This window comes from Amyelois transitella, chromosome 23 (assembly GCF_032362555.1).
Source record: "Amyelois transitella isolate CPQ chromosome 23, ilAmyTran1.1, whole genome shotgun sequence".
Classification (NCBI taxonomy): Eukaryota; Metazoa; Arthropoda; class Insecta; order Lepidoptera; family Pyralidae; genus Amyelois; species Amyelois transitella.
Window position 1 is genome coordinate 592382 of NC_083526.1, and position 258596 is coordinate 850977.

A 258596-nucleotide genomic window follows, 5' to 3' on the forward strand; every position below is an offset into this window, starting at 1 on the left:
TATTTATGCTCCAATCCGTGAAATCTTTGAAATCGCGATTTAGATTCTTCGCTGCTATTGGTTGAGCGCGTCAATTTCTTCGCGATGATTGACAGTAGTTGTGAGATTGGATGTTGTGACGAGTGGCGTAGAGATGTCGCCACATAATAAAGCTTAGATTCCAAGGTAGCTGTAGAAAGAGCGATGATTCGGCTCGACCGCCACCAAAGGGAAGATCTTCCGCCAGGCTAGGTGTTATGCCTGGGGAACCGCGCGACAGACGATGTTGTGTCGGAGGTTGTATATATAGCTCCAATCCGTGAAATCTTTGCTTTCGCGATTTAGACTAGCGTCGTAGATTTTTGTTGACTAGAGATGCCGCCAAAGTTGCTATAATCAGATAAGGTAAGAACTATGTGCCGTGTGGTTCCCGGCACCAATAAAAAAAAGAATAGTATCACTCCATCTCGTTCCCATGGATGTCGTAAAAGGCGACTAAGGGATAGGCTTATAAACTTGGGATTCTACTTTTAGGCGATAGGCTAGCAACCCGTCACTATTTGAATCTCAATTCTATCATAATGCCAAACAGCTGAATGTGGCCTATCAGTCTTTTCAAGACTGTTGGCTCTGTCTACCCCGTAAGGGATAAAGACGTGATCATATGTATGTATGTATGTATGTATGGTTCCCGGCACCAATACAAAAAAGAATAGTATCACTCCATCTCGTTCCCATGGATGTCGTAAAAGGCGACTAAGGGATAGGCTTATAAACTTGGGATTCTTCTTTTAGGCGATGCGCTTGCAACCCGTCACTATTTGAATCTCAATTCTATCATTAAGCCAAATAGCGGAACGTGGCCTATCAGTCTTTTCAAGACTGTTGGCTCTGTCTACCCCGTAAGGGATAAAGACGTGATCATATATATGTATGGTAAGAACTTACGGGTTGTTCTCATCAGGGTTGTCGGTCTCCATCCATTCTTGGAACATCTCTATCGCATTCTCCTCGCACCCAGGGACCTTCATTCTGCAGGCCCAGCTGCTGGTCAGGGTCTGAAAGTAGACCAATGTTTTGTAGCATCAGGCCACTTTCAGCTGTATGACTTAATGATGGTATTGAGATTCAAATGTAGTGACAGGTTGCCAGCCCATCGCTTAATGCCTTTGTAAGTCAATGTTGAGTCAGTGAGCGAGTCAAATATATCTATATACATACAATCACGTCTCTTTCCCATGTGTGGTAGACAGAGCTCAGTCTTGAGAAGACTGAAAGGCCACGTTCAGCTTGATGACTAAATGAGGAATTGAGATTCAAAACAGTGACAGGTTGTTAGTCCATCCAAAAAGAATCTCAATCTTATTAGCCTCTTCATTAGGCGCCTTTTAAGACATCCACGGGCAAAATATGGAGTGGTCCTATTCTAAAGTCCCAAGAACCACACGGCACTATAATTATATATTTATTGTAAGTCAATGTCGAGTCAGTGAGCGAGTCAAATATATTCTTACATAGGTACATACATATAATCACGTCTCTTTCCCGTGTGTGGTAGACAGCGCCAACAGTCTTGAAAAAACTGAAAGGCTACGTTCAGCTATAAGTACGACTAAATGATGGAATTAAGATTCAAAACAGTGACAGGTTGCTAGTCCATCCAAAAAGAAACTCAAGTTTATTAGCCTCTTCATCGCCTTTTACGACATCCATTGGCGAAATATGGACTGGTCCTATTCTAAAGTCCCAAGAACCACACGGCACTATAATTATATATTTATTGTAAGTCAATGTCGAGTCAGTGAGCGAGTCAAATATATTCTTACATAGGTACATACATATAATCACGTCTCTTTCCCGTGTGTGGTAGACAGAGCTCAGTCTTGAAAAAACTGAAAAGCCATCATCAGCTATATGACTAAATGATGGAATTGAGATTCAAAACAGTGACAGGTTGCTAGTCCTACCAAAAAGAATCTCAATCTTATTAGCCTCTTCATTAGACGCCTTTTACGACATCCACGGGCAAGAATTGGACATAAGGCGCCTTTTACGACATCCATGAAATGGAGTGGTCCTATTCTAAAGCCCCAAGAACCACACGGCACTATAAATATACATCTTACCTGCATCTTAACGCTGATTAGGTTATCCTCGTTCAGTATACTCTTCGTCGCCAGCCCGCCGACCTTGGCGTAAGTGTCACTGATCAGCTTCCTCCCGAATTTCTGGAAGGCTCCGTAGTCCGGGGTCCTTCGCAGAACGTTCTCGATCTTACCGAGGGCACGGAGACCTGTGGTCAGCGGCAGATACTCTTTCTCCCGACGCAGGTACCTTGCTATCCTGAAATGGATGAATATCCACACTATTAATAAAGTGAATAGATTTATTTGTATATTTATTTATGTAGGTACATTAAGAAAAAAAAATAAAGGAACTTAAACTAAAGAGGAATTCAGTACAAGGGCACTGATTATTTAGATTTGTATGTTTGTAACGAATAAATTAAAAACTGTTGGATTGACATATGTATTCACAAACTTACGCATTTATAATTATAAGATAGCGCTGTGTGGTTCCCGGCACCAATACAAAAAAGAATAGGACCACTCCATCTCTTTCCCATTGATGTCGTAAAAGGCGACTAACAGATAGGCTTACAAACTTGGGATTCCTCTTTTAGGCGATGAGCTAGCAACCTTTCACTATTTGAATCTCAATTCTATCATTAGCTGAACGTGGCCATTCAGTCTTTTCAGGACTATTGGGCTCTGGAAAGAGGTAGTCTCTGCCTACCCCTCCGGGAAAGAGGCGTGATTTTATGTATGTATGTATTGGCTCTGTCTACCCCGCAAGGGATATAGACGTGACCATATGGTATGTACGATAGCAGGACGTAGTGTTGAGGGACTAAATCCAAGAGTAATAAGAAGTCTCACTCACTGCAGGGTAGTGTTATAATCCAGGTAATTGCTCCACGCCAGCTCGAAGGCATCAGACAGGAGTTGTACCCGACCCATCACGGGGATGGCCGCGTAGTTGCCGCTCGCCAAGGTCTTGCCCAGCAGCAGCCAATTGCGACGGTCGTAGTTCACGCGGTACAGACCTGTGTTGGGAATCCAGATCGAATTCATTTATCATTGTTCAGATATAATGATTCGTGCCGTGTGGTTAGAATAGAATAGAATAAAATAGATTTATTTTCAAAATTGGATACAAGGTATCACTTAGATATTGACGTCACATCACTTAAATCTAATTATAACTACTACCGCTTCCAAAGCGCATGTGTAGAAGAAGCGGCGGAACAAACTACACTGCAGCATTTTCATCGGACGTCAATGTAAAAATATAGATCTCTTAAATCTAAATCATGGACGAATACACATTGTCTACATTAAAAAACATGAATGAATGGTTCCCGGCACTATTATAATAAAACAATAGGACCACTTCATCTCGTTCCCATGGATGTAGTAAAAGGCGACTAAGGGATGGGCTTAAAAACTTGGGATTCTTCTTTTAGGCGATGGGCTAGCAACCTGTCACTATTTGAATCTCAATTCTATCATTAAGCCAATAAGCTGATCGTGGCCTATCAGTCTTTTCAAGACTGTTGGCTCTGTCTACCCCGTAAGGGATAAAGACGTGATCATATGTATGTACGTCTCTTTCAACTTGCTCCAGTCTGCAACGAATTCAGCTAAGACCACTTGCACGCATATCATCTAGACCTCAAGTCAGTTCTACGTCAGCCCATCTCTCCACCTGTGGCGACATCTCTACGCCACTCGTCACAACATCCAATCACACAACAACTGTCAATCATCGCGAAGAAATTGACGCGCTCAGCCAATAGCAGCGAAGAATCCAAATCGCGATTTCAAAGATTTCACGGATTGGAGCTATATATACAACCTCCGACACAACATCGTCTGTCGCGCGGTTCCCCAGGCGTCACACCAGCCTGGCGGAAGATCTTCCCTTTGGTGGCGGTCGAGCTGAATCATCGCTCCCGCTACAGGACGCGTATTTACCAGCGTGATTAGTAATAGTATCCTGATCAAAATAAGGACGTCCTGGCAAAGGGTCAGGTCAGGAGTACCCGAAACCGCCGAGCTTGCACGAAGAGAGTTATACATGTGGATTAAGCGAGGGTAGTATGCAGAGATCGTGGCAAGTGGAAAGAGGTAGTCTCCGCCTAACCCTCCGGGAAAGAGGCGTGGTTTTATGTATGTATGTATGTATTTTTACCTAACAAACAAAACCGTGGCAACCGTTGTTATGGCGTAGGTAAACGAAGAAGATTGTCTACATAACTCTAGGAACTGGAGAAATAAAAGATCGTAATCTGTCTTCTTCTTCCGCCCGGCTTTAGTCCCGGTTGCATCCGCATGCGCCGTGTGGTTCCCAGCACCAATAGACAAAAAGAAGACCACTCTTTCTTTTTTCTGTGAACGTCATAAAAGGCGATATGTATGTATGTATTAGTAATCGATATCACATACCAACCATATCTGGATTGAACAGAACCCATTGGTTAGGATTTGCCCCGTGTTCAAACTGGTGTCGCGCGGAGACTCCCTCGTCTGCAGCGAGCCACTCCAAAGACCTTTCCTGGCCGACCTCCCCCTCGCAGAGGACCCTGAGGGGTACCCACCAGGACGCCGATTGCGCCATATGCCCGCTGGATAGGTAGCGTTTCTGTAAAATCAATTAACGAGTCTCGAAATCATATTAATATCGTTTCTTTGATTCCGAAAATGGCTGAAAATGGGAAAAGGAGGATTTTATATATAAGATATAATAAGTAACAGTAAGGTAGTTAATATACAATTTTTAACACCTGAGAAAAAAAGAGATATGTTATTCTCTATAACCAATATATTATAATAAATCTAAGGACAAAAAAAAATATTTTTCTCTATAATTAATCCATCATTATATAAACTTACTTACATAAAACTATTGGACATATTTCACATACATACATATAGCCACGTCTATATCCCTGCGGGGTAGACAGAGCCAATAGTCTTGAAAAGACTGAAAGGTCACGTTTGGCTGTATGGCTTCATGATGGAAATGAAATGCATACAAGTGACAGGTTGCTAGCCCATCGCCTACAAGAGGAATTCCATGTATATAAGCCTATCCCTTAGTCGCCTCTTATGACATACATGGTATGAAAGGTATGGAGTGGTTTTACTCTCAGCGTCGGTATCGATGTAGTCTCTGCCTACACCTTAGGTAAAATTCTGTGATTTTATGTACTCGTATGTATGTATACGGAAAAAAATTACCTCACCTGTGTGATAGTCAAGGCGTTTTCCTCGTAATTTCTCTCGACGGTCAGTAAAGGATATCCGGTCTGCGTGGTCCACGTGTCCATGACCTCCTTGACCGTCACGTTGCGGGAGAGACCGCCGGCGGCCTGGATGGCCGTGGTCAGCTCTGACCACAAGTCGTCTTGTTCCGCGTTGGAGTATGAGTACTTCGTTAGGTAGCTGAGAATAACAAAAAAATAATACTTCACAAGTCTTCAAAGCAACATTTAGCTAATTATGTATATTTACTTATGTACATATATTTACATATAGAAAACTTATCATAGACGGTTTGACGATCAAAAACCTCAGAATAAAAATGTTAGGTAGATAGATATACTTGTGCCGTGTGGTTCCTGGCACTAATACAAAAAAGAATAGGACCACTCCATCTCTTTCCCATGGGTGTCGTAAAAGGCGACTTAGGGATAGGCTTACAAACTTGGGATTCTTTTTTAAGCGATAGGTCAGCAACCTGTCACTATTTGAATCTCAATTCTATCATTAAGCTAAATAGCGGAACGTGGCCATTCAGTCTTTTCAAGACTGTTGGCTCTGTTTACCCCGCAAGGGATACAGACATGAACATATGTATGTATAGGATAGATAGACTGTACATTGCACTGCACCATAAGAAAAAGAATAACAGAAAGATTTACACGTAGAAAACTTATCATAAACGGTCTGACGCTCAAAAACCTCAGAATTAGAATGTAAGGTAGATAGATATACTTGTGAAGGGCCTTCCTGAAGACGTTCTCCCCCAGGAACATGGTCATCATCCTGATGAGAGTGGAGCCCTTCTTGTACGAGATCTCGTCGAAGATCTCGCCGATGCGTTTCGGGTCGTCAATGGGCACTGACACCTAAGACGAATAATAAAAAATCATTAGTTCTACATTCATTCATGTTTTTTTAATGTAGACAATGTGCATTCGTCCACGATTTAGATTTAAGAGATCTATATTTGTATATTGACGTCCGATGAAAATGCTGCAGTGTAGTTTGTTCCACGGCTTCTTCTACACATATGCGCTCTGGAAGCGGTAGTCTAGTAGTTATAATTAGATTTAAGTTATGTGACGTCAATAAGTGATACCTTGTATCCAATTTTGAAAATAAATCTATTCTAATCTATTCTAGTTAACAGTTAGTACGAGCAAAGATCTACGCTGTGCCGTGTGGTTCCCAGCACTAATAGAAAAAAGAATATGACTACTCTATCTCTTCCTTATGGATGTCGTTAAAGGCGACTAAGGGATAGGCTTATAAACTTGGGATTCTTTTCTTTGGCGACAGGCTAGCAACCTGTTACAATTTAAATATAGGTAAGTATACATATTCTGCCATTAAGCCAAACAGCTGAACGTGGTAAACAATCAGTCTTTTCAAGACTGTTGGCTCTGTCTAACCCGCCAGGGATATAGATGTGAATATAAGTATGTACATATGTATGTAGCTACGCTATTTAATTTTTTTATATATTCTCGACAATTCATAATTTGTTACTGTTTTAAAAAAAATTCTGTTCCAGATAGAAATGATAGTTGAACTCGAATTTTTAACTGTATTATTCACAAAACAAAATTATCAACAGTAAATCATTTATATTAACATTAACCATGCTAATATTAGGTTGCTTTGCAAAAGAAACGAATAAGGACTAGTAAGATATTTTAAATGTCTCTCTACTTCTACTCTTTTTATTTCTACATACATAAAATCACGCCTCTGTCCGGGAGGGGTAGGCAGAGACTACATCTACCTACTTGCCACAATCTCTGCATACTTCCTTCTCTTCATCCAGATTCATCCCTCTCTTCATGCAAGCTCGGCGGTCAGGTTACCTCCTTGTATATCTGCTAAGTCAACCTGCTTTCATTTATTTTATTTCTACTCTTTTTATTTCACTCAGTGCCGTGTGGTTCCCGGCACCAATACAAAAAAGAATAGGACCACCCATCTCTTTCCCACGGATGTCGTAAAAGGCGACTAAGGGATAGGCTTACAAACTTGGGATTCTTTTTTAGGCGATGGGCTAGCAACCTGTCACTATTTGAATCTCAATTCTATCATTAAGCCAAATAGCCGAACGTGGCCATTCAGTCTTTTCAAGACTGTTGGTTCTGTCTACCCCGCAAGGGATATAGACGTGACCATATGTATGTATGTCATTTCACTCACAGGATGGCTAGACTCCAATGCGTCCAAATTGAGCACGGACATGATATTGTCCACCGCGTACTGCCTGTCCGCTCGCCACGAGGGTTCCACCGCTGACACCGCCACAGACGCCATGAAAGTGGCGAAACCTTCGTTCAACCAGAGGTCAGACCACCACTTCATGGTTACCAGATTGCCGAACCATTGGTGGGCCAGCTCGTGGGCTATGACCTGGAAACGTGCGATTTGTTTTAGTTACGAATCATCTATCTAAAATATATAGATACATAATTCATTTATTTGATTTGCTACACACAATTTGCAATTTCATATGAAATACAAATTAATTAGGGTGTGAGTTGCAGCAATACAAAAAAGTCACAACTCAACGAATTTATTGCTATAGAGCAATACGCTGAATACACATCAACACATCTGAATTTATCCAGTGAGTCCATTTATTTTTTGAAAGCAAGTTACTTATTCACGTCGCCAGTTTTAAGTCGCACGTGGTCCAGTTGCTTCTGACTCATTCATAAGAGAGTAAATAATCTCTGTATGTGCTGCAAATATATATACCTATTACATAGTATAGTGATTAGGTATGTAAAGGTTTATAATATATATAGTGTTTATTATACTTACATTATTTATTATCACCCACACAAAGGTTTTCTGCTTAACCCAATGGTAGGCTGTCAGATAATGCTATTAGCATTAAGTCCGCCTATTGTACTTTACAAATTGTAATTATTACAAAAAAGAATAAATAAATAAAATCTTATTGAAATTATGAACACCCGTATGTTCTACCTACTTTGCTCGTCAAGTTTAGTTAAGATAAGGTACTTAAGGAATTTCTAGAAACAAATGCACCCTTTTATACATTTAAAAGCCTAGTCTAAAAAAAGCTAAGTCATATAAACATATTCCAAATTTTACGTTAAAAATTACGAGTACCTCTTAATTGGCTGGCCTATTAGTTATGGATTATTATGGGTATCGTATTGTTCTTTTTTTATGGATTAGTAAATATTTGTATGGAAAGTTTAGACTTACATATAGACACGTGTATAACCCTCAATTTCAATTCATTTATTGCATATCATTTTGTACATTACAGTTCTAACTACTACAATAGTCACTGGTTTAATAATGTGTACAACATGAACCCCGTAGACAGAGTACCTCGCGGGGTAGACAGAATCAGCAGTCTTGAAAATACTCAAAGACCACGTTCAGCTGTACAGCTTTATGATGTAAAGAATTATGAACTTGTTTGTATGAATCATCATGTCCATCTTACCTCAGCAATCCTCTCCTTATTAGTGAAAGACGACTGCTTCTTATCGTACAACAACGCTGTTTCCCTATACGTGATTAGCCCCCAGTTCTCCATGGCCCCGGCGGAGAAATCCGGGATGGCGACCATGTCTTGTTTGGGCAGTGGGTAGGAGACGTTGAACCATTCCTCAAAGTACGTGAGGACTTTTGGTCCGATGCTGGCAGCGTATGTGGTCTGTAAAAACAAGATTAAAAGAATTACTGTTACCTTCTTCCTCCTCCTGGCTTTAGTTTCGGTTGCATCCTCACCTACACTCACTCTCACAAGAATTACTGGCATCAATCAGAAATAAAAGATGCTTTCATCATGCCTAGATGAATTGATCTAGGAATGAAAAAGGAGATAAACATTTGTCGATATGTCGTTGAAATCTAACTAAATTAATTAAATATATCGGTTTTTTTATCATACCATATCTCTGATTTAGTATCATTGGATAATTATATGTATTTTCTAAATAAAAGTACTACTTTTTCTGACAAATTAACAACTTACTTTGTGTTTCTAGATGACATAATTTTATACATGATAAATTGGTTATATTAAATTACATACCTACATGCTTCAAAAAAAATTAAGGTCACATTATACACCTTGCCGCTCATTAATAGTGGTCAAAAACGGTGAACTGTGGTTTAATTATCTTTCTAAAAAAGTATTAAGTTATTATATAAAAAAGTATTATTATTAAGTGACCGGATAAGGAACAGCGTGATAAGGGAATGTTGTGATGTGAATGAAGATGTAGTTACAGGAATAGAAAAGGGTATGTTGAGATGGTTCGGTCATGTGGAGAGGATGAATGAAAACAGGTTGACTAAGCAGATATACATGGAGAGTGTGGAGGGAAAGGTCGGAGTGGGAAGACCTAGACGAACATAATCTTGATCAAATTAAGGACGTCCTGGTAAAGGGTCAGGTCAAAAGTACCCGAAACCGCCGAGCTTGCATGAAGAGAGTTATGAATGTGGATGAAGCAAAGGAAGTATGCAGGGACCGTGGGAATGGAAAGAGGTAGTCTCTGCCTACCCCTCCGGGAAAGAGGCGTGATTTTATGTATGTATGCATGTAAAAAAGTATACGAGTATTACCTGGTCAATGGCGTCACTTCTAGCCATAATCCTGAACTTGATGTGGGATAGCCCCGAAGGACTCTCCACATACTGAAATTTGGAGACGACGAACGCAACCAGGTATGTCGACATGGGGACAGAGTTCTGGAACTCGTCCCATACGAAATTGGACATTGGTTTTCTGTAAAACAACGGAGTTTTTACTTAAAATAGGTCGGTTTTGACCGCATTATAGTCTTTAGGCAAATTACCTATCTATATACTGTTTTGCCCTTGGGAATTTTATTTAAGTAGACAGAGCTAATGATCACGAAAGTCGAAGAATACGTTTAAATGATTGGTTTTTTTAGGATTCAGAGATAGTGATAGGTCACTAGAGAATCCTAAGTTTATAGGCCTTTCCCTAGGTTGATTCATGGGGATCTATAAAACGAGATATATATATATATATAAATCCTATAAACAGCTATGTATGTAACATCTGTTAGGTATGCTGCCCAAAGGTTGGCTGAAAGAGATTGCTTAGCGATAAGTCTGCCTTTGCTCAACATCATAATGTACCTATGTCTCTACTACACATGTATTTTTTATGGGCAATAAAGATAATTTGTATTGTATTGTATGTTACCTCTTGTAATATATCGGAATTACCTGAACGAACTTGCCATTTTATCCTGCTTCCAATAAGGCTCCATCGGACTGAAAAGATAATAATTAACTTTATATTATTTCTAGCTCTATCGAGAATTATATTTTACGTCTAACTATAGTCAAATCCTAATCTGTGACGAGGAAGAAATAGAACCTTATTAAATTGAATACACTTACCAACGTTAATCTTATTATCTATACTAATATTATAAAGCTGAAGAGTTTGTTTGTTTATTTCTTTGAACGCGCTAATATCAGAAAATACTTTGAATAGACCATTTATCGAGGAAGGCTTTAGGCTATATAACATCACGCTGCAACGATAAGGAGCAAAGAAATAATGAAAAATGTGAAAACACGGGGAAAATTATTCATCCTTGAGGGCTTCAATGATGCCCATAATAACTATTCCACACGGACGAAGTTGCGGGCACAGCTAGTAATGAATATAACACTGCCTTTCTCAACTAACAATATCTTACTCCTCCGAAACGGCTTGATCGATTCTCATGAAATATTATCTGTTAGCATATTGAGTAGCGAGTGTCTGAGAATTAGTCAACATCTATTTTTCATACCTCTTAGTGATAAGGGTTGTCCACTCTTAACATTTTTTTTAACTAGAAATTAGGTACTTAAAATTATTTATATGGCAAAACAACGTTTGCCGAGACAGCTAGTAGTCTTATAAAAAGGCCAAGAAACTTACTTATTGTCGCCCATGGAGGAAATCTGCGGCATATTGGACACAGCCGTGTAGCCCTTCTCATGAGCCAGGGTGATCTTGAAGGTGGCTTTGTACATGGGTTCATCGAAGCAGGGGAAACCCTTGCGAGCTGATATCGCTTCGAATTGAGTGGTGACCAGGTATCTGTAATGGAGTAAAAGTTTTTAATGTTGCTCAAGACGCCAAGTTGTTTAAGATAAGTACTATAGTTCCCGATTCAGTCAGGTGTCATCATCACATCAGTCATGCTTAAGACAGAGCCAACAGTCTTGAAAAGACAGAATGGCCACGTTCAGCTATTTGGCTTAATGATAGAATTGAGATTCAAATAGTGACAATGGTTGCTAGCCCATCGCCTAAAAAAGAATCCCAAGTTTGTAAGCCTATCCCTTAGTCGCCTTTTACGACATCCATGGGAAAGAGACGGAGTGGTCCTATTCTTTTTTGTATTGGTGCCGGGAACCACACGGCACCAAAAAAAAAACTTACTCTTTCTGTTTAGTGGTCTTATGCACATAACTGCTGACGTAGACTCCGTCCAATCCCGGCTTCAAATTCCCGTAGAAGGGTATCACGAGGGAATAATTGCCGTCCTTTTCCAACTGCCCGCTAAGCTGAAGTGTGAGCAGGTTGTACGTATCGTTGTGTTTCACATCTTCAACGGTGAGAGACGACGGGCCAGTCAGTTTAATATCGTTGTTAACTATATTGAAGTCTTGTGAGTGTAAGACTATTTTCGACGTTGATTTCCTTACTGTCAGCTGAAAAAGATGATAACGGCTTATTAATTCCCGGCATTTTACAAAAGGACCATTCCATATCTTACCCATGGATGTTGTAAAAGGCGACTAAGGAATAGGCTTACAAACTTGATATTCTTTTTTTAGGTGATGGGTTAGCAACCTGTCACTATTTGAGTCTCAATTCTATCATTAAGCTAAATGGCTGAACGTGGCCATTCAGTCATTTCAATACTGTTGGCTTTGTCTACCCCGCAAGGGATATAGACGTGACCATATGTATGTATGTACCATGTACCCATGGATGTCGTAAAAGTCGATTAATAAAATCTTATTGTTGGCGATGCGCTAGCAGTGACGCTTATTTGAATCTCAATTCCATATCGTGAGCCGAACAGCTGTACATGGGCTGTCAGTCTTTTCAAGACTGCTGGCTCTGTCTACCCGGCAAGGGATATAGACGTGATTATATGTATATATAAGCTCGATTCTCGAAATTGTCGACGAATACGTCTACCTAGGACAAACGGTCGATTAAGGTATATAACCTGTCACTCTGAATCATAATAATGTGGCCTTGTGGTTATAGGTTTCTCCATCAACATAAAAGCATAAATAAGAAATATTTTCCTGTATTTATGTTAAGACTGAATGGCCACGTTCAGCTATTTGGCTTAATGATGGAATTGAGATTCAAATAGTGATAGGTTGCTAGCCCATCGCCCATAAAAAGAATCTCAAGTTCGTAAGCCTATCCCTTAGTCGGCTTTTAAGACATCCATGGGAAAGAGATGGAGTGGTCCTATTCTTTTTTGTATTGGTGCCGGGAACCACACGGCACATGTTAATATAAAAATACATGTAAGTGAAAACTTGCAATTCTTCTTTTAGACGATGGGCTATCAACCTGTCACTATTTGAATCTCAATTCTATCATTAAGCCGAACAACTGTACCACCTACGTGAGCTATTAGTCTTTCAAGAGTGCTGGCTCTGTCTACCCCGCAAGGTATATAGACGTGATTATATGGATGGATGTAAAAAAAATAACCTACATCACTAGTCTAGTGATGTCACAATATTCGACATGACCCTGATATCGATTTCACTATCCTACAATTTCGGCAAGATATTAAAAATCTGTTGTCGACAATACAAGTAAAATATTATAATAACCTGCCTAAAGTAACTGTTTGCCGACACAATGGGTTTTTTGTGTAAACGTATATTAAATACTAACTAGAAAGTAGGCCTGAAAAAGCGAGACCTGAACAAAAATTTACGAACAAAAACAGAGATTTCACTTTTAACAAAACTTTTCTGAAATAGCGATGAAACGGTTTGAATTTGAAAAATTCTAAGGTGGTGTCCGACCACAAAACTAACAAATCTATTGTCTATACAGCACCCAATTTTTTTTTATTTCGATTCGATAAAGACAATAAATAAAATAATAAATAAATACAGGACAAAAAATAATACATAAATACAAGACAAATTACACATATTGAGTTAGCCCGAAGTAAGTTCGAGACTTGTGTTACGAGACACTAACTCAACGATATTATATTATAATAAATACTTATATAGATAAACATCCAAGACCCAGGCCAATCAGGATCATTGCTCTGGATCTTGCTACATAAGTATTTATTTATTTATATCGAACTATACGATTTACAATATTAAGATCTACAAGTTCAATCATTCAATAATAAACTCGCATTAATTACAAAGTTTAGTCCGAAGGTTCGACTGGAAGAGAATGCCTTGTGGCATTAAGTCCACCCGTTGTACATTTTACGTGCATAAAGTTTAAATAAATAATACAAAATAGTACGTACTAGAATATTTATAACAAGAACTTAGAATCGTTCAATCCAGTATAAATTATGCTGATTTCTCTCGTCCTTCGCATACCACTTATAACTGCTTGCTTCCTACGGCTTCGCTTACGTGAAAATTTGCTAACTTTCATGTTTTAAATCCAGTTTTAATTTAATACACTTACCTACATGTCTCAAGATATAACATAAAGTAATTATTTTATTTCATTCATTCATTCATATTACAATTTTTTTTTTACAAATTACACAGATTGAGTTAGCTTCGATGTAAGTTCGAGACTTGTGTTACGAGACGTATTACTAAGTCTATTTCCCTTGTGGGGTAGACAGAGCCAGCAGTCTTGAATCGATAAGCGACGTGCAACTGACAGGCTTGAATGATAGAACTGATATTCTAAAAGTGACATGTTGCTAGCCATCCCAAGTTTATAAGACTATCCCTTAGTCGCCTTTTACGACATCCGTGGGAAAAAGATGGGAGTGGTCCTGTTCATAATTATATTGGTGCCGGGAACCACACTGCACTAATTTTTTAACAGAAAGTAAAAATACTACAAATAAAAAAAGTGTTTTATTGACTCATTTCAACAACGTAGGTATTATGTACATACATCGTTCATATAAAAGGTGTTATACATTTTCTAAGCGGGTCCAACGCTCAGCCATCTACCATCAAACTAAAAATAAACCTGTATCTTGATTGGTAGAAGGCATCACGGGAGATCCGGTAGGATGTAATACAGTTTATTTAATCATTAGAGTTGGAGTATAATGTACATGGATTTAATAATAACACATTTAATTTTCATAGACAAGTGATTATTTAGTAATCGGTCCAAAGCACTGTCTTGTACAAGGAAAACCTTCACCCGGACCGTGATAAGCAAGAAGCGAGACCGGAATAATAAACGGCTTCCAATACATACATACATACATACATAAAATCACGCCTCTTTCCCGGAGGGGCAGGCAGAGACTACCTCTTTCCACTTGCCACGATCTCTGCACACTTCATTCGCTTCATCCACATTCATAACTCTCTTCATGCAAGCTCGCCGGTTTCGGGTACTTTTGACCTGACCCTTTACCAGGACGTCCTTAATTAACGGCTTCCAATTTGTTATTTATTTGTCACTAAAGCGTACCGTGTGGTTCATGGCACTGATAAAAAAAAAACGAAAAAGACCTCTCGATCGCGTCCCCATGGATATAGTAGAAAGCGATAAAGGAATATTCTTATAAAATTGGGATTCTTCTTTTAAGCGATGGGCTAGTAACCTAAGATTTTTGTCCTATCCCTTGGTCGCTTTTTACGACATCCACGGGAAAAAGAGACAGTGGTCCTTGTGTCGTTAAGGTAAAAGTCACATCCTATTTTAAAATCCCACGGGACCGCACGGCTCCTTCAAATCTTATTATATAGGTACTTACCTACTAGCTGTGCCTGGGACTTCGTCCGCGTGGAAAATTTGTTTTGGGCATCATTGAAGCCCTCAAGGGTGAATAATTTTCCCCGTTTTTTTCACATTTTCCATTATTTTTTCGCTCCTATAGTTGCAGCGTGATGTTATATAGCCTAAAGCCTTCCTCGATAAATGGTCTATTCAACGCAAAAATAATTTTTCAATTCGAACTTCCTGAGATTAGCGCGTTCAAACAAACAAACTCTTCAGCTTAATAATATTAATATAGATTCGTATTGACATAATCATGAGGCGATATGTTTTTGATAACATCAAAACTAAAGACAACGATCAGGTTCAAAGTCATTGGTCTGACTGAATGGCTATTGTGAGTCGTCTCAGCGCATGCGCATATGCTAATATAACCATTGTTTGTCCTGTCTAACTGTACAACTTTCAAAAATATTTTATTGTTGTATAATGTAAGCATTCGGTCATGAAGAGAACCATATTTAAGCGTTGAATAAACGCCACAGCAAAAACTGTTCAAATTTAAATTCAATATTTCTTTATTCATCTCCAACATACAAACATACATACATATAATCACGTCTATATCCCTTGCGAGGTAAACAGAGCCAACAGTCTTGAAAAGACTGATAGGCCACGTTCAGCTATTTGGCTTTAAGATAGAATTGGGATTCAAATAGTGACAGGTTGGTAGCCCATCGCCTACAATAGATTACCAAGCCTTAGTCGCCTTTAACGATATCCATTGGAAAGATATGGAGTGGTCCTATTCTAAAATGACGCGAACCATGCAACATTAAGTAAGTATTTTGTAATTAATAGCTACTTATAAGAAAAACATCCCTTCTTAATTAATAGTTAGACACAGGAGTTCTAGACCAGGTCGAGGCTAGGTAAACTAGGTCACCTTTGATCTAAACTAGACATGAAATCTGAGTGGTCATTGAGACCTTAGAGTGCTACGTCAAACAACCTGTTTATTACGCGACTGCGCTGAACAGGGAGTGTTTTGTTTTGTGGCTTTCTCAGTGAACTGTCACGAGATACCGATTTCGAAATAATAGATATTGCTACGTTGAGAAGTTTTTGCGGTAAAGAGTAACATATATATATAGTGATTCAAAGAGAGACGGCGGTTGAATCGGTAAGGTGCCCGGTTAAAATGCGTGTGGGGCAAAAAGAGCACAGGTTCGAATCCCACCTCGGCCATGTCTGACTATTTTCGCAGTTATGTACATTAGTTTTAATACTAACTGATGCTCTGAACCTGTCACTGAATGTAGAATTTCAGTTTCGAAAAGACTCTTGCACTGCCTCTGTCTACCCCGCAAGGGATATAGACGTGACCATATGTATGTATGTATGTACCACTCCATATCTTTCCCATGGATATCGTTAAAGGCGACTAAGGCTTGATAATCTCTTTTAGGCGATGGGCTTACAACTTGTCACTGAATATATAATTTTAGTTTCGAAAAGACTCTTGCACTGTCTCTGTCTACCCCGTAAGGGATACAGACGTGACTTTATGTACATACATACATACATACATACATACATACATACATAAAATCACGCCTCTTTCCCGGAGGGGTAGGCAGAGACTACCTCTTTCCACTTGCCACGATCTCTGCATACTTCTACATACATATGTATGAAATATCTTACCATAATATCCACAACGCCGAAGAAGCTGAAGTTTGTCGACGGATCCACGTCATATGCCAACTTCAGATCGTAGTGGGTGGGCATGAGGTCCGTGGGAAGGAGGTAGTCATTTCCTGACGCCAGCTGGGCCGCAGCCAGCACTGTGAGGGTTGAACGCCAACCCATCTTCACTGTGGACAAAAATGGATAGATATGAGAGATAGATAAAACTCTTGTGCCGTGTGGTTCCCGGCACCAATACAAAAAAGAAATAGGACCACTCCATCTCTTTCCCATGGATGTCGTAAAAGGCGACTAAGGGATAGGCTTATAAAATTGCGATCCTTTTTTTTGGGCGATGGGCTAGCAACCTGTCACTATTTTAATCTCAATTCTATCATTAAGCCAAATAGCTGAACGTGGCCAGTTAGTCCTCAAGACTGTTGGCTCTGTCTACCCCGCATGGGATATGGACGTGACCATAAGAGAAAACATACAAAACAACACAAAGCAGATATAGATGGTACAAAGGCGGACTTATCGCTAATGCAATCTCTTCCAGTCAACCTTTGGGCGGAAGGAAACCAAACAGGAGATCGGCGTTGGCGCAGAGCGAGATAAATAAATGTTTGAACATAATGAAATACATACAGAATATATATATATCTATATATAATACATATAAATACATACAAATACACATAAATACATAATAATAACATATACTTAAAATACATGCCTTTATGAACTATATCTTATATTCTTTTTCTTATGGTGCAATAATGAGTCTATCTATCTACGAGTATATCGCTACCAATATTAAATGCTGAATCTTAATTTCGTAATCAAGTCCTACAGCTGAAGGTCTAACAAGCTTTTCGAGACTGTTGGCTCTGCCTACCCCGAAAGCGATAAATTCATGATTATATATATATAGATATGTAGGTATTCGCTCCCGCGGGAATTAAGAGCGTTAATGGTATCTATTTGACAATATCTCAGTTACAACATAATAATAACATATCCCCTGGCGGGGTAGACAGAGCCAACAGTCTCAAAAAATACTGAAAAGGAGAATTATACAACTGAACGTGATCTACGTTCAGTTGTATAATTCTCCTTTTGCACATTACCATAACATATTAGTCCAATGAAAATGCTGCAGTGTATTTTGTTCCGCCGCTTCTTCATGCGCTTTGGAAGCGGTAGCAGTTATAATTAGATTTAAGTGATGTGACGTCAAAAAGTGATACCTTGTATCCAATTTTGAAAATAAATCTATTCTATTCTATTCATATGTAATTTTAAGATAAATTTATTATAATATTATATACTAGAGGCCGCCCGCGACTTAGTCCGCATGGAAACCCTATCAATCCCGCGGGAACTCCGGGATAAAAAGTAGCCTATATGTTATTTCGGTGTCTTCAGCTACCTACATACCAAATTTCATCGTGATCGGGTCAGTATTTTTAGCGTGAAAGAGTAACAAACATCCATACTCGCAAACTTTCGCATTTGTAATATTAGTAGGATGTACATCAAAAAAAGAGATATTTATTAGGACATTGGACATCAAGGACTGCAAGTTCGATACGTACCTATACACAAACATTATCCACATGATTATTTAATATACAACACATTATATTTCACATAATATATAATTATAATACTCAAAAACGCGTATAATAAAACGAGTAGGCTTCTCAATTGTACAATTTCTGTCTGACTTTGACTGTTATGTGACTGACTGACAGGGTGAATGACATGTAGATATGAAACTATTTGACGAGAGAAAAGAGGTCTTAAGTGGCCTTAAGAGGTAGAATTATGTGTTCACAGAAACTGTACCTAAATACTAAGACCTATATTGTAGTGACCATATTCAAGGAATAAATGATTATGATTAAAATCTATACTAATATGATAAAGCTGAAGAGTTTGTTTGTTTGAACGCGCTAATCTCAGGAACTACTACTTTTTGTGTTGAATAGACCATTTATCGAGGAAGGCTTTAGGCTATATAACATCACGCTGCAACTATAAGGAGCGAAGAAATAATGGAAAATATGAAAAATAACGGGGTAAATTATTCATCCTTGAGAGCTTCAATTATGCCCAAAATAACTATTCCACGCAGACGAAGTCGCGGGCACAGCTAGTATACTATAAAACTATACTAAACATATACATACCTATATATTATTATTATATTCAATAAATATATCTTGGGAAAGAGGCGTGAGTTTATGTATGTATGTATGTATGTATAAATATATCTTGCATGAATAGAGTTATGAATGTGGATGAAACGAAAGAAGTATGTACAGAGATCGTAGAAAATTGAAAGATGTAGTATCTGCCTACCCCTCTGGGAAAAAGGCGGGATTTTTTGTATGTACCTATGTATGTAAGATTCAATATTTCCAATAACAATTCATCAGTTTAAGGTACTTTTGACCTGACCTTTAATCAGAACCTCCCCAATTTGATCAAAGTACAAATTGGCTAAGCTTTCTTCATCCAACTAAAATAATTACTGAAGTCCGATGTATTTATAAATAAAATTGCAAAAGAGGCTAAGGTCGGTCAATAAATAAGACGTAAGGCCGAGTAAGGTCACCGTAAAAGGCGATTTCTTCCTGTTATCGCCTGTTCAAGTTCGGATACATTTGGATAAGCTTAAGATTAATCCAAGTTACCAATCTGACCATGACTTCGATTCGTATACAAAAAAGGAGTGCAATATTTTCAGTGCCGTGTGGCACCAATATAAAATAAGAATAGGACCACTCCTTTCCCCATGGTTGTCGTAAGAGGCGACTTAGGGATAGGCTTATAAACTTGTGATTCTTATTTTAGGCGATTCGCTAGCAACCTGTCGCTATTTGGATAACCTCTGCGTGGTAGACAGATCTATATCCTATCACTCTTTTCAAGACTGTTGGCTATGTCTACCCCGTAAGGGATATAGACGTGATTATATAAATGAATGAATGAATGATTAAGAATTAAATTAATTTTAATGTGAAATAAGAAAATGGGTTCAGTAGATAACGCATTACGAATAAACAGCGTCGGTGGTTGAATCGGTAAGATGCCCTGTTAAAATGTGTTTGGCGCAAAAAGGCAATGGTTCGAATCCCACCTCGGCCATGTACCAATGACTATTTGCGAAGTTTGAATACTAATAGTATGAATACTAGTGTCGCGTGGTTCCCGGCACCAATAAAAAAAAAAGAATAGGACAACTCCATCTTGTTCCCATGGATGTCGTAAAAGGCGACTGAGGGATAGGCTTATATACTTGGGATTCTTCTTTTAGGCGATGAGCTAGCAACCTGTCACTATTTGAATCTCAATTCCATCATAAAGCCAAACAGCTGAACGTGGCCTATCAGTCTTTTCAAGACTGTTGGCTCTGTCTACCGTGCAAGGAATATAGACGTGATTATTATGTATGTTGAATACTAACCGATGCTCTTACGATGAGGGAAAACATCGTCAGGTTTTTTACACGAAGCGACTCCCGTCTGACCTCCGCAATCTTTGCAGGTAAACCTGACCCGTATTGGATCGATCATGGTTACACATCCAGTTGCCTAATTTTGCAGGTTTCCTCATGATGATTTCCCTCACCGTAAGAGCATCGGTTAGTATACAAACTAATGTACATAACTTCGCAAATAATCATTGGTACATAGCCTGAATGTGCAGGTTAAATACTGTACCTTTTTGCAGGTAAATAATAACGAACGTTTCAATATTTCCGAAGATAAGTTTAACTTTTGTTACCTATTGAAAAAGATATGATAACGTCTATCGTTTCTTTGAATTTATATTTTTTAACGCCGTTAATTTCTGCAAATAACATACATACGTATTAAAAAAACTGATAGGCCACATTCAGCTGTGATGGAATTTAAATTCAATTAGTGGCAGGTTGTCCATCGCCTACAAGAAGAATCCCAAGTTTGTTAGCCTTAGTCCTTATACCTTAGTCGCCTTTTGCGACGTCCACGGGTAAAAGATATAGTGGTCCTATTTTATTAATTCCCGGGCACCACACGGCATTGAAATCATAATCGTTTATTCCTTGAATATAACAATAATGTTACAATAGGTATAGGTCTTAAGTATTTAGGTAGATACAGTTTCTGTGAACATATATTCTAGCTTTTAAGAAAATATATGATAGAAAAGATAAGAATATAGAAAAGATAAGAATATAATAGGTACATATAATGTAATTTAACAATTCACTTATTCCTATTTATATTTTGTTAATGTACCAAATAAACGATTTTTCTTTCTTTCAAAATAAAGTTAAAATAAGTAACCGGTCATCAAAATTTAAATACAGTCGATAAATACCGTTACATTTGATAAATGCGTGAATCGAACCCGAGACTTTAGGACTACGCCCAGGGTCAGGGACCTCGGAACTTGATTCTGAGTCAATATTGCATATTAAAGAGGACCATAACTTAAAAAAGAAATTAGAATTCCAAGAATTTCCGGAGTCTTACAAACTTAGCCGTGTGGTTCCCGGCACCATTACAAAAAGGAATAGGACCACTCCATCACTTTCCCACGGATGTCGTAAAAGGCGACTAAGGGATAGGCTTATAAACTTGGGATTCTTCTTTTAGGCGATTGGCCAGCAACCTGTTACTATTTGAATCTCAATTCTATCATTAAGCCAAACAGAGCTGAACGTGGCCTATCAGTCTTTTCAAGACTGTTGGCTCTGTCCACCCCGCAAGGGATATAGACGTGATTATATGTATGAATTTATGTCAGAGTTAAATATCGTCGAAATTAGCCCGGTATTTTTTGAGTAAATACGTTACAAACAAAAAAAAATCTTTACTCGTTTTAGGTTGGTGATTGATATCATTAAGTTTAAATACGTAACTTTTTTTTCATCTAAGCATTGTTGCAATATGAGAAATTGCACATGATTTTGAGTTGCTTATTCAACTCTATTATAAATTAAATTTATTCTTGTGATTTCAGTTCAGTTTACGAATGAATGAATGAAGCTTAACTCACCAATCGCGGCTTAGTATCAGCGCAGTTTAAAAGCTGAATACAAGAAACTGTTCAAAGTCTTTACAATAAACCGCCGTGCCGTGTGGATCCCGGCACCAATATAAAAAATAATAATAACACTCTATCTCTTTCCCATGAATGTCGTAAAAGGCGACTAAGGGATAGGCTTATAAACATGGGATTCTTCTTGTAAGCGATGGGCTATCAACCTGTTACTATTTGAATTTGAAACTCAATTCCGTCATTAAGCCAAACAGCTGAACGTGGCCTTTCAAAATTTTCAAGACTGTCGGCTCTGCCTACCCCGCAAGAGATATAAGTGCTTACATTTATTCTTTGCCAATTAAGAAAGTAAGCAATAAAACAAATGATTACAAATAAATACATTGTTCAATATGGACAGGCAATAAATTATTTGTCAAACTTTCTAAACAATCACTTACCCGCAAAAGAAGCAATAAAACACGAAACTTTCATAAAAAAAAACATTAAAATCAATAAAAACATAATACCTAATTGATAAAAAAAAAAATACTGTCAACAATATAGAGAATTTAAAAAAAAAAACTTACTTTTTTTTAATGTGGACACTACACTACACTCTTTGAGTGTTGGTCATAGACTGACTTCATTTAATGGTGACTGACACTCGCACAAACAAGTCTTGCTTGACCAAACGTTAATACGATACGAGTACGACACGATTTTATCAACATTATTATTTATACGGTACGATTTTAATTCTTATTTACTATTTATATGGAGGGTGTGGAAGAAAAGGTCGGAGTGGGAAGACCTAGACGAACGTATCTTGATCAAATTAAGGACGTCCTGGTAAAGGGTCAGGTCAAAAGTACCCGAAACCGCCGAGCTTGCATGAAGAGAGTTATGAATGTGGATGAAGCGAAGGAAATATGCAGAGATCGTGGCAAGTGGAAAGAGTAAGTCTCTGCCTTCCCCTCCGGGAAAGAAGCGTGATTTTATGTATATGTATATACATATATAAATAGATAAACAAACATCCTCACTTAAACCTGCACATTCAGGCAACTGGATGTGTAACCAAAATTGATCGGTTCCCTTGCAAAGGTTGCGGAGGGCGGGAGTTGCTTCGTGTAAAAATCGTGTAAATCCATGGTCAAAGGCATATCCCGGGCTCCTCTCCAGAGTGGTGAGGATGCAACCGGGACTAAAGCCAGGAGGAAGAAGAAGGGATCTCTCAACAGATTTTTACCTATGTTTTTCCTAAAGATCTATTCTATCTGTGTACCGAATTTCAACAAAATCCGTTCAGTAATTTTGCATTTGAATGTACAGGTTTCCTCACTATATTTTCCCTGGCCTTCAGAACATCGGTTAGCACTCACACTAATGTGATCTCTGATAATAAATGGCATTATTATCCGAAGTATAACAGGTCCTTCAGAATGCAGTTAGTACAATAGACTTGACATGAGAGAAGTGTGCCCATGTACTTAATTCTACATACATACATATGGTCACGTCTATATCCCTTGCGGGGTAGACAGAGCCAACAGTCTTGAAAAGACTGAATGGCCACGTTCAGCTATTTGGCTTAATGATAGAATTGAGATTCAAATAGTGACAGGTTGCTAGCCCATCGCCTAAAAAAGAATCCCAAGTTTGTAAGCATATCCCTTAGTCGCCTTTTACGACATCCATGGGAAAGAGATGGAGTGGTCCTATTCTTTTTTGTATTGGTGCCGGGAACCACACGGCACTTAATTCTCTTTAGTTTAAGTTATATTTTTACTCTTTCCTTGATGTAAATAAATATATAAATAAATAAATAGGCCATTTATCGCAATAAAACTCGGTCAGTCGTAAGAACAAAGCCGACATAATAAACACGGTATAAAAATAGACTGCTGATTGTAAAATCAATATTTGTTACTCTGATTCTATGAGTGTTTACGAATAGATATTTATGTAGAAATAGCGACCCGTCGGGATATAAACCTTCCGCAGAGAACTCCCTTTCCAACATTCCTAACAGGAACAAAATCCATCCATAACTTTACGAGATTAGCGCTAACAAAGAGAGAAAATACGGGGACTTTGTATTTAGTAGTGATGATAGTGATGTCAGAGGACTCCCTCAATCCAGGGTTAGAGGCGCACCCCGACCTCCTCTCCAGGATATAACCAGGACTAACGCTAGGAGAAAGAAGATAATTCAAGATTTATCAAGATCAGATTATACTAGTAATATCGTTTTTGCCGTGTGGTTCTCGGCACCAACAGAAAAAATAAAAGAATAGGTCCACTCCATTTCTTCCAGTGGATGTCGTAAAAGGCGACTAAGGGACAAGAGCACATACATCAAGGTGCCACAAATGCATACCCAAAGAGGTTTGACGTCAGGCAGGCGGCTGGTCATGAAACTGAAGCCAAAACTTTCCAGTGTGATAAGTGATAACACAGACTCGTAATAGCATTTTTCATGTAGGAATTGCTGCACTATGGATTAGGGAACACTGAAGGAGGATTTTACGGGAGTGATGTTTCGGTGCATTTTACGGGAGTGATGTTTGAGATTCAAACGCCCATCGCCTAAAATAAGAATCCCAAGTTAACAAACCTATCACTTATTCGCCCTTTACGACATACATAGGAAAGAGATGCAGTAGTCATATTCTTTTCCTAATCGTGCCGGTAACCACACGGCATTATTCATTGTCCGCGGGAGAAAATCTTATCGTGTATTGTGAACGAATTAAAAACAGAACTTAATGGACCGTTGAAGGACCGCTTATGAAGTAACATCTAACATCTAATTTATTCAAATCATTCACAGAAACATTTGTACAGCGTTGATGAATCTATCTTGTTAAAGTTATTTCCAATTTCTCTTATTTTCCTCCTGCAGAGAATACATACATACATACAGTCACGCCTTTATTCCTAGCGGCATAGACAGAGCCAACAGTCTTGAAAACTAATAGGCCACAATCAGCTGTTTGGCTTAATGATAGAATTGAGATTCAAATAGTGACAGGTTGCTAGTCCATCGCCTAAAAGAATCCCAAGTTTATAAGCCTATCCCTTAATCGCCTTTTACGACATCCATGCGAAAGAGGAGTGGTCCGATTCTTTTTTGGAAACGCATATTTTATACCAAATCAATATATGTTCATCTATCATAAACTTATCATTATATTCGTATGAAATAGATTCCAAGAAAAAAAAATGTAGTTAATGGTCTCGCTAAGTGCATCAAACCGAGTCGAGATGCAGTCAATAGACCACGACCAGTTGTTCTAAGCCGAATTTTTATTTATATATTTTAACATGGCCTCTTTCTCAGAAGGGTAGGCAGAGACATTATTCTCTACAAACTTGTTGGTCACACTTGCCTCAATTTTGTATGCGATCCTCTTATTGTCAGGTTGGCTGGAAGAGATCCCACTGAGGGATAAGCTAACCTTTGTACTGTACTAAAAAGTCCGGCTGAATGTGACGTTTTAGTGTTTGCGACTGTTGGCTCTGTCTACCCCATATACGATAATTACGTACCTAATATAGGTATGTATGTATGTATTTTGTGATTCCCGGCACTAATACAAAAAAGAATAGGATCACTCCATCTCTTTCCCATGGATGTCGTAAAAGGCGATTAAGGGATAGACTTATATACTTGGGATTCTTCTTTTAGGCGATGGGCTAGCAACCTGTCACTATTTGAATCTCATATCCATCATTAAACCAAATAGCTGAAAATGGCCTGTCAGTCTTTTAAAGACTGTTGGCTCTGTCTACCCCAAATGGGATAAATACCTACGTGATAAATGTATGATATTTTAGGTATTATTCCTATAGCGATGACCATGCGTTATCTTAAAATATGCCTACAAATAAACAGAATAAGTTATTGCGTCATCACCGCCAGGTAAGAGAGGTGTGGCCACCAAATATATTTAATATATTGTTTCGGCTCAAGGTTGTGAACAAATTAACTTTCAACAACTTTTATCTCTTTCAATGATACCTAGAATTAACCAACTAATAATAAATACTTATATACAGGACAAATCACACAAACTGAGTTAGCCTCGAAGTAATGTGCGTCAGAATGGCTGGTTCTCTGTGGCTTTGGTCTAAGAGAGTTGATCCAAAAATTGCTACATAATTGCTTATATTTGCTACATTTAATAAATAATTGCTACATACGATATATATCTAGAAATAAAATATTTTTTTTGACCAGCCATCCTGACGTTTGGTTGGCTGGTCACATCCTAGTTTAACGCCAAGCATGCACAGTTTCCTGAAATGTATTGCGTCAATAATTGCTACATATTTACTTCATTTATATTATTTAGCTGTAATTTCAAATATGTGTTAAATAAACGATGTAGCAATTATTGAAATTATCCCAAGGAAAAGTGCCTGATAAAATAAAATAGGCAAATAGATGCAGTATTTTTTACTGAACAGCAGGCGGTTTGAATTATTAAATGGCATGTTAAGTTAGTGGATAGTAAGAACATTATCGTAAATAAAAACAAAATGTGGGTTGTACTTATGTTTCAGTTTAATTATATTACAATTAAAAAATATTAAATTTGGTATTGATTGATCTGATATTTACATTATTTTTTCGCATATATTATACAATGTGGTATTAGCTTCTTTTTACTCTTCGTAATTTTTTTCGATTCGTCATCATAACATATCCATTTTAAATTTCGTCTACAATGAGCTTTATAGTGACCAATTAGCGCTCCACATATTGGAGGCACGAACTCTATTATTGCTAGTAAATGGAACTCAGATCCTTCTAACAATAGAGATGTTGGTGGATCATCTATTGAAATAAATTGATCGGAATTGAATTCGAATGCTATAAGATCTCGTAAAGATACACTAAATGATTTGACACCTTTACATTGACTACGCCGGCATTCTGTAAGTTCTTGAGCATTAATTAAAGTATTTGCGGATACTTGTAAATCATTAATGGATGACGCTATATCAACGTGTAGAACAGGTATCTTACGCTGAACTTTATTTATTACACAATCTGATTCTGTACAATGTTCACGTTCATCTGCACTGTATATACAGTCTATCAAAATGCGCTCAAATATATTATTTACATTGCACTCACATCTGACTTCCACAGAGGATTCTTTTTCAACTTTTGAAAAATAGATTAGAGCCATTTCAGATCTTATTTTGTACACTTCATCTGTATTCCTTCCACTCATGAGTCTGACTAGTTTACAGAATAAATTTTCACTTTTATGTATTATTTGACTTATCCGATAGCCATCGATATATGCTATAGCTAACGCCTGACATACCGAGTCAATCGCGCATGTATTCCTCAATATAATATTTTTGTTATCAATTTTTAGCTTGCTTCCGTTAGACAAAAAAATAACCGGTTTCAAAGTTTTTCTTCTTTTAGTAACATTTCCTTTCCCTTTCCAGTTTTCGATGAAGGTAGGATCCTCGGAAAAAATAGAATCTTCTGTAAACTCTTCCTTCGGCTCCTTGCTAGACTTCTGCGTAGACGTTTTTGAATCTCTTTTTATTTCCTTTTCCTTAGTATGAAAATCAGCTCCAGTATTTTTTTTTAGAGTAATGTTCGGCAGTATCGATTTTCTCGGTGCAACCTTGATCTCTCCTTTTAAAAATTCTAAATGTTTCATAATGAATTCATCTGTTCTTAGTCTGTGTGATTTTGTGCTTAGGTGTAATAGCAGTCTTTTTATTGTTTTAAAGTATGATTCGACATTTGAAGAAGTAGGTGCCTCGATATCGGAATCATAAATATTCTTCATTACGTTTGACCACAAAGGAAAAAGATTCAGTAAACGTGATAGAGTTCCTATAAAAGCAGGATAGTGGTACAAATTGTCGTGATTGCCTATATCTTCAGTATCCAGTGTAATTAATATTTTTTCTGTTTCAACTTTGTTGGTCAACCATTTAAAAAATCTGTTCTCTTCACTTAATTTGGTATCAGTTTTATTTTCGAATACTGACTTTTCAGCTTTAGGCACATCATTTATTCTGTCACTCTCTTGAATCTCTATCTCTGTATCTAGAGTCTGAAACTGATTCAATGTCTTTAATCGATTCTTAGCCAACTCACATCTAGAAGGAGAATTGGATTTATTACTGCCGTCGTGTTCATTCAAACAAACTGTAATGATATCAGTCAATATTTCTTTGGATTTTTCAAAATTTACGCACTCCTTCAAAGCTAACAGGCATTTAATATAAAATAATTTGACCCTATTGTCGACGTGCTTAAAACACGTTAAATTAAAAATTATTTTCACAAAATGACTAGTGTCTATTCTAATGTAGCAATCGTCGCTTTTTTCGTCTTCTTCTAATTTTCTGTAGGATTCAATAGCATAATCTTTAGTAGAGTTATGTTTCGTAAAGGCCTTTACGCAAGCACCAATCAGCGCAGATGACTCATCGACAATGATTTCGTCTGGTTTTGGATTGCTCACGTGCCATGATTCCAGCCATTTGTATATTGTGTCCATAGAATGGCTTTCTGATACCATTTGGGTTACTGGGATACTACTGTGACCTTCATATGTTTTCATTACACATACATAAAACAATATGTGTTTGGTAATTGTAACATTATCTATAGGCCCAAATGTTTTGAAAATGCTTCCGGTGGCATCTATACTAACAATTAACTTGCCCGTTTTTTTAAATTCTTTGTAATATTGATCTTGGCACGGATCCCAATAATAAATATAAAATGGATACACAGAGATATGTTTGATAGCTTCTTTGTAAGGCGATATTTGGGTCATTAGCCATAAAGAAAGTATTTGGTTTTGATGAAAAAGTGAACTTTTTTTATGTTCGTGTTTTATTTGACGTAAGCACCCCGTTGTTGGTAAATGAGTAGGTTCAGGCTCATCTGAATTAACATCTAAATTATAATTATTTGCCATTGAGTTACGATATGAAATAGCGGAAACATATTTAAGTTCTTCGGCTATTTCAGCTCTTTTAACAGGAGAAAGTTTTATTTTTCTTATTGGAGTATGAACAAATGTTTCGTCGTAATTTGTTATAATGCATTTGCATTGAGCAATTTTATCCGAAGGCCAGCTAATAATAACTTTCACATCAGCTGCACATTGTTTACAAGATCCAGTGCACGTTATATTGGTGTTCATAGAAATTGAATACTGTTTAAATGTCCAACTGTGTGCGGTTGGATGAACATCCCAAATTTTTTCTCGCAATTGATGAGCCCACTGATGTTTAGGCAAAAGATTTTTCAATCTAAAGACAGACTCAGATCCTTTATTTAATTTTATGCGTTTAGTTATTGGTTGCAAACGCTCCCACTGATACGTATCAATTAAAAAATTATACGTTAATGTGTTTCCAAGCGATTTGTTGCTGCCGTCTTGGCATTTATTTTCTATTCTATTATCACATTTATCATTTAAAGTAATTGTGCTTGGCTCTTCACAGCAAATATCATCATTTGGTCTAAAAAAGTAATCAAAATTTTTCTTAACTGAAAGGTACAGTGCCTGTGTCGTAATCTTATTGGCTAATGCATTACTAATTTCACCAAACAGTGGATCTGTAGATGCTGGTAAATCTGACTTACTTGGAAAATACTTTTTGTATTGCAAGAAAACCCTTTTTTGTTCTTCGAGTGGCACGACAAACTTTCTTCCTCTCTTCATCGTCACAAACACCAAAAAACGAATTAAATATAGGTTCAAGAAGCAGTAAGTATCTACTTATTCCTTATTATTTATAGTATAGAATAACATTAAACAAGTCAACTCTGTAATTCCAATATTGATACTTTGATTTATTGAGGGTAGGTGCATATTTTTTATTGCATAAATCGTATTACTTACACGGTTACCAGAGCCTAAAAAATTAAGCCAACGAAATCTACATAACTGAGTATTTGCCTTTATTATTTTATCAGGCACTTTTTCCTTGTGATAATTGAAATGATTGCTACATCCTTCATTTAACACATGTTTGAAGTTACAGCTAAATAATATAAATGAAGTAAATATGTAGCAATTATTGACGCAATACATTTCAGGAAACTGTGCATGCTTGGCGTTAAACTAGGATGTGACCAGCCAACCAAACGTCAGGATGGCTGGTCAAAAAAAATATTTTATTTCTAGATATATATCGTATGTAGCAATTATTTATTAAATGTAGCAAATATAAGCAATTATGTAGCAATTTTTGGATCAACTCTCTTAGACCAAAGCCACAGACAACCAGCCATTCTGACGCACATTCGAAGTAAGGTCGAGGCTTGTGTTACGAGATACTAACTCAACGATACTAAATTTTATAAAAAACACTTATATAGATAAACATCCAAGACCCAGGCCAATCAGAAAAAGTTCTTTTCTCATCATGCTCTGGCCGGGATTCGAATCCGGGACCTCCGGTGTCACAGACAAGCGTACTACCGCTGCACAACAGTGGCAGACTCGTAAATCTAATAATAAAATTCCCGGGGGAATTGCGAATAACCTGTATGACGGCGTCTGTGGCGCATCGGCAGTACGCTTGTCTGTGACACCGGAGGTCGCGGGTTCGAATCCCGGCCAGGGCATGATGAGAAAAGAACTTTTTCTAATTGGCTTGGGTCTTGGGTGTTTATCTATATAAGTAATTATTATAAAATATAGTATCGTTGAGTTAGTATCTCGTATCACAAGTTTCTTACTTCGAGGCTAACTCAATCTGTGTAATTTGTCCCGTGTATACAAAAAAAAAAAAATTTTTTTTGTAGTTGGCGCGAATTCACCCACCCGCGCATCTTCGCGTGGGTTCAAACTGTTATGTAAAGTAATTGAAATGTAGTGTTATTTATTTAAACGCTTGTTTTTTGTGTAAACACATCCTGATCACACATATGATGAACACCCAAGATCTAAGTTGTACTCTAATGATAATAAACGAAATAAAACACCTCAATGATTTTCATAATATATTTTATTAAAAAAAAAAGAAACAGATTCTTTAAACATGATTGATGAAATACAAACACAGGGAAGGCACAATATATTCAAACTAAAAGATACAATTCACTGCGATTTTAAAACTAAACCTTACAGGACTTCATTACGATTTACAAAAAAAAATAAGACACTGCTCGTATCGAAACTAAAAATAATTATCAACATAAACATATTCATTTATTAAATATCAATATTTCAATATGCCAATCCGTATGTCTGTTACACTATTCCGAACGAACCAATGAACGAATTTTTCTATCACTTCACAACGTGACCTTTTACTCTTTTCGAGACTGGCTCTGTCTACCTCGTAAGGGATAAAGACGTGAACATGAATTAACTAATTTCCATTCCGATACGCGCAATCTTTTGTGTAAAACCGACCATTTAGATTAAACACAATTCAAATTGAGATTTGATACAATCAACTTATAACTAAATACTTCTATAAACTTAGAAATTATATTTTTTATTTTTAGATTACATTATTTGCACACTGTACCTTCCCCGTGCGCCATTTTTTTTTTGGAAACTATACAATACAATGTTATTGTGGTAAAAACAGCAGTGTGCGCTCCAAACAAGCTTTTATAAAAACACAGAACAAATATATACCAATACCAGCGGCCCGTCCCGACTTCGCGCGGGTAGCATTTATGATAAATATCATACCCATTTAGCTTTGAACCAACTTTAATAGATATTTTTTAAATTTCAACATTTAAAATTCTATGCAGAACATTTGTTATACAAATTTTGTACGTGTACGAAAAAAAACATGGGAATTTCTGTTTAGACGCTAAGCGAAAAAAATTCACCAAAATTTAAAAAAAAAGTATTATTTTTAGGTACCTGCACTTTGCACTGTTCGTAAAAAGCACAGAACATAATTACCAAATACAAAGAAAAAAAAAAGTACTGGTACGATTTAGGTAAATTTGTTCTGTTATATAAAACTTGTCGGATTGTAACTGCAACGGAAGCTTACAAACTAAACTTGGACATATTTTATACAATGGTTAATTTATACGATAGAAAAAAAAATATTTGGTGGGAAAGTTTCGAAGAGAGACAAAAATAAAATATATACATATAAAGGTGAATGTACTGTCACTATTTTAAACTCAATTCCATCATGAAGCCATACATACAGTTGAACGTGGCCTTTCAGACTTTACAAAACTTGGCTCTGTCTACCCCGCGAGGGATATTAGACGTGGTAATAATGTATGTATAAATATAAACTTGGGATTCCTCTGGTAGGCGATGGGCTAGCAACCTGTCACTATTTGAATCTCAATGCCATTATTAAGCCATACAGCTGAACGTGGCTATGTGGGCTCTGTCTACCCCGTAAGGGATAAAGACTACATGTATTTATGTGTGTAAATATATTAAGGTTTATGATTTAGGTAATAACTCAAAGCGAATCCCGTAAGGGAAGTTGACAAAATAAAAGATGAATATATTTTTATACTACGTAGATTGGCAGTAAAAAAGCAGCCTCAATAAACACACATCATTTTATGCTATAACTTTTGGAGGAACTTTGAATTTTAGACTGTTTCGATGATTCTGAGTCATACAAACGTATCATTTACGTAAATAAAAAAAAATCCTGTTTGCAATATTCTAAATGTTGACTGGCAAAGACTGCTTACCCAGCGAGTTCGCTTAGCTACACATTTTTAATACCTGACGGAAAAAGAAAGGTGTTATAAATTTGATTAATAAATTAATTAATCTCAAAATAAGAAAATTTTTAAGTAAGAATAATATATATATATATATTAGTAATAGAAAAAAAGATAGTTCGTAGACTTCTAACATCAACATTAGTAACTCTTTTGACGTAAGCACGTCTTTTCCCCGCTTTGATCAATGGTAAGTAATGATAGATTCCCATAACTCCGAATTCACCGACACATTCTAAAATTGATAGAATACTAAAAAAAATTAACAGTTAATTCTTTATTAAAGCTATTAGAAAAATTTCGTATAAAATATGCCCAACTACACAAAAGTCAAGTATTAAAAACATAATATACTATTTATAAATAATACAGGTATTATGTGTTTTTTATTACTGTGTGTTATTTATAAATAGTATAATGCAACTTTTGAATCAGTTAAAAACATACGTCTCGAATTAAAACATTTGCTATACCTTGCGGTATGCGCATCTACCTTAATATGAATGCGATTTATAAAGAGTGAATTGTGAATTCATTGGAATATTTTAATAGTCTTCACTCATGATTCACAGTATTTAATTTTATAATTTAACATCAAATATTGTTTCTTCATATTTTAAATACATCGATTGAGTCTTATGTATGTACAATGTATGTACATAATAGCAAAAAAAAAAATCTTCATAATTTTTCCGAGTAAAAAAATGTAAGTTACTAAATTAATACATTATCCAGATTTATATAACATACGTTACACAAAATACATATGAACGTAGCCTTTCTAGATTGTTGGCCTTGTCTACACCGTTAGGGATATAGACGTGACTATACGTATTTAATGTTAGAGGCCAGAAAGGCGTCTTTTGTATAAAAATATTAAAAGTTTTGTTTTTAATATGAAGCAACAATATTTTATTAGTCTTAAGAATACTTTGTACCATAATAATTAACTTAAAATAAATTTACGCCAATGAATTTTAATCCACTCTATACATTAATGGGTTTAACATTATCATAAACTTATATATCTACCAAAATTAATTAATTTTTATGTGAAAATTGATATATGGGATCTAAAATGGAATTAATTATAGCCAATTTTATAACATTTCACGAGCATACAAAAATACTTGCTATAATTTTGGCAGATATAAGTTTTACATATTGCAACACTATTCATCAAGGTATGATCACTTGAAGATGTAAACAATGTTTTTCAAGTGTTGAATTGAATACATAAAAATCTGAGCAAAATTAAACAAAAGATTGACCTAATTCATCGGTAGGTATATTTAATTCACAATATTTTATTGCATTTATAACTTGATAGAAAATACATTTCTATTTTTTTTAATTTTGCTTAGAAACTTATGTTTTTACCCACAAATACTATGTACAAAAATCATCCTTATACTAAAAAAATAATAATAACCTTCTATATATTTGTCACTCTGCCTTAAGACATATAACCTATGTTAACTATATTATACATAATATATATTTTTTTTTATATTAGTATGTGAATAGTCGCGACATAGCTTTGGCTCAGTGGTCGTTTTAATGTTTACACGTCCCGGGTTTGAACCCCGGTCAAGTCACAATGGAAACTAAATATCTTTTTTAATTTTCCCAAATCTTAAATGTTTCTCTAAGTACTTAAACAATCCTTAGAAAATGTTAATAAAATACAAGAACTTATTTAATTAAAAGAAGTAAATCCGTGTGGTTCCCGGCACCAAAAAAAAAAAGAATAGGGCAACTCTATCTCTCATAGGGATATAGACGTGATTATAAAGAAAAAGAAAATACTGCAGTGCAGTTTGTTTCCGCTTCTACTGCCTTGGAAGCGGCAGTAAACTTAGTTTTTAAGTAATTTGTTTACGTCAACCAATGTTGTGAAACTAAAAGTTTTGACAATTATTAAGCGATATGAAGTATCCTATAATAATAAATAAACATTTCGAATTTGAATTTATATGTATGTATGTTAATTCAAAGAAGACATTTTATGACAGCCACGGGAGAGAAGCTTCGGACAAAAGTTAGTTATACTACGGTTCTGGCAGAATCATCAGCGTCGCGTTGTCTACATCTGCGACATTACGGTGAGTCAGGACCTTTTCACTGTCCATCATTGTTTGTGGCACATACATACACATTGCACATTCACATTGTTTATTACTACAGTTAATTATGTATAAAGCTTTTATCTATCTATCTAACTACTAGCTATTATCGCGACTTTTCACACACTAATCATAATACAATTCATATATTCGATATAAATGCTTCATTTCGGATCGAAAAAGCATATTAAAAGCTGTTATTCAGCTTCTCGAGTACTATTTAAAATCTCTATATATGTTATTTTAACCCACTTTCCGGCAATTGTGTTCTTAAAAGACGAACACAACTATGAATAAAACATAGATTTACTTTCATATATATATTATTTCTAATTTGGTATAAGAAAGTGTCGTGTGGTTCCCGGCACTAATACAAAATAGAATACGACCACTCCATCTCTTTCCAATGGATTTCGTAAAAGGCGACTAAGGGATAGGCTTATAAAGTTCCTTGTTTTAAGCGATGGGCCAGCAACCCGTCTCTATTTAATCTCAATTCTATGATTAAGCCAAACAGCTGAAAGTGGCCTATCTGTATTTTCAAGACTGTTGGCTCTGTCTACCGCGCAAGGGATATAGACGTGATTATATGTATGTATGGTATAAGAATATGTATAAACAATGTGAACCCTGTTGGGCGTGGCAATTTTAAAATGATATGAAATTGCGAGCAGGTTTATATCAATTATTGTAATGAGTATATTGACAATAACATCTTCTGTCATATTATATTTAGAGTTGATGCGTCGTAATTAAATGAAACAATAAATTATTGTGTCACTAACTCGACGACATTTTAAAGAATCAATTAAGCCAAAAAAAATATCACCAACTTTCTTAAGACCCATTCGCGTCATCTAGTCAAAATGACGATTCGGTAAATTTAACCCTCTTCAAAAAAACTGTAAGTTTTTAAGAAATTTTAAGTAGGCAAATACACATACATATATATTTATATCATTACGTAATAGTTATATCATAACGTATTCACTTCAATTAACAATTTCTATATCGTTCTTATACAACAACAAATCTCTTACATGACAACGCATCGCTTGGCGTCCCTATCGCTAGATGGCGTCACTGTAGCCCAAAAAAACCTTATCACCAACTTTCTTAAGACTCATCGTGTCAAAATGCCGATTCGGTAAATTTAACCCTCTTCAAAAAAAAATGTAAGTTATTAAGAAATTTTAAGTAGGCAAATACACATACATATATATTTATATCATTACGTAATAGTTATATCATAACGTATTCACTTCAATTAACAATTTCAATATCGTTCTTATACAACAACAAATCTCTTACATGACAACGCATCGTTTAGCGTCCCTATCGCCAGATGGCGTCACTGTAGCCGGCTTCAGGGTCTCAGGGTCCACGGTGTCAGTGGAGACCGGCGCGGAGAGCGGCAGGTCTGTGTTGATGCCCACGATCTGTAAAAAAAAGAGATCGGAATAGGTAGATTGATTTTATGTAATTGCATCATGAATTACCATAGAAAGCATAACATGGATAAGCCTCTTTTCCGGGATTCCATTTCAGTACTTGCACTTAAAGTAAACTACATTGTCCGCGGGTAACATAGGACTACAACCAATACTACAAAAAGAAATTAAAACTAAACATGTAAATAAATGTCTGAAAAATAAATTATTTTTCTAGTATCAAGATCAAGTAAATTACAGAGTTGTCGAGATCGCTCAGCTGAATGAATTGTGTCGTTGACCTCTGAATCTTACGCGTCGCTTTTCCGCCGGCTGGGGTGATATGACGTATTTAGGATCGTGGATTTTGATACTTTTAGTTTTTTTCGTACTTGCTGAAATATGAACCGATACTTTTCTTTTAACGTTTTTAAATGTCCTTTAGATGAGTACACTTAACAGTTAAATTTATGCAGTTGAATTAAAAGTCACCCTGTATATGTACTGCCCACTGACCTCGGCGGCCCTCCTGGCCACGTGCGCGCGCGGCACGCTCCTGCGGAGCAGCCCCAGCAGGCGCGCGCGCTTGCCGCCGCTCTCGCCCGCCTCCGTAGCCACTTCTACGTCGTCGCCGGCCTCCGGCTTCCGCTTCCGGCCCACCACAGTGCCCGTGGGCCGCGACGGCTGCTCGCCGGGTACTGGGGAATGTTATACATACACCATATATATATCTACACTAATATTATAAAGAGGAAAACTTTGTTTGTTTGTTTGTTTGGTTGTAATGAATAGGCTCAAAAACTACTGGACCGATTTTAAAAATTCTTTCACCATTCGAAAGCTACATTATCCACGAGTAACATAGGCTATATTTTATTTTGGAAAAAAATAGGGTTCCGTAATATATTTGGATTTTTCGGACACAAACTGAAAAAATCAAACAAAAAGTTACTTATTTTGCGTACGCTGCCTAAACTACAAAAGATAGAACCATAAAATGTTTTAATTAATTGAGGCGTCTAGTATATATATACACACACAACATCAAGTTTATATCTCTTACAGGGTAGCAAAATAGAGATTATTATTTATTCAATAAATCTTTGCTCTCGAGACTAATGACTCTGTCTGCCCCGTAAAGAATTAAGACGTGATATAATGTGCATTTTTGTATATTATTTATTTAATTTCAATTCTCGAGACCACTGACGCTGTATACGCCGTAAAGGATAGACGTAATATATGTATGTGTATGTTTGTACTTTGGGGAAAGTTGTACCGTGTGGTTCCTGGTACATTTGGATCACTCCGTATCTTTCCTATGGATATCGTAAAAGGCTTATAAACTTGGAATTCGTCTTATACGCGGATGACTAGCAAAATGTCACTATTTAAATTTCAATTCCATCACTAAACCACGCCAAACAGATGAACGTGGCCTCTCAGTCTTTTCGAGTTTGTTGGCTCTGTCTACCCCCAAGAAATATAGACGTGATTATATGTATGTCTAGAAATACTCGTGAAAATAAGTTTCCATGAAAACTTCATTATACAGTTTAGCTACTAACACAAAATTATGAACAAAATGTACAACCAAAGGTATTAGATAATAACAGAATCTGTGTAATTTGTCCCGTATATATTTATTTTCTTTTTATTTTACTAATGAATGTAATAAACTGATGAGTTTTACAATAAAATGGATTCATTTTCAATATAACATACAAGGTATCACACACAAATTACACAGATTGAGTTCAGCCTCGAAGTAAGTTCGAGACTTGTGTCACGAGATACCAACTCAATGATACTATTCTTTTTTAAATAAATACTAATATACTAATATATATATATATAGATAAACTGACATCAAGACTCAGGCTAATTAGAGAAAGTTCGTTTCTTTATGCCCTTTCCGGGATTCGAACCCGGGACTAGAGATGGGCAAATGCCCGGGCATTTACGGCAAATTGCGAAAATTCCCAATAGATGCACATATATTTCTTCCCTTTGGGCATTTATTGGGAATTTTCCCAATCATATTCCTTCCTTTTGAGCATTTATCTGAGCATTTATTGGTAATTTTCCCAATTATATTCCTTCCCTTTGGGCATTTATCTGGACATTTATTGGGAATTTTCCCAATCATATTCCTTCCTTTTGAGCATTTATCTGAGCATTTATTGGGAATTTTCCCAATTATATTCCTTCCCTTTGGGCATTTATCTGGACATTTATTGGGAATTTTTCCCAATTATATTCCTTCACTTTGGGCATTTATCTGGGCATTTATTGGGAATTTTCCCAATTATATATTGCCTTAAATGCCCGGGCATTTGCCCATCTCTACCCGGGACCTCCTGTGTCACAGACAAGCGCGCCACACATACTATTACCTGTGAAAATAAATATAATATTACCTGTGATAGAAGTGTTGGAGCGAGTGCTCCTGTTGCCGGCGATGTTGCGCAGATTCATCTCCTTGAGCGGCTTGTACGACCGCCGGCCGCGGATGCTGCGGAGTCCTGAACAACATTTAATCCCAACTTATATTACCGTGTGGTTCCCGGCGCCAGTACAACTTTCAACTAAACTCTGTCTTTTTCTCATGGATGTCGTAAAAGATGATTAAGGCATAGGCTTATAAACTTGGGATTCCTTTACTTTTCATCCCGGTAAAAAAAATATTTGCGAAAAACCGGTATTTTTTTTGGAGGCGGCGCTAAATTCTCGCGGACGATAGTAATTGCATAAAATCCAATAGTTTTAGTAATATTTCATTATATCGCAATCCTAGTAAAATTGACCACTACCTATTATATGTAATTACCTATATTAATTAACTTAATACATATACATAATTATATTATTATTTCTTATACAGTTATCGCACTACATCTCAGTTTAATCCAAAGGTTCGATTTCGGTTCAGTCATTCTTTTCGTCGTCTTTAGAATAGAATAAGTAAAAGACGACTACGGCATAAACTTATAAACTAGGATTTTCTCTTGTAGGCGATGGACTAGCAACCTATCACTATTTGAATCTCAGTTCAATCATCAAACCAAAAAGCTGAACGTGGCCTATCAGTCTTTTCAAGACTGTTGTCTCCCCCGCAAGGAATATAGACGTGACAATAGGAACACATGTATTGATGTATTGTACATTTTACATGCATAAAGGTTTTATTAAAAAACCAATTAAAACAAGTTGATTTCTACAAAAGGTCAAGAGTACCCGAAACCGCCGAGCTTGCACGAAGAGAGTTAGGAATGTGGATGAAGCGAAGAAAGTATGCAGAGATCGTGGCAAGTGGAAAGAGGTAGTCTCTGCCTACCTCCGGGAAAGAGGCGTGACTTTATGTATGTATGTACTAGCTGTGCCCGCGACTTAGTCCTCGTGGAATAGTTATTTTGGGCATCATTGAAACCCTCAAGGATTAATAACTTTCCCCGTTTTTTCACATTTTCCATTATTTCTTCGCTCCTAATGGTTGCAGCGTGATGTTATATAGCCTAAAGCCTTCCTCGATAAAAAAATATTTTTTCAATACGAACCAGTAGTTTCTGAGATTAGCGCGTTCAAACAAACAAACAAACTCTTCAGCTTTATAATATTAGTATAGATGTATGTATGATTTCTACAATAACTTGCTCTCGTATCAACATCATTCCTACCACCATACCTGATAAGTAACTGTCATCCAGTGAAGGATCCTCGGTGATGAACGACGAGGTCTCCGTTATGTCCATTTCCATTGTCGTGTTGTTACCTTGAAAGACATTATGTTTTTTTTTTTAATTTTATATAGCGAAAAATTGCGATATTGTACCGACAAAAAGACGTTTTTGTAGAGAGAAAACGTATTGTACCAAATAAGTTGTGTGCACGGCACCATATTGAGCCATGGCAAACCGCAGCGGGTGGTATTAAAAGGCGTATGATTAGTAACTTTGGCGGAGTTTGCCGCAATTTTGGTTCAACTTATTCGTGGCTACTTTTATATTAAAAGTTAACTTCAAATTAAATTGTAATGTACTGACTATTATTGTGATGACGCAGAAGTGAGACATGGGTCATGATATTACTGACTATTATTGGGAAATAAAAATAAATATTTGTGCCGCGTGGTTCCCTGCACTAATAGAAAAAAGAATAGGAACACTCCGTCTCTTTCCCATGGTTGTCTTAAAAGGCGACTAAGGGATAGGTTTATAAACTTGGGATTCTCTTTTTGGGCGATGGGCTAGCAACCTGTCAATATTTGAATCACAATTCTATCATTAAGCTAAATAGTATGTATCCTATCAGTCTTTCCAAGACTGATGGCTCTGTCTACCCCACAAGGGACAATAATGTATATAAGTCCTACTATCTAATTATAATCAAGATAACTAAAAACTAAACTATTGCTATTTTTTTTATTGAATACTATTTTTTCGGATACAATCATCCGCCATTTTGTTTCCGATCACGTTACCTGTGTAGTTGGCCATGACAGAGCTGTTGGTCTGGTCGGCCAGCCGCACGCTGCGCCGGTACGGAGACACCTTCACGCGGGACTTGGAGAAGTTCGTGTCCGGCTTCCGGCCGCCCTCTGTGGGGGGGGAACGTCACACTATTCTTTTATCGTGATGGTATTCGTTGGGTTAATTAATAGATTCGACGGCCTCTGTGGCGTAGCGGTGATACGCTGTGACACTGGAGGTCCCGGGTTCGAATCCCGATATTCGTTGGGTAAAAAATAGATTCGACGGCCTCTGTGCCGTAGTGGTGATACGCTGTGACACCGGAGGTCCCGGGTTCGAATCCCGATATTCGTTGGGTAAAAAATAGATTCGACGGCCTCTGTGGCGTAGTGGTAATACGCTGTGACACTGGAGGTCCAGGGTTCGAATCCCGGTCAGGGCATGATGAGAAACGAACGTTCTCTGATTGATCTGAATCTTGGATGTTTATGTAAGTATTTATTATAAAATATAGTATCGTTGAGTTAGTATGTCGTAACACAAGTCTCGAACTTACTTCGAGGCTAACTCAATCTGTGTAATTTATCCCGTATATATTTATTTATTTATGATAGATTAATATACATGCAAGTTACGTGCAAGCACGTTTGCTTAGTATTAATCTATTAGCAATACTAACCGATGCTCTTACGGTGAGGGAAAACATCGTGAGGAAACCTGCACATTCAGGCAACTGGATGTGTAACCATGATCGATCCAATACGAGTTAGGTTCCCCTGCAAAGGTTGCGGAGGTCAGACGGGAGTCGCTTCGTGTAAAAACCTGACTCACCCAATCCAGGATCCATGGTCAAAGGCGTACCCCGGGCTCCTCTCTAGAGTGGTGAGGATGCGACCGGGACTAAAGCCAGGAGGGAGAGGTTTTTACACGAAGCGATCCTCATCTTACCGCCGCGACCTTGGCAGGGGAAATTAACCATTATTGGATCATGGTTTCATATCCAGATGCCTTTTAGTACTATTTTCTGTACCTTTCCTAGAATCAAAAGCTCCCCTAGGTAAAGTATATACACCAGTCCCCGTAGAATGACACGCGCGACGCCGTTTTTATCGCGCGAAAAGCTATCGCCGTTCCGCTTTTTATTATGACGTGAAACCATAGCATGACAGGGGGCTGAACATCTATTTTATCTGTATCAAATTTCGTCAAAATCGGTAAAGTGAATATACAAATCTTTTCTCTTTATACAGAATCATTCAATAATGTTTTTTTTTTTTTGATGTAGACAATGTACATTCGTCCACGATTTAGATTTAAGACATCTATATTTTTAAATTGACATCCGGTGAAAATGCTGCAGAGTAGTTTGTTCCGCCGCTTCTTCTACACATGCGCTTTGGAAACGGTAGTAGTTATAATTAGATTTAAGTGATGTGACGTCAATAAATTGATACCTTGTATGCGATTTTGAAAATAAATCTATTCTGCTCTAATCAGTATGTATTGTTTCATTGATGATTATTTTGATTATGATTTATACTAACCTTCAATTTCCACATCGACCACAACATCAACGACCAATTTGTCTTTCTCCACCTCACTCTCCTTTCCCTTCTCCCCGTCGTCTTTCTTGTCTTTGGCTTCCTGTTTTTTGTCTTTAACGTCATCTTTCGTGTCTTTTTTGGACTCCGGTTTAGGAGAATCGGCTGAACGTAGCTTCCGGTCCGTCGCCAAGGTGTCATCTTTCATCTTCAGCACTTTGGCTTCTTTCGACTGGAAAAAAAAAGTTTATAAAAACATACATACATACATATATAGTTACGGAGCGTCGGTGGTAGAATCGGTAAGGTGCCCGGTTAAAATGCGAGATACGCAGAAAGGCACTGGTTCGAATCCTACCTCGGCCACCAGTCACTATTTTCGAAGTTATGTACTTACATTAGTTTGAATACTAACTGATGCTCTTACGGTAATGGAAAACATCGTGAGGAAACCTACACATTCAGGCAACAGGATGTGTAACCATGATCGATCCAATATGGGTTAGGTTCCCCTGCAAAGGTTGCGGAGGTCAGACGGGAGTAGCTTCGTGTGAAAACCTGACTCACCCAATCCAGGATCCATGGTCAAAGGCTTACCCCGGGCTCCTCTCCAGAGTGGTGAGGATGCAACCGGGACTTAAGCCAGGAGGAACAAGTCGAGATATTACATTCGAAATTGTAAAGTTTGTTTATTTCACAAACATATTTAAATGGTGTATTCAAAATATAACGTGGCGTATTATGGCAATGATCGATCATTGCCAAAATGCGCATGCGCAAATTTAAAATTACAAAACAATAGATTTGGGTCAATGTCGTTACATTACGAATATTGTAATTATTACCGCAAATTGCAATTTATTTTGAAAGTGTGTCAAAATAGATTTACGCAGGTGTCATTGTTTGAAAATGAAAAAAAATGCGCATTAAATTAACATGCATGGTATGAGAATGAAAGTAAGTACCTACCTAAATGTTTCATTGATACAAACTAGGAAGTCTGATAAATTTATGTGTAGAAAAATTTGCATACTATTGTCTAACCGTGTGGATTTCGGCACTATAGAATAGAACCACTTCATATCTTTCCCTTTAATATCGTAAAAGGCGACTAAGGGAAGCTTATAAACTTGGGATTCGACATGTAAGCGACGGGCTAGAAACCTTTTACTGAATTTGAATCCACTGAATGATGGAATCATCATGATGTCATACTGCTGAACGTGGCCACTTTCAGTCTTTTCGAGACTGTTGGCACTGACTACACCGCAAGGGATATAGACGTAACTAATATGTACGTACTTATAAAAGCATTATTCCTGCACTATTTTAAAAAAGCATAATAAATGATGATTATCGTCAAAATAAAAATTAAATGAAGTAGAATTGAGGAAGTTTATTATTTTGGAAAGAAAACTTTTATGTAACATTTTAGCAATTATTTTTTTAGAGACAGTTTTTTACAGGATTATAAGTACAATTGGGGCAGGTGATAATAAAGAATAATAGGACAGGTTGTATATATACGAGCAGAGTTTGCCAACAGCTTTTATTTTAAAGAAATTTACGTTCTAAATACTGGCAAAATATGTAGCAGGTTGTTGTTATATAGCAAAATAGGGTATGCTTTAGCATTTCCAAGTAAAATTTGTTAAGTTTAGTAAAATTTCACACAGAGAAAAAATATGACACGTTGCATTTTGAGCAGGCAAAATTTCATTAAAAGAAAATATGGCGAATACAAGCAAAAACTATATACAAATACTAAAAAACAAAATATATAACTATATGCAAATACTATATACAAGCAAAACTCGGGGCAGGTTGTAAAGACTTACGTCTTCGGCAGCGTCGTGCTTGGCAGACGCGGGGCGCGGCGTCTCTGGAGTGCGTGTCAGCTTAGCCTTGCCAGACCAGATACAATTGTTAGTTTGTAATGAAATGACATTTATTAAGGTTACAACAAGTAATATTGTAAAGAGAGTAAAAACATCCGAAAGTTAAAAAAATATGTAATAAAATAAACAGTTGAGATCAAAGAAAAACATCTGCTCATTTCATGAATCTAATTTTTTATTCAATAATGTTTTTACTTTCCGGCAAATGACCTTTAATACACACGAAAATATCTATAGGCCCACAATTAGGAATGAAAAATGCGACACCAATTATTTACATTGTATCGCCTGTATAATTAAAGTGATAAGATTAGTAGGTAGTATAGTCTTTCCACCGCATGATGTGATAATTTATGCCACCATGCTTTCCCATCACCCTACAATGCGCAGAATACAGTGGCAGTTGGGCCAAGATGTAAATGTAAATCTTTCTAAATGTTTCATAAAAATATTTACTACTGGGCTAGGACATAAATCAATGCTTTTTTTATCTTTTCAGTGGAAATCTAGCTAGGGTGTCAGTTTTGGGCCAGGGTGTAAATTAAATCAATAATCTAAATATTTTCATATTGGCACATAGTGAAATTGCATTATCGCATAAATTTTATATTCCTACAGGTAAATGATGAAAACATACACACATACACTCGCATTGTTAATTTTACTTTCGCATCACAGTACGCTTGAAGAAATTACCTAATTATCAAGAAATATGTTATCAAAATAATATCACAATATTTTAGTTTATTTAGATATTTAGTAAAAATTTAACACTTTATTATTATTTACTCAATTATTAACGGCAGTCTTTTCTTATTTTCACATATCTCGGTAGACTTGACGAAGCAAAACTTTAAGGCCTGCAAATATCCTTAATCAAAATAATGTATATAAGATATAATTTCATCAAGCTACTATCACACTTTCACCCGCACAGGCCACACACCGCAGGTACATTAAATTGTACAAAGATCTTTTGGCACTCTCCTTATTCTCATAATAAAAATTAAGAAAAATATTAAGGTGGAACTTAGGCTATATTAATAACAACGACAAATAGTCTTTGGCCGATTAAGATTACATCTGCTAAAAATTCATTAAAAGCTAGCCCCACAGGGATGAAACGCACAACAAATTTTACAAACTTGACGTAAATTCGGCAATATAAAATAAAAGCCATGTAAAATGTACCACCACCTGTATTTCAAGTTGAGGTGAGTACCAAGGGATCTCTGTACGATTAGTACCTGCGACCTCCTCGTGAAACTTCGGCTCGGCACGCCATCTGGCGTCGGCGGCTCGAAACTATCCTCTGAGTCGTCATAAGTCAACTCCGGGAATAGCTCGTCGTCCTCGTGGGCGTCTAGCTCGTCTTCAGACTCCGCACTCACCTAATTAAAGAGACTCGGGTCTTTTAAGGCTCTAAATTTACTAGCTCTAATCACGGGACGAATCTAACGATCTAATCTTAGTTTAAAAGCTCGGGTATTTTTAGGCTTTTAAGTCTCGCGACATGATATTCAAGTTTTATAAAATATTGTCACATATCGTACAGTAATTTGTCGAATGAATGTATGTTGTCTATCAAAATAGAGATCTGGCGGAGTAGTGTCTTTCAAGGTGTGTCCTGTCGAAGTTGGTTCTGTCAGACTAATGGCACTCCAATATAAGGCTTTTTCCATTCAAAGTGTACCGAAATTGAGATAAGTCGGGATTCGGAAAGACAACCCTTCTATCACTTGCTACAACATTTTTAACTATAAAGGGTAACCGATAGCAATGTTCTTTTCTCACAATGTCTCACGAAAAAATACCCGTACTATTTGTTCGGGTGCTAAATACCTAAAAGACCGAGTATCTTCAACCATCAAATCAACTTACCCGTCCGTTAACTTCCGCGTCCGTACCGTTCCCGTTCAACGCGGCTGCGCCATTTTCCGTACCGTTGTGACCGTTCTGTTTCTGAAATGTTAGTGGAAGCGATGAGTTAGATTATGGTTGATACAATATGTAAGTAAAATCCTGTGTCTGATTTGAAAAGGACATAACAGTACTTTGCCGTATAGTTTTGTGACGGAAAAAGATTCAAAAAAAGGAATCAAATATACCAGCAAACTTAATAAGTTATTTTTTTTTTATTATATATTCAGCATAGTAAATAAAATACTCAGGTATGGTAATGAGTGTAGACTCTTAATCAATCCTATAAAAATTAATCCCATTTATTTTATTTATTTCCCGAATATTTTGTAAATTCAAAGAATTTTCACTTATTTCTAACCTGACCCACGATCAAGTTAAGATTTCGGGACAGGCTGGTAATAAGCGAGGAAGATAATTGGCATATTTTAGTGTTGTCATTTTGATCTTAAAGACATACATACATAAATCACGCCTCTCTCCCGGATGGGTAGGCAGAGACCACATCTGTCCACACTTCATCTTTAAACCGTCTTAAAATTAATTTTATATTTTTTTAAATGTTAATTTTAATAATCATCGTCTGACGAAACACTTCCGTATTGGAAGCTTTCAAAATAAACCGAACAGGGTTTTCATTACATATTTTAAGAAATAAATGATTATATAAAGAAATCACAGCCATTTTTAATGATAAATAATAACCACCCCTTTAAGCACAAGTTTCCATACACAAAGTCACATTCGATATTATTTTTAAATTATATATTGGTTTTAACCATACTAACACAATGATAAAATTCGCCAAAATAATTGATTTAAACTTTGAAAATAAATCTATTCTAAACTCGTAAATTTGTGCGTACAGAGTCTTAAAAGAGCTTGTACAATATCTTTTTATTTTAGAAACAGCCATACCGATTAATAAATTTATATTAATTGTTATTAGCAAAGCAAATAAATAAACAATCAATTTACATATTGCCATATATAAAAAGCCATTTTGACACACACAACTGGCACTATTTGAATCACACTAACTGTTTATTGTTATTTTTCATTTTGGGACAGGCACTAAATGCAGTACTTTCATAATTGCTAAAAATGCTTGATAGTTTATCAAACAGAGAAAGTGATTACTCTTAGCTTTACAAAAACCTCATTCAGTCAAATCAAAAAGAATTGGCTTAGTAATCCTTTTTCTAACTTATTATTTTTTATACATACATACATACATATGGTCACGTCTATATCCCTTGCAGGGTAGACAGAGCCAACAGTCTTGAAAAGACTGAATGGCCACGTTCAGCTATTTGGCTTAATGATATAATTGAGATTCAAGTAGTGACAGGTTGCTAGCCCATCGTCTTAAAAAAGAATTCCAAGTTTGTAAGCCTATCCCTTAGTCGCCTTTTACGACATCCATGGGAAAGAGATGGAGTGGTCCTATTCTTTTTTGTTTTGATGCCGGGAACCACAAGGCACATCACTTTTTATTATTACCATAAAGTAGGTATTACGTATTGGTAAATTACCTTGTTCTTATCCATTTTATCCTCTTTCGGCTTATCAGCTTCAGGCTTTTTCTCGGCAGGTTTCTCATTCTTCTTATCCTTCTCCACTTTATCATTCTTCTCCACTTTCTTCTCTTCCTTCTTCTCCGGCGCTTTCTCTGCTGTCTTCTCTGGCTGTTTTGCGTTCTTGTCTTGCTTCTCTGTCTGATTGTCAGATTTTTCAGCTACAGCCTTCTCCTTCTCTTTTTCCGCGTTGGCGGCCATTTTCTTTTTCATATCTTTCACGGGGCTGTCTGTCTGTGTGCAAAATGAAAAATTAATAACACTCGTTATTTTATGAATACATAAATACATACATAATATTTTTAAATTATAATTGCCAATAATGCTTGATAGTTCATCAAACTTAGCTTAGCTTACAAAAACCTCATTCAATCAAACCAAAAAAAAATAAGCTTAGTAATCCTTTTTCTAACTTATCACTTTTTATACATACATACACATGGTCACGTCTACATCCCTTGCCAGGTAGACAGAGCCAACAGTCTCGAAAAGACTGAAAGGCCACGCAACCTTTCACTATTTGAATCTCAATTCCGTCATAAAGCCATACAGCTGAACGTGGTACCTTTCAGTATTTTCAAGACGGTTGGCTCTGTCAACCGCGCAAGAGATATAGACATAACTGTATGTATGTATGTAGTAAGTATAAGTTCATACTATCACCCACCTTTTCTTTATCCTCGCTAGCCGGCGCCGGCGCTTTACGTGAAGTCTTCTGACTCATGATTTATCTAAAACAAAAATGAACATAAATTAAATCACCAATAAAAAATAGAATAGGATCACTCCATCTCGTTACCATGGATATCGTAAAAGGCGACTAAGGGATAGGCTTATAAAACTTGGGATTCCTCATGTAGGCGATGGGCTAGCAACCCGTTATTATTTGAATCTCAAATTCAAAGCCATAACACAGCCTTATTATTTGAACGAACTTCCTTCAGAACTTCAGGAGTTGTATACTAAGGATTTTAAAAAGTTTAAATTAAAGTTTAAAATATATCTAAATTGTAAATGTAACAGCGACTCACCGAACATAGATAAACCCTGCGAGGTTTGCATGGTTCGGTAGCTATGTTTTGTATGTGTTATAAGAATACTGAATAAATGATTAAAAAAAAAAAAAGCTGAACATGGCCCTTCAGTCTTTTCAAGACAGCTGGCTCTGTCTACCCCGCAAGGTAATTTGAACACAAAAATGCAGTTATTCTCAATAACATTACCAAAACCAAACGAATCTCTATCTAATGCATTTTATGATGAGACTAAAATCCGGTATTTTATAGGTCGGGAAACCTGTTTCTCTCATACTATAGATACGGTATTAGAAAACTATTTAGTTTAGTGTATGTGCGAAGAGAAAATACTTAGTTGGATTCTCTCCAATAGTAAAACCATAGACTTCATAGGCGATAGAAGTGGCATTGCAAAAATATTGTCGAATATTGATGCAATTTTTTTTTTGTTGAAAGTGGATAAAATATATGATTGGTCCAAAAACCTTATCCTTCTAATTAGCTAACCAACCATCAATTAAAAGGTAACGTATCTATACATAGATATGGTCACGTCTATATCCCTTGCGCGGAAGACAGAGCCATAGTCTTGAAAAGACTGAATGGCCACGTTCAACTATTTGGCTTAATGATAGAATTGAGATTTAAATAGTGACAGGTTGCTAACCCATCGCCAAGTTTGTAAGCCTATACCTTAGTCACCTTTTACGACATCCACGGGAATGAGATGGAACGTATCTATATCGTGCTAAACTTATCTACTTGAAATCTGAATCAACTTATCCGCTTAATATTCTTAAGAAAACTAACAACAAATAGATTAGGTAAATATTTCCATGAAATTGGACAGACAAAAACAGAACGCTACGTTCCACAAATATATTATGTGGTATTTATTATGTACACTGTAGCGCCCTTGACCTTAAGAGGCATATTTTTATGGTCAACTAGTGGGTGTTACACCGGACCGACGATTAGTTAGTAGGACGAATAGTTACGACTACAAGACCATATGACCACCTGACCAGACATTGTGACGCCACAAAGTCACAACCCTTTCAATTTATATTATGACGTGAAACGCGACAGCGATAGTATTTCGCGCGATAAGTATCTACTACAGAGAATAGGTATATTTGTAGATCTAAATAATAAAAATCTTTCTTAAATAATTAGGCGATGGGCCAGCAACCTGTCACTATTTAAGTCTCAATCTCATCATAAAACCATACAACTTTCAGTATTTCGAGACTATTGGCTCTGCCTACCCCGCAAGGGATATGTACATGTAATAATCCTAAAACACTCATCGGAAATTCAATAGTTAAAGTTTCTTATGCAAAATGAGAACAAGAAACCTTGTAATACAAGAAATAACAATTATTCGTACACTAAGTAAATGAATATTCCATATTACATTGGAAATGTAAATGATCCCGCATTCTAAATATGAAAGGATTCATAACTGACAGTACTTTGCGCACGTCTAACACTTGTTAAAGGTCTAATAGGCGCTGGTTCAATGAACTCTGATATACACACATCAACAGCTAATATTACATCGTGTGGTCCAAGGGTTGGGTAAATAGCGTGTTGATATTCTATTTTTAAAATTATAATAAGTATGTAAATAAGGAAATTTTTTTAAGTTTAAATAGAATCGACTTAAACCAATTTAAAAAAAATATTTCACTAATATATTGTGTATACTAATCCTACTTATATTATAAATGCTAAAGATTGTGAGTATGTCAGTATGGATGTTTGTTACTCTTCCACGCAAAAACTACTGAACCGATTACGATGAAATTTGGTATGTAGGTAGCTAAAGACCCAGAATAACAGTTAGGCTACCTTTTATCCCGGAGTTCCCGCGGGATTGATTCCACGCGGACGAAGATAAGGGGGGCCTTCTAGTATGGACATAATGCTACATTTATTTAAGGAAAACCGGGAGCGGAGCCCCTTGCAAACTCATTATAAAATTTAATTTAAAAAAAAAGCCGCAGATATATTTATTTTCACCTATAACACTGAAAGTTATCTATATTATCTTTGACCAATATTCTAGTTTATGACATAAAATTGATAAAAATAAATAAATATAATTCACATCTCGTCACTTGGACCACACCCGACACTCATGGAAAGCGCCATTAGAAGGGCCGCACTTCAAACAAAAATAAGAGTTTTAAAATAAACCTATCATAGTTAATCTTCGTCTCAGGGTCAATGTCTTTTTTGTACGCTCGATCACAAGATACGTCTGTCTTCCTTGTGATTTTATTAATAGCTTAGTTGATACCTCAGGTATATCTGTTGGAAGTATAAAGACAATTAACTTGGACAAGCGTCTAAATTAATGTAGTCTCTGCCTACCCCGCCGGGAAAAAGGCGTGATTTTGTGTGTGTATGTACCTATTATTGATCGAAGTTACTATCGATGGTGTTGTTGTCTTTGATGTCACAACAGCCAATCACGCGACGCTATCAGCCAAACATTGCGAAGAATCTAAATCGCGCAAGCAAAGATCTCACGGATTGGAGCATATTATACAACCTCCGACACAACATCGTCTGTCGCGCGGTTCCCCAGGCATCACACCAGCCGGGCGGAAGATCTTCGCATCACTCCCACTACAGTGGTAGTAAAACTATTGATAGTTCGGCAACGCTTATAAATATGACCTCACTAGCTGTGCCCGCGACTTCTTCCGCGCGAAAATGTTATTTTGGGCATCATTGAAGCGCTCAAGGATGAATAATTTTCCCCGTTTTTTTTCACATTTTTCATTATTTCTTTGCTCCTTATAGTTGCAGCGTGTTGTTTTAGCCTAAAGCCTTACTCGATAAATGGTCTATTTGACGCAAAAAGAATTTTCAATTCGAACCAGTAGTTCCTGAGATTAGCGCGTTCAAACAAACAAACTCTTCAGCTTTATAATACAAGTATAGATTAGGCACTTCTTCTCTGTCCTTCATATAGGTACCCACGTGTATAAATACTAAACCCTTAGGCCCCGCGATTCTTATCACGTTATCAGCGCTATAAAGATAATCTCACAGCGAGAGTACGAAATGATTTAGTACTACATATGTGCCAAGATGTTACGAAAGTTTACTTTTTACAACTGACGTGGCAAGTGACACTAGGTTATTGTAGTACGTTTGACGAATCATTTAAATCCTAATATTATAAATGCGAAAGTTTGTATGTCAGGATGTCAGTATGGATATTTGTCAGTCTTTCACGCAAAAACTACGGAACCGATTACGATGAAATTTGGTATGTAGGTATCTGAAGACCTAGAATAACATATAGGCTAGTGTAGGTATCTGAAGACCTAGAATAACTATTATGATTATGACGCAGAGAAGTTTAATTCATTAATAAACGATTAACTTTAACTCACGTTCAGATTAATTATCAATTTGACAGATAACATGGCCCTATAAAAAATTAATTGAAATAAATTAAAAAAAAAACATAATGCCTATGTATGTATATTGTAATAATAAGAGTTCGTCGACCCCAATAAGATGGTGGTTGGAGTTTAAATTGTGGTAACAAAGATAGCCTTTGTTAGTTGTATGAATCAACATTGTAATATTATGTTTGCATACCTTAGCCCTTCTTTTGTTTTCAATTTCGAAGGGACGCCGTGTGGTTCCCGGACCACTCCATACGTTACCACGGATGTCTTAAAAGGCGACTAAGGGATAGGCTTATAAACTTGGGATTCCTCTTGTAGGCGATGAGCTAACAACCTGTCACTATTTCAATCTCAATTCCATCATTCATTAAGCCATACAGCTGAACGTGGCCTTTCAGTCTTTTTAAGACTGTTGGCTCTATCTACCCTGCAAGGGATATAGACGCGACTATAAGTGTATGTCTGAAGTGGAAGAAGTACATAGAGATCGTGGTAAATGTGAAAGTCTCTGACTACCACTCCGGGAAAGGGGCGTGATGTAATTAATGTATGTGTATGTATGTAGAATTAACGCGTAATAGAATAAGGAAAACCTAGCTAATAGGTAAATTAATACTAATATTTATATCATTTAAACATAATGGTTACACAAAACGCAATGACATTGAGATAATACAATGATACAATCATTAGATGATGTGATGAATAAGTAACTGGATCAATCGCTAATTGCTAATTATAAAACGTGAGAAATGTATTTGTGAATAACCTAAATTAAATGAATAATAATTAAATGTTTATTCTTCTTCTTCCTCCTGGCTTTTGTCCCGGTTGCATCCTCACCACTCTGGAGAGGAGCCCGGGGTATGCCTTTTACCATGGATCCTGGATTGGGTGAGTCAGGTTTTTATACGATGTCTGACCTCCGCAACCTTTGCAGGAGAACCTAACCCGTATTGGATCGATCATGGTTACACATCCAGGTAGCCTGAATGTGCAGGTTTCCTCACGATGTTTTCCCTCACCGTAAGAGCATTGATAAGTACTCAAACAAATCTGTGTATTTCACATACTCATATAATAAAATTCTACTTATTATAGGCATTATTTTTGGAAAAATGTGAAGATTAAAAGAACGATTTTTGTTTTCAAAGCGCAAATAAATCTTAATCTCATAACAAACATTTCCTAAACGCTGATAAAAATAGGTAGGTCATTTTATGGCACAAAGTTCTTCGTATAGTGAATCATTTTGTGAATATTTCGACTTAAACAGGATAAAATACTTTTCTCATCGTTATGACAAAGAAAGTTCCAAAACGAGGCAGATTGCTTTAGCGATAAGTCCGCATTTATAGTGAGTGTGTCAAAAGTTTATAATCGCATATTCTTTAAGCATTGAAATAACCGTGTGGTTTCCAGCATTTAAGAATAGAACCACACCATATCTTTCCCACGAATGTCGTAAAAACATCACCTAAAAAAAGAATCTCAAGTTTATACGCTTATCCCTAAATCGCCTTTTACGTCATCATAGGTAACACATGGAGTGGTCCTATACTTTTTTATATTGATGCCGGGAACCACACGGTACACGGCAAACACAGGATATGTGCAGGTATTCAAGCACACACGTCTTGAATGACAATGAGACTTGCACGAGGGATTCAATAGGGCATGTGTTTGCTGCGCTAAAAGCATGTTTAGTTTGCTTTTGAGGGTATGAACTGAGTGCTAAGATGATTACATGCTTACATACATACATACATATAAACAGTCAATTTAACCATTTCCCATTAAAAAGGACTCGTAACAAAAGTCGCGAGCAATATTTTTTTAATAATAAGTTTCGCAAAATGTTCTAAGTTCATGGAAATCAATACATGACCTTAATCTTTCCGTTTCGTAACTCAAGTAGGTATAACATAATATGTATATCTATACCTACTAATATTATAAAGCTGATGAGTTTGTTTGAACGCGCTAATCTCAGGAACGACTGGTTCGAATTGAATATTCTTTTTGCGTTGAATAGACCATTTATCGAGGAAGGCTTTAAGCTATATAACATTACGCTGCAACTTTAAGGAGCGAAAAAATAGTGGAAAAAGTGAAAAAAAAAACGGGGAAAATTATTAATCCTTGAGGGCTTCAACGATGCCTAAAATAACTATTCCACGCGGACGAAGTCGCGGGCACAGCTAATCTATAATATTTGAATACTGCTTTAGCAGTTCTTTTTAATCTGATTTTGATTATCTAAGTGAATAATTAGTGCCTTGTGGTTTCCGGAGGATTGTATGTCGCAAAATACGAGTAAGGGAGGCTTGGCTTATAATCTTGGGATTCATTTTTAGGCGATGGGCTAGCAGCCTGTCACTATTTGAATTTAAATTCTATCATTTAGCCAAACAGCTGAGCGTGGCCTATAAGTCTTTTCAAGACTGTTGGCTCTGTCTGCCCCGCAAGGGATATGGACGTGACTTTATGTCTTCTATCCAGAACTAGCTATGTCCGCGACTTCGTCCGCGTGGAAAAGTTGTTTTGGCCATCATTAAAGTCCTCAAGGATGAATAATTACCCCTGTTTTTTTTTTCACATTTTCCATTATTTCTTCGCTCCTTATAGTTGCAGCGTGATTTAATACAGCCTAAAGCCTTCCTGGATAAATGGTCTATTAAACACAAAAAGAGTTTTTCAATTTGAACTGGTAGTTCCTGAGATTAGCGCGTTCAAACAAACAAACTCTTCAGCTTTTTAATATTAGTATAGATAAAATATAAAATCTTTTATCCAATGGACTGTTGATACAAAGCGTGTACTCAAGTTACCATTACGGTCGGTTGGGTTTGATGCATCAGTAATTTTATAGAGGGCCCAGCCCTTTGTTACAATGACTTTATCAAATATAGACCACACCTAATGATAAAATATGAAAAAAAATTAGGTGGACCTTTTGTTTGATGGCCTGTCTATGTGGGGTCTGAAAATAACATACATAAATATGGTCACATCTGTATCCCTTGTGGGGTAGACAGAGCAAACAGTCTTGGAAAGACTGATAGGCCACATTCAGCTATTTGGCTTAATGATAGAATTGAGATTCAAATAGTGACAGGTTGCTAGCCCATCGCCTAAAAAAAGAATCCTAAGTTTGTAAGCCTGAAAATAACTGCTGTGTACAAAAACACAATATTGGTCAAAATTCTTTACAATTTTTAGGGTTGCCTAGATTCAAGATTATTTATTTGTGAAACATGTTACATTACATACATATAAATAGATACATACATGTATTGCAGATGGAGAAGAATATTGTTGTGACTGAACATGTTTGGCCATACTGCATACAGTGGGTTCAACAGATGGTCCAAGATCCCAGAGCTGTAAGACACAACTTATTTTCTAAAGAATGGATCTTTCGATTCTCAGTAGTCTTTCATGTACTTTTAATACCTGCATGTTTGTGAGACTTGCCCGGTGACACCTGCGCAGGTACCAGGCGAGAAAGGTAACTAAAAATCACAGTTACTTAACTTAAATTTTTATGACTGATTTTTATATATATTTTATAGACTATTACTCTGAAGTCATATCAGAGAAGTCAGACGCTTTCCATGCGCCAAAACTTTTGTCAGACGCTTTAAAGCTCTATAAAAAAAAAATTTACTTAATTTATTTTTAAATGTCTGACTTTTATATATGTTATTCAGATAACTATTACAAAGTTGTATTAAATCAGTCAGACAGTTTGTAATGACCAAACACCCCTTAAACACAAGAATTACTCAGCCTCGAGTATGAGCGCGATAGCACAATGCGCATGCGCGTCAGAGTAAAATATCTAATATTTGAAAAGTACTTACTGTTTTTGTTTATAAATAGGGGAAAATGAATTTTTTTGTAGCAATAGCCTTTCAAAAAGAATGATTTTTATTTTATTTAAAAAAATATATCTATTATAATAATTTCAATAAAAAAATAATTAATTATGATTAATCAATTGAATATTTATTTTATTGTCTCTTTATCATCTTCATCATCAAAATAATCATTTGAATTTTCATCATTTATTAAATCTCTATACTGTCCACTCAAGTCATCGTCCTCATCATCAGTTAGATTGTCGTTGCTGGCAGAATTTTCCTTAAAAATAAAATCATAAACAATTAAAAAATAGTATAGTAATAGTAAACCTATAACATATAAATATAAGTGAAAGGCGACTAAGGGATAGGCTTACAAACTTGGGATTCTTTTTTAGGCGATGGGCGAGCAACCTATCACTATTTGAATCTCAATTCTATCATTAAGCCAAATAGCTGAACGTGGCCATTTAGTCTTTTCAAGACTGTTGGCTCTGTCTACCCCGCAAGGGATATAGACATGACCATATGTATGTAGTCTTCTTTAATTTCGACACCACCGCAACGGCTTCGATGGTCCAGTGGTTAGCGCGTGAGACTGTGAAGTTGGCGGTCCGAGTTCGAGTCCCAACAATAACAAGATAATAATTTTTATTAAAAATGTTTTTTTTTTGTGTTGTTTGAGTATTTATTAAAAAAACTGAAAATCAAAATACTACATATAATCATACGGTAAAAATATTTTGTCTGTACATTTAATATTTTGACTGAAACAAATAGAGAATTTTTTTTTAAATTTTTTGTCTGTCTGTCTGTATCAGACTGTATGATTAAGATTCAACTCGAACTTTACGCGGACGACGTCGCGGGCAACAGCTAGTATGCAATATATTATATTATTTTAAAAATGATTAATTATTATTTTAATTATAAATTTCATCGTATTTGAATAGATATGCAAAAATATGAAATTGAAAACAGTAAGTACTTTTCAAATATTAGATATTTTACTCTGACGCGCATGCGCATTGTGCTATCGCGCTCATACTGGAGGCTGAGTAATTCTTGTGTTTAAGGGGTGTTTGGTCATTACAAACTGTCTGACTGATTTAATACAACTTTGTAATAGTTATCTGAATAACATATATAAAAGTCAGACATTTAAAAATAAATTAAGTTAATTTTTTTTTGATAGAGCTTTAAAGCGTCTGACAAAAGTTTTGGCGCATGGAAAGCGTCTGACTTCTCTGATATGACTTCAGAGTAATAGTCTATAAAATATATATAAAAATCAGTCATAAAAATTTAAGTTAAGTAACTGTGATTTTTAGTTACCTTTCTCGCCTGGTACCTGCGCAGGTGTCACCGGGCAAGTCTCACAAACATGCAGGTATTAAAAGTACATGAAAGACTACTGAGTATCGAAAGATCCATTCTTTAGAAAATAAGTTGTGTCTTACGGCTCTGGGATCTTGCTCTAAGATAGCTGTGTCAACTCTGCCTTGATTGGTTAATGAGAGGTGGCCCAGTTATCTCCTGAGGAGTGTGTACCTCAAAAGGAAATCACGAGACCCTTATAGGCTCACTTAGATGTCCATCTGTCCAGGATCATAAAAATCAAAACGTAAAGGGTAGTAGTTCCAGTACTTGTTGTTGTTGAAGTAATTTGTCCCATATACCTACCTACATTTATTTGTAACACTAGCAGTGCCTCATTGAAGCCCTCAAGGAGGAATAATTTTCTACCTTTTCCATTATTTCTTTGCTCCAAATAGTTGCAGCGTGATGTTGTATAGCCTAAAGCCTTCCTCGATAAATAGTCTATTCAACACAAAAAATATTTTTCAGTTCAAACCAGTAGTTCTTGAGATTAAGTGTATTTAAACAAACAAACAACCTCTTCAGCTTTATAATATTAGTATAGATTTAATTGTAACATTATGTAATTATTATCTCAGTTGAGGTTTGGTATTCTTATCAAGCCACAAATTGTAAACATTCTTGATATCTATTGTTTACTGACCTATATTAAACAGGTAAGAAATAAAAGTGGGAGTGGTCTGTTAGCATTGAAGCAAGTTGGAATCCATGGTCACTGCCTACCCCTATGGGAAACAAGTGTGATGATATGTACGTAAGTAATAATATGAATGCAGAAGATACACACAAAAATTATGCCTCTTTCATTAAGGGGTAGGCAGAGACTCCATCTTTCCCCTCATCATCACTTCATTGACATTCATAACACTCTTCATGCAAGCCCAGTGGGTACTCTGGTACCTCTGGGTACTCTTGACCTGACCTTGACCTTACCAGATTATTAATGATGAGGATTAACTTTTACATTTTTCTACTGTCTCATTGAAAGATAGTGCAGTGGTAAACATATAAGTTCACTCCTTACAGGTCTCAAGTTTCATTCAATGTTTTTATTTTTATGAAAGCTTACTTTTTTCCTTCTTACTTTATGATCACCTAATTAATAAGTAGACCACTATAAAGACTGAAATGTGCCCAAAAAAATTAATAAGTACCTACTTCTGAATAGATTGTGGGAGTATCATAAAAACATTGGCTTAACAAAAAAATATCTAACTAGTTAAAAACCTGCGTAACATAAGCCTAAGGTCATTGAATCCTTTCAAGTTTAACGAGACTTCCTGAAAAGCAAAGAAACAAAAATCGGACTACACTGTTTCGATTTCTGTGGGCCAGAAAAGGATTCACTGCAATTCTATGAAGACAGCAAGTAATAATCTATTGCGTGCTCATGTTACCAACTAGCACCGCATTGCTATATTAAATTACACTTACAAACAAAAAAATAAAGTTAGGTTGTGCCGATTCTAACCTCTTAGTTAAAAATTGAAAATGAAATAATATAATATTTACGAGCGTCGCCTCCTACTTTAGATTGGGTTTTTAATAATGTAGTAATTGATTAGTTTTATTTTGAACAGAATGAATACAAAAAAAAGCGACATGAATGGCGGGCACTGCAATGGCGCGCGTTTTATACCCAAAATAAAATATAATAACAATATAAATACTTACATAGCAGATGTTATTTTCTCTCCCGAACACAGTTTATCAACACAAAACTTTAAATTACCACTTTTAACAGTTTACCGATCAAACAAAACGAATAATTAGCGACAAAGCGTCACTGTAGAACATCGTTTTTTTAACAATTAGCTGTGTTGCCATTGTCTTGGTTGGCGTTGCCGCTTGATACTTGATAGCAGTGAATCATATTGCGTTACGATTGCAAAATTAGAAACACAAAGAAAATAATCAGTGTTGAACTTCACAATTAAAACTCATATCTCATGTAAACAGATTTATCCACAAATAAAGAGTAACGAGAAAATTGCATATAATTAAATTCCAAGATGCGTTTTCTAATAGAAGACTATGGCAACACTGTAGTTTCTGATAGAAGCGTGTTGCCATAAAATTTGTAAACTGCCTGCTAAATTTAATGGTACTTTATGACCTCTTTATTTTGAGTTTTAATAATTATACTTACTGATCATAATATTAATAGATTTGTAGCGGGAGCGATGATTCGGCTCGACCGCCACCAAAGGGAAGATCTTCCGCCAGGCTAGGTGTTATGCCTGGGGAACCGCGGCTCCGACGATGTTGTGTCGGAGGTTGTATATATAGCTCCAATCCGTGAAATCTCTGAAATCGCGATTTAGATTCTTCGCTGCTATTGGTTGAGCGCGTCAATTTCTTCGAGATGATTGACAGTAGTTGTTTGATTGGATGTTGTGACGAATGGCGTAGAGATGTCGCCACAGTACTCCCCCCCAAGACCGGAGGTCTGAAGTCTTGATCTTGCTGTGCAATCTGTGCTTCGGTAGCTTGCAAGTGCCAGTTGTCTTCCAGTGAGTCGGAAGTTGCTTGAAGTCCTAGTGAGTCAGGAGTGAGCCGTAGCGTTTGCTCGTAGTCTGCGGTGAGTCGAGACAGTAGAGAGCGAAGTCGACTTGTCGGCGCCGGTAGATATCGTGCAGAGCTGCCACGCTGGAGAGAAGAGCGGCCGTCGAAGAGATCCAGGCGTGGGCTGCGGTAGATGCATCGGTCGCTGAAGTCGATGAGAGTGACGTGCGGGTGGAGACAGGACCAGGAAGCTCGGTGAGTCGGCTGCGATGGACCTGCTGCGATACCCAGTTGCTGGCTTGCTGTGAGACTGCTTGCAGAGTGAGGAGTGATGCTGAGGATTGGAGTTGATGATGATGGAGAAGGTTGCTTCCAATCACGTCGGGGTCACCAATGTAGCGGGAGCGATGATTCGGCTCGACCGCCACCAAAGGGAAGATCTTCCGCCAGGCTAGGTGTTATGCCTGGGGAACCGCGGCTCCGACGATGTTGTGTCGGAGGTTGTATATATAGCTCCAATCCGTGAAATCTCTGAAATCGCGATTTAGATTCTTCGCTGCTATTGGTTGAGCGCGTCAATTTCTTCGAGATGATTGACAGTAGTTGTTTGATTGGATGTTGTGACGAGTGGTGTAGAGATGTCGCCACAGATTATTAAAATAATAATTTTAATAATCTTTTGGATTCTAAATACCTATTATTGTTAATTTATACAAAATTAATACCATGAATACTAAGTCTTTATTTTAAATTATAATTCTAATTCGCCTAGAAATAATAATAGTTTTGATGGCCGTCCTAAAAAAAAGTAATTTGATATTTGTAAAAATAAATAAATAGAAAATAATGAACTCTCTTTAAATATATATTTTGTCAAAGTAATTCAGCTGAACGTGTTGATTGAGTCTATCATGACGGTGGGATGGTTGGTTGGTAAATATAAAACAACGTAATTTTGTATAAACGCTATTAAAACAATTATTATTAAAAGCCACATTCCAGAATCCTCATTGGTAATCTTTCATCCTCTGAGGAGGACCTCATACTCATAAGAAAAGCCTTAGTTTCCACAGGGTCAATTCTATCTCTGAAATTTCATTAGAATCGGTTCAACGGTTTAGACGTGAAAGCGTAACAGTCAGACAGGCATATAGAGTAACTTTCGCATTTATAATATGAAGTAAGGAAGTAGGAATTTGTTCGGGATATATCATACACACTAAACAAAGTTTTTATTAAAAAGAAATAGACATGAAATTGGGAAATTTTACTTCAAACTCGGTAACACAATATAATTACCCTCAAAGTTCAAAACAAAACAAATCTCTCACTGAACTGTCAATGTCAAATACCATGTGGTTGTGTCCATGTGAGAGATTTTTGGTTGTTTCATAGGGTTTATAGGAATTTATCTTAGAATGGATTATGTTGTAGGCAGCGTCGCTGCTCTTATATCGGGCAATGTAACACCAAATAGACCCAAACTAGTGCGTAGAGCTCTAACGCCTACAAAACATCAACCTTCTCCGAATGTGACACCGAAAAGTCAATTCGCCGAAGATAGATCTTTATTTCTTTCTCCAACGCAGCAGAAAAAGAAAGCTATCGTTAAGAAGTCGCCGAAGAGGATTTTTCAGAATCCTGACTTGGATGTGACATTGGAAAACGAAGGTAAAAATTCTCAGAGTAGTCCAAAAGCTAACAAGGTCAAGAAACATTTAAAAGAGGATTTGGAGGCTGATAATTCGAAAGGTAGCGTTACTTCTTCGCCTAAGAATAGAAATAAATCATTAGATACGTCTACTGATATTTCATCATCAAAAAAGAAACCAAACCAACCAAGTGACAATGTAGGAGATATGCAAAATAATGAGATGTCAAAAAAGAAGAAAAATAAAAAGCACATTGAAGAGGAAGCTGAAAGCCAAACTGAAAATAAAGAAGAAAATATTGTTAAGAGTCCGAAAAGAAGTAAAAAGCGAACATCTGCTCAGATTGAACAAAACGCAGAAATCACGGAATCAAGCGACGTGTCACCTAAAAAGAAGAGCAAGAAAGTGAAACACAGTGAAAGTAATGAAAATAATGAAGTTTCTGAAAATACTGACGTAGCTGAGAAAATTTTTAAAAAGAACAAAAAGAAACATAACAAAACGCAGAAAAAACCCGAAACAAATGACAGGTTAGATAGTAATTGTGAAGAAAAAGAGGAATCCCAGAAGAAACCCCTGGTGAATCCGAATGCAGTTACAGATAAAGATACAGATTCGGAACATGAATCGGATAATGAAATTGAATCGGAGAATGATGAGGCGAATAAAGATATACTTGACACTGGTCCGGCTCAAGACAGCTCTGATGAGGAAGAAGAAGCATCTACTTCTAAGAATGTAATGGTAAATATTGAGCATATTAAACTTTTATATATTTTTTTATCTTAATATGCAAATTCCATAATCATAAGCATTAGACTATGAATTATTTGTATGTGCTATACATTTGTATGTATATACAATAAAGTTTAAATAAATAAATAGACCTCAATTCAAATCAAAGGATTGCTTAAATATAACCTGATAAATAAAAAAATAAAATGGAGTACCAAAAAATATTACATACATAATTCAGTTTAGGCTCAAAGAATGTGGACCAATTTTATTTAAAAAGAAATTAAAATATTAAATACATACATATAGTCGACGGCCTCTGTGGCACAGCGGTAGTACGCTTGTCTGTGTCACCGCAGGTCCCGGGTTCGAATCCCAGTCAGGACATGATGAGAAAAGAACTTTCTCTGATTGGGCTGGGTCTTGGATGTTTATGACCAAAAATTCAGCTGTATGGGTTTATGTCCATCACCTACAAAAAGAATCCCAAATTTAAAGTCTTAACACTTAGTCGCCTTTTACGACAAACTTGAGAAATATATTATGGAGTGGTTCTATTCTAAAGTGGCGAAACCGCACGGCAATGCAAAAACAAAATTGTTTTTTTTTTCTGATTTATTAATTTAATTTTTTTTATATTATTAAATTATACTTCAGTTGGAGAAAGCTGAAAAGACCAAGGAGCCAGTGAGCGATGATGAAGTGCGACGGACACTGTTTGTGGGGAACGTGCCCTACACCAAGAAATGCAAGAAGGAGCTGAAGAAGATCTTCAGCAAATACGGGACAATTGAAACAGTCAGGTAAAGAATCATGCTGGCTGTCTTCAAAAAAATTGTTTTTATTTTATTTTTATTTACAAACAAAATGTTTGTATGCGAATATCTCGTGTTTGAATTTTAAATTTTGAAATGTCAAAAATTTTGAATTTGAATTTTCATGATGCTCTACTATATGTATATGTTACTGTTCTTATTTAATTTTTTTTGTCAACACACATACATACATATGGTCACGTCTATATCCCATGCGGGGTAGATAGAGCCACCAGTCTTGAAAAGACTGAATGGCCATGTTCAGCTATTTGGCTTAATGATAGAATTGAGATTCAAATAGTGACAGGTTGCTAGCCCATCGCCTAAAAAAGGAATCCCAAGTTTAGCCTAGCCTATCCCTTAGTCGCCTTTACGACATCCATGGGAAAGAGATGGAGTGGTTCTATTCTTTTTTGTATTGGTACCGGGAACCACACAGCACAATAATTTTCATAAAGCGCTAAGATATGTTACTGTTCTTTTTCTTTAAAATTTTTTTTGTCAACATGCTTTTTAATAAATAAATTCAATTTGCAGGATCCGCACAGTGCCAGTGAAGGACCCCCGGTACACGCCCAAGCTGGCTCTCATAAAGAATGAACTACATCCAGAACGTACCACGGTCAATGTGTACGTCAAGTTCAAAGAGGAATCCTCTGTTGAGCAGGTACGTGTGGCTAACATTGTATTTATATAGGCTTATAAACTTGGGATTCTTCTTTAAGGCGATGTAGAATAGAGTAGAAGTGATTTATTTTCAAAATTGGATACAAGGTATTACTTATTGATGTCACATAACTTAAATCTAATTATAACTACTACCGCTTCCAAAGCGCATGTGTAGAAGAAGCGGCGGAACAAACTGCGCTGCAGCATTTTCATCGGACGTCAATATACAAATATAGATCTCTTAAATCTAAATCATGGACAAATGCACATTGTCTACATTAAAAAACATGTATGAATATAGAACTAGTTATTTCAATACGAATATTTTGTCAAATAAATAAAGATAAAATAAAATATGTATACACTGCACAAATTATGTCAAGACCATGTCAAAAATGCACAAGCATTTAAGAGGCCATTATGTCAAGCTCGGGCCACACATGTTTATCTATATCTATACATATAATAAAATTGTAGAAAAGTGCTGTCTGTACATTGAAAATAAAAATAAAAAAAAAAATAGCAGGGGTTATTGTTATGTCGATGTCGAATCCAAAAATGTAATTAACTTTTTTTTGTCTGTTTATCTGTTCACACTAATCTCAGAAACGGCTGATCCGAGTTGGATGCGGTTTTCACGAATATATTGTGGTATGCTTCAGTTCAAAATTCAAATTCAAAATTCAAAATTTTTATTCATTATTATAGGATATTATTATATCGCTTAATAATTGTCGTATGGTTTAACAACTTGGTTGACGTCAAATAAATTACTTAAAAACTAAGTTTACTGCCGCTTCCAAGGCGTCAGTGCAGAAGAAGCGGTAACAAACTGCACTGCAGCATTTTCATCAACAACGTCAACTTCACAATATTAAATTATACTTAGAATAGAATGTGGACGGGAGAATACATTGTTCACGGGAGATTTATATATTTATGAGATTTAATATTGAAAAAAGAAAAATATATATATATATATTATGGATTGCCAATTTTAAAAAGATTTATGTACAGAGTGTACTGAAATTTTGATTTAAGTTCAAATTAAACTACAATTAATTACGAGGTTCCTGTGCCAAGCTCGAGCCAGATGTTTGCAATGCTTTAGTGTTTGTTTCATGTCAATCGGTTCATAAATAAAAAAGTTATGTCAAATTAAAGAATCACGTCGAACACTATTCTATGCTTATACATAGGCACCATTAATCTCCGCAACTATTTGACGGATTTGGTTGAAATTTTGTACCGACATATTTTAGAGCCTGGCGCAACATAAAGACTACTTTTTACCGCGGGAAAACATCAGTTTCCCATGGGAATCGGTAGTTTATTGTTTTTTAACGCCTGTTCCGGTCAACGAACGACGTCGATCATTGTTACTAGATAGGTAAATTACAATCATTAATAGAATATGTTATAGCTACTTATTAAATTGGAATTGACTGGATTACCATGGGAAAAAAATTAAAAGGGCTCATCTAAATTCTTTCTACTTAAGTTAGTTTAGGCTGATATCATAAACTATAAGAATAATTTACCGATTTTGTGTCACCGGAGGTCCCGGGTTCGAATCCCGGCCAGGGCATGATGAGAAACGAACTTTCTCCGATTGGCCTGGATCTTGGATGTTTATCTATATACGTATTTATTATAAAATACAGTATCGTTGAGTTAGTATCTCGTAACACAAGTTTCGAACTTACTTCGAGGCTAACTCAATCTGTGTAATTTGTCCCGTATATATTTATTTATTTATTTATCCTTTAACAGGCTCTGTCAGAGAACAATACGGTTCTCAACGATCATCATCTGCGGGTGACCCGCAGTCAGTCCACGGGGGCCGCCCATGATCCCAAATGTTCAGTTTTTGTTGGTAACCTGCCTTTTGGTCTGGAAGACGAGGCGTTCCGGGCGAAGTTTGAGAGCTGCGGGCAGATTGAGTCGGTCAGGATTATAAGGGACAAGAAGACTAATGCTGGGAAAGGTTAGGGAATTGTTTATTTCTATATAGTTAAGTTATAACCTAGCCAAATAGCTGAACGTGGCCATTCAGTCTTTTCAAGACTGTTGGCTCTGTCTACCCCGCAAGGGATATAGACGTGACAATATGTATGTATGTATAACCTAGCCTAACCTTTATAAAAACCTACTTTTTAAAGTGAACACATCACTTATCCTATAAGAGAGATCCCATCGCTGATTAAGTTGCTAAAATCCCATCCCTAGTGTTAAAAATAAAAAACTCATCACTAGTGTATATATGTGCTAATTTCGAAATTTTTTTGTAGATGGCGTTAAATTTAAATTGGTCGCGTTTTATAAATGGCGTGTCTTTAAATCTTAAATAAAATAAAAATCACAACTATTTATTTGTAACAAGTAGTCTTCATAGAATATTTATCAACCAAATTAAAAGACAATATATAAGTGTGGTTCCCGACACTTAAGAAAAGAACCACTCAAATATCTTCCCAAGGATGTTGTAAGAGGCGACTAAGGATAGGTTAATAAACTTGGGATTCTTTTAGGCGACAGGCTAGCAACCTGTCACTATTTGAATCTCAATTCCATCATTATGCCATACAGCTGAACGTGGTATTTCAGTCTTTTCAAGACTATGTGGCTCTGTCTACCCCGCAAGGGATTAAGATTAAGTATTTTACAGGTTTCGGCTACATTAATTTCGCGTCGAAAGACGGCGTGGAACTGGCTTTGAACTTGACAGAGGAAGACTTGACAATTAAGAACAGAATATTGAGAGTGAAACGGTGCATGCAGTCCCGCCCGGGAACGAACCCGGGACCTAAGGGGAACCAGTCACTCAATCATGGGGGAAACAGAGGTATGTTAAAATTAATTCTTCTTGTTGTTTCTGTGTGACGTGACGTCACACGCCATCGGCCAATCACAGCGCGTACGCTAAATCGCGCAAGCGAAGATTTTACGGAGTGTAGCGGGAGCGAAGATTTGGCTCGACCGCCACCAAAGGGAAGATCTTCCGCCAGGCTAGGTGTTATACCTGGGGAACCGCGCGACAGACGATGTTGTGTCGAAGGTTGTATATATAGCTCCAATCCGTGAAATCATTGAAATCGCGATTTAGATTCCTCGTTGCTATTGGTTGAGCGCGTCAATTTCTTCGCGATGATTGACAGTTGTTATGAGATTGGATGTTGTGACGAGTGGCGTAGAGATGTCGCCACAGGAGTATAAATATTAACTCCGACACAACATTGTCTGTCGTGCGGTTACCCAGGTATCACGACAGCCCACAGGAAGATCTTCCCTTTGTGGCGGTGGAGCCCGAATCCCTTATCTCTTAGTCGCCTTTTACGACATCCATTGTAATAAGAGTATGTGGTCTTGTTGTTGTCTTTGTATACATGGTAAATATCTTAAATTTATATATTTTTATTGTTTAAGGGTTCGTCAGAAGAAATGATGGACAAGGTGCAAAGCATGGGAATTCCCATGGGAAATTCCCGGGAAAATTCCAGGGGAACAAAGAAGAGGGGGCGTATAGGAGGATCATGAATAAAAGGAAGGGTCAGGTAAACATTTGTATAATCTAACAATTTTTTTTTTATCTATACGGGACAAATTACACAGATTGAGTTAGCCTCGAAGTAAGTTCGAGACTTGTGTTACGAGATACTAACTATATGTATCAACGATACTATAATATATTTTATAATAAATACTTACATGGATAAACATCCAAGACCCAGGCCAATCAGAAAAAGTTCTTTTTCATCATGCCCTGGCCGGGATTCGAACCCGGGACCTCCGGTGTCACAGGCAAGCGCTACTACCGCTGCGCCACCGAGGCCGTCATACTATATTTATGTGATTTTAACCATGATCTTGTGATAATAATAATGTGCCGTGTGGTTCCCGGCACCAATAAGAATAATACTGTACCAAATAATAAGAATAGGTCCACTCCATCACTCTCCACTGGATGTCGTAAAAGGCGACTGAGGGATAGGCTTACAAACTTGTGATTCTTCTTTTAGGCGATGGGCTAGCAACCTGTCACTATTTGAATCTCAATTCTATCATTTATCCAAACAGCTGAACGTGGCCATTCAGTCCTTTCAAGACTGTTGGCTCTGTCTACCCCGCAAGGGATATAGACGTGACCATATGTATGTATGTAATTAAAATATACCTAATGTACCTAAATTGGACCGTGTATAGTTTATTATATTAATTTTGTATTAAACAGGAGGGCGGCGAAGCTCCATTTGAGAAGAAAGCGAAGAATTCGAATCAGCCACAGAAGGAGAAGAAACAGAGGAAAGAATTCGTCGGCATGACAGCTGAAAAGAGAAAGGTATGTAAACCTGATTTTACGTTTATTGCACACATAAATATCACTTTAACTTTTAATGACATACATATCATGTGTCATTCATTCATTCATTCATTTGTTATAATCCACATTACACATTTGTAACTAGAATTAAGTTTTTGGGTACTGTAATACCATTGTTAAGGAAGAGCGTGGCTTTCTGATACAGGTGTTTCTCACTTAATAGAAGGTCACAAAAACTTGTTTATACTGTACCACTTTGTTAAACTAATAAAATATTTTATTTTATATAAAGGAATAAAGGAACATGGGAAGTTGTAAAGGAAGTATGCAATATCAAAAAAAGTCGTTCTCAAGCAGACTCACTACTATATCTGTTACCAACGCCAAAAGAATCTCTGAATGTTGTTAACAACTTTTTTACATCAATTGGTGGAGAGCTTGCATCAGATATACTGAATAAATTAAAAACAACAGAATCCCAGCTGAAATCAAAAACTGATACTTCTCATACTGTTCACTCCATGTACATGTATCCTACCGACTATATAGAAATTGATAAAATCATTCGTAACCTAAGATCTAATAGTGCCCCAGGTATTGATTCAATCCCTACTATTGTAATTAAAAACTCACACAGAATACTATCTACAATGATATCCCATCTGTGCAATCTGAGTCTTTCGTTGGGAATATTCCCTACATTGCTTAAGAAAGCTGTTGTTGTCCCCATCTACAAGGGGGGTGGTGAAGAATCGGTGTCAAACTACCGACCGATTTCCCTACTCAGTATAATTAGTAAAATCATTGAAAAGGTAGTTAATATTCGCTTATCAAAGTTCTTGGAAGGCCAGCTGCTAATATCAGGGAATCAGTATGGCTTCCGATCTGGTAGAAATACTGAAGATGCTGTTGAAGCACTATCCCAAATAGTTACCGAATCTCTCGATAAGGGGGAAAAATGTCTTGCTGTCTTTCTGGATCTAAAAAAGGCTTTTGACACCGTGTCAATTCAACTCCTATTAATCAAACTAGAGGAGCTTGGTGTTAGGGGCACTGCCCTTGACTGGTTTAAGGACTATCTAGCGAATCGAAGTCAGGTTGTTAAAGTTTTCACCACCTTTAGCACCAGTATGCCCATTAATTATGGTATACCGCAAGGTAGTACACTCGGACCGACACTGTTCTTGATTTACGTTAACAATCTATGTAAACTGAATCTTAAAAATGGCAGTATTCTTGCATTTGCTGACGACACGGCTGTAATCTTTAAAGGAGAAACATGGACTGAAGTACAAAAAAATGCCGAACAAGGGTTACATAAGGTTATAACATGGCTTGACCATAATTTGCTAACGATAAATGTCCCTAAAACTAAATTCATCTGTTTTAGAACTTGCGGTGCGACAAAGCCACCAATTAATTTTTTCATAAAAGCTCACACAGGAGGATGTACCCGGAACATTGACCAAATATCTAAGTGTGACTGTCTAAATTTAGCTGAAACAGATACACATAAATACCTTGGCATTACTATAGATAAAGACCTAAACTGGCGCCCTCACATAACTGCACTTAGTAAACGGGTCCGTAAATTAATGCACGTTTTTAAGAATCTTAGGGAGACAGCTGACATAAAACTTACAACAAAAATATATTTTGCACTCTGCCAGTCTCTCCTAATCTATTGTATACCTATCTGGGGTGGGGCGGCTACTACTCATCTCCTTGAACTGGAAAGAGCCCAAAGAGCTATCATAAAGGTTATGCTAAACAAGCCTAGAAAATATCCGACGACAAAATTATATAAAGAATCTGGCCTTTTAACAGTTAGACAACTATTTATATTTAACACTGTCCTTCGACATCATAAAAAAATTGACCCATCAGTCCTTCCTACAAATAAAAGAAGTATACGTACTTTCATACCCAAATTCAATATTAAACTAACATGTCGCCAAATATATTACACTGGACCATTCCTCTACAGGAGATTTAATGAACTAAATCAAATATATAAAATGAACAGGACATCACTAAAGAATACGCTAAAGAATACTCTAAAGACGCTAACTTACAATGAAACTGAAGCCATTCTTAAACGTTTTATTTGATCCATCCACATATTACATGTGTCACATTATCTTATTATATGAGTATATCTGTGAATGTCTGTATGTGTATGTATGCATGTGTATGTATGTATGTGTGTGTATGTTTGTGTGTAACAATAATTATTTGCATTTGTTATCTAAAACGCTCATTTCGCCTCACTTAGACCGCCGGTCTAACGTACAGCGCAAACATTGACGCATTAGTTCTACTTATTGTAAATCGAAGATAAGATGTGTCCTTTTTTTTATGTCTACCCTCTCTTTTATTCGCACTCACAATGTACTCGTACTTTTACTATTATTTGCCTATACTTGTATTAAACCTTGTGAACATAATATGACCATTTTTCTTGGGGTGGAGGGTTGATAACCTGAGATACAGGACTAGTCCTAGTTCAGGTGTCAATCCGCCATAATTTTATAGAAGGTAGGTACTGTTTTATTAGCCTAACACCTAAATAAGAATAAAAATTGTTAATGTACCAATTGTCTTAGAATTAAGTTCTTTATATTGTTCTATTTAACTTACCTGTAATTGATTATGGTGAGCAATAAACTTATATTATATATTATTATATATTTTCATATGTTGCATACATACATATGATCACGTCTTTATCCCTTACGGGGTAGACAGAGCCAACAGTCTTGAAAATACTGATAGGCCACGTTCAGCTGTTTGGCTTAATGACAGAATTGAGATTCAAATAGTGACGGGTTGCTAGCCCATCGCCTAAAAGAAGATGTATGATGATGTAGACGTCCGAGCCGTCAAGAGGCAAACATAACAAGTTAACCGCTGCGTAAAATTTAATTATAAAATGTATAATTTGCACACAATTTTGGGTTTTTAAGTGAAATACGTGAAGATTAATCTGTGATTAGTAACATTTTAAAGTGACTTTTACGGAAAAGTGCGCAAATTAAGTGAATATCAACAAAACATTTTAAATTTTTAAAATAACTGTTGGAATCCCTGACCTACGACAACCCGCAGAGTCGACGCTAGATGAATCATCGCCACAATCGCCCCCATACCACGAGACGCAGATAAACAGCGACATTAAATATCGCTACCTCTGTACTAAGGTAATAAAAAATGTCTGATACAAAGATTTGTAGTGGCTGTAAAGGCGGTATTAATGATGAGCGGTATTTACAATGCAGTAGTTGCAAAGAGTATTACGACATATTTTGTGCTAATGTTCCTGAAGAACGTTTTTATAATACGTTGACTAAAGAACTTAAAAATACTTGGAAGTGTGTTGTATGTAAAAGCAAGCAACCTAAAGTCGATAATACCAATACACCAGTTCGTGCTTCCTTTGATGGCGTGACAGTGCAGCGAGGGGCGGACAAAAGTAGTCCGGTCTACCTAGACTTATCAATATTTGAAAACTCCCATGTTAATGAAAACGCGATGCAGCCGACAACGTCTTATGCGTGTAATGCTGCATTGAGTGTCACCACTAGCAGCATACCTCAGTTATCGGATAGTGAAGACGATGATCAAGTTAATCATCTTAAACAAAAAATATTGCAGCTAACGAGTGAATTGAACTGTGCTTCAAATAAAATAATAGAACTAAGAGCAGAAAATGAAATTTTGAAAAAAACTATTTCAGAATTAAAGCCCAATAAAGTCAATAAAAAAGCTAAAGCAAAAAAATCATCACCAAAAACTAAGAAGATTTCAAGTCCTCAGCTAAATAATAAGAAAGCAGAAAAACTTACTGTGAAGCCCCAAAATATAGTCCAAAACAAAGCAATACAGAGTGAAATGAAAAACAAAATGAAATTATGTATGATAAGCAGTAACAATGATCTTAAAATACTTAAGATCGCAAAAAATAGTTTTGTTAACTTTGAAATATGTCATCACTTATACCCTAAGTGTGGAATAAATCAGCTCATAAAAAACATAGATGTGAAACTTAATAATTTTACAAAGGATGATTACTGCATTATTTTAATTGGCGAAGAGGACTTTAAAAAAACAAATAATTATTTTGATTTAGTTATAATGTTGAGAGAAACTTTATCAGCACTTACTCATACAAATATAATACTATGTCTACCAATATTTAGATGTGCTAACAACAAAGATATTTTTAATCAGAGACTAGAATGTTTCAACAATTTACTATATTTGGATAACCATACACATAACTATGCATATTTGCTAGACACTAATTTGAATTTATCATATGAATATGACATGTTCTCAAGACATTACGGGACAATTAATTACTACGGGATGATGAAGATATTTGATGACTTGAAAAATCTGATCCAGGACATCGAGTTTAATAATAGGGAATATCATAAAATATCAATCAATAATTTAAGCACGAATGATCAGTTTTTTCTGTGATTCGAAATTAGGTATAATACATCAAAACATTGCAGGTTTAGTGAATAAGGCTGACTTACTTGTTATTCATTTAGAAGAATTATTATGTGATCGAATTGAAATTGATGTTATTTGTATAACTGAACATTTTATTAAATCAGGAAATGAAAATAATTTGTATATACAAAATTTTTGTCTTGCAGCATGCTACTCCAGGACAAATGAAAGTCGTGGAGGTGCATGTATCTTAGTGAAAAAAATCTATCAGTATAAAGAAATATGTATATCAAAACATTCTGTTAATGGAGTGATAGAATGTTGTGCAATAGAGTTGATAGAATATAAATTAATAATATTGTGCGTCTATAGACCGGCAACTTCTAAGGACTACACTACTTTTTACGATAAATTGGATATTATTTTAAAAATATTATGTGCTTATTCTAACAAGCAAGTTGTAATATGTGGAGATTTTAATATTGATATTTTAAAACGATGTAGCTTAGCTTTAGATTTTGAATACTTCCTTATGGGTTATAATTTGATATTGCAAATAAAAAGACCGACTAGATTGAGCAGCAAAACATGTATCGACAATTACGCTCACAATATACAAGGAGAATGTAAAACTTATGTGCAAGAATTCGGTTTATCTGACCACACGGCTCAAATAATAGAAATACCAGTTAAGAAAATAAATGTTGCAAAGTATTGGCGGGTAAAAAAACGTGAATTAGGGTCAGACAATTTAAGTATTTTCAAAAAATATGTAAAAGATTTTGGTTTTTCGGGTATTTACGATACAGAGAATCCAAATGTAGCCGCTGATTATTTTTTAGAAAATTTCCAAATGTTATATTATCTTTGTTTTCCAGAAAAAACTATAATTGTACGAAACATAAAGAAAAACAAATGGGTATCTAAGGGAATAAAAAAATGCTGTAGAAACAAAAGAACGCTTCTTTGGAAATATAGAACAAATGCATCAAATGAAAATAAAACTAATTTTAAAAACTATAGCAAGAAATTAAGGAAAATCGTTAACTTAACTCAAAAAGCGCAAAACTCCTATTATATTAATCAAGCAGAAAATAAATCTAAAGCGACATGGCAAATCATAAATAAAAGAGAACGTACAAGGGAGTACATTACAAAGGTTGAAAAGGAAGGATGCATTATTACGGATCCTAAGAAAATTGCAGATGCTTTTAACTTACATTTCATTAGTAAGATTGAAAGTTTATCAAATAATTTAAATAATAATGTTGATATAAACACACAATCACAATCGATGTTCCTACAGCCCATTTCACCTAAAGACGTAATACGTATTATCAAAACCTTAAACAACAAAAATAGTACTGGACTTGATGGTATTTCTACTAGAGTGGTCAAGTTTGTAAATGAAGAGATAGCTCAGCATCTGAGTCAGATTATAAATATGTGCATAGATGCTGGTATCTTTCCTGAGTCACTGAAATCAGTAGTTATAAAACCATTACATAAAAAAGAAAGCAAATTTAATATGTCTAATTTCAGACCGGTAGCATTGGGATCTGTTTTCACAAAAATATTTGAAAAATATCTTTACGACGCTATTTATGAGTATCTGACAAAATTCAATTTATTATGTGACGAACAAATGGGATTTAGGAAAAATAGATCAATTAACATGGCAATTTATAAATTACTTGACATTGTAATGCATAATGTAGATAATAGGAACGCAGTATGTGCGCTTTATACAGACATGACTCAAGCATTTGATTTTGTTAACCATAGGCGAATGTTAAATAAGCTGCACGCATATGGAATAAGGGGAAATGTATTAAATCTTCTATCATCATATTTAGATAACCGTGGTCAGTACGTTGAGATAAACCGTCTATGCAATGAAACTAAGCAAGAACAGACCTACTTGTCGGAACATCGTATTAATAGATTCGGAGTCCCGCAGGGCAGTGTGTTGGGACCATTATTATTTTTAATTTACATCAATGATATGCCAAAACATGTTAGACAGCATATGGTATTATTCGCTGATGATAGTACAGCTATAATAAAGTGTAATGACCCAAATGAATATGAAACTGACATAAATAATGTATTACGTGACATAATAGAATGGCTTGAAGTCAATAATTTGAAAATTAATATGAAAAAATCTAAATTAATGCAATTTGCTCAAAAAAAAAGTGTACAAAATTTATCGATCAATTTTAATGGGGAACAGATTGAAGAAGTTATGACAACCAAATTTTTAGGGCTTACAATTGACAATAAAATAACTTGGAACGGTCATACTGTTGATGTTTGCAAAAAATTAAATAAATGTGCATATGCGCTTTTCCAATTAGCAAAAAAAATTAAATTAGAGGCGTGTGTTGTAGCATATCATGGTCTGGTTATGCCAATATTGCGATATGGAGTAATATTTTGGGGTAACTCAAGGGATAAGGAAACCATTTTTAGGGCACAAAAAAGATGTTTGAGATCTATGTGTTCCTTAAAAACTCAAGACAGCTGTGTGCCACATTTCAAGTCTCTCAAACTATTGACATTTCCATGTATCTATATTTTTGAATTGTGTGTATTTGTAAAATTAAATCCACACTTGTTCAAGAAAATAAGGGATACAAGAAGGAGGGCAGAGCATGTTAGACCACAATATGTACACAAGTTGGTAGTGGGCGGCCACAATACGGCGTTGTTAAGGAAAAGTATATTTGGTATGGCCCCTGTTATATATAATAAATTGCCAGAGAGTTTCAAGGATCTCAATTTTTTTAACTTTAAGAAGACATTAAAATTATTTTTATTAGATAAATGCTATTACACGATAAATGATTTTTTAAATGACAATTAATAATATACCTAATGTGCCAATTTATAATTTCCTTCTATTTGTTTTAATGCATGATCAAACATAAATGTTAACGATATTTTAACTATTGTACATCCTCTCCAGGATAAAACATAGTGATACTATAAACACATGTAACAGATCTGTACTACTTACCTATGTTTTACAATAAAGTTTTTGAATTTGAATTTGAATTTGAATTTGAAGAATCCCAAGTTTATAAGTCTATCGCCTTAGTCGCCTTTTACGACATCCATGGGAACAAGATGGAGTGGTCCTATTCTTTTTTTATTGGTGCCGGGAACCACACGGTACATATGTTGCAAATAAAAAAATGTCTCAAATAGCTTATCGGGCCGACGCTGGTTTTATCGCGCGATAAACTACCGCTGTCCCGTTTCCACGTCATTATAAAAAGCGCGAATTTTATCTAAATATACAGAAAAAAATAAACAGTCAGGCGTCGCTTAATTAGTATCGATATTTTGTGGTGAAAAAAAATTAACCTTAAAAATTGTTGGTAAACGATTTTTTATTAACATAATTACTTACACATATCACGGCTTTGTCCCTCACAGGATAGACAGAGTCATTGTTGGCTGCACGGCTTATTGATAGAATTAAGATTCAAATAGTGACAGGTTGCTGCTACCACCTACAGAAAGCAACTTTAGGGCAACCCTCAAAAACAACCCAATTTAGCGCAGCCTGCGAAAATAACGAATTTATCGCAACCCACAAAAAGCACCGAATTTACCGCCACCTACAAAAAGCAAGAAATTGCTCATTCGCGTAGTCACATATTGCGATGATATTGGCCACTTTCGTAAACATAAATGTTGTAAAATAAGTAATTGACTGTTATATTTTTCATTCTTCTAGAAACACACATTCAACAAGGGGCAGAAGAAGAAGAAGATTCTTAGTGAAATTCTAGCGAACAAATGAGAAGAGTAGTTTATGTTGACTTATGTAAGGTATTTTAATTATGTGAATAAATATTTAAGAGACTCAACTTATTCAGTCCTTATTTTAAGACCCACATTTTCCTAGAAAGAGATTTTCTGAGAAAACAAATCTTATATGTATTTAAAATTCTCGTGTCACAATGTTCGTTCCCATACTCCGAAACGATTTGACCGATTCTCATGAAAGTTTGTAAGCATATTGAGTAGGTCTGAGAATCGGCCAACATCTATTTTTCATGCCCCTTAGTGATAAGGGTTGTACACACAACATTTTTTTAAACTAGAAATTTCTTAAAAAATATTTAATGGCAAAACAACGTTTGCCCGGACAGCTAGTATACCTATATTTTTTCCAAATCTCGCTTCTACATTGAATAAGTATTGCTTTACTGTTCCGCAAAGATCGCTAAGGATGAATCATAAAAGAAAACAACAAATTATTTGGTACAGTATTATTGTATAATTGTCATTACAAAAATGTCAATGTTAGCAAAAATAATCACAGTCGTACACATCTAAATCTAAAAGACTTAGCTCTTGTGTCGTTGACCGAGCGACGCCGCGGCACACACTTAGTCTAAATTCTAACCAATCTATAACTTACTGTACAAGTTTACAACTAAATCTTCCACGGGTATATTTTGACGGTAGATTTGAACTAGCGCCCTGGCGGTGTGTTTTGGAACTAAATTTGACAGCTATCACTATAAAAAAAAATATGGCTGTATGTTAGGCACCGTGGTCTTTGATCGTTACTCGCCCTCGATATAAAAAAGTTTTTTTTTTTAAATAGACTGCAATAAACTGTTAAAGAGTTCCCGCCAGTAACACTAAATCTTTCCCGCCAACACTTATAAATACGTTACAATACAAAAAAATCCAATAACATTCAATTCATATAATTAACAAAGCACAGATACAAAAATAGACTATATTACAATTAAAATTTGTTCAAAGTCAATAAATAAAAATTTAATATACCCGTGAAAGTCATATATTTATTGCGGGGATTAATTCCAAAATTCGTACTTACACCTCTTCACAATTATTTAATTAACATACTAACATTTATGCGTACGAAGATTTGGATAAGTTTTACTTTCTTTATCAAACTAGTAACTATTTTTTGGTTTATTTTTTTATAGCCAGAAAAAATTGCATTTTTAATGTGTTTGTCAATGGGACCAGCCTAGTTTTCAAGGGATTTCAATGCAATTTTTTTTAAAGTTACATGAATTTAATTGGCAAATTAAAGTAAGTGAAAAAAAAAGGTTATTTCTATTGATTTGTAGCCTCTTATTAGTTTTGGTATTATACATATATTGTAGTTACTAGAATGCAAAGAGTCTCCGCTGTTACAATTTTTTTTTTATAAATTACACCTCTTGTGACCATAAAAACTAATAAGTACGTTACAATTACATACCAAAACTAAGTAATCGAATAGATGGAGCCACTGTCAATTGAGCGGTTGTGAGTTGAAATTCTATGGGGTACATAATAAAAAATATTTTACAAAAGTCAAAATTTGCTAATTAAAAAAATATTTCAGAGTAACGTTAAAACTTAGAGGGAATAATAGAATTGTATGTAATTTTTGCTTTAAAGCAAAATATTTTTTTTTTAATTTTTCCATATTTTTTAAATACTTAGTTACTGAAATAAGGTTTGTCGCACATAATAATAATGCATACGGGGCTTAATTTGAGTTCTTTCTACGTTAAGTATTTAAACAAAACCTTGAATGTCCGTCCTTGATATTTTAATTTCCTTTTTGCTCATCGTGTTCAGATTTATTTCCCTCTAAGTATGTTTAAGTAGAAACTTCGATGTATGACTGTTCAAATCATCATTGTATGGCACCACCCTATTCTATGGTAACTCAAATCAGGTCTCTCATATATTCTTCTAACTGAATGTAAAGGTTATTGTAACACTAACTAGTTAATAGCACCTACAAAATCATTATTTAGAAATTCAGCATTAGTAAATTAAAAAGTATTATATAGATACGGATTTTTGTAATTATACAGAGTCAACATTCTCGAAGTTAACATTTAAATTATTCCCAAATCCATTTTCTGGTGGGAAATTAAATTGAACTCTTATTTTTTATTATTATAACAAAACATAATAAATATATTAAAATACATATCCAAATTTGAATGAAAAAATAAAAATAAACGAGAGACATTAAACATTATATAAAATTATGAAAAGTATACAGTAATGATAAAATATAAGTTTACAATAAAAAAATAAATATATAAAAAATTAAAAAAAAAATACAATTAATTTTATATCAATCATCTCAGTACTAGGGCTATATTAGTGTTACCACATCCCTTACAAGAATTTAATATAATGTACCTCTACCCTAAACCTACGGGGTACCCTTCGCGACCACTGTTGCTAACATCCCCTCCTCTAAGTACGTGTGTACTACTTAATATAAATATAGCTATATTTACACTTCGGCTAGCAGTCGTTTGGAGGCTATAGTGATATTTATACTGATTTTTTTTTTATTTTTTTTTACTGAAAACTGTCAATTTGATATGTTTTTTGTAAGTGCAATATAGAAATAAACTTTTGCGTTGAAATTTTCGTGGGAAATCGTTGAATATTGGTTTTTTACAAATTTAAATTGTGAAGAAAAGATTATGACAGTTTTGTCAAAGTATAAAAATATTTTATTTTAATTTTTTTTTTGGCAGTACAAATATTTCTACAGATCCATATAGTTAAAGAACTAATATTAATCTATTTGTTCTTAGCGGTTTGAGCAATGTCATTGAATCCTCGATGTTCAATGTTAAAACTGAAAACGTGACTATTACAAAAAAAAAAATCGATGCCATGAAGACTAATTAAAAAAAAAAAAAACTTCAAAGACCAATGGTAATTTCGTCATCATTCAAACTCATTCCTCGACAAATCTCAATTTCGTTTCAACAGACAAAGATTCAATTTATATTCTGATCAATTCCTTTTGAACTTCAAAATGGTCAATGTGACGACTAAGAATAGAGCGATCCACGCTAGCGTCGATATAAAACCCATGTATACGTCAGGGTCTGTTAGAGGCCATCCCCTCGTGAGGATGGACCTCAGGGAGGTGGTGGCGAGGGTGAGGGGTAGGCAGAGGGACACGTATCTGAGGATCCAGGGCATACCCTCGATGGGCCAGATGACGCCGCTGAGCAGCAGCGTGGGGTAGAAGGAGCCCAGCGCCAGCTGGATAGCGTTCCGCTCGAGCTCGCACGCCGCCGATATCACGAAGCCGAAGCACATGCCGCATAGGCCTGCCCAATTATATTAGTGTTAGCAGATTTTGCAACTTTTTTTTAGAGACTTTTGAGTTGCTTTATAATGTTTATTAATAAAACAGGTTATTAAGTAAAGGTATTAAACATAATACTTTCGATTCACCATCAAAAACGTTTTTACTGAACACTAATTTTGGGGGTCCCCAAGGCAGTGCTTTCGGCCTTCTATAAAAAATTTCGGCGTGCCCCAAGGTAGTACTTTTGGTCCACCTTAACAAATTTTGGCGTCCCCCAAGGCACTATTTTTGACCCACCAGTAAATATAACATTAAAAAAATCTACTTACCTTGCAACAAAGTAAGCATGATGACAAACATGATGTTGCCATTATTCTTGACCCCGAAGACGGATATCATGAAGATCAGCACCAGAGCCGTTTGTCCACACATGACAACGAACTGCGTTACCACATGCGAGAACAAGATCTCCCCGGGAGAGACTCCAGCCACCCAGGATCGGTCCAGGAGACCTTCCATTCGTTCAACGATCAACGCTGATGATGTCAGAGCGACGGCTAAGAAGAACACGATTCTGGAAAAATACGATCGAATTGAAAACCGAATCTCCTTTTTTGAAGTTGGTCAGGTTAGGTTATACAAAAATGCTCATTTTATATATTGAAAAAGAACTGCATATTATGACAGTAATATTTGCGTTCTTTTTCTTAACTTGAACAACTTAAAGTTCAACTCACGTGAGAATAACTCCCGGCGCGACAAAGTCCGTAAAAGAGGGGTTCTTGTTCCCGTATATGGGGTCCTTGAAGTCGATCGGGATGTCGCCCAGCTTCGGGTTGTAGTTGCATGTGTCCAGCAGATCCTGAAACATTAAAAAGGTATAAATATATACGGGACAAATTACACAGATCGAGTTAGCCTCGAAGTAAGTTCGAAACTTGTGTTACGAGATACTGACTCAACGATTCTATATTTTTGAATAATTCATTAAAAATAATTTAATTAATTATAATTAAAATATGTAATTCATTCTATATTTCAGGTATTCATTGTTAATTGAAATAAAACGACTGGGGTGATACGAGTAGTTTATGTTTAAACTTCAGACATAATCATAACTATTAATGGGTAGGCTTATAACATGGGATTCTTATTTCTGGCGATGGGCTAGCAACCTACAGATGCTAGCCATACAGTTGAACGCGGCCCATCAGTGTTTCAAGACTGCAAGCCCTGTCTACCCCGCAAGGGATATAGACGGGATTATTATGTATGTTAAACTGGTAATATTGATAGGTCATAATTTCACAATGCGAAAGTTTGTATGTCAGGATGTCAGTGTGGATGTTTGTTACTCTTTCACGCAAAAACTACTGAACCGATTACGATGAAATTTTGTATGTAGGTAGCTGAAGACCCAAAATAATAATAAAATAACGAAATACAGCATGAGACAAGTAGAAGATGTTGTCTAGTTAAGTCAAGAGACGTGATAATAATGCGACGTATTAAGATAATGCCGAAATACGTAAAATGACGAGCTGTCAACTAAACCAGAATAACATAGGCTACTTTTTATCCCGGAGTTTCCGCGGGATTGAAAGGACTTCCATGCGGACGAAGTCGCGGGCGGCCTCTAGTATATCTAGGTAATAAATAATTCAGATTTACCTTAGCGAAGTCGCGGTATGAGAACTGTATGTCGCGGTTCAACATGAGCCCTATCTGCTGGTTGGACATGTCCAGCCAGACCTCCACTTCGGAAGACGCGATGGTGTCGTCATCAGCGGTGTCGGCTGTGGACAACAAATCATTTTATAACATAATCCTACTACTATTATAAAGGCGAAAGTTTGTATGGATGTATGGATGTTTGTTACTCTTTCACGCAAAAACTACTGACCCGATTACCATGAAATTTGGTATGTAGGTAGCTGAAGACCCAGAATAACACATAGGCTACTTTTTATCCCAGAGTTCCCGCGGGATTGATAGGGTTTCCATGCGGACGAAGTCGCGGGCGGCCTCTAGTCTATAATATAAAAATGAATCGCTAAATGTGTTGGTAAGTGCATAACTCAAGAACGCCTCGACCAATTTGGCCAATTCTTTTTTTTTATATTCGTCGAAGCTCAAGGATGGTTTTTACGGCGAAAAAATACCAAATAATTGCCTGAAAAACCTTATCAGTCCTATTCTTTGTCCCATACAAACGTTTTCTAACTAATACGTACAATCAATTTGAGCTTTATTGCTAATGTATAAAGTTCACTGTTGTCTAAGCAATGTAGGTCTAATAGATAGGAACAAAAAACTGTCATATTACAAATCTTTTTGACAGAACGAAGTCTGTCGGGTCCGCTAGTGTTCCTATTAAGATGGAACAAAGTGGCTGAAATTGGTGACTAAGAATTGACATGTAGCGGGAGCTATGCTCTACCGCCACCAAAGGGAAGATCTTCCGCCAGGTTAGGTGTGATGTCTGGGGAACCGCGCGACAGTTGACGATGTTGAGTCGGAGGTTGAATTTATGCTCCAATCCGTGAAATGTTTGTAATTACGATTTAGACCCTTCACTGCTATTGGCTGAGCTCGTCATTTTCTTCGCTTTGGTTGACAGTTAATGTGTCACATCAGTGATGTCGTCACAGACAATAGCGTACAAAAACAAATGACAAAGTTTAAATCCCACTAATATTATAAATGCGAAAGTTTCCGAGTATGTCAGTATGGATGTTTGTTACTTTTTCATGCAAAAGCTACTGAAATTTGGTACGTAGGTAGCTGAAGGTCCGGAATAATATATAGGCTTCTTTTTATCCCGTAGTTCCCGCGGGATTTATTGTTAATTTATGATAGGTTTTCCACGCGGACGAAGTCGCGGGCACAGCTAGTCTTAAATAAAAGCCGTGTGCCACTTTGCCTTGAGTGGTTTACGAGAGGTGACCCCAGTATCTTCTAGACCCACAGTATTAAAACTAGGTATTTTCTGAGTTTGTGGGACTCACCGATAAGTTTAAATATATGCCACATATTTATGACTAGACTTAAAATCTCTCATGGAAATTATTTTTTATTTTTTTTACCGAATCGTTATGATCAAAATCCGGGAAATTGTCTTGTAATGCTCATACATGATACAAACCAAACCAAAGGCTGCCCACGCTTTTCCATCCAAGATAATTTGACCAATGTTCTGATAATTGTGTTTTTATAAATATCCCCTATTTTGTTAATCATTAAACAACGATTGACTTACCCAAAGCCAATCGTGCTAAAAGCAAGTCCGTATAATTCTCGTTAAAGTACAGCGCCCCCCACGCCTCATACTCTTTCACCGCGCCTATATTATTCCTTCACAATGTGTTCTATATTAAATTCGTACCGTCTATCTTATTAGTCCTATTTGACAATTTTGTTTCAGTTTCAAGCAAGATTTTGTTTCAGCCCACCGGGATGAAACTAGGTATACTCCCCACGCCTCGCCTTCCATTCTACGTTCTAAGAATCGACGTCACGTTTTTTGTACAAATAACATCTTAATTACGTACACAAAGCCAACTGAACTGTCTTTCGTAATTGTTTTTGCCTAATTTAGGGCTGATATCAAAACAACAAAGTATTCCAAATTCTTTGTCTCCATTATATTGAGTCCCATTACAATTTCTTTATTAAAACAGTCATTTATACCAAAATTTAATACAAAATTTGAAAGGACTTACCCAAAGCCAATCGTGCTACAAGTGAGTCCGTATAATTCTCGTTAAAGTACAGCGCCCCCCACGCCTCTCCCTCTTTCACCGCGTTCAGGGCCGACGTCAAATCCGCATAGTATTCCTTCACAGTGTGTTCCCGGAGTTGGTCCAGGTACCTACAGGAGAGGTTCTTCATAGAGCAGGAAGAGTTGAAGGGGCAGTATCCGTCTATCACGTTCACGTCGTCATTAACTACGGCCTGAAAGATGGAAGGAAGAGTTTTTAGAAAGACATACAGTCGCAATGAAGTATTTATAAACATAACAGCGAAGAAAGATGTACAATGCGTGACTTGAAGGATTCGTATGATGCTTTTGATAATGATATACCAGTGGTAACATACTGGACCTTGGAAATATGACTAAGGGGAGGTTTATAAAAACATATATTTTTACTGGAGAGATAATATAGATGTAAATAATCATGAGAAAACAAATAAATTAAAGGCGCAGACAAATAGAGTGCACGCTCCTCTCAGGGAAGTATCTTGGGACCGCTATTTAATTTTATTCTTTATAAATGATTACCAAATTTTCACACCTTTCCGAAAATTGATCATGTTAAATTCTGGTTCTAATTTACTTCTCGTGTGTGTGATACAATTTTCGGACTCCTAAAATTCGGGGACAAAATCCCTTATTAAACTAAGCTCGATAGAAACAAATAAGTTACTACCAATTGAAGTCTTCTCTTCTCTTTCTTTTCTTCCAATATTTCTTTTGATTTGCCAGTCCTTAAATTTGGGAATAAAAACTCTAGCTCGTAACATATAAGCGACTTTATAATTTATCATGCTCGATATTGGTTCCAACTTACCAGTTTCAGCCCGCTCGGGTCGCGTCCTATAGCCAAGCAGAAGAGTATGACCTGCATCACAGGCAGAACGAAGATGAACAGCATCACGCCGATGTTCCTCCACATCCTGAGGAAGTTCTTCTGGATGAGGGCCTTTATTTTCCCGCGAGATGTAAGCTGAAATGTGGGAGAAAAAGATTAAATATCTTTACGTCTTGAACTTACTAATATCACTTAATTTGACTTAGTGTTATTTTATAATTATATATTGCATGCTATAATTAATGACAGATCAGGAGGAAATGTATTTTATTCTACACCTTTTGTAAACCCTTATCATAAGCAAATAAATATTCTATTCCATTTTCTATTCTATTACTCGCTTATAATATAATTATTGTTTGTTGTCGTTTGACAAAAGCCGTGCCCTTTCGGAGTAGAGAATGAAATAGAGTTTTAAATTATCAGAAATGCGCATTGTTTTCCCTAATATTTGGGAAACTAAAAAAGAAATTATGCCACGAAACAACATTCAACAACAAGTGTAACTAATGCATTAAAGAATAACTCACATTGAAACAGCTAGATCCGCAATCGTTGCATTCCGTCGTCATTGCTTCTGTCACCTTCCCGGGAAGCTGGAATTATTTGAATCATATGAAATTGAAAAATAAAAAGTTTATAGGTATATAAATTAAAACCGACTACGAAAAACACTGAAAAGCTAAAAATTAGTGTAAATTAAACTAACAATACGTCGTAACGAGGCAATTAGTTTGTTTTGGTACCTAACCCACCTAATTCTAATTACATCAGTTTCTGGAGCTGTTTACGCCGCACTCATCAAAAAATATATCAAATCGGATTATTAATACAGGATATATGCGGTAACACACATAAAAAATACAGTCAAATTGAGAACCTCCTCCTCCTTTTTAAGTCGGTTTACAAGGAAACTTTAAGTGCCTGCTTTAAATATAATCTCATTGATGCGACGTTACGCGTCATCATTCTCCTGACATGAGCCTCTACGGAGGACCTTAATACTTTTTTAAAAATCTTTTTTTAATGAAGGGACTTTTGTCTTTAAGAAACGTCAGTCCCATTGTAACAGATCTTTAATTACATTACATACAGGTTTGATACTTGTGTGGATTTTAAACTTGGGACAACGACGTCTATATCCGTTGCGGGGTAGACAGGGCCAACAGTCCTGAAGAGACTGACAGGCCACGTTCAGCTGTTTGGCGTTATGATAGACTTGAGATCCAAATAGTGACAGGTTGCTAGCCCATCGCCTAAAAAAGAATCCCGAGTTTGTAAGCCTAACCCTTAGTCGCCTTTAACGACATCCATGGGAAAGAGATGGAGTGGTCCTATTATTTTATTTGTACTGGTGCCAGGAACCACACGGCAATAATAATACCTTAATACTTAATACCCGTCACTATTTGAATCTCAATTCTATCATTAAGCCAAACAGCTGAACGTGGCCTATCAGTCTTTTCAAGACTGTTGGCTCTGTCTACCCCGTAAGGGATAAAGACGTGATCATATGTATGTATGTAATACTTAATACCTGGATTGGGTGAGTTAGATGTTTATAATTACTATATAGCAATACATACGTCGCCATTACTAGCCGCCTGGCCGTTCTCAACAATGAGAACCTCTTTGCTCTGATGGAAGTTAAGGCCGACCACTTGGGCGTCCTCCGCCGCGTACGGCGCCTCCTCGCGTTTCGACATCTTGTTGAGCCCTAGGGCTCCGCCGGACACGTTCAATTCGACAACGGGGTTCGTTTGACCTGAAATTGAAATTGTAAAATTATAATTGCAAATTGCCGTGTGGCTCCCGGCACCAATACGCTAAAAAGAATAGGACCACTCCATCTCTTTCCCAACCTGTCACTAGTAAAAGGCGACTAAGGGATAGGCTTACAAACTTGAGATTCTTTTATAGGCGATGGGCTAGCAACCTGTCACTATTTGAATCTCAATTCTATCGTTAAGCCAAATAGCTGTACGTGGCCATTCTGTCTTTTCAAGACTGTTGGCTCTGTCTACCCCGCAAGGGATATAGACGTGATTATAAAGCTATATGTATGTATGTATGTAATTAGAAATATACAAGGCATCGTATGTAGGAATGTCAGAAGTGGAAGGGTCTAGGGCCTAGACTAAACTAATGACTAGACTAAACTAATGACTAGACTAAACTAATGACTAGACTAGATTAATTTTACTTAATGAAAATCGAGCACTTAGTGGTAAAAGGTCAGATGAGATTAAGCGGACGAGTTTGTATATACCTACTTATAAAAGACGGATGAAAAGATTGTTGAAGGAAGATTTTGCATTTGGCTGGTTGAAAAATCGTAGTCATATGTTTCTATGTATACAAATTATATCTTTCACATAGATGCCGTAAAAGGCGACTAAGGGATGGGCTTATAAACTTGGAATTCCACTTGTAGGCGATGGGCTAGCAATCTGTCACTAATTGAATCTCAATTCCATCTTAAGGCCATACAGCTGAAAGTAACCATTTAGTATTTTCAAGATTATTTATTTATTGGCTCTGTCTACCGCGTAAGGGATATAGATATATGTATATATGTATGTGTATCCACTAATCTACTTAAAACTAAGTCAATTAATTCACTGAGTGAACAAAATGAGCGGTACGAGAACGCCTTCCGTTGCCAAATGCGTGAACAAACATACAGGTTAATACGATTTAAAAAAAATACTAATGTGTAGGGCTGCCAACTTTCCAAACACGACTGTTTTCTAGTATCGAAAACTATTCTATCATTTTTGCTGTCGAATGTTACCTTAGATAATTCATTTAATTAGATGTAGATGGATGGTTAATAAAAATATATTTTTTATTTGTATTGTAATGGAATCATTTGCCCGTTAGTCCCGCAGCTCTCCCTGTTCCCAAAGATGCCCCTAATTAGCGGCAGGAATAAATAAAATACGGAAGATTGCGAAATACGGTCTTTAATTCCACTGACAAACAAGAACCTCCAAAAAACACTATTCAAAAAATGATATAAAAAATAAAGAAATATTTCGAAACAACCTTCTTGGACATCCCCAACATGTATGTTTTGTTTGTAAACTCTTTAATAATGCACATAAAAAGAAATGCAACAAAACAACTTTGTCCGCGTGGAATAGTTATTTTTTTAATTCGAAAAAACAAACTCTTCAGGTTTATAAAATACAGTGTAGATAAAATATTATGTTGAGTTTGTATCTCGTAACACAAGTCTCGAACTTACTTCGAGGCTAACTCAATCTGTGTTATTTGTCCCGTATCCTACCTATATATACCTAATGATTGTTCTTCCTCATCTAATTCGGGTGTCAGCCCTGCGGTTCCGAGGCTGACAGAGTCCGAATTAGTAAACCGTTGACCGCTTGCATAACCCAACCTCGATGTTACGTGGATTACAAAATGGACATAACCAGTTTTGTGCCACGTTCCAAAACGTGGGGCCATAACTTTGATACCACATATTAAATCGATATATTTATCGAATCAATAATATAATCGACTAGCTGTGCCCGCGACTTCGTCCGCGTGGAATACTTATATTGGGCATCATTGAATTGCCTTCAAGGATGAATAGTTTCCCCCGTTTTTTTTTTTCACCTTTTCCATTATATCTTTGCTCCTTATAGTTGCAGCGTGATGTTATATAGCCTTAAGCCTTCCTCGACAAATGGTCTATTTACCACAAAAATAATTTTTCAAATAGAACCAGTAGTTCCTGAGATTAGCGCGTTCAAACAAACAAACTTTATTATAAAAGAAGACAATTTTTGATTGACAGACAAATAATCGCACAACCCAAGCGACAGGGTCTAGTATTTAATACATACATACATACAAATATACATATTATCACGTCTATATCCCTTGCGGGTTAGCAGAGCCACGTTAAGATGTTTGGCATAATGATGGAATTGAGATTCGAATAGTGACAGGCCGCTAGCGTGTCGCCTAAAAGAAGAATCCCAAGTTTATAAGCATATCCCTTAGTCGCCTTTTACGACATCCGCGAGAAAGAAAAGGAGTGGTCCTATTCTTTTTTTTTTGATGCCGGGAACCACACGGCAGACTGTTATGTCAGTAAAATTTAAAATTGCATGCGGCGAGGGTATTACTTGTTTCCGTCTAAAACGCAACTTAAGTCTGGCTAGACATGCTTAGAAGGATACATATAATCACGTCTATATCCATTGCGGGGTAGACAGAGCCAACGGTCTTGAAAAGACTGATAGGTCACGTTCAGCTATTTGGTTTTAAGATAGAATTGAGATTCAAATAGTGACAGGTTGCTAGCCTATCGCCTAAAAGAAGAATCCCAAGTTAATAAGCCTACCCCTTAGTCGCCTTTTACGACATCCATGGGAGAGATGGAGTGGTACTATGGTTTTCTATTGGTGCCGGTAACCACACGGCAACTTAGAAGGATGTTTGCATCAAACGTCTGTGCCCGTTCTTAACCAACAAGTAACAGTGGGTAATAGACGTTGCAAAACCGACCAGCGGTGCGCATGCGCACTGCACACGTCCTTGCTTTGTACCAACGACATTTCGCAAAAACGGCGATGCGCAGGCGCTGCTACTAACTCGATTATTGTCTTATGTTTGTTCGAATTATATATGTTTGTCAATGTTGACAGATTGTTTTTGTATGGCTACGTTAAAGAGAAATTTAATCGATAACTTCTTATTGTGAGATTACTTTTATCGATAACTTCGTATTTATGCCGTGTGGTTCCCGGCACCAATACAAAAAGGAATAACCACTCCATCTCATTCCTATGGATATCGTAAAAGGCGACTAAGGGATAGGCTTACAAACTTGGGATTACTTTTTAGGCGATCTGCTAGCAACCCGTCACTATTTGAATCTCAATTCTATCATTAAGCCAAACAGCTGAGCGTGAGTTATCAGTCTTTTCGAAACTGTTAGCTCTGTCTGCCCCGCAAGAGATATAGACGTGACCATATATGTGCCCCACGTTAGGCCTCATCTTGTGTGAAACCTCCACTCACCTTGCTTTCTAGACAGCTTGAGGAAGACATCCTCCAGTGAGATGCAGCTGTACATGGTAAGTAAGGCCTGGGGCGACTCCTCGGCCAGGAGGCGGCCGCTGCGCATCAGGCCGATCTGTTGAAAAAAAAAAAAAACAAATTGAAAATAAAGCATTGAATGTACCTATAGCACAATGACAATAGTACCTACATATAAATAATTATGTATGGCATAGCCGTGTGGTTCCCGGCACCAATGTAAAAAAAGAATCGGACCACTCCATCTTCAAAACATTTACTTAACCAAGGTAAGCTCTTTGCAATTAGCGATAACTTTTATATATTAATAAAAAAGTATTCTGTATTATTCATTAATCTATAGATACTTATATTATAAAACTTTTGTTTGTTTGTTTGAACGCGCTAATCTCAGGAACAACTGGTTCGAATTGAAAAATTATTTTTGCGTTGATACATACATACATACATATGGTCACGTCTATATCCCTTCCGGGGTAGACCGAGCCAATAGTCCCGAAAAGACTAAATGGCCACGTTCAGCTACTCGGCTTAATGATGGTATTGAGATCCAAATAGTGACAGGTTGCTAGCCCATCGCCTAAAAAAGGATCGCAATTTTATAGGCCTATCCCTTAGTCGCCTTTTACGACATCCATAAGAAAGAGATGGAGTGGTCCTATTCTTTTTTGTATTGGTGCCGGGAACCACACGGCACTTTTTGCGTTGAATAGACCATTTATCGAGGAAGGCTTTAGGCTATATAACATCACGCTGCAACTTTAAGGAGAAAAGAAATAATGGAATATGGGAAAAACGGGGAAAATTATTCATCCTTGAGAGCTTCAATGATGCCCAAAATAACTATTCCACGCGGACGAAGTCGCGGGCACAGCTAGTAAAATAATAACTGACCAAAATCTGCACCTATTTAAAAATATTGTTTTTTTAAATAACGGGGACGAATTACACAGATTGAGTTAGCCGTGTGGTTTACCGCACTTTTGAAAAGAACTACTCCAAATCTTACACACGGATATCGTAAAAGGTGAGTAAAGGAAAGGCTAATAAACTAAGGATTCTTCTTGAAGGCGATGGGCTAGCAACCTGTCACTAATTACTAAAAAATAATTGATGGAATTAGTGAACCACACGGCACTGCCGGGAACCACACGGCACGGCATGTATGTAGGAGTATTATTGTTATAATTGACAATTTATTTAATTATTCTTGGTTTCTGAACTCGGCACGTGATCCGCAAACGTGACTCAGAAGGCCGCGGACCGGATTTCTAAGGCTGTGTGCACACACACGTTACTTATTAACATACTTTCATTCTTTGTACCTCAATGCATCACTACATAGTATAAAACAAAGTCGCTATTTTAGTCTGTTTGTCTGTATGCTTAAATCATTAAAATTACGCAACGGATTTTGATGCGGTTTTTTGTAACAGGTAGAGTGATTCAAGAGAAAGGTTTTTATGTATAATAATTTATAATTTTGCACCCGTGCGAAGCCGGGGCGGGTCGCTAGTTAGTTATAATTACTTCATTTTACGATCGTTTGTTAGTGAGGCTAGTCTTTTGTATTTAATTTATCATGACTTTATTTTGCATGGGGTAGACAGAGTCAATAGTTATTGTAATTCAATCGAAATGCCACATTTAGCTGAATGGCTTATTGATATATTTATTTTAGCTTCAATATTAGATTTTTTAATATAAATAGGTAAAACACGTTAAGTATTTCGAAAAATTTTAGTTAAATCAAAATAAAAAAAATTGTTATATACTAGGTCACTACTATGATGTACAGAGTGTGGTTAAAGGGAAAGGTCGGAGTGGGAAGACCTAGACGAACGTATCTTGATCAAATTAAGGACGTCCTGGTAAAGGGTCAGGTCAAGAGTACCCGAAACCGCCGAGCTTGCATGAAGAGAGTTATGAATGTGGATGAAGCGAACGAAGCATGCAGAGATCGTGGCAAGTGGAAAGAGGTAGTCTCTGCCTACCCCTCCGGGAAAGAGGCGTGATTTTATTTATGTATGTATGTATGTCCTAGCGGTGACAGTGATAATAAGTTTTCAAAAACAACAGTATGTAACCAGCCTATATTTTCTCATGTTTGTCATTCATAAGGCACTTGTCGAATTAGAAAAAAAAATGATGTGAAAACAATAAACTCTGAGGAATTCCATGACCTTTAAGATTTGTCTTTGAAGATACTTATTGAATATTCCACTTCATTACAGTAACTTGAATATTAACCTTAGTAAAGAGAATGAGATATAAAATATTAGTTTAGGATATAAGTCACTAAGGCCAGGAGGTAAGAGAAGAAAAGTTTCAGATTCAAGAAATAGGCTGCTAAAAGCACAGTTTTTTTGTGACTGTTAGCTATGTTTAGCCCGTGATGGATAAAGACGTGCGACGTTTAGGTAAAAAGTTGCAGATAAGAATGATGACAGATAATTTGAAAATCCATAGAATAACTACAACCTTCAATAAGACTAGTTCTACAATGTTTAAGAGGGTTTAGCTATAGACTTATAAATATATAGGCTTATAAACTTGGGATTCCTCTTTTACGCGATGGGCTAGCAACCTGTCACTATTTGAATCTCAATTCTATCACCAAACAGCTGAGCCTGACCTATCAGTCTTTTCAAGACTGGTGGCTCTGTCTACACCGCTAGGGATATAGACGTGATCGTGATGTATGTATGTTTAAAATAAAAACTCACGCAATGCGCCTGCCTAGCCTCTTCAATGTAATGGGTGGTGATGATGACAGTCTTGTCTCCGGAGCTGGTGATGCGCACGAGGTGAGTCCAGATGGACTGGCGGAGAAGTGGGTCCACCCCCACCGTGGGTTCGTCCAGGATCAGAAGCTCTGGGTCGTGCATTAGGGCCACGGCGAAGGAGACGCGACGCTGTTGACCGCCACTGTTGAAAAAAAAATGTTATAGTTTTTTTTTGCCGTGCCGTGTGGCTCCCGGCACCAATACTAAAAAGAATAGGACCACTCCATCTTTTTCCCATGCATGTCGTAAAAGGCGACTAAGGGACAGGCTTACAAACTTGGGATTCTGTTTTAGGCGATGGGCTAGCAACCTGTCCCTATTTGAATCTCAATTCTATCATTAAGCCAAACAGCTGAACGTGGTCATTCAGTATTTTCAAGACTGTTGGCTCTGTCTACCCCGCGAAGGATATACTCGTGACCATATGTATGTATAGTTTTTTTATATAAGAAAGGCTAATAAACTTGGGATTGTTGACCGCCACTGTTGAAGAAAATAATGTTATAATTTTTTTTTTATTTAGTAGATAACAATAGCTAATGAACTTGGGATTCTTCTTGTAGGCAATTCCATCACTAAGCCATACAGCTGAACCTGGCCTTTCAGTCTTTTCAAAACTGTTGTCTCTGTCTAACCCGCACGGGAATCAGACGTATGTTATAAAGAGTGTGTTCTTTTGTAGGTGGCCTTTATTTCACGCGGACGAAGCTGCGGGAAAGAGGCTAGTATTCTATAATTTATAGTATTGCTCTACGGTTTAACAAATCTATTTGTTCAGCGCAAATTGTTTAAGTAAATGTTTTCTTGGCTGTAGGCCATATTTGCTTCCTTATTGCCAGTGAGAATTGTCTATGAATATCTATTTCCTGTAATGAATTAACTCTGCCTCATTTTCTAGCGCAAAGGAATTTAGCGCAAAAGAATATAAGTCTTGCGCAAATCCCATGGGAACTATATAGTTTTACACGGGATGAAGGGTACCCTATGTATGTCTTTCTTCTGACTCTTAATTATTACTTACTTACTAGACTCTTAATCATATTATATAGGCATGATTTTAAGCGACATCTTAAATACATACATAAAATCACGCCTCTTTCCCGGAGGGGTAGGCAGAGACTACATCTTTCCACTTGCCACGATCTCTGCATACTTCCTTCGTTTCATCCACATTCATAACTCTCTTGACCTGACCCTTTGCCAGGGCGTCCTTAATTACAAGATACTTTCGTCTAGGCCTTTCCACTCCGACCTTTCCCTCCACACTGTCCTTGTATATCTGCTTAGTCAACCTGCTTTCATTCATCCTCTCCACATGACCAAACCATCTTAACATACCTTTTCTAGTCCTGTAACTACATCTTTCACATCACAACATTCCCTTATGGAGGTTATGTGTTTAAGTTATACCCTTGGATTCAGTCGATGCTCCGCCTCTTAAAAAGTACCCGGTCAACCAGAGATGGCGCTGATATAGTTTCTTAAAACGCGGTTGTTAAAATGTTTATATATCTTGGGAACCGAGCTTTTCTCGAACCTAGGACCTTGATAAACGACTCCTTGAGCCGAAAAGCTAATCTGTAACTTTCATGAAAATCGTTGGAGCCGTTTCCGAAATCCTGATTATATATACTACTCTGTCAAGAAAGTAGCAGGAAAAGATCAATAATACACAAACTGTTTGTTATTCATCCAAATTTATTTTATCACCTTCAAAATATGCTCCTTTAGAAACGATACACTTACGCCAACGAATAATCCAATCATCAAAACATTTTTTAAACGCTGTTTCCGGAATTGAGGTTAGTTCTCGCCGCGAATTCTCTTTTATGTCTTCTACCGATTGAAAACGGGTGCCACGAAGTGGTAATTTGAGTTTAGGAAAAAGAAAAAAGTCGGCTGGAGCCATATCTGGTGAATATGGTGGTTGCTCGATGGTATTTGTTGAGTGTTTGGTTAAAAATTCGTTCACAATGATGGCCTTGTGCGAAGGTGCATTATCATGGTGCAAAATCCAAGAATTTTCTTTCCACAAATCTGGCCTTTTTCGTCGGATTTGCTCTCTTAAACGCCGCATAACACTCAAATAATATTCCTTATTTACCGTTTGACCTTCCGGCAAGAGTTCCGAGTGCACAACACCGCGATAGTCAAAGAAAACAGTCAACATGACTTTGACTTTTGAACGACTTTGGCGTGGTTTTTTCGGTTTCGGTTCAGTTGGAAGGCGCCACTCCGAAGCTTGTTGACTAGTTTGCATGTCAAACTCGTAAACCCACGTCTCGTCACCAGTAACAATGCGTTTCATGAATGTTGGGTCGGAATTGACTCGTTCTAGCATGTCCTCAGCGACTCTCATGCGATTGAGTTTTTGAAAAAAATTCAGGTCTTTTGGGACTAGCCGAGCGGCAAAATGTTTCATACCCAAATTATTAGTTAAAATGGTACGGATCGACTCGTGAGATACAGAAAGTTCGGTGGCTATCTCTCTCAAAGTTGAATGAGGATTTTCAGTCACTATTTCCTTCACTTTTGCGATGTTAACTTCAGTTGCAGACGTTGATGGCCTACCAGAGCGAGGCAAATCCTCCATCACATCTCGACCGCTTTTGAACGCTTTGTACCACTCATAAGCACGAGTTTTTGATAAAGTCGATTCACCGTAAGCCTTCTGTAACATTTTCAGTGACTCCGAACACGATATTCCATTGGCAATGCAAAATTTAAGACAAACTCTTTGTTCGATGTTTTTATCCATTATGAAATTAGCAATACACACTAGATATGATATAACTAAAAATAGCACTGTATTTAATGTAAACAACAGATGCAACTCAAACTCCGCGCCAAAATGGAAAACAGTTGTGCCAATCTAACAACAACAAAAAAACAAAAATTTAAATTTGGAACCATAAATAAATAATCCATTCCCGATACTTTTCTGACTGAATGTATACAAGAATTGCTCGTTAAAATATATTAGATAGATAGATATGCCATAAATTCCATTGCACAACACAATCATCCATCCATAATGATACAACAATACTATTGTTAACATCAATGACGCGAGTGATGACGATCTTACACACGTCAAAATCATCATTACCAACCAATTTTTTAATGCGATACATAGAGTTATAACATGAAGATAGACGCATGCAACCATTTTACCATTGATATTGTATAGAAGTAAATAACGTTTTTAAATTGTCAGTTTTAAAGGTTCTTTCTCTCGCAACAGTTGCCCATTCAAAACATATAAAAATTATTGCACATGATATGTAAGTACGCATGGCTTTTTTTAGTAATAGGATCAATGAACTACCTATGAGATGGCAAAAGTGCATAGATAATTGCAATAATGGTTCTTACTTTGATTAAATAAATATATTGTATTAAAAATATTCGACTTTTTGTTCCTCCTATACCAAAGGCCAACTTCATATGTAAGGATTAATATTAAATTTATCGGGATGCTAAAAATTTATTTGCACACACCTTCTATACTTAAATATTATTTCGAGACGTTATTAATCTATGTCGTTACCTATGTACGTTGTAAATCGCGTGTCATCTCAAAAATTTCTCTTGTATAAAACCTTTTACATTACAACAGAGATAAAAATGATCCTCAATATAATGGTCATAAATGCGAAATTCCATTGAAATTGTGGCATTTTGGCATCTTGTACAAGAGAAAGTGCAGTTGATGTAACATGGTACATAATACGTTTTAATTTAGATAGTAATTAATTTATTGTTCAGTACAGATCCGTTTAATCTTATTGTGAAACAAGACTTCATATAGTCTTAACTCTCTGAGAACAGACTTACTAATGGAATTTATAATGCAGAGCTGAACGAACCTCGTCGAACTTTCAAGGACCAAATTTCGAATGTCTTGAAAAAGGGAGATGTTTTTAGTGATTTTGGTAAGGTTTAAAATTATTTTGTTTAACAATACACCTCTTACTCGAAGGAGTAGACAGAGATCTGAGATTATTTCAAAATTGGATACAAGGTATCACTTATTGACGTCACATCACTTAAATCTAATTATAACTACTACCGCTTCCAAAGCGCATGTGTAGAAGAAACGGCGGTATTCATATTGAAATAATTAGTTAAAAGCTAAGTTATCTATACTAATATTATAAAGCTGAAGAGACCAAATTTCGAATGTCTTGAAAAAGGGAGATGTTAGTCGTACCCGTAATCGTCGAATGTGCATGGAAAGAGTAAGTAATTTTTAGACTCAAAAATAAACTCGATGACTTCCTATTTAACAAACGTCACATTTACGTATTTGTGAATTGACGTCACATAAACGATAAAAGCCTTTTGTACATTTGGATTTAGACCTAATTCTAAGATCCGGTTTTATTAGTAGGCGTAGGCGGTATATGTACAATACGTGTCGAGATATTTCATTATTTTGTTATGCAATTACAACTTTTGTGTCGGGAACCACACGGCACTTTATTTAGAATAGGGCCACTCCATATCTTTCACGTGGATGTCGTAAAAGGCGACTAAGGGAAAATCTAATAAACATGGGATGTGCTGCCGACCTGTCACTTTGCTATTTGACTCTCTAAACGAAGCAACTCCCGCTTGACCTCCGTGACCATAATAAAGTTACCAGGGGAACCTGACCGCTTCAGTAACTTTTGGACTTTTTTACTTTCATACCAAAATAGAAATATGATTTCTCTTTATTATACCTACTAGCTTTTGCGAGAGGCTTTGTTTCCGTGGTAAATTCAAGAAAAAAAAGTGAAAATCAGTCCAGCAGTTTTTGAGTTTTTTTCGTTACAAACATACAAATCTTTTCTCTTTATTAATATTATAAGTATTGTAATAATAAAAGGATCAAAAGCAAGCGCCAGTCAATGACTTGTTTAGCGTAATGGAAAACACGGTAAACAGCATTAGTCACAGTCTTTGTCGCCTAACGAGGCGCATGCGCACGCTTATTTTCTTCATTAGTGGACAATGAGTGGGAATGGCTATTGTTTAGGGTAAATGTGTAGGTATATAAATACATACATACATAGCGCCGTGTGGTTCCCGGCACCAATAGAGAAAAGAAAAGGATCACTCCATCTCTTTCCCATGGCTGTCGTGAAAGGCGACTAAGGGATGGGCTAGCAACCATTCCACTATTTGTATCTCAATTCTATCTTAAAGCCAAATAGCTGAACTTGGCCGATCAATCTTTTCAAGACTTTTGGCTCTGTTTACTCCACAAGAGATATAGACGTGACCATATGTATGTATGTATGTATTGTAACCATATTCAAGGAATAAATGATTATGAGTAAGAGTTAGAGAGGGTTTTCCGAAGAAGGTTTTTTATATCAATTAATGCCAACCGTGCGAAGTCGGGACGGGTCGCTATAGTGTATGAAGATTTGAATGGAGTTGTGGCGACATCTCTACGCCACTCGTCACAACATCCAATCAAACAACTACTGTCAATCATCACGAAGAAATTGACGCGCTCAACCAATAGCAGCGAAGAATCTAAATCGCGATTTCAAAGCTTTTCACGGATTGGAGCTATATATACAACCTCCGACACAACATCGTGGGAGCCGCGGTTCCCCAGGCGTCACACCAGCCTGGCGGAAGATCTTCCCTTTGGTGGTGGTCGAGCCGAATCATCGCTCCCGCTACAGAGTTATGTTACCCGGTAGGTATACCACGATACGAGGTCACAAGCGCAAACCAGTCTTCAACATGAGCATCCTATTCGCAATCGGCTAAATCTGTGTCACGTCTCAGACATTATGTCTTGATGTTATATAACTATCGCATGATATTCTTGGAGTTTTATACATACATACATAAATATAATCACGTCTTTATATATAACAATCATATTCTGAAAGTTTAATACATACATATAATCACGTATATATCCCTTGCGGGGTAGACAGAGCTAACAGTCTCGAAGACCGATAGGCCACGTTCAGCTATTTGGCTTTAAGATAGAATTGAGATTCATATAGTGACAGGTTGCTAGCCCATCGCCATAAGAATCCCAGGTTTATAAGCCTATCCCTTAGTCTATATCTTTATCCCAGGGATTTTATCTTTTGTTTATTTGTTTAAAAAACTTTTTCAAAAAATTTCAAGAATTCAAAGTTTTTTACATTATTATGGGACACTTCATATCACTTAATAATTGTCATATCTTTTGGTTTCACACAAATTATTTTAAACTAAGTTAACTGCCGCTTCCAAAGCTTCAGTGCAGAAGAAGCGGTAACAAACTGCACTGCAGCATTTTCTTCAACAACGTCAACATCACAACTATCCAAACTTAAAATAGAAATGTGAACGAGAGAATACATTGTTCCCGTTTCAGAAAATCTGCCGTGTGGTTACCGGCACTTAAGAATAGGACTACTTATAAAAGTTTACATTGTTGTAGTTGAGTAAAGTGGTCATAATTCCTAAACGCGTGTATTATTCAAATATTTCATGTTACAAGAGTGGAGTGGGAAGACCTAGACGAACGTATCTTGATCAAATTAAGGACGTCCTGGTAAAGGGTCTGGTCAAAAGTACCCGAAACCGCCGAGCTTGCATGAAGAGAGTTATGAATGTGGATGAAGCGAAGGAAGTATGCAGAGATCGTGGCAAGTGGAAAGAGGTAGTCTCTGCCTACCCCTCCGAGAAAGAGGCGTGATTTTATGTATGTATGTATTTCATGTTACAAAATTGAGTGAAATAACGTGGGTCACGGACGTACGTTAGTATAAGTTAAGCACCCGTGATCGTGGATCGAAATAAGATGGGCGGTGATTGTGGTGAGGTTAAAATATTTTGTTTATCAATACACCTCTTACAATACACCTTGTCCCGGCACCAATACAAAAAAGAATAGGACCACTCCATCTCTTTCCCATGGATGTCGTAAAAGGCGACTAAGGGATAGGCTTACAAACTTGGGGATTCTTTTTTAGGCGATTGGCTAGCAACCTGTCACTATTTGAATCTCAATTCTATCTTAAAGCCAAATAGCTGAACGTGGCCTGTCAGTCTTTGCAAGACTGTTGGCTCTGTCTACCCCGCAAGTGATATAGACGTGATTATATGTATGTATCTATGTATACACCTCTTACTCGAAGGAGTAGACAGAGATCTGAGATTATTTTCAAAATTGGATACAAGGTATCACTTATTGACGTCACATCACTTAAATCTAATTATATCTACTACATTCCAAAGCGCATGTGTAGAAAAGCGGCGGTATTCATATTGAAATCATTAGGTAAAAGATAAGTTATCTATACTAATATTATAAAGCTGAAGAGTTTGTTTGTTTGAACGCGCTTCTATTTGAAAAATTATTTTTGCGTTGAATACACCATTTATCGAGGAAGACTTTAGGCAATATAACATCACGCCGCATCTATAAGGTGCAAAGAAATAATGGAAAATGTGAAAAAAAACGGGGAAAATTAATCATCATAGAGGGCTTCAATTATGCCCAAAATAACTATTCCACACGGACGAAGTCGCGGGCACAGTTATTTGTACATATACCGCCTACTAATAAAACCAGATCTTGAAATTAGGTCTAAATCCGAATGTACAAAATGCTATTAGTAGTAGCTAGTAAATAATACACGTATTAAACGTGTGCCGTGTGGTTCCCGGCACCAATACAATAAAGAATAGGCCCACTCCATCTCTTTCCCATGGATGTCGTAAAAGGCGACTAAGGGATAGGCTTTCACAAACTTGAGATTCATTTTTTAGGCGATGGGCTAGCAACCTGTCACTATTTAGTTCTCAATTCTATCATTAAGCCAAATAGCTGAACGTGGCTGATCAGTCTTTTCAAGACTGTTGGCTCTGTCTACCCCACAAGGGATATAGACGTGACCATATGTATGTATTAAACGTCTCTTTGATATCTGTTCAAACGCTACCAACCTCAAATTCTTCACCATGCGGTTTTCGCTGGGCAAGTCCAGGAAGTCCAGGAGGAACCGGAGCCGCTCCGCGATCTCCCTGGTCTCCATGCCGAAGATCCAGCCGAAGTACATCATGGTCTCCTTGATGGTGAACTCTCCGTATAGCGCGATCTCCTGTGGCATGTAGCCCACGCGCTTGCCGGGAACTCCTGACCCTGGGTTATTTGAAGTGTGGTCAAAAATCTTATTACAGATAGGTCAGAGGAGACACCGACGAGTTTGCATGAAGAGGGTTAAAAATGTAGACTCTGCCTACCCCTCCGGAAAGAGGCGTTAGTTTCAAGTCTTTTTCCCATATTTGAATTTAAATTTTATCATTAAGCCAAACAGTTGAACGAGGCCTATTAGGTAAGTAAGTAAGTTAATGCTTTATTGTTCACTAAAAACTACATTATACAAATATAAAACAGTACAGTACAAAGGCGGGCTTATCCCTAAGTGGGATCTCTTCCAGCTAACCTAATTGGTCTTTTCGAGACTGTTGGCTCTGTCTACCCCGCTAGGGATATAGATATAATTAAATACATGTGTGTATGTATGTAATTGTACAATACAAAGGATTTGTTTAAAGAAGTTACCTTTGATTTAAAAAGGTAGACCAAATGATATAAAAAGAAGTTACCTATGATTTACAACGGTAGACCAAATGATTTAAAAAGAAGTTACCTTTGATTTAAAAAGGTAGATAAAATGATTTAAAAAGAAGTTACCTATGATTTAAAACGATAGACCAAATGATTTAAAAAGAAGTTACCTTTGATTTAAAAAGGTAGACAAAATGAATGAAAAAGAAGTTACCTTTGGTGCCTGGCTTTCCCCCCAGCACCCAGATCTCCCCGCTGTTCAGTTTCCGTCTGCCCACGATGCACGATAGGAGTGTGGTTTTGCCACAACCCGAAGCTCCCAGCAGACCATATCTAGAAAAAAAGAAGAGATACAAATTTTGTACATTAACCATGTTTAAAGCAATAAATTATTTCGAATAAGATAAACAACAGAAATAAGAGTAAATGATTTATTTTATCTCTCTCTCTCTCTGTCTCTGTGCGATGTTGTACCATGCATGTCGTAAAAGGCGACGAAAGGAAAGGATAACAAACTTGGGATTCGTCTTCTAGGCGATGGGCTAGCAACCTGTCACTATTTGAATCTTAATCCCATCATTTACCCATACAGCTGAACTTGGCCTTTCATTCTTTTTAAGATGTGTTGGCTCTGTCTACCCCGCAAGGAATATAGATATGTTTGTATTTATTTATAAATAGTACAGATATTAAACGCGCACGTAATGTACCTTTTTTTTATTTTGGTCGTTTCAAATCATATAACGATGATGTATTTATCTGTCTAAGCCATGTAGGTCAGGTCAAGATTTATGAATGGGGATGGAATGAAAGAAGTATGAAGGGATCGTATGTAGAATCATATAGTCTCTGCCTACCCCTCCGGTAGAACAGAGTGATTATATGTAAACATGTATGTATGTGATGTAGGTAGTTAAGCGTAGTCTCCGACTCGATATTGGTTCTGTCTACCCCGTAGGTTTAAAGACGTGAAAATTGTACGTTGAACATGTCCTAGATAATATCAGTAGTACAAAGCCTAAATGTAGTCCACCGAACTAGTATTTGACCAGTTCTGTATCGTGTCGAGAAACAGACTCACATACAAACTTACACAAACGTGCATCGCCTTGCCTCGGTCCGCTAAAGCTTGCAAAACAGCCTAGTTTCCACACAACGCTGAAGACATAGATTTTTCAACCATATTTGTATTGCAGTAAGATTGGTGATATAAACTTCTTTATTGTTTTAATCTTAATAATAATATAATAATTAGAGGAAAGATTGTTAATTGGCCATAATTAATGGTATTTAAAACTGTCTTACGAAATGGTGTGAAACTTTTAAGACTTATTTACAATTTTTTTTTATTCACGAACGTTTATAAGAAATGTCATAACTTCTCCCTCTCTCTTTCACTTGCTTTGTGCAAATAGAGAAGGGAGATATGTTTTGTCAATGTTCGTGACTAAGAAAAATTTTATTTCATCATTCATGTGCGGTGTGTGAGGTTCTTGGCACCAATAAAAAGAAATAATAGGACCACTGCATCTCGTTCCCATGGATATCGTAAAAGGCGACTAAGGGCCTACCCCTTATAAACTTGGGATTATTCTTTTAGGTTAACCTGTCACTTTTTGAATCTCAATTATATCATTAAGCTGAACGTGGACTGTCAGTCTTTTTACGTATGTTGGTTCTGACTACCACGGAAGGGATATAGACGTGATTATATGTATGTATGTTATTTCGTATGTTACTTAGGCCACAGGAGCCTTGAAACTATTGAAGATTTGGTTGAAATTTTAAAAATAGGTGCATAGTTGGTGAAAAATCTATATAGATGGGTCCCATATATTCGTTATTTCCATATTTTCGCCCAAAATCAATTCAACCAAAGTTACAATACAATGATAATTTCGGCGCCGCGGACGGTCTACCGTTGGTGTAGTGGTTAGAACGTTTGGTTTTCACGTCGAACTACCCAGGTTGGACAGTTTTATATTTTTGAATTTATAATTTGTCAGGATTGTTGATTTTTTGGTGGTGTTTGATGGCTTTTCCTTGTTTTTATGGTTTTTCTGACGTTTTTCAGGTTGGTCGGCCAGATACTATTATATGATATCAGCACATATAGTCAAGATGAAGTAAGAAATAAGAAAGCATAAATGCTGACGATGTAATTCGATAAACTGATGTGAGAGAAAATATCGTTGACAGCGCCTCATTTTAAAACATCTTAAGGATAAAACAGACAGATATTCTACAAAGAGAGGTTAAAAAGATCAAATCTATTCAATTGTCATTCAAATATAACACTACGCAAGAGTCATCCTTAACACAACACAATAAAGTTTGAAACACGACCGACGATTTCTCTATAAAGGCTTCTGATAGTATTGTTAGAGGTTAATAATCTTTTGTCATTGTTCGCCCTTGCCTTGGCACTATGCCAAATGCTTCCTAGTACCCTGGCACTAAGTTACCCTAATATGGAAGCGTTTATGTGATTATATTACGGATGTGTGTTATTAGATGGAATAATTATTGATAGTAATTGAGGTGTAGACTATGACGCAGAAGGACTAATTGATCATATGCTAATAGTTTACTAAGACCGCTTATTATGTTACCTAGACGACGTAGCTAAGTATGGGCTACTAGTTTGAACACACATACATTTATCAAGTCTTTCACCATTACAGGATAGACACGAATTTCAATACATGAAGGCTGCATTTATATTGATAGCTTAATTATAAAATAGAGATTTAGAGAGTGATTTATGTTTTGTTTTGATTCTGTCGCCTTAAAGACCAACTCCGATTGTATTATAGCCTTCTGTGTGTACTACATTGTTGAGCCTAGCAGGAATTTGAAGTGTTCCCAATAAGTTTGCAAAACAATATCTGCTTTTTTTGGTAGACAAGAGTTTCTCTTGTATTGTGTAGTTTTAAGGTTGTAACGTTTAAGGCTTGTAATGAGTTAAACCGACGCATAAGCGTAATAAAATAGATGAAGATAATGAAACAAGTGAATAAGAACATGAATCTCATCATATAGGGAATAGTAAACCAAATCTAAGACCGGGTTAGGATTTCGGTAAAGTATAGTAATAAAGCGGCTGACATATTGAGGTTGCTGAGAACGTGGTATGGTTGCTTTTTAGAATCATAGTGTTGAACGCGATGATGAAGAAATCGATTCAGATGAACATAATACCTATAGCAACAGTCATGTTGAGGTTGCCGAGGACGTGGTTGAGCCCTTGTTGGAGCCGTAGTGTGTGAACGCATTGATGAAAAAAATATAAAATTAAGAAAAAGAAGATGGCACCGAAGAAGATAAAGAAACCGATAGAGCTGCAGGAGGCCAAGAAAAAGATGTAGTAGATAAATAAGAAGATGACTTACATGGTGCCCTTAGCAACGGTCATGTTGAGGTTGCTGAGGACGTGGTTGGGCCGCTCGTTGGAAGCGTAGTGTTTGAACGCGATGATGAAGACAATTATATTGATAACGATCGTTAAAAAGACGAAGAAGCTGAAGAAGGCCAAAAAAAAGATGTAGTTGATAAATAAGAAGATGACTTACATGGTGCCCTTAGCGACTGTCATGTTGAGGTTACTGAGTACGTGGTTGGGCCGCTTGTTGGAGCCGTAGTGTTTGAACGCGTGCCGCACACAAACTGCCTGTTGACGCTTTTGCCACATCTGAAACAAAACATAATGTTAAATTTATTTAACATTAGCCAAATAGCTGAACGTGGCATATAATTTTTTTCAAGACTGTTGGGTCTGTCTGTCCCACAAGGGATATAGACGTGACCATATGTATGTATGTATGTTAAATTTATTAAACACTGCCTTGTTGCCTATGATTATCCTAAAGGATTTGTCTGTTTCTTTGCCAAATGTGAACTAATTGGTCCAGAAGTTTTTAAGATTATTTGGTACAATAAAAGAATACAATTCTTTCTTTTTATTATTAACAGTATACTGATCTAATAACGTTTCCTAAAAGAATTACCCACTTACAAATCATAACAGAAAGCATAACACACCCAAATAAAACATTACACATTTCGGACTGAATTGGTCACCAGTGTAGTTTGAGATTATCCTTTCGATGAGCTAGTATGCATACATACATACGCTAAACAGTTAAACATGGCCGGTCTTTTCGAGACTGTTGGCTCTGTCTACATCGCAAGGTATATAGACGTGATCATATGAATGATCAAGTCTTTACAACGTTAGGCGTTGGGCTAGCAACCTGTCACTATTTGAATCTCAATTCTATCATTAAACCAAACAGCTGAACGTGGCCTATCAGTAAAGACTCTGTCTACTCCTTCGGAGAAGAGTAGTTTTTGTTATTGCCAATCAACGTTACATTATGTACATGCGTGGTCTTGGTTCTCATCAAAACAGGAAACATACGAGCATACATTGTGCCTATTTCTGCAAACAATTCTGTTAGGTTGGCTAACATGAGAATTTGTTTACGCGTGGATCCTGAGCCCTTGTATGGGCTAACAGCGCATTGTCCTTTGTTATGGCCGTCCAAGGTTGCTAAGAAATGTTATTGAATACGAACAGACTTTATAAAACTTGAATCGTAATAGACACGAGTGTATGCATGTATGCGCGCCAAAACGCAAGGCAAAAAGGTGATGAGTTAACTATATTTTGTAATTTTAGCTTAAGGCAGTTTGGTCAACATAAAAGATAAATAAAGCGATTTTGAATTTACATATTGTGGGCTGTCGTTATTATTGTGTGTGTGGTTCCCGGTACCAATACAAAAAAGGACCACTCTATCTCTTTCCCATGGATATCGTAAAAGGCGACTAAGGGATAGGCTTATAAATTTGGGATTCATTTTTAGGCGATGGGCTAGCAACCTGTCACTATTTGAATCTCAAGTATATCATTAAGCCAAACAGCTCAACGTGGCCATTCAGTCTTTTCAAGACTGTTGGCTCTGTCTACCCCGCAAGGGATAAAGACGTGATCATATGTATGTATGTATGTATTGTCAGAGAAAATATACGATTTTTTCCTTCAAATCAGCTTTTCGAGACTTGTGTTATGATACGAGTTATGAATAAGCGACATGTTTTAAGTGGGCATAAGGATTTAAACCTTGAATTGTTCGCGAAGAAGTGGATAAGAAGAGGAAAATCTATACATATAATACATACATACATAAAATCACGCCTCTTTCCCGGAGGGGTAGGCAGAGACTACCTCTTTCCACTTGCCACGATCTCTGCATACTTCTTTCGCTTCGTCCACATTCATAACTCTCTTCATACAAGCTCGGCGGTTTCGGGTACTTTTGACCTGACCCTTTACCAGGACGTCCTTAATTTGATCAAGATACGTTCGTCTAGGTCTTCCCACTCCGACCTTTCCCTCCACACTCTCCTTGTATATCTGCTTAGTCAACCTGCTTTCATTCATCCTCTCCACATGACCGAACCATCTTAACATATCCTTTTCTATTCCTGTAACTACATCTTCTTTCACATCACAACATTCCCTTATCACGCTGTTCCTTATCCTTATATAATAAAACAGTAAAAATATTTTGTCTGTACATTTAGTATTTTTGACTGAAATGGATAAAGGGACACCTACAATGAATAATAGAAAGAATTTTTTTTCTATCATTGTAAGTCTGTCAGTATATATGATCACGCTTATCACCGAAAGTACTGAACCTATTTACTTAAAACTTGCGCCAATTGCTTTGTTTTAATTCAAAAGAACATTTAAAGTTTGTTTAATCAAAATCGGGTCACTAAAAAAGGATTTTGAATGAACTCTAGACATGAGTTTGCCTGCAAATAAGTTTACGCGGAAAAAATCGAAATTTACGCGGACGAAGTCGCGGGCAACAGCTAGTTATATATATAAAATTATCCTATCTCGGGTCTGCTGGAAGGGATTTTTTTTAAATAAGCAGAACCTTTGTAATTTTGTTTCTTGTGTTTATCAGTCTCGATGTTTTCTGTGTACATAAATTAGTAAATAAATAAATAAATTAACTCACTGTGTTTTCTTGTTTGTCAAATGGCGCAGAGAACTGAATCTGGCTGATCTTGGACTCCTTCTCATCGCCCATCGGCGACGGAGGCGAGGTCTCTCTGTGGACAAAACGAAGGTAAAATTAATATAAAATTACAACAAAAAATATTCACAGACTTACATACATACCTACATATGGTCACGACAGTTGGCTCTGTCTACCCCACAAGGGATATACCCTTGTGGGGTAGACAGAGCCAACTGTCTTGAAAATACTGATAGGCCACGCTCAGCTATTTGGCTCAATGATAGAATTGAATTGCAGTGCCGTGTGGTTCCCAGCACCAGTACAAAAAAGAATTGGACCACTCCATCTCTTTCCCATGGATGTCGTAAAAGGCGACTAAGGGATAGGCTTACAAACTTGGGATTCTTCTTTTAGGCGATGGGCTAGCAACCTGTCACTATTTGAATCTCAATTCTATCACAGACTTAAATTGTTTAATATTGGGAAATTGTCATGAAGAAACCTGCACATTTAAGCCTATCAGTCTTCATAGTTAGTTCTACATTCATTCATGTTTTTTAATATAGACAATGTGCATTCGTCCACGATTTAGATTTAAGAGATCTATATTTGTAAATTGACGTCCGATGAAAATGCTGCAGTGTAGTTTGTGTAGTTTGTTCCGCCGCTTCTTCTACACATGCGCTTTAAAAGCAGTAGTAGTTATAATTAGATTTAAGTGATGTGACGTCAATAAGTGACACCTTGTATCCAATTTTGAAAATCAATCTATTCTATTCAAGACTGTTGGCTCTGTCTACTCCGCAAGGGATATAGACGTATTTATATGTATTTAAGGCAACAGAATGTATAAACATGTTCGACTAAGGATAAGATTCCCCTGCAAAGGTTGTGGCGTTCAGATGGTAGTCGTTTCGTGTAAATGATTCAGTCAATCCTGGATCATAATAAAAAAAATGCACCTCGAGACGTGAAGATGTAACTAGGAATATTTGATGGAGGAATAAAACCTAAAAAACTTAAAATAATAAAACAATACAGCGATAACTTTTTATATACACCTACAGTAATACCGTGCCGTGTGGTTCCCGGCACCCATACAAAAAAGAAAAGGACCACTCCATCTCTTTCCCATGGATGTCGTAAAAGGCGACTAAGGGATAGGCTTGCAAACTTCTTTAGGCGATCTTTTTTTAGGCGATGGGCTAGCAACCTGTCACTATTTGAATCTCAATTCTATCATTAAGCCAAATAGCTGAACGTGGCCATTTAGTCTTTTTAAGACTGTTGGCTTTGTCTACCCCGCAAGGGATATAGACGGACCATATGTATGTATGTATGTATTTACAGTAATACAATTGACATACCTACCAATATCAACAGTGGTTATTGTATACAATTAATTTCCGAAAGTCTTAAGAGAAGTATAAAAATGTAAACATGAAATAACGGCACCGCAAAAAATTTGGCGTTTTCCAAAACTTTTCACTCCATTTTCGTGATATTAGAGAAAATACAATTAATTTTGAGATCAACATATTGGATTTATATTTGGCGTGGCGTGGCCATCTTAATTTGTAGCGTTCCGATGTCATCAACTAAATTTTACACGCAAAAAGTATAAAATCCCTTACCTTATTTATACTCTAAGAATGCTAATTTAGAATACTATCTATACTAATCTCAATTCTAACATTAAACCAAATAGCTGAGCGTGGCCTATCAGTATTTTCAAGACTGTTGGCTCTGTCTACCCCACAAGGGATATAGACGTGACCAAATGTTTATTTGTTTGAATGCGCTAATCTCAGGAACTACTGGTTGAATTGAAAAATTCTTTTTGTGTTGAATATACCATTTATCGAGGAAGGCTTTAGGCTATATAACATCACGCTTCAACTATTAGGAGCGAAGTCATAATGGAAAATATGAAAAAACGGGGAAAATTATTGACCCTTGAGGGCTTCAATGATGCCCAAAATAACTAATTTACGCGGACGGAGTCGCGGGCACAGCTAGTTAGTTAATAATGAAATCCTGTAATATGATTAGTAGTGTCCGACCGAAGCTTCGGCTTCGGCTTCGGCTTCGGCCACCTTCGGCCAAAAAATCCACCTTCGGCGAAACATTCGGCTTCGGCCCAAAATCCGGCCGAAGCCGAAGGTTTCGCCGAAGGTCCGAGCGACCGTCGAGATTGAACGAACTGTTACGAAAGTCATGAGGCGGCGGGGAGTCACTGTCAAAATATCACATTGCTGATTGCATGCATCAAAACAAGTCCATACGTGTATTTAAACGAGTGTTTTTGTAAGAAATCAAATCATTATTTTTACCAGTAGGTAAATCACAAACTTTTATCTATACATATAATAAAACAGTTAAAATATTTTGTCTGTACATTTAGTATTTTCGACTGAAATGGATAGAGGGACACTTAGAATGAATAATAGAAAGCAAAAATATATTTTTTTAATTTCTTGTCTGTCTGTCTGTATGTATGATCACGATTATCTCCGAAAGTACTAAACCGATTTACTTCAAACTTTCACCAATTGCTTTGTTTTAACTCAGAATAACATTTAAAGTTTGTTTCATCAAAATCGGTTCACAAAAAAAAAGTTATCGACATTTGAATGAACTCAAGGCATCAGTATGCCGGCAAATAAGTTACGAAATTAAAAATTCAAAGTCATTTATCATTATACGACGGCATTATACCTATAACATATAAATATAAGTGAAAGGCGACTAAGGGATGGGCTTACAAACTTGGGATTCTTTTTTAGGCGATGGGCGAGCAACCTATCACTTTTTGAATCTCAATTCTATCATTAAGTCAAATAGCTGAACGTGGCCATTCAGTCTTTTTAAGTCTGTTGGCTCTGTCTACCCCGCAAGGGATAAAGACGTGACCATATGTATGTAGTCTACTTTAATTTCGACACCAACGCAACGGCTTCGATGGTCCAGTGGTTAGCCCGTGAGACTGTGAAGTTGGCGGTCCAAGTTCGAATCCCAACAATTACAAGATATTTTTTATTATTAAAAATATATTTTTTTTGTATTGTTTGAGTATTTTATATAAAAAAACTGAAAATCAAAATACTACATATAATAAAACGGTAAAAATATTTTTTCTGTACATTTAATATTTTGACTGAAACGGATAGAGATTTTTTTTTTACATTTTTTGTCTGTCTGTATCTGACTGTATAATTAAAATTCAACTCGAAATTTACGCGGACGAAGTCGCGGGCAACAGCTAGTTTATCTCTAAACCAACCACCTCTTTGATATATCATCAACTTCTATATGAGACAGTCAATATATAAACCTTCAATATTGAGGTTTTGAAATGATTTTAATATTAATTGTAGCTTGTAGACAATATTGAACAAAATTAATTACTGAGTGCTGAGAGAATATAAACCTTCGGCTTCGGCTTCGGCCGAAGGTTGTGGCGATAGCCGATTAATCGGCTTCGGCTTCGGCTTCGGCCAAAAATAGACCTTCGGTCGGACACTAATGATTAGATAGCGTCTATTCTGTTGCCTTTTAATAAAATCAATAAATAAATCATTTTAATCAACTTCGTATAATAATTAAATTTTTCGATATGTTTCAAAACACGGGATCCAATTAAAACAGCATTTTTTATCTAAGTAATCATATCATGAATGTGGATAAAGCGAAAGAAGTATGCAGAGATCGTGGCAAGTGGAAAGATGTAGTTACTGCCTACCACTCCAGGAGAAAGGCGTGATTTTATGTATGTGTGTATGTATGTAATCATATCTAAGCGCCTATGTTGATTGTGCCTTGCATTCCTATTGCATATGTTTATAATATTGTAAAACCAGTTGTAAATTGCAATAAATAATCTGACTCTTAAAAACAGTAAGAAAAATATGTAATTGAACTTAATTACTTCCACTCTGCACGTTCCGGGAAATGGTCAGGTCAAGAATATCTTATATTCCAATGAGTTTTCATTTTTGCTTAAACTAACAGAATTATGCAAAAAAAAAATGTCAAATACAATATAGATGTTACAGCCTAAAAAAATATATGAAGAACCGTTGATAATGAATGAAATGAATGATTGATGAATGTATTTGTAAGGACTCAATTGTCTGAAATAAATGATTTTTATTTTTATTTTTATTTTAATGATAATGATATGGCTTAATTGATATTCAAATAGTGACACGCTGTTAGCCCATAGCCTAAAAGAAGAATGCCAAGTTTGTAAGCATTCGCGTCGCCTTTTACGACAGCAGAAGAAGAATCATTACCCGTTTATTAATTTGTCATTATTTTTGTGTAACTTTTCGGAATCCGCGACCTTATATCTAGCTAGCATCACAAAAGACGGAAGGATGTCCCAAAATAAGAAAAAGGTCGAAATATTTACATAAAAACACAATTGTCCGGGAGGAAATGTATTATTAAACGCATACAAAACCAAGGATTTTGAATTATTTGTATTTTGGTTTAAATCAGACCAAACAGAACATGGACTGATCTTTGTTTTATCATATCTTTCAAATGGATGTCGTAAAAGGCGACTAAGGGAATGACTAATAAACTTGGTATCTTCCTTGTAGGCGATGGACTAGCAACCTGTTACTATTTTAATCACAATTCTATCATTAAGCCAAACAGCTGAACGTTGCATATCAGTCTTTTCAAGACTGTTGACTCTGTCTACCCCGCAAGGGATATTAACGTAATTATATCTATGTATGTATGAATGCAATGTCTTATACATCAACAAATAATTATGAAATAGAAATACACATATCTCTTCTATTTTTCACTAACATCTATGTACGAGTATGTCTACTTTCCTCGTCTAAATATACCATATCGTCCACCAATCTCATTGTTGGTCCTCCGATGCTTACGACGAATACAAATTCCAAATTCAAACTCTTTGTCTATGCTCGCTTCATTTTAATTCAACAGGCAAAGGGGTTTTGCTATTCAGCCGGCGTACAGCGTCGTGGTTTTGACATATCGTCCACGGTCACTATGGCGAAATTTGTCACGATTACGATAAATTACGCTGCGGAACAATTAGAACTGTATCCGTCTCTGTCTGTCGCTTCTTGGCCTTGATGAGCGCAATGAAGATAGGCCGATTGACGTCAGTTACGTCTTTCGTTTCATCAGCGTCTTTAGACTAATTTAATCGTTGAAATATTTTAAAGGCGCGATTTATTATTGACACGGGCGCTTAAAACATTGAAATTAACTAAAAGAAAGCGGTTATTGCATTCTCAGCTCATCATTTATTTAAATCATACACACAAACATCACTGCTTTTTCACTTACGAGGTAGACAGAGCCAACAGTCATAAAAAGACTGATAGGCCACGTTCAGCTGTTAGGCTTAATGGTAGAATTGAGATTCGTATAGTGAAAAGTTGCTAGGCCGTCGCCTAAAAGAAGAATCCCAAGTTTATAAGCCTATCCCTAAGCCGCCTTTTATGACATCCATGGGAAAGAGATAGAGTGGTCCTATTCCTTTTTATATTAGTGCCGAGAACCACACGGCATAAAAAAACACGAAGGCTATTTTCACCTAAAAAAATTAATTTTAAATAATGACATGCCGCTAGCCCGACGAAAAAGAATGAATAATAGTTTTTACAAAAACGAAGCAACAATAACTTATGATATATACTGAAATTTACTAAACTACGAAGCAATTTTTTTTATAGAGTGACAGTTCATGGGTTATTACGTGTGAATGGAATAAAAGGTTAATGGTAAAATCCCACAAGGCTATACGCCTATTCTAAGCAAATTACGCGAAATCTCACGATATTGAACAAAGCTGAAGCATGGTGTATATATACTATGTTTCCTACATACAGGTATCCCTTACGAGGTCGACAGAGTCAGTTGTGTCGGACAGATGACGGCCCATGCTTTTATGATTTATATCTATACTTATATTATAAAGCTGAAGAGTTTGTTTGTTTGAAAGCACTAATCTCAAGAACTACTGGTTTAGATTGAAAAATTCTTTTTGTGTTTAATAGACCATTCATCGAAGAAGGCTTTAGGCTATTTATCATCACGCTGCAACTATAAGGAGCGAAGAAATAATGGAAAATGTGAAAAAAAAACGGGGAAAATTATTCCTCCTTGAGGGCTTCAATGATGCCCAAAATTACTATTCCACGCGGATGAAGTCGCGGGCACAGCAAGTGTAAAAATAAATGGAACATTACAGTAAGATCTACGTTTGCATACATATATTCTTAATAAGTTGACAACTAATAAAATTACGAAACAAGTTACTTAAACGAGTTATTGAAATATTTAACCAAAAAATTTGTTCACCTAACTGGTTTTTCTTGAAATTTATAAGTTTATATTTTATGGCGTCCACCTGTGCGTTTCTTTACATTAAATCTTATTGTTACTATAGGATCAAAGTTTATGTTGAAGTTTATTGTCACTAGTTAAGTGTAATATGATGTGATAATTTAATTATTTTGTTTTATTGCTTATGTACATTTGTCGATGATTACATAACTTCGTATAAACATACATACATACATACCAACACGTCTGTGTCCATTGGGTTAGGCAGAGACTATGGAATTCCACTTGTTACGATCCTTACAGCCCTCTCCCGCTTCCTCCACACTCTTTTCATGCATATTAGACGATTACGGGTACTTTATGCACGTAAAATGTATCATTATGCCTATTCCCTTAGTCGCCGCGTTAAGAGAGAAAGAGTAACGAACTCTCATGACCTGGCCGTAAGAAAAAAACCGTAAGATTTTAGTCAGCATGTAGGTATTTGGCAGTGTGCATTCCTGCTAATCAAATTAGGAATTGTGACATCAACGTTTATCTCGCGCGATGAAATATCGCGCTGTTTCTCTTTTTATTATGAAACGGGACGGCGGTAGTTTATCGCGCGATAAAAACGCTGACGCTCTTACGGTGAGAGAAAACATCGTGTGGAAACCTGCACATTCAGACAACTGGATGTGTAACCAAGGATCCAATACCTACTTAACTTTTAAAACTCACGTGGTAAGTAACACTAGATTATTATAGTACGTTTGAAGAATCATTTAAATTCAACTAATGGGATGCAAAAGTTTGTGAGTATGGCAGTGTGGATGTTTGTTACTCTTTCTCGCAAAAACTACTGAACCGATTACGATGAAATTTGGTATGTAGGTAGCTGAAGACCCAGAATAACACATAGGCTACTTTTTATCCCAGAGTTCCCGCGGGATTGATAGGGTTTCCATGCGGACGAAGTCGCGGGCGGCCTCTAGTACCTACATAATTATTTCATCGCTATCAGACAAAAAACAGCGAAAAACCTAAATCGCGAAAGCAAAGATTTCACCTTGCATATAGAACCTCCGAAATAACATCATTGGAACTGCGGTTCCCCAGGCATAATACCTTGCCTGGCGGAAGATCTTCCCTTTGGTGGCGGTCGAGCCGAAACAAGGCTCCCGCTACATATATATTTTGGAGTATTAATTACCACTCATTTTTCAACAATAATTACATGTAAATATCATCTTGTTCTGTAAAAGGGCCGAAGGTATATATTTAGCGAAGCCAAACAAGAAGTTGACCTTACCGTAAAGGGGTAAAGGTCTCGACGAATCTTTGACATTACCAAAATGGACTTGATGTGTTTAAAAACACTTGTTTTTTGACCTGCCTCGCCATAATTTGCAAGGAAGTATGTGAAAGTGAAGAATTTGCGATGAAAATTATGATTAGTTGTAAGACTTTTTATATACATATATATGGTGACAAAAAAGTGTCGGATTACAAGGTAGTCTTTTGTAAAAAAAATCCGGACAGGGGGGGTCTTAGACAGTGCCCTATAATCCGACAAATTCGATAGCCCTGCATAATGTTTGTCGGATAACCGGAGGTCCACTGTACGTGGACCCTCGATAATCCGGCCCCTGTGTAATCCGGCGCCCCCTGTAGTCCGACATGTCTTTGAATATGTATAACATATTTGACAATCTTCTCTAATGTAGATCATGCAGTTTTGAACACAAACCAAATAGAGATACGGCTTGAACAAATTACAACTTGTACGCATAAGCGTATTGTTTTACTTAGTATATGTAATTTGTCGGATTACATGGTAGTCTTTTGTAAAAAAAGTCCGGACTATAGGGGGGTCTTAGATAGTGCTCTATAATCCGACAAATTCGATAGTCCTGCATAATGCTTGTCAGATTACCGGAGGTCCACTGTACTTCACTTGTTCATTTGGCAGCTTTTCACGTAAGACCAGCATGAGACAATGAGTTAAACTTCAAAGTGAAAGTAAAGTTGGATAACGGAATTGACCTTTAACATCGCGTTAAACAGAACGGATCTAGCGTTTGGCAACTCATGCATTTTGTAAATAAATATATATTTATACTGTATTGTGCAAAATTCAATGTCTATAAATAGTCGTAATTCTCGTAATAGGCAACTAAGGGATAGGCTTATAAACAAATAAAAAAATAATTTTCAGGAGTGTACAGCATACACATATGATCACGCGTCTATTGCGGGGTAGAGACAAAAAAAAGATTGATTTTTAAATCGATCCGAATGGAAAGCGGATGTATCGATTCACAGAAAATCGATTTTAAAAAAGTCGTGTTTTGTCTAGTTTGCATTTAGTTTAAATATCATACCATTATAGTTTAAATATAAATCTATTTTATGAAAAACAAGGTAGTTAAAATTATTATAATCTCTTACCAGTAAAACCAGTTTTTTTAAGTTCTTAAATATCAAATGATGATTTTCAAGGGTGAAACATCGATTCCCTGGATCGATACAGTACCGCATATCGATTTCAAATATCGATATTTAAGGTTTGAAAAATCGATTATTCGATTTCAGATCGCCATCCCCAACTCGTACTGCAAGCCGAGCCAACCATTTAAATTAATACGTCTTTACGATTATCTCAATTGGAGTTAGTTGGTCGTGTAATGTCTTGATCTCTTTAAATTCTGTGAAACTTCAATAATGCGAAATACGAGGTCGCCATATGTAATGTTAGACGCATTCCACTTGATTGCGCTTGAGTTTATACATACATACATATAGATAATCACGTCTGCATCCCTTGTGGGTGACGCAGAGCCAACAGTCTTGAAAAGACTGACAGGCCACGTTCAGCTGTTTGGCTTAATGATTGAATTGAGATTTAAACAGTGACAGGTTGCTAGCCCATCGCCTAAAAGACGAATCCCAAGTTTATAAGGATATCCCTTAATGGCCTTTTACGGCATCCGCGGGAAAGGGATGGACTTATTTTACTCATTTAAAAACGTCGAGTAAAAACAAGCTATTCTCAAGTTGACAGTAAAACTACAATTATCTTGAACGCAATTACAAATGACTTTGAACCCCTGACACTACCTTACCTTGCAGGCAACACAGTCGCCATTTTGTTTATTAAAATTGTTTATTGTTCATTTTATGAGTGGGTAATTTCAGTAAAATACTTAATACTTCGTGGGGTCAAGATGTTTTCATTAAACCAATACAAATTCAGAGGATTTAGTTTGCTAAGGATGAACTTAAAAACCTCTGAACTAATTATGATGAATTTTAGCTCAAAGATAGGCAAGACTTATAGCCCCGGTCAAAGGTTTAATCCGTACCAATAAAAGAAAGATTTGTACGCGTATTTGTTTGTCTTCATCGACATACATCCAAATCCACACTATTAATAAAGATCAAATATTTGTATGTTTGTAGCGAATAAACTCAAAAACTGCTAGACTGCTTTTCATGAAATTTGGTACATTAATAGCATAGACTTTCGGGACTGACATAGGCTTTTTCTGGAATTTCCCTCTCGAGCGAATCCCTGCGCACAAGCTAGTTACGTATAAACTCAAAAACTACTGGACCGATTCTCATGACAATGGTGCAGATACACATATACCTTCAGGAGTAACATACTCTCCACAGATTAAAAATATATTATGTAAAGGTTATACACTGATTTTGATTTTTTTAACCGACTTCAAAAAGGAGGAGGTTCTCAATTTGAACGTATCTTTTTTACAGCACAGCATTCCCTTTTCGCGCCGTTCCTTATCCTGTCACTCAATTTTACATACATACATACATATAATCACGTCTTTTTCCCGGAGAGGTAAACTACATCATTCCACTCACATACTTCTTTCGCTTCATTCACATTCATCATGCAAGCTCTTCATTACAACATAACTTAGTAAAATATATTATCATCGTGCCCGACACACACTTGGCCGCTTTTTATTTTCTCCCAAAGCGGATTGGAATCCCCTACGATTAATATGAACAGCGCATCTCCAAAGCGCCCGTGTAATTTATAATTGTATTGTTTCTTATTTCACACGTGTATCTATCTGTGAATCAAGGATAATATTACGCAGATATTTATAGTAACGCCGTGTGGTTCCCGGCAAGAATTTAATAAAGAAAAGGACCACTCCATCTCTTTCCCATGGATGACGTAAAAAGCGATTAAGGGATAGGCTTATAAACTTGGGTTTCTTCTTTTAGGCGACGGGTTAGCAAAATTGACACTTTCTGGTTCTCAATTCTATCATTAAGCAAAATAGCAGAACGTGACCTATAATTTTTTTCAAGACTGTTGGCTCTGTCTACCCCGCAAGGGATATAGATGTGATTATATGTATGTATGCAGATATTTATAGTTATAAGTGTCTATACTAATAAATAATATTGTAGTGTCTATATGTCTTGCCTATGGATGACAAAAGGCGACTAAAGGAAAATCTAATCTTGAGATTCTTCTTGCAGGCGATGGCCTAGCTGTCACTGTTTAAATGTCTATTACAACTAACCGTACAGCTGAACGTGGCATCTGTCTACCCCGCAAGAGATATAGGCATTATAATTATTAAGTCCGCCTTTGTACCATCTCTATCTGCTTTGTGCTGTTTTTTATGTTTTACTCTTATGGTGCAATACATACATACATAAAATCACGCCTCTTTCCCGGAGGAGTAGGCAGAGACTACCTCTTTCCATTTGCCACGATCTCTGCATACTTCCTTCGCTTCATACACATTCATAACTCTCTTCATGCAAGCTCGGCGGTTTCGGGTACTTGTGACCTCTTTGCAATAGTTTTATCTATCTATTATATGTATATAATATATGTTAGTATAAATATTATGTATAAAATTAGTCACTAAACCTACAACATAATCGTTAGATCTAACTTTACGTGATAATGTGATTGCAAGATTGCAACTCTTCACTTCTGCATACAATGTGTGAATCATGCGCATGCGCACGTCTGCTGACGTTCGTATGTTCTTTGTTTAAAGATGATAATATTTTGCAAATATCTACCTAGTTGTAGATTTTTTATTAGCAGACGATAGATGCTAGGAATTAGGTCGCGTGAATTAAACAACTAATTTGTGTCCATTCTAATATTGTAAACATTCTTAACTCTTGCTCGGACCACGTACATGATCAAATGGAAAATGGCGGAGGTCGATCAGCTGATGTATGTGCCTGCTAAAAAGTTCTGTTTCTAATACGCTCCTTAGAGAAAGCAAAGGCAAATATTTATTTTCAACAACATTAAATAATAACAGATTTATAAGAAAACAAGATACGTTTATTGACTTTGGGAAGTTTTATTGGTACATACAAACCTACATATAATCACGTCTATATCCCTTGCGGGGTAGACAAAACCATCAAACAATCTTAAAAAGACTGATGGGCCACGTTCAGCTTTTTGGCTTAGTGATAGAATTGAGATACAAATAGTGACAAGTTGCTAGCCCATCGCCTATGAGGAGAGTCTCAAGTTTATAGGCACTTAGTCGCCTTTTACGATATCCACGGAAAAGAGATGGAGTGGTTCTATTCTTTTTTCTATTAGTGCCGGGAACCACATGGCATTTTTTTTGTTTTTGGCAAAACAAACTTATCTACCATGAAAAATAAATAAAAAAACGCTCTCTAAATGCCCAATAATAGGCTGTTGGCTCTGTCTACTTTATAACGGATAAAGACGTGATTATATATAGTTTTATTAATAACAAAAGTCAGTTTTCCGCCGAGTTGAAATAACGAATAGGTGCCTCGCGCAAAGTTAAGAAGGTAAAGACAAGCACTGATCGTCTGACCTCCGTGACCTCTCAACAGAGTCTTATCGCCAAAGTCCACAGTGTCACAGATAATACAAGATAATATAACTTCCTGTCATAACACAATCCGCGGTTTCTGAGAACTGTAGATACTTACTCGTAACGAACGCACCAATTGTCTTGAGAACAATTTTCTTTGAAAATAACACGTCTGTAATCGTAATGATGAGGACTATAACTTTTCCTATGATTTTCTTTAACGGAATCAGAAATATTATTATTTTTACATAATGATACGAGTAGAATTGAGATTCAAATAGTGAAGAATCCCACGTTTATAAGCCTATCCCTTAGTCGCCTTTTACGACATCCAAGGGAAAGAGTGGTTTAATTCTTTTTAGCGTATTGGTGCCGGAAAACACACGGCACACAATTTTATAAAAAAAAATTACATACATATAATACATACATAAAATCACGCCTCTTTCCCGGAGGGGTAGGCAGAGACTACATCTTTCCACTTGCCACGATCTCTGCATACTTCCTTCGTTTCATCCACATTCATAACTCTCTTCAAACAAGCTCGGCGGTTTCGGGTACTCTTGACCTGACCCTTAATTAACACAATTTTTTACTGACAAATATGTATTTAAAATTGGTGTGTAGCATCATTCATAACGTTTGCTGTAAACATACATACATACATATAATCACGTCTATATCCATTGCTACTATTTGGCTTTAAGATAGGATTCAAATAGTGACAGGTTGCTAGCCCATCGCCTAAAAGAATAATCCCAATTTTATAAGCCTATCCCTCAGTCGCCTTTTACAACATCCATGGGGAAGAGATGGAGTGGTCCTATTCTTTTTTGTATTGGTGCCGGGAACCACACGGCACAGTAAAGCTGTAAAGAACTATTTATTGTTCGGCTCTCACAACTCGTTTCATGCAAGTCCACATAGCACTGTTGGTCAACTATTCACTGATTCATACTCGTAAGTTGCGTAACTTGAATGCCACTACATTACTACATTCAGCTAAGTACTGCTTGTAAAGTTTTTGTAAATGAATTAGACTAGCAAAGACATTCTTACATGAATACACATAGCCACGCTATATCGTCATAGTGCCGTGTGGTACCCGGCACTAATAAAAAAAAATAGGATCACTCCATCTCTTTCCCATGGATGTCGTAAAAGGCGACTAAGGGATAGGGTCATAAACTTGAGATTCTTCTTTAGGCGATAGACTAGCAACATGTCACTATTTGAATCTCAGTTCTATCATTAAGTAAAACAGCTGAACGTGGCCATTCAGACATTTCAAGACTGTTGCCTCTGTCTACCCCGCAAGGGATATAGACGTGACCATATGTATGTATGTGTACGTCTATATACCTTGCGGGATAGACAGATCCAGCTCAAATACTTTTAGTCCACGTTCAGCTATTAATTTATTTATTTAAAACTTTATTGCACAAAAAAAATGTACAAAAGGCGGACTTAATGCCGTGTGGCATTCTCTACCAGTCAACCAGCTGACCGAACGGAAAACTTTAAGTTAGTGGTGCGGTAAAGTGCACAGGCATACTGCAAAATACATATGTACATTACAAAATATATAGTATCTTGTATAAACACATACAAGATACATAAAATACATACATATTGCTTTATAGCTTCATAATGGAATTGAAATTAAAATAGTGACAAGTTACTAGCTATAGAGGATGCCCAAGTTTATGAGTCTATCCCTTAGTCGCCTTTTACAACATCCATGGGAAGGAGACGGAGTGTTCCTACTCTTTTTTTAAAGGTGCCGGGAACCACACGGCACTTATGTTAATTATATTATCAATAATTATTATATACATTAGGTTAATGTCCATTAAGTATTTAATAATTCAAGTTTTAGTGTCCGTCATTAATGATACAGGTCACAACATGATAGATTAGCGTTTTGTAAGAATTTCCTTTTAAAATAACCTTCATACATACATACATATAATCTCGTCTATATCCCTTGCGGAGTAGACAGAGCCAACAGTCTTGAAAATACTCATAGGCCACGTTCAGCTGTTTGGCTTTATGATGGAATTGAGATTCAAATAGTGACAGATTGCTAGCCCATCGCCTAAAAGAAGAATCCCAAGTTTATAAGCCTATCCCTTAGTCACCTTTTACGACATCCATGGGAACGAGATGGAGTGGTCCAATCCTTTTTTTTATTGGTGCCGGGAACCACAGGGCATATAGAACATAACCTTCATTTAATGAATAATATATTTTATGAATAAGGGATATAAACGAGATTGTTATATATGTATGTATGTAATATTAAAGCGATATTTTCACACAGTATAACAACAATACAATACAAACATATTGGGCCACTAGTAAATCGGACGTTTCATGTTTATTAGACTGTAACAAAGAATTCGCGTTTGGCGAAAAATTCTTCCGCTAAAACGGAATAGGTCGACTGATTAGGAAATCATATAGACATCATGCATACATATAATCACGTCCATATCCCTTGCGGGGTAGACAGAGGAAAAAGTCTTGAAGGGAATGAAACGCCGCGTTCAGGTGCTTTGCTTAACGATAGAATGGGATTCAAATAGTGAGCGGTAATGCTAGTCTATCGCCTAAAAGGAATATCTCAAGTTTATAAGCCTATCCCTTAGTCGCTTTTTGCGACATCCATGGGAAAGAGGTGCAGAGATCGTGGCTGCATTCATTAAACCAAACAACTGAACGTCGCCAATCAATTTTTTCAAGACTGTTGGCTCTGTCTACCCCGCGAGTGATATAGACGTGATAAGTATATGTATGTACATTTATTTAATTTATTCACACAGTTATAAACACACCAAAATACCTCTCTTCTTCAAATCAGTGAGAACACTCCTAGAATGACGCAATCATTGCTCCATGATTATTATGTCATTATAAATGACGGATAATAATTTTCGCCATTATGCAATGATGTGGGTCATGATCGACACAGAGAGAATAAGAATAGTCCAAAAAAATTCTGAAAAAAAAAATGGTCCCGGATTCGAATCCTGATAGATGAAAAACTAACTTTTTTCTTACTTGGACGGTCTTCTTCCTCCTTGCTTTAGTCGCAGTTGCATCCTCACCTCTCTGGAGAGGAGCCCGGGGTGTGCCTTTGACCATGGATCCTGGATTGGGTGAGACAGGTTTTTACACGAAGCGACTCCCGTCTGACCTCCGCAACTGTTGCAGTTCCAAACACGTATTGGATCGATCATGGTTACACATACAGTTGCCTGAATGTGCAGGTTTCCTCGCGATGTTTTCTCTCACCGTAAGAGCGTCGGTTAGTATACAAACTAATGTACATAACTTCGAAAATAGTAATTGGTACATGGCCGAGGTGGGATTCGAACTTGTGCCTTTTTGCACCACACGCATTTTAACCGGGCACCTTACCCTACACATTGTCTACGTTAAAAAACATGAATTAATGTAGAACTAATTTTAACGAAGATATTAAAAGTAGTTCAAAATTTAATTTTAGGAACGGAAGACTTCAACGAGCTTACCTTTACGAAAGAATTATCAGTACGATAAATAAATAATAAATACATACATATGGTCACGTCTATATGCCTTGTGGGGTAGAGAGAGCCAACAGTCCCGAAAAGACTGATAGGCCACGCTCAGGTATTTGGCTTAATGATAGAGGTGAGAATCAAATAGTGACAGGTTGCTAGCCCATCGCCTAAAAAAAGGATCCCGAGTTTGTGAGCCTATCCCTTAGTCGCCTTTTACGACATCCATGGGAACGAGATGGAGTGGTCCTATTCTTTTTTGTACTGGTGCCGGGAACTACACGGCACTAAAGTAATAAAACGTGGCCTATCGGTCTTTTCGAGACATTTAGCTCTGTCTACCCCACAAGGGATATAGACGTGATTATATGTACGCATGTATATAAGTAAGTAAGTTAATGCTTTATTGTTCACTAAAGGAGTACATTACAAATAAAAACAGTACAGTACAAAGGCGGGCTTATCCCTCAGTGGGATCTCTTCTTATATCTTCTTATATATATATATATATATATATATATATATATATGTATGTGAAGCTACGTAAAGGCTAGTTACATAATAAATTCGGATGTGGTGACATTCTTGCCTAGATTCCAATATGGCGTGTTGAATGGCCGACTTGTACTTGTAAATTGGTCAAGTGCGAATCGTTTATGTAATGTTTAATTTGAGTTTGGGGGGCCGGTTGCGAAATAATTAACGGGTTCGCATTCTAAAACTGTGTATGTAACTATTGTTTTTTTTTTTTGTATTGTCACAGATAATGCCGTGTGGTTCCCGGCACCAATAGTGCCGTGTGGTTCCCGACACCAATACAAAAAAGAATAGGACCACTCCATCTCTTTCCTATGGATGTCGTAAAAGGCGACTAAGCCTATCTTACAAAGTTTGGATTCTTTTTTAGGCGATGGGCTAGCAACCTGTCACTATATGAATCTCAATTCTATCATTAAGCCAAATAGCTGAACGTGGCCATTCAGTCTTTTCAAGACTGTTGGCTCTGTCTACCCCGCAAGGGATATAGACGTGACCATATGTATGTATGTATGTACAGATAATATAATGGGAAAATTGCTTAAGTTTTTATAATTAATGTTTAATTGAACTTTGACACCATTGCGTAGAAGTTATATAAAAATATATAATTAATTCAATTATATGATCATGCACATTTATCTCTCGCGGGGTAGACAAAGCCAGCAGTCTTGAAATATTGATAGGACACGTTCAGGTGATAGGCCTAATGATAGAATTGAGATTCAAATAGTGACAGGTTGCTAGCTCATCGGCCAAAAAAAGCCGCGTGGTTCCCAGCACCAGTACAAAAAGAAATAGGACCACTCCATCTCTTTTCCATGGATGCCGTAAAAGGCGACTAAGGAATAGGCTTATGAACTTGGAATAAAATTATATAGGTAGGTACATACATAAAATTTTCCCGGAGGGGAAGGCTTTAGAGTAAATCTTTCCACTTGCCACAATCCCTGCATACTTCCTTCGCTTCATCCACATCAGGATTCGAACCTGGGACCTTCTATGTCACAGACAAGCGCACTACCACAAAGACCGTATCACATGACCGTATATATTGTTAACTTTTATTTCATTATGTACTCAAAAAAATGCCAATCAGAGGGATTAGTGCGAGTTTTACTCGACCAAACGGGGCGAGCAAGTAATCACGAATTTGTATGGAATTGAATTAGTGCCATCGCGTTACCACTAGGTGGCGCTGTTCGAATCAAATGTTCAAAATGGTATATATTTGATTCGCTATGTTAAAAATAAACTATAATTTGTTCTTTTTTAATCTATTTCTTATTAAGTAATTTATTCGACGTCAATCAAACCAAAAGATATTACAATTATTAAATGATATCTAAATTGTGCCATTGTAATGAATTAATAAAGATTTTGGATAAAAAATATAATAAAAGTAAATTGTTTACATGAAAAATAATCAAACAAGGTTTTTCTTTTGAATAATGATAATTCAATTCCATACAAATTCGCGTTAACTTTCTCGACGCGTTTGATCGAGTAAAACTCGCACCAAACCTCTGCAATGGAAATATTTAAACGTAGCACGCGACTCAAAGGTCACGTAGCCAGTAACGATACTGTTCGTGATCACGTGAGGTGCATTCCGATCGAAATCTAGATGTGGAAATAATGATTGTGTCTAATTTGTAAGTCTTCTTTTTCCCGATTTAAATTTTTTTATAATATGAAAGGACTAAATTGTGTGGCAGCATCGCCCGCGTTTTTTTAGCGGTATCTGCAAAATGCGATAAATTAAGCGCCAGCTAAAAAAAGGCGACGAAATAAGCGCCACTTATGAAAAGCAACTAATTAAACGCCACCTACAAAAGCGTCGAATTTAGCGCCACCTTTAAAATTAGTATTAACCGAAGTGAAAGGCCTATGTTCTTTATTGATTCATGATTCTTAATCTATACTAATATTATAAAGCTGAGTTTGTTTGTTTGAACACGCTAGTCTCAGGAACCACTTTTTCGAATTTAAAAATTATTTTTGGGTTGAGTAGACTATTTATCGAGGAAGGCTTTAGGCTATATAAGATCACGCTGCAACTATAAGGAGAAAAGAAATAATGGAAAATGTGAAAAAAAAACAGGGAAAATTGTTCATCTTTGAGGGCTTCAATGACGCCCAAAATAACTATTCCACGCGGACAAAGTCGCGGGCACAGCTAGTTATATATACGTGATATTTCAAGAAGATTAATTAAGTCAAATAAAAACCACAATGAGTCGACATTTTCTGTGGAATCTAGTAGGTAACTTAGCCTTTGACAATTTTCTAGATTACTTGGAATTAAAAATAATTACTCACAAAGTTGTGAGTCATCGTATTTTCCATTTTATTTCAAGTATTTTACTGTTGCAGTGTTACTTTGAGGTTAGAGTTGAGGTTTGAAGTCCAAGTTCAAAATGGTATATATTATTGATTCGCTAAGTTAAAAATAAACTTTAATTTATTCTTATTTAATTTTTAATTTATTTCTTATTAATCAATTTATTCGTAGTCCACCAATGTTATAAAACCAAAAGATATGACAATTGATTAATGATATCTGAAAAGTGTCATTATAAAACATATAAATGAATAACAATTCATTATAATTTTTCAATTCGAACAAGGAGTTCCTGAGATTAGCGCGTTCAAGCAAACAAACTCTTCAGCTTTATAATATTAGTATACCTAGATTTATTTGTTTGTTTGTTACCTCTTCACGAGATATCCACCGAATTATTCTTCTCGATATGTATAATGAAGAGTCTCGAAAATAACATAGGATACTTTTCATCCCGATAAAAACTGCAGTGCCCGTGGGATTTGCGCAAAACCTGTATTTTTCTGTATGGTATTTGGGAATAAGCTTACAAACTCGGGATTCTTTTTTTAGGCGATGGGCAATTTTTGTAAAATTTTGTGCCGCGTGGTTCCCGGCACCATTACAAAAAAGAATAGGACCACTCCATCTCTTTCCCATGGATGTCGTAAAAGGCGACTAAGGGATAGGCTTACAAACTTGGGATTCGTTTTTTAAGCGATGGGCAGGCAACCTGTACTACTTGAATCTCAATTCTATCATTAAGCCAAATAGCTGAGCGTGGCCTGTCAGTCTTCTCTAGACTGTTGGCTTCGTCTACCCCACAAGGGATATTGACGTGATAATATGTATGTAAGGCGGTAAAATCACGCGGGCGGAGTTGCTGGTAAAAGCTGGTAGATATAAAGTAGAAGTGGTTTGTGTGTTTGATTGTAACTTTTTTATTGTACATAACAAATTTTTAGTAGTACATAAAAAAGATATAAAAAATAACAATGCACAAGGGCGGACTTATCCCTGTGAGGGATTTCTACCAATGGTCGTGTGAATTATACTTTTACCATCCATTTTGCTTTCATTAGCAATTTCGAAATTCTCTACTCGACAACATAAACGAACATTCAATCTTTTATGCAACACAGTGTTCCGAGAAAACGCGACGCATACAAACACACAGTTCAAGGTTGAAGAAAATGTCTGCTGCATGACCTTTATTCCATACATGGGTACCTTTGTGGCAGGTATGTAGAACGTCGCAGGTACGAGTAAGAGTGATGAGCGATAGAATAACTACTGAAATCAGCCTTAGGTTACGCTAACACAGTTTCCTCACGATGTTTCTCTCTCACGTTGTTCTCTTCAGGCTAATGTTTAAGTTAACATGATCAATTATGGGTTAGGTTCCCCTGCATGGAGGGCAGCCTCCATGAACTGATCCAAGGGGTGAGGAAGTATTCGGGACTAAAAGGGTCATTCTGATCTACGTATCATCTTTATTATCATCCTCTGTAATTTCGGGATGTGCCGTGTGGTTCCCGGCACCAATAGAAAAAAGAACACTCCATCTCTTGCCCATGGATTTCGTAAAATGCGACTAAGGAACAACCTTATAAACTGCTGATGCGTCTTTCAGGCGATGGACTAGCAACCTGTCACTATTTGAATCTCAATTCTATCATTAAGTCAACTAGCTAACGTGGCCTGTCAGTCTTTTCAAGACTTTTCGCTCTGGAACGGATAAAGACGTGACAATTTTTAGCTACTCCAGCCCAGTAGTTGTATGTTATTCAGTCAATAACGCAAATGGTCTACCTATTTTGTTTCTTAAAATATGGTCAATCCTTCAATGAATTGACCATCAAGCAATGTGTGAAGGTCACAGCGGCCCCCGACTTTAGTAAGTTACATTTCAATACATACTTGGACTTTGGGCACATAACCTGTCCCTAATTGGCTAAGTTAACTTTTTAAACACATTTTTTTTGGTTATTAAAGAAAAACCTTGTTTGATTATTTTTAGTGTAAACAAATTTTTTTATTCAATAAGAGTTCTGAAAAGTTAATCGTGGATACATTCAAGTTTCGAAACACACCAAAATAATGGCATGTTTTATAAGCACCAGGGTGTGTGTGGTGACCTGACCTTGTAACAGACTCGAAGCAGCCATAAGGACCATAATATTTATAATCCATTATTTTAAGGTCAAAATCGTTTAAGGTGTAAACATATTAAAATCATGTACGCACATATTTACCAACTATTCTTGTATTTTATTATAATTTTGTGTATTTATCATATTATATTTAATAGTTGTATTTACCGTATATCTCTCTCTATACTTAGTTATAAGGCTAAGATTAATATTGTGATACCTAAAAAGTAAAAACCCTTACAATTTTTTTTTCCATAACATATAAATGAGAGTGTGGAGGGAAAGGTCGGAGTGGGAAGGCCTAGATGAACGTATCTTGATCAAATTAAGGACTTCCTAGCAAAGATTCAGGTTAGGAGTACCCGAAACCGCCGAGCTTTCATAAATAAAGTTGTGATTAAAGATGGAACAATAAAATAATGCAGGAATTACGGTTATGGCAGGTAACTTCTGCCTACCCCTTGAAAGAGGCGTAATTTATATGTGGTGACATTTCTACGCGACATGTTACAACATCCAACCACACAACAACAGCTGTCAATCATCGCGAAGAAATTGACGCCCTCAGCCAATAGCAGCGAAGAATCTAAATCGCGCAAACAAAGTTTTCACGGATTGGAGCATAACTATAACCTCCGACACAACATCGTCGGAGCCGCGGTTCCCCAGGCCACTCCTGCATGTCAATTCTGCTATTTTATTTTAATCCGAAACGGATCTGAAACGCATTGATTACAATTCTTGGTATTCTACTAACAATTTGTCAAAACGAAGCCGTAACGCATTGGTTTCGCAGCCGAAACGGTTTGGTTTTCGTATTCTGCTAAAGGACACGTAACCTTCCGTTTGCCGTTCGGCTATTATTTCGTATTCTGATAAGTTTTTGACAGTTGGTCCGGCCGAAACGCAACGGTTCTGCATTGGTTGAATTGTCCAAAGTTACGGTTTTGCATCGGCAGCAAATAACCAACCGCTTCCGTTTCATTTGCGTTTCAGCTATCAACGTAAAGTTACTGGAATACCGTTTGACAATATAAACGCAACTGTAACCAAGCTGAAACGCATCCGAACTGTTTCGGTTAACAAATAGCAGAATTGGCCTGCTGGCCTGGCGGAAGATCTTCCCTTGGTGGTGGTCGAGCCTGAACTATTGCTCCCTATTAAGCTATGAAGGACCTAGTGGTATCAATGTATATTTTTTAAGTCTTTTAATTTAAGAGATCTATATTTGTATATTGACGTCCGATGAAAAAGCTGCAGTGTAGTTTGTTCCGCCGCTTCTTCTACATATGCGCTTTGGAAGCGGTAGTAGTTATAATTAGATTTATGTGATGTGACGTTAATAAGTGATACATTGTATCTAATTTTGAAAATAAATCTATTCTATTCTATTCGGAGACATCCTCACCTCTCTGGAAAGGAGCCCGTCTTTTAATCATGATCCTGGATCGCGTGAGTCAGGTTTTCCACGAAGCGACTCCCGTCTTACCTCCACAACCTTTTCAGGGGAACATAACCTGTATCATGGTTACACATCCAGTTGCCTGAATGTGCAGGTTTCCTCACGATGTTTACTAAGAGCCCAGAAATATTAACGTACATATGATATGTATCATTATGTCAATTTATCATCAAGCCAAACAGCTGAAGGTGGCCTAATAGTCTTTTCAAGACTGTTCGTTAGCTCTGTCTACCCCGCAAGGGATATAGACGTGAGTGTATGTTTGTATGGTATGTATATTGGCTTATTTAAGAGGAGCTGTCACGTACGTCGGGTCAAGGAGACTCACACGCCACAATGGTCATTTGTTTATTGAGAATTGGATATACATACATACATACATAAACTCACGCCTCTTTCCCGGAGGGGTAGGCAGAGACTACCTCTTTCCACTTGCCACGATCCCTGCATACTTCCTTTGCTTCATCCACATTCATTCACTTCATCATTCCAGAATTGGATATGTTTGTCTGTATGTCAGAGTTATATCATTATACGGATTTCAATAAACTATAGTGCAGTCATAATATACATACATACATATGGTCACGTCTATGTCCCTTGCGGGGTAAACAGAACCAACAGTCTTGAAAAGACTGATAGGCCACGCTCAGGTATTGGGCTTAATGATAGAATTGAGATTCAAATAGTGACGGGTTGCTAGCCCATCGCCTTTAGGGGATTGCTTTACATTTTTGGGAACAAAAGACATCAACGGGTACGTAAAATATAGTAAAAAGTCATTTTAATTACTAGTACATATTTTTAATCGCAAAATGTTGAATTCCGTGTTCTTATTCACGCAAAAATTAATGGAAACCTTTCTTTTTTGATCACATTCCAAAAATATTTTTTTAGGTTTTGTGTAAGATTAATAAATAAAAAAAAAAACAAACTTCTAATTCTTTAAACTTGTTTATGACCCAGTTCAAATCCCGGCCAGGGCATGATGAGAAACGAACTTCCCCTGATTGACCTGGGTCTTGGATGTTTATCTATATAAGTTATAATTATAAAATAGATATAGTATCGTTCAGTTAGTATCTCCTAGCGCAAGTCTCGAACTTACTTCGAGACTAACTCAATCTGTGTAATAGGTACTCGTATGTCTAATTTATTTATTAAATTCTTATTTAAACTAATAAACACAGATATTTTCTTTGTTCTAACTGACAATTCTCACGTCTTAATCTTAACTAGCTGTGCCCGCGATCTTCGTCCGCGTGAAATAGTTATTTTGGTCATTATTGAAACCCTCAAGGATGAATAATTTTCACCGTTTTTTTTTCACATTTCCAATTATTTTTTCGCTCCTTATAGTTGCAACGTTATAGGATATAGCCTAAAACCTTCCTCGAAAAATGGTGTATTCAAAACAAAAATAATTTTTCAATTTGAACCAGTAGTTCCTGAGATCAGCGCATTCAAACAAACAAACTCTTCAACTTTATAATATTAGTATAGATGAAGTCTATATAACTAGTTATGCCCCGTGGCTTTACTCACAACACGTAGCATTATCATACTTCTCGACTTTAACTATTACGATATATATTTACATAACACTAGGAAGTTTATATCACTCTTGAAATTATTTGCGTCGCGAGCCTTGACACACTTTTAATAAGAACCTTAAGACCTTGGCATAAGGTTGTATTTGCATTGATGTGTTTGCGTAATTAGATTCTATACTTCGATATGTTGCTGATTTAATTGAACTAGTCCGAATATAGTTTAAGACATAAATATATTTAAATAATTTGTTGTAAATCGAGCAAGGACATGTTACTAAACTAGAGGCCGCCCGCGACTTCGTCCGCATAGAAACCCTATCAATCCCGCGGTAATTCTGGGATAAAAAGTAGCCTATGTGTTATTCTGGGTCTTCAGCTACCTACATACCAAATTTCATCGTAATCGGTTCAGTATTTTTTGCGTGAAAGAGTAACAAACATCCATACTGACATACTCACAAACATTCGCATTTATAATATTAGTAGTTCTATTGGTGCCGTGTGGTTCCCGGCACCAATAGAAAAAAGAATAGGACCACTCCATCTCTTTCCCATGGATGTCGTAAAAGGCGACTAAGGGATAGGCTTATATACTTGGGATTAACTTTTAGGCCATATATGCCAATCTAAGGTCTGCCGCGCCGATGGATGCATGGCTAGGGGCGAGCCTAGTCTCGAGCGTGCCACTTCCGCCATGGGGTTGGGCGACCCCCAGGTAATGGCTAGCCTTACCCTGGCATGCGGGGCTCTGCTGGGGCGGACAAAATTGTTCCCTTGCGTCTCGTGGGAATCGCATGGATGCAAATTTTTTTAAAGAGCACCTAAATGGCGGCGATGGTGTCCGCACCCCATCACGTCTCGTTCCCGGCGGGAGCGGTATGCGGTCTGCTGAAAGCCGCTTTGCGACGATGAATGTAAGAGGAGGAATGAAGGATAAAATTGAGGAAGTATGTCAGATGATGGGTGAAAGACGGTTGGATGTGTTGTGCGTGAATGAAACGAAGCGGAAAGGATGCGACGCGACGCAGCACGGCCCTTACACGGCGTATTGGTCTGGAATTTCCAGTACCAGCCGAGGCTGTCAAGGGGTCGGTCTAATCCTTTCTGCACGAATGGCTGAGTGTGTGAATGAGTATGAGTGTGTCAGCCCTCGTCTTCTATGGATTAGGCTGAAAGTTGGAATCACTCGGATCTTCGTTTTAGGTGTTTATGCACCGTGGGATGTGGGTTCGAGGGGTACAACATCAGCAAAAAGCGAAAACGAGGAGTTCTGGAATAGTGTAAGAGAAGTATTGAAAGTTACCAAGCCAAATGAGAAGATTATTATGTTAGGTGATTTTAATGGATGGGTGGGTGTAAAGCGTGATGGATATGAAAAGGTGCTTGGTGCGTTTGGTGACGAAAAGGTGAATGATAATGGAAGAAGTGTATTAGAAATTTGTCTAGAGTGGGATCTTTTTGTGTCGAACTCAATGTTTCAACATAAAGAGATCCACACCTATACAAGAGTGGAAGGTATTTTAAAAAGTATGATAGACTTTGTGATTGTAGATGAAAGATTGAAGAACAAAGTGCTGGATACCCGTGCATATCGCGGTGCTGGCATTGACTCGGACCATTTACTGGTGATATCCCGGATAAGGGGTATCTTCAATCGCTGGCGGCACAGGGTAAGGGAGCAAACCAGCGCTTTGGAAAGAGTGAAAGTAGAAAATTTGCAAGATATGGATGTAGGTAAGAAGTATATTAATAGATTGAAGGATGAAATCGAAGATTTAGATGAGAGGAGCAATATTGAAGATGGATGGAAGGAATTTAAAGAAAGAATTGTGAAAGTAGCTGTTGAAGTGTGTGGTGTAAGTAGAAGAAGGAAAGGGAAAAATCACAAAAATGCGTGGATGAGTAAAGATGTGCAAGAACTTGTGCGATTAAAGAAGAAAGCATGGCTGGATTTGTTAGCAGCAAAAGCTAACTTAAGAATGCAAGAGGTTATATATGAGGATGTGAATGAAGCACGTAAGGAATATAAAAAAAATGAAAGATTTGGTTAAGAAAGCTGTGATTAGAAAGAAAGAAGAGTATAAAGAGGATTTTGATAAAAGGCTATCAGAAGACTTTCAGTCAAATCTGAAAGTATTCTGGAAATCCGTAAGGTCAGCCCGAGGAAAAACTATAACCAGAGAGCTGACTAGGATCAGATGCCAGGATGGTAGCGTTGTGAAAGGAGAAGAATGTGTGCTAAAGATATGGAAGGACTATTTTGAGAGTTTATTTGAAAAAAAGGAAGAAAATAAGAAAGAGTTCTGCTATAGCGAAGAAAAAGAGAATGAGGTGGAAGGCGAAATTGAAATGTTTGAAATTGTGGAAGCACTTAAGAGTATGAAAGCGGGTAAGGCTGCCGGGTATGATAGAGTGTCGGTCGAGATGCTTAAAGCAGGAAAAGGCGTCGTAGCTAGACAGTTGTACTGCCTTTTCAATTTGTGTTGGAGAAGCGGCCGAGTACCAAAAGATTGGTGTAAGGCTGTTATTGTGCCACTTTACAAAGGAAAAGGGTCACAACTGGACTGCAAAAATTATCGTGGTATAAGCCTGCTTAGCGTCGTCGGCAAATTGTATGCTAAGGTATTGATTAATAGAGTCAGGAATGAAACTGATGACAAAATATGGGATGCTCAAGCGGGATTTCGAAAGGGAATGGGATGTACTGATCAGGTCTTTTCTTTGCGGTGCATAGCCGAAAAGTTTTTGGCCAAGAGTCAAAAAGTCTATTGCACTTTCGTGGATTTGGAAAAGGCCTATGACAGAGTTGAGAGGAATGAATTGTGGTCAGCACTTTCTATGCATGGGGTGAGCAGTCTCTTGATACGAGCACTGAAATCCTTATATGAGGATTCGAGTGCTTGTGTCAGGATAAACGGAGCGCACACTGAGTGGTTTAAGATTGAGAAAGGTGTTAGGCAGGGATGTGTTGCGTCACCGTGGCTGTTCAACCTATTTATGGATAGTTGTTTGACAGATTTGAAAGAGTCTGAAAGTGGATTAAGGATGAATGAATTACTCGTCAAATGTCTGCTCTATGCCGACGATCAGGTTATACTGGCGTCATCAGCGGAGGAGTTACAGGAGATGGTAAACTGTATGCATGAAGCTTTAAAAGAGAAAGGAATGAAAGTGAACGTAAGTAAAACTAAAACACTGGTTTTTGAAATGGAGAAAGAAATGACAGCATGTAATATTTTGATTGGAGGAGAAAAAGTTGAGCAAGTGAAAGAGTTTGTATATCTAGGATCAAAGTTTACATCAGATGGCAAGTGTGATAGTGATATTGAAAGGAGAGTGAACGCGGGGAACATGGTGAATGGAGCTTTGCATGCCTTTATGAGCAGTCAGAAACTATCCAAAAGGGCTCGACTGGCTGTGCACAGGGGCGTGTTGGTCCCGACATTAATGTATGGGAGTGAAAGTTGGGTATGGCAAAAGAAGCACGAAAGCAGAATAAATGCAGTGGAAATGAGAGCGTTAAGGAGTATGTTGGGTGTGAAATTGAGTGACCGGATAAGGAACAGCGTGATAAGGGAGTGTTGTGATGTGAAAGAAGATGTAGTTACAGGAATAGAAAAGGGTATGTTGAGATGGTTCGGTCATGTGGAGAGGATGAATGAAAACAGGTTGACTAAGCAGATATACAAGGAGAGTGTGGAGGGAAAGGTCGGGGTGGGAAGACCTAGACGAACATATTATCTTGATCAAATTAAGGATGTCCTGGTGAAGGGTCAGGTCAAAAGTGCCCGAAACCGCCGAGCTTGCATGAGGAGAGTTATGAATGTGGATGAAGCAAAGGAAGTATGCAGGGATCGTGGCAAGTGGAAAGAGGTAGTCTCTGCCTACCCCTCCGGGAAAGAGGCGTGAGTTTATGTATGTATGTATGTAGTTGATAGAGAAACATGAAAATCAATTGATTTAAAATCAAAACAACCATCAAGTATTTTATTATTAGTTTCTTTGGCTTAAGCCTGTAGTACCTACGCATAGACAGTAAATTAATATACAATATATATTTAATTAATGATTAAGTAACATAACGATCACGAAATCTCAAATACTACTGAGCCGATAAAGTTGAAATTTGTCAAGAAGGTAGACTGTAAGTAGGAGTCGTCAACTAAGAAAGGATTTTTGGGAATTCCCGGAGGAACGGGATATGACGAGAATTTTCTTTTTACGCGGAAGTATCCGCATGCGCCCTATAATAAATGTAAAAAAATTGAAGACTTTGAGTGCTCCAAGTTCATATTATTACCAATTATTCTTTTTTTAATGAAATAAAAAAAAATTAATAAAATCTGTTTACTAATTGTCCTTGAAACACTTATGAATCCAATACATAAGTAAGAATTTTTCTTTGGATAACATGTTTATTTCACGTCTATATCTTGCGGGGCAGACAGTGCTAACAGTTATCAAAAGACTGAAATGTCACGCTCAGCTGCTTGTTAGAATTGAGATTTAAATAGAGGTTGCCTATCCCTTAGTCGCCTTCAACGACATCCATGGAAAAGAGATGGAGTGGTGCTATTCTTTTTTCCATCGCTGCCTGGGGCACGGCACCATCTTTAGACCACACCAATAAATTTATTATGGTGAACAAAACCCCCCACTTATGTGAACCTGACATATACTCGTTCACTTACCGAAAACATACAAGTAAAATTTAAATACAAAAATAACATCCACAGCTGACTAACAAGAGTTAACTCTAAAAGTTCACGACCCGATGTTGTTTTTTTTAATAACTAAAATCCTTAAATACTTTAAAAAAAAAACAAAGAGAAAAAAATCCCAAATCTTCCACTACAAGGCATTAAAAATAGCCAAGTTTCATTTTGATCTTTTTTAGTCCGTGATACAAGTTACAAAAAACTTCATAAAAAACGTTCATGCCAGCTGACTTAAAAACATGAATGAATTTAGTGTTCCGGTACCTTTTATTTGGTCAATATAAATACCGTTCGATTTAACGTACTTATAGTACGGTTCGTACATAAAATCACGTCTCTTTCCCGGAGGGGTAGGTAGAGACAAAATCCTTCCACTTGCCACGATCTCTGCATACGCTTAATTTAGCTTGGCGGATTCGGGTACTCTTGACCTGACCCTTTGCCAGGACATCCATCCATCAGGTATGGTTTGTCTTTTTCCGTAAATGGGTGGACAGAGCCTTTGAGCGTTTAGAACGGTAGCCAACTATTTCAGAAGAAAAGTGCACAACTGTTTTAAAAATTTTTAATCTGTTTATTCATTGTTTGCAAAACTATTGAACGGATTTTCAAGAAACTTTGCAGTAACATAGCTGAAACATTGGAATACCATAATAAGTTTTATAGAGATTTAAAACGGACGAAGCAAGCGTGCCGTGCGGTTCCCGGCACGAATAGAAAAAGTAATAGGACCACTCCATATCTTTCCCATGAATGTCGTAAAAAACAACTAAGGGATAGGCTTTTAAACTTCTTCTGTTAGGCGATGAGCTGTCACTATTTGAATCCCAATTCTATCATCAAGCCAAACAGCCGAACGTGTCGTATCTGTCTTTTCAAGATTATTGGCTCTGTCTACCCCGCGAGGGATATAGACGAGACTATATGTATGTATGTATGTTTAAAGCGGACAAAGTCGCGGACGAAGTCGCGGACCACAGCTAGTTATATGACAGTCTTGTAAACAGAAGTATTACATATACATATAATCTGTCGTATGTCGCGTGTATTCGCTTACTTACTATAATATAGTATGATTGCGACTAAGATATATAATTTCATGACAGTGCAATTTTCTCCAGAGTTTCCTTATTCAATCGTTTCGTTTACAACATTAAAAGGTATGTTTGTTTGTATAGTAAAAAGTTTTTATACAAACATAAATACATTTTTGTTTTAGGTGATGGGCAACCTGTCATTATTTCAATCTCAATTCTATCATTAAGCCAAACAGCTGAACGTGGCCTATCGGTCTTTTCAAGACTGTTAGCTCTATCTACCCCGCAAGGGATATAGACGTGATTATGTGTTGTACTATGTTTATGATTTGGGATTTCCTCTCCGAATATATGTTTCCCGATTTTTGCATTGAATAGACCATTTATCGAGGAAGGCTTTAGGCTATACATATAACATCACTACAAGGAGCAAAGAAATAATGGAAAATGTGAAAAAACGGGAAAATTATATATCCTTGAGGGCTTCATTGATGCCAAAAATAACTATTCCACACGGACGAAATCGCGGGCACAGCTAGTTAGTAAATAAATAACTAGCCAGACCCAGGTCGATCAGAAAGAAGCATGTTAGAGAGAAAAATAATTAATGTCAAATACAAGATCAATATAGACATTCACAAGGCACGTTCAACGGATCTAATCAGAGCAAGAAGCATTATATAACCCTCTTACTATTGCATAAACCGGCTGAGAAGCAAAATCTATGAATGGGAACGTATGAGAACAATTACAAAGTGGTTGTTAATACAATAGTCCTATACGCTCCAATTTGTTAGAGGCTAACTTTGTTTTTATGATTTCTTTTAAATGTATAATTATTTATTAATATTACATTTCAAAGTTAAAGGGTCAGGTCAAAAGTACCCGAAACCGCCGAGCTTGCATGAAGAGAGTTATGAATGTGGATGAAGCGAAAACAGTATGCAGAGATCGTGGCAAGTGGAAGGAGGTAGTCTCTGCCTACCCCTCCGGGAAAGAGGCGTGATTTTATGTATGTATGTATGTATATTTCACATTTTACATAATTATTGTTTAGCCGAACTAAAACATAACTTAATTTCTATCTTATATTATTTAATAAAAAATAAAAAACTATTCTAAATTACAGACTAAAAAGATAATTTTAATTAAATAAAGAAAGAGAAAAAATAAATAAAGAAAATTTCTATCTGAATCAAAATTCCATCATAAAGCTATATAGCTGAACGTAACATTTCAGTCTGCTAGACTATTGAGATTGTCTACCCCGTAAGAGATAAACACCCTTGCGAGATAGACAAAGTCAACATTCTTGAAAAGACTGTAAGGCCACGTTCAGCTGTACTGCTTAATGATGGATTGAGATTCAAATAGTGACAGGTTGCTAAGTGCCAACTTTAACTAGGCGTATGTTATCTTCTCCTAGTTATTTTGGAACGTTTTCTAAAATTGCATCATTAAACTCACGAAAAACATGGAATATATATAATTGCATCATTAAACCCATGAAAACATCGAATATTATATCTTTAATTCTGAAGCCGCGCCGTGTGGTTCCCGGTACCAATACAAAAAAGAATAGGGCCACTCCATCTCTTTCCCATAGATGTCGTTAAAAGCGACTAAGGGAACGGCTTACAAATTTGGGATTCTTTTTTAGGCGATGGGCTAGCAACCTGTCACTATTTGAATCTCAATTCTATCATTAAGCCAAATACCTGAACGTTTCCATTCAGTCTTTTCAAGACTGTTGGCTTGGTTGGACTGTTGTCTACCCCGCAATGGATATAGACGTGAGCATATGTATGTATGTATGTATCTTTAATTCTGAAGAGACAGTGTTAAAAATTCTCATTACATACATATGTATGTTAATCCTTAGAAATCATGACGCGCTTGACTTTTTGACACCGTGTCTACATCCGTATGTTAGTACAAAGGTCTCACAGCGAGATTGTGTAAAGATTCATGCGAGTTTGCAGAGATCCTTTGAAAAATAAACGTAACAGTTAAAAATGTTGAAACATTTTGAATAAAAGGCGAAAAATTGTGGCTTTTTATTTCAAAAAGATGACTGACGAAGAATCCTTTTGGCAATTATTATATTTGTTGTTGCTGAAGTAAATCTTTAACTCTAAACCTACAAAATAACTTTAATCAATATAGTAAGTAATAAATGATAAGATAACATTCATTCAATTTATTGGCTGGTTTAAAAAAACGGTTTCATGAAGAATATTATTTGGGGCTCTTAAGGGACGCCTCATAAACCTTTATTTCCTTGGTAACTTGATATCAATACAATGTCACAATTTAATGCCAATTTACAATAACATATTAAAGCAATATATATAAACATTATAATATATAAATAAAATTTAAGACCATATCTGTAATATATTGATTTCATCACTATTGGTTTGATAAAAAATCTAGTAAACCTTTTACATAGGTAAAATAAATAACAAAATAAGTTAACGCATTTCTTGTAATACGATTTTCAATATAAATAGACGAAGCTGTTACAATTCGCACAACAGTGTAAAACAAATTATATGTAATATTATTTGCCTCGTCGAGAACATAAAACGTTCATAAATTTTAACTAGACATATTTACGCGTTAGAAAATGATTGCTCTCGGTAACAAATGAATAACCAATAGAAGAACTAAAGGTTTACCTAAGTTAAAGACTTAAGAATAAAAAGTAAGAAAAACCGTTTACATTCATTTATCACAAAACCAGAGATCTATAAGGAATTTTGTAAAAATTGTGTGATGCTGAGACGAGTTACTATTGGCGATAAATTGAAAAAAAAATGGAGATCATTTCAATCTTACCATAGTTTTGTGAGATCCACAGATTAAGATTCTAGTCTGAACACTTAAGTAATATAACGCTACAAAAATATTGAAATTATACAGTCAAAGGGCTAATTCTTGGCCATGATGCGAAGACTATCACGCAAAACACGCGAGGTCAACTAACTATCAATAATAAACTCTAATTCTATAACAATAAGGTTAATAACAATGCTGATAGGTTTGATGCAATAGCAATTTGAATTCTTGGAAGTAAATGAAGCATTATAAAGAAAAAAAAATTGATAAACACAATATTGTAACAAGATGACCTTAGAGGCATGATGTTTAATGAATATCTCATTTCCTTTATGATACATAATGATTGTAAGCTTTTAATGAGATTATCATGGGTTTATACTACATAACTTTGACTGGTGTTATTTTGATTATACCTAATTTGCTAATAAATCAATTAATAATAAAGTGTAGCTGTAATGGTGAATAGGGAATGTTTCATGAATTCGATACCCGTATTTCAAAATCAGTAATTTACTTTAATTACTTTAAGTATCATTAATTAATCACGTAGATTTAAAATTTGGTAATGATTATTGAATTTACAAATTTTTGCCTTTATATTTGCTGCAAATGCTTATAATTTTATATGAGACATTATGAAATAGGCGTAATCCGATAATCTTTTTAATTGAAAAAAGATTTATATTAAAAATATAATGAAAATCTTTTTTGTATGATCAAGTTAAAGTATGGTGCTCCACAGGGATTTCATATTGGATCAATATTATTAAATTCATGCGTATCATAGCACTTACAGGTCTCCTTAACCCCTGAACTCTAAGGGTTTCTAAACTTATGTAACTAATTCATCCCGAACAAAAAATTTCTATCCAACCGTTTCAAAATGAAAGACAAAGTCTGATTTAAGTTACGCTTAATCTTTCTTAAAAATACTTAGATTTGCTTGAAAACTGGGACATTATCTGAAATGTATACAAACTAAATAAGAATTACATTATTTTTCGCTCTTAAAATGTCCCTTTATAAATAAGTGCATGTTTCTTTTCAATTGTAATTCTTGTTGACTAGACTCAAGATGGAAAGAAGCTGTTTTCATACACACCCCTCTTTCTTGGGGTGGTTACAGATACATATTTCCACGATCTCTGCACACTAGTATCGCTTTATCCACATTCATAACTCTCGTCATGAAAGCTCGTCGGTTTAAGGCACTCTTGACCTGACTTTTCGCCATGACGACGTCACGGATATGATTAAAAGAGGTAGGATCATTTAGGGGTTCCACTTTCAGGACTTCCAACGATCACACACTTCTGACCAAATGACCATACCATTAAAGTTGAATTTTTTCATATTTGTATAAGCATTTTGAGAGGACCTTTAATTTTGGAGTCAGAACTAAGAGTTTAATCAGAAGCATGCCATTCTGAGGGTGAGAATTTAACTCCAAACTGGTAATTTCGCCTTCAATCAAGTTCTTGCGACATTCACAACTTGAACCAAAAATATACCTTTAACATATTTTTACCTGGTTCGCCTTGTATGATTTCTCGACCCTGAGGTTTCATAAGTGTCTTTGTATACGATTAAACTTTAAAAAGGCCATTTACGTCAATCTCGTTAAGTTAAACCACTCGAAGCATTAATTACATGACTATCGCCTTCACTGGAAACTTCCTCTATAGCAAGAGATATAACATTAAATACTAGTTATAGTTGCTAGCTCTAACAATACTTGTTACATGATCCTAAATCTTTGACTTGGAAATCACAATCGAGTGTTTTGCAAACTTTTTGTATATGTCAATTCGTTAACATAACAACTTTGCTAATACTATTGCAAAATTTACATCGTGTTCAACACTTATGCGGTTCAGCGGTTACCATACTTAATACCTAGGCGATAAAAACTAAAATTAAACTAATTATAAGCCATTTCGATATCGCACAGCTCAAACAATTTAATAATTGCGATTCTAATCACGTAAGAATTAAAACTCACGTAATAAACATCTCAACGGCCTCTAGTCAGCTTCCTGGTACATGTACTCACTTCCTCAGCACAAAACACAAAATACACTTTAAAAAAGATACAGCACAGACACACAGAGATGTTTACTTGGCGTTTTCGGAAACTTTTTTAATCTGTGGCGCGTATTTTGACAGCTGCCAGCGACCGCGGTTTTCGCGCGTCTGTTACCGCGCGCCGTTCGGAATCGACTGTCGCGTTCCTTTTGCGATCGCGTGCTGGTTTAACTTTTTTTTTTTTCTTTTTCTTTACAACCGGCCAGTGTCGCTCGCCGATCTAGCCAGTTCGGTGTGTCAAGAAAGAATGACGCAAGTGGTTTCGGCAACCAGGTCCGTTGGGTTTTTTTCACATTGCCACAGACTCACATACTTGTTTTTTTAATTATGATTGTTTGTTGGCTGTACTTGGAAGTTATTAATCCAGTGTCAAAGGTCGGAAGAAAATTGAGACTTGATGGATGCAAGAAACGCAATGAGGAAATGGAACTATTGATAAGAAGGATAATGATGAGGATGATGATGAGAAGGATAATCAGATTTAACTGAAACGGGCACTTTACCAGCCCGAGAGCTTTGAGAAGGGTCATATCGTAATATTCATTCATATAATCACGTCCATATCCCTTGTGGGGTACACAGAGCCAGCAGTCTTGAAAGATTGACTCGGCTGTTAGGCTTAATGATAGAATTCAGATTCAAATAGTGACAGGTTGCTAGCTTATGGCTCCCGAAACCAATATGAAAAAGAATAGGACCACTGCATCTCTTTCCCGCAGATCTCGTAAAGGCCACTAAGGGATAGGCTAATAAACTTGTTATTCTTTTAGGCTAGCAATTAGAATCTTAAATCCATCATGCTGTATGGACAACTGAACGTGAATTGTCAGTATTTTTGATACTGCTGGTTCTGCCTACCCGGCAAGGAAAATAGACGTGACTATATGTATCTATGTAATATACAAAAGAATTTCAACATAAATTATAATTGGAATTTTGATATAAAAAAGACACCAGTTTATAACAATGACTTTCATATAATTTCGAAAATGACAATTAACAAATTAAATTTTGCGAGAACGCTTACCTGATACGCGCTCATAAATATTAATTTTGCAAATTGAAATAAGTAAAATCATATGTACCTACGATGATACCTAGTGATTATTTTTTATATATATATTTATATTTAAACTCAAGGTTTTTTTACATGTTCTTCCGTCTGTGTGAAACATGCATTACTTAAATATAAGCCTTGTTTAAAATTTTCAAGTTAAAATTTTGATGAAGGTAATTTACGAAGGAAATAATTTTTTGCTTGTAAAACTTTGTAAAATATTTTCACATGTAAATTATTACCCATGTGAACTTAAATGGACATATATATAATCACTCTTTATCCCTAACAAGATAGACAGAGCTAACAAAAAAAAAAACTGTAACGTCACGTTCAGCTGTATGGCTTAATGGCTGTCTACCCCACAAGGGATATAGACGTGACCATATGTATGTATGAGGAAGAAGCAGCTCATTAGCCCCTTGGTTACATCCTCACCTCTACTCCAAGATTGGGCTAGACAGGTTTTTAAACGAAACGAGTTCCTCAGCTCTCAGAAGATTTCCCAAATAAGAACATGATCACGTCTATATCCCTTGCAGGCAAGACAGAGCCAGCAGTCTTAAAAAGACTGAAAGGTCACGTTCAGCTATTTGGCTTTATGACAGAATTGAGATTCAAATAGTGATGCCTAAAAGAAGAATCTCATCTTTATAAACCTATTACTTACTCGCCTTTTACGACATCAATGGGAAAGAGATGGAGTATTCCAATTCATTAGGCTTTATATACTTTGTATCTATGGATATAGCCCGTCTGGCGAGCCGGTGAACAAAACTGGAAGAGTTTCATCAGCTCAGGTGCATCTTCTATTATCGGCAGAGATCGGATATTCGGATGCATATTTACCTAAAGTTGGGGTGTTGGGTTAGTATGGAACGTACTTCTTTACCTCAAAAATTCCGGGATTCGGCATTGATACACTTAATGTTCTAATTATGTATTCGAACTGTATTCCTACTGACTAATAATCACGCGGTATAATTCTTGAATCCCGATAGGTAGGTAATTTTTTAATAAATATTATCATCCATCACTTATGCTTATAAAGGTGTTTATCATACCTAATATACGATAAGTTTCAATTTCTTGTTTAATAAAATTGCCGGGATTCAAAATAATTCGAATCCCGAAAGCAAGAAGCCGCTCCGTACTTTCTTAGCCAAAATATTACATACATACATAAAATCACGCCTCTTTCCCGGAGGGGTAGGCAGATAGGGGTATACATGGAGGGTGTGGAGGGAAAGGTCGGAGTGGGAAGACCTAGACGAACGTATCTTGATCAAATTAAGGACGTCCTGGTAAAGGGTCAGGTCAAAAGTACCCGAAACCGCCGAGCTTGCATGAAGAGAGTTATGAATGTGGATGAAGCGAAGGAAATATGCAGAGATCGTGGCAAGTGGAAAGAGGTAGTCTCTGCCTACCCATCCAAAATATTAGTTTAGGTAAATATGCATCCGATTATCCGATCTCTAATTATCAGTGGCCAATTTTTTTGGACAAAGTACCTGCCCCCTTTTGTTTTTTTTTTTTGAGGAGCGTTTCGTTCTGGTCTTTGAAAGGAACGCTAGCCTCAAGGGGGTTAATTGCTTAAGTAGTTTGTAATTAGTAGCTTTTTGACATAATGTATAAATTAAATTGAATTTATTGAAATGTAAAATACGTGTAAAAGTGCTTAGGAATGCATGTTTTCTAAAAAAATTTAGATTTTTTTTTTATTGTGCGCATAATATACAACAAACATACTTACAAACTAAAGCTTTTAATTCAAAATTCATAAAATCAATAAATATTATATACGAATTTAAAAATTTATACAAACTAAACAAGAAAACAAATACTGACATGCGAATCTATGCTAATATTATAAAGCTGAAGAGTTTGTTTGTTTGAACGCGCTAATCTCAGGAACTACTGGTCCGAATTGCAAAATTGCGTTGAATAGACCATTTATCGAGGAAGGCTTCAGGCTATATAACATCACGCTGCAACTATAAGGAGTAAAGAAATAGTGGAATATGTGAAAAAAAATCCATCCTTGAAGGCTGCAATGATGCCCAAAATAACTAAAATGACGAAGTTGCGGGCACAGCTAGTATTTAATAAAACATATAGCTTAACATAGTAAAGGCTACCATTCACCATTAACTCTAGCCATCTCGCTCGCTCATACCTCTCACTCTACGTCATTAGGTAACTGCACGTCAATTGCATCTCAGTATGAAACCACAGAATTATCTCAGTCACTATACGGCTTAGAACACACTATATTCATCCTAATATCAATATTTATATATTTGTGCCGTGTGGTTCCCGGCACCAATACAAAAAGAATAGGACCACTCCATCTCTTTCCCATTGATGTTGTAAAAGGCGACTAAGGGATAGGCTTACAAACTTGGGATTCTTAGTTAGGCTAGAAACCTGTCACTATTTGAATCTCAATTCTATCATTAAGCCAAATAGCTGAACGTGGCCATTCAGTCTTTTCAAGCCTGTTGGCTCTGTCTACCCCGCAAGAGATATAGACGATATAAGCCTATCCCTATATCGCCTTTTACGACATCCGAGAAGAACCTTGGATTCCGGCACTTTAGGTTTAAAGATCTTTATTGACTCATAAAAAATTAAATTCACTTACAATGAGCCTTAAAATCATAGTAAACAAGTAACCCATTTAAGCAATTTTAAATTTTTAAATAAGCACAGTTGTCACAACAATAATTTTAAACTTGTTCGTAGATATGTTTTTTTTTTTCATTCTGTGAACAAAGTCAAAGATTTGCATTCTTTCAATTCATTTGGCAGTATGTTGTAGGTACATTTGCGCCCCTTCATACAATATGTTTCTCTTTACCATAATTGGTTCGGGGTGTGACTAGTTTTATTATACTTTAGAATAGAAATTTTAAAGTCCCGAAAACCACAAGGAACAGTGCCCATATCACATTCTCACTCGAGTGTTTTTTTCTCTAAAATAAATAAATCCCCCGTGACAAAAAAAACGTTATTTTATTAGAATTACGGTTATTCACTTATCAGCAGCATTGGACAAGGGATATAGACGTGACCATATGTATGTATGTATGTAGTAGCATTGAGAGGGATTTACATACATAACATACATACGGTCCCGTCTATATCCCTTGCGGGATAGACAGAGCCAACAGTCTAGAAAACACTGAATGGCCACGTTCAGCTATTTGGCTTAACGATAGAATTGAGATTCAACTAGTGACAGGTTGCTAGCCCATAGCCTAAAAACGAATCCTAAGTTTCTAAGCCTATCCTCTAGTCGCCTTTTACGACATCCATGGGAAAGAGATGGAGTGGTTCTATTCTTTTTTGTATTGGTGCCGGAAATCACACGGAGAGGGATTTTACGGAATTAATAAATAAATCTGTGATGTGTATCGTTATTGGTAAATGACGCATGATGTCCGAGAAACGATTGATTGCGTCAGCGTCTTAACGTGACGCTCTTTTTTAACCACAAACTCGTAATTAGTATTAAATTATATTAGTATATAGGCTTATAAACTTGGGATTTTTCTTTTAGGCGATGGGCTAACAACCTGTCACTATTTGAATCTCAATTCTATCATCAAGCCAAAAAGCTGAACGTGGCCTGTCAATCTTTTCAAGACTGTTGGCCCTGTCTACCCCGCAAGGAATATAGTTATGACTATATGTATGTTATATTAGTATATACAAAAATGTGAGCGTTGGTGTTCGAATCGGCAAGGCGTCGTTTTAAGTAATTTATTTGACGTCAACCAATGTTGTGAAACCGAAGACATGACAATTATTAAGCGGTATAAAGTATCCTATAATAATGAATACAAATTTTGAATTAGAATGTTAAAGTTAAGTGACAAGTTACAAGCCCATTGTTTTATAGAAGAAGTTTATTAGCCTAGTTTACTCGCCCTCAGTCAATTGTTACGACATCCATGCGAAAGAGATGAAGTGGTCCTACTTTAAAGAGCCGGGAACCACACCGCACGGCATATATCATCAATATTGCACACAATGTATAAAATCTTAATGCAACTGCATTGACTGCAGTTCGTTGACCCCGCTGACTTTCGACTGCCTGCGAGACGTCACTACGTTTTCTTAACAGCCTTCACTGACTGACCTTAGGCTAGTAATTATTTTTAAACACTGTTTTTAATCTATACATATAATATATTGAAATTTTAACTGACCGATGTCTGTACTTGAAATATATAAAGACAAATAGAAGAGATGTACATACATACATACATATAATCACGTCTATATCCCTTGCGGGTTAGACAGAGCCAACAGTCTTAAAAAGACTGATAGGCCACGTTCAGCTATTTGGCTTAATGATAGAATTGAGATTCAAATAGTGACAGGTTGCTAGCCCATCGCCTAAGAAAAATAATCTCAAGTTTGCAAGCCTATCCCTCAGTCGCCTTTGACGACATCCATGGGAAAGAGATGGAGTGGCCCTAATCTATTTTGTATTGGTGCCGGGAACCACACGGCAGAAGAGATGTTATTTTTCGAATTACTGTCTGTGTGTTTATATTCGTATCACGCGACAACTTTTAGTCCGATTTGAATGCGGTTTCCTACGATATTTTTGTCATGTCAAACTAAGGCTACTATTTTTCTGAATAATCCCACGGGAACAATAAAAAAGCGAAACTGCAAGCAGCAAAAGCATGTAATGTTTGAATTGGCGCCAAGAAACTAGCAAAAACAAAAAAAAACAAAGCAACGTTCCATTTTCCAAAAAAATAACTTTTTAATCTTGTTTTTTTTTTTCGGGACATTCTGTCATATACCGATTACTGTGCGACAACACGTCTCTTTGACATCGCGCGTCAAAACCACCTGTTCCAAACCCATGAACCAGCAAGTGAGCTGACTGACAAACTACTTTAAGGGGAGGTTACTCAGTGGTTAGCATTGAAACGGAGTGTCGAAACTTCAATGAGATATTATAGGTTAACAGCAAGAAAGATCTATTAATAGACATCCTGTCAATTAAGGTTAAGACTATCAAAATGTAATTACGACAAAAACTGTATGGACAAATTAAAACATAATAATATATCCTATTTAAAATAACTTTTGTATAAAAAGAGAACCGCCTCCAATCGACATCCAAAATTTAAAAAAAAGTCGGTTAAATTTCTATAACTTTCTAAGTGTAACAAACACTTTTCTGAAAGCCAAATCAAAATTGATTCAGCAAAACGCGATATAATCTCTGACATACCTACATACATACATACAGATCAAACTGAGAACCACTTTTTAAGGCTTTTTTTAGGCGGTTAATCACGTCGCTTTCGCGGAGATGTAGGCAGAGACAGACAGACATATACATCTTTCCATTTGCCGCGATCATGAAAAAAAAGCTAAATGAAAAAAAAAAGATAACATACAAATTAAATTTATTAATCTTACAGTCCCTTCATAGTGTTATCTTGCGAGAGTGTGCTCAAAAGGCTGGCATCACTGTCATATTTAATGACATTTGAATTCATATCGATATTCAATGTTCATTCTCTACTAATAATACTAATTTGAGCAGCATCAATCCGCCATTTTATATTTAAGCTATTCTATTGTGATTCTTTAAGACATAAAGTTTAATTGTAATAAAGTTTTGGTTGTCTTTGTCGTATACTAAGTATATTTAAATGAAAGTTTAATTTTAACCATTTAGGTACTTACTTAGCTTATTAATTAAAAATTAATAATATTTACCTTGAAGTGACATCACCAACTTGTTTCGCTTAAAATTAAAAATTTATGTTAAGTCACGGTGACTTACCTGAAATGAAAGAAAAAAAATATGAATAATATTTGCACAATGTGTGGTAATTTTTCTTGAAAGTATTGAAAAAACTTCAATCCAAATACTAGGTATATTATGTCAGACATTCATTAGTTGTGTGACATTTGAATATCGTAGAAAGGGACTTGAGAATAAATTGCATAGAAAATTTCCAAAGGAAATGTCACATAATTTTAAATTTTTATTATTAATCCATACTTCAAGAAAGAGATATAGCGTTTCTATTCTTAAGTGCCGTTAACCGCACGGCACTGTAAAAATAGTAAATAATCTCATAAAGATAACATTTAACTTAGATTAAAACTAAACGTGTAATTAAAGTGCCGTGTGGTTACTGGCACCAATAGAAAAATAATAGGACCACTCTATCTCATTCCCATGGATGTCGTAAAAGGCGACTAAGGGATAGGCTTGTAAACTTGGGATTCTTCTTTCAGGCAATGGACTAGCAACCTGTCACTGTTTGAATCTCAATTCTATCATTAAGCCAAATAGCTGGACGTGGCCATTCAGTCTTTTCAAGACTGTCGGCTCTGTCAACCCCGCAAGGGATATAGACGTGATTATATGTATATGTAAAACTAAACGCATTGAAAACCTTTCCATCGTGAAAATGACGTAACGGAACGCAACGCCGCCATCTTTGTTTTGAGAAGCGCGAGAGTTCCGGCGGGAAATTGTATTGATCCATTGTTTACAAGAAAATTATAGTTTGGTTTTAATCTTGGGTGTTTTCCTTTTATCGTTCAACGACCTATTATATCTATAGTACTATTAATTTCTTTTAAATAGTAAATTTGAGTACGTTAACCTTGTGGCACCAATAAAAAATTAAGAACAGAACCCTCTTTCTCCTTCCCATGGCTGTCGACTAAGGGATAGAATTATTAACTTGGGATTCAGGCCATGATGAGAAAATAACTTTTTCTGATTGGCCTGGGTCTTGGATGTTTATCTGTTTAAGTATTGATTATAAAATATAATATCGTTGAGTTAGTATCTCGTAACACAAGTCTCCAACTTACTTCGAGGTTAACTCAATCTGTGAAATTTGCCCAAAAAAAGAAATATATGTACATTTGTAAAGAATATAGTTTTAACTACATTCATACATATCACGTCTCTGTCCCTTACAGGTTAGTCAGAGTCAACAATCAAAGTTTTCACTAAAATTATATAAATTAATTACGAGTAAAAAATCCATCGAGATTATTACCTCACTCATTATTAAGAGAGAGTTACCGAGCTTCGCTCAGAAAGCGGAAAAATAAAATCATTTCTATATAATATTTTACAAAGCGAAATCAATGGCGGTTTTCTAAATTTTTTGGTTTGTAAATTCCTTTGTGCACTATGGCTCGCGGCGTTATACATACATATGATCACGTCAATACTCCTTATGGGGTAGACAGAGCCAACAATCTTGGAAAGACTGAATGGCCACGTTCAGCTGTTTGGCTTAATGATAGAACTGAGATTCAAATAGTGATAGGTTGCTCGCCCATCGCCTAAAAATGAATCCCAAGTTTGCAAGCCTATCCCTTAGTCGCCTTTTACAACATCCATGGGAAAGAGATGGAGTGCTCCTATTCTTTATTGTATTGGTGCCGGGAACCACAAGGTACAAAAAATTGAAATTAAAAAAATTCTGTCACTGGGCACAATTTTTAACATTGTAAAATGTAAAAAATTGTGCGCAGTGACAGAATTTTTTTGCACAAGGATTTTCCTTGTAAACACACCACCACTTTCCAATACATTGGCGGCACGGTCATTGCCGAGACGTCATTTATATCTGTCATTATATAAATGAAAGTAAAGACAGTTGCAAACAGTCTTTAAGGTTGGTATAAAAGCAACATGAATTATATAGTGCCGTGTGGTTCCCGGCACCAATACAAAAAAAAAAGAATCACTCCATCTCTCAAGCTGACTAAGAAGATATACAAGGAGAGTGTGGAGGGAAAGGTCGGAGTGGGAAGACCTAGACGAACGTATTTTGATCAAATTAAGGACGTCCTGGTAAAGGGTCAGGTCATGAGTACCCGAAACCGAAGCAAAGGAAGTTTGCAGAGATCATGGCAAGTGGAAAGAGGTACTCTCTGCCTACCCCTCCGGGAAAGGGGCGTGATTTTATGTATGTGTCTATGTATTAGTTTGTATTGGCACATTTTCTACAATTCTATGTATGTCAAAAACCTAATCTGATTAGTGGATTATGGCGTGTTTTAAATTCGCAAACGCCCATCAAGGTTGCCATTTTGCCTTGACATAGGTATTATTACTTAGTTAGTTGCCAATACAACTTTCATCGTGTTTTAGATTGACCATATATATATTTAGAACTTGGGTTATAACAAGGAAAGCGTAGTTTTAGGCACGATATTTAAAAAACTAGCTATGCCTGTTACTTCGTCCGCGTAGAATAGTTTTTTTGGGCTTCATTGAAGCCCTCAATGATTAATAATATGTTATATAGGCTAAGGCCTTCCTCGATTAATGGTCTATTCAACGCAAAAATAATTTTTCAAATCGAACCAGTAGTTCCTGAGATTCTCGGGGATTAGATTTTTCTATACATATGTATGAAAAACACAAATCTCAAAACGTGATATCAATATTTTGACTCGATAGAAAACAAATCACAAACGTAAATCAAAAAGCGCCAGAAAGCGACGAATTCAACGTCATCTACAAAAAAAAAACGACGAATCAAACGCCACCTACAAAAAACGACGTGTTTATCGCCAGCTACAAAAGAATACCTTCAACAGGTCCGTATAGAGTGAAAAATATGAGCGGACATGTCTATTTTTAGAGTGAGTTACAGTCCGAATGTGCATTACAGCGAAGCTTACAATAGTGGACAAGGTCGTTCATTCACTTTGAACGTACATATAGTCTAACAGTTTCTTAAAACCCAGTTTTAACTTATATAAAACTAAAGAAAGTTAGATTGTTTGTTTGTTTGTTACCTCTTCACGCGTTATCTTCTGAACCAATCTCATTGAAAGTTTGCGTAAATATTTGCGTATATATATTTTAACGTGCTTATAACTATATTCCTTGCGGGGTAGACAAAGCCAACAGTCTTGAAAAGACTGATAGGCCACGTTCAGCTGTTTGGCTTAATGATAGAATTGACTTCAAATAGCGACAGATTGCTAGCCCATAACCTAAAATAAGAATCGCAAGTTTAAGGTAATAATTCATATTGTAAATAAATAAATTAATAACGTAGTACTTATTTATTGTGTCAACACTACAAGTAAGGACTTTCTTGCATAGAGGTATAATTATATTTTAATGACAGCTAAAATAACATTAAACATGATCAGAAAATAATAAAGACTAATTTGAAAATACCACCAACAATAAAATATAATTTTAATTAATACATATAACAAAGATTCATAACATTCACGTGAAATAATTATGTAGGTATTGAAGGTACACATAGATAGGTACCTAAATACATGCTCAATATTTTAAACATAGAGCCATCTAGCGGTTCGAACAGATACCATTTAATAACAAATACCTTTGCATGTGCTCATCGATAGTTTGTTTAAAAACTTGTTGACAGATGGCGTCAAAATGTTACATAACATAACTAACAGATGGCGTTGCATATCGTAAAATATCTATATACCGATGAGAGAAAGATGTGAGGAACTCATCTTCTATTCATCAATAAAGTTGAATATCGTCTGTAATTTATCTAACATTTAGGTTATTGGGCTTGCTCATCGACCTGCTAGCTTCATGCGAAAGTAACTCTTACGTCACTTACGGGTCAGCATCTCATAATGCTTGCATCATTCGGAGGAAGTTATGTATGTCAATTTTGTCTCTTTAAGAGTCAGCTATAAAAACAGGCTTGTCACATTTCCTTGATAAAATAGAATAATATATGCAAGATATAGTAACGGTCTCTTTTATATGTTCTACTTTTTGGATACGAAGTGGACAAAGTTGTAGGTCACTGCTTTCTATAGTGACTAATGAAAGACTTACATACATATAATCACGTCTATATCCCTTGCGGGGCAGACAGAGCCAACAGTCTTGAAAAGACTGATTGGCCACGTTTAGCTATTTGGCTTTAAGATAGAATTGAGATTCAAATAGTGACATGTTGCTAGCCCATCGCCTAAAAGAAGAATCCCAATTTTAGTGACTTTATTTGCCGCATAAATTTTTGTCCATCGCAGAATTTTGTACAATCGTTTCAATATGGGATTTAACCCTGCAAAGGACGACGTCAGACAGGATTCGCTTCGTTTATAAACCTGACTCACCCAATCCAGGATCCAAGGTCAAAGGCATACCCCGGGCTCCTCTCCAGAGTGGTGTGGATGCAACCGGGACTAAAGCCAGGAGGAAGAAAAACAAAACGGCCTCTGTGGCGGAGCGGTAGTCCGCTTGTCTGTGACACCGGAGGTCCCGGGTTCGAATCCCGGCCAGGGCGTGATGACAAAAGAACTTTTTCTGATTGGCTTGGGTCTTGGATGTTGTATAAGTATTTAATATAAAATATAGTATCGTTGGGTTAGTATATCGTAACACAAGTGTCTAACTTACTTCGAGGCTAACTCAATCTGTGTAATTTGTCCCGTATATATTTATTTATTTAAAATTGTGATCCCCGTGCTCCTCTCCAGTAGCAAGCCGGACTAACGCCAGGTAGATGAACCCTTCTTTTGCAGTTGGTTAAAAACTGATAATTTATCTATACACTCACAATTTATTACCCGAAACCGCCGAGCTTGCATGAAGAGATTTATGAATGTGGATGAAGCGAAGCAAGTATGCAGAGATCGTGGCAAGTGGAAAGAGGTAGTTTCTGCCTACGCCTGATTCTGATTTTATGTATGTATGTAAGTAAGTAAATAAGTAGTATGTATATAAGTATGTATGTATGTAGTATGTATATAAGTATGTTTGTATGTATGTATAATCTCACCCCGTAGTCCAGCTAAACATCTGCTTCACTCGCTCCGACCGAAGATCCGGAGTCGTCATGGTCTGAAACACACAGAACATCAGGTTACCCTCAGTTCATCATTGTCCTGTTGGCTCTGTCTACCCCGTAACGGATAAAGATTTGATTGTATTTATGTATGTATGTCAAAAAGTCTAAATCAATATTTTATTTAGAAAATAGGGTTTCGTAAGCACTTTTTCGCGTCATTATACATTTTAATAAATTTAAGCTATCCTATCTGATACCTAATATTATAAAGCTTTTTCAGCATTCTTGTAGGTATTGAATAAAAATAACCCTAAAGATTAATGAATTTGTATTTTCTCTTTATACAAACAAGACGAACGTAACTTGATCAATTTAAGGACGTCCTGGCAAAGGGTCAGGTTAAGAGTACCCGAAACCGTCGAGCTTGCATGAAGAGAGTTATCAATGTGGATGAATCGAAGGAAGTATGCAGAGGTCGTGGCAAGTGGCAAGATGTAGTCTCTGCCTACCCCTCCGGGAAAAGGCGTGATTTTATGTAGGTACCTAGGTATGTATGTATGTACAAATATAATGATAGCTTTTTGTCTCGCATTGCATCACGTTACGTTTGTTTATTTTACAAATATGTACTTTGGCTGTTATTTGAAATGACGTAAACAACCTTGGTTTCATCACTGCAGCGATCTGATGGTAAGTGGTTACCGCCAGACGCTTACCACAAAGTTAGGGGTACCATCTTTTTTGTATATACCTACGACTAACAACATAATAATATTTATATAATAACATGCTGTGAATGAGTTCTTTTTTCGGCAAATCAATAATGGGTCATCCTAATTTGATATTTTATGTACTACTCTGTCAAGAAAGTAGCAGGAAAAGATCAATAATACACAAACTGTTTGTTATTCATCCAAATTTATTTTATCACCTTCAAAATATGCTCCTTTAGAAACGATACACTTACGCCAACGAATAATCCAATCATCAAAACATTTTTTAAACGCTGTTTCCGGAATTGAGGTCAGTTCTCGCCGCGAATTCTCTTTTATGTCTTCTACCGATTGAAAACGGGTGCCACGAAGTGGTAATTTGAGTTTAGGAAAAAGAAAAAAGTCGGCTGGAGCCATATCTGGTGAATATGGTGGTTGCTCGATGGTATTTGTTGAGTGTTTGGTTAAAAATTCGTTCACAATGATGGCCTTGTGCGAAGGTGCATTATCATGGTGCAAAATCCAAGAATTTTCTTTCCACAAATCTGGCCTTTTTCGTCGGATTTGCTCTCTTAAACGCCGCATAACACTCAAATAATATTCCTTATTTACCGTTTGACCTTCCGGCAAGAATTCCGAGTGCACAACACCGCGATAGTCAAAGAAAACAGTCAACATGACTTTGACTTTTGAACGACTTTGGCGTGGTTTTTTCGGTTTCGGTTCAGTTGGAAGGCGCCACTCCGAAGCTTGTTGACTAGTTTGCATGTCAAACTCGTAAACCCACGTCTCGTCACCAGTAACAATGCGTTTCATGAATGTTGGGTCGGAATTGACTCGTTCTAGCATGTCCTCAGCGACTCTCATGCGATTGAGTTTTTGAAAAAAATTCAGGTCTTTTGGGACTAGCCGAGCGGCAACATGTTTCATACCCAAATTATTAGTTAAAATGGTACGGATCGACTCGTGAGATACAGAAAGTTCGGTGGCTATCTCTCTCAAAGTTGAATGAGGATTTTCAGTCACTATTTCCTTCACTTTTGCGATGTTAACTTCAGTTGCAGACGTTGATGGCCTACCAGAGCGAGGCAAATCTTCCATCACATCTCGACCGCTTTTGAACGCTTTGTACCACTCATAAGCACGAGTTTTTGATAAAGTCCCCAACAAACATTTAGGCGACGATTAGAGCTTATTTTGTTACTTAGTGGGCTACAAAGGCATTACAGTAGCAGCACTTATGACTATTGGCGATAAAGTGGCGTACCAAGTAACGTATATCACTTCTACTTATAATACAGAGTTACAAGCGCGACAATTAGGCGAGCTTAAAGGTTATGGATGTATTATGGCAAATCTTAACACTGTTGTACATGCACAGCATTTTGTGTTATAGCTTTAAGTGAATCTTAGAACTCTAAGATCTAAATAAGAATAAGAATTAGCTACTACCTCCAAAAGTGCTATGCAGGTGATAATAAACTCTTTACAAGAACCTAAAGTTGCACAATAGCGTTAATAAGCGCTACCAGCCTTACAATGGTGTTTATTTAATCTTATATAGAACCAAATTCTTGAAGTTATACAAAACTCTCTTGCATTACCTTAAGTCAAATAGGAGTATAATTTTTCGCTATAACAGATCCTCTAGCGTCTATTGTTACTTTTTTGTGACTAAAGGTAAAGTAATAGCGCTTAAGGTCACTACTGTATTTCTTATATTGACTACTTGTTTTTGACAATAGCGTCGCAACCAAAATAAACAAAAATTGTTGTAAATACGTGGAAAAGTTTTCAGTAAATAGACAACATACATCGGGCGCTCGAATTATTTGCCAATAAATATGTAACATATTCACAGTGTACTTCCCTTCGCAGCAAAAATATGCTTCCTTTCGCACCATACAATATCACTTTTTTTTGTTTAATATAAAAATCATTAGTCGTAAACTTATAGCCATTGAAAATAAAATTATTTATTATTAGATCACAAAATTAGTTTAATTATCTTGAATAGCGTTCAGACCGTTACAAAACACCTATTTACCTCCCTTTTAGCGCTTGAAAATATAATTAACGCCTTTGTATCTCTACTGTACCGCTTAAGGAGTCAGTTGACGCTTATTTACCCCTCTTGTATCGCTAAGAGATCCTGTTACCGCTATCATAACTTTCTTATAGCACTGATTGTACCTCTTAGCCAATTACCATAACTCTTGTATACCGTCATTATACAACCTTAAGTAATATAAAAATTGTGCCTAATTCGGGGGTAAAGTAGGGTTAGAGCGCGCTCTAACACTAATTTGTTACACCCATAAACCACTTTAGAATCTAGTTAGCGCTTTTATAGACTTATTATAAATCTTACTTTAGCGCCTAATTGTTACTTGGGTCGATTCACCGTAAGCCTTCTGTAACATTTTCAGTGACTCCGAACACGATATTCCATTGGCAATGCAAAATTTAAGACAAACTCTTTGTTCGATGTTTTTATCCATTATGAAATTAGCAATACACACTAGATATGATATAACTAAAAATAGCACTGTATTTAATGTAAACAACAGATGCAACTCAAACTCCGTGCCAAAATGGAAAACAGTTGTGCCAATCTAACAACAACAAAAAAAAAACAAAAATTTGAATTTGGAACCATAAATAAATAATCCATTCCCGATACTTTTCTGACTGAATGTATGTATTAGCTGTGCCCGCGACTTCGTCCGCGTGGATAGTTATTTTGGACATCATTGAAGCCCTCAAGGATGAATAATTTTCCCCGTTTTTTTTTCACATTCTCCATTATTTCTTCGCTCCTAATAGTTTCAACGTGATGTTATATAGCCTAAAGCGTTCCTCGATACATGGTCTATTCAACACAAAAACATTTTTTTTATTCGAACCTGTAGTTCTTGAGATTAGTGCGTTCAAACAAACGAACAAACAAACTCTTCAGCTTTATTAAGTATATTAGTATAGATCAGTGCGTTTTCACTCGAGTATGTTCGCCGACATTCAATCTCCCTTCACAACTTTCAACTCCCACAACTTTTGAACGGCTCAACCGATTTTGATGAAACATGTTTAAGAACACTCGCTCTTAAATCAAATTTAATCTAAAAAAAAATTTATTGACATCGCTTCATCCGTTTTTCAGCTATGATGCCACAGACAAACACGTCAAATTTTATAACATCCTGTTGCCGTTGGGGGTTAAAAAATTCAGTTCAAGTTATTTTTAAATCAAATAATCAATAAATCGTTAGCAACTCATTCTTACTATCACGTATGACTCAATTAACCGCCTCAGCTACTATTTATAAGACAATGGATAGGAAAATCACCACAATTAGTGACCCACGACTGGCCGACTACGCGACTTCGTAACAGTAGATTGAGGGCAGATTAAAATAATAACCTGTATAGAGACACCTCTCTAATCACACACATACAAAATATGGTCACGTCTATATCCCTTGCGGGGTAGACAGAGCCAACAGTGTTGAAAAGACTGAATGGCAACGTTCAGGTATTTGGCTTAACGATAAAATTGAGATTCAAATAGTGACAGGTTGCTAGCCCATCGCGTAAAAAAGAATCCCAAGTTTGTAAGTTTGTTTGTGTTTTAAATTTAAGAAGAAGAAATAGATAACTTATCAAATGCAAATTTTTGGTTTCACAACATTGGTTGACGTCAAATAAATTACTTCAAACTAAGTTTACTGCCGCTTCCAAGGCGTCAGTGCAGAAGAAGCGTTAACAAACTGCACTGCAGCATTTTCTTCAACAACGTCAACTTCACAACTATCCAAACTTATAATAGAAATGTTGACGAGAGAATACATTGTTAAGATTAATTTATTTATATGAGATTTTAATAATAAATAAAAAAAAGAATATAATTTTTTATTTATTGCCATTTTTATTTCACCCGAAGCTTCGCCCGCGTGAATTTAACGGCACCTACAAAAGAATATAGGTTATTTGCAAATTCCACGGGAACTGTAATTTTGACCGGGATGAAAATAGCTTATGTCTTCCTCTAGACCCTTAATTATATATACGCAAATGATTGGTTCCATTCCCGTGAAGAGATAAAAACAAACAAACATATTTTCGCACTAGCTGTGCCCGCGACTTCGTCCGCGTGGAATAGTTATTTTGGGCATCATTGAAACCCTCTAGAATGAGTTTTCCGTTTTTTTCACATTCTCCATTATTTCTTCGCTCCTATTAGTTTCAGCGTGATGTTATATAGCCTAAAGCCTTCCTCGATAAATGGTCTATTCAACGCAAAAAGAATTTTTCAATTCGAAAAAGTAGTTCCTGAGATTAGCGCGTTCAAATAAACAAACACACAAACAAACTCTTCAGCTTTAGAATATTAAGTATAGACTTATTACTTGAGTAATTTGGGTTACTTTGGTATTCTGTCTCCATACAGAATGTGGCCTTTCAGTCTTTTCACGACTGTTGGCTTCGTCTACCCCGCAAGGGATATAGACGTGACTATTGTATGCATTTCTCTTGGTGCAATAAAATGTCTAAGCTCATGAGAAAAGCATCATATCAAATACTATAGGGCTCCTGACCGCTCAAGGCCCTTCTAAGGTGCATTTAACGGGACCACATCGTGCGATGACCTCAAACCGGTTAGATGAATGTAGGTACCCGATGCTGTGGCAATAGAACTCTAGGGTTCCATGTGAGTATGGAACCCTTTCACGTGTCGTTTTGCGTTTCTTGCGCACAGATTTTTGGTACAAGAGGGTTTTCTAAGGAAGGTTTAGTTTTGTAGGTGCCGTGTGGTTCCCGGCACCATTCTAAAAAAGAATAGGGCCACTCCATCTCTTTCCCATGGATATCGTAAAAGGCGACTAAGGAATAGGCTTATAAACTTGGGATTCTTTTTAGGCGATGGGCTAGCAACCTATCACTATTTGAATCTTAATTCTATCATTAAGCCAAACAGCTGAACGTGGCCATTCAGTCTTTTCAAGACTGTTGGCTCTGTTTACCCCGCAAGGGATATAGACGTATGTATGTAGGTTTAGTTTACCTATGTATAAATGCTTCCCGCGCGAAGCCGGGGCGAGTCGCTAGTATTAAATAAACGCCGGACTTCACTTCCGCCTTCTTTGTTCGTTATTTCGAAAGTTTTAAGGATAACTTGTGTCATTTCTCGAGAAGTGGACTTTCCTTTGTCATTTATTTACGCGAGTCGCCAAAAATGGACGTCAATTTTTTCAGCATTCTTGTAGGTATTGAATAAAAATAACCCTAAAGATTAATGAATTTGTATTTTCTTTTTATACAAACAAGACGAATTTACGTATCTTGATCAAATTAAGGACGTCCTGGCAAAGGGTCAGGTCAAGAGTACCCGAAACCGCCGAGCTTGCATGAAGAGAGTTATGAATGTGGATTAAGCGAAGGAAGTAAGCAGATATCGTGGCAAGTGGAAAGATGTAGTTACTCTGCTTACCCCTCCGGGAAAAAGGCTTGATTTTATGTATGTATATATGTATGTAGAGTATAACAGGACCACTCCATCTCTTTCCCATGGACGTCGTAAAGGCCACTACGGGATAGGCTTACAAACTTGGGATTCTTTTTTAGGCGATGGGCTAGCAACCTGTCACTATTTGAATCTCAATTCTAACATTAAGCCAAATAGCTGAACGTGGCCATTCAGTCTTTTCAAGACTGTTCGCTCTGTGTACTCCATAAGGGATATAGACGTGACCATATGTATGTATGTATATATGTATGTATGTACAAACAAAAATGCCTGCCCGTACCTCCAATCGAACCACGCAAGATTTGAATACTGATCGCTATTTACAAGCGAATCAAGGTGAAACCACACGGTTTCCTAAGTGTTGCGGACATTGCCTGTTTGGGTCACGCAACACGTGAGGCTGGACACGTGACCATTTTTGCATCATCTCCCATCTAACATCATGATCCGTAATCTATACTAATATTATAAAGCTGAAGAGTTTGTTTGTTACTTTGAACGCGACAAATCTATACTAATCTATACTAATATTATAAAGCTGAAGAGTTTTTTTGTTTGAACGCGCTAATCTCAGAAACTACTGGTTCGAATTGAAAAATTCTTTTTGTGTTGAATAGGCCATTTATCGATGAAGGCTTTAGGCTATACAAAATCACGCTGCAACTATAAGGAGCGAAGAAATAATAGAAAATGTGAAAAAAAAGGGGAAAATTATTCATCCTTGAGGGCATCAATGATGCCCAATATAACTATTCCACGCGGACGAAGTCGCGGCCACAGCTAGTAACTATATGACAGACAAAATAATAAGGATAGTACCACGGGAACCGACAGTGAAAGGGGGTTACGTAATAACCTGTCTCTGGTACGGCCTACATCACATCTGGTCAGACCACTTTGACCTTTAAAGCCATGGTGACAAGAGCTACGCTTATGGTATGGTAATTTGACCATCATCATGTGAGGTTGCGTGTATTGAATCTGGGACGACGCCGGCGTAATTTTAAAGATATTACATATTTATATACAATAATCTATAGGTACTAATATTATAAAGCCGAAGAGTTTGTTTGTTTGTTTGAACGCGCTAATCTCAGGAACTGCTGGTTCGAATTGAAGATTTCTTTTTGTGTTGAATAGACCATTTATCGAGAAAGGCTTTAGACTATATAACAACACGCTGCAACTATAAGGAGCGAATAAATAATAGAAGATGTTAAAAAAAACGGGATAAATTATTCATCCTTGAGGGCTTCAATGATGCCCAAAATAACTATTCCACACGGACGAAGTCGCGGGCACGGCTAGTAATAACTAAATATCAAACGATATACATTTCAAATGATTTAATGACGTTGCTAAAGATGATGTTCTCCATGGAGAGTGACCAGGGTAGGCGTTGACGATTCTGGATTGGATTAGTCAGATTATTACACGGAGCGCCTTCCGTTTTACCTCCGAAATCTTAGCAGGGGAACCTAACTCATATTGGGTCATCCAGTTGCCTGAATGTTCAGGTCTCCTTATAATGTTTTTCCTCATCGTAAGAGCATCAGTTAGGACTCTAATTAATGTATGTACATTACTATTAGTGCCGTGTGGTTCCCGGCACCACTAAAAAAAAGAATAGGACCACTCCATCACTTTCCCATGGATGTCGTAAAAGGCGACTAAGGGATAGGCTTACAAACTTGGGATTCTCTTTTAGGCGATAGGCTAGCAACCTGTCACTAGTTGATTCTCAATTCTATCGTTAAGCCAAATAGCTGAACGTGACCATTCAGTCTTTTCAAGACTGTTGGCTCTGTCTACCCCGCAAGGGATATGGACATATACATTACTCAGAACAGAGTCAGACGTTAGTCGCAACGTGTGAAAACCTTAATCAGTCAATCTAGTATCCATCGTCAAAGGCATACCCCGGGCTCCTCTCCAGAGTGGTGTGGATGCAACCGGGACTAAAGCCAGGAGGAAGATGAAAAATGACTCTGAATAAAGTCATTGGTTTGGACCGAGAGGAAAGATATTTTGTTTACTGTTTGGTTTCCTTCCACCCAAAGGTTGACTGGAAGAGATTGCATTAGCGATAAGTCCGCCTTTGTACCGTCTCTGTCTGTTTTGTGCTGTTTTGTATGTTTAACTCTTATGGTGCAATAAAGAGTTTTATCTATCCATCTATCTAGGATATCCTGCATATTTTACTTTCAGCATCATAAATACATATAATCACGTCTATATCCCTTGCGGGGTTGACAGAGCCAACAGTCTTGAAAAGACTGATAAGCCACTTTGAGCTGTTTGGCTTAATGATAGAATTGAGATTAAAATAGTGACAGGTTACTAGCCCATCGCCTAAAAAAAGAATCTCAAGTTTGTAAGCCTATCCCTTAGTCGCCTTTTACGACATCTATAGGAAAGAGGTGGAGTGGGTCTATTTGTTTTTATTGGTGCCGGGAACCACACGGCATACTTTCAGCATATTCCAGTTTTATAGGCTTTTGCAGCGTAATTATAAATAATTACACGACTGATTGATTAATAATACTTAAATAGCAATAGAAATCAACAAAAACAGAATTCGTAACGTATGTAATTTGGTTTAGTAGCACAAACGTTGCAACAGATCCTAATAACCAATATGCAATCACTCCGGTCTGCCCATCCGCCATATTTGTTTTTTAATAGACATTTCTAATTCGTTTTTTTCCTTAGAGAATTGGTTTTATCGTTAAGCCAAACAGCTGAACTTGGCAAGGGATATAGACATGATTATATATATGTGTGGGATTTAAAGTAAAACAATGCGGAATTATATCGTTAATCTTCTTATTTTATTAGACTTTTTAAAACACATCTTTTAACGTCTTACATCGTGCCACAGACTCTCTATTCTATCTCTTAATGTTGCCAGCATAAAAATAAGTAAGTGGTCAGTTAACAAAATAGATTTAAATAAGAACACAAAACAAAAGTTCTTCCACATATGTATGTATGTATGTATGATTGGTTTTCTCATATCTTGCGTGTGCCAGCTACCTCTCATCCCTTGCATAATATAGAAGTCATCAAAAGAAAGGCTTGTAAACTTGGGACTCTTTTTTCCAGGACGTCCTGGCAAAGGGTCTGGTAAAGAGAACCAAAAACAGAGCTTACACGAAAACGTGACCGTTCCAAAGTAGATAGATAGGTAGGTAGATAAAACTCTTTAGCCGTGTGGTTTTTCCTCATCGTAAAAGCATCAGTTAGGACTCTAATATTAATGTATGTACATTACTATTAGTGCCGTGTGGTTCCCGGCAGTGCCGTGTGGTTCCCGGCACCAATACAAAAAAGAATAGGACCACTCCATCTCTGTCCCATGGATGTCGTAAAAGGCGACTAAGGGATAGGCTTTTAAACTTGGGGTTCTTCTTTTAGGCGATGGGCTAGCAACCTGTCACTATTTGGGTCTCAATTCTATCATCAAGCCAAAAAGCTGAACGTGGCCTATCAGTCTTTTTGGGACTATTGGCTCTGTCTACCCCGCAAGGGATATAGACGTGACTATGTGTATGTATGAATTTATAAAACTCTTTATTGCACCATAAAAGTAAAACGTACAAAACAGCACAAAACAGACAGAGATGGTACAAAGGCGTACTTATCGCTAATGCAACCTCTTCCAATCAACCTTTGGGTGAAAGGAAACCAAGTAGGCCCTCTTTATAGGAAGAATATAAGTCCAAATGTATTTTTGGGTGCATTACATACATACTTTATACGTCTATATCCCTTGCGGACTAGACAGAGCAGACAGTCTTGGATTATTGGGTGCATTCTTAGCAAATATTGCTTTTGAAATGTTACTGGTTTTCCTCTGATCGGAGAAAGTGGGAATAAAACTGCAGGAATGCAGACACTAGGGCCCGAAACTATGGTGGAGGGTGCAACTGGGAATGCGCAAAGATCAGAGAGAGAGAGAGATGTTTTTTTTCCATACTAAACAAAACTTTGTAAACCTCTGTACTTAGAAATGTGGAAGGGGAATACTACATACATACATACATATCGTCACGTCTATATCCCTTTCAGGGTAGACAGAGCCAACAGTCTTGAAAAGACTGAAGGGCCACGCTAGGCTGTTTGGCTTAATGATAGAATTGAGATTGATATAGTAACAGGTTGCTAGCCCGTCGCCTTAAAAAAGAATTTTTTTTTGCCTTTTACGATATTCGTTCTTTACTGACTTCTATTCTTTTTTCTATTGGTGCCGGGAACCACACGGCACGGGGAATACTATTATGTTGCATTGTACCCAAACTGCCAAAAACTTTACTCGTGTCGCAATATTGTAACGCTAGCTTGCTTGAACCAGCTGTAAACCCCGTTAGAATTGAGGGACGTGTTAATGCGGCCATAATTATGGTTATTATGGATATGTATGTATAGGTCACCGCTTCAATCCAGTGTCCGCTACATTTAGATCGGAACTAATGAGTTAGAATTGATGCAATGTGGGTATTAATTTTCTTCATTATAAATCTATCAATTGTAGGTAAGTATATGAATACTAGCGATTTTACCGGCTTTACACGGGTATTATTTATACATAATAAACGATCCTCTTGAATCTTGCGGGGTAGACAGAACCAACAGTTTTAAAAGACGGAAAGGCTGGCTCCTTAAAGACGGAAAGGCCACGTTCAGCTGCCTATGGCTTTATGATGGAATTAAGATTCAAATTGTGACAGGTTGCTGGTATATAAGCCATGCCTTAGTCGCCTTTTACGACATCCATGGAAAAGAGATGGAATTGTCTTTTTTCTATTGGTGCCGGGAACCAAAAGCGTATCCCTTAGTCACATTTACGACATCTATCGGGAAGATATGGAGTGGTCCTATTCTTTCTTCTAATGGTGCCGGTTCCATATTTAAATCATTAGGTACCTATGCAGTTTTTTAGATAGGGAAGGATCCCGTTAAATTATATTATTTTGGGTAACCTAAGTAGGTAAGATAGGCTATCACGTAGGTGTGAGTCTTTTTCTACATACATACCTACATATAATCATGTCTTTATCCCTTACGGCATAGACAGAGTCAACGGTCTTGAAGAGACTGTAAAGCCACGTTCAGCTGTATTAGCTTGATGATAGTGACAGGTTGCTAGACCATCGCTTAAGAGAATAATCTCAAGTTCATTGGCCTAGTCTTTTTATAATTTTTAATAATGACACCTGCATAAAAAAAATATATTAGGCAGGTAGATGTTCAATTCCAAACTATCTGCGCATAGCCAGCGAAGCGATAACGTTTAAAACTTTCTTTGAAATTAGTAAACGTCATTCTATTTTCATATGTTTGTTCAAAATGTTTTCTTTGTAAACTAATCCGAAAAATAGTGATATAAGGCTGTAGAAAAGCGTCATCTTCGACTCGGAAAGCAAACAGGTAGCCAGCCCCATTCATAGCTGGGTCACTTTCTCCTTACCTTGATTTCTTGCGCCCGACTCGCGTACGTTAGCATTACAACGCCAAATGATGGCATTTTCGACAACAAATACTTTTACTTTTCAAACACAATCAGTTTAAAATATATCATATTTATATTTCCATCAATCTTTCGCAATTAACATGATTATATAAAATTTCATTATGACTACTTAGTTACTTACATAATTAACCCGTTTGGTCACTTTATTTCGAGATGTCTGTGCTCGATTCATGATGTAAATTAAAAATATATAACAAACTTACCGATTTCAATTCGATTTTGGAATATCCACAACAATATTTAGCAATAAACCAAAAAGTCACTGGCACAAAACACGTCACGACTTTGAAATTCTAAATTCGAAAAGTCACAGCACTGTAATAAGGCGCGAAATTGCGCCAACACTTTCCCTTTTACTTTAATTATATTGTTCTCGTATAAACCCTTGGATTTATATAAAAAAAATATCGAAGAGCGAGTACGGTTAGCCACGTTCAACACGGTCGGTGGCTACGCCGGTTATAAAACTACACATGAACGATTTCTTGTTTACTCCACCCGAGAAACTCGAATCCACTTCGAATCTTACTATCCGATCGCAGGAAAATGTTGCAGGTAGAAATGCATTTCCGCATTGTGGTGTGGTTATTACAAAATGGCCGGTTAATAGGCATGTTAACCAACATTTTGTAGTGGACTGGAGATGTTGCAATAAGTTGTCTTGTCCGTTTTCGCAATGCGGGTACTTTGGAGCAACCTCTGGTAAACAGTTTGTTGACATGGCTACGTATATATTAGTTTTATCTAAATTAGTACTATAAATAATTACTTATTATTGGCCCTTCATTTGTAATAAGGAAACTAAGGTACTTACTTATCTACCTACATTTCTGCAATCACTAATTATTAATATTACTAACGTACTGAAACTGTATGGGTTCCACAGGAATAATATTGTATTAGGTACTATTGTATCATTTGTATTTGAAAAGTGAAAATGTAATGAAGTTTATTAATTTTAACTCCTTTACAGTATCTCGTTTAGAATGGGATCTCCATTTAAGTATAAATACTTGTGTTTGGAGAACCCGCTCTTCTTATGTGGTAAGCAATAAATATCTACAAATAATTATTGAATATGGCAAATCAAATTAAATTAAATAAAATTTTCCTAAACATATATTATTCTGTGAATACATATATACTTACCTACATATAATCACGTCTATAGACGGCGGGGAACACAGAGCCAACAGTCGAGACTGTTGGCTCTGTGTACCCCGCCAAAGACCAATAGGCCACGTTCAGCCGTTTGACTTTGCGATAGAATTGAGATTCAAATATTGACAGGTGGCTAAGGTATACTTGACTTAAGGTCCTATGTCCCCTAGCTGGGGCAGAGGGCATCCACAGTGCGTCGCCATCCCGCTCGGTCTTGAGCTTCGCGCTTCGCTAAGGTATACCTACTGTATTAATTGATCAGAATTCTGTCTAATTAACTTTATGTACCGTTGGGTACATATAGTTAATAATACATTGTTAATAAGACAGAATTCTAGAATTCTAATAGATTGTTGAATCTAGATAAGAAACGCCTTTTAAGTTTTCGTAAGCAAATCGCAATAACACCTCTTTGAGATAAAGAACCAATATTTTCGGCATTATTTTTTGGCAGACTTTCGTTTTCAATTCTCCCAATTTCGTTATCACCGGCGGACCCCGGGCTCTTTTGCAAAGTGGTGAGGACACAATGAATATATTTCATATCGTTACGAGTTCATGCCGTGTGGTTCTGGGCAGCTTGAAATAGAACCACTCCGTATCTTTCCTATGGATGTCGTTAAAGGCGATTAATGGAAAGATTTCTTCTTTTATGCGATGTGCTAGTAACCTGTCATAATTTGATTTTCAATTCCATCAATAATCCATACAGCTATACATGGTATTTCAGTCATTTCATGACTGTTGGCTCTGTCTACCCGAAGGGGATATAGACGTAACTATATAATGTATGTATTACGAATTACCGGTTGCGCCAATAAGCGATAACTTCTAATTAAGGCAATGGGTCAATTAATTGATCTGAATATAATCCTTTGCGGAATTTTTTTGCGGCTTTGTATGACCTTTTTGAATTTCCTATTTTAAGTAACTAAAAAGTTGCTTTTCGTTTCCGAGTCTGGCGGAGCGAAGTTATAATGATCAGGTACCTGTGTGCCACCAACACATTAAGGGCTAATTTCGGCCTTTAATCAGCTTTAACGACATAGGATATGATAAAAGTGCTTGCGTTCTCTGTAGCGAAAAGAGATAATAGAACTGTTTTGCATTACAACAAAACAGATATTATATACAATTAACACACAGCATAGATAATGAAGAAGCTGTCTATGGTTTTACCATACATACGGTATAAAGCCAACAAATTGTCATTGGTTTAGCTTTCATTTCCGGTCACCGCAAGACATATCCATCCTGTCAATGTCATCTCTTCATAGTAGTTCTTCAGCAGCAAGAGCCTTGCTCTATGCTGTGTGTTAATTGTATATAATATCTGTTTTGTTGTAATGCAAAACAGTTCTATTATATACGGTCTTAACACACAGCATAGATAATGAAGACTTGTTTGTTATCTGCTGGTGACAAGAAATGATTAAGAACCTTTATCAAAGGAACCAAAAACGCTATGTGAACTGTAAGTTGAAAAAATAAATAAAAAATATGTTATATCTTTTAAATGAACTCACTTCAATTAAAATTGTGATACCCAGGTAACAGAAATTGAAAAGTATCACTTGCAACATATTTACATGCCTATTACCAATAGACCTGATAAATGTTAAAACAACATTTAATCTCAATAAATCAAAAGAAAATCTTATTTAAATTAGATAATTTCAAGCTTGAAATAAAGTAACATTTAAGCATAACATGTTTTAACTCTTTACTACTCCATATATTTGCAAAACAATTATTATTAAGTTTAAGGATAATGTACTTAATAATTTTATTCACTAAATGAAGTTAATGATCAACATCATTAATTATGTTATTACATCTTTCTACATAACAACTCAAATATTCAAAAAGTTATTTGTTCTCAGTCATTTAAGTTAATCTGTGACTTATATACTGGATGGCAGTAATGTTGACAGCAGTAATGATTACTCCTATTAATGTGAAATGATGAATTTCCTCAATTAAAATTTTTCTGAACAGCTGAAAGGGCCACCGCCGACCTTATACTTCCAGGAAATGCATCAATAATAATTTCTTTGAAAATAGTACTTATACACACAGCTATCATAGCTGTAAAAGCAGGCATATTGCTCCCATAAAAGGTTTAAAAAAAATAATAATTATATATGTAATATTAAATTTCCACCCTCAAGTTCAGGATTTATTGAAAGTTCTAAGTTAAACTAGGCAAACTCTTTCCTCAGCATGGGGCAATAAACGCCATCTTGACTGCTCATAACTTCTAGAGTCAGTTAGAGAACAAAATTCAAAATTGAGGCCACATAATTATATCATCTTATATTATACCTTGTTCGGTTATAACAAGTAGTGTTAAATCATGAACTCTATTTCCCGCAGCTAATGTAATATATACAACTATAGCTGCTCTCCTGGAGAAATGGAATAATGACTCTATGAAAGGGGTTTTGATCAACTAATCAAACCATTTTAGGTCCCAATTGGGGGCTCTTATTATATTATATATTAGTCTGGGGTTAAGCTCTAAGTATAACTTTTAATACTTGTCAATAAAGAAATTGTTTGAATATTAATTATTAACAGCTCCACAAAAGGTCAAAATAGCTTATTTGTGTGAACCTATTGTGTTATAAGCCAGGTGTTTCCTTTAGAATAAACTGCCTAAAAATCAAGCCATATCATTAGTCTATTTATCATTTATTCTTTTTAGCTGGCCCCAAGAAAACCAAGCTCCTATAGGAGCTTTATATGTTGAAAGAGTAGATGGTCGCCAACTACTTGTACTTCTAAATAAATGCCATTCTTTAATAGACCAGTGTGAGATTTGACTCGACTAGCCTCAATCATCCATGCCTGGAGAGATAATTTGCTGACCATTAGAGAGTATGTCCCTGTGATCTGGCCTATTAGAACCTTCCGCAGGTTCGTGATTGCTACAGGCTCACACAGTGCCCTGGTTTGCAGGTCTGGTAGCCAAAAGCATTGCATCCAAAGGGGGACTGTTGGGATATAAGTTCCTTTTGCACAATTAAGGTGTGTCAATAAGGTCTAAATTGTAGTCCCACTGTCGACTGAATGGTCGCAAAAAGTTGCTGACCCTTCAGAGTCAAACATAGAGGTTGACCACTCCTGTTTCTTTGGATGCCAATAATTTTATATTTGGGTGCTCCCCACATTTTGAACAGAGCCTCCGAGGCCAGTGTAAGTACCACTCGGGCACTGATCGACCTCTTCTAGAACTGAGCGTCGACAATACCGGTTTATCCTTCCGGGAAGGGATCAACTGTATTGAACTGTGTATACCCAACAAGTCCTCTAGATGGCACTCTATTGACACATATACTGCATAAAGTTCTTCTAGGTTTGAGTGCCAAGTGTTCTGAACATTGTATTTCCCTGAGAGGAAATGACCATTCAGGAGAGCGCCTAGTTCGCATCCGCTGCGTCTAGGCCAGGAAGTGAGTGACTTCTCTTTTGCTCAATGGTGTAAGCTGTGGTTTATTGCTCCAAGCCACCAATTTAGATCCTGGATAACTTCCAGAATTCTCTTAATTTAGGCAGTTTGCACTACCGTCCCCTCTCTGTTGTATGACTACATACATACATATAATTAACGTCTATGTCTCTTGCAGAGTAGACAGAGCCAACAGTCTTGAAAAGACTGATAGCTGTTTGTTTGGTTTAATTATAGAAAAGAGATTTTCTTGTGGTAGGATACACATTCCTTGTTGGGTGTCCTCTGTGAGAACTAGATAATCAATTATCTGAACAGACATCCCAATTACTTGTAATTTGTCTGCCAACCAGAGAATTCTAGATTTTTTGCTAGAATCTCTGTCACCACACAAGACAGACAGTGCTGTTTTGATCTGATCAGACAGAAAATAGTTATTTTAGTAAACTATCAATCTCATACCTCAGGCTCTTAGAAATTCTGAAAGCCAGTTTGTGACTGTTGCAAAGATTTGAGGGGCTGGTGAAAGACCAAAAGTTAGGGCAGTTACTTGTAGTTATTGCCCCTGGTAGATGATCCACAGAAATCATCTGTGGTTTTCTGCTATTGATATGAAAAATATCTTGTTGCAAATCTACTTTTACAAGGCAATCCTGCTTTTGGAGGAAAACAGAAAAATCAATCTGAGATACAAATTTTGTAAAAACAAAATGGTTGACGCCCTGCAGATCGAAGATGGGTTGCATGATCCTATCTAGTTTCTGAACTAGGAACATTTTTTGAATAACCTGTGGTTAGATTTGGGGCATGTTCTAAAATCCCTTTTGGATGAAGACATGATAATAGACCTATGCTCAAAATGCTTTGTTGTGAAGGATTTGACAATATTCTTGGAAGGATATATATAAGGCAGTATTCACTTAAAGGGGGTACGGCCCTGGTATATTGTTTTGAGTCTGAACTTACTTGCTACCAATATGTCCAATGCTTGAAAACATGATCTTTCAAGCACTCACCTCAAAAGAATGCGTCATTGTCCTAGAGTTGACTTATTGGAAGTCAGTCCTCATCACAGATTTAAAAACATTTCTTGTTGTTTTATTTCATTATCACAGTTAATAAAGTTGAGTATGTATTTAAAAAATAATAATAATAAAAACAAATTATATTCTGAGGATTCTAGGAAGTTTTTCCCTGCATTGGCAACATATTTGTGACTAAAGCCCTAACTATTTTTGCATTTAAATCAGACTTAAAATATTTGAAGTTTGTTTGTTTGTTTGTAATATCTTTATTGCACAGAAATTGACACAATTACTTAATTACTTATTTTATTTTATTACACTTATATTAACCCAATCAATCTTTATCTTTCTCATTATATAAAGACTGACTTGATATTTTTTTATTTGACAATGCCACTTTCCTTTAATTAGTTAGGTGTATTCAGACATAGCTTTGTGCCACAAAAGAAATAATAATTTCAGAATTGGGCAAATTTTCTAATCTGGGAAAGAAATTTTTTAATCTGTAATGTATCTCTAAGATTCATGTTTGAGGATGAATCAGTTAAGACTTTAATTTGTTAAATTTATATTTAGAGATTAAATTGCATCTCACTTCAATGCACTCGGACCTTTTGTACCACAAATAAGTTGCATATTATCCCATTTTTATTAGTTTGTGATCCCTGACCAAAAATAAATTAACTTGGTCAAAAAAGGTTTCATTCAAATTACTATTTTATTGGTAGCGCTCCCCAATCAACTAAACTCTGCAGACCAGCCTGATATATACTACAGTGTAGTAACTACACTGTTCTAAATTTATATTTTGTTAGTCGGCAATGAAATTTTCTATTGCCAGCAAATAGTCTTTTTTGTTTATTGAAATGGTAGACTTCATTATTAACCTGTAGTGATACAAATTTCAAACTAGCTGTGCCGGTTTGTAATGTTTTTTTGTATTGTATACCCTTCCAAGACTTAGAACCAAATTTTGCAAAGTTGTCAATTCTTTCAAATGTTTCTTCTCAGTTGGTGGAATAATCACATTAATTTAAAGCTCGATACCTCCTTCGCCCAAAGCCAAATCAGTATTGTTAAATTAGGGTTTCTCAAAAAGCCCTGATGTTATGTTGACGGGGCAGCCCCATCATCACACTACAAAGATTAGCATTTGACATGGCAGGCATATATGGGACAGTGTTCACAATGTAATTAGAAAAGCAAGCGACCTGATTAATCCAGGAATCAATTCTTGCATCGTGAGATTTTTTATTGTACTTACGTCGATTGTTTGGTGGCAAACTGGCATGACTGTCTTCATCTTCCGAAGATGAAGAACGAATTAGTTATACTACTGCCCTCAGCCACCGGATTCACATTTTGCTCTCCATTTGGAGCGGCAGATGTGGACCCTCTGAACCCACTCACGTTTGAACTTTGCATATTACTTACGTAAAATTATTAAAATATTTTCTTGGTTTCTTATCGTGGTAGATAAAAAACCCACTTTGAAACACTTTTCATTCAGTAATACTAATTATTTTGAGTTTATGAAAAAATTTTCATAAGCGAAAAACCGTTGCGCGGCAAAACCAAAAACGCTATGAAGAGATGACATTGACAGGATGGATATGTCTTGCGGTGACCGGAAATGAAAGCTAAACCAATGACAATTTGTTGGCTTTATACCGTATGTATGGTAAAACCATAGACAGCTTCTTCATTATCTATGCTGTGTGTTAAGACCGTATATAATATTAAAGATGATGATGTGATATCTTTGTTAAAAGACAAAGTTAATTAAATTGGAAAACAGCAAAAAATTCAAAAACCTTCTTACCAATGCAAGCTGCATCATAACAATACATATACATACTATAATCACGATTTCATTCCTAACGTGGGGAGGACATACATCATCATAAAAGAAATCAAAATTAAATTATTTTTAAGTAGGCAGTATGTGATTGATGTCATAGTCAAATAATTAATTTCGACGGTTTTGTCTACTACTACTAAATGTCAACATCAAAACGTCAATTTAAACATTTCAGAAATGGAATTTTGATTGAGTGAGGTTATGTTAGATTCCGAAAATATTTGTTTGGGAAATTAATAAAGAATTCACAATGGCATTGTTGAAAACCTTACTTCCTCGACAACTTAGTAAGTTTTACATTACATTTTCTTATTGGTACCTAAATAATAATATCCAAACCTGGAACGGTACAGATAATTCTGAAAATCATCTGAAAGTAATGCCTGTCCAATTACCTATAACAATCTTTTAATTTTCAGTTGCAAGCACTCATCGGGCAATCATTGCGAACATTCGTCACAAAACTACAGAAACCAAAAACGAGGACGAACCTGTCGAAATAGAAAATCCATTCAAGAAAGAGGAACAGCAATGCATCCTCTGTAAACTGAAAATCACTCCGGACTACAAAAACTACCGGCTTCTATCCCAGTTCCAGAGTCCCTACACCGGGAGAATATACGGGAGACACATAACAGGACTTTGTAAAGCTAAACAAGAACTGGTCGAAGCAGAAATCACAAAGGCGCAAAACTGTGCTCTAATGCCATACTATTATAAAGATAAAGCGTTCTTGAAGGACCCTAAACTATTTGATCCGGAGAATCCTATTAGGTCGCACAGATTCTAATTTGTTACATAGTTTTTAGATGTTAGTTTAATTAATGAGTTTTAATAAATATGTATTGAGTAATTGTAATTTTATTTGTATTTTGCTGATAATATTAATCTTTGATATACATATAGATAGATAAACTCTATTGCACCATAAGAGTAAATCATACTAAACAGACAGAGATGGTACAAAGATGAATGAATGAAGAGATATATGAAGAGAGTTATGAATGTTGATGAAGCGAAGGAAGTATGCAGAGATTGTGGCAAGTGGAAAGAGGTAGTCTCTGCCTACCCCTCCGGGAAAGAGGCGTGATTTTATGTATGTATGGTACAAAGGCGGACTTATCACAAGTGCAATATACATACATATTATCAAGTCTATATTCTATGTAAGGCAGACAGGGTCAAAGGACACATTCAGATGGAATTGTGATTCAAATGGTGTTTCCTAGCCCAATGCCTACAAGAAGTATTCCAAGTGTATTAGCTCTCTTTATGTTTCTTATAAAAATTATATTATTATAATAACAAAAGAGCATTTATTAATCAACAATACAAACAAATTATAAATCATTGAATTTAGCTAAAACAACGCTCGCATCATCTGGCGTATTAAAACAGTCATTCTCTTCATCATACCCAACGAGACTTGAAGGAATCTTTAGTATTTGCAGCATTTCTGAAAAGTCCATATTCTGCTTATCGGGACATTTATTTCTCATCATTTCTATTAACTCTGTCAGGGCATCCTGACATCCTCTCTGCCATTTTTTTATAAGACCTCTCAATTCTTCCGTATCTTTATTCATAGCTTTAGCCAGAAGTAGTTTCTTTTTAACTTCTATGCGAGACCTCAAATCATCAATGTCTTTTTGGGTGATAGAACCTGTAGACTTCGCTTTCAACGGTTTTGTAACTTTGTCATAGGATTTTCGTATCAATATTGTTCTTTTATGGTCAAAATCAAAATCATCATCATCTGAACTCTGTGAAGATGGTGGGGGTTGGGATATTTTTATAGGTTGTTTATTCTCTTTTGGCTTTTTCTTAACTGTTTTCTTTAAGCTACTAGTTGATGTGGTTTTATCTTCTAACTTTTGTACTTTAACATGACTATTTTCCATAAAATCATCATCTTCCAAAGTCAATACTCTTGGTTGTATTGGTAAGTTTTCTGCTTTGACTCCTATAGTGCTATCTGCCCTCTCTGTATTATTGATTACATTCTCATTCAAATGTTTACTCAAATTGCACAGTGGGACTTCATCAGAATCTGAATCAAATAATGTCTGCCAGGTAGATTTTTGTTCATTTTTATCATTGGGATCTGAAACCACCTGGTCCTTAAAAATTTTATTTTGTAATACCACTATGCATTCCTTTGCAAGATTATCTGGACTGTTTTTCTTAACTTTCATTGAATTTTTTCTACTTTTTATGCTAGCAACATTATCTTGAATTATTTTCACATCAGATGCAGACCCCTGTGTATTATTTGGGGCAGGTGATGTGATTTTGATACTTTTAGACTTTAATACTGGTGTTACTTCTATTTCTTTATTGTTTGCTACACTGGAAGAAATTTGTAAAGATGTATTTTCAATTGGAATTCCTTTTATTAGTGTTGACGAATTCTTTTTACTTCTACTTTTATTTTTCAAAACTGGAGTGACAACTGGTACATCCTCATTAATGATCTCATTTGGTGGAGAATTAATAGATTCCTGTGGTTCAAAACATTGTTCAGTTTCTTGTGATGAAGTATCGGGATCAATTTTTAATATCTTCGACTTTTTTCTTCTAGGAATATCTACATGTCGGGAAGGAGTGGTGTTTATTTCAGGATTAATATTAGTTTTAGATTTTTCCAGATCTACATCATCTATTGTTCGTTTAGTCTGCACTGGTTGCTTGGTTTCTCCAGAGCCAGCTAAGGGAGACACAAAAGGTGATGGACCACCTTTTCTCCAGTTGCGAGACAGCCCAACTCTTCGACAGGGAGTAAGCAACGCCTTGCTGATCCCACCTGGTGTTTTGGGAGAATCAGTTTTGTTTGTTTTCATGGAAGATACATTCTTCATTTCCATAGGAATTACTCACGAACACAACAAAATAGAATTATGAGACGACGAAAAACAAACAAAAACATTTCATCAATTTCATTATTTTTGACATTGATATATTTTCTGTTTCCCGCCTAAATAAAAGCAGACCATAGATTATTAAGTCTTAAAAGACTTAAAACACATTTGATCCATTTAAAACTCCCTACTCATGCAAAGGCGTCCGTCGCTTGTCGGTCAAAGAGAATTAAACACTAGACTTAAAAAAAAACTGCACTTGTAACATCTGTCAATTTCATAAATCTGATCTGTCAAAACTATCATCTCTGATGGATGTTGAATTGGGGTGCGTGTTGTTTTATCTCGAATAAATCATTTTAATATATAACGAACGAAACTAACCCTCTTTGTGGCCTGGAAAAGTCCTAGGATTGCAGTCACAAGTCGTGGTCTAAGTAATAATTACATTTGTTTTCGTAAACAAAAACATTACATAATGCCGTTGCTTAGACTGACCACGGGTACTTTCGGGCAGCTGCGCACTTTCGCGACGTCATCAGCCCTTGGCAAGAGAGTGAAGACCTTCGCCATTTATCGCTGGAACCCTGATGAGCCGGAGAAAAAACCGTACACTCAAAATTACCAGGTAGATCTCGATGATTGCGCGCCTATGGTTTTGGATGCGCTATTGAAGATCAAGAATGAAATGGACCCGACTCTTACGTTCAGGAGGTCATGCCGCGAAGGAGTCTGCGGTTCGTGCGCGATGAACATTGACGGGATTAACACTTTGGCGTGTATCAGTCATATTGACCAGAATCTTTCAAAGCCCTCGAAAATATACCCCTTACCTCACATGTATGTTGTGAAAGATCTGGTTCCAGACTTAACTAACTTCTACCGTCAGTATCAGTCGATAGAGCCATGGTTACAGCGTGAAAAGGAGGCTGCAAAGGGTAAGGAAGTGCAATTACTTCAAGATGTCGAAGATCGGGCTAAACTCGATGGATTATACGAATGTGTGCTGTGTGCTTGCTGTTCAACCAGCTGTCCTTCATACTGGTGGAATGGTGACAAGTATCTGGGCCCCGCAGTCCTCATGCAAGCTTACAGATGGATTATTGACTCAAGAGATGACCAAACTGAGAAGCGCTTATCGAAGTTGAAGGATACGTATTCCGTATACCGTTGCCATACAATCATGAACTGCACCAGAACTTGTCCAAAGGGTTTGAACCCTGGACGAGCGATTGCACAGATTAAGACCCTTCTATCTGGTTTAGTCAAGAAACAGAAACCGATTATGGATCCATCAGGGCTTGAGAAGCAGGCGGCCCAAAACTAAACTCCCACTTTTTAAATTAGTATGATCATGATAATTTTAATTTGGTACTTAAAAAGTTTCAATGGGTTAGCATTTATAACCTTTTCATCGAAACTTATGTACAAATCCAACATTTTGTAGTTAATTCGTAATCATGATTTGATTAAGTTGGAATTAGTTTAGTAAGAATTCAATCGAGCATAAACAAGGAGTTGTCTTACCGAAATTAAAAAAAAGTATTATTTTCTTTGTGATTATCATGAGTTTCATCTGATATTTATTTCTCATTTCCTTGTTATGATGTACACATTTGTATTAAGATTTGTTTTGTAATTAAATGATATTTATTTACATAACATTGTATTTTTCCATTTGATCCGAATTTGGAACAGAAGAACAGAGTTTTACAGTTCCAATGAGAAACACCTACATAGTTTTCCAAAATTGATTTCTTAAATAAAAATGCAAGCACTTCATACAACAATTTAAGTTGCCCCTGTACCATGGCACGCCTGACTACTTTTTTATTGCGCGAAATACTATCCCTGTTTCGCTTTTTATTATGATTTGAAACGGAACAGTGATAGTTATTTGCGCGGTAAAAACGACGTCACGCGTGCTATGTTGCGGGGGCGGCACTATGACTTTGTAATGGCCGACGATTTACCAATTTTATTAGTTCTGTTTGCAATAATTGGACTTTAACTACTTAGTAATTAACTATTGTGCAATAATCGTATGTGAAAATGAGTGTCCATTAAGAAATGATTAAGAACTTCAATTTTCAAGCTTTGGTTTGTCCATCCCAGAGACATACCTACCGAAAAAAATGAGAATATTTTTTTATTTTCCGCTCAAGAATTAACCAAGGTAGGACGTGTCTTACCCATGTCTTACCTACATCTACGAAATTATTTTTAGTTTTATATTTTATACTTTTATAGCTATCTATCAAGACATCTTTAGGTCAAAGTTCTACATTATCTTGTCACCTCGGGGCGAAATATCCAAAATATTCCGTGCTGTAAATAAAACGTAGTAAATAAAAAGGTGCCAAATCTCACTGAATAATAAGCTGTACTGTACAGAACCAATGTAGACCTATGGAATAAGGTTCTGGGGCACGAAGCCAAGTCGATATTCATGGGAAAAAGATAAAAATATATTTTTTAACGCGTCGATTTTATACATAGTAAATAAAAACATCAAATTAAAATTTCATATATTTTAAACCATATACAGTTCAACAAATTCTGATGATACATTTTTTTAATTTATTTTCGCAAAGCTTTTATTGAAAGCTTTCTATACAATAACACTTGAGAAAAACTAAGGTCTTATTAATTTACTAACTGTTTAACTTATTGAATACATATTAAAATGGGAGCAAGTTTTAATTTGGTTTAAATTTTTTATACAGCACTAAAAAAATGGCATGTTCTATTGGCATTTAACTGTTTTCATGCAACAACCTGACAAAATGTACCTACAACATATTTAATTTAATGCAGTATATAAAACGTCTTTATTACGATTTCATGAAATAAATAAATATATACGGGACAAATTACAGAAATTGAGTTAACCTGAAAGTAAGTTCTGAAACTTGTGTTACGAGATACTTACTAACTCAATTTTATAATAAATACTCATATAAATAAACATCCAAGACCACAGGCCTATTAGAAAAAAAATCGTTTCTCATCATGCCCTGGCTCATAACACAGGGATTCGAACCCGGAACCTTCGGCGTCACAGACAAGCGCACTACCGCTGCGCCACAGCGGCCATTGACATTTGGTAAAATAAAGGTGCACACACACAGGGGCAAATATCGATTTTTAATCAGATTTATGAACCAACAGTTAATGATTGAGAATAAGAATTTTGGTAAATTAATTGCAGTTAACTTTTATTTTTACAAAAGCTTAGTTTTACAAAATTGGTGGAACTGGGTATTTTGATAGTCCATTGTATGTTAACATAATGTATCTATTCCTAAGTGCAATATCAAGATATACAATATTATAACAATAGATAAATCCATTCTATCTAAGAAATTATATAAAAACACTATTTTGTAATGAATATGCAGCTTTATACTATAAAAAGCATATAACTTGCTTTATTTCAAATACATAACTAACTTATAGCTATAGTTCGTTTGACCTACAAAATTCGGAATAAAATAAGTCTCTGCCTATCCTATAAGGCGTGATTTTATGTTTATGTATGAACAAAATAAGTGGCCATAGAAACGCCATATAAATTCTGACTCTGAATCTCAGAAGTAAGTAATCTCAGTATGGAAATGTGTGTGGTTCCCGGCACCATTAGAAAAAAGAATAGTACCACTCCATCTCTTTCCCCGTGGATGTCGTAAAAGGCGACTAAGGGATAGGCTTATAAACTTGACATTTTTTTTTTCGGCGACAGGCTAGCAACCTGTCACTGAAACTGAGCTGAAGAGTTTGTTTGTTTGTTTGAACGCGCTAATCTCAGGAACTACTGGTTCGAATTGAAAAATTCTTTTTGCATTGAATAGACCATTTACCGAGGAAGGCTTTAGGCTATATAACATCACGCTGCAACTATAAGGGAGCAAAGAAATAATGGAAAATGTGAAAAAAAAAGGTGAAAATTCATCTTTGAGGGCCTCAATGCTGCCCAAAATAACTATTCCACGCGGACGAAGTTGCAGGCACAGCTAGTTTAACTGATATTATTTCTTCTGGATAAGTAATGTAATTTCGGTTTGTAAAGGTCCGTTGTGTCATATCTTTGCACTTTTCTTGGAGTCTTCAGTTGCCCGTTGGGTGTCTGTGCGTTTTGTTCATAATTTTCTATGGACTTATCGCTCGACGGACTATTTGGCAGCGCTGAAAGAATACAAAAGGTTATTTGTTTATGTGACCTGTCTAAATTTACGTTGATATATACATACACAGTGCCGTGTGGTTCCCGGTACCAATACAAAAAAGAATAGGACCACTCCATCTCTTTTCCATGGACGTCGTAAAAGGCGACTAAGGGATAGGCATACAAACTTGGGATTCTTTTTAGGCGTTGGGTTAGCAACTTGTCACTATTTGTATCTCAATTCTATCATTAAGCCAAATAGCTGAACGTGGCCATTCAGTCGTTTCAAGACTGTTGGCTCTGTCTACCCCGCAAGGGATATAGACGTGACCATATGTATGTATGTATATACATAATGAATGGATGAAAACTTTATTTAAATATTCCACTTATACACACAAAAACTATTACAATATTAAGTTTTTTTTAAATTATGTATTTGTTTTTATGCACACAAAAAAGTGTAGAAAATGCGGACTTAATGCCGTTAGGCATTCTCTACCGGTCAAGCAGCTGACCAAACAGAAATAAGTTATGTAAACTAGCTTCTACCCAAAGCTTTTTAATTTTTTTGCGTATTTAACGCCACCTATGAAGGATGGAGTGGTCCTATTCTTTTTTGTATTGGTGCCGGGTACTACACGGCACTAATGAAAAAAAGAATAGGATATATATAAAGATGTATATAATTAATACTTACTGGTCTTCTTAGGCCTTGGCAGCCCGACTCTCTTCGCTCGACCCAAATACTTGGACCTCACAGCGGTCGACACATTATTATTGCTAATCTCTTCACTTTCTGTAATATTATAACATTTTTATGTGTCGCCAGTTACAAGTTGATTTAAGAAAAGGAACTAACATATATATACATATATTTTCTTCTGCACTGACGCCTTGCAAGCGGCAGTTAACTTACTTTTAAGTAATTTATTTGACGTCAACCAATGTTGTGAAACCAAACGTTTTGACAATTATTAAGCGATATGAAGTATCCTATAATAATGAATAAAAATTTTGAATTTGAATTTGAAAGGGCAATCAGTCAATTCAGGGACGTCCTGGCGAAAGGTCAAGTCAGGTGTACCCGAATAAATGTGGATAAAGCTGAAGCAGTATGCAGGGATGTGCCGTGTGGTTCCCGGCACCAATACAAAAAAAAATAGGACCACTCCATCTCTTACCCATGGATGTCGTAAAAGGCGACTAAGGGAAAGGCTTACAAACTTGGGATTCCTTTTTAGGCGATGGGTTTGCAACCTGTCACTATTTTAATCTCAATTCTATCATTAAGCCAAATAGCTGAATGTGGTCATTTGGTCTTTTCAAGACTGTTGGCTCTGTCTACCCCGCAAGGGATATAGACGTGACCATATGTATGTATGTATGTACAGTATGCAGGGATCGTGGCAAGTGGAAAGATGTAGTCTCTGCCTGCCCCCTTCCTGCATACTTCTTCCGCTTCATCCACATTCATAACTCTCTTCACGCAAGCATGTCGGTCCCCCTACCTTTTAAAATAGAATTATGTAATTTAAAAATGAATGTGCCGTGTGGTTCCCGACACCAATAGTAAAAAAGAATAGGAACCCTCCATTTCTTTACTTGTGGATGTCGTAGGCTACTAAGGGATAGGCTTATAAACTTGGTATTCTTTTAGGCGATATCCTAGTAACCTGTCGCTATTTGAATCTCAATTCTATCATAAAGCCAAACAGTTGAACGTGGCCTAAAGTCTTTTTAAGACTGTCGGCTCCATCTACCCCGCAAAGGATATAGATGAAAGTGTAGAAGCGATTATATTTATGTTAAAATAAAATTAAAATTCACCTTCAGTCGTAGATGTAATCTGATCGGAACCACTCAGTTTCCTAATTTTATTCGGTGTTAGGACCAGCCTATTATTATTCACCGAACTCTCCACTTCTTCCTCAATCTTTCTCTTCAATACATTGTCTTCATTCACTATACTAGACTCCATACAATAATCAATTTTAGGCATTTTATTTAACGATTCTTCTACAGCACTACCAAGTATAATCTCCATTATTTCTTGCCTCGATGTCTTGTTAACCATCTCTTCCAATTTAGCATCATAATCACTAGATAACTCGAACGAACATTCAGATTTAACCGGACTAAACATAGGTGTACGGCCTTCAAAATCATTTTCCACAGGTAAGGTTATTTCAGCAGATATATTCAAATCTTTAACAACGTTTTTGGACAATTTGAAATGTCCGTTCTTGTAATAATTCACAACTTCGAAATTGCCGTGTGTTTTAGCAACTTCTCTCAATAAATTCTCTTCGTAAGTATCACAGTTGACTAAATACAATTTGCTTTTATTAACTTTGTCAGTTATTTTTTTTAAGAATTTGCTAAATGTAGCTCTTTCAATTTCTGAATTGTATTTTTCGCTTTCACTGAAATATTGTAATAATTTTTCACCTCTGCATTCTTGCAGTGTGTCTCTTTTGATTTTTTCGTGTATATCCTTATATTTTTCTGTTTCTTCACTTTCAGATAGTTCCTCTGTTATAATGGTCACTTCGAAGTATTCTGGAGGCTTTTTGTGATCATTATCATTTTTCAAGTTCATCTTGTCTAAATTGCAGTCAGTTTTATCATCAGCTTCAGCTACATTTTTAATTTCTTCGGATGACGGTTCGTCGTTAAATTTTTCAGTAATATCGCTATCGTCAGGCTCAGGCACCCCTATAATTTCACGAATATCATTAATTCCATATTTCATCAATTTCAACTCATCCAAATGGAATTTTTCATCTATTTCAGATGATGCATATATAATTTCAGTTTCAGGTATTTCTTCGACTAGTTCCGGGTTTCGAACTTTCGCTTTTGTGTCAACGTCTTCTTCTTCTTGTTTAAAATCATCGCCTGTCAAATCTTTTTCCAATTGCAATGTAGTTTTTTCTTCAATATTATCAACTTGTTGAGCAGCAGTCAATATTTCTATGAGGGCGTCATTTCTCGTTTCTCTTTCTTGTTCGTGAACATCTCCATTCTGAATAGATGATTGTTCATTTTCAGATTCGCTATAATTCTCGCCAACAACCATCTTAACTGCATTTGTGATACATGCAAACTCTAGCTCTGGCCCGGGAATACTTGAATACACTTGGCTTAAACTTGGCCTTACATTAGCTTGAAACTCTAATAACAAAGCTGCTTCTTGGTTCATTCTCTTCTGCTCTTCATTTAAGAACTTACGCATTTTCATAAGTTTCTTAGCCTGTTGCAAGTTTTCAGCGAATTTCGGCTTTTTAAGTGTAACATCTGGTACGAAAGGTAGCCTCGGAGGTGCGCTTATGGGTACTTCTAGATGTGTATCAACTCTTACAACTTTTGCTTGCTTGACTTCTTTCTTATTTTCACTTTCAACTCCATTTAACACTAGTTCTTTGTCACTGGGGCTGGTGGATTCACTACTAGTCGATGTGTTGTCAGATTTCGAAGTACTTTTACTGTCTTTCTTACTCTCTGATGATTTAGAACTGGCCGGATGATTCGATCCTTTAGATGACGAGCTACCGTCATTAGAATCTCTATCAGTTGATCTACGACTGTTATTTCCTCTTCCTGATACACTGTAGTGATCATCTGTGTCTTTCTTTTCTTTCTTTTTGTCTTTATCCTCATGTTTGCTTTTGCTACTCTCTCTACTACTCTTTTTTTCCCTGTCGGATCTATGGGAACTTGATTTAGAATCTCTTGAAGATTTTTCTTTTAAATCCTTTGATTTATCTGAACTTCTTTCTGATTTTTCTTTGTGACTTGAAGAAGATGAAGATTTTTTGTCTTCGGAATGTTTACTTGACGAAGAATGCCTTTGACTCGAACTAGAGCTCGAAGTTTTATGAGATTTGGAATCTCTGTGGCTGGAAGAAGAACTCTTATGAGACCTTCTATGCTTAGAAGATTCTCTACTATCTCTATCCTTCTTGTCACTTTTGTCTTTATATCCTTCTTTGGAACTAGATTTTGATTTGTTTTCATCTTTAGATGATGTCTTCCTATCATGTCTGCTGCTGTCTCTAGAAGTAGAATGTTTAGAATCCGATCGTTTATCTTTACTACTTGAATGTCTATGGGAATCTCTAGAATGATGAGAGCTTTTATAGGAGCTCTTTTTATCGTCCTTTTTCTTCTCCTTTTTGGAATCCTCAGATGTTTCTGCCTCTGGACCTTTATTCTCATGATTATTGGTCTTACTGTTAGCGTCACTTTCATAGTCAATATGTAAAAGGTTGCTATTAGAACTATCATCGTATAAAGGCGTGTTGAAAGTGTTTATGTTCACTTGGTTATTGAACTGATATGACAAAGCTGTCTGTTCAGGATCAACTTTCTTTTCTTTATCCTCATCAACAACATTTTCAGGAGATTTTGTTTCGATTGCAAATCTAAACGAGCTAGGTTCTTTATTCTCTTCGGATTTCTCTTTCGTCTCATCTTCGAAAGCTTGTTGGGCGTCACATGAATTTTCGTTATTGAAATTCCTTATGGGTGTTATAGGAGACATGTTTCTCCTTAAAGATGAGTCTGAACTTGAATCATCATCGCTGTTTACATTTATAGGCTTGAAAAACTGATCTTTGTCAGGATTGGCTATTTCATCAGGTAAAGGTATATCAGAAGACACGATAGGTTTCGGTAATTCTATTCTTTCTAATTCTGGTGCTTTTGGAGGGCTATTGTCGGGTGTAGGTATGTTTTCAAGTCTTATTTCTTCTGTTGGCAATGGTATTGATATTTTATCAATACTATTCGAATCATTCACTGTAAATGCACTTGCGGCGGACATATTTGTATCTTGCTCAGTTTTCTCTTTGTCAACGACTTCTATTACGGAGGAACTATCATCTATTATTTGAATTTTTATTTTGTCATCTTCATCAACCTCCATTTTATCTTCTATCACGTCATCTGTTTCCATAACATCTATTTTATCATCGTTGCTTTTTACAGATCCAGGACTAACTGCTTCCAAGTCTGTAGGTAAGAGATCATTTTCAGTTTTTTCATTGGAGGTTTCGGCTGCAGGCTTCTTTCTTGAGATTCCGAAGAAGTCATAGACTAAATCTTCAACTTGTGGTATGAAAACTGACGCCACTTTTGGATTGACTACTTGGTCAACAATTCTTTCTACTCCTTGCTCAAGGTAGTTGCCACTGTAAAAATACAAAGGTTACAATTTTTTTTATACATGCATATTTATTCTGTTTTTGTACAAGTAGGTATCACATCGTCATTATTTATTATTACGCTACCTATTTAGATCTGAAAAGTCACTTTATAGATAAAATACCATTAGACGTTAATATCCAAGTAGCATGTAAGAATTTGCTTCTAAGCCAAAATCGTGTAATGTGGACCATCCTACGAGCCGCAATTCCTCCGCCTATTGTCGATTTCTTTTTAACTAACACAAATTTGGAACAGAGTCACTCGCTGTTGTAGACTCTGTGCACAATTGACTACACAAGCAGGTTCATCCCGGGCTCGGCACCAACATAGACCGACCTTAAAAACTTCAAGCTTGACAAACAATTCTATTGGTCAGATTATCCGGCTTGATATAGTAACTTACTCAAGTATGTGTTTCCTCAACTTCTCTCTCAGCTGATTCTTGTTCAGGTCTGGTTTCCAGACTTGGCGCGCGAGGAACGTCGCCACGGACGTCTCCACGCGCTGCCGCAAGTTCTGATACGCCGGCCGGGTGTCCACGTCCGATATGCATTCTTTGCGGAACTGTGAAAAATAAATATTTTGTCTTTTTTTGGGCTTTATTGACTTCAGGCTTTTGTTTATATTTTTTTAATATGGATGGGTAATGGATTTAAGTTGGTTAATATGTTAAATGAAGGTGTATAGTGCAGTCTATCACAGGGACTAGTAAAAACCAGTAGTTACCAGTGTAATGTAAACATAAAGATAGCAGGCATAACATAAAGATTAAGCAAACTTAAATATAAATATATACGGGACAAGTTACACAGATTGAGTTAGCCTCGAAGTAAGTTCGAGACTTGTGTTACGAGATACTAACTCAACGATACTATATTTTATAATGAATGAAAAAGAGCAAATAGGGAGAAAGAGAGCAGATATTAAGCACTTATTTTGTAATTGTATTAACAGATCAAATAAAAAACATTTAAAAAAATTCAAATCATAACATGTGTAGGTAGGTTAGGTAGGTACCAAGCCACTAATTGCCTAGGTAGAGGAATTGTCAATTTAAATATAAATTACGTACATAAATAACATTATGTCTTTATCCCTTATGGGGTAGACAGACTCCACAGTCTCGCAAAGACTGAAAGGCCACTTTCATCTGTTAGCTTTATAAGGATAAAATTGAGTTTTAAATAGTGACAAGATGCTAGGCTATAGCCTAAAAGTTTATTAGCCTATCCCTTACCTGCCGGTTATGACATCCATAGGGTAATAAGTTACTGTGTGAATATTTTTATGCACAATTAATTAAATAATTCAAATATTGTTATTTTATTTTTGATAACTGGCAGGTTTTGTGAAAAGGCTGTAAGCCAGGTATAAGAAAAGATTTAATAAGGCAAAAGGCAAACTAAATACAAGAAATCAAATGCAAGACATTATGAAATATACTAATATTGTAACTTAGGTTATTGTTCTCTTATTTTACTCTTCATCAAATGAATTTGCATGTTTTAAACTGTCTACCAAGAATAGTTACATTGACATCTTACACAGAGTAGCCATTATTTGATCAATAGTCACATTTCACATTAGGACTATTTTGGGAGCTATTTTAATAATCAATACTTATCTATTTATATCAATCTTTGTATGATATAGTAACCTATCGGAATTATATGCAATTATTAAGGATAAAGTGAAATTAATAAATAGGTACTTCTGAGTAAGAGATATTGCCATTGAATAGCAAATTTTCTAAGATATAATAGCAGTTTAGTCCCTTTGTACATTATTTTCACAAAATAAATGTTTTAATTTTGATTAAGTCTACTTACTTGGTCGAATATTCCTCTGGATTTTAATTCGTAAACCAATTGATCCACTACTCTGGGATCACCCGGAAGATATTGCATATGCGTCATTTTACAAATTAATAAATTAAATGGAAATGTTCAATTTATTCCCAATTAAATTTATTTAAGCATTACATACAAAAAAGTTAATTTATTTAATATCAATTTTACAAAAATTCACACAACCCGAACACAATTCTTTGACTGAAGAATAAGGATGTGCCACAGTAATGTTTTTAAATCTGTGGGATGTGCAAACTTTCACGAATATAATCGAGTAAAGCCTTTGAATTGAAACTTGAAAGACCTCCTGCGACTCTGTTTTTAGGTTTCCAAACCTATAAGGTAAAAACGGGATTCTATTACTTAGCCTCCGCTTTCTGTCGGTCCGTCTGTTTGTCACCACGACTGTATCTCATAATTTTGTGCTTGAATTATTACCATTCAATAAACAATTACGATTAAGTAATTATTATGGGTTAATACAACTTTTTAAGTGTATAAATGTTTCTCTTAAAGCCGCATCAAAATTGCATCGGCAAAAAGCGAGATAATCGCGGACTAACATAAAACTGAAACTGAGAACCACCTTTTTAAGACAATTCAAGATTAATAAAATCAAAAAACCATCAACAAACAACAAATCCACCAAAATAACCTCAGAAAGCCCATAAAAAAATTGTAAAAATGATATAATAATAGATAAAAGACATTTATGTCTTTATATATACAAATATTGCTCGTTTGATAGAATAGGATATGGCTTTTAGTTTGTAGTAGGTATCCACGTTAGTTGAAAATATAATAATTTCAGATTTTTTTATATGGAAAATTGCTACTGCGTATCCCGGTATTGTCAAATTCTAGGGCCAATGTCGGGTGTTATACCTATTTAATGTCCATAAATTTAACCAGCAGGCAAAATGTATTCGATCGATTAAGTTGATTTACATTTTTAAATGTTAGCTCATCTCTATCTGTGACACTCCACTTGCTCCTACTGTCCTATCAGTGTCAAAGTCAAGTCAAAAATTTCAAATGCTTGTTTTTATCATCAATTTAAATTAATTTCGCTTACCTACATAAAGAAAACAATTCACGTTGTTAAATATGAAGATGAGTGTAGCTAGTAAAGAAGAACACCAAAACTTACAAATGGAAATGGTCCAACGTGAAAATCAAGAGAAATCTGCGATTGGTAAGTCAGAAACTGAGAAGAACGTTAAAACATAATACGACCGAATTCAAATAGTTGTTCTTTTAAGTTGGTCTACTGTATAATTTCACGTTTTATTTTGGTCGTGTTGATATCAGCTGTAACAAAACTTCAAACGTCAATGTATTGTTTTGTAACCTTATATCTTAAATTAAATAATTAATTACCTACGGCGAAGTAATATAAAACTGTTAAAACATGAATAAATTAACATCATACACTATAAAAGAAATTCACAAAGCGTACCATGAAAAGATATTAACGCCGACTAATTTCGTAGATTTGTGTTTACAAAAAGCCAAACAAACTAGTGAATTGAACGCTTTTGTGAATTTAACTAGCGACGAAGCGGAGAACCACGGTATTGAAAGTGAAAAACGGTTTTATATCGACAAAAAAACGAAACCACTTGATGGTATATCAATAGGAATTAAGGATAATTTTTGTACTAGTAATATTCCTACCACTTGCGCCTCTGAGATGTTAAAAAACTTCGTGCCGACCTACGATGCGACTGTCTACGCTAGATTAAGGGCCGCAGGTGCCTGTCTTATTGGGAAATGTAATCTGGATGAGTTTGCAATGGGGGCCGGAACTGTGGATTCAATTTTTGGACCTACACGTAACCCTTGGGGTTATAATCGTGATAATTGGAAGATTGCTGGTGGTAGCTCAGGAGGGAGTGCAGTGGCGGTCAGTTCCGGGGCTTGTGTAGCTGCTATAGGCTCCGATACCGGTGGTTCAACAAGAAATCCCGCTGCTCTTTGCGGTGTTATCGGTCTTAAACCCACATACGGTCTTGTCTCCAGATATGGCTTAATACCATTAGTCAATTCTATGGACGTACCAGGAATATTATCAAGATCTGTTGAAGATACAGTTAAAGTACTCAATTGTGTGGCTGGGCCAGATATTTTTGATTCTACAACAATTAAAAAAGAATTTAAACTGGTCTCTCTGAAAGAGGATTTTGATTTATCAAAAGTTAGGATTGGTATACCGAGTGAATATCATTGTGAAGGTATGAGTCATGAAGTAGTTGATGCATGGAAGTTTGTAACGGATTTGCTAGAGAACAAAAAAGCAATGATGTCACAAGTTTCTTTGCCACACACATCAGTATCTATAGCCGTATATTCCATCTTAAATCAATGCGAAGTTGCTAGCAATATGGCTCGATATGACGGCTTAGAATACGGCTTACGAACAAAAGAAGATCATTCAACAGAAGAATTGTATGCTTCATCTCGGTCATTAGGCTTCAATAATGTAGTTCGATCAAGAATTTTCGCTGGAAATTACTTTTTATTGACGAGAAACTATGAGAAATACTTTGTCAAAGCTATGAAGTTACGTAGATTGATTTACAATGATTTTAAGGATGTTTTTAATGGGGAGAATGGAGTGGATTTGTTGTTAACACCTACAACTTTATCTGATGCACCGTCTTACGAGAGTTTTGTGTCAAAACATAATCGTGATCAGTGTGCTTTTCAAGATTACTGTACGCAGCCAGCTAATATGGCTGGTATACCAGCTGTCTCAATACCCATTCGGCTATCAAAGAATGGTCTACCTTTATCTTTGCAATTAATGGGTCCTTCACTATCAGAAGAGTTGTTGCTGAATGTTGCCAGGAAAATTGAGCAGTTAGTGAATTTCCCATATTTAGACTGTTTTAAGGTATAATGTTTTATGTAGGTATTTGAAATAAAAAAGTTGAATCATTCCTCATTGTGTTTTTTCTTGCTGTAAATAATTTTTACTGGCGTGTGCCGTGTGGATCCCGGCACCAATTAAAAAAAAAAAGAATAGGACCACTCAGTCTCATTCCCATGGATGTCGTAAAAGGCTAAAGGATGGGCTTATAAACTTCTTTTAGGCGATGGGCCTAGCAACGTGTCACTATTTGAATCACAATTCTATCAAAGCCGAACAGCTGAATATAGGCCACGTTCATCAGTCTTTTCAAGACTGTTAGCTCCGTCTACCTTGCGAGGGTTATAGACGTGATCATATGTATGTATGTTTGTATAATTAGAGGGTGAATGTGGATGAAATGAAAGATGTATGTAGTGGTGCAGTTATTGTGGTTGCGGCTAGTGGTACGACACTGTGAGTGTGGTGATAAAGCGACAGATAAACACATGCTGCAGTGTAGTTTGTTCCGCCGCTTCTTTTTCACATGCGCTTTGGCAGCGGTAGTAGTTTTAATTAGATTTAAGTGATGTGACGTCAATAAGTGATACCGTGTATCCAATTTTGAAAATTAATCTATTCTATTCATGAATTCTCTTATTAATATATGTATATGCTTAATAGCAGTATTTGTTTATTTCTTTTTACAGCAACAGTCGCAACGGAGTCGCTGAAAAAACTGAACGTATCCATTGACGCGTTACCACAGAAATGTCAAAACTTACTCACACTTGCGGCCGAAGCCCAAACAGCAATGGACGCCGATATTTTCGACCCTATCGCCGTCTCGCTCCAACAGTCCCGAGAAATGTCCGAGAAACTGACAGACGAGTACGAAATACTTAAACTGAGACAGAAAATACAGGAGTTGCAAATGAAAATAGACCGTAATGACAGGTTTTTGGACGGTTTGAGAAAAGAATTGGCTTGCTCCAGGGAGTCTTTGGCGGGGCGAAGCCCTAATCCGGAGTCTATTCAAGAACACGTAAGACAGTTGAGACTGAAGGTCGTGTCATATGAAGAAAGTTGTGCAAAAGCTAAGGTACAAGACTCATAGTTATTTAATTTCTTTTTTTTTTGTGGAATAATCATTAGATTTTTAATTCAAGCTCCCGAGCTGGTCTGCCGGAAATAAATATATACGGGACAATAAATTAGCCTCGAAGGATGTTCGAGACTTGTGTTACGAGATACTTACTCAACGATACCTACTATTATTTATATTAAATACTAGTAGGTATTTATTTAATACTAGAATTTATTATAGGTATATATACCTAAATATAGATTTATAGAAAAACATCCAAGACCCAGGCTAATCAGAGGAATATTCGTTTCGTCATCATGCCCGGCCTGGCCGGGATTCGAACCCGGGACACACAGACAAGCGCACTACTGCTGCGCCAATGAATATGCGAAATATTCAAATAAGTCTGGGCTTTTTAACTTGGGATTTTTCTTTTGATTCCTATAAATATGTTTGGCTTTTGTCTACCCCGTATGAGATACCTTTGTAATTTTCTCGCTGAAAATAAAGTCCAGGGTTCGATTCCCAGTCCGATTCAATAATGAAATTATCTTTACCGATTTAATTGGCCTAGAGTGGCCTTTGTTAAACTATAGGAGAAATATGGGTATTATCTCATAATGCAAGTTCAGCACTCAAATTGATCAGGATTAATCATTTATTCACTGAATAAGTATATAGATAAATTAGAATCACCGTCTCTATATCTATCTATATTTTAAATCAGCAATCTATTTCTCCAGACAAAATATTCAACGTTGGGAGTGCCAGATGCTATTCTTCCGAAATCACTTCTTTCACTGATCCGCCAACTTTCCGCGCTGCAAGAGGAAGCCAGGGCGCTGCAGGAGAGGGCTGAGGACGTGACCCTGGCAAGGCAGGCGCGAGATACCTTCAGCCGGCTGAGGAGATGAGATTATACGCTCGTTCATAACTTTGTGGTTTCATTTGTTGTTGATAAGCCATCCAGTTTAATGTGGCCTTCGGATCTTGTGAACAGGCTCTATCTACATCGTAAAGGATGAAGATGTGATAATGTGTGTGATAATTCCCTATCTGTGCCGTGAGGTTCCCAGCACTAAAGAAATAGACCATATCTACATATCTTCTAGTTTTTAACAGCGGCTTCGCTTGCATACATGCATATATTCACGTCTTTATTCCTTACGAGTAAGCTGTGCAATCAGTCTCGAAAAGACATAACATATTTAGTCTGTCTGTCGGAGTTTATAACTCCACAAGCGTTTTTTTTAGAAGTTTATGCTTTTTTTAGAAAGCAAACAAAATAGAATAATTGTGTCATTTTGCGACTTGAGTCATTTTGCGAATCTGCTATTAGTATACGATAGGACTTCCGTTTGCCCTCTGATTGGACTCCGGCCCTGATAAAAAAAGGTCGGAAAGCGGACCTCGGGCCCCGAAGCGCACGCAACGACGAGAGACAATAAAAAGACAATTTCTCATTAAAACTTTATTCAGAAACTTCTTAACACTTTCATTCGTCCAAACTATGAATGTCTAATTCATCATCGTCTTGTTCGTCCTGAACGGCGACGTCTCTGCATTCGCTCGATGAGATGCAGGGCCAAGCGCAATAGTCCACCGGTTTGGCTGCAATAAATATAAATAAAAGTTGTATTGAGAGCACAGGTAAGGAACGAAATTAAAAATTTACAGAATCATTTTTTAACTATTTGTTTGTGTATGAAGGAAATAAAATATATGTATATTATTCTCGGAAATCTTCTTTGCTAAACAATGTAAAAGTAGCGGCCAGTTTTTGAAGTGAACTATTATTGTCATTTTGAGATTTTTGACATTTTGCGAAAACTTTTGTGTAAAGAATTTGTGCAGACAACTTTTATCATACATAGTAGAATGGTCGTGTTAAATTAAACCAATGCGCATACGAATTGGATTATTAGCGGGCAATAGAATATCCTTTATATTAAGTACCAGATTTTTTAAGGTAAAGGAATGATGTTCGCACGCAATTTTCATCGCAGTTGTAAAGCTGTCAAATAAATCTCAGAATTGGAATGGAAATAATAATAAGGTCGTCGGTATTTACAAAGTCAATAGTCTTATAGTATGTCTGAATTCTATACCTAGTAATGACACAGTACCTGCTAGTTTTTCCGAATGAGGCACAATCAGGTCCATGGCATGTTGACCATACCCCAGCTGCCCCCTCAAGCCCCACAGGAACACGTTATTTGGCACTGTGTTCATGCCCGTTTCCTTCTTAGTCTGGAGGCATTTGTCTCTAGGCTCCGTGGTTTGACACTGGATCTCTGAGCGTAAGTGGCTGTATTTAGTCTGAGTGGAGTGGGTCTTGCAGTTCACTATGGTAGCCTGGAATGGTAAACACGAATTATTGTTCAATATTGGAAGAAAAAAAGTCGTCTTACAAATTCAGTACCTATCAACAGAAAAAAGTTCAAAAGCGATTTCATTCAAATCCAAAAAGACGCGTAAATTGATATTCTACATTTCAACTTGATATCATTCCTGGAAAAAAAATCACAGACGGAAGCCGTTATCCAATAAGTGTGATGTTTTTGCTATTTTAAAGGACCCTACAAATTATAAATATATACTTAAATGACGCTACCTTCCCGAAGGGGTAGGCAGAGACTAAATCTTTCCACTTGCCACGATCCCTGCATTCTTCTATCGCTTCATGAGGATGAAGCGATAGAAGTATCTCTTTTCATGCAAGCTTGTAGGTTCGGGTACTCTTGACCAGACCTTTTGCAAAACGTCTCCGATTTGATCAAGATGCGTTCGTTTATGCCTTCCCGCTCCACCGGTCCCATTCACACTACCTTTATATATTTACCCAATAAATTATTTAAAAACAGTTACCCATTTGCAGGCTCGTCTCTTCCACTCCCACAGGTCCCAGGTATAGTCTTTCTCTATATACTCGTCTATCGGGTGCGTTTCTGTTTGTATGTCTTTGTCCAAAACCATAACTGCAAAAGCATGGATTTAAGAACGGTAGGTACTTATAGGAAACTTTTGTTAACAAAGTTTTGTAAAAATGTTTTGTGTTTGACATGAGTCGCAAAATGACAAAATAGTAAATAAAAAACCTACATTACAAAATTTCATTTAGGAAAAAACAAATGTAAAGTGTGATAACAAATTGTGTCGTGTGGTTTCCGCTCCCATATCGTTCCCATGGATGTTGTAAAAGGAGACTAAGGGATAGGCTTATAAACTTCGGATTGCTCTTATAGGCGATGAGCTGGCAACGTGTCACTATTTGAATCTCAATTCTATCAGTGGACGTTGAACGTGGCATTTTAGTCTTTTCAAAACCATTGGCTATATCGACCCCGCAAGGGTAATAGACGTAAGTATAATGTATTTATGTATGTACCTATGTGATAACCAAAACTAAACAGAAATAGAATCAAATAAAAAGAATTATGCGATCGAAGATTCCACTGAGTAAGAAATATTCGAATTATTCATTCACTTACTTTTCGGCACAAACTTGACGACTAAAACGTCCACATCTCTGACTTGGCGCACCTCTTCCGTAATGTTCAACAGGTTGATCACGTGTGGGTTGTTACGGGCGTAGTCTAGCACTTCGTTTATGTATCTGAATGAAGAATAACATCATATTTACATATTCAAATAATCTAGTCCATATCCCTCGTAGGATATACGAAGGAACAAGTCTTAAAAAAACTGAAAGGTCACACAATACAGAACATTTTGAAAGTGAATATATCACTAATAAGACTCAAAGATTTTGAAGGGAGTCAAGAAAGGGTGTGCTGTTAGAGAGCAAACGCGAGACCAGTGCACTCCGAACATGATTTGTCTCGTAAATCCGGAGGGTTTGTTAGAACCATGGGTAGTAGTGGTGAACTTAAGTATACCAACATACCTGTCAGGGTTCTTGCTGAATCTGGTGGCCATTTTGACGGTACAAAAGCTGTATCTCTTCCCTCGAGCCTTAATGTAACCGACTTTCATGTTCCCAGGGTTAAGGGCGCCAACGCTGAGGCACACTGCGCAGAAACCTAGGTACTGAATGGAGATTCGGGTGTCAGTTAGATATTTACAAAAATAAAAGTTGAAAGATTGATACAATTTCATTTGGGCACTAAAATTTGTTCAGTAGCTTCCAATATTTTGATAAATCCTGTAAAAATGTATGCGATACCAATGTATTGGAATGATTTATTATGGCTACAAAGAAGATTTGTAGTAGTAATAATGGAAATAACGTAAGAAAAGTTAGCAAGTATTATTACTTGAGTAGACTTCTCTCGTCCAATCCCCAAAATATCCTGTTCGGAATAGGCTACGTAGTTGGTCAGAGAAGCCATCGACAGACGTTCATCTAAACTTATCTTGTTGCTCAATCTATCCTGTAATGTAGAAGATCATTGATATACTTACTAACAAGCTTTTGAATCAAATCTAACGAAGCTACGCAAAGAAAGATATCTTCGTTAATTAAATCAATCTCAAAATGTTACGTATCCCACACTTCATCAAAACCAGAGCTTTCTTATTAACAAAGCCTTAATCATTAGACCTAACAATGGTCCTAAATAAAACCCCATCTTGTCCACTTTAATCGAGGCTATACGGTGGTTTTCTTAATCAATAATATAAGTAACAATCTGTCACGGCAAACGTTGTTTTGCCATATAAATAATTTTGAAGTAATATATATATTATAAAAAAATGTTAAGGGTGGACAACCCTTGTCAGTAAAGGGTATAAAATATAGATGCTGGCTGATTCCCAGACCTCAATATGCTCACAAAATTTCATGAGAATCGGTCAAGCTGTTTCGGAGAAGTACCGGGATCGAACATTTTATATTATAAAACACGAGAATTTTATATAACACGACAATTTTATATATAAGATATGAAACACAAACTATTATGGTATAGTATGTGTTTTATTTGTATATGTATATTTAAAAGACTAGTTTCTGATGCATCATACAGGTACTTACACGCCGCTTAGGCTAGCAACACAACTACGCCCGAAAAACGCCCAGTGTGGGGGGTCCTATGTGCGATGAAAGTAATTTAATATATAATTCAAACCTGATCGGAGATGACGTTTTTCCCTTGCAGCATTTTGTCCACAATATTATGGGGTATCTTCATTTGGTCTTGTATCGTTGCTAAACTGGACGTGAGACGGTTCACTGTCGATATTAAATACATAATGTTCTGCATAGAACGCCAAACTTGCCATAATTTTGCGAATAGAGGCTGAAACAGTTATTTTTAATTTTATAGCCATCACTTTATAATAGACAGGAAACGAGAAGAGCGCTTAAAGATTTAATCAGTCTGCCAGGTATCTAGATTTCCTGTATCACTTTCCTGCAAAAATCGTTTTCTGTCAAGCAGTCGAAATATTAAATTAAACCGTTATGTATGAATAATTTCTTTTTAATTCTTAGACATTATGCGTGATCTGAGATTTAGCTTTTCAGTATCGTCGATTCCCGTGTAAAAACAAATGGTAACGGAAAATATAATAATATAGTGATAAAGGAAAAGGTCTATGTATGTCTGTATGTATTTATGGGCCTTTGATGTCTAAAAATAAATAAATAAAATAAAATGTCGACAATTTTTAAAATTTTGCCGTTCGAATTTCATTCAATACAAAGATGCCATCTCTTCACTTTATGCCAGGGTTTTTTTTATATCAGAAGTGACTCTTAAGTAATGAATCTGGGTGATTATTTTATATAAATGTCACAACACAACTTACAAAGACCGTAGCAACGGGCACAGCGCTCTTATATTTGACAGCTTTATGTATTTCATCTAGAACCAGTCTTACTCTCTCCACGTGCTGTTTAGCGCTGCTAACCAACGTCTGAACATCGGAGAGCAAGCGGCGGGTAAAAACTTCATATTGGCGATAGAAGGAGAGAAGTTCTATTATCTCTTTTACGTCTTCACTGTGAAAGAATGACAAAATATCGAGTAATCTAAATATGTCATTTTCGCATAATGTCAAAATTCTTAATTTTATGAAATTACTTATCGTTTTAGCGATGTATCTCTTTCTCATTTTCGTAGTTCGTCACTTTCGCTACTGGCCATTTAAGTACTACATATTCCAAATGTTGTGACCATTTGCGAAAATGAACATTAAAAAATATAAATAATTTATTAAATTTTGCGATTATGTTTAAATATGTCGAATTCCGAAAGTGTCTTAATACATCACGATTTAAAAAGAAATGAAGGCACTCACATAGTCAAATCTGGAGTGGATTTTAGGTCAATAACCACATTCCCAGTCTCGTCTTCGATGTGTACGGTATCTTCCAGCGCTGTGGTCAGACTGTTTACCCTTTGCATCACAGTTATGAGGGAGTTGGATAGAGAAGCGACACACGCTTTGCCAGCGTCCACTAAGTTGAATGGTACTGTAATTTGAACCAATACATGTAAGTAGGCACCTTACAAAATCCTTGATTACAAATCATATCTAACCCAGCGGTTCGGTCTGTGTTGATATGAAAATCAAACAGTCAATATACTCTTATACATATATATTCAGATCTTCCCTGAGGTGAACCAAAAAAGGAAAGACTTTTGTTAATGTTGATGAAAAGAATTTTAATTTAGAATGTGAATTGACGATAACTTACAATCAGGTATGCCATCGCCGCCCTTCTTGCAATCCCTATTATACAGCCTCACACCAGACACGATCTCCAGCAACTCTTTAATCTGAGCGTGCTTCTCCAGTTTCGGGAGCCCCACGAACACGTCCAGATCGTCCAGGGTGAACACGCTTTCTAAAGCCGCCATGCCTTCTTTGAGAGTCTGTAAGTTGATTTATTTTCTAGTTTTCCCGTGTGAGGACTAAGGATAATAATGAAATGTTAGTAGGGATCAGATTATACTGAATGACAAAAACACAAGAGTGCAACGCTTAAAAATCTACTTCTTAGTAGCAAAACGTCAAAATTCAAATCCGTGATATATTTTTTAATAATTATTGCGAATGTCTACGTAAATCTATTCAATAGTTAATTGTTTTTACGTGTATACGAGCATATGCCCGTGAACGCTTTAGCATTTTTATTAGTAATCACATAAACTAATCATTGTGCGTCTACGAACATGAATATTCCCCGGGTTTCCAAGTCCGCTGTTCAGTATAATATAGATAGATAACTTTCTAAACAGCTTCTTAAACTCGTTCTCGTCCTGAAAACTCGGTTCCTCATCCAAGATTTCCGTCATCAGTGGTCGGAGGCACTTCTCAATGGACTCCAAATGGTGGTCAATAAGGTTCTGAAGTTTGTCATAGTTTTTTTGCATTATGAACTGCATTTTGAGCGTGTTCATTGATGTTTCTCCGCCTGAAATTTTATGTTATTTTGCCATTAAGACGCCTTGAACAAAAAATTATATCACTACAAAGACCTTTATCTTTATGAAGGATTCAGATTGTCTCGAAAATATTTAGTCAATTTAAAGTAGGTATGTAATTGAGATTCAGATACCTAGTGACAATTTATTAGCCATCACTTACAAGTTCCAAGTTTACAAGCCTTTCCCTTAATTGACTTTCACAATAGTGCGGCAAGAGAAGCAGCTGGCGCACATTAAATTTTTTAAATGTGCTGTTTACCCCAAGTCGCCTTTCACGTCACGAAATCCACGGCAAATAGAGTGATTCGATTGCAAAATGCCAGGAATCACACGGACACTATAATTCCAGTTTTTACTTACGAATCAGCATAGAAACGCATTCCTCCACGAAATACTGCAAATTATTCCTGTTTATTGTCTTCGAAAACAGTTTCCCATATTTTGGGTTCAATAATAATAATTCTATAAGATATATCACAAATTCCGGATCCACAGTCACATTTTGAGCTTGGCAATTCCTTGTTATTTCGTTCGCTATGTTTTTTATTACGTTTTCTGTGCATGCCATTGTAAAATGCAGATAAAAATTGTTATGTACTTACAAAATTGTGTGCAAAAACTTGATTGATTAGCCAATGTTACCATGGTAACTGTAATAGATTTATAGACAAAATTAGGTCAGATAGTTTCTACCAAATAGTTTCACTAGCTTCGCCCGCGCGAATTTAGCGCCACCTATTGAACTAGTTTTTACCGGGATGAAAATTCCGCGTCGCGGGGTAATATACATATATTCCATCTCACAAATAAAGGAAGTAATAAAATACAATTGCTTTCTTTATTAAAATGAATTAGTAAGCCAACAAATAACATGAATTCATATTGAATCTGGACGTCCTATCTGGGCATTCTTGCATCAGTTTACAAATCAAAAGGTTTCGGCACACTGACTATTGATTGAACAACACCAGACTTATATTGCATTCAAGTGAGAAGGGCTAAATATTTTGTTTGTGTCTACGTATAAACTCTGGATTCTTCTTTTAGACGATGGGCTAGCAATCTGTCACTTTGAATGTCAATTCTACTATCATGAAGCCAAACAGCTGAACGTGGCTTATCAGTCTTTTCAAGATTGTTGGCTCTGTCTACCCCGCGAGGGTTAAAGACGTGACTATATGACGACGTATGTTTCTACGTTCACTGTGTTCTAAACTAACTATAAAAAAAAATAGGCGTTGGTTTGTATAATATTTTATTTTATCATGTCAGACACATTGCAAGGACTCTAGCTCGCTAAATATACATGTCATATTCACTTACGACCAATTTAACTCAATACACTTCAATATCTTAACAAATATCTCACTATCATCTTTATAACCAAGCCCAATATTTTATTAAAAAAATATATTTTGCGAATAAAGGTTTGATCTTGTCGTTTTGCGAATCTAAAAATAGCATGGGTCAACTAAATCCCATTTTATGACCTGTCAACATGATTTTTTTTTCATCAACATAGAATTAGCACGTTGTGTTGAGAAAAGATAACGTCAAAGACGATTCCATATTGAATTATTTTGACGACCAAATGCTCAAAGATGGCTCACCTGTTCATACAATCCTGCCTAAAGTACTGACTAGCAATAGGAACTTAACTTGCTTCTTTTTGATTGAAACAAATTTATTTTCAGAATAAGATTCAAAATATCCCTAATCAGTGGTAAGGCCACTGATTAGGGATATTTTGAATCTTAACCAAATAATAACCCCCCAAGATATTAAAGTGTATTGAGTTTTAACATCAGCTTCATACAATCATACATTTTGTACACAATAACCTGTACTATTCTTAACAATTACCCTATACTTAATAAATAATTTCCAATTATGTTTTTCTGGAAAAACATAAACAGAACAATTCAATTTCCAATTCGGCCAATCCAGTAAATTTCAGACATTTTGCGAAAGTGTGGCCAATTCATATTCTCTTTTGTCATTATGCGTAATAGGCTAGTTGACTTTTTTTTTAAATGGGTCTCAAATAGTTAATATTTGTTCTAATAAACCAAAGAAATTATTACTATATATTTCTTTGCCACCTATGAAACCTCAAAATTGTAATTTAAAATTTGCTTTTCTTAAACGAACGAAAACGGTGTCCGCCATATTAGTCTATGTCCTGACGTCATACTAATTGAGTCTACTAGAATCAAAAACCGCAATGTCCATAAAAACCAAAAATGTTTGCAACAATATCAGCATTGTCCGCTCGCGTATGTATCCGAACTAGCATTGTCCATTACAGCCAATCACGATCGACCGCGGTCCGTAAAACAGTATGGCGGATTTTGGTGTCTATCGTAAGCAGTGCGCTCGGCTAATTTAATTTTTTAAGTTCAAAGACTGATTTGAGAGTTATAAAATATCGTTGAATATAAACTATGGAATGTTATCCACAAGTGGTTGACAATAAAAATGCAAGGAAACGAAGAGTTGATAGTGCAAATTGGAAGAAAAACAAGGAAAAAATTTACCGGTAAGTATAGTTGAACTACGTAGCTTTGATACTTGAATTTACATGTATTTAAAAAAAATATGTCGATGATGAAGTACGTATATAAATGTGTTTGCCAACCCATCTTCAAAGCGTGTACCCCCAAATGCAGTACTTTTAACTTACTTACGTACTTTACGTTACTTACACACTTTGACTCTTATCAACATTTCTACACACTTTTTATTTTAAATTGGGTACCTTCTTGGCTATTTTTTTATTAGTCCGTCTTTAGATCATCAAAAAATATGAGACAAGTATTTTTTCTTTTGTCATTTAGACAATAATATATAAAGATATAGCCTGATAAAGTTTCATAAAACGACCGAAAAAAAAATATGCTCAAAGTTTAATAGGTCAATTTTTGCTTTTTTTTTCCTAGCCTGTTGATGTTGGTTCCCACTGTTGGGCAACGGCCTCCCCTATTCTTTCACTCGTCTCTATCTATCTCTCTCAATTTTTGTTTAAATGACAAAAAAATACGTATGCCAAATTTTTTGGATATTATTCGTCGGTTATAATAGTTTGGTGATATTTTATGATATCAAACCTGTTAAATGTGTTTTAATAAAAAGAGACTAAATATCTACAGTCCTCAAACTTTGTTGTTCCAGGTACACTGCAAAGGACTTACCTGTTAAACCGTCATGTTTACATAAAGACAAAAAGCTGCAATGCTCTGATATTAGTATGAATGATCTGCAGTCTTTTCATGGATCGTTTTATGCTGTAACGGATAAAGTTAAACAAGATTTGTTCATACTCAAACATGTAGTAGCTGTACAAACAAAACGCCGTCGTCCTAGGTCTAATTCTATGCATTATAAACCTAGAGAAATGCAAAGGATGTACAGGATTTATTGTAGATCTCAAAAAAAGATGGTGTTCGTTTGCCAAAAAGCTTTTTTGCAAACATTGCATATAAAAAGATATCGGATAGAAAATGTGATAAAGAATTATTACTTAAAAGGAGAAGTCCCGAAAGAAAAACGTGGTGGTGACCATAAGTCACATAAGTACATCGAAAAAAAACGAAGTGTTATTTCATTTATAAAATCATTTAAATGTTCTGAGGCGCATTATTGTAGAGGCAATACTAAGCGTATGTATTTGCCGTCAGAATTATCGATAAATAAAATGGCTAAAATGTACAATGCTCAATCAGCTGATAATCTGAAAGTTAAAGCCTTATATTTCCGTAACATATTTAATACTTGTTTTAATTTGGGATTTGGCACACCACGTGTTGATGCATGTTCTACATGCTTGCAACTGTCCGAGAAAATTAAAGTGGCGAATGAGACTGATAAAAATCAGTTAATGGTGCAAAAAACTGTGCACAAGAGACGTGCCAAAGCATTTTTTAATATGTTAAAGGCAGAAGATCCTTCAATTAAAATAATATCTTTCGATTGCCAGAAAAATATGGTTTTACCAAAAATTCCCGACCAAAGTACATACTATTCGAGACAGCTATATTTTTTTAATTTCACAATTGTAGAAGGCAATTCGAAATCACCATTAACAAGTAAAAATGTTTTTAGTTACTGCTGGACCGAAGATGAATTTGCAAAAGATGCAAATTTAATTTCATCTGCTGTTTATCATCAATTATCTAACACTGTTTTTACACCAGAATGTAAAACCCTTCGGATTATGGCCGACGGTTGCGGCGGACAAAATAAGAACTCAATTTTAATAGCAATGCTTTCAAAATGGTTAATTCATAATGCACCAATGCATATAAAGATTGTAGAAATTGTGTTCCCTGTAGTGGGACACTCGTTTCTTCCTGCTGACCGAGTCTTTGCTCGTATTGAAAAACAACTGCGAAAAATGGAAAATATATTAAATCCGAATGAATATATAGACGTCATAAGTCAACATGCAACGGTTATCAATGTAGGAAGAACATGTCAAATCTTTGACTGGAAAAGCACGGTAAAAGATATATTTAAAAATATTGGAACCTGGCATGTGCCTTTTTCTAAATGTAAAAGATTTTATTTAAAGAGGGCCAGCAGATCTAGTGATATGGTTGGTCTTCGAGGAGAACTACACTACAGACAAGACTTAGGCCAATATAAAAGTGTTTGCAAAAAAAATAAAACATCTGCAATGATTGCACCACGTATGATTACAAAGGGAGTTGATGTAAAACCCTTAAAACTTAGGGATGTCAGCAAATTACTTAAGACTCATTATGGTGACGATTGGCGAAGCTTCCCTAATTTGGTATATTTTGCTAATGTGGTACCACAAGAAATTTTGGTAAATGAAGGTGACGATGATAACCCTGAAGAGTCAATGTGCGAACTTCAAGAAGAGCTGCCGTCATTAATTATTTAGTTTTAGTACTTATGCTCAAAATAAACATTAACCTAAGCGTAGTATTGTTTGTTTGTTTTTCGTGTGTGTAAGTGGCCAACATGGTTTGGGTGGTTTTTTCAAGCCGCCTAAAGGCATCTGACATGGCTTAACGACTGCCATCTATGATGACAGCCGGGACCAACGCGTAGTATTCAGATGCATAGGACGAATATTGTACAAAATCCCATTCAAACTTCAACCCCCCCTACAACCCCACCCACTTATTTTTTGGAATTTAAAGTAGCCTATGTCCATCTCTGTGGTACAATACAACCTATTATAAAATTCATCGAAATCGGTTCAGCCGTTCAGCTGTGAAAAAGGAACAAACATACATACATACACACTTTCACAATTATAATATTAGTAATCGAAATCGGTTCAGCCGTTTAGCCGTGAAAAAGGAACATACATACATACATATACACTTTGGCATTAATATTAGTAAGGATACAGTGATAAAGTTGGTAAATTGGACATAATAGTTTTGTAGCTTTATGTATGCAAACTACTCAAGGATCAAAACTTTTTAGCAGATTACATTGAGAATAGGTATGTTTCAAAATTAGCAATGTCCAACAAGCGTATGAAACAGAGACAGCAAAATCCACTTGTATGTCTCAAAACCCGCAATGTCCCAACTGTTTTAATTAATTTAACTGTAGTAACATTACAAAGTCCATAATTTTAGATATAATGTAACATCCAGGAGATATCTGCAGCCATTCACAAAAATTACAGTTACCTATAACAAGCGAATAATTTATAATCAAATTATTATTATTTGTGAAAATACTCTAAAAGGGACATTGCTGTTTTTGATTCTAGTAGACTCAATTGTAAACAAACATTTGTCGTGCATAACCTCCCAAGTTTAAATTTAAAACATGACTTCTACTAGTGTACATGAAAAATATAGTAATTATCGTTGTAGTATCGACAAAGAATGCAAAAACAAATCGATAAAGACCCCAGAATAGTTGTGGATTCGAGTAGGTACCTAGTGAAACACATAATAATATACGTAACGCATGGTTAAGACTAGCTCAAAGGGATCATGAATCTTTATCGACTGTAACTCTAAATGTATTTTTGCGAAGATCACTTTGATGTAACTACCTACTTAGTTAACAACTTTACTGTATCTGAAAGTTGTTTTTTTTTTTTGTAATTCATTTTTTAGGTTAAGTATGTATCAAGACAGTGAACAAAGTAGGTACTAAAGTTATTTACCATTCAGTTAGAAACTGATGATTATTATTATTGTTTTTCAATAAAACCAAGAACTTAATTAGGAGTATTTCTCGAAGAATTAAGAATTTTAGAAACACCACATATGGATGACGTTCATTTGTTTACAAGTTGAATGACGTCACATCATGGCCGACAGCGTTTTCGGCGTTTCGAATTAAAAACAAAAAACACAATTTTTAAATTGGATTTTAAAATTAATCCTGCGTTGTTGTGTGTGTCTTTTATGTTAGTACGCCAAAAAATGTAGTAAATACTCATTTATTCTATGGAATAAGATATAAGTCAAAAATTCGTCAACTAGCTTATTTACGCAGATTAAAAAATAAAAATAAAAATATTGGTATTATTGATATTAATACTTAATCATGTAAAATTGCATACGTTTTGAACGCGATGGAAGATTTTAAGGACGTTCTAATGCCATCTCGTGATTGGCTTATATAATTACAATCCATAAAAAGATATCACAGCAAATTAAGAAGAAAATTAATATAAATATAGTGAAGTAAATGTGTGTCTTGTCTTTACATAAGGTAAAAAGTTTCATCACTAAAAAAAACTTTACATCAAGACAATTAAACTTCATGAGCATCTTAATTGGTCTAGTCTAGGTTTAGGTAGGTTCGTAGAAACAAAAATAAATGCCAATTTCCTTTAAGTTCCAAAGATTCACATTTTCAAAAACATTGATAAATGTGATGGTTTTTTAAGATAACACAAAATAAAATTTTGCTGTATACTAAACAGCATTAAACGAGTAAGTCTGTCTACCCCGTAAAGGATAAAGACTATATGTATGTATGAATCATACGGACTACCCCTAAACCATACCATACCATTAAACATCTCCCTCTTATTAGAAAATACATTATAAATTCACAAGAAATAAAAAGCGATGAACCAATAAGGATAAAATACGACATATAACTGGTTCTCTTTTTATGGATTCCACTAATCTAGGTGCTCATTTAGTCGTCGAGGAAATGAGTTTTAAGGTATTTCATCATACCAAATGTGCGGAAACGTTTTGTACCGATCACCTTGTAAAGAGCATCGTCGCATATCGCGAATTGCCTGGAAAAAAAAGATAATACGATTAATTAAATACATAAAAAATTGTCAAGAATAATGCCGTGTGGTTCCCGGCACCAATAGAAAAAAGAATAGGACCACTACATCTGTTTCCCATTGATATTGTAAAAGGCGAATTTATAAACTAGGGATTTTTCTTTTAGGCGATAGGGTAGCAACCTGTTTGAATCTCAATTCTATCATTTAGAAGAAATTTATGAACTTAATTAGAACTTATTGACTTAACTAGAACTTATTAACTTAATTAGAACTTATTAACTTAATTAGAAGATATTAACTTAATTAGAACTTATTAACTTAATTAAAACTTATTAACTTAATTAAAACTTATTAACTTACTAATACTAAGTTGAGAGTGTTCCTTCAAACTTATGTAATACTATCTGTGCCTGCGACTTTATCCGTGTGAAATAGTTATTTTGTGCATCAATGAAGTCCCCAAGGATGAATAATTTTCCCCGTTTATTTCACATATTTCATTATTTCTTTGCTCCTTATAATTGTCCCTCGACGAATGGTCTATTCAACGCAAAAATAATTTCAATTCGAACTACTATTTCCTGAGTTTAGCCTGTTCAAACAAACAAACAAACAAACTCATCAGCTTAATAATATTTATATATTAAATTATTTGGGTTCACCAACATTTGTTTACAGCATTTCTCACTTGCTACATAAGTTTTCATCATCATAAAATCACACCTCTTTCCCGGAGGGGTAGGTGTGATTTTATGATAGGGTAGGCACAGACTACTTCTTTCCACTTGCCACGATCTCTGCATACTTCCTTCGCTTCATCCTCATTCATAACTCTCTTCATGCAAGCTCTACTTATATATGTACTAGCTGACCCGCGCAACTTCGTTTGCGTGTATCCCGCTACTTCGACAAATACAGTCAACGCACCAACACATATTGGATACTAATTTTCAATTCACACTAACTTCTCTTTCCCTTAACCGCGTTTAAAATATTAAAATGTTTTTTGGTTTCTGTGACTCTTTATAGGGACGCTGCCCCCGCCGCCGCGGCCGGCCCGTACCGTGCCGCAATACTAATATCGTGATATCTCCTAAACTATATGTCTAAATAACACACTGTAAACTGCAAAAATAATCTAAATTAAATGCTCGTGATGATGAACTTACTTATTTTGATAAGGATATATGTATTATTGGTTATATCACCAGTTAAACATCACCCAACGAATTAAATGTTTTTTTAATACAGAAAAGTAGTTTTTGTGACTTAAATAAAAAAGCTGGATATATGTCATCGCGGACTTTTTTGTAGAACTAATAAAGACCAATGTTTTTACTATACATTGTTCTTACTTGTATCCAACGGTATAAGCGGCGCACGCACAAATGCAATCTTCAATTAGATTTTTTTTCTGACTTCTTGGACATAAATCGCTATAACTCAGCTAATATAGTTTCAATGTATTTCAATTATATATAAAAACCTGTCGGAGAAAATACTCTTTCTATTAGTGAAAACCGCATCAAAATCCGTTGCGTAGTTTTAAAGTTTTATGCATACGAAGGGACTACAGACAAAATGTATGTAGTGATATACTTTTGACCTGACCCTTTACCAGGACGTCCTTAATTCGATCAAGATACGTTCGTCCAGGTCTTCCCACTCCGACCTTTCCCTACACCTTGTATATCTGCTTAGTCAACCTTACATAAGTTTTTATCCAACTAACAATATTATACTGGGTGACATTTAAAACAACTGCATCCTTTTAAACATAGACTATACCCATGCTTCTGAGCTGTTTGAGCCTATTTTTATTTAAATTAAACGTCATCATTTTCACATTTAAAAAACCCTCAAAAACTACGTCACACGCTTTATTAAAGACCAATACTACAAAAAGAAATTAAAACTAAACATGTAAATAAATGTGTGAAAAAAAAAATTATTTTTCTAATATCAAGATCAAGTAAAGTACAGAGTTGTCGAAATCGCTCAGCCGAATGAATTGTGTCGTTGACCTCTGAATCTTACGCGTCGCTTTTCCGCCGGCCGGGGTGATATGACGTATTTAGGATCGTGGATTTTGATACTTTTATTTTTTTTCCTACTTTCTGAAATATGAACTATTAATTTTCTTTCAACGTTTTTAAATATCCTTTAGATGAGTACACTTAACAGTTAAATTTATGCAGTTGAATTAAAAGTCACCGTGTATACAGAGGCTAGGTAAGGCTGAGACCTCCCCGCTAGGGTTGCCAACTTTTTTTAGAAGAAATAGAGTGTATCTGATTTTAAAGGAGGTAAATAAAGAGTACAGACTTACAAAAAAGAGTATTCTGATTACATAGATTTTGTATATTAATACAGACTGGCAATAAAAGAGTATTTAAGCGTACTCTATTGGTGTTATAGATTATAGAGTACGCCTACATGATATAGAGGACAATACTCTATTTTAGAGTACGGTTGGCAACCCTACTCCCCGCTCACCTGTTGTTGGGGTCGTACAGCTTCTTCTCCTTGATGATGGCCCACACGCGCTTGACCACCTCGTGGCGCGGCATGCGCTCGGCGCCCACCAGCTCGGCCAGCGCGGGCGACAGCGTGTACGCGCGCGTGTAGCCGCCGCCCTTGCCGCGCCCAGCGCCCGCCTGCACGCAGACAGACAGACAAACAAACATATATATAGTTATATAGTCGGCCTCTGTGGCGCAGCGGTAGTACGCTTGTCTGTGACACCGGAGGTCCCGGGTTCGAATCCCGGCCAGGGCATGATGAGAAAAGAACTTTTTCTGATTGCCCTGGGTCTTGGATGTTTATCTATATAAGTATTTATTATAAAATATAGTATCGTTGAGTTAGTATCTCGTAACACAAGTTTCGAACTTACTTCGAGGCTAACTCAATCAGTGTAATTTGTCCCATATATATTTATTTAAAAAAAAAAAAAGATATATGGTTATGTTTATAGACTTTTATTCTTATAAAGACATATTGTACATCACTTACATAAGAACATAAAATACAAAGAAATAATAATACATAAGTTCGTTGCCACGCTAATAATCGAAATATAATCGCAAAAGTTCAGTGAATTGAGATTATGTGCTCAGCTAATTGTTTCCTGAATACATCGAACGAGGTAATATTTTTGATATCAGAAGGTATCTTGTTAAAAAGGCGCGCACCTTCGCACGCTTCGCACCTATATACTAGCTGTGCCCGCGACTTCGTCCGCGTGGAATAGTTATTTTGGGCATTATATATTATATAATTTTTTTTTTATATAATTATTAATAATTATCCCGTTTTTTTCGTATTTTCCATTATTTTTTCGCTCCTAAAAGTTGAAGCGTGATGTTAAATAGCCTAAAACCTTCCTCGATAAATGGTCTATTCAACACAAAAAGAATTCTTCATTTTGAACCTGTAGTTCCTGAGATTTGCGCGTTCAAACAAACAAACAAACAAACTCGTCAGCTTTATAAGATTAGTATAGATATGTATTTGACGGCCTATGTAGTAGTAGGTACGCTTGTCTGTGACACCGGAGCTCTCTCAATTCTATTGTCAAGCCAAATAGCTGAACGTGGCCTATCAGTCTTTTCAAGACTGTTCTCTCTGGCTCTGTCTACCCCGCAAGGGATATAGACGTGACCATATGTATGTATTATTAACAAATAACAAACAAAAAAATAACATACAAACCAATTCAAATTGATAAATCAACATGTCTTTTACTGCCCAAATAAATAAATGAAACACCAGAGAATAGAACGTTCAGCTGTTTGGCTTTATAATAGAATTGAGATTAAAATAGTGACAGGTTGGCTAACCCGTCGGCTAAAACGAGAATCGCAAGTTTATAAGCCCATCCCTTAGTCGCCTCTTACGACATCCATGGGAAACGAGATGGAGTGGTCCTATTCTTTTTTATGTTGGTGCCGGGAACCACACGGAGAATTTATATAGTTCATTCTCACCTTTTTCCCCTTGGGAGCCTTCTTCTTCTCCTTCTTGGCCCAATCGCTATCGAAGTCACCATCTGAGTCCTTCTTCTTTCCTTTCTTCTTTTTGGGTTTCTCCTGAAATAAGCATTTTATATACATATTTGTACAGGTTGACTAAGCAGATATACATGGAGGGTGTGGAGGGAAAGGTCGGAGTGGGAAGACCGAGACGAACGTATCTTGATCAAATTAAGGACGTCCTGGTAAAGGGTCAGGTCAAAAGTACCCGAAACCGCCGAGCCTGCATGAAGAGAGTTATGAATGTGGATGAAGCGAAGGAAGTATGCAGAGATCGTGGCAAGTGGAAAGAGGTAGTCTCTGCCTACCCCTCCGGGAAAGAGGCGTGATTTTATGTATGTACGTATTAGTACAACATACAATAAATTGAGTCAGTTTCTTCAATGGAATGTAGTATCATATTACTCACAAAGTTTACTTGTACTTCCATCAGTCAAATTGAGGCTCAAATAAAATTTATCTATAAAAATAGTAGCTATTCACAATAACAACTTTTCGGAGGCATAATATATTGTAAGGTTATTCTTTTGACAATACATATATGTGAATTTTTCGCAAGGTCGCATTCATTTAGGTAAATTTAAATATGCACGTTTTAAAAATCAAGTCTACAAACTGACTGACTCATTGTTGTATTCGATTTTTTATTAGCCAATAACAGCGATAACTCTAAATCGCGTAAGCAGATATTTTAGAATTGCAATTACATATATGATGATGAACAAAATGCTACAGTGCAGTTTGTTACCGCTTCTTCTGCACTAACTTTTTGGGGGCGGCATTAAACTTGGTTTAAAGTTATTTATTTGACGTCAATCGTTTCTTGTTTCAAACCAAAATATAAGACAATTATTAAAGCGATGTTGAAATGTCCCATAAAAATTAATAAAAATTTTGAATTTGAATAAACAACGCCCGACTCAACATCCTCTGGAAAGCAGTTTTCAGTCTTTTTAAGACTGCTGACTCTGTCTACCCTGAAAGGGATATTTATACTATATATTACCTTCTCATAGTCACTCTCACTCCCACTGGCCTCTTCATCTTCTTCGTCAGAAGATTGCTTCTGTTTCTTAGCGGGCCGCTTGGAGGCGGGGGCGGCGCGTTTGGTCGGTGCACGCTTCGGTTTTTCTTCTTCTTCTTCTTCATCATCATCATCATCGTCCTGGAGAAAGAAAATTATCTTCTTTAATCCATCAGGACATCCCCAAGTCGTTCTAGTTTCAAATCACAGTCGCGAGGGTATTTAATACTAATAATAAGCCTTTTCACTCATTTCGGTAATCGCTGCACCTATTTATTTATGTATATTGTTTATCTATCGTAGTTTTTATGTATGTATATTTTATAATTATTTTATTTTATATTTTGTGTAGGTATAAATAGGTATACTTATTTAGTTTAACCCCACAAAGTTCTCTGTCAGACCCAATGGTTGACTGGTAGATAATGCTTCCAGCATAAGTCCGCCTATTGTGCTATACATTTGTATTTTGTGCAATGAAGTTAAAATAAATAAATAAATAATACATTCCATATCTTTCCCATGGACGGCGACTAAGGGAATGGCTAATAAGCTTGGTTTTCTTTAAGTAGGTGATGGGCTGGCAACCTGTCACTATTTATTCTCAATTCCATCATTGAGCCATACAGCTGAACATCTATCGTCAAGCCAATAAAGGGGTATGTGGCCTGTCAGCCATTCAAGACTGTTGGCTCTGTCTACCCCGCAAGGGATATAGACGTGACTATATGTATGTATGTATTTTTTTATGTATGGTTCTATTTTGTGATGGGCAATAATACCTCTTCATCATCTTGCTCGTTCTCCTCCTCCCCTTCAGGGAAGTGGTCATTCACATACTCTATGACTATTGCGTCAATCATCTTCCTCCTGTCTGTCAGGTCACATTGAAACACCTCCTCCAACTTCTGTATGACCTTCTTGGTGGATGTCTTCGAGAAGTCAGCATTTTTCAAGATCTCTGTGGGATAGAGGTTCATTTTTTTTTATTATTATAATATTTATATCACATACTTTTTCTACTTCTAGGCAATAGGAACCTGTGTGTGGATTGAGGCACTTCAGAATAGGACCACGCGATATACTTTCCGTGGATGTCGTTAAAGGCGAATAAGGGAGAGGCTAATAAAATTGGGATTCTTCTTGTAGACGTTAGGCTAGCATAGCAACCTGTCACTATTTTGACCTCAATATGACCATTAAGTCATACAAATAAATGTGACCTTTCAGTGTTTGGGAGACTGTTGGATCTTGTCTACGCCGTAAGAATTAAAGACATGATTTTATGTCGTCTATGTATGTTAAAAATGGCGGGTGTTACTACTGACCCTAATGTGATACCGGTACCAGATGTAGTACCTGTACTGCCGGTACCGATATTATTTTGTGGCCAGTAACGGTACTAACTAAATATTCCTATCGAAATAATTCACTAAACGCGCATGCACATCGAGCGTTACGTGGAAAATAAAAGTGATTTTGTTAATTTGTCATCAAGAAAATGAGCAAAGGCAGGTCTAGTAATGAATAATCTAAACTGGGTACCGGTACTCATCTGTAACAGGTATCCAAGTACCGAAACGAAAAGAACCTTCAATTACCGATACATAACCGGTATTTTTGGTATCGGTTCCACGGCTTGCTATTGACATCGAACAATATCGACAACCATCTATAGGTAGGTACTATCAGCAATTTTAGTAAATGGATGATTTTCAAGATCTTCTATCGATAGTTTAATAACGCTAACTCCATGCCTTGCCTTGTATTGTAGTTAAAACCGTATTGGTTTTATTCTCTTTGATTGTAGTACCTACTGAGGGAGAATAAAGATAAAGAGACGTTTCGTTCCATGTAGACACACAATAAAAAGTATCAAAGCCAACATAAGAATTACAAGTGAAGAACTCGTACATAACGTAGTGAAGCAAGAACAAAGGAAAGTCTCTCGCCGATCGATGTGCGTTACGGAACGCAACCATGGCCGCCAAGAGAAAATTGACCAAACAAATTAATAAAATAAAATGCTCATTTACATAGAAAGTAATAGACTTTCTTCAAAATTTTTCAAGTAATACCTTTTCAGAAAGGTTTTGCGCGTCATTTTCAATAATGCATTAATTAAAGTGGTCCGCCATTTCGTCGCTACATACGTGGAGGTCTCTTACGCGTAGCATAAAAATAAACCATCAGTAAGCAGACTTTATTGGGAATTATTGAACAATGCCTTGCATACCAGAACATTCGCAATAAAATATCGAAAAACTTTCACCTGAAACATTTCGTTATAAACATCATACTATCAGAGATATTTCAATTAAAAGGTACGAAAATTCCAAGTTTCACAGGAGTACCTCGTACGAAGCCATTACGCGCGGCCCCTGGGCATATACAGGCCAAAGATTTTGAGTTGAAATTACCAACAAAACATAATTTTATAGCTCAAAAGGTATTTACTGTGTTATACAACTGATAACTTACTTACGATCTCCAACTTTAGTGTTTCTTTATTAGGCTTCTCCATTTTGCAATATCAAAGTAAATTTTACGCTTGCTCGTACCAATAGAAAGCCACACAATAATTATACCTATGTACTGGGTGCACACGGCGTCATCACGAAATTGACCGATCACAGCTTCGGAAAATTTCGGCTAAACTCAATGCACCAATCGGCTTTCAGAATGGATTCATGCGAAACAAATGCATAATTTATACAAAAATGCAATACATGAATATAGTCTTTAATACAATGCAGGAAGTCGTCAAATAGTACAGTAGTAAAGTGACGTTAGTTCAATCAAACTAGCAGACAGAATCAAACCTTTTTTAGTTTTCGGAATAGGAAGTTGATATTTTCTGCTGCGTTCAAATATAAGAAAATTGCATTCGAAAAACCATAAAAACAGTTTTCCCAAGACGGGCCGGGCCTTGCTTGGCTTGGCCGGGTCCGATTTTGAGCCGAATTTGGTTATTCAAAGGTCAGGTCAAGACAGTGTTACCAACCCTACTGTTTTAACAGTAGATTTGCTTTTTTCACATTGATGTCCTTATTTTCTGTTTGATTCCTATTTTCTACTGTTTTTCAACTAGCGTTCGGCACCACCTATTATATTAAACTGCAAATTTTTTTTGATAACCACTACACAATAAAACACAATGACACTAGATGGCAGTATATTCCTTAATTACGTAACCGAATATCGACTACAACTTTTAAAGGAGTATTACACACTAAATCCGAAATAACCGATTGCTATTCGTTTGAAGCCACAGAAAGGCTTAAAAAATATGTATGATTTCAAAAACAATAATGAGTGTGAAAATATTGCAGATGAGGCAATTATTAAACAATGATGATTTATTAAACTGAAAATTAATTTTACTTTGATTTATGTTCTTTTATTGTTGTAATTACAATTACAAATATGTTAATGTATGTGAGTTCTTGTAACTCAGAAAATTGTTATTATAATTATATGAGCAAAATTATGAAATCTGCCTTTTTTATATCTAAATACTGTTTTATTTTAGGCGAGTTGTTGTTTTTTAGCTTTTTGGGGTTGGCAACACTGCGGCAAGAGTACCCGAAATTAATGAGTTTGCATGAAGAGAGTTATGAATGTGGAAGCGAAGGAAGTATGCCTACCCCTCCGGGAAAAAGGCGTGATTTTATGTATCTATGAATGTGATGTTGTTTCTTTATTTTTTTATGTATCGTTGATAGGCGGTCGTGCGTGATCGTACGTCAGTAATCATTTAAGTAATATGTTTCTTTACCATTTCTTTTTATACACAAGCAATAGCTGAAAAATAGTGTTCAGTTCTAAGATTCAGTCAGTATATGAATGAGTCTCACGTGTGGTGATGCATGTATCAGCCGAAAATGAAAAAATTAATGAGTGTGGAAAAAGCAATGCAGATCTGAAGAGATCGTAGCAAGTAGACATTTTTACTAGTGCGGATATGGTTGAACTAATGTGCTAAGACCTATCTATAGTGCGTTTTAATTATTTCTGTGTTATTATTATATAAAAATGCATTCATGAACGCGTCTTTTTCTGACATTCGAAACAAACTGTCAATGTCAATGCATGCCATGTGAACAGTGAAATGTAAACACGATCGGTCGGTGGTACATAACCTCACTTATCTTGCGAATTAAACTTAAAAAGCATATATATTGTTAAACAGTCTTACAAACTGCGTAAATATGGCAAAAACAAAGAATAAAAGAAACGCAGGACTGGCTGATAAAGTGCATAACAAGAAGAGGCATGATAATATGAAAAAGAAGCTGAACCCTTTCGAAGTGCATATAAACAGAGAAAAAATTAAAGTTCTAGGCAAGAAATCTAAGCATGACAGAGGATTACCTGGAGTTTCTAGGGCTAAGGCCATTAAGAAGGTAACTTTCATTTTAGATTTCACAGGAGTGGTATCTTATTGTCTTTTTAATTGTCCTTCTTCTGGCATTATAATTTAGTTATTACTTCATTAGCATTTTGTTTTCTGGTCTATCCATGCCCTAAAAATACTAGAAACGTCACCTAGAACCTGAATTATGCATGAAGCTGGATTATTTCGCTTTAATATACAGTTTGGTCCATATTTCTGAAAGTCTAGCTCTGTCCACCCTGCAAGGGTTATAGACATGATTATATGTATGTATGTATGTAAATAAAAATGTAACTTTTTTTTTTAAATAGAAATTTAACATATTTTTTTTTTAACAGAGAAAAGAAACAATAGGCACAGAAATGAAACTCATGAATAAGACGAACACATTCATAGACCGTCGTATCGGAGAGAGGGACTCTCAACTCTCGGCGGAGGAGCAGATGGTAGTCAGGTTCGCTGCCGAGCGGGCCAGGCAACATAACAGGAAGAATATTTACAATTTGGCTGATGACGAGATTTTAACTCATAGGTAAAATTTAAATTTGAAATGTTTTTTTTTGTCTAAAATAGAGTAGGTAGAGGGAGTATGTTTAACAGGGTTCTCGAGCCCACAAAATAGTCATTTAAGTGTGAAGTGCACCATAGCCTTGAATTTAGTTTATAAGTTAGGAAACAATAATGTAGATGTGTATGAAACCATAGAATGAAAAGTTAATGGATGCAACATGAATATTATATTTTTATTCATGAATAATGAAAACACATAAAAAAGGCATATTATGATTAATTTTCATCTCTCTCTTTATAGTTAAACATGAATAGGAGAGAGAGAGAAGTTTGAGATGTGATGTATTTCTTTCATCATAATTATTGAAATCTACATCTTTGTAATACAATTACTGTATTAAATGCTCATGTTTATAATATTATGTACATAAATTAATTAATAAATATTGGAAAGTTAATATTAGTAAAGAAAATGCTGCAGTGTAATTTGAACTGCTTATTTTTTTTAATCAACATGTGTTTTTAATTCTTTTTAGAGGACAAACATTGGAGCAAATTGAGAAGTTTGATGATCCAAGATCTGACGAAGAAGATGATGAAGAAAGCAAGAAATATGGGGGACTTGATGGTAAATAACTCTTCTTTCTGGACCCATTTATTTTTAGATGTATTTGACATTAGATATCTATTTCTGCTTCTGAAGCGCAGGAGTAGAAGAAGCTGGGGAACAAACAACACTGCAGCATATTATAATTTTGTATTCCATTTCTAAAGTAAATTAATTTAAATGAAACCTTGAATTCTTCATTTAGTCAATATGCTAGCATGCTAGGTTTGTGGACCAAGTGTTACTCTATAAGTTACATGGTACCAATGTCCCTGCGAAGAACTCAATGAGAAATCAAATTTTGTATGCAGCGGAAAATATTTGAGGGTTGAGCCAATCGCAGTGCGCCATTGGAATTGTCCGCCATTACGAGCTAGATAGCGGGAGACATTTTGTTTTCGGATTTTAAGTTTAAATTTGATTCGGCGATAAATTACGTTAAAGTGGTAGTAATTATTGTTATTGTAATTTTGTAGAATATAATAAAAATAGGACCACTCCATCTCTTTCCGATGGATGTCGTTAAAGGCGACTAAGGGATAGGCTTATACATATACTTCGGGATTCCTCTTTTAGGCGATGGGCTAGCAACCTGTCATTATTTGAATTTCAATTCTATCATTAAGTCAATCAGCCAAGGCCACGTTCAGCCTTTCAGTCTTTCGATGACTGTTGGCACAGTCTACCCCGCGGGATATGTTGACAATTATATGTTATGTTATGTTTATGTGTAATATTTTAATTTCTATTTCAGATGAATTTGTCTCGGAAGGGCATTTCGGTGGTGGTATTCTAGCAAAAACGGATACAAAAGACGGTTCCAAATCCCACAAAGACTTAATTGAGCAGCTTATAGCAGAATCCAAGAAGAGGAAAGCAGAGAAGCAGAAGGAGAAAGAGCAGACTTTAGACTTGACAGAGAAATTGGATTCGGAATGGAAAGATTTGCAACCGGTTGTGTTTAAGAAGGCCCGAGTGGAGAAAGAGTCGATTATTGATAAATTGTTGAGTCAAGCAGAGGAGAAGAGTCAGGATTATGATAAAATGATGAGGGAATTGAAGTTTGACAGGAGAGGGACTGTGAGTTATGTTTGAGTTTTCAATGCTGTGCCTACCACCTGTTGCAAGCCTAAGCCTAACCCTTAGACGCCTTTTACGACGAAGAAACTTTGGGATGGGCTTGCAACCTATCACTTTGAATCTAAATTCTATCATCAAGCCCTACATCTTAACGTGGCACATCAGTCTTTCAACACTGCTGGCTCTGTTTACCCCGCAAGGGATATAGATGTGATCATAAGACACATCGATTTGGGCGTTCCAAAAAAAAACCATTTTCCTAATCTCTTTCAATAATGTTACATTAGCTCATCTGACTTATTCCACGAGTGATATATGTATATATATATATATTTTTCTGTTACGCTTTCAGCCATCAGACGCACTAAAGACAGACGAGAAGCAAGCCAAAGAAGAGAGGGAGAAGCTGGAACAGTGGGAGAGGGAGAGGCAACAGAGAATGCTGGGTGACCATGAGACGGAAACAATTCGCGTTCAAAAAACAACAGTTAAACACAGGTATTGTCTAGATATACTTGATCGTAATAGCAACATATATACGTACATTTGGTCACGTCTATATCCCTTGTGGGGTAGACAGAGCCAACAGTCTTGAAAAAACTGAATGGCCACGTACAGCTATTTGGCTTAATGATATAATTGAGTGCCGTGTGGTTCCCGGCACCAATACAAATAAGAAAAGGACCACTCCATCTCTCACCCATGGATGTCGTAAAAGGGGACTAAGGGATAGGCTTACAAACTTGGGGTTCGTTTTATAGGCGTCTAAATTAAAATCTTATATACAAAAAAATCCAAACTAATCTTTTTTTTTTAATTTATTCTCTGTTGACAGGTCTGCTGATGATCTAGAAGACAATTTCGAGCTGGAAGATGAAAAGGAATTCATGTTGGCGTACGACAAGGACGGAAAACCGCTCGTACCTGAGAATATACTTAAAGATTATTCAGGTATGTATGTGTATTTATTAAAGCTCTTGCCCGAAACTTCGTTCATGTGAGATTTACATTGCGTGACGTGTGGTTCCCGGCACCATTAGGACGGTAATGGGACCACTCCATCTCTTTCTCATGGATGTCGTATAAGGCGGCTAAGGGATAGGCTTATAAACTTGGGATTCTTTTTGAGCTAGCAATAATTTATCGCGCTATAAAAAACGTCGTAGCGCGTGCCACACTAGCCCCGCTGATCAAATATTTAAATGAAATAAAAGAAAAAACAGAAGTACAAACAAATAAGCAAACAAAAAAAAATTACAGAGAAAGGAAATAAATGGAGGACGCTCCACTTTACTCCACGGGCAATAGTATTTTAATTGTAATTTTCATCAACGTAGTAAATGATTTTCAGTTCCGAACGCAAAGCCAAAATTCGATGATGGCATATCTGATACATCATCGGAGGAAGATGATGACAGCGGTGATGAAGAAGACTCCAATGATGGTGATGATGATAATGATGATGATGAAAACGTTAACATTGAGAAAGTAACTAATGGTAATGGCAATAGTAGTGAAGACTCAAGTGATGAAGATGATGAAGAACAGGAAAATAGAAAGGTAAAGAAAGTCGTTAAAGATGCTATAAACCAAAATGGTGAAAGTGGTAGTAGTGGAGACTCAAGTGATGATGAAGATGATAAAGTACAAGATAAAAATAAGGTAAAGAAACTTGTTGAAGATGCTAAAATCGGAAATGGTGAAGCCAGTAGTAGCGAAGACTCGAGTAATGATGAAGATGATATAACACAAGATAATAATAAAGTAAAAAAAGGTGTTGACGAAGCTAAAACAAAAAAGAAAATTACAGAATTGACTAAACATAAAGAAAATGACGATTGTAAAACTAAAAACCAAAAGAAAGATATAATAAATAAAGAAATCAACGTAGATGATGAAGTTACAGATGACGATGATGGAAGTGATGATAATGATACAGAGAATGATGATTCAGATGATGAGTCAGATGGTGGTGATGCGAAAAATGCTGTAGACGATTTTAATGATTTAAAATCTTCCGGTAGTGAAGATGAAATGGAGACTGGGGAGGATGTCGAGAAGATCGGTTCCTTCTTTGAACTGAAACTGGCTGAAGGTGATAATTTGAAGGTAAGATACTTTTTTGTGTAAATAATTTCACCATTTATGTAATACAGAAATATATTTTTTCCCCTATAACGAATAAGAACCCTTCATCTCTTACCTATGGGTGTCGTAAAAGGCGACTAAGGGATTTGATTATGAACAAGGGATTCTTATTTAAGGCTATGCGCTAGCAACCTGTCACTATTTGGATCTCAATTCTATCATTTAGCCAAACAGCTGAACGTGGTCTTCCAGTCTCTTCAAGACTGTTGGCTTTCAGGGGATATAGGCGTAATTTTATGTATATATGTATAAAGATATACGGGAGAGATTACCCAAATTGAGTTAACCTCGAAGTTATTTCGAGACTAGTGTTACGAGATACTAACTCAACGATACTTAAGGTATTTTATAACAAACTAGCGACCCGCCCTGGCTTCGCACGGGTGCAAAATTATAAATGTTATTATACATAAAAACCTTCCTCTTGAATCACTCTACCTGTTACAAAAAACCGCATCAAAATCCGTTGCGTAATTTTAAAGATTTAAGCATACAGACAAACAGACTAAAATAGCGAATTTGTTTTATACTATGTAGTGATGATACTCATATAGATAAACATCAAAGATCCAGGCCAATCAGAGGAAGTTTATTTCTAATAATTATCGAAAATAAGTTACGTTTAGTAACAATTTAACTGTATTTTTTCAGGAATTACTTACCGGTAAAACGCCAATACAGCAATCAACCGCTCTCCAAAAACTTATAAAGAGTTACGATCCGAGTTTATCAGAGAATAATAAAGAGAAACTCAGCAGATTATTCGCTCATATGTTACAATATATCAATGATATCTTCACGAATTTACATGAAGAAAGTGACGTCATAAAAGCATTTTTGGTTTTCGATAAACTAGTACCATATTTCTTCGATCTAGCCAAAATGAATAAAGTTTCAGCTAAGAAATTCCTAGTTGAATTAATTAAGGAAAAACACGACGTTTTCGAGAAACGTCCAAAAGTAGTGCCCGATTTAAATACGTTGATTTTCTTCAAATTAGTACAACTATTGTATCCGACATCAGATTTTAGGCATCCTGTCACGACGCCGTGTTTAATTTTCTTGGCGGAAATATTAACTAAATGTAGGTTTTGCGATGCCTATTCAGTTTCTAGAGGATTATTTGTTACGTCCCTTATATTAGAGTACACAATGCTTTCAAAAAGACTAGTGCCTTCAGTAATAAACTTTCTAAGAGGAATTTTATATTTATCAGCCAGCACTTCGATTTTAAATCCCATACAAGTCGTTCCGCCATTTAGGTTACACAAAGACGAGAAAATTTTGAATTTAGACCACGACTGTTCGAAATTGACCGTCGAAAGCAAAATGGCGGCGAAAGATTTAGTGGCAAAGGAAATTAGTGACGATTTCAAAATTCGAACGTTATTTGTTTCGGTGTTGTTATTGAAAGAGTTTTTTAATTTTTTTAATGAAATTGAAGCACAACAATGTTTGTTTGAGCCACATATACAGTTGTTAGGTAGGATTGATACGGATTTGTACCCTGAGAATGTACGGAAGACTGTAAGAAAAGTCATGAAACACATGAAGGAGACATTGGAATTGAAGACTTTTACGCAGTTGACGCGAGAAAAGAAGAGGCCGAAGGCGTTGAGGCTTTACGAACCTGACATACAAGAAGTGTGAGTATTTTTTTCTTTATAACCTTTTTTAAACAGTGGCAGTCGATATTTCCATTAAAATTTGAACTTCATAAGCAAGAGACACTGTTATTTCAATATTTTATCATCTTATGTAGTGCCGTGTAGTTCCCGGCAGCAATAGAAAAATAATAAGACTACTCCATCTCTTTTCTATGAATGTCGAAAAAGGCGATTATGGGAAAGGTTCATAAACTTAGGATTCTTTTTTTTAAGCGATGAGTTAGCAACCTGTCTCTATTTTATTTTAATATCAATTCTTTCATCAAGGCAAAAAGTTAAACATGGCCGATTAGTCTTTTCAATACTGTTGACTCTGTCTAATTCATCAGTAAATTCTTTGAATACAGCACAGAATCGGAAGATATCTGACATGATGAAAGACATTTTTTTAATATCTATATTATATATTCACAGCTTCACTGGCAGCAAATCGTCTAAACTGTCGCGTGAAGCGGCAGATAGAGCAAGACTCCAGACTAAGTACAAGAAAGCCATGAAGGGAGCCCTAAGGGAAATCAGAAGGGACAAGGCGTATATTGCTTCTGTTAAGATCAAACAGAAGATTGCAAGGTGAGAATTAAAACGTTTCATCATTTTATTAAACATTTTCTTATTGGCCTGAGTCTTGGATGTTTATCTATATAAGCATCTTTTTTTTTTTTTTTTGGTGGGTGATATATAAGAATATCGCTGGTTGAATCGGTAATGTGGTTGGTCAAAATGCGTCTGGCGCAAAAAAGCACAGGGTTAATTCCGTCTTAGCCATGCACTCATTACTATTTTTGAAGTAATGTATATTAGTTTGAATACTTACCGATGCACTTGCGGTGAAGGAAAACATCGTGAGGAAACCTGCACATTCAGGCAACTGGATGTGTAACCATGATCGGTCCAATACGGGTTAGGTTCCCCTGCAAAGGTTGCGGAGGTCAGGCGGGAGTTGCTTCGTGTTAAAACCTGACTCACCCAATCCAGGATCCATGGTCAAAAGCATGCCCCGGGCTCCTCTCCAGAGTGGTGAGGATGCAATCGGCACTAAAGCCAGGAGAAAAGATAGTATCGTTGAGTTAGTATCTCGTAACACAAGTTTTGAACATACTTCGAGGCTGACTCAATCTGTGCAACATTATAGTAAAAATTTATGTGAGATATTCAACAGAAATTCCAAAGTTAAAGTAGCTTTAGTTTGATATCGTAAAATTAATATTAATAAAAAAAAAACATCAAATGTCTGCAGTTTACGGAATATAAACTTGTTTTTCCAAAAATTCTGAAGTGCCATTGTTTGTTTTTTTCAGTGACAACGTTAGAAAAGAGAAAGTGCGACAGATTTACAAGGACGCGTCCATACAGCAAGGGGAGTTGAACAAACTAAAAAAAATGAAGTGAACATTTTGAATATCTATGGAATTGTCAATGAAAGTGTAAATAAAACTGTTATAATAATGTTCTGTTTTTAAATGAAATGTAATGAAAATAAAAAAAAAAATCTGCGTGTTTCGGCCAGTCGCGTACTGTGGGCCACATAAAAAAAATTGTTGTCGTTAAATATTAAACCAATGTTAGTTAAACCTCGTTTATTGACGACATTGACGTATCGAAAATGCAAATAACGTTCCGTAACACCGATCACATGCATACATACATATTTTAGACTTAATATGGAAAGTGGTACCCATACGTTTCTATGTAGCTACACATAATATACCCGTTTTGGAATCTAAATTTCGAAACAAAATTCCATATTTATCTGCCAGTTTTAAAAATGAAATGAATATATGTTAATAATTTATATGTATGACATTCGATTCTATATATTTAAAAATCTTAAGAGCTAAAATTTTATCGTAATTAATTTATAGAAAAGGCTTATCTATCAACATATTATGTAGTTTCGTTCTGCAAATATATACATATAGTCACGTTTATTACCACTTGCCGGGTAGACAGAGCTAACAGTGATCCCGATAATTCCGTGTCCGCGTACATATTTCTGCAGAACGACCATTTCTTTTACAATTTAAGCATAGTTTTTAATTATCTTTAGAATTATACTCCGGATTTAGTTTCCAAATTACATAGTTCAGATACGACGCGAACGATAACCAAGCTAAATACGGTGCCATGAAGTAAATAGTTCTCTTGTTGACGAAGAAGAAGCTGACTGTACATGCTGCCGCGGCTACGTCCAGGGCGACTATGTGGATGAAGGCCTGGAATCAATCAATCATTGAAATCACTCATTCATATGATCACGTATCATGCGGGCTAGACAGAGGTAACAGTCTCGCAAAGACTGAAAAGCCACGTTAAGCTTAATGATAGAATTGAGATTCATATAGTGACATGTTGCTAGCCCATCGCCTAAAAGAGGTTTCCCAAGTTTAAAAGCCTAACCCTTAGTCGCCTTTTACATCTGTGGAAAAGAGATGGAGTGGTCCTATTCTTTTTCGTATTTGTGCCGGTAACCACACGGGACAAATATTTAGGGTGGCTTTAAACGCCAGTCGTAAGTCGCCAGTAATGGATAAAGACGTAATTAAGGGGTATGTTAAGATGGTTCGGTCATGTGGAGAGGATGAATGTAAGCAGGTTGACTAAGCAGATATACAAGACGAGTGTGGAGGGAAAGGTCGGAGTGGGAAGGCCTAGACGAACGTATCTTGATCAAATTAAGGACGTCCTGTTAAAGGGTTAGGTCAAGAGTATCTACCCGAAACCGCCGAGCTTGCATGAAGAGAGTTATGAATGCGGATAAAGCGAAGGAAGTATGCAGAGATCGTGGCAAGTGGAAAGAGGTAGTCTCTGCCTACCCCTCCGGAAAAGAGGCGGGATTTAATGTATATATGTAATTAAGTAATGTTTAATTTAACGAGACATACCAATCCCAACTTATGGAACCTGAAGAATATAGGAGTCCACGTCCAGTTGAACACCAGTTGACCTCCATATAAGGCTAGAGGTAGCACTGCTTCGTCTGCAAGGGAAAGTAGAACTGAACTCGACCTTTTCGAAGGAACGACATATGTAATAATTTTGGGGGAAATAATTCAGGTTCAGACTTCGAAATATTTGTTTGTAATATCTTTGTTGCAAAGAAATTTACATGTACGCAATATTTATTTGACTTCACAAAGCGCTCATCAAACGGCTGAGAGAGGCAACGGGTGACCTGCGCGCGGGCAGCTCTCTTGCGCAGCGTATTGCTATTGTAATACAGCGCGGGAATGGTGCCTGTGTGATGGGAGCCCTACCAAGGGGTCCAAATTTTAATAATATTTTTTTTCTAAATTCCTAAATTTTACTAAAATTCCTAAATTTTACTTTATTTTAATTGGGTATTTTATTATAAGTGAAGTCTAGAAATGTACCTAATAGTAACATTTTCTCAATATAATTCCAAATACATATACATAAATAAATGTCGTGTAATATTTATTCCATTCGGTCGCAGACTCCATCTTGTGGTAGTGCGATCGGACTTCGAAAAGTAAACTATACCAACAACCGTTGGAAATGTTGGATATACCATTGCATGGCGGATTGTTTTGGACCCTAAAGCCTCATTTAGACCTTAACCTTTAAGAAACATTACAGCACATTTTAAATTTGGTTCGAATGTTGGAAAATGTAGGCATGGGCTCACGCCAAAAACCTCAAAAACGTCCAGACAAGTCCAACTATGTACAACTTAGAAGGTACCTACTGTTATATAGGTAAGTACTTATACAATTTTTCAAGTATTTTTTTATGGAACCAATAAATCAACTCATTCGTTGGCGTTCGTTGGTCCGGTGTATACGCGGCTTTATAAAGGTGGTTTAAGACTGTCCGTCATCCTTTAAAAAAAAAACGCATTGTTTGTTGTCCAAGATACACATAAACATTTACTGGAATAGAAAAGGGAAAGAACCCCATATAGCGTTGTTTTGTATGTACGACTCCATCCACATATTACACCCCCTTTTTACACCGCGGGTTAAAACAGCATAAACATACCAGTAATGCCGCCACATTCTTTATACACCATATAAGACGCATATCCCATTGACGTATATAACGCCGTCCAAGTAGGCCCAAACACCCAATTTGGTGGGTTCCAACTTGGCTTCTTTATTATCTGGTACCAGGCCTTCCCATCAGGCCTCCTGACCTGACCTGCCATGGTGGCGGCTCCGGCCCAGCCTCCAACATTAGGCAATAACATAGATCCTATTGCGCCCCAGTTCATTTTTCTGTTTCTGCTTCTACGTGAAAAAAAAGTATGGACCTTCCATTTTTATACTTATCTATGGTCTTATGTTGAAACCTGCGCAAGGCTAATAAATATGGCTATAAAATGGATGCGAAACCATAATCCAATATCAGTAAGGTTTCCCTGCAAAAGTTGCGAAAGTCAAATGGGACACCCATTCGCTTCGTGTAAAAACCTGACTGTTTCCCCCTCTACATAGTCTAGGTCAACTGAGTAGTTCCACTAATTAGTGTAAATCTGTAAGTAATAAGCCATTAAAGCCATCAGGATAAACGATTACCCACTTCCTTGCCTTGCTGTTTTTTGATCTTATAAATTGAACTTTATGGTCACGTATTAAGGATCGTACTAAAGCAGTAAAATTAGAACTTGCCGTGTTTAGAATAGAATTGTTTTGCGTACCTAGATCACCATTTGCGCCAAATAAAGATTTTTCTTTCTTTCTTAGATCTCCTGTTTGATAGCGATTTGTCTAGACAGAAAAGTTTATAGTGAGAACGCGTCTAATCGCACACGACACGATAAACAACTTATCAGCTGTTTTCATCAAATTCAATACACCCACCTGCCCACCTCAAATTTCCACTTGTTTGAAGAATGATTATTGAAAATCTTGGTGTTTTAAAACAGGGAAAATACCTAGTTTTATTTACTTTGAAACAGGAAACATTATTGAAATGAATCTAAAAGCCTCCCCAGCAATAAAGAAATGATGATTTTCTGTACATACAAAACAGTTTTAAGTTATGTTTTGCGTTGGCAGAAATATTCCAATCATCTGACAAATGTCAAATACAGAGATAATCCTATAAAATAAAAAGATCCCATCATCTGAACATGTGAAAAATATTATGGTGGCATCTTAAATTGCCAAGTTTATCAATGCTTGTTCAATCAAGTGATGCGATTTCACTTTTATTGTTTTAAATTTTCCAATTTCTCATAAGATTTCTTGTGTTACACGCCCGCAATAGCCCCGACAGTTACCTAAACCGTGTCTACGTAAGTAAACCAACGTAATAATATCCGCCTAGTTTCTACGACCTTCCGCCGGCCGCTAATTTTGGTAATGTAAACAATGAAATTGCGTAATTTTACAAAAGATAATGTGCTAATTAGTTACTTTATACACACTTTACTCATCTTAGTTCCTAGTTAGTGTCTTAAATTCGCACAGCACACGTCAATACATATTTTAAATAAAAAAATGGCCGAGGAATCTCAAGAAGTAGTTCAAAGGTGAGAGATATTTGCTATCATTAACTGCTGATAAAATAATTATCATTTAATTATTTACACTCGATAGTAATTATTACAAGTAATTGTTTAGTATGGATTTGATTGTGTAGTTAAAAGGCTGTGATACTTAAAACAAATACTTATGGCTTTGGAGTTACATTATGAAATGGCAAGGTAATGTGACATCATGGTTTTAAATAAAACAAGTTTAATTCATTCACGAGTGTATAAAGTTATGTAAACTTTAGAATAGGACCACTATATATTTTCCTTGGATTATCTTAAAAACGACTATGAGATTAAGCTGATTGAGCTTCCAATGGGCTGGTATTAAAGAAAATAAGTGTAAAAGTCAATCAAGGGGTTGAGAATCACACAATTGCTGTGTGGTTCTCTGCACCAATATCAAAAAGAATAGGATCACTCCATCTCTTTCCCATGCATGTCATAAAACGCACCTAGTGATAGGCTTATAAACTGTGTAATTCTACTGATTCTTGAAATGGTACTATTTCTATACGTTTTTTTGAAAGTGTTAACTTTCTTCCCTTCTAGTGAAATGTACCGTCTTTGTAGAGTCTACCTTCTTTAGAGAACATGCATACATATCACATCCTTACTCTTTATGGGGTAGACAAAGCCAAATGTCTCTAAAAGACTAAATGGCCACGTTCAGCTGTATTGCTTGATGATGGAATTGAGATTCAAATAATAACAGGTTGCTTGTTCATTATCTAAAAAAAGAATCCCAATTCTTCTTCAATTATTCAGAGAACGACCAATAAAACATATATTCTTATCTGCTTTAATTTCTTCCCGTCAGAGACTTGATAATGGCTAACTGGACAGCTCTCGGCTCCATAGTCCTCCCCAACCTCGGCGGCTGGGCGAACGGCCTCTACTTCGCCGGGCAAATCCGCAAAGGTGACGAGAAGACCTGGTACGATCAGCTGAACAAGCCCACTTGGACAGCACCGAAATGGATCTTCGGGCCCGCGTGGACAGTCTTGTACAGCAGCATGGGTTACGCTTCGTACAGGGTCTTGGAAGAGTGCAGCGAGAGTCCCGGTTAGTTTAAGTTTAATTAGTTGTAGTTAATTAACTGGCTTTTGCCTTTTTTTTTGCTTATTAAGTAGGAAAGCGACATAGGAAGATAGGAAAATGAGATTAGTTGTTATATGCCTTGCGGGGTAGACATCATCTCATCATCATAGATCTGTCTACTACTAGTATATATAGATTTAACTAGTGACAGGTTGCTAGCTCATCGACTAATATAAGAATATTGGTGCCGAATGATGGAAGAATTCAGTGTAACGTCGGACTTTTTCGGAAGGTCATTAGCTTACATTAACCTACTTCAAAGAAAGAGGTTATCACTTTGTTTTGTGTATGTAATATTGTTGTAATTTATATCTATCTATATCTATTTCTACATATTAATATAAACCTGAAGAGTTTGTTTGTTTGAACGCGCTAATCTTAGGAACTAATGGTTCTATTTGAAAAATTCGTTTTGCGTTGAATAGACCATTTATCGAGAAAGGATTTAGTTTAGGCTGTATAACATCACGCTGCAACTATAAGGAGCAAAGAAATAACCGAAAATGTGAAAAAAGCGGGTGATATTATTTATCCTTGAGGGCTTCAATGATGCCCAAAATAAGTATTCCACGCGGACGAAGTCGCGGCCACAGCTAGCTAGGTAATATTTAAATGGTAGAATATGGACTATTGAGTGTTGTAGAAAAATGCATAAAAATGATAAATAGTTTCTACCTATATTGCACTTACATAATCTGATAAAATTAGACGTTAATATGACTAAGATATATTACGATGGTCTTATCACAAGTTTATTATACCTATACTTGTTTTATTTTTATAGATACTGATAAAACTTAGTCGACTAAGGAAAGCTAGAGTTATGAGTTTAGTAGTAAATGTTAGTTAAGAGTTATGAATGTGGATGTGCCGTGTGGTTTTCGACGCTTTAGATTGGGATCATTGGGATATCTTTCCAACGGATGTCGTAAAAGGCGACTAAGGGATAGGCTTACAAACTTGCGATTCCTCTTGTAGGTGATAGGCAGTAACCTGTCACTTTTTGAATCTGTCCATAGCCCTTGCGGAATAGACAGAGCCAACAGTCTTAAAAAGACTGAAATGCCATTTTCAGCTGTATTGCTTAATGATGGAATTGAAATTCAAACAGAGACAGGTTGCGTGTCTTCGTCTTGAAGAAGAATCCCAAGTTTATTAGGCATTCCCTTAGACGCCTGTTACGATATCTATGGTAAAGATATGGAGTGGTCCTATTTGAATTGAAAGTGCCGGGAATCAAAACGGAAAAGTCACATCACGACGAGAAATCACATACATACATACATTTTTAAAGGCCATTAATAATTTATATTATACTAGTAGATTTAAGCTTAATGTACACTTATATTTCTAAAAAATTATTACTATAATGTAATTTTACATTATGATTTGTATTTTTGCCGTGTGGTTCCCGGCACCAATAAAAAAGAAAGGGATCACTCCATTTCGTTTCCATGGATGTTGTAAAAGGCGACTAAGGGATAGGCTTATAAACTTGGGACTCTTCTCTTAGGCGACGGGCTAGCAACCTGTCACTTTTTGAATCTGAATTCTATTATTAAGCCAAATGCCTCAGTGTGGCCTATCAGTCTTTTCAAGACTGTTGGCTCTGTCTACCCCTCAAAGGATATAGACGTGACTATATGTATGTATGACTTGTATTTCAGAGAACGCCGTGTTACCGCTATCTTTGTATGGTAGTCAACTTCTCTTGAACTGGGCGTGGACGCCCATCTTCTTCGGGTTGAAGGACTTTAAATTGGTATGTATGTTTAATAAAAAGGTAATATAAATTAAACAATGATTTATTACTTAATATTTAGATGTAATGCCTTGCGGGTTAGACAGAGCCTACAGTCTTGAAAAGACTGAAAGGCCACGTTCAACTATAGAATTTGAGATTCAAATAGTGACAGGTTGCTAGCCCATCGCCTACAAAAGAATTCCAAGTTTGTAAGCCAATCCCTTCAATCCACGACCCAGAATAACAAATATGCTACTTTTTATCCCGGAGTTCCCGCGGGAATGATTCCACGCGAACAAAGTCGCGGGCGGCCTCTAGTATATATATATATATTTATTTACAGGCATTCATTGAAGGCACAGTTCTAATAGGCGCCGCTACAGCGACCGCGGTTTCCTTCGCGGTAGTGGATAAGAAAGCAGGCCTACTAATGGTGCCCTACCTCGCTTGGTTGGGTTATGCTATGTCGCTGACCTACTATATTTGGAAGAATAACCCACAGAGCAAAGACGAGAAGACAAACTAAAGGTTGGTGTTATATATATATTTTTGTTATCCATCCATCTGTATAGTCACGTCTTTGTCACTTGCGGGGTAGATAGAGCCGGCAGTCTTGAAAAACGTGGACTGTTCAGCTGTTAGGTGATAGAATTAAGATTCAAATAGTGGCAGGTTGCTGGCCCATCGCCTAAAAGAAGCCAAGCTTATATGCCTATTTCTTAGTTACCTTTTACGACATCCATAGGAAAGAGATTGAGTAGTCCTATTTGTTTTTTATATTGGTGCCGGGAACCGCACGGCGACATATTTTTCGAACTTGTCTATAAAAAAGCTCGTAGCTTTTTTTCTTTAAAAATAGTTGTTTCAAATTTAATGGCAAATTACATACATACATACATACAACCCAAGCTAATAAAAGCGTAGTAAAAAAAAAAAAGAAATGTAGCTCCACATTCTGAACAGTATTTTTTTTTATTTGTTCTGGTTAATGATACTTTTGTTTCAGATGACACAGTATTACGCACGCTGACTTAATCGCCTGTCGTCATTCAAGCAAAGTGTTCTTAGCTTTATGAGCAACGCAACAATATCTAGCTATAAGTACAAAAATCTAGGTAAAAAAACGTCACTTAGTACCAAAGATACGGGCAATATAGGAATTTTTATCAATGCACGAAGTTGAAATTTGAAAAAAGAACTTATGTTGGATTTTCTCCATTTAATGAAAAAAAATGTACCTCACTACTTACTGGCTAATAAGAAATGTAAATGTTTGTAAAACAAGAAAATATAATGCGATGTAATTGAAAAAAGAACTTGAAATTTTATGTTTGATAATCTACGTCAATTAAAAAAAAGTAGGTACTACTACTAAGTCTGTTGTCTATGTCATAATAAAATATATTTTTATTTATTCAGGCGAATATGTGAACATATAAAAATGAAAATAAACAATTTACAAGTCTTCTGATAAACTACGCATTTATATGCTAACAAGCAAATAAATAAAGATACCTACATGCCCTCAGTCTTTAGTCTACATTGCAGCTACAATATAATTTTAAGTTTAAAAATATGTTCTTAATTTGAATATTAATTTGAAGAGGATACTTTTTGTTCTAAGTCAGTCTCAAGATTTAAATGCATTAGCTCCACTTAATTAAAAAATATAAGATTATAAAAAAATATCTTTTTAATTATCTGTACTTAAAAGATTAAAATGGAAGTGTCCTTTAAAACGGTTAAGCACAAACAATTCAGCATTCCTGTGGCATTTATTGATTAAATCTACTTTATCATATTATATACCTATCTTGTTATAGTTTTAAAAATAATCGTGAGGGATGCTTGTTTTCGAATATTTTTTTGTTTTGGAGGTTTATAGTATTAATAAAGTCTGATATTCTGTCTTTATTGTTTTTTATTAAAGTTTGACAGCCATGCTTTTTCTACACGCAACAATGACACTTTTTATTGTGGCCAGAGCATGATGAGAAAAGGTCTTTTCCTGATTGGCCTGGGTCGAGCGACTAAGGGATAGGCTTCTAATCTTGAGATTATTTTAGGCGATGGGCTATTAACCTGTAACTATTTGAATCTCGATTCAATCAATAAGCCCAACAGCTGAGCGTGGCCTATCAATCTTTCGCGACTGCTGGCTCTGTCAACCCCGCAAGAGATATAGACGTGATTATATGAATCAACGAATGATGAACTTATTTTTTAATCATGTAATTTGATCCTAATAAACATCAAACGGAATACCCAATTATTTATTATTTAATGCTAACGGCGCTTGTTAATAGCTAATCGACGGTTTACCACAAAACTGTGTTTGAAGCGAATAGGATGATCAGACTGCGGTTTGGTTTGGTTATCTGAAAAACGGTATATCACAAGTTCAACGTATAAAACGTATTTAGTTGACAGTTTTTTTATGTACCTACATGAAATTAATAAATAAGTTGACCAAAATTTTAAATTCTATCATTAAGCCTTACAGCTGAACAAGGCCTTTCAGTCTTTCAAGACTGCCGGCTTTGTCTAGGTACACCGCAAGTGATATAGACGTGACGCACAGATTGAGTTAGCATCAAAGTTTGAGACTTGTGTTACGTGATACTAACTCAATTTTATTATAAACATAATGAACTTTATTTCTGAGTAATTATTTAATCTTAATAAAAAAAAAAATATAATCACAAACGTCGCCTTCTTACTAAAATAGTCAGTGAAATGTCGTTTCACTAAATTAAATCTAGTGAAATGTCAGAAAAACGGATACCTTCGAGTAAAAATCGTCCAATGTATCTCTCTCCCTCTCTACCCAAACGGACACAAGTGGGAGCGGAAGGAAGCCGCCGTGGAAGCTACCGCCGCGTCAGGAATATGAGCGAGGGCAGCTCACACTCCTGGCAACGAAGCGGTAGGCGATGGCACCGTGTGGTTTTAGTGGGTTCAAGCCCCACATAACCCGTCCGGCTTCCCGTAGCCGGCCGGGTAGACGAAGGTCTTTCCACACGTAAAAAATAATAATAATAATAATTATGTAAGTACTTTTAAAAGGACTTAGCACGAACCTTTTTCATTCTTTATTTCACTAGATTTAGATGAGTGAAATGATAAATCACTAGATTTAAATAGTATTGGTTAATAATTATGTAAGTACTTTTAAAAGGACTTAGCACGAACCTTTTTCATTCTTTATTTCACTAGATTTAGATGAGTGAAATGATAAATCACTAGATTTAAATAGTATTTTGTCATATCACTAATATTTTTTTATTAAGAAGATGTATTAAATAGGAATATTCACCATTTTCCGTGATTTCGTGGTACCTATAACTAGGGATTTCGTGAAATCTCTGATATTCTCATTTCTCTGCGACAGATTCAAACACACACATCCTTATTACAAACGTTCGCATTTATATGTACCTATATATTTTTTTGTAGGATTGGTTCCTAACAGAATAGGTACAAATAAGTACTTTTCTCTGTTTAATAAAAATATGGTATGATAAGTGTGATTTAATACTCTTCCTTTGGGACTGGTGGTTAATATTAGCTTTAGAAAGCAAGCGGTGACTGTAGTTAGCCTTTATTCACGTAATTTACCTCGTGCAGTGTCGCCTTATGCTTCAACTTTTAGTGATGTGCTTACTTTTGTCGATATTTCAATTTCTAAATCAAATTTCAAGTAAAGTTTCATCGTTTGTTGTGTTGAAAAGGGATAGTTACAATATGAGTTTTTTTATTCGCTCTTCGCCTCACAAAGAAATCTCTTTTATTTGACTTTTCTTTCGTAGAAGGTTTTACTATATTATTTCTTGGTTACAGCAGTTTAGATGGCCAAAGTAGATAGTTATTTACTAAAAGTGAATTTAAAACAACGACGAAACCTTTCAAGAAAAGGTAAGTAGTTCTCTACCGCTTCGCTTAGCTCGTCTTGGCGATAATATACATATCGCCAAGACGAGCTATATATATATATATTAAGTATATTATATATATGTATATTATAGTATATTTTTCAACAGAATTTATCGATGTCGATACTGCCACGCCCCATCCCTAGCAATAACACAGTGTATTGCAAACTTGCAGACTGCTAGTTTTTCTACCTCCTCTAATTGCAAACAAAGGAATTCTTGAGAGGAATTTCTCAGACTTTAATTTGGTTAACTCTGGTACCGTCCAGCGACAATTCTTTGGTTAAATCGAGAATGAGAATTATTATTATTGTTAGAATGTAGAATATTTTATATCGGAATTTAATATGACAAAGACACATCTATTAGGCTAAAATTTACATACATTACATACATATAATCACGTCTATATCCCTTGCGGGGTAGACAGAGCCAACAGTCTTGAAAAAACTGATAGGCCACGTTCAGCTGTTTGGCTCAATGATAGAATTAAGATTCAAATAGTGACAGGTTGCTAGCCCATTGCCTAAAAGAAGAATCTCAACTTTATAAGCCTATCCCTTAGTCGAGTTTTACGACATCTATGGGAATGAAATCGAGCAAAAAGGAGAGAGTGAAACAATAAAAAACATAAGTATTAGATAATTGATAGACGGGCGTCCCACCCGTAGACAGAGCAAAAGAAGAAGTGTGCAAGGAAATGGGATGAGTATGAAAGTGCGAGAGGTATAAATGATAGAACTGGAATGAAAAAGGCTCAAGGTAGATATAGGCCTTGAAGAATTGTTTCAAGGGTGATAGGTATTAAAAAAAAAAAAAAACTTACGGAATTATACTAAAGACTTAAATATAAAAAGTGCCAGTCACTTTATATCTTCCACGGATTTTAATAATATTTCTTGGAAGATTAGATTTAAATCCGCTCAGTAGGATTTTTCAACAGATTAACCATCTGAATTTAATGCTCAATACGATTTTTTACAATTGAATAAATCAAAATTTCCTACTGACTTTTCTGTGTATTTCACAGAATTTTCACTATTATCTTTACACTCGCGTCATAAATTAAAGAAAGTGTAGAAGAATTATTTCAGTTGTTTCGATTGTACGATGCGGGATTTTTACTGTGTTATGAATAATTTATTCTTCTTGGTCTTCCTGTCCGTCAATTATATTATTTTTTCCTTTTATTGTTTTGGAAAATTTGTCATGTGGTAGATACCTGATAGTAAGTGACCTATGCCACTTACTATCAGGTATCTACCCTCACCTATTCTCTCGTTTTAAACATACATACATACATACGGTCACGCCTATATCCCTTGCGGGGTAGACAGAGCCAACAGTCTTGAAAAGAATGGCCACGTTCAGCTATTTGGCTTAATGAAAGAATTGAGTTTTAAATGTGGTTCTTATTCTTCTTTTAGGTACTCTGAATAACACTTTTGTTTGTGATTTTTATCCTTCGAATCTTTTATTCGTTTTCCATTATATCTCACCTTATATCTCAAGTCATCTGTGGTAAATTTAAATACCTTACCAACTATTCCGATATTCTATACTCCGTGTGCACAAAACTTTAGAATTGACTTTTATGTTCTGTGTCACTGAGCAATAACTAAACGAGCGCTGGCGCACATCACTTGTATAATCTCGTAACGCGCTCTGAAGCGTTCAATACAATAGCGTTGTGATGCGATGCGACCAATATTAATGATTTTAAGACCAAAATATACCTACACATACATACACATGGTCACGTCTATATCCCTTGTGGGGTAGACAGAGCCAACAGTCTTGAAAAGACTGAAAGGCCACGTACAGCTGTTTGGCTTTTGGATAGAATTGAGATTCAAATAGTGACAGGTTGCTAGCACATCGCCTAAAAGAAGAATTCCAAGTTTATAAATCAATCCCTTAGTCGTCTTTTACGACATCTGTGGGGAAGAGATGGAGTAGTCCTATTCTTTTTTCCATTGGTGCCGGGAACCACACGGCACTCACAGTTACGTATTAACTGTAAAAAAGAAATTTGAAATGGTATCAAAATTGTTTACCTTCATTACAGAACATAAAGTAAGTGTAGTGTCGCAAGAGCGTTCGGATTTTAGTGTCAATTCTGTTCCAACTATATTTCGACACAATTCGCTCGGCGACTTTCCCGCTTTTTATGCTCGGACGGCGCTGAAATCCTATTACTGTCGTTAGTTTACAGAAAATACTGAGTTTGTACGTATACCAGATGGAACTTTAATATCACTACATAGTATAAAACAAAGTCGCCCATTTTGTCTGTAGTCCCTTCGTATGCATAAAACTTTAAAACTACGCAACGGATTTTGATGCGGTTTTCACTAATAGAAAGAGTATTTTCTCCGACAGGTTTTTATATATAATTGAAATACATTGAAACTATATTAGCTGAGTTATAGCGATTTATGTCCAAGAAGTCAGAAAAAAAATCTAATTGAAGATTGCATTTGTGCGTGCGCCGCTTATACCGTTGGATACAAGTAAGAACAATGTATAGCAAAAACATTGGTCTTTATTAGTTCTACAAAAAAGTCCGCGATGATATATATCTAGCTTTTTTATTTAAGTCACAAAAACTACTTTTCTGTATTAAAAAAACATTTAATTCGTTGGGTGATGTTTAACTGGTGATATAACCAATAATACATATATCCTTATCAAAATAAGTAAGTTCATCATCACGAGCATTTAATTTAGATTATTTTTGCAGTTTACAGTGTGTTATTTAGACATATAGTTTAGGAGATATCACGATATTAGTATTGCGGCACGGTACGGGCCGGCCGCGGCGGCGGGGGCAGCGTCCCTATAAATAGCGCGTCGGCGGACAGCGGGACGTTTTTAGGCGAGGGCTTGACGCTCCTCCTAAAAGGCTGTTAGGAGGAGCGTCAAGCCCTCGCCTAAAAACGTCCCGCTGTAATAGAGAATGCCCCTCAGGCAAACTATGTTCTCATAGAAAAAAAAAAAAAAAAAAACAGCGGCTCCCCATTAGCACTTTGAAATTGGAAGCGATCGGACGCGTTTATTTATCGCAGCTCTTTGAGAAAAATAAAACGTGCTTTTCAGCGCGACAACAATAATTGTATGATAATAGTAGGTATTGTATTCTAAGGTTAGTATTAAATCGCACTTATTAGTAAGATTAGTTTTTAAAAATATAAAACCGTAATTTATGGATTGATATTTTCTATTAAGATTTTGGTTAAAATTTAAAGTTAGGTCAATTTAATATTAGGGAAATAATTAAATTAAAAAAAAATCGTAATTTAAGGTAAGATAAGTTCAGAAAAAGAACTTAATAGAATAGGTATCTTTCTTTTGTTTCTAAGTACATATTTAGATATTTTTTTACTGAGGCACATGCGAATAATATGGGAGTTAGTGTCATAATGTGAAACGCGGTTAAGGGAAAGAGAAGTTATTGTCAATTGAAAATTAGTATCCAATATGTGTTGGTGCGTTGACTGTATTTGTCGAAGTAGCGGGATACACGCAAACGAAGTTGCGCGGGTCAGCTAGTGATTTAATAAAAAGAAAGTGATAACTTAATTTTGTGTTCAGACATACAAAGATAGGTAGATGAAACTTACTTACCTACTTGCCACGATAGCTACATACTTACGTCGCTTCATCCACTTTCATCATTGTCTCAATGCAAAATCGGCGAAGGATATCCTTGTTTTATGTTATTGGAAATTGTCACAAAAAGTTATCATGATTCTAACGAAAAATGTCAAAAATGAGTAATCAAATTAAAAAAATAATATTACAATGATTGAACTTGATTTTCAGGGGTGACAATGGCTATTTTTATAAATTCCCAATTAAACAAAGACTCGGCCAAAAGCTAGTAATATTGCAGTAACAGCATTTGCATATTAGCTTAGAAAACCAGTTTAGCTAAAAGTCTAGTTAATTAGGTTAATGCAGCGTTGTTTGTTTGAGCTAGAATCTAGAATTATAAACGTAAAATCTAGAAAGTTTATTCAACTCATTCTTTGTTTGGATGAAGTGAATTAACACACAAGTAAGTTCAGCTGTAACTATTGTTTCATGCATACATATAATCACGTCTATATCCCTTGCGGGGTAGATAGAGTCAACAGTCTCGATACGACCGATAGGCCACATTCAGCTGCCTGGTTCAATGATAGAATTGAAATTCCAAGGGTGACAGGTTGTTAGTTCATCGCCTAAAATTAGAATCCCGAGTTTATAAGCCTATTCCTTAGTCACCTTTTACGGCATCCACGGGAACGAGATGGTCCTATTCTTTTTTTTATTAGTGCCGGGAACCACACGGCTCTATTGTTTCATGTATAATTATACCTTTTATTAAAAGATGCAAGTAAACATGAACTCATAATCTTATTAAGTATTTTTTGAAAAAAGAAAACTGCATTATTGTAGGTAACCCGTGCAGAGGTGACAAACAATTCATTCATTCATATAGTCACGTCTAAATCCCTTACGGGGTAGACAGAGCCAACAGTCTTGAAGATACTGAAAGGCTGAAAGCTGTTTGGCTATATGATAGAATTGAGATTCAAGTAATAAGAATCACAAGTTTATAAGCCCATCTTTTAGTCGCCTCTTACGGCGTCCATGTGAATGAGATGGAGTGGTCCTATTCGTTTTTATATTGGCGCCGGGAACCACACGGCACAAACAACTCAACTTATTCTCGCATTTATAATAGGTATTAGTTGGTATTTAGATTACTAGGAAGCTGTGACCTCCAAAAGCCAACACAAGATGTAAACCTTCCGATTGTTCCCGGCTCGATCATTAATTCACAACGTCCATTCGTATCTGAAATCGATATTTTATCAGCGCTGAACATTCGTAATTACCTGCCAAACTGTTCTAAAATTCGGTTTGCTAGCGGCCATCCATCGGCGGTTGCCTCTGTCAAAAGGAATATATACGTAAATGTGGGTCAGATGACGGACATTCCATTCGTCCAAGGCTGGGGGTGTTCTTAATCTATACATATAACTAGCTGTCCCGGCAAACGTTGTTTTGCCATATAAATATTTTTTAGTTAAAAAAAAATGTTAACGGTGGACAACCCTTAACACTTAGGGGTATAAAAAATTGATGTTAGCCGATTCTCAGACCTACTGAATATACGTACATACATAAAATCACGCCTCTTTCCCGGAGGGGTAGGCAGAGACTACCTCTTTCCACTTGCCACGATCCCTGCATACTTCCTACTGAATATGCATGCAAAATTTGGTTAAAATCGGTAAAGCCGTTTCGGAGGAGTACGGAAACAAACATTGTGACACGAGAATTTTATATATAAGATAATACAGTAAAAATATTTTGTTTACGTACATTGAATATTTTTGACTGAAATGGATAGAGGGACACTTAGAATGAATAATGGAAAGATTATTTTTTTTAAATTTTTTGTCTCTCTGTCTTTATGAATGTATGATTACGCATATCACCGAAAGTACTCAACCGATTTACTTAAAACTTTCACCAATTGCTTTGCTTTAACTCAGAAAAACATTCAAATTTTGTTTCGTTATCGTCATTTGAATGAACTCAAGGCATGAGTTTGCTTGCAAATAAGTTACGAAATTTAAAATTTAAAGTCATTTATCATTGTATGACAGCATAACATATAAATATAAGTGAATATCCTGGTTTTGCCGCACATAACATACGTAATTCTCACGCAAAAAGTTTTTGGTTTTTTAGTCTACATTAATTTCGACACCATCGCAGCGGTCTCGATGGTCCAGACAGACAGACAGACAGAAAAAAACAAGATATTTTTTTTATAAAAATAATTTTTTTTGTTATGTTTGTGTATTTTATTTAAAAATAGAAATTCTTTGAATTTACTTTACTCAAAGAATTGCTTAATTGGTCAAAAAAATATTTACTAATGTTACTATATTGATTTATTTCATTTTTATTAATATTACTATTTATTTCACATTATTTTGTCTTTTCGGGATTATTGGCTCTGTCTACCCCGTAAGGGATATAGACGTGACTATATGTATGTATGTTTATTCACATTATTGTAGATTCAACTCGTAATTTACGCGGACGAAGTCGCGGGCAACAGCTAGTGCCAAAATAAATAAATCTTTATCAAAATGTAAAAATATATTTTTATGGGCTAACGACCTGTCACTATTTCAAACTCAATTCCATCGTAAAGCCATACAGCTGAACGCAGCTTTTATGCTCCTTTTAAGACTGTTAGTTTTTTAGTTAGTTAGTTAGTTTTTTTTAGACAAAGACGAGACTAATAGAAAAAATATTTTGTTTGTACATTTAGTTCACGTCTATAGGACCACTCCATCTCTCTCGCATGGATGTCGTAAAGGACGAATAGAAATAGAATTATAAACCTGTGATTCTTTTTCTAGGCGATAGGCTAGCAACCTGTTATTATTTGAATTTCAATTCCATCATTAAGCTTTACAGCGGAAACATGGCTTTTTAGTCTTTTCACTAATGTTGGCTCTGTCTACCCCGCAAGGGATATAGACGTGACCATATGTATGACCTATGTATAAACACGCGAAAAAGAATATGTGTTTAGAAGGAGAGTCTCAAGCGACTCCGCAAACAAATGCTAGTTAACAATACATATTTGCATTGTACAATGTTTGCAAGGCAAACATGACTCAAAATAATGAAACTGCGATTGAAATGTCGAAATGGAATGAATGCCGCGAGTATATGTATTACTAGAGGCCGCCCGCGACTTCGTCCGCGTGGAATCAATCCAGCGGGAACTCCAGGATAAAAAGTAGCCTATATGTTATTCTGGGTCTTCGGCTACCTACATACCAAAATTCAACGTAATCGGTTCAGTAGTTTTTGCGTGAAACAGTAACAAACATCCATACTGACATACTCACAAACATTCGCATTTATAATATTGGTAGGATTACTAAAGAGCTCTGACCGCTTGAAACGAAAAACCCCGTTTACTCCCGTTCCCGCGGGAATTTCTATAATCCTTTCGGATGTCTCCTAGTAACAATCGACCTTCCAGCCAAATTTCATCTTTATTGGCCCAGTAGTTTTTGAGATTTCGCAATCAGTGAGTGAGTGCTTTTCGCTTTGAATATGCTTACAAATAGACTCCATCTCTTGCCCATGGATGTTGTAAAAGGCGACTAAGGGATATGCTTACAAACATGGGATTTTTTTTAGGCGATGGGCGAGCAATCTATCACTATTTGAATCTCAATTCTATCATTAAGCCAAATAGCTGAACGTGGCCATTCAGTCTTTTCAAGACTATGACTCTGTCCACCCCGCAAGGGATATAGACGTGACCATGTGTATGTATGAGATTGTTAAAGTCGATAAAGGGAATCGAATGTTCATTTACTGAGTTCTCGGCAAGCTGATCCCGATATTGACTCGGCACAGTAGTTCAGGCGTATTATGTAGCATGACACACTGACATGCCTCGGAGAGGCGTTGCTGAAATTTCAGTGGGGATTAGCTTTGTAACCCAGATGAAGCTACGCTATAATGACTTGAAGCTATAATAAAACTTTGTTAAGTACTAAATATTTATGTAGGTATGTAATATCTTTATTGTATAGAAATTTACACAGTAATAAGAAAATAGTACATAGTTATACAAAGAAACAATTCAATTGCGTACTTATTCAATTATTATCATTTAATTACATTTTTAATATGGCAAATATAATGATTAATCTTTGGCGATATCTCTACGCCACAAGTCACAACAGCCAAGCGATGCTATCAGCCAATAAACAGCGAAGAGTAATTCGCGCAAGCAAAGATTTCACGGATTGGAGGATATATGTATAAAAAATCCGACACAACATCGTGTGTCGCGCGGTTCCCCAGACATGACACCTAGCCTAGCGTAAGATCTTCCCTTTGCGGGGGTCGAGCTTGAATCATCGCTCCTGCAACAAATCTTAAAGATGAATTACATGCCTTTCCCATGGATGTCGTAAAAGGCGACTGAGGGATAGGCTTATATACTTGGGATTTTTGGGCAACCTGTCACTGTTGGGATCTCAATTCTATCTTTAAGCCATGCAGCTGAACATGGCTTTTAGGTCTTTTGCAGACTATTGGCTCTGTCTACCCCGCAAGGGATATAGGGTTGATTGTATAAATGTATATAAAATGCATACATTATAGCTGTGCCCGCGACTTTGTCCGAGTGGAAGTTGACGTGGAGTTATTTTGGGCATCATTGAAGCCCACAAAGATGAATAACTTTCCCCGTTTTATTTTCCATTATTTCTTTGCTCCATATAGCAGCAGTGTGATGTTATATAGCCTAAAGCCTTCCTCGATAAATGGTCTATTCAAGAATTTTTCAATTCGAAGCAGTAGTTCATGAGATTAGCGCGTTCAAACAAACAAACAAACTCTTCAGCTTTATAATATTAGTATAGATATGTATGTATGATGTTTGATGAACGAGTGATTATGTGTATTTTAAGAGAAATCTTATCTATCAGTGGATAGCTGCCTCATTTCACAGAATTCCCCTCATCGTTGTCGCAGCTATGTTAACGCCCCCGGATATGTTTGTGTCAGTAATAGGCAATATCTGGCTACAGAATATTTTGAGTGCTTCATGGTTTCAAATTTCAATGTTATAAGTAATATATCTTTCCTTGAACCAAATGCTTTGCTTGCACGAAGAGAGTTATGTATGTAAATGAATGAAGCGATTGATGTATGAAGGAGATCGCATGAATTAAGGGTAGGTAATGATTTTTTTTTTATTTATATGAACAGTAGCCATTCTTAAAGTATTTACAATATGACTTTATCCGGTACAACAAGTTGTGCCCGCGACCCCGTCCGCGATGAATAGTTATTTTGAGCATCATTGAAGCCCTCAAGGGTGAATCATTTTCTCCGTTTTTTTCACATTTTCCATTACTTTTTCGCTCTTAATAGTTGAAAAGTGATGTTATATAGCCTAAAGCCTACCTCTATAAAGGATTTATTCAACGCAAAAAGAATGTTTCAATTCGAACCAGAAGTTCCTGAGATTAGCGCGTTCAAACAAACAAACTCTTCAGCTTTAAAATATTAGTATAGATTAATTAACTTATACACTTAAATAAACTAACTCACTTACTATTAAATTGCACGTGACGCCAATAAGTTATATTATTTTAACGTAACCTGCCATTACAATGTGGATGAAATGTAAAAACTACGCAGGGAACGCGGCGGGTGAATAGATTTTTTTGTTTAAGAATATTTGTAAGTAAAGAATTGACAACTTAGCATTGTGAATGAATAAATTATTGATTATTTTTTTAAATAATTTATACAGTATTGCATTGTGCAGTACTGCTTGGCTTAATGATAGAATTGAGATTCAAATATTGACCGGTTGCTAGCCCATTGTCTAAAAGAAGAATACCAAGTTTAAAAGCCTATCCATTAGTCGCCTCTTACGATATCCGTGGGAATGAGACAGTGTAGTTCACTGCCGGGAAATAGATACCTGGGTGAAATTATGAGTTACGCAGGTTTTTAGGATCTCTGGCGTAAAATTATCGAGGTTCCTTTTAAAAAGCGTGACGTAAAAATAAGTCGTAAAAGAATGTCGCCTGACATTCATATATGCTAATGTCAAGGAGTTGCGAATCAAATAGAGTATGAAAAATAAATTGCTTCTCATTGCTATCTGATGCCCGTGGCTTGGCTCGTTAAGAATATAAATTTATATTAGACAAAATATTAATATATTAATTTTATTTCAAATATTAATAATAAACTAACTTTCGCATTTCTTTTGAGATCAAATAAATTAAAAATAAATTTTAGGTCTTTTCAAATGCTGTACTAACTGAACTTAAATTATGTAAGTCAGCCTTAAAATATGTTAAATCACTATTACACTTGGCGCTATCAAAAATTCTATACAAGGACATCATATAAATATTATAAAGTTCATTAAAATTTGCTGGCATTAGTACTGTTAATTATTTAATTTGAGCTACGAGTACAACACGCGAAGAGAACCCAATTTTAATCAGAGCATGCTGACTCCATTCAATTCTTACTTCTTTGACAGGTACGTTTGTCGGCCATTTTGTTTTTATGCTTTTATTAAGATGGCGGAGCGGGAATACTTGTTGAAAATTTGACGAAAACACGTTGTGTTTAAACATGAGGCGTGCATGTTATTGGGACAGGGTTTGACGTAGGGGTAGTTAAGAGATACTTTGTCGGAAGAGTGCGCAGCGCAAAAAAAAATATAGCAAATTATATTTTTACAAAAACGGCTGCCTTATTTTTATTATTTTTTATATCATATTGGATAAGGCATATGCCGTGTGGTTCCCGGCACCAATAGAAAAAAGAATAGGACCACTCCATCTCTCTCCCATGGATGTCGTTAAAGGCAACTAAGGGGTAGGCTTATAAACTTGGGATTCTTGTTTTAGGCGATAGGCTAGCAATCTGTCTCTATTTGAATCTCAATTATATCTTAAAGCCAAATAGCTGAACGTGGCCAATTAGTCTTTACAAGACTGATGGCTCTGTCTACCCTGCGAGAGATATAGACGTGATTATATGTTTATATTGATAAGGCATTTGTCTTACATCTCACCTGATGGTAAGTGACGATGAAGGCGTTACATGCCTGTCCTATGCTCTTTTACAATGTATTCTCTCGTCCGCATTCTATTCTAAAGTTGACGATCTTCAAGAAAATGCTGCAGTGCAGTTTGTTACCGCTTCTTCTGCACTGACGCCTTGGAAGCGGCAGTAAACTTAGTTTTTAAGTAATTTATTTGACGTCAACCAATGTTGTGAAACTAAAAGTTTTGACAATTATTAAGCGATATGAAGTATCCTATAATAATGAATAAAAATTATGAATTTTAATTTGAATTTTTATTCTACTTTTTAATGTTCGCAGACATGTGTAGTATTCTTTTGTTGACTTTATCTTGGTTTTGTATAAACCAAAGGGCTTTATCAAGCAAACAAATATTTCTTGCTATTTATGTTTGTAAGAAACCTCACACTACTAGACCGATTTTGGCGAAATTTGGAACAGAAATAAGCTAAACTTTTAGTTAACTTTTATTTTTTGAAATAATGGGACCAAAGTCCAATCTATAGCCAAATTTTTAATAAAAAAAACTAAACGAAGAATATGCCAGTATTGCGCATTCTACAATAAAAATGGTTGGTAAAAGACCTCAGCATTGTACTCGTAAACTTTGGGAAACATTGTACTGAACAGTACTGTGAGGTTATGAATATTGCACTTGCTTCACTCGAATGATTTTGTGGCCATTTCTTCACAATTTTGGACAATATGTATTTACATACATACATACATATGGATGGTCACGTCTATATCCCTTGCGGGGTAGACAGAGCCAACAGTCTTGAAAAGACTGAATGGCCACGTTCAGCTATTTGGCTTAACGATAGAATTGAGATTCAACTAGTGACAGGTTGCTAGCCCATCGCCTAAAAAAGAATCCCAAGTTTGTAAGCCTATCCCTTAGTCGCCTTTTACGACATCCATGGGAAAGAGATGGAGTGGTCCTATTCTTTTTGTATTGGTGAGAGCCACACGGCACTATGTATTTAGTTCGTAGATATTTCCTGTTAAGAAGAACGATATTTTTAAAGATACATAGAATCACGTCTTTATTATCCCTTGCTGGGTAGACAGAACTAACAGCCTTAAAAAGACTGAAAGGCCACGTTCAGTTGTTTGGCTTAGTAGGTACTTAATTGAGATTCAAATAGTGACAGGTTACGAGCCCATCACCTAAAAAAATAATCCCATGTTTATAAACCTTTCGTCGCCTTTTACGTTATCCATAGTCAAGAGATGGAGTGGTCCTATTCTTTTAACTATTAAAACTTAAACTTAACTTTTACTTTTTGAAGATTTTGTAAACAAACAATAAAGTCCTAATTGGAAAACCATTCGATGCGGTACAAAAGAAAACAATATAAAAATATTGCGAACCCTATTGTTTTGGAATCAGAGACAAGTGTTCCATTCTTGGGTAGGGTCGGTATCAGTCGTAGGTATGTATCTTAAAATCTATAATAGGGAACATGCAATAATTTTAGTTTTGATTTCATTTTAAAGAATTCCATGTAAAATAGGTCTTAACATATTAAAAAAATTAAAACAATCTAATTTATCGTAAAAAAATGCGGCTTTAAACTGATCGTTTAAATTTTCGCGCCAAAACGGACCTACACTTCCAATGACGTCACACGTGTCTGACACTGGTCGTGCTTGCCTTCGTTGATTACAATGTTTCCACAATGAGGGGAAGTTCCCCTTTTAAGGGGTAATCAGGGTCCAGAGGGGAAGAAAAAGGGGAAATACTATAAAAGGGGAAATTTTAGGTAATCATATATTAATTTCTATTATATAAAAAATTATATCGACGGCCTCTTTGGCGCAGCGGTAGTACGCTTGTCTGTGACACCAGAGGTCCCGGGTTCGAATCCCGGTCAGGGCATGATGAGAAAAGAACTTTTTCTGATTGGTTTGGGTCTTGGATGTTTATCTATATAAGTATTTATTATAAAATGTACAAAGTATCGTTGAGTTAGTATCTCGTAACACAGTCTCGAACTTACTTCGAGGCTAACTCAATCAGTGTAATTTGTCCCGTATAAATTTATAAAAAATTTATATTTAAAAATTAAACTTTTAGTTACAACAAAAGTGCCAAAACTACAGCAAAAATAATTTTTGAGGGGAAAAAAGTTCTGAAAAGGGGAAATCGGAATTGAGGCATGGGGAAAGAAAATTTTTATAGTGGAAACACTGGTTGATTATCATAAATTGCAAATTTTCTCGACTTTCCACTAAGTTTTTTGTAATAATTTAAAATGGAATACACATCAAGTGATCACAAGACATAATACCGAAAAAATTCGGATAAAAAGTAATGTTGACTCATGTTTTGTGCCTATGTGTCCATCTACTTTAACAAAGTTTCTAAATGCCTGTGTAGATCATTTTCTCATACCCCAAATAGACTATAGTATAATCATTTGTTGTGCACTTGTTAATCACCTTTAATTAAAATTGAATAAAAAACAATATTTTCGAAGCATAGTTTTATTTAATAAATTTATGAAATATTTGAAAAACAAAAAAATGTGCTTATATATTACATATATCTTTTAATTTCGGAAATACAGCATCTATCCAGAATTTCTTTGCAATATTCATTACAGATACAATGCTGTTATCATATGGCACACAACATTTTGGTGTTATTTTATTGTATTTCACATAGGAAAGTATGGCAGCTTCGGTTGAAGGATATTTGACTTCTGTTGTATAATTTTCAGTAAGCCCGTCAGGTGTTGCTCCAAAAATAGGATACTCGGCATTAAGAAGTAGTCCAGCTTCTTCAATTTCAATCTGAATAGCAGAAACAAAAATATGAATTATGTACTACAAAAGCCTTGAACCAAACATTACAAATTTCTTTTATTCATAATATTCAAACAAACAAAAACCACCGAACTTACCTTTTCTTTCTTGCTTACTACTTTGAGAACTTTTTTTTCTAGTATTTTCCCTCTACTCATCGCAATGGAAGTAAATTTTGAATTGTCTCCCATAATTGCGTTCAGAAGGGAACCATTTATAGTTCTACAGTGAGCGGCTTCATAAAGAGTTGAGCCAGTAATTCTGCCGTACCTGTAAAATAGAAAAATAAACTTATATACAGCTAATATGCCAATCAAGTTCATGTTATGTGAGTATGATAATGAGTTTATTTTGTCAAAATATTTTTTTTATTCATGGTATTTTAGTGATAAATACAATAAACAAAACTAAGCTAGAAGTCTTACTACTTACCTCAACTCAAACCACATTGGTGAATCACTTTGATGTTTGGTGGTGGAAAATACCATATTTATATTATCAGTGGTCATTTGCTTTGATAATGCTTCAAGAAATGATTCTGGAGAGTCCAACTTTCCAATCAAGCTTGAACACACCTTATGAATGCTTGTCTTATTGAAAGTAGCGAAGAATACTTCCCCGACAATCTTTTTTATTGACAGCATCTACAAATTCTTATAAAATATCCACCTAAAAATATGCAGTTATTATTGTAACACACATTTAACTTCTTTTCAATCTCTTTAAATAAAAAAGCTGCTTACTTGAGAGAAACTGTGATTGACTGAAACTTGACCCATTTCTTTGGCTTTTATGACAGATTTTCCAGAAGCACATGTAGATAATTTCGACTTCTTCCAATAGCATGTGACGGACGTAATTGGAGGCTGCTCAGACCTTCTGTGCACCATAGCAATAGTGCAGCAGCATGCTTGCACCCACCTGTATATGATAAAGTTTTAGTCATGATAATAAATACCTCATAGCATTTAAAATAATCTTCTTTTTGAACAGTTTAATTATTCATTAATGTCGTAATACTTGACCTGCAGAAGCTGCACAATCTTCGCATTGGCAGGACAGAACTAAGCTTTGTGCTTCATTTATTACAGCTGTAACACGATAACCTTCTTTTCGTACTTTGTGCTCTGGAGTAACTCGACTTTTCACTGTACATAATTAATCCATCTCCATCTCTTTTAATTTGCACATAACCGATTGCGTTATCGCCGTAAGATTCTCTCGTTGAGCTAAATTATAACTGCTATGTTTAGAAATTGCTGAATAAAATGCAAACAACGTTTAAAAACATTCATGCATACCGTACTAATTTAGTGCCTTTCATTTCTACACTTGAAAACTCTGCACTCACGACAAAAAATTTTTTTTTTGGTAAATTTTTGGAGTCTGTTTTATTAAATCTAACTTCCATTTTTATTAAAAACGTAAATAATACGTAAATAAAGCACTACTGCCTATTAATCGCAAAGTTAACTTCTAAAAGTTGACACAGCACGAGTGACGTCACTGAACGCTGATTGGTGTTTTGAAATGCGTTTCGTTTAACGTAATTTTAATTCGTAATAATTGCTAAAAATCAACATAATTTAAAATAAAAACGTTGAAGAAGTTCTTCTTTTATATTTTTTTAACATTTTATACGTAAAATTTTCATAAATATCATATTTGCATCTTCCCTCTTATGTTGAAGTGTGTAGGTTTTTTTTTTAAATTGGAATTTCACGTGCACATTTCTATGTTAATATTATATTTTTTTTAATGACGAATAAACACAATAATTACGAAGATATTTTTTATGCAAAATGGTATCTTTAGATACAGAATATACCTCCGTATATAAGTAACGTGGGCCATTTTTTATCTTAGAAATGTCAACGAAAATTCTCTTCCCGGAAAACACGGATTGTCAAAAACTTTAATGAAAGGCTGTCACTTTTATCTGTCACTATTTGATTCTCCCTGGATATAGCCTTTGAGTTTTTTTTGATCTTGAGTCTCGTAAGGGAATTAAATCGCGTTATATGTATGCAAGAAAAATTTATATAAGCCGTTGAATTGGTGATTAGATATATTGGAAAGGCTAATAAACTTTTGCTTCTCTTTAGGCGATGGGCTAGCATAAAAGAAAGAGAAAGAAAGAAAAGAAAGAGAAAGAGATGGAGTGGTCCTATTCTTTTTTATATTGGTGCCGGGAACCACACGGCACGGTTTAAAATCTACAGAAATAAAAGCACAAATTGCATGTTCGACTTTAGCAATGTGAACACAAAACTGGCAACAGAGCTTCGTTTAAACTTTCGTGCTTCTAATCAATTACGAAGCAGCTACCGGCGAACACGTTTACTGGATAACTGACTGTGGAATTACTGAATTACAGTGCAAGTTGTGTAAGTACTGATTGAATTGAATCGCATGCGCATTCGTATTTATATGTAACAGGTGTATAGTCCCGTGCGGGGTGGACAGAGCCAACAGTCTTGATAGTGAAAGGCCACGTTCAGCTGTATGACTAATTACATACATACATACATATGGTCACGTCTATATCCCTTGCGGGGTAGACAGAGCCAATAGTCTTGACAAGACTGAATGGCCACGTTCAGCTATTTGGCTTAATGATAGAATGGAGATTCAAATAGTGACAGGTTGCTAGCCCATCGCTTAAAAAGGAATCCCAAGTTTATAAGCCTATATCTTAGTCGTCTTTTACGACATCCATAGGAAAGAGATGGAGTGGTCCTATTCTTTTTTTTTGTATTGGTGCCGGGAACCACACGGCATATTTATATGTAACAGGCATATAGTCCCGTGCGGGATGGACAGAGCCAACAGTCTTTATAGTGAAAGGCCACGTTAAGCTGTATGACTAATTATAAAGAAGAATATATTTTATCTATCTATAATAATAGTATAAAGCTTAAGAGTTTGTTTGTTACTTGCGCTAAACACAGGTCTGAATTTAAAAAAAAAATTTGCGTCGAATAGACCATTTATAGAGGAAGGCTTTAGGCTATATAACATCACGCTGCAACTATCAGGAGCGAAGAAATAATGGACAATCCTTGAGGGCTTCACTGATACCCATAATAACTATGCCACGCGGACGAAGTCGCGGGCACAGCTAGTTAAAATATAAAGACAAAAAGATACATTATTTTTTATTTGTACGGAAACACAGGAAGCTAAGGTAGACATACATACATATAATCACGTCTAAATATCCTGCGTGCGAGACAGAGTCAACTGTCACTGACATGAATTACCTACATTGTGCTTAATTTGCGCCAACTTTCTACAATTAGTGCAGTATATAATTACGTTTTACTGAATATGTGTGATGTTTCCGCCGAGATCACAATATTTTCCTTTCCTTTACAAACTTCTTTTTTAAAGACGTTTGTAAATTAAATCAGCAGAAGTTAATTATGTGAAGTTGAATCTTTTCTTAAATATAAAATTCTCGTGTCACGAAAATTCCCACAGAATGTTAGCCACGGGCAAAAGTGTAGTGTATTATAAGTAAGAGCATTGTCACTTAAAAATATTGTTCGTAATTGGTCGCTGGTCTTTCTACCCGGCACAAAAGGCTGCAAACTTGTAAGTTTTGTGCACAATTCCTCCTTTGAGAATGGTGAGAGTGCAGTTCCGTTACTGCGTAATGTTGAATAGAAAAAATAATTACGTAACTAAGACTCGATAAAGAATTATTCTTAAAAACTAAAATACGTTAACGTTTTAAAACTCAAATATATTATTTGAAAAAGCATATTGCAAACAAGTTGTATTAAAAACAGTTTTAAATAAGATTTTAGTGACTCCGATAGAAAGTAAGCTCTCAATTGCGCGTGATTTGCACATAAATATTTTCTTAAAGCTAAAGAATTGTAGAGGGAAGGTCTCGATGAACTGACCTTGATTAAATCACGGAAGTTCTGGCAAAAGGTCAGGTCAAGTGTACCCGAAACCAACGACCTTTCATAACAATTGTTATGAATATGCGGAAGATAAGTATGCAGCTGTGTGTGTAAGATGTAGTCTCTGTCTAACTCTCCGGGAAAGAGATTTACATTTTATTAGTACCGGTTTGCAAATCCCTTGTCAGGTTAGGAACAAGTAAGTGTAGGAAGTATAGTTATTAAGTTATTTATTCCTACAGAACATAGAAGGAGAAAAGAGGAGAAAATAATCAGTTTAAAATGTCCATATTATTCAACGTAAAAAATTAAAAATTTTATTATTTTTGTAATGGTATTTATTTTTATTTAATTTATTATTATTATTCAATGTAAGTATGTATTAAAATGTAATTTTTGTGTCAACGATATGGGTCTAGAAACCTGGAATAAATGATTTTTATTTTATTTTTTTAAATCTACAACATCCATGGCAACCGATGCTATGGCGTACAAAGAGGTTGCCTACATAAGTACTAAAATAAATGTACGCAGCAATGGATTCGCGCCTTATTACAAATAGAGTTTCGCGGAGCAGTAACGAGATAAGGGAAAAATTCACTCGGTGTATTATTTGATTTGTACAACTTGTTGTTGTTGACATTTGTGGGGAATTATACTTTATACAATTACTAGAGGCCGCCCGCGACTTCGTCCGCATGGAAACCCTATCAATCCCGCGGGAACTCTGGGATAAAAAGTAGCTTATGTGTTATTCTGGGTCTTCAGCTACCTACATACCAAATTTCATGGTAATCGGTTCAGTAGTTTTTGCGTGAAAGAGTAACAAACATCCATACATCCATACAAACTTTCGCCTTTATAATAGTAGTAGGATAACAGGTAATGTGGGAACGTTGAATTGGTAATGTTGTTAAATTTGTACGTTTATTTTAAACCCGCCGCCCGCGACTTCGTCCGAATGGAAACCCTATCAATCCCGCGGGAACTCCGGGATAAAAAGTAGCCTATATGTTATTCTGGGTCTTCAGCTACCTACATATCAAATTTCATCGTAAATGGTTCAGTAGTTATTGCGTGAAAGAGTAACAAACATCCATACTGACATCCTGACATACTCACAAACTTTCACATTTATAATATTAGTAGGACTAGTTTGTAAATACTTTATTGTACATAACACATTTTTACATTTTTATTACATTACTAGAGGCCGCCCGCGACTTCGTCCGCATGAAAACCCTATCAATCCCGCGGGAACTCTGGGATAAAAAGTAGCCTATGTGTTATTCTGGGTCTTCAGCTACCTACATACCAAATTTCATGGTAATCGGTTCAGTAGTTTTTGCGTGACATACTCACAAACTTTCGCATTTATAATAGATATTAGTAGGACTAGTTTGTAAATACTTTATTGTACATAACAATTTTTTACATTTTTATTACATTAAAGTACATAGTAAGTTATCCCTATGAGGGATTTCTTCCAGTCAATACTAGAATTTTAAATGTATATATTTAGATATTAAGGAATGCCCACGGCTTGGCATGGGTAAAGCCAAAAATCCAGTTAATTTTCATTCTATTTCGCCATTTATATAACTAGATTTTAGAAGAAGACAGATATGATGAAGGAAGGCAGTGAAAGAGGAAGCAGTCTACCTCTGATGATGAACGAAACTCGAAAAAAATCCACTAGAGCAACCACAATACTTTTGAAAACAGTTCGTAAACTGCAGAATTCCGGTTAAACTTTTCCAATATCAGTGGACAGACGACATCGGTTCCAAATAGTTTTTAAAATTCTGTTTTCGAACGAAATCACCGGAATATATATAATGTTATCGTGTCTGTTAATAAAAAAAAAACTTAAATAAATAAGTAAGTCATATAACTGTGCCGTGTGGTTCCCGGCGCCAATAGAAAAAATAATAGGACCACTCCATCTCTTTTCCACGGATGTCGTTAAAGGCGACTAAGGGATTGGCTCATAAACTTGGTATTCTTCTTTTAGGCGATGGGCTAGCAACCTGTCACTATTTGAATCTAAATTCTATCATTAAGCCAAACAGCTGAACGTGGCCTTTCAGTCTTTTCAAGACTGTTGGCTCTGTCTACCCCGTAAGGGATTTAGACGTGACTATATTTATGTATGCAAACGGATATTAATGTAAACATACCATTGTCAGGGCATTCAATTATAAGTAGGTATTATGATGGCAGAACTTATCCATCTAGTATCAAACTTCTTGCATTATGTGAGAGCGCTTAACTCCTTAGTCGCCTCTTTTGTCATTCACGGAAATAAGGATGGAGTCATCCTATTTTGGGTTGCTGGGAATCTGCCTTAGGATAAAATACTTAAGCTAAATATCGTTTCGTTTCTCGCGAAGATTTGTTTCAAAAGGTATTCACAGACATAGATCTGGCTAGACTGCGATGTGATTCGAAGATAAAAACGCTGCAGAATAGTTTGTTAAGCCGCTTCACGTAGAGGTTCACATGCGCTTTGAAAGCGGTAATAACTTTAATTATAAATATTTTAAAAAAAATATTTGTATTTTACGAGAATAAATTTAAAATAATTTTATTTACATACATACATACATATAATCACGTCTTTATCCCTTACGGGGTAGACAGAGCCAACAGTCTTGAAAAGCTGCTGACTGCTGCTGCAAAAAGTGACAGTTAGCTAGCCCATCGCCTAAAAGAAGAATCCCAAGTTCATAAGTCTATCCCTGAGTCGCCTTTTAAGACATCCGGTTGACCGAGCTTTGCTCGGACTACCAGAGATGGCGCTGATATAGTTTCTTAAAACGCGGTTTTTAAAATGTTTATATATCTTGGGAACCGAGCTTTTCTCGAACCTAGGACCTTGATAAATCGATTCCTTGAGCCGAAAAGCCCCTAATCTGTAACTTTCATGAAAATAGTTGGAGCCGTTTCCGAGATCCTGACTATATATATACAAGAATTGCTCGTTTAAATATATTAGATAAATCGTTGTATTAAAAAATATATGGCTTGAATAGCTGTTTAATTAAACAGCTGTTCCAACCGCATGGCTATAACATTGACACTGTTTTAGTTCGTTTCAGAAATAAACAGAATAAAACTAAGTCGCTCGGTTTTACAAAGATGTGTAAACATTGGTGCCGTGTGGTTCCCGGCACCATTACAAAAAAGAATAGGACCACTCCATCTCTTTCCCCCGGATGTCGTAAAGGGCGACTAAGGGATAGGCTTATAAACTTGGGATTCCTCTTTTAGGCGATGGGCTAGCAACCTGTCACTATTTGAATCTCAATTCTATCACTAAGCCAAACAGCTGAGCGTGGCCTATCAGTCTTTTCAAGACTGTTGGCTCTGTCTTCCCCGCTAGGGATATAGACGTGATCATATGTATGTATGTGTAAACATTGCGGTATCTAGCTATATCCATGTCTATGGCGTATCCAAACTCAGGATTGTCTCTTACAAAGTTGTGTTTTAATTGTAGCATCGTAGCTAGCTATACCTACCTACCTGCTTGCGATTAAAAAACTTTACCACTCAAACGAAAGTCTTCCTTTTGTACAATTTTTATTGTCATTCAAATTGGCTTCCGCGGTCGATTAGTTGAAAAAGTCTTTTTACGATTTTTCAACCGTTAGATGTATATCTATATATATGTATATACATAGATACCTATGTAGTATATGTATGTTAATGCGTTTTCTGATTTGTTAGTATGTTTGTCATATAGGTATATATTTCACAGATTTTTTTACGGCACCTTAGAAAAGCACCACTTCTTATCTTTCCCATGGATGTCGTAAAAGGCGACTAAGGGATAGACTGATAAACTTATGGTTTCCTCATGCATGCTATGGGTTATATAGCAACCTGATTACCAACCTTATAGTCGTTATTTTGAATCTCAATTTCATCATAAAGCCATACAGCTGAATGTGGCCTTTCAGTCTTGTCAAGACTGTTGGCTCTGTCTCCCTCGCAAGGGATATACTCATATACTCATGTTAAATAGCCTAAAGCCTTTCTCGATAAATGGTCTATTGAACGCAAAAATATTTTTTCAATTCGAACCAGTTGTTTCTGAGATTAGCGCGTTCAAACAAAGAAACAAACTCTTCAGCTTTATAATATTAGGTTTAATTTAGAATTGTAATTAAGGTATTCAACTTGAAACTTTCCACGGTGCCCTTGTCCAGGTTTATTTTTACTTACACTATTATCTTTTCTCTGTTACATTGGTATAATTTCATACAGTTTTCCTCTTCACTTGCTATTATTATCAATTTCATCAAAGCGACAATATACATATATAATTTTTTTACATAAATTTCTAAAATTGGACCCTTTCAACTGCAAATTGTGTAACGTTTTCAAATTTCACGGATTATGAGCGCGTAATCCTTTACGTCAAAGTGGAAAGTTCGAAATAATTGAGTTAACATTATTTAAATGCCAAGCTTACGACGAATATAGCCTACTGTTTAAACTCGACAGCTGATAGAGAGACGTGTAATGTTTTCAAGGTATTTTCTTCACTATATAAGGTAAAGGGTCAGGTCAAAAGTACCCGAAACCGCCGAGCTTGCATGAAGAGAGTAATGAATGTGGATGAAGCGAAGGAAGAATGCAGAGATCGTGGCAAGTGGAAAGAGGTAGTCTCTGCCTACCCCTCCGGGAAAGAGGCGTGATTTTATGTATGTATGTATATAAGGTAACTGGATGTGTAACCATGATCTTATTTAGGTTGGGCCCCCTGCAAGCTGCAAGGTCGCTTCTACTAAAATCCTGACTCATCCAACACACATTAGTATTACAACTACATGTCAATGTCATTGTCAACTGTCACTGTCAATTGTAGAGGTTCTCGACTTGAATACTTTTTGAATTCTTCCTCTCTGATGCCTCACGCCGTGCATTTACTTTGTTTGTACCATAAGCAACTAAGGGATAGGTTTATAAGCTTGGGATTCTTCTTGTAGGAGATGGGCTAGCAACCTGTCACTATTTGAATCTCAAATAATATCAATTCCATCATAAAGTCATACTACTAAACGTGGCCTTCAGTCTTTTGATGATTGTTGGCTCTGTCTACCTCGAAAGGGATAAAGACATGATTATTATGTCTACAATCACGAAGCTTTTACACAAAGATATGACGATTCATTCACATTTCAAGATGTGTTTGACCTATTGAAAGTTTGTTATCAGGCGCACCTCGCTTTAGCTGACAGAAAACAATTAAAGTTTCCAACGCCATCTATCGCTTTTCAGACTCAAACATTTTATGGGGCAAACTGATAAGTTGAAATGTTGCCACTTTAGAATAAGATTAATTCATTCCCATTTCATCTTAGGGCGACTAAGGGAAAGGCTTATAAAATTGGGATTGTTCTTTTAGGCGATGGGCTAGCAACCTGCCACTATTTGAATCACAATTCTATCTTAAAGCCAAATAGCTGAACGTGGCCCATCAGTCTTTTCAAGACTGTTGACTCTGTCTACCCCGCAAGGGATATAGACGTGATTATATGTATGTAGGTCTTTGTGATAAAGACTAGCGAACAAAGATAAAGGTAAAAAGTAGTTAATTTTTCCTTTGTTCTTGAGTTACCTTACTACATGCATCCATCAAGGTTAACGAGACAATATTTCAGTTGCACCGTGTCAGCCATTTTGAATTTTCTACCATAGCATCATCGTAATATTGTACAGGTTGCTCTTATTTGATATATCTATGTATACTAATATTATAAAGCTGAAGAGTTTGTTTGCTTGTTTGTTTGAACGCGTTAATTTTAGAAACTACTGGTTCGAATTGAAAAAATATTTTTGTGTTGAATAGACCATTTAAGGCTTTAGGCTATATAACGTCACTGCCTGCATCTATTAGGAGCGAAGAAATAATGGAAAATGTGAAAAAAAAAAACGGGGAAAATTATTCATCTTTGAGGGCTTCAATGATGCCCAAAATAACTATTCCACGCGGACGTAGTCGCGGGCACAGCTAGTATCAGAATATATGTATGTCATGGTGTTAAAACAATGTCCTCTTGGCTTTAGTCCTAGTTACATCATCATCACCCTAGAGAGGACTCGGGATTAGCCTGTGACCACGGATCCTAGATTGGGTGAGTCAAGTTTTTACAAGAACAGACTTCCATCTGACCTCCGCAACCCTTGCAGGGGAACCCGTATTGAATGATGGTTACACATCCAGTCGCCTGAATGTGCAGGTTTCCTCACGATGGTTTCCCTTACCGTAAGAGCAACTTTTAGTATTCAAATTAATGTACATAACTTTTATAGTGCCGTGTGGTTCCCGGCACCTATAGAAAAAAAGAATAGGACCACTCCATCTCTCTCCCATGGATGTCGTAAAAGGCGACTAAGGGGTAGGCTTATAAACTTGGGATTCTTCTTTTAGGCGATGGGCCAGAAACCTGTCAATATTTGAATCTCAATTCTATCTTAAAGCCAAATAGCTGAACGTGGCCTATCAGTCTTACAGTATGCATGCATGTGCACTTCACTTATAGGTACCTACGTACTTATTATACATACGTATCACGCGTGTTCCCCATTGGGGTAAGCAGAGACTATGTAACTCCACTTGCTACGATCCTCACAGACCTCTCCCGCTTCCTCCACACTCATTACTCTTTTCATGCATATACGACGATTACGGGTACTATTTTTTGCAATAAAGCTTTAAATAAATAATGAAATGCGCATTAACGCAGGATTTAATCTCACCTCGGTCATGTACCAATGACTATTATAAAAGTTACATACATACATACATATGGTCACGTCTATATCCCTTGCGGGGTAGACAGAGCCAACAGTCTTGAAAGACTGATAGGCCACGCTCAGCTATTTGGCTTAATGATAGAATTGAGATTCAAATAGTGACAGGTTGCTAGCCCGTCGCCTAAAAAAGAATCCCAAGTTTGTAAGCCTATCCCTTAGTCGCCTTTTACGACATCCATGGGAAAGAGATGGAGTGGTCCTATTATTTTTTGCATTGGTGCCGGGAACCACACGGCACTAAGAATTTACATCAACCTGTATATTTTTATGTTATTTATTGTACCATCCTGAGATATATCGACATTGCTAGGTCAAGGACAATGGCTTAGACTTTGTGCAGTAAATATCTGTTAGTGTATAAATCCTTGTCTTTGTTTAAGAATTTATCAAGACCTTGAAACTATATATTACTTTACTACATATTACAAAGTCCCAAAGTTATGAATGTGGATGAAGCGAAGGAAGTATGCAGAGATCGTGTAAAGTGGAAAGAGGTAGTCTCTGCCTACCCCTCCGGGAAAGAGGCGTGATTTTATGTATGTATGTATGTACAAAGTCCCTCTATTTTCTCTGTCAACTGTATGCGCTAATCTCGGTAAGTTGTGGACGGATTTTGTTCTTCTTTTATATGTTTGAAAGATAGATTTCTGAGCTATATTCATAGGTATCTTTAAATGCTTCCCATGCCGTGTGGTTCCCGGCACCAATACAAAAAAGAATAGGACCACTTCATCCCTTTCCCATGGATGTCGTAAAAGGCGACTAAGGGATAGGCTTATAAAATTGCGATCCTTTTTTTAGGCGATGGGCTAGCAACCTGTCACTATTTGGATCTCAATTCCATCATTAAGCCGAGCATCTGAACGTGGCCTATCAGTCTTTTCAAGACTGTTGGCTCTGTCTACCCCACAAGGGATATAGACGTGACCATATGTATGTACCTATGTATGTAACAAATGAACGAGACGGCCACGATGAACGATAGCTACCGCATGCAAAAACAAAAAAAATAATAATGAAAAGTGCATACCAAATCTACCAGCGAAACAAATAACACAAATACAAAACAAAATTGCACACACCTCGTTTTATGCTGGGGGTTAAATTTCGAAACTGACCAGGGGTCAGCACCCCTAGTTGTGAAGTTACGAAACATTCGGTCCATTCATTTGCAGGGTGATTCAGCGGTTCCCAAAAATTAAGCTTCGTAATGGAGCAATTTCAAGTAAAATTAACTAACGCAGCGTTTCTCAAACTATCTGCAATCTTATTATGAAGATAGAGGTCCTAATTAAACATTCCAGGAACCGCACGGCTATGGGGTGCCGTAAAAGGCGACTAAAAGGCACATTTATCTAGCGCAGCCTTCACCATGACCCAATATGGGAAAGGTTCCCCTGCTAATAAGAAATAAATCCTACTAATCCTACTACTATTATAAAGGCGAAAGTTTGTATGGATGTTTGTTACTCTTTCACGCAAAAACTACTGAACCGATTACCATGAAATTTGGTATGTAGGTAGCTGAAGACCCAAAATAACACATAGGCTACTTTTTATCCCAGAGTTCCCGCGGGATTGATAGGGTTTCCATGCGGACGAAGTCGCGGGCGGCCTCTAGTATTATAAATGCGAAAGTTTGTGAGTATGTCAGGATGGATGTTTGTTACTCTTTCACGCAA

General features: G+C 36.2%; 16 protein-coding genes across 30 annotated transcripts in view; 7 read left to right on the forward strand and 9 right to left on the reverse strand.

The window, feature by feature from the left end:
- The window catches only part of LOC106140270 (aminopeptidase N), a 22827-nt gene extending 5709 nt beyond the window's left edge, over window positions 1-17118 (reverse strand). The window contains exons 1-13 of the mRNA XM_060951065.1: window positions 16954-17118; window positions 11755-12026; window positions 11248-11409; window positions 10539-10586; window positions 9906-10068; window positions 8776-8988; window positions 7491-7700; window positions 6039-6172; window positions 5288-5486; window positions 4488-4683; window positions 2923-3085; window positions 2106-2322; window positions 928-1037 (exon numbers count right to left, since the gene is read on the reverse strand). Coding sequence (XP_060807048.1) covers window positions 928-1037; window positions 2106-2322; window positions 2923-3085; window positions 4488-4683; window positions 5288-5486; window positions 6039-6172; window positions 7491-7700; window positions 8776-8988; window positions 9906-10068; window positions 10539-10586; window positions 11248-11409; window positions 11755-12026; window positions 16954-17118 — 2252 coding nt within the window. The remainder of the gene's footprint in view (window positions 1-927; window positions 1038-2105; window positions 2323-2922; window positions 3086-4487; window positions 4684-5287; window positions 5487-6038; window positions 6173-7490; window positions 7701-8775; window positions 8989-9905; window positions 10069-10538; window positions 10587-11247; window positions 11410-11754; window positions 12027-16953) is intronic.
- An 18579-nt stretch (window positions 17119-35697) lies between these two features.
- LOC106140061 (nucleolar protein dao-5) lies at window positions 35698-59187 on the reverse strand. Of its 5 annotated transcripts, XM_060951075.1 has the most exons (12): window positions 59042-59187; window positions 48339-48402; window positions 47630-47905; window positions 46056-46136; window positions 45422-45565; window positions 44115-44180; window positions 42280-42508; window positions 40747-40863; window positions 39952-40038; window positions 38687-38791; window positions 36783-36964; window positions 35698-36275 (listed from the first exon to the last, which is right to left on the reverse strand). In XM_060951075.1, the coding sequence occupies exons 2-12, from the start codon at window positions 48393-48395 to the stop codon at window positions 36144-36146; spliced, it is 1476 nt and encodes a 491-aa protein (XP_060807058.1). In that variant the 5' UTR covers window positions 48396-48402; window positions 59042-59187; the 3' UTR covers window positions 35698-36143. The 5 variants fall into 5 exon arrangements, with proteins under 5 accessions (XP_060807058.1, XP_060807061.1, XP_060807059.1 ...); XM_060951078.1 differs by lacking the exon at window positions 45422-45565; XM_060951076.1 differs by lacking the exon at window positions 44115-44180.
- Window positions 59188-61208: 2021 nt separating this feature from the next.
- Window positions 61209-76404, forward strand: LOC106140051 (RNA-binding protein 34). Its single transcript, XM_060951030.1, has 8 exons — window positions 61209-62268; window positions 62917-63062; window positions 63612-63741; window positions 65517-65730; window positions 66412-66588; window positions 67170-67297; window positions 67975-68082; window positions 76274-76404. The coding sequence occupies exons 1-8, from the start codon at window positions 61291-61293 to the stop codon at window positions 76337-76339; spliced, it is 1947 nt and encodes a 648-aa protein (XP_060807013.1). The 5' UTR covers window positions 61209-61290; the 3' UTR covers window positions 76340-76404.
- Window positions 76405-78653: 2249 nt separating this feature from the next.
- Window positions 78654-165226, reverse strand: LOC106140196 (ABC transporter G family member 23). Of its 3 annotated transcripts, XM_013341762.2 has the most exons (16): window positions 164993-165226; window positions 153011-153072; window positions 106695-106788; window positions 104229-104347; window positions 100871-100989; window positions 100032-100227; window positions 92019-92220; window positions 89275-89389; window positions 85824-86002; window positions 84768-84833; window positions 84217-84372; window positions 83368-83599; window positions 81317-81441; window positions 80383-80507; window positions 79975-80219; window positions 78654-79664 (listed from the first exon to the last, which is right to left on the reverse strand). In XM_013341762.2, exons 2-16 carry the CDS (start codon window positions 153067-153069, stop codon window positions 79342-79344), a joined length of 2355 nt encoding a protein of 784 aa, XP_013197216.1. In that variant the 5' UTR covers window positions 153070-153072; window positions 164993-165226; the 3' UTR covers window positions 78654-79341. The 3 variants fall into 3 exon arrangements, with proteins under 3 accessions (XP_013197216.1, XP_013197222.1, XP_013197230.1); XM_013341768.2 differs by lacking the exons at window positions 153011-153072; window positions 164993-165226 and adding an exon at window positions 141060-141344; XM_013341776.2 differs by lacking the exons at window positions 104229-104347; window positions 106695-106788; window positions 153011-153072; window positions 164993-165226 and adding an exon at window positions 104049-104123.
- A 7209-nt stretch (window positions 165227-172435) lies between these two features.
- LOC106140118 (small ribosomal subunit protein bS18m) lies at window positions 172436-173134 on the forward strand. The gene is made up of 2 exons (XM_013341653.2): window positions 172436-172574; window positions 172707-173134. The coding sequence occupies exons 1-2, from the start codon at window positions 172538-172540 to the stop codon at window positions 173075-173077; spliced, it is 408 nt and encodes a 135-aa protein (XP_013197107.1). The 5' UTR covers window positions 172436-172537; the 3' UTR covers window positions 173078-173134.
- Window positions 173135-173578: 444 nt separating this feature from the next.
- LOC106139985 (uncharacterized) lies at window positions 173579-175249 on the reverse strand. The gene has a single exon (XM_060951003.1). The coding sequence runs from the start codon at window positions 175149-175151 to the stop codon at window positions 173628-173630; it is 1524 nt and encodes a 507-aa protein (XP_060806986.1). The 5' UTR covers window positions 175152-175249; the 3' UTR covers window positions 173579-173627.
- Window positions 175250-175421: 172 nt separating this feature from the next.
- Window positions 175422-176807, forward strand: LOC106140083 (uncharacterized). The gene has a single exon (XM_013341612.2). The coding sequence runs from the start codon at window positions 175624-175626 to the stop codon at window positions 176470-176472; it is 849 nt and encodes a 282-aa protein (XP_013197066.1). The 5' UTR covers window positions 175422-175623; the 3' UTR covers window positions 176473-176807.
- A 1599-nt stretch (window positions 176808-178406) lies between these two features.
- LOC106140220 (biorientation of chromosomes in cell division protein 1-like 1) lies at window positions 178407-186559 on the reverse strand. The gene is made up of 5 exons (XM_060951010.1): window positions 186351-186559; window positions 184925-185085; window positions 181141-184505; window positions 180011-180109; window positions 178407-179330 (listed from the first exon to the last, which is right to left on the reverse strand). The coding sequence occupies exons 1-5, from the start codon at window positions 186435-186437 to the stop codon at window positions 179164-179166; spliced, it is 3879 nt and encodes a 1292-aa protein (XP_060806993.1). The 5' UTR covers window positions 186438-186559; the 3' UTR covers window positions 178407-179163.
- Window positions 186560-187395: 836 nt separating this feature from the next.
- LOC106140236 (uncharacterized) lies at window positions 187396-191230 on the forward strand. The gene is made up of 3 exons (XM_013341808.2): window positions 187396-187566; window positions 189933-190324; window positions 191053-191230. The coding sequence occupies exons 1-3, from the start codon at window positions 187479-187481 to the stop codon at window positions 191221-191223; spliced, it is 651 nt and encodes a 216-aa protein (XP_013197262.2). The 5' UTR covers window positions 187396-187478; the 3' UTR covers window positions 191224-191230.
- LOC106140229 (glutamyl-tRNA(Gln) amidotransferase subunit A, mitochondrial) lies at window positions 187680-189307 on the forward strand. Its single transcript, XM_013341795.2, has one exon. The coding sequence runs from the start codon at window positions 187783-187785 to the stop codon at window positions 189271-189273; it is 1491 nt and encodes a 496-aa protein (XP_013197249.2). The 5' UTR covers window positions 187680-187782; the 3' UTR covers window positions 189274-189307.
- A 574-nt stretch (window positions 191231-191804) lies between the features above and the next one.
- LOC106139965 (cilia- and flagella-associated protein 206) lies at window positions 191805-198274 on the reverse strand. The gene is made up of 12 exons (XM_013341481.2): window positions 198067-198274; window positions 197452-197693; window positions 196974-197151; window positions 196574-196748; window positions 196082-196274; window positions 195400-195570; window positions 194587-194703; window positions 194217-194359; window positions 193801-193925; window positions 193178-193287; window positions 192436-192664; window positions 191805-191920 (listed from the first exon to the last, which is right to left on the reverse strand). The coding sequence occupies exons 1-12, from the start codon at window positions 198272-198274 to the stop codon at window positions 191805-191807; spliced, it is 2007 nt and encodes a 668-aa protein (XP_013196935.2).
- Window positions 198275-203474: 5200 nt separating this feature from the next.
- On the reverse strand, window positions 203475-212649 carry LOC106140338 (uncharacterized). Of its 2 annotated transcripts, none has more exons than XM_013341922.2 (6): window positions 212498-212649; window positions 210799-210977; window positions 209999-210157; window positions 208948-209049; window positions 207455-207615; window positions 203475-204961 (listed from the first exon to the last, which is right to left on the reverse strand). In XM_013341922.2, the coding sequence occupies exons 1-6, from the start codon at window positions 212538-212540 to the stop codon at window positions 204856-204858; spliced, it is 750 nt and encodes a 249-aa protein (XP_013197376.2). In that variant the 5' UTR covers window positions 212541-212649; the 3' UTR covers window positions 203475-204855. The 2 variants fall into 2 exon arrangements, with proteins under 2 accessions (XP_013197376.2, XP_013197383.2); XM_013341929.2 differs by having other exon boundaries at window positions 212502-212587.
- A 1470-nt stretch (window positions 212650-214119) lies between these two features.
- On the forward strand, window positions 214120-221971 carry LOC106140148 (nucleolar protein 14 homolog). Its single transcript, XM_060951039.1, has 10 exons — window positions 214120-214422; window positions 214751-214944; window positions 215459-215550; window positions 216284-216609; window positions 216962-217107; window positions 217445-217560; window positions 217961-218718; window positions 219409-220403; window positions 220839-220994; window positions 221723-221971. Exons 1-10 carry the CDS (start codon window positions 214228-214230, stop codon window positions 221811-221813), a joined length of 3069 nt encoding a protein of 1022 aa, XP_060807022.1. The 5' UTR covers window positions 214120-214227; the 3' UTR covers window positions 221814-221971.
- Window positions 221972-222278: 307 nt separating this feature from the next.
- On the reverse strand, window positions 222279-225932 carry LOC106140156 (translocator protein-like). 4 transcript variants are annotated; one of them, XM_060951016.1, is made up of 5 exons: window positions 225814-225918; window positions 225082-225151; window positions 224424-224671; window positions 223307-223401; window positions 222279-222637 (listed from the first exon to the last, which is right to left on the reverse strand). In XM_060951016.1, exons 3-5 carry the CDS (start codon window positions 224653-224655, stop codon window positions 222458-222460), a joined length of 507 nt encoding a protein of 168 aa, XP_060806999.1. In that variant the 5' UTR covers window positions 224656-224671; window positions 225082-225151; window positions 225814-225918; the 3' UTR covers window positions 222279-222457. The 4 variants fall into 4 exon arrangements, with proteins under 4 accessions (XP_060806999.1, XP_060806998.1, XP_013197164.2 ...); XM_060951015.1 differs by lacking the exon at window positions 225814-225918 and adding an exon at window positions 225245-225427; XM_013341710.2 differs by lacking the exon at window positions 225082-225151 and having other exon boundaries at window positions 225814-225932.
- On the forward strand, window positions 225530-230676 carry LOC106139956 (translocator protein). 4 transcript variants are annotated; one of them, XM_060951013.1, is made up of 5 exons: window positions 225530-225681; window positions 226742-226986; window positions 228690-228784; window positions 229110-229294; window positions 229773-230676. In XM_060951013.1, the coding sequence occupies exons 2-4, from the start codon at window positions 226752-226754 to the stop codon at window positions 229290-229292; spliced, it is 513 nt and encodes a 170-aa protein (XP_060806996.1). In that variant the 5' UTR covers window positions 225530-225681; window positions 226742-226751; the 3' UTR covers window positions 229293-229294; window positions 229773-230676. The 4 variants fall into 4 exon arrangements, with proteins under 4 accessions (XP_060806996.1, XP_060806997.1, XP_060806995.1 ...); XM_060951014.1 differs by having other exon boundaries at window positions 225652-225745; XM_060951012.1 differs by lacking the exon at window positions 225530-225681 and adding an exon at window positions 225779-225918.
- Window positions 230677-245835: 15159 nt separating this feature from the next.
- Window positions 245836-247842, reverse strand: LOC106137213 (uncharacterized). Of its 2 annotated transcripts, none has more exons than XM_060951085.1 (4): window positions 247198-247842; window positions 246605-247093; window positions 246271-246442; window positions 245836-246160 (listed from the first exon to the last, which is right to left on the reverse strand). In XM_060951085.1, exons 2-4 carry the CDS (start codon window positions 246814-246816, stop codon window positions 245897-245899), a joined length of 648 nt encoding a protein of 215 aa, XP_060807068.1. In that variant the 5' UTR covers window positions 246817-247093; window positions 247198-247842; the 3' UTR covers window positions 245836-245896. The 2 variants fall into 2 exon arrangements, with proteins under 2 accessions (XP_060807068.1, XP_060807069.1); XM_060951086.1 differs by having other exon boundaries at window positions 246605-246841; window positions 246916-247842.
- Between the last annotated feature and the right edge of the window lie 10754 nt (window positions 247843-258596).

What these genes read in the sequence shown, in the direction of transcription:
- LOC106140061 (XM_060951075.1), bottom strand. Translation starts at nt 48,395, where the DNA reads ATGAGTCAGAAGACTTCACGTAAAGCGCCGGCGCCGGCTAGCGAGGAT. An exon ending in TGTCATGGCCAACTACACAG is followed by an intron (nt 40,039 to 40,746) that starts GTAACGTGATCG and finishes ATGTCTTTCAAG; the next exon opens with GTAACAACACGACAATGGAA. An exon ending in CTCCAACACTTCTATCACAG is followed by an intron (nt 36,965 to 38,686) that starts GTAATATTATAT and finishes AACATTCCCCAG; the next exon opens with TACCCGGCGAGCAGCCGTCG.
- LOC106139956 (XM_060951012.1), top strand. Translation starts at nt 225,887, where the DNA reads ATGGCCGAGGAATCTCAAGAAGTAGTTCAAAG. An exon ending in AGAGTGCAGCGAGAGTCCCG is followed by an intron (nt 226,987 to 228,689) that starts GTTAGTTTAAGT and finishes CTTGTATTTCAG; the next exon opens with AGAACGCCGTGTTACCGCTA. An exon ending in GGTTGAAGGACTTTAAATTG is followed by an intron (nt 228,785 to 229,109) that starts GTATGTATGTTT and finishes ATTTATTTACAG; the next exon opens with GCATTCATTGAAGGCACAGT.
- LOC106140118 (XM_013341653.2), top strand. Translation starts at nt 172,538, where the DNA reads ATGGCATTGTTGAAAACCTTACTTCCTCGACAACTTA. An exon ending in CTTACTTCCTCGACAACTTA is followed by an intron (nt 172,575 to 172,706) that starts GTAAGTTTTACA and finishes TTTAATTTTCAG; the next exon opens with TTGCAAGCACTCATCGGGCA.
- LOC106139965 (XM_013341481.2), bottom strand. Translation starts at nt 198,274, where the DNA reads ATGGCATGCACAGAAAACGTAATAAAAAACATAGCGAACGAAATAACA. An exon ending in TGCCCGTTGCTACGGTCTTT is followed by an intron (nt 195,571 to 196,081) that starts GTAAGTTGTGTT and finishes TAACTGTTTCAG; the next exon opens with CCTCTATTCGCAAAATTATG. An exon ending in TCATTCGGAAAAACTAGCAG is followed by an intron (nt 191,921 to 192,435) that starts GTACTGTGTCAT and finishes TATTTATTGCAG; the next exon opens with CCAAACCGGTGGACTATTGC.
- LOC106140229 (XM_013341795.2), top strand. Translation starts at nt 187,783, where the DNA reads ATGAATAAATTAACATCATACACTATAAAAGAAATTCACAAAGCGTAC.
- LOC106139985 (XM_060951003.1), bottom strand. Translation starts at nt 175,151, where the DNA reads ATGGAAATGAAGAATGTATCTTCCATGAAAACAAACAAAACTGATTCT.
- LOC106137213 (XM_060951085.1), bottom strand. Translation starts at nt 246,816, where the DNA reads ATGCTGTCAATAAAAAAGATTGTCGGGGAAGTATTCTTCGCTACTTTC. An exon ending in CCAATGTGGTTTGAGTTGAG is followed by an intron (nt 246,443 to 246,604) that starts GTAAGTAGTAAG and finishes TCTATTTTACAG; the next exon opens with GTACGGCAGAATTACTGGCT. An exon ending in TAGTAAGCAAGAAAGAAAAG is followed by an intron (nt 246,161 to 246,270) that starts GTAAGTTCGGTG and finishes TCTGCTATTCAG; the next exon opens with ATTGAAATTGAAGAAGCTGG.
- LOC106140148 (XM_060951039.1), top strand. Translation starts at nt 214,228, where the DNA reads ATGGCAAAAACAAAGAATAAAAGAAACGCAGGACTGGCTGATAAAGTG. An exon ending in TATACTTAAAGATTATTCAG is followed by an intron (nt 217,561 to 217,960) that starts GTATGTATGTGT and finishes AATGATTTTCAG; the next exon opens with TTCCGAACGCAAAGCCAAAA. An exon ending in GAACCTGACATACAAGAAGT is followed by an intron (nt 220,404 to 220,838) that starts GTGAGTATTTTT and finishes ATATATTCACAG; the next exon opens with CTTCACTGGCAGCAAATCGT.
- LOC106140220 (XM_060951010.1), bottom strand. Translation starts at nt 186,437, where the DNA reads ATGACGCATATGCAATATCTTCCGGGTGATCCCAGAGTAGTGGATCAA. An exon ending in CCAGAGGAATATTCGACCAA is followed by an intron (nt 185,086 to 186,350) that starts GTAAGTAGACTT and finishes TATTTTTCACAG; the next exon opens with TTCCGCAAAGAATGCATATC. An exon ending in GCCAAGGCCTAAGAAGACCA is followed by an intron (nt 179,331 to 180,010) that starts GTAAGTATTAAT and finishes GTATTCTTTCAG; the next exon opens with CGCTGCCAAATAGTCCGTCG.
- LOC106140156 (XM_013341710.2), bottom strand. Translation starts at nt 224,655, where the DNA reads ATGAACTGGGGCGCAATAGGATCTATGTTATTGCCTAATGTTGGAGGC. An exon ending in AGAATGTGGCGGCATTACTG is followed by an intron (nt 223,402 to 224,423) that starts GTATGTTTATGC and finishes TTTCCCTTGCAG; the next exon opens with ACGAAGCAGTGCTACCTCTA. An exon ending in GGTTCCATAAGTTGGGATTG is followed by an intron (nt 222,638 to 223,306) that starts GTATGTCTCGTT and finishes GATTGATTCCAG; the next exon opens with GCCTTCATCCACATAGTCGC.
- LOC106140196 (XM_013341762.2), bottom strand. Translation starts at nt 153,069, where the DNA reads ATGACGACTCCGGATCTTCGGTCGGAGCGAGTGAAGCAGATGTTTAGC. An exon ending in AGGCGGCTAGTAATGGCGAC is followed by an intron (nt 84,834 to 85,823) that starts GTATGTATTGCT and finishes AAATAATTCCAG; the next exon opens with CTTCCCGGGAAGGTGACAGA. An exon ending in ACCCGAGCGGGCTGAAACTG is followed by an intron (nt 83,600 to 84,216) that starts GTAAGTTGGAAC and finishes TCCATCTTTCAG; the next exon opens with GCCGTAGTTAATGACGACGT.
- LOC106140338 (XM_013341922.2), bottom strand. Translation starts at nt 212,540, where the DNA reads ATGGAGAAGCCTAATAAAGAAACACTAAAGTTGGAGATCGTAA. An exon ending in ACGAGCAAGATGATGAAGAG is followed by an intron (nt 210,158 to 210,798) that starts GTATTATTGCCC and finishes TTCTTTCTCCAG; the next exon opens with GACGATGATGATGATGATGA. An exon ending in GTGAGAGTGACTATGAGAAG is followed by an intron (nt 209,050 to 209,998) that starts GTAATATATAGT and finishes TGCTTATTTCAG; the next exon opens with GAGAAACCCAAAAAGAAGAA.
- LOC106140051 (XM_060951030.1), top strand. Translation starts at nt 61,291, where the DNA reads ATGGATTATGTTGTAGGCAGCGTCGCTGCTCTTATATCGGGCAATGTA. An exon ending in CTACTTCTAAGAATGTAATG is followed by an intron (nt 62,269 to 62,916) that starts GTAAATATTGAG and finishes ATTATACTTCAG; the next exon opens with TTGGAGAAAGCTGAAAAGAC. An exon ending in TGACAGCTGAAAAGAGAAAG is followed by an intron (nt 68,083 to 76,273) that starts GTATGTAAACCT and finishes TCATTCTTCTAG; the next exon opens with AAACACACATTCAACAAGGG.
- LOC106140083 (XM_013341612.2), top strand. Translation starts at nt 175,624, where the DNA reads ATGCCGTTGCTTAGACTGACCACGGGTACTTTCGGGCAGCTGCGCACT.
- LOC106140236 (XM_013341808.2), top strand. Translation starts at nt 187,479, where the DNA reads ATGAAGATGAGTGTAGCTAGTAAAGAAGAACACCAAAACTTACAAATG. An exon ending in TCAAGAGAAATCTGCGATTG is followed by an intron (nt 187,567 to 189,932) that starts GTAAGTCAGAAA and finishes TTCTTTTTACAG; the next exon opens with CAACAGTCGCAACGGAGTCG. An exon ending in AAAGTTGTGCAAAAGCTAAG is followed by an intron (nt 190,325 to 191,052) that starts GTACAAGACTCA and finishes CTATTTCTCCAG; the next exon opens with ACAAAATATTCAACGTTGGG.